General features: G+C 31.6%; 2 protein-coding genes across 3 annotated transcripts; one reads left to right on the top strand and one right to left on the bottom strand.

Moving 5' to 3' along the window:
• The first annotated feature begins 77770 nt into the window (after positions 1–77770).
• On the top strand, positions 77771–221055 carry LOC126843966 (endoribonuclease LACTB2-like). 2 transcript variants are annotated; one of them, XM_050581776.1, is made up of 4 exons: positions 77771–77879; positions 77952–78150; positions 78227–78355; positions 220637–221055. In XM_050581776.1, the coding sequence occupies exons 1-4, from the start codon at positions 77785–77787 to the stop codon at positions 220763–220765; spliced, it is 552 nt and encodes a 183-aa protein (XP_050437733.1). In that variant the 5' UTR covers positions 77771–77784; the 3' UTR covers positions 220766–221055. The 2 variants fall into 2 exon arrangements, with proteins under 2 accessions (XP_050437733.1, XP_050437734.1); XM_050581777.1 differs by lacking the exon at positions 220637–221055 and adding an exon at positions 79391–79753.
• Positions 221056–227846: 6791 nt separating this feature from the next.
• On the bottom strand, positions 227847–231251 carry LOC126843967 (uncharacterized). The gene has a single exon (XM_050581778.1). It carries the CDS (start codon positions 231249–231251, stop codon positions 227847–227849), a length of 3405 nt encoding a protein of 1134 aa, XP_050437735.1.
• Between the last annotated feature and the right edge of the window lie 15998 nt (positions 231252–247249).

Genomic DNA, 247249 nt, shown 5'->3' with positions numbered 1-247249 from the left:
TTGACCGTTACTTCGCGTCCCAAACCAACTGACACAGCACCCCCGACTATAGGTAGGGGAACGGTCGCACACACAGGACAATGCACGTCGCGTATCATCTAATTAACCAGTTGACTTTACCATCACGGACCGCCAATATCCTCGACCTTGCGCTCTATATTTTTGCCGTTTTACTACAAGCCGCCCATCCGACTATCTCTTGTGTGCGTCCGTTTCAACTCCGCTTTGACCAACCATTTCATCGTCCAACCCAGGTCAGAGTGTATATATATATATATTGTATAATTTTGTATTTTATTTAGAAACCCTAATTTAGAATAAAACATCTTGTAGCCTGCAGCTGAGAGTTAGATTATTTAACAGTGTGACCGCCCGTTCTAGCTCCTCGGGCGATATATTAAGTTAATAAGGGAGACTTTAAGGCCAATTAGACGTAGACAGCGGCCTAGCCAACCGTTTTCCCGTGGGGATCCGTCTATTTTAGCCTTATCGACGGCCACTTTGCCTAGTCTAGCCAGCTAGACAAGTAGGTCCGTTACAACTTGATGGGGATCAAGTTGTAACGGAGCTGCTGTGTCAGTTGGTTTGGGACGCGAAGTAACGGTCAAGCGAAATATGATCGTTACATTGCAAAAAATAGGAAACCATTAAATTTAAAAAATATTATTACTAAACGCCTGAGACTAACTACTTTTTCCCCGAGATCTCATTTTATAAATAATAACTAGTAAAAATTGCCTAATAAATAAAGTAATAGGATTTAAACTATAAACTAGTTTTTACAAATAAGCCGTATATTTATCAGTACATTATAAAAGTTATTCAAGTACAAAATATACAGATAGACTAACACGGCATATAATTTGGCATTGATATGTTTTTTTTCGTGTCTGTTTAAACAAGTTTAATAAAAAACATTATTAACACTCGAGTTGTTATTATGATACTCGTAAGGTATAGGTTAAAAAATCTAACTTTTTCAAAAGATAATTGTATTAGAAAATCACATTAAGTAACATTAATTTTGTATAGTAGGAATAATTGAAGATATGTTTTAATAGTGAATACTGTTTATCATAAACCATGTTGTGTAAAACCACGTATAATGTTTTTGCCAGTACGATTATTATGTGTAGCATCTTAAAATTTGTAAACAATGTTAATATTATACTATAAATTATAAATACTTGTATGCTATATAAATATATTGAAAATAAAAAAAGCTCGATAAAAGTGTAATATAACAAATTAGTATCGAAAAAAAAAACCAGTAAAAAGAGATCGGGAAATAGTGTTGACGAAGCGTAGTGGGGAAAGGGAGGTTACAGGTTTAGAGGAATTTCTGAGAGTGACAAAATCACTTTCGAATAAACGCTTCGATGAAAAACAGTAGTTAGTATTTTCAAGCCAGTACAGTCCTAACCAAGGACAGTGTAAACCAGCAAAGCAAGAAAGTGTTAAATTGAGGTGCTACAAATAATATTTTACAAATAAGCATCAATGCGTTTATTTAAAAGTGATTTTAACCGAGAGAACTTGTACAGTAGAGTATATGCATGATAGAATGAATGCATCGAGGCGATGGAGAGCTATACAGGAATTGTTATAAATTAAAGTGAATAAAATCATTAGGGACACGATAAATTTTTTAGTTAGAAGAGCTAAATAAATAATTGGGCCATCTAAATGTTTACAGGAACAAATTTGTATGAAGTTATTTCAACTATAAAACTACTGTAACCGTAATCCCTATAATAGCCAAACTTTTAGTTGGACTAAGTGTTTATTAAGCCAGTCCAACTAGAAATGTTTTGTACCTTAAATTAACCATAGTCTTAGTTTGACCAACATTGTATTTTTGCAGAAGTTACTGACTGTTTTACTTAAATTTATAGCGATTATAAGGTACATATTGTGCCCAACATATTTTGTTATTTGAACGGGTCTTTATAAGAAACTTATTTATCAATAAATTTCTGATATAAATCTCTGTATAATAACATATCTAACATTTTGACTTATTTGGTACTAATGGTATTAGGAATATTTGGAATATCGGACAATTGTTTTATACAACGCTAATGAAAATCGTTGTTTTCAGCGAAATATTTCATCCGGGTATAGTGTTTTTTAAAAACATGAACGTTCTATTATTTTACATATAGCATTGCCTCTTGCGTCATAGTTTAATAAAACTGTATCAATATAGATAAATTACACTTGTAAAATTATGTATATATATCCCTGTATATTTTATTCTACCCATATTGTTATCCAAATTAATTAATTGTAAAAGTTTTTATAAACAACAGTCTTACTTTTACTATGGTTTAATATAGGGACACGATAAACTTCTAGTTGGAAGAACTAAATAATGAGTTGCCCAACTAAGTATTTACAGAAATAAATTATTTGACATATATCTAACATTTTGACTTATTTTGTACTTATTTGGTAATATTATTATATTAGGGATATTTGGAATGTTGGACAATTATTTTTTACAACGCTAACCAAAATTGTTTTTTTGCTTGCAAAATATTTATTTGGCGCTAGTGTTTTTTCATACACATGAACGTTCCGTTTTCTTACAAATAACATTGCCTTTTGCGTCATGCTTTAATAAAACTGTATCAATTTAGTATACATTACATTTTTTATATAACTTATATTATATCCATTTATTTTTATTTTACACATAATGTAATCCAAAATTATTAATAGCAAATGTTAAAAAAAAAAAATTAACAATTGAAATAATTTAAATAAAAATAGTTTCTTATCCTTATTGAATTATTTGTTTAGGTTCAACATATTAAACTATACATCATATACTTTTACTATTGAATTATATACCATGTTCCTATACAGAAAAATATACATAGATGGGCAGACTTAAACTGTGGAATTAAAAAGGGACATAAAAAAATACCTAATTGGGGGAACTGCATAAATAATTGGCCAACTAAATGTTTACAGGAACAAATTTTTATTTAGTTATTACGTTTACAAATTTTGTTTTACTTATAATCCCTATAATAGCCAAACTTTTAGTTGGACCCTGTTTTTATTAAGTCAGTCCAACTAAAAATGTTTTGTACCCTAAGAATAACCATAATTTTAGTTCGACCAACATTGTATTTTTGGAAGAGTTTCTAGTTTACTTATTTTTATAGCAATCAAACAGTACATCTTGTGCACAATATATTTTGTTATTTGAACGGGTTTCTTTTTAAGAAACTTATTCATCAATAATTATCTGATTTAAAGCTCTGTATAATAATATATCCAACATTTTCACTTATTTGGTACTAATAATATTACGAATATTTGGAAATTTGGACAATTATTTTTTACAACGCATACTAAAATTGTTTTTTTGCTTGCGAAATATTTATTCGGTGCTAGTGTTTTTTATACACATGAACGTTAAGTTTTCTTACAAATAACATTGCCTTTTGCGTCATGCTTTAATAAAACTGTATCAATTTAGTATACATTACATTTTTTATATAACTTATATTATATCCATTTATTTTTATTTTACACATAATGTAATCCAAAATTATTAATAGCAAATGTTAAAAAAAAAAAATTAACAATTGAAATAATTTAAATAAAAATAGTTTCTTATCCTTATTGAATTATTTGTTTAGGTTCAACATATTAAACTATACATCATATACTTTTACTATTGAATTATAGATCACGTTCCTATACAGAAAAATATACATAAATGGGCAGACTTAACTGTGGAATTAAAAAGGGACATGATAAATATCTAATTGGGGAAACTGTTAAATAATTGGGCCGACTAAATGTTTACAGGAACAAATTTATAATTATTTCAACTACAAATTTACTGTACCCCTAATCTATATAATAACCATATTTGAACGTGGTTTTTTATAAGCCAATTATACATCAATAATTTTCTGATTTAGAGTTCTGTATAATAATATATTTAACATTTAGACTTATTTGGTACTAATAATGTTAGAAATATTTGGAATATTGGACAGTTATTTTTTACAACGCTAACCAAAATTGTTTTTTTGCTTGCAAAATATTTATTTGGTGCTACCTAGTGTTTTTTTATACACATGAACGTTCTGTTTTTTTTCCTCCTTTATTTTACATACTCGATCCATACAATTTTAGTAAAATAAGTACATATGATGACAGGTAAATTATAGACGTTGAAAGTATGAAAAGAGAAGCCGTCCACTAACGACACTCTTATTTGCTTTGTTTTTAATTAATTGATAGTGAGAAGGTCTCTGGACCATTTCCTTTTAAGTCTCTTTGGTGGTTGTTGGGCATTGAGGGTAATGTGAGATTATTTACGAGGGGATTTGGGTGATTTTGAAGAGAATTGTGGTATCGTCTGTAGTAGTCTTTGGCAACTTGTTTTATTGTTTTTATTTGTAAATCAGAGTGTAGAGTATGGTTTGATATATAAGGTGGTGAATTAGTGATGAGACGGAGTATTGTAATTTGTGAGACTTATATTTTGTTACGATTCGAATTCTTAGCTGATATCCAGGTTTGAACTCCATATGTCCATAGCGCGGCTTAAGTAAGAGTTTATAAATGGTTAGTTTTGTGTGAAGGGGCAACTTCGATTTAGAATGAAGAAATCTTCTCAGAATGTTAAGACGTAAGTTTAGTTTAATTTTAATGGAGTGTATGTTAAGTGGTGTGCCCAGTTTAGTTTTTTATCAAAGTGTACCCCAAGGTATTTGATAGTATTTGATGAGGGTATTTGAACATCGTTTAGAGTAACGTGAGGGCAGATTCCTTGTTTGAGAGTGAATGTAATATGGCAGGATTTAGTTTCATTAATTTTGATTTTCCAATCATTGTACCAGGTTTGAAGACTATTGAGGTGTGATTACAAGTAATGAGAAGCAGTATGGGGGTCATTAAGAACAGAAAGGATTGCTTTCTCGTCGTCAAATTCTGCTACGGTTGTGTTTAGATGGGTAGGTTGATCATATGTAAATATGTTGAAGAGAAGAGGAGCAGAAATAGCACCTTGGGGTACCCCTGCTTTTATTTCAGATATGATTGAAAGAGTTGTGCGGTAACGTACTGTAAATTATCGTTCATCAAGGTAAGATTGAAAGAGTAAGTAGTAGTATGGAGGTAGAATTTGTTTTAGTTTAAAAAGAAGACCATCATGCTATACTCGGTCGAATGTTTGCGCAACGTCCAAAAAAAACAGCAGTGCAATATTGTTTATTTTCAAGTGATGAGGTGACTATATCTGTTAAACGATTTATTTGTTGGATTGTAGAATGTCTGTTACGAAAACCGAACAGCGTGTTTGGAATAATGTTTGTCTTAGCTCTGATCGGTTTAATTATTTTTAGGAGTAGTTTTTCTAATACTTTAGAAAAGAAAGGTAGAAGACTGATAGGTGTATAGGTCTAAAGAGGGGTGCTCCGGTGGCTTACCAGTTTTGAAAAACAACTATGATTACAGAGAGCTTCCACTGCAGCGGAAAGTATGAGAGGTGAAGTATAGAATTAAATATATATGTGAGAAGAATAAGTGTTTTTTTGGGGAGATGCTTAGCGACCTCATATGTGATCAAGTCGAAACCAGGAGATTTTTTAGTGGGAAATGTAGATATGCAATGTTTAACTTCGGCTGGAGAAAAGGACATAAGTCATTACAATTTTCAATATGATGAAATAGATTGTTTGGACTTTTTGTAACGAAGATATCAAGGATGTCTGGACGTTTCCTCGGGGAGATGGGCCAGTAGGTCGGATCGGAGAAAGCAAATGTTTTGTAGTGTTCAGAGGAGGTGAGCTGAAAGCGGTTTCTACCACGGGGGTTGCTTGTTCTGCAGCCCCAATTAGTATGTTTTGCATTTATGTCGCCTCCTACTATACATTTGTTACCAAGAGAGTTAAAATATTGTTTGATTTGGTCGGTTGCTATTTGATGTTTAGGTGGACAGTAAGTAGCTGCTATTGTTATTGGGGTATAATTTAAAGTTATGTTTATTGCACAGGATTGTAAGTAATCTTTGCTGTAACTGGGTAGGGAGTAAAATTTTAAATGTGTGTGGACGAGGATTGCGGAACCTGCACGTGCAGTGTTGTCGGGGTGATGGGATGTAATAAGGTGATAACCGGGGATATTTAACTTTGTTCTGGAGGTTAAGTGGGACTCAGATATAAGTGCTATATCAACTCTTTTTTCGTGCAGTACCGCGGTTAGGTCATTTGTGTGATTCAGGATTCCGTTAGGATTCCAGAGGAGGATTACAATAGAGTTTGATGTAAAAGTATTATTTGGCATTATTGTTTTCAATAAGGCGTGTGAGAACTGTTGTAAGGAGAGTTATGAGTGGATTTATTATTGATTTGAAGTCTGATATGAAGTTGTTCAATGTTAAGGAGAAGTCTATTGGTTGTTTTTCATTGAGAGGGAGAGGGTTTTGATTTTTGTCGGAATTGGCCTGAGCGTACGAGTATTTGGGCTGGTTATTTGAATACTGGGGCATTTCAGTTGTCGTCAGTGGATCGGTTTGGGATTTAATATGGTTTACAAATACAGGGGGGTGTTTTGAAGATGACTGGCGGTTCCGTTGTAGCTGCTTGTGAATTAGGCAGCCTCTATAGTTAGCAGGATGTTGTCCTTGGCACAGTGCACATGTTGGTGGTGTATCGATTGGTTTGGTGCAATATTTTGAACGATGGTTTTGACCACAGCGGACGCAGCGTGGGGCATAGTGGCAGTAAGAGTGAGTAGAGCCGTATTCCTGACAGTTTTGACACTGGACTAGGTCGCGGCGTTTGTGTGGTTCTTCGACTTTTATTTTAGTGTGAAGTATAGATGAGATGTCGAAAATCGATTGATAATTATCAACTTTTTCCAAGTCGACAAAGAAGAGAGGTAAAGGTGTTTTTGTTTGTCGTTGAAGTACATTGACAACTTGTAGTACAGAAAAATTGAAATTTTCTAACTCAGATTTTATTTCACTACAAGGAGTTGTAGGATGGAGATAACGTACTACAACTCTAAATGGCTTTTCGGTTTTCATTTGGTACGTGTGGTACTCGGCGCCTTCGCTTTTTAAGAGTCAAATAATTGTTCGATATGAGTCGGGAGTTTTTGTTTGCAGTTTTAAACTAATTATGGACGATTTACATGAGTAATTTTCGGGGCCAATTTGCGCATTGAACTCATTAATAAGGTCCAAGTAGTTAAGTACACCTTTGATGAAGATTGGCGGTGGAAGAGGTATCGGCGCGTTATCATCGTTGTTGTTTATATTATTTTGCGTTACATTAATTTGGTTATCAGGTACAAACATTTTATCTGCTGTATGAAGTGGTGAGGAGCGGTTAGATGATACGAATAATTTTGATTTTTTTTTAGTTAAAGGTGATTTCGGTGAGAGGGACGATGTAGAAAGCGGTCTCTTTGATTGTTTATTGTTTGGGTGTTTGCCACTCGGATTCTTAAATTATTAAGAATATTATAATTCTAACATTATTTATTATTTGATTATTGCGTATAACAATAGGCGATACGTTTTGTCGTTTTTTCTGCTCGTGCGATTAGGCATCGTTATCGACTACCTGAGTCGATACAACTGGGAAGTGCCGGCTGCCCGGCACTGGTGTTATTTGATAATGTAGTTAGAACGCCGCCCGTTTTTAATTAAAATGTGTAATATTATGCTCATCAGTTGACGCACAAGACCAGCAGGTGCTTTTGATTTCACTGTATTTTTGACGGTAGGAAGATCTATGTTATGCTGTCAAATTCTTTAGAACGTCTTGTTTTCATACAAATAACATTTCCTTCTGCTTCATACTTTAACAAAACTGTATCAATATAATGAAAATTACATTTGTTAAACAATGTATATTATATCCCTTTATATTTTATACTACACATGATGTTATCCAAATGAATTGATTGTAAAAGTTATTAAAAACAATGCTCCAACTATTACTATGGTTTAATATAGGGACACGATAAATTTACAATTGGATGAACTAAATAAACAATAAATTGGCCCAACTAAATATTTACAGGAACAATTTTTTATTGAGTTATTTTGTTTACAAATTTTTGTTATACGCTAATCCCTATAATAGCCAAACTTTAGGTGGACCCAGTTTTTATTAGGCCAGTCCAACTAGAAATGTTTTGTACCCTTTTTAACTAAAATGTGTAATATTATGCTCATCAGTTGACGCACAAGACCAGCAGGTTGATTTTGATTTCACTGTATTTTTGACGGTAGGAAGATCTATGTAATGCTGTCGAATTCTTTAGAACGTCTTGTTTTCTTACAAATAACATTTCCTTCTGCTTCATACTTTAATAAAACTGTATCAATATAGTATAAATAACATTTTTTAAATAATTTATATTATATCCCTTTATAATTTATTTCACACATAATGTGTTCCAAATTAATTAATTGCAAATGTAAAAAAAAAAAAAATTAACAATTAAAATTAGTTAAATAAAAATAGACTTAAACTAAGGAATAAAAAAGGGACATGACAAATACCTAATTGGGGGAACTGAATAAATAATTGGGCCAACTAAATGTTTACAGGAATAACTTTTTATTTAGTTATTTCGTTTACAAATTTTGTTTTACCCCTAATCCCTATAATAACCAAACTTTTTGTTGGACCAAGTTTTTATTAAGCCAGGCCCACTAGAAATGTTTTGTACCCTTATAATAACCATAAGTTTATTTGGACCAACTTTTTCTTTTTGGAAGAGTTACTGATTAACTTAAATTTATAGCGATCACACTGTAAATATTGTGCCCAATATAGTTTGTTATTTGAAGGGGTTTCTTTATAAGAAACTTATTTATCAATAATTTTCTGATTTAATGCACTGGATAATGATATAATTTTAATTTTTAATTATTTGGTACAAATAATATTAGGAATATTTGGAAAATAAGTGCTTCAACAACTGCCTCTGTACTGATTGTTTTTATTTTCAACGCACTGTTTGTTTTTGTTTTTTGCGGCATCGTTTGTTTTTGGATTTTATCGAACATTTATTTTTCCTCTGACTCCACTCTTATATTGAACCACCTTTTAATTCAATTTCACATTCTTCTTCTTGGAATTCCTCTCCTAACGGAGGTTTGAAATCATCATATTAATCTGGATTTTCTATTGGGCTGCCTTGAATATTTGGTTGTTGTTGTAATCAAACCATTGCCTCAGATTTTGCATTTATTTTTTACTAGGAATAATTAATAATGTGGTGGGTCTTCCGTCTCCTTTCACATCGCAGTGATGCAACCATATCGTTGTACTCAGCTCTGCTTGCATTTCTTCAAGACTAAGCTGTTCCAATGTCATTCATTTTCCGCCTTAGCTCGATACTGATGTAGCTGCTACCCTGCGTCAGGTGGTTACTTTTGTCGCCTCTTACGACAGGAGGAACGTTCCGTGATCCTATTCTTGCCCGAGATTCTTTCCACTGATTTCAGTAATTACACAGATTTTACAGTTTCCTCAAATTGTACAAAAAGAATTGTATTACCTTCCATCTTAACCAAATAAACCATTAAAGACTTTTTTATGATTGTTCATGAGCGTCTTTAAAAATTGAATACAATATTGCTGTTCCGCTTCTGTGTAAACCATATCAATACTATCTACGGTAACCACATAATGTCTAATTGAACTTGTATTAGGCACTTGTTGTGTTTCATACCCACTTTAGTGAGTTAACAGAGTTAACACAGCACATTATCTGAGTTTGTAAATCTATGAATACCTATTCTGTTTTATTATGCACTGTTATAGCATTTTTGGGTTGTGTATACTGTTAATAATTTTGTTCCTTAAATTATACCGACTGATTGTATTATTGACACAAAAAAACATAATATAATATTAGAATAACATTTAATAATAATTGAACATAATGACATTCTTTTACCATTTAAATTCAACAGTTATTTCAGTCTATTCAGGTTTTAGTATCGATGCGATGATTAAAAAGGTATTGGTTTTGTCATGGTGTGTTTGCTTTACTTTGGTGGATCAAAAGTAGTAAAAGACAATTTCTTCTCGTCGCACTGAAAAGGTTAGGTACAATTTTACGGCATTCCGATCATCCAATCATATCAGTACAAAGTGGTTCTCAATTGACAGAAATTGTCGTAATGCTATAGCAGTTATGCCCACCAAAGTTTATATTAAGTCAGTCCTACTAGAGTTTTGTACCCTCATATTAAACATAGTTTTAGTTGGACCTACTTTGTATTTTTGCAAGAGTTACCTATTGTTTTACTTAAATTTATAGCGATGATAAGGTACAAATTGTGCACAATATATTTTGTTATTTGAACGGGTTTCTTTATAAGAAACTTATTCATCAATATTTTTCTGATTTAAACCTCTGTATAATACTATATCTAACATTTGGACTTATTTGGTACTAATAATATTAGGAATATTTGGAATATTGGACAATTATTTTTTATAACGCTAACCAAAAATGTTTTTTTGATTGCGAAGTATATATTCGGCGCTAGTGTTTTTTTGTGCACATGAACGTTCTGTAGTTTTTACAAATAACATTGCCTTTTGCGTCATACTTTAATAAAACTGTAACAATATAGTATACTTTCAATTTTTTAAATAATTTATATTATATCCATTTATATTTTATTTTACACATAATGTAATCCAAATTAATTAATTGCAAATGTTAAAAAAAAAAAATTAACAATTGAAATTATTTAAATAAAAATAGTTTCTTTTCCTTATTGAATTATTTGTGTAAGTTCAATATATAGTATACATTATATTTTTTTACTATCGATTTGTAGACCACGTTACTACACAGAAAAATATACATAGTTGGACAGACTTAAACTGTGGAAAAAAATTAAGGACATGATAAATATCTAATTGGAAGAACTAAATAAATAATTGGCCCAACAAAATGTTTACAAAAACAAATGTTTATTAAGTTATTTCATATACTAATTTATTGTGCCACTAAACCCTATAATTAATAATCTTTTAGTTCGACCAACTTGATTTAAACCTCTGTATAATACTATATCTAACATTTGGACTTATTTGGTACCAATAATATTAGGAATATTTGGAATATTGGACAATAATTTTATACAACACTAATCAAAATCGTTTTTTTGTTTGAAAAATATTTATTCGGCGCTAGTGTTTTTTAGAAACATGAACGTTCTGTTATTTTACAAATAACATTGCCTTTTGCGTCATATTTGAATAAAACTGTATAAATATAGTATAAATTACATTTTAAAAATAATGTATATTATATCCCAGTATATTTTATTCTACACATAATGTTATCCAAATTAATTAATTGTAAAAGTTTTTATAAACAACCGTCTTACTTTTACTATGGTTTGATATAGGGACACGATAAACTTCTAGTTGGAAGAACTAAATAATGATTTGGCCCAACTAAATATTTACAGGAACAATTTTTTATTGACAAAAATCTAACATTTTGACTTATTTGGTACTTATTTGGTGATAATATTATTTTAGGGATATTCTTGGAAATTAACTTAATTGCAAATGTTAAAAAAACAAAAAAATATCAATTGAAACTATTTAAATAAAAAGTAGTTTTATTATCCTTATTGAATTATTTGTTAGGTTCAACATACTAAAGTATACATCATATACTTTTACTTTTGAATTATAGACCACGTTACAGGAGACACCACGGAGAGGTTGTCTTAGTTATCTCCCAAAAATGTATTTTTTGGTCAATTTAAGGTCAAGTTTCGTCATGTTATTTGCCGATGAGCGGTTCCGTCGTTGTCATTTTAGTTATTTTATATTATTGAGTTCACAAAAATTCATCTGTCCTAATTTTGACACTCTTATAACTTCAAAAGTAATGAGATCACATAATATAAAAACAATGCAAAAATTAAAATAAAAAAATTAATTAAATCCTATAGGCTATAAGACGTTGAGTGGATCTCTTTAAAAAAATCGTCCTGTATTTCTAAATTGGCGATAAAAGTTTCAAGAAAACTTCTGGGCCGCAAATCATACGTCCATCGAAAACTGCGGGCCGCAATTCACCGTTCTCCGACATCGTAAACAACACCTCGGGCCGCAACTCACCTACAGCCTAAAAACCAACACTTAATCTGAATCCAAAAAACAACAGTCCTCTTCATAATTTGCAGGTAGTTGGACCTTATACACTCATAGTTGACCTCGGTCGGTAATATAATGCGGGCGATAAAATAACGAGATAACGACAGTGATTTTGTTGTGTCAGAATCATTAAGTGTCTTAACTCGTTTATCTACTATAATCAGTTACACGATTTAGTCGTCTATGATATCATGTAATAAATAAAATATTATGATACCAACCATTGGGTCCTAACCTAACATAACACAGATCGACGTTACCAACTGATAGTTTTTAGTGTCTGTTCGTTTCTCACATCTGGTACACCGTGTTTTGAACACACATCAGAGTAAAACCAATACCTTCTCGCTTTGCATCGAAGCTAAAACATTTTTCTGGATTTTTGTGTAAAAGACATCAAAAGTGGTCAAATTGTATGTTTTTTGGGTCGGTGATTTCGAATTTAATATCAGCTCTCAATTTTAATCAGCCAGAAAGAACTTAAGTAAAAAAAAAAAAAATTGAATTTGTGTAAACTTAAAGTCAAAAGTGGTATTTGAGCACAAAACTTAATAGTATCATTCTGCATAGATAAACATAAAATTGTTTTAATTATTTGATAAATTTTTTTTAAAGATTTTAGGTGTTTTTGTTAAAATATACGCAATCTGCGAAAACACAGTTTTCCGGCAATTAAAAAAAAACTGCAGTGCCGAAATTTTTTTCCGTTTAATATGCTATGAATACATATGAGTTCTAACTACTGACAAATTTTCAACTTAAGAGTCTTAAAATTACGGCTAAAAAGCTAAAAAAAACTTGAACCCCCTCTAAAAGGGTTGGGAAATGGGTTTAATTTAAATTTGATACAACTGACGTGCGCGGGCATACCAAATAAATATTTCTTATAAATTTCAACTCGATCCGAATCTTTTTCTTGAAATTATAGCCAATAAAAGTTCTAACTTAAAAACTTGTACGGTATTTTTTTTGTTTTTTTAAATTTCGTTTGTGAAGAAGTAAACTTTTTCAATTTTTAACCCCCCCCCCCCCCCCCAAAAGTAGCAACTTTATGAAATTTGTGATTTATAGAGTTGCTATTCGACGGAATTGGTCCATTATTAAAAAAGTTACAGTGTATACAGATAAAAAAAAAACACACATCAGAATAAAACCAATACCTTCTCGCTTTGCATCGAAGCTAAAACCAGTACAAAGGGATCGGGGACTAGTGGGGACAAGGAAGTTACAGGTTTACAGGAATTTTTAAATCTGAGATTGACAAAATTACTTTCGAATAAACGCTTCGATGATAAACAGTAGTTAATATTTTCAAGCCAGTACAGTCCTAACCAAGCACAGTGTAAACCAGCATAGTAAGAAATTATTAAATTGAGGTGCTACAAATAAGCATCAATGCGTTTATTTAAAAGTGATTTTATCCGAGAGAACTTGTACAGTAGAGTATATGCATAATAGAATGAATGCATCGAGGCGAAGGAGAGCTCTACAGGAATTGTTATAAATTAAAGTGAATAAAATCACTAGGGACACGATAAATTTCTAGTTGGAAGAGCTAAATAAATAATTGGGCCAACTAAATGTTTACAAGAACAAATTTGTATGAAGTTATTTCAACTACAAATTTACTGTAACCGTAATTCCTATAATAGCCAAACTTTTAGTTAGAGTAAGTGTTTATTAAGCAAGTCTAACTAGAAATGATTTGTACCTTAAATTAACCATAGTCTTAGTTCGATCAACTTTGTATTTTTGCAAGAGTTACCTACTGTTTTACTTAAATTTATAGCGATGATAAGGTACAAATTGTGCACAATATATTTTGTTATTTGAACGGGTTTCTTTATAAGAAACTTATTCATCAATAAATTTCTGATATAAATCTCTGTATAATAACATATCTAACATTTTGACTTATTTGGTACTAATGGTATTAGGAATATTTGGAATATTGGACAATTGTTTTATACAACGCTAATGAAAATCGTTGTTTTGCCAGCGAAATATTTCATCCGGGTATAGTGTTTTTTAAAAACATGAACGTTCTATTATTTTACATATAGCATGGCCTCTTGCGTCATAGTTTAATAAAACTGTATCAATATAGATAAATTACACTTGTAAAATTATGTATATTATATCCCTGTATATTTTATTCTACTCATATTGTTACAATAATTTTGTGATTTAAACCTCTGTATAATACTATATCTAACATTTGGACTTATTTGGTACTAATAATATTAGGAATATTTGGAATATTGGACAATTATTTTTTATAACGCTAACCAAAAATGTTTTTTTGTTTGAAAAATATTTATTCGGCGCTAGTGTTTATAGAAACATGAACGTTCTGTTATTTTACATATAGCATGGCCTCTTGCGTCATAGTTTAATAAAACTGTATCAATATAGATAAATTACACTTGTAAAATTATGTATATTATATCCCTGTATATTTTATTCTACTCATATTGTTACAATAATTTTGTGATTTAAACCTCTGTATAATACTATATCTAACATTTGGACTTATTTGGTACTAATAATATTAGGAATATTTGGAATATTGGACAATAATTTTATACAACACTAATCAAAATCGTTTTTTTGTTTGAAAAATATTTATTCGGCGCTAGTGTTTTTTAGAAACATGAACGTTCTGTTATTTTACAAATAACATTGCCTTTTGCGTCATATTTGAATAAAACTGTATAAATATAGTATAAATTACATTTGTCAAATAATGTATTATATATTCATTTAGTATATACATTTACTATATTTTTAATTTTTATGTTTATTGAATTATTTGTTTAGGTTCAACATATAGTATATATCATATATTTTTACTATTGATTTGTATACCACGTTCCTACACAGAAAAATATACATAGTGTGGCAGACAAAAACTAATTCGAATATTTTTAAAAAGAACTTATTGAGAATACTAACATTCATTTCAAAAATATGTAAACTTTTTGGGTGTGTTTCTTGATTGTAAAAGGGATTTAGTGATGTTTTTCAAACTTTTGCCCACTTATGTACATTTTAGGTTAGATTTCTGAAAAAGAGTTGATACACGTATCAAAGCTCTGTACAATAATATATATTTAACATTTTAAATTATTCGGTACTAATAATATTAGGAATATTTGGAATATTGGACAATTATTTTTAACAACGCTAACCAAAATTGTTTTTTTGCTAGCGAAATATTTCATCCGGCTATAATAAATGAATAAAACTGTATCAATATAGTGTAAATTACATTTTTTAAATAATTTGTATTATATCCCTTTATATCTATTTCTACACATAATGTTATCCAAATTAATTAATTGTAAATGTTTTTAAAAAACAACGGCCCCACTATGGTTTAATTTAGGGACACGATAAATTTCTTGTTAGAAAAACTAAATAATGGTTTGGTCCAACTAATTATTACAGGAACAAATTTTTAATTAGTTATTTCGTTTACGAATTTTGTTTTATCCATTATCCCTATAAAAGCCAAACTTTAGTTGGACCCAGTTTTTATTAAGCCAGTCCAACTAGAAATGTTTTGTACCCTTCTATTTACCATAGTTTTAGTTGGACCAACTTTGTATTTTTGAAAGAGTTACTAGTTCACTTATTTTTATAGCGATCACACGGTAAACCTTGTGCCCATTATATTTTGTTATTTGAACGGGTTTCTTTATAAGAAACTTATTCATCAATAATTTTCTGATTTAAACCTCTGTATCAAAATTATTTTTTTACTTGCAAAATATTTATTCTACGCTAGTGTTTTTTAGACACATGGTTATTCTGTTTTTTTACAAATAACATTGCCTTTTGCGCCATACTTTAATAAAATTGGTTCTATATAATATAAATTACATTTTTTATATAATGTATATTATATGCCTTTATATTTTTTTCTACACATTATGTGATCCAAAATTAATTAATTGTAAATTAAAAAAAAAAAAAAAATAGTTTCTTATCCTTATTGAATTATTTGTATAGGTTCAATATATAGTATACATTATTTATTTTTACTATTGAATTGTAGACCAGGTCCCTACACAGAAAAATGTACATAGTGTGGCATAATTAAACCGTGGAAAAAAAAGGAACATGATAAATATGTTTTTGGAGGAACTGAATAAATAATTTGGCCAAATAAATGTTTATAAACATTAAAAAATTGTATTTAATTATTTCAACCACAAATTTACTGTACCCTTAATCCATATAGGTAATAACCATATTTTAGTTGGATCAAGTTTTTATTAAATCAGTCCCACTAGAAGTGTTTTGTTCATTACTTGTTTAAACCATAATATTGAACATAATTTTGTAAATAATGTAAAGGCCCCTGTCGGTAAAACCCAAATAATACACCCTATTGTACATAATCCCAACATACATTAATCATACGCCAAAATAACTCAACAATCTTACTATAATAACAATACTCAAACCCAAAATACAACTAATGCTGACAAAGATTTTACTAAAAATCTTTCTTCATTTCGGTCTGGTCTCAAATCATCAATCAACTCTATAATATACTTGTTAACAACAGTAATAATTAAAATTGTTTACAAAAAATGCCTAATGATTTAATCTTAATAAAACTTCTCTTAAAAATCTTCTTTAGAATGCTAATGGACTTCAATAACATAAAAATGAGTTACAAACTATATTAAACGACAATATTATTGATATAGCTCTAATTAGTGAAACACACTTTACTGAAAAATCACACATTAACTTATACAACTATACTTCATACAAAACTAATCATCCTGACGGCTCATCTCACGCTGGTACTTCTATTTTAATATCAAATACCATACAACACAACAAAATCAGACCGTACCAAAAACAACACATTCAAGCGTCAAGCGTGTCAGTAAATATTAATAATGTTCCAATTACTATTTCGGCTGTCTATTGTCCTTCTCGTTATAATATACGTCAAGTTGATTTTCAAAAATGTTTCGACACTTACGGGTTTGTATATGAATATGCCCAACTAAATATTTACAGGAACAAATTTTTATTTATTTATTTCGTTTACAAATTTTGTTTTACCCCTAATCCCTATAATATCCAAACTTTTAGTTGGACCCAGTTTTTATTGAGTCGGTCCAACTAGAAATGTTTTGTACCCTGTAAGTTTATTTGGACTAAATTTTTATTTTTGGAAGAGTTATTGATTTACTTAAATTTATAGCGATCACACTGTAAGTCTTGTGCCCAATATATTTTGTTTTTTGAAGGGGTTTCTTTATAAGAAAATTATTTATCAATACATTTTTGATTTAATGCTCTGTATAATAATATGTTGACTTATTTGGTACTAATAATATTAGAAATATTTAAAATTTATTGAAATTTTTTATAAAAAAAATTTCAATAAATTTCTGAATTAATGCTGTACAATAATATAATTAACATTTTGACTTATTTGATACTAATAATATTTGGAATATTGGACAATAATTTTATACAACACTAACCAAAATCGTTTTTTTGTTTGTAAAATATTTATTCGGTGCTAGTGTTTTTTAGAAACATGAACGTTCTGTTATTTTACAAATAACATTGCCTTTGCGTCATATTTTAATAAAACTGTACAAATATAGTATAAATTACATTTGTAAATAATGTATACTATATCCCTGTATATTTTATTCTACACATAATGTTATCCAAGTTAATTAATTGTAAAAGTTTTTATAAACAACGGTCTTACTTTTTCTATGGTTTAATATAGGGACACGATAAACTTCTAGTTGGAAGAACTAAATAATGATTTGGCCCAACTAAATATTTACAGGAACAATTTTTTATTGACATATATCTAACTTTTGACTTATTTGGTACTTATTTGGTGATAATATTATATTAGGGATATTTGGAATATTGGACAATTATGTCAAAAATTTATTTTATACAACGCTAATCAAAATTGTTTTTTTGACTGCGAAATATTTTTTCGGCGCTACTTAGTGTTTTTTTATACACATGAACGTTCTGTTTTCTTACAAATAACATTGCCATTTGCGTCATACTTAAACAAAACTGTATAAGTACAGTATAAATTACATTTGTTAAATAATGTATATTATATCCCTTTATATTTTATTTTACACATAATGTAATCCAAATTAATTAATTGCAAATGTTAAAAAAAAAAATTAACAATTGAAATTATTTAAATAAAATTCCAATTACTATTTCGGCAGTCTATTGTCCTCCTCGTTATAATATACGTCAAGCTGATTTTTAAAAATTATTCGACCCATTAAGTCATTTATATGTAGCTGGTGGAGACTTGAACTCAAAACATTTTTTATGGGATGTAACTGGAATAACCAAAAATGATAATTCCTACGTTCATTAATTACCAATAAACATTTTTCATTTAATTCTCGTTCAAGTCCAACTTAAGGGTCAACTCATGCCAATAGGCATCCCGATATTTTTGGTGCCTAATACCCAGTTTGGATTTCGTGCCAGTCACTCTACAATTCACCAAATCCATAGATTGACAGATACGATCGCTTCAGCATTTTAAAACAAGCAATATTTTATTGGCCTATTTCGTAATGTCGCACAAGCGTTTGATAGATTTGGCCCAGTGATCTACTTTACAAACTGAAAAAATATTTCCAGTCCCTATATGTATCCCTTAAAATAAAACTATACTTTCAAGACAGAAAATTTATAGTCAAAAAAATTTGTGCTTATTCACCTTGCTTTTCTAACACGTTACTAGCTACTTTTGTTGACGATACAGCTATATTCATTTGTCACAAAAATAGAAGCGACGTGGCTCACTATTTACAATACGATTAAAATCTGTGATACATGGTTTAGGAATAAAAATAAATCCAGTCACGTTACCTTTGCTCTCCGTCATGAAACATGTCCTGCTGCAATACTCAACAACTTAGTTATCACTACTCCAAATGAGACAAAATATCTTGGTTTAATACCAGACAAACGTCTAACCTGGGGACCTCACATAAAAAAATAAATGAAAAAATCAACTATTATTATATTGGATCTTTTCTGCCGGATTCTTAAATCCAAGCTGCCACTCAAAACTAAATTACTTATACATCAACAATAAAACCAATACATGCGTTTCCAAATATATCACTACGAATGGTCACAAATGCCCCAAGAGGTACCAAACGTTACTGGAATAGAGACCTACTAACATAAAATAAAAAACTCAATAACATTACAACACTTTACATATAGAGTTGTTACCAATGGATGGCTTCCCTTTCAAGGCATTCAAGCTTTGTAATATAACTTAGAAAAAAAACTTACTGTACATATTTTTGTATAGCTTGTTTTTTTTTGTAAAATAAAAAAAATAATTTTTTGGTGTCTGCTAAAGTTGTTTAAATGATATTGTATTGTTCACAAGTTTATAATTATAAATTAATACAATTTTTCAACTACTACATACTTTCATGCCATTTTAAAGAAATTCGTTTTTCAAAGTGCTTATTATTTCTGAATTATTTTTTTTTTACTAACACCATAAAAATGTATAAAGCTTATTCTGTGTAATGAGTTACATTACATTATATTTATGGTTTTTTCCCTTTAGATCGAAGTCTTTCACAATAAAAACTTACGGGGACGGTAGTTTGTTCTGGTAGAGATACGAGAGTACTTAATTATTAGCGTATAATTAGCTATTGCTCATTTTCACACCGTAAGTGAAACTGTATTAAATGGTGGTTCAATATTATAAAATAATAATAATGTCAATTGTCACTTTTATTCTATTAAAACCATTTGCTACTATTACAGAAATAAAATAATTATTTTATGAACAAAAATCTAAAAATCATTTTACTTCGAATGTTAACACAAAAAAATTTAATGAATGCTATAGCATGATTGATACAGTAAATGCATTATTTAACAATCAGTTCTGTTTTCGGTTTATTCGATTTTAACCATAATGGGATTTGTAATTTTCTACTTTTGACCAACTAAAGTACCAACCACAAACGTTTTAAAAATTATAGATATATTAATCGAGTAGGTTAGTTTACGGGGAAAAAATTATTGTGGCTTTAGACTAGAAAAAATCTTGACAAAACCACTACGGTAAATTTACGAACAGTCGGTATAATTTGGCAAAAAATGTCATAAACAATATTATTACAAATCAATAACTCAGTACATAATAAACAATACATAGACTCAAATTATTCTTGTATTCAATGGTCAAAATATATTATTGTATTCAATAAAATAACTATATTACACTCGGTTTATATTTATTTAAATTATAATTTTATAATTGTGAATGTTGTTATTATATTTAACATTTTCCTGGTTGTCATTAGTCTAAACATTCGGACTTCTTACTGTAAACATTAGCTATAAACATTAAACTAATCGTAAACTGACCCTACATTAAGTGTAAACGAAAGCCCAAATTCCGGAAACACTTTATCTATGAAAAATTTGATTTTTTCATCGAGTTGCTGTTCAATACCTGTTTGCGATTTTTCAACATAATCTGTGTGATTTTCTACTGATATGGGCTTCATCTGATCGAATATTATGTTTAGTTCTTTTTTCATTTTTGACAAATTATCGATGAAAGTATTCATTTGTATAAGTAACTGTTCCTCATTGTACCTTCCCTCACTTCTATTATAAAACTTTTCGCCATCGAAATTTGTTATTTCAATAAAACTCTTGAACAAGATTAGGATTTTTGAAATATACAAATTTGTGTTCAGAGGAGATGTCATTTGAAAAAAAATATTAGCGGCTTTCATGTACTGTATAACTGGATCGCTCTTTATGACTGATATCACAAAGGATTTAATAAAGACATATTTTTCATTAGGTTTCATTGTCGAATGATAGAGTTCTGATAAAGACGTGTAGTATAAATATAAGTCTCTTAATGTTTTAACAAAGTAAGCGCTCATCAGGTCGTAGAGGAGACGAATTTTACCGTCAATATTTTGCTCGTTGACTTCAATGTCGATCAGACTTTGAAGACCGTATTTCTTTCCATTCACAACAACCATCAAGTCTCCCAAATAAAGTGACCATTTAGGGAGAGAATTTAGTATCCCCTTTGTTAGCGTAATTTGTGTTTGAGGGTCGAAAATTTTATTTAAAACGGTCGTTTGTGACTCCTTTATGTAAATGAAACCCATGAGAAAGTAATCCATTTCTATGAACTCTTTTATTGCTTTATTAATCAAAGGGTATAATATGCCCATTTTTTCGACTTCGCTGATCTCCTTGTAATATATTTCCTTAAGTTTTACGTCGACCGTGTTCCAACCTAAGGTTGAATTGCCAAATTTTTCTTGTAAAAGCGCCGCTGGACGACAGGAGGTTTTGAAAAATTTGATAGCGGTATTTTCTAGTTTTCCTAATTCTATTAAAATATGTCTTAATTTGTCATTAATATATGGATCGACGTTAGTTCCGTCATTAGGTAAGCTGATCAGTATTTGCAAGCTAATAAAGTGATCCAGGATATCGAAAAAGGCGGTTTTTAACTCGGTTGGCGTATTTAAGAAACTGAAAAACGAAAGCGCACCTTTCATGCGCGATACTAAGGTTTCCGGGTTTAATAGATGCACAAACTTATCCAGACATTCCCGATGAACGAAAGCGGTCATAAACGTGCATGTTGTGCCAAGTCTGTATAAATATGTTTGATATATTAGAAAATCAATAGTGTACTGGCAACTCAGGAACATTTGGGCACGTCGAATTTTAGTAGGTAAGGTTATGGGTCTTATCAAGAGTTCTCCTTTGTTATTTTTCATAATCACTTCGTATATGCTTACTATGTTACCTCTTTTTGGTTCGACGATTTCCAGCGGTGGCAAACCAAGCCATCCCGGATAACTCAGAAGTTCAGAAATCTCTTCTATGGGGTCTACCGCAATCGAATCAGATACCATACTGCTGCATAGTACAAGAAACATCAAACCGCTTAAAAAACGTTTTGTTAACATTTTTATTTTTTGAAAAATTTAAATCACGTGTAATTACGAACTTTGAACGAATTACTGAGAACTGAACAATCCGGATAGTTAACTAGGTATGAAAAATTATTGTACGTGTTGGGCTAGTTTTAAACCTTTACGCATATTATCGCGAATGTGTATAATGAATATATTTTGTGCACAACAACAGTTAAAGTAAACACAAACGGTATGTTTGAGTTTTATTTCGACTGCCACTCCAACTCCTCACCCCCACCTATAACCACCACCACCGACCGTATCAGATTGCCGTGCCGTGCTGCTTCAACCACTGACTCTGTACCGATTGTTTTTATTTTCAACGCACCGTTTGTTTTTTTTGTGCGGCATCGTTTGTCTTTGGATTTTATCGAACACTTATTTTTCCTCCGACTTCATTCTTATACTGAACGACGATTTCTAATATCCATTACGTACTAGACATTCTAAATGTCTAATGAACTATAAACCCACTTCCTCCCTTAACCTAACCCCTCAATGTTGGTGTTATTTTTAATGTTTATTTAAAAATATACGCATCTTGAACAATGACTGAATAGACTATCTTTGCAATTATAATTGTTTGGACAACAAACTGACTCATACAAAAAAAAAAATTAACATTTACAACAACAACTACAATTAAATATTAACGGATAACCACCTTTTAATTCAATTTCACATTCTTCTTCTTGAAGTTCCTCTCCTAATGGAGGTTTGAAATCATCATATTAATCTGGATTTTCTATTGGGCTGCCTTGAATATTTGGTTGTTGTTGTAATCAAACCATTGCCTCAGATTTTGCATCCATGATGATTTTTACTAAGAATAATTAATAATGTGGTGGGTCTTCCGTCTCCTTCCATATCGCAGTGATGCAACCATACCGTTGTACTCAGCTCTGCTTGCATTTCTTTAAAACTAAGCTGTTCCAATGTCATTCATTTTCCGCCTTAGCTCGATACTGATGTAGCTGCTACCCTGCGTCAGGTTACTTTTGTCGCCTCTTACGACAGGAGGAACGTTCCGTGATCCTATTCTTGCCCGAGATTCTTTCCACTGATTTCAGTAATTACACAGATTTTACAGTTTCCTCAAATTGTACAAAAAGAATTGTATTACCTTCCATCTTAACCAAATAAACCATCAAAGACTTTTTTATGATTGTTTATGAGCGTCTTTAAAAATTGAACACAATATTGCTGTTCCGTTTCTGTGTAAACCATATCAATACTATCTACGGTAACCACATACTGTCTAATTGAACTTGTATTAGGCACTTGTTGTGTTTCATACCCACTTTAGTGAGTTAACAGAGTTAACACAGCACATTATCTGAGTTTGTAAATCTATGAATACCTTTTCTGTTTTATTATGCACTGTTATCGCATTTTTGGGTTATGTATACTGTTAATAATTTTGTTCCTTAAATTATACCGACTGATTGTATTATTGACACATAAAAACATAATATGATATTAGAATAATATTTAATAATAATTGAACATAATGACATTCTTTTACCATTTAAATTCAACAGTTATTTCAGTCTATTTAGTTTTTAGTATCGACGCGGTAGTTGAGAAGGTATAGGTTTTGTCATGGTGTGTTGGCTTTACTTTGGTGGATCAAAAGTAGTAAAAGACAATTTCTTCTTGTTGCACTGAATAGGTTAGGTACAATTTTACGGCATTTCAATCATCCAACCATATCAATACAAAGTGGTTCTCAATTTACAGAAATTGTCGTAATGCTATAGCAGTTATGCCCACCAAAGTTTATATTAAGCCAGTCCTACTAGAGTTTTGTACCCTCATATTAACCATAGTTTTAGTTGGACCAACTTTGTATTTTTGCAAGAGTTACCTATTGTTTTACTTAAATTTATAGCGATGATAAGGTACAAATTGTGCCCAATATATTTTGTTATTTGAACGAGTTTCTTTAAAAGAAACTTATTCATCAATAATTATCTGATTTAAAACTCTCTATAATGATATATCTAACATTTTGACTTATTTGGTACTAATAATGTTAGAAATATTTGGAATATTAGACAATAATTTTATACAACGCTAACCAAAATTGTTTTTATGTTCGCGAAATATTTATTCGGCGCTATTGTTTTTTTAACGTTCTGTTTTATTACAAATAACATTGCATTTTGCGCCATACTTTAAGAAAACTGTTTCTATAAAGTTTAAATAACATTTGTCAAATAATATATATTATATTCATTTAAATTTTTATCGACACACAATAGTTACCAAATTAATTAATTGAAAATGACTTTAAAAGAGAAAACTAAAAATTAAATATATAAAAAGAATAAAGATGTTTTTCCTTATTGAATTTTTTGTTTAGGTTCAACATAATAAAGTATACATCATATACTTTTACTATTGAATTATAGACCACGTTCCTATACAGAAAAATATACATAGTTGGGCAAACTTAAACTGTGGAAAAAAATTAAGGACATGATAAATATCTAATTGGAAGAACTAAATAAATAATTTGCCCAACTAAATGTTTACAAATTTGTATTTAGTTATTTCGTTTACAAATTTTGTTTTACCCCTAATCCCTATAATAACCAAACTTTTTGTTGGACCAAGTTTTTATTAAGTCAGGCCCACTAGAAATGTTTTGTACCCTTATATTTACTATAGTTTTAGTAGGACCAACTTTGTAATCTAGGAAGGTTTTATTATTTACTTAAATTTATAGCGATCACAAAGTACATCTTTTGCCTAATACATTTTGTTGTTTGAACAGGTTTTTCCATAAGAAACTTAATCATGAATGATTTTCTGACTTGAGGCTCTGTATAATAATATATTTGACGTTTTGATTTATTTAGTTAAAGTTGGTAATTTTAAGGTAATTATTATGAAAAATATCAGAAATATTTGACACATTAATTAATACATCGCTAACCAAAATGATTTGTCTTGCTAGCGTAATATTTTTCCGGCTATAGGGTTTTAAAGAAAAGAATCAAATCGTTTATTTGAATGTGATTTTATCCGAGAGGACTAGTACAGAAGAGTATAGGCATAATGGAATCAAAGTATAGAGGGGACGGAGAGGTCACAGATCTATTGAAATATATTATAAATGAAAGTGATACATCTGTATAAAATCACATTTAAATATACGCTTTGACGATTATATTGTGTAAATATAGCACCGTAATTTAATACTTTCTAACTTTGCTTGTTTACACTGTTCTTGGTGTCCTTAGACTGTTGTGTCGGGCCAATGCATTGTGTCTTAAAGTATTGTCGTAATCAGAATTCATACCTAGGTTCAAGAAAGTATTTTCCAAGCTAACTGATTAACTGTAGTGTGATTGCGTTAAAACAAAACTTTTTCAAACGTAGTATGTTATATCTCTTGATATTGGTTGAATTAAAATCCTTATATGTTCAGAAATCACCGTCTATTCCATTGTCCGATAATGATGTACTGTACGTTTAGAATGCAACCATGAGCATATGCATTAGATATGTATATTAAAGGTCTGGTGGTTTAACAAAAGTTCAAAAGTGTTTAAGAACTCACGAGTAAAAAACATAAATGAAAGGTCTATAGGTCAATCTGTATATAATAAAACTTAAAAGGGAAAGAAGTGAAGAGTAATATAAACATATTTTGGATTTTTGATTGACTATTTGGCAGTGCTTATAAAAACGTCCAAAGAGAGGTTAAATAAAATGCCACGATGCAAATCTTTTAAGTTTTTAGACCTGGACAGTTACATAATAATATTAATAATAATATTCAGTGCATCAAATCAAATACGAAATCGTACCTGTTTTATTTAACCAGTGACATATTTTATATATAATAGATAAATTAATGTACATTCATATTATTTTAATCTATATTTTTAAATCCATAAATTGATATTTTTTTAGATGGCTAACCAACAGTTCATAATGACCAATGATCATAATTAAAAATTTAAAAATAATTTTATTTTTCATTATCTAGTATCAATTTAAAAAAATATAGCAAAATTTATAGTTTTAACTTTTTTTGACTGGAGCGAATACTTATGTTATACTTCTATAAATAATAAAAATAGGAAATTAAATGTTGATGTTGAATTTTCATATAAATTCTAAAACGCATTGTTCTAAATTTTTGCTATTTTTATTCAGTGCTTTAGATATTATAATATTAATAATTTATTAAATGAAAAATTAGTTTCGATAAAAATGATAATATTTTAATAATATTTTATTTTTATGTTTTAATAATGCCCAATGTCTAAAATCACACCATATAAAAAAAATATAAATAAGTCAATATTAATAAGGGTCTAATTTAGTTTAAGCTGCAATAGGTGGGTACATTTTTACGGCATGCCGATCATCTGATCATATCAATAGAAAGTGGTTCTCAATTGACAGAAATTGTTGTAATGCTAAAGCAGTTAGGCCCGCCAAAGAGTTATTTATTTTGTTAGACTTTTATGAAATATAAATTTGATATTTAATAATTTGTAAAATGTTAAAATTCTTTTTTACGACTTACCTGCTTGTAATAATAAAAGTATAGATATACTGTTATATTTTTATTTTACGTAGTTACTTATAAAAGTCACTTGTTGTGTTATGGTAAATTGTACCTAATAATGAATAGAACACAATAATAACGTACTATACGGAAAGCATGTAAAAGGATATAAAGTATAGGAGTTCAGAAAAATTAGTTTTATTATTTAGTAATATATTACAAATAAATAAGAAACCATTAAATTTAAAAAATATTATTACTAGACGCCTGAGACTAACTACTTCTTTCCCAAGATCTCATTTTATAATCAATAACTATTAAAAATTGCTACATAAATATAGTAATAGGATTTAAATTATAAACTAGTTTTTACAAATAAGCCGTATATTTATCAGTAAATTATAAAAGTTATTCAAGTACAAAATATACAGATACACTAATACGGCATATAATTTGGCATTGATATCTTTTTCATAAGATAATTGTATAAGAAAATCACATTAAGTAATATTAATTTTGTATGGTAGGAATAATTGAAGATGTTTTAATAGTGAATACTGTTTATTATAAACCATTTTGTGTAAAACCACGTATAATGTTTTTGCCAGTACGATTATTATGTGTAGCATCTTAAAATTTGTAAACAATGTTAATATTATACTATAAATTATAAATACTTGTATGCTATATAAATATATTGAAAACAAAAAAAGCTCGATAAAAGTGTAATACAACAAATTAATATCGAAAAAAAAAACCAGTACAAAGGGATCGGGGAATAGTGGTGACGAAGCGTAGTGGGGAAAGGGAGGTTACTGGTTTAGAGGAATTTCTGAGAGTGACAAAATCACTTTCGAATAAACGCTTCGATGAAAAACAGTAGTTAGTATTTTCAAGCCAGTAAAGTCCTAACCAAGCACAGTGTAAACCAGCAAAGCAAGAAAGTATTAAATTGAGGTGCTACAAATAATATTATACAAAAAAACATCAATGCGTTTATTTAAAAGTGATTTTAACCGAGAGAACTTGTACAGTAGAGTATATGATTGATAGAACGAATGCATCGAGGCGATGGAGAGCTATACAGGAATTGTTATAAATTAAAGTTAATAAAATCACTAGGGCCACGATAAATTTTATAGTTGGAAGAGCTAAATAAATAATTGGGTCATCTAAATGTTTACAGGAACAAATTTATAGTGAAAGTTATTTCAACTATAAATCTACTGTAACCGTAATCCCTATAATAGCCAAACTTTTAGTTGGACTAAGTGATTATTAAGCCAGTTCAACTAGAAATGTTTTGTACCTTAAATTAACCATAGTCTTAGTTCGACCAACATTGTTTTTTTGCAAGAATTACTTACTGTTTTACTTAAATTTATAGCGATTATAAGGTACATATTGTGCCCAACATAATTTGTTATTTGAACGGGTCTTTATAAGAAACTTATTTATCAATAAATTACTGATATAAATCTCTGTATAATAATATATCTAACATTTTGACTTATTTGGTACTATTGGTATTAGGAATATTTGGAATATTAGACAATTGTTTTATACAACGCTAATGAAAATCGTTGTTTTGCCAGCGAAATATTTCATCCAGGTATAGTGTTTTTTAAAAACATGAACGTTCTATTATTTTACATATAGCATTGCCTCTTGCGTCATAGTCTAATAAAACTGTATCAATATAGATAAATTACATTTTTAAAATAATGTATATTATATCCCAGTTTATTTTATTCTACACATAATGTTATCCAAATTAATTAATTGTAATTGTTTTTAAAAAGAACGGTCCTACTTTTACTATGGCTTAATATAGGGACACGATAAATTTCTAGTTGGAAGAACTAAATAATGAGTTGGCCCAACTAAATATTTACAGAAATAAATTATTATTGACATATATCTAACATTTTGACTTATTTTGTACTTATTTGGTTATATTATTATATTATGGATGTTTGGAATATTGGACAATAATTTTTTACAACGCTAACCAAAAATTGTTTTTTTGCTTGCAAAATATTTATTTGGCGCTAGTGTTTTTTTGTGCACATGAACGTTCTGATTTTTTACACATAACATTGCCTTTTGCGTCATACTTTAATAAAACTGTATCAATATAGTATAAATAACATTTTTTAAATAATTTATATTATATCCCTTTATAATTTATTTCACACACAATGTGTTCCAAATTAATTAATTGCAAATGTAAAAAAAAAAAAAAATTAACAATTAAAATTAGTTAAATAAAAATAGTTTCTTATCCTTATTGAATTATTTGTTTAGGCTCAACATATTATAGTTTACATCATATACTTTTACTATTGAATTATAGACCACGTTCCTATACAGAAAAATATACATAGATGGAAAGACTTAAACTATGGAATAAAAAAAGGGACATGACAAATACCTAATTGGGGGAACTGAATAAATAATTTCGCCAACTAAATGTTTACAGGAATAACTTTTTATTTAGTTATTTCGTTTACAAATTTTTTTTACCCCTTATCCCTATAATAACCAAACTTTTTGTTGGACCAAGTTTTTATTAAGCCAGGCCCACTAGAAATGTTTTGTACCCTTATAATAACCATAAGTTTATTTTTGGCAACTTTTTCTTTTTGGAAGAGTTACTGATTTACTTAAATTTATAGCGATCACACTGTAAATCTTGTGCCAATATAGTTTGTTATTTGAAGGGGTTTCTTTATAAGAAACTTATTTATCAATAATTTTCTGATTTAATTCACTGGATAATAATATAATTTTAATTTTTTAATTTTTGGTACAAATAATACTAGGAATATTTGGAAAATAAGTGCTTCAACAACTGCCTCTGTACTGATTGTTTTTATTTTCAACGCACTGTTTGTTTTTGTTTTTAGCGGCATCGTTTGTTTTTGGATTTTATCGAACATTTCTTTTTCTTCCGACTCCACTCTTATATTGAACCACCTTTTCTTTCCACTGATTTCAAAAATTACACAGATTTTACAGTTTCCTCAAATTTTACAAAAAGAATTGTATTACCTTCCATCTTAACCAAATAAACAATCAAAGACTTTTTTATGATTGTTCATGAGCGTCTTTAAAAATTGAACACAATATTGCTGTTCCGTTTCTGTGTAAACCATATCAATACTATCTACGGTAACCACATAATGTCTGATTGAACTTGTATTAGGCACTTGTTGTGTTTCATACCCACTTAAGTGATTTAAAAGAGTTAACACGGCACATCAATATAGTATAAATTACAGTTTTATAATAATGTATATTATATCCCTTTATATTTTATTCGACAGATGATGTTATCCAAATGAATTAATTGTAAATGTTTTTAAATACAAAGGTCTTACTTTTACTATGGTTTGATATAGGGACACGATAAATTTCTAGTTGGAATAACTAAATAATGAATTGGCCCAACAAAATATTTACAGAAACAAATTTTTATTTAGTTATTTCGTTCACAAGTTTTGTTTTACCCCTAATCCTTATAATAGCTAAAAATTTAGTTGGACCAAGTTTTTATTAGGCCAGTCCCACTAGAAAGGTTTTGTACCCTTATATTAACCATACATTTATGTGGACTAACTTTTTTTTTCGGAAGAGTTACTGATTTACTTAAATTTTTATTGATCACACTGTAAATCATGTGCCTAATATATTTTGTTGTTTGAAGGGGTTTCTTTATAGGAAAATTATTTTATTAAAAATTTTCTGATTTAATGCTCTGTATAATAATGTACTTAACGTTTTGACTTATTTGGCACTAATAATGTTAGGAATATTGGACAATTATTTTTTACAACGATAACCAAAATCGTTTTTTTGCTATCAAAATATTTATTCGGCGCTAGTGTTTTTTTATACACATGATCGTTCAGTTTTCTTACAAATAACATTGCCTTTTGCGTCATACTTTAATAAAACTGTATTAATATAGTATACATTAAATTTTTTAAATAATTTATATTATATCCCTTTATATTTACTAGACCAACTAGAAATGTTTTGTTTCTAAATTAACCATAGTCTTAGTTCGATCAACTTTGTATTTTTGCAAGAGTTACCTACTGTTTTACTTAAATTTATAGCGATAATAAGGTACAAATTGTGCCCAATATATTTTGTTATTTGAACGGGTTTCTTTATAGGAAACTTATTCTTCAATATTTTTTTGATTTAAACCTCTGTATAATACTATATCTAACATTTGGACTTATTTGGTACTAATAATATTAGGAATATTTAGAATATTGGACAATAATTTTATACAACACTAACCAAAATCGTTTTTTTTGTTTGAAAAATATTTATTCGGCGCTAGTGTTTTTTAGAAACATGAACGTTCTGTTATTTTACAAATAACATTGCCTTTTGCGTCATATTTGAATAAAACTGTATAAATATAGTATAAATTACATTTGTCAAATAATGTATTATATATTCATTTAGTATATACATTTACTATATTTTTCAGTTTTTATGTTTATTGAATTATTTGTTTAGGTTCAACATATAGTATATATCATATATTTTTACTATTGATTTGTATACCACGTTCCTACACAGAAAAATATACATAGTGTGGCAGACAAAAACTAATTCGAATATTTTTAAAAAAAACTTATTGAGAATACTAACATTCATATCAAAAATATGTAAACTTTTTGGGTGTTTTTCTTGATTGTAAAAGGGATTTAGTGATGTTTTTCAAACTTTTGCCCACTTATGTACATTTTAGGTTAGATTTCTGAAAAAGAGTTCATACACGTATCAAAGCTCTGTACAATAATATATATTTAACATTTTAAATTATTCGGTACTAATAATATTAGGAATATTTGGAATATTGGACAATTATTTTTAACAACGCTAACCAAAATTGTTTTTTTGCTAGCGAAATATTTTATCCGGCTATAATAAATGAATAAAACTGTATCAATATAGTGTAAATTACATTTTTTAAATAATTTGTATTATATCCCTTTATATCTATTTCTACACATAATGTTATCCAAATTAATTAATTGTAAATGTTTTTAAAAACAACGGCTCTACTATGGTTTAATTTAGGGACACGATAAATTTCTTGTTAGAAAAACTAAATAATGGTTTGGTCCAACTAATTATTACAGGAACAAATTTTTAATTAGTTATTTCGTTTACGAATTTTGATTTACCCATTATCCCTATAATAGCCAAACTTTAGTTGGACCCAGTTTTTATTAAGCCATTCCAACTAGAAATGTTTTGTACCCTTCTATTAACCATAGTTGGACCAACTTTGTATTTTTAAAAGAGTTACTAGTTTACCTATTTTTATAGCGATCACACGGTAAACCTTGTGCCCATTATATTTTGTTATTTGAACGGGTTTCTTTATAAGTAACTTATTCATCAATAATTTTCTGATTTAAACCTCTGTATCAAATTTGTTTTTTAACTTGCAAAATATTTATTCTACGCTAGTGTTTTTTAGACACATGGTTATTCTGTTTTTTTACAAATAACATTGCCTTTGCGCCATACTTTAATAAAATTGGTTCTATATAATATAAATTACATTTTTTATATAATGTATATTATATCCCTTTATATTTTTTTCTACACATAATGTGATCCAAAATTAATTAATTGTAATTTAAAAAAAAAAAAAAAATTAACAAATTTTTAAAATAAAAAGAGTTTCTTATCCTTATTGAGTTATTTGTGTAGGTTCATTATGAAGTATACATTATATATTTCTACTATTGAATTGTAGACCAGGTCCCTACACAGAAAAATGTACATAGTGTGGCATAATTAAACCGTGGAAAAAAAAGGAACATGATAAATATCTTTTTGGAGGAACTGAATAAATAATTGGGCCAAATAAATGTTTATAAACATTAAAAAATTGTAATTAATTATTTCAACCACAAATTTACTGTACTCTTAATCCTTATAGGTAACAACCATATTTTAGTTGGATCAAGTTTTTATTAAATCAGTCCCACTAGAAATGTTTTGTTCATTACTTGTTTAAACCATAATATTGAACATAATTTTGTAAATAATGTATAGGCCCCTGTCGGTAAAACCCAAATAATACACCCTATTGTACATAATCCCAACATGCATTAATCATATGCGAAAATAACTCAACAATCTTACTATAATAACAATACTCAAACCCAAAATACAACTAATGCTGACAAAGATTTTACTAAAAATCTTTCTTCATTTCGGTCTGGTCTCAAATCATTAATCAACCACATAATATACTTGTTAACAACAGTAATAATTAAAATTGTTTACAAAAAATGCATAATGATTCAAATCTTAATAAAATTTATCTTAAAGTACTTGATTAGAATGCTAATGGACTTCAATAACATAAAAATGAGTTACGAACTATATTAAACGACAATATTATTAACATAGCTCTAAGTAGTGAAACACACTTTACTGAAAAATCACACTTTAACTAATACAACTATACTTCATACAAAACTAATCATCCTGACGGCTCATCTCACACTGGTACTTCTATTTTAATATCAAATATCATACAACACAACAAAATCAGACCGTACCAAAAACAACACATTCAAGCGTCATGAGTGTCAATAAATATTAATAATGTTCCAATTACTATTTCGGCAGTCTATTGTCCTCCTCGTTATATAATACGTCAAGGTGATTTTCAAAATGTTTTGACACGTTAGGTCATTTATATATGACTGGTGGAGACTTTAACTCAACACATTTTTTATGGGATGTTACTGGAATAACCAAAAAGGAAAATTCCTACGTACCAATAAAGATTTTTCATTTAATTCTCGTTCAAGTCCAACTTAAGGGTCAACTCATGCCAATAGGCATCTCGATATTCTTGGTGCCTAATACCCAGTTTGGATTTCATGTCAATCACTCTCCAATTCACCAAATCCATAGATTGACAGATACGATTGCTTCAGCATTTTAAAACAAGCAATATTCTACTGGCTTATTTCGTAATGTCGCACAAGCGTTTGACATATTTGGCCCAGTGGTCTACTTTACAAACTGAAAAAATATTTCCAGTCCCAAATTGTATCCCTTAAAATAAAACTATACTTTCAAGATTTATAGTCAGAAAAATGTGTGCTTATTCACCTTGCTTTTCTAACACGTTACTAGCTACTTTTGTTGACGATACAGCTATATTAATTTGTCACAAAAATAGAAGTGACGTGGCTCACTATTTACAATACGATTAACATCTGTGATGTCTCACAGATGTTTACAGAGGTTTAGGAATAAAAATAAATCCAGTCACGTTACTTTTGCTCTCCGTCATGAAACATGTCCTGCTGCAATGCTCAACAACACAGTTATCACTACTCTAAATGAGACAAAATATCTTGGTTTAATACCAGACAAACGTCTAACCTGGGGACCTCACATAAAAAAATAAATGAAAAAATCAACTATTATTATACTGGATCTTTTCTGCCGGATTCTTAAATTCAAGCTGCCACTCAAAACTAAATTACTTATACATCAACAATAAGACCAATACATGCGTTTCCAAATATATCACTACGAATGGTCACAAATGCCCCAAGGGGTACCAAACGTTACTGGAATAGAGACCTACTAACATAAAATAAAAAACTCAATAACATAACCACACTTTACATATAGAGTTGTTACCAATGGATGGTTTCTCTTTCAAGGCATTCAAGCTTTGTAATATAACTTAGAAAAAAAACTTACTGTACATATTTTTGTATAGCTTGTTTTTTTCGAAAGTAAAAAAAAGAATTTTTTTGGTGTCTGCTAAAGTTGTTAAAATGATATTGTATTGTTAACAAGTTTATAATTATAAATTAATACATTTTTTTTAAGTATTACATACTTTCATGCCATTTTGAAGAAATTCGTTTTTCAAAGTGCTTATAATTACTGAATTCTTTTTTTTTACTAACACCATAAAAATGTATAAAGCTTAATCTGTGTAATGAGTTACATTACATTATATTTATGGTTTTTTCCCTTTAGATCGAAGTCTTTCACAATAAAAACTTACGGGGACGGTAGTTTGTTCTGGTAGAGATACGAGAGTACTTAATTATTAGCGTATAATTAGCTATTGCTCATTTTCACACCGTAAGTGAAACTGTATTAAATGGTGGTTCAATATTATAAAATAATAATAATGTCAATTGTCACTTTTATTCTATTAAAACCATTTGCTACTATTACAGAAATAAAATAATTATTTTATGAACAAAAATCTAAAAATCATTTTACTTCGAATGTTAACACAAAAAAATTTAATGAATGCTATAGCATGCTATTGATACAGTAAATGCATTATTTAACAATCAGTTCTGTTTTCGGTTTATTCGATTTTAACCATAATGGGATTTGTAATTTTCTACTTTTGACCAACTAAAGTACCAACCACAAACGTTTTTAAAATTATAGATATATTAATCGAGTAGGTTAGTTTACGGGGAAAAAATTATTGTGGCTTTAGACTAGAAAAAATCTTGACAAAACCACTACGGTAAATTTACGAACAGTCGGTATAATTTGGCAAAAAATGTCATAAACAATATTATTACAAATCAATAACTCAGTACATAATAAACAATACATAGACTCAAATTATTCTTGTATTCAATGGTCAAAATATATTATTGTATTCAATAAAATAACTATATTACACTCGGTTTATATTTATTTAAATTATAATTTTATAATTGTGAATGTTGTTATTATATTTAACATTTTCCTGGTTGTCATTAGTCTAAACATTCGGACTTCTTACTGTAAACATTAGCTATAAACATTAAACTAATCGCAAACTGACCCTACATTAAGTGTAAACGAAAGCCCCAATTCCGGAAACACTTTATCTATGAATAATTCGATTTTTTCATCGAGTTGCTGTTCAATACCTGTTTGCGATTTTTCAGCATAATCTGTGTGATTTTCTACTGATATGGGCTTCATCTGATCGAATATTATGTTTAGTTCTTTTTTCATTTTTGACAAAATATCGATGAAAGTATTCATTTGTATAAGTAACTGTTCCTCATTGTACCTTCCCTCACTTCTATTATAAAATTTTTCGCCATCGAAATTTGTTATTTCAATAAAACTCTTGAACAAGATTAGGATTTTCGAAATATACAAATTTGTGTTCAGAGGAGATGTCATTTGAAAAAATATATTAGCGGCTTTCATGTACTGTATAACTGGATCGCTCTTTTTGACTGATATCACAAAGGATTCAATAAAGACATATTTTTCATTAGGTTTCATTGTCGAATGATAGAGTTCTGATAAAGACGTGTAGTATAAATATAAGTCTCTTAATATTTTAACAAAGTAAGCGCTCATCAGGTCGTAGAGGAGACGAATTATACCGTTAATATTTTGCTCGTTGACTTCAGTGACGATCAGAATTTGAAGACCGTATTTCTTTTCATTCACAACAACCATCAAGTCTCCCAAATAAAGTGACCATTTAAGGAGAGAATTTAGTATCCCCTTTGTTAGCGTAATTTGTGTTTGAGGGTCGAAAATTTTATTTAAAACGGTCGTTTGTGACTCCTTTATGTAAATGAAACCCATGAGAAAGTAATCCATTTCTATGAACTCTTTTATTGCATTATTAATCAAAGGGTACAATATGATCATTTTTTCGACTTCGCTGATCTCCTTGTAATATATTTCCTTAAGTTTTACGTCGACCGTGTTCCAACCTAAGGTTGAATTGCCAAATTTTTCTTGTAAAAGCGCCGCTGGACGACAGGAGGTTTTGAAAAATTTGATAGCGGTATTTTCTAGTTTTCCTAATTCTATTAAAATATGTCTTAATTTGTCATTAATATATGGATCGACGTTAGTTCCGTCATTAGGTAAGCTGATCAGTATTTGCAAGCTAATAAAGTGATCCAGGATATCGAAAAAGGAGGTTTTTAACTCGGTTGGTGTAATTAAAAAACTGAAAAACGATAGCGCACCTTTCATGCGCGATACTAAGGTTTCCGGGTTTAATAGCTGTATAAACTTTTGCAGACATTCCCGATGAACAAAAGCGGTCATAAACATGCATGTTGTGCCAAGTCTGTATAAATATGTTTGATATATTAGAAAATCAATAGTGTACTGGCAACTCAGGAACATTTGGGCACGTCGAATTTTAGTAGGTAAGGTTATGGGTTTTATCAAGAGTTCTCCTTTGTTATTTTTCATAATCACTTCGTGTATGCTTACTAGTTTAGTTCTATTTTCTTCGATGATTTGCAGCGGCGGCAAACCAAGCCATCCTGGATAACTCAGAAGTTCAGACATCTCTTCTAGGGGGTTTGCCGCAATTGAATCGAGTACCATACTGCTGCATAGTACAAAGAACATCAAACCGCTTAAAGAGCGTTGAGATAACATTTTTTTTTTTTGAAAAATTTAAATCACGTGCAATTACGAACTTTGAATGAATTAATGAGAACCGAACAATCCGGATAGCTAACTAGGTATGAAAAATTATTGTACGTGTTGGACTAGTTTTAAACTTTTACGCATATTATCGCGAATGTGTATAATGAATATATTTTGTGCACAACAACAGTTAAAGTAAACACAAACGGTATGTTTGAGTTTTATTTCGACTGCCACTCCACCTCCTCATCCCCACCTATGACTTCACCACCGGCCGTATCAGATTGCCGTGCCGTGCTGCTTCAACAACTGCCTCTGTACCGATTGTTTTTATTTTTAACGCACCGTTTGTGTTTTTTTGTGCGGCATCGTTGGTTTTTGGATTTTATCGAACATTTATTTTTCCTCTGACTCCACTCTTATTATGAACCACCTTTTAGTTCAAGTTCACATTCTTCTTCTTGGAATTCCTCTCCTAACGGAGGTTTGAAATCATCATATTAATATGGATTTTCTATTGGGCTGCCTTGAATATTTGGTTGTTGTTGTAATCAAACCATTGCCTCAGATTTTGCATTCATGATGATTTTTACCAGGAATAATTAATAATGTGGTGGGTCTTCCGTCTCCTTCCACATCGCAGTGATGCAACCATACCGTTGTACTCAGCTCTGCTTGCATTTCTTCAAGCCTAAGCCATTCCAATGTCATTCATTTTCCGCCTTAGCTCGATACTGATGTAGCTGCTACCCTATACTTGCTAACTTGTGTAAATGGATTAGGCCGGATCTTAGGTTGATCAAAAAGTAGGTGTTTTCAAAAAGAAAGAATAACCAATAACAAATTAAAGACTAAATTAAATTGTAGATTTTTATTATTAAACTTATACTATTAAAATAAAACTTAACTTTTAAGAGTTTCTCTAACAATAAGAGGTTCTGCTTGAATGAACTACTGAATACCGACTACTCAATCGGCGATTTTCTCGTGTGAACGGATGGGTCCCGGACACCCGATATCAGAGGTTTCGACATAGCTCAATCGCATATTAATACTAATACTATTATAATACATTGAACATTCCTAACTATTAGGCAATATGCTATACTACATCCCTCCCTACATAAGATTGAACAGTCCTTGTCAATTCTTAAATCTAAATAATTATAATTTTCTTAACATACGGGGGCACGGGTTACAATACCGCCATTCCGTGCTTATTTGCTTATTTCTAATTGAACTACTTACTATAATTAAACTTAAGGGGTACATAAGTCAATACAATTTTGGATATCTTAATTTCTAACTAAAAAGACGTTTCCGCGACCACGTCACGGGGTTGGTACAGAACAGGCTTGCGTTTTTTGTACCTTGCAAAACAGTATAAGGTAATACATGGAGTGAGCAAGATAGTGGAGAGAATTACGATTGCTAATGTGAGAATTGAGTGGTTTGTTTGTATTGATTTAAAATTTTGTAAGTGAATGGCTTCGCTTTCGATTTCTTTTAACGATCTGGAATGTTTTTCGATTTCTACGAGATATTTATCATTTAGAGGTTCGAGAAACTTATAATTCTATAAAATATCTTTTTCATCTGTGGTTAGAGTGTGATTTTTAATGTAACTAGCTTCTATAGGTAGGTAAAGGTCCTGACTTGTATTTTTAACTATGATCTGAGAAGGCATGAGAATAATTTGCTTTGCATATAAATGACATGTTTGATTGAGTGTCACCTGTCCTGTACCATCTAATGTTATAGTACGGGGTTCACCATCATTACATTTTATTGTTACACTTTCATTTTTGGCCAAAAACAACCAAGTATTAGTTTTAGACAATCGGTTGAACAATGCGGATTTTATAGTGGATATTACAAAGAGTTGGTATGATTGGTCGTCCTAATAAAGGTTGAAGACTGCAATGGGTATTCGTAGCTGTATACAATAAATGAGTATTAGGGCAAAAAAATGAAGAGTCCAAGACTCTACAATTTTCAAGTTGAGTTTCCGTTAGCTGAATAAAATATTCATGATTTTTGCTGAGAGCTATTACTGAGACTGAGGGAGTGACTAAAGAATATATATCATCTTGTACATGTATAGGGAATGGAATAATTTTGAAAGTTGAAAACACATTATAGTCGATTAAAGGGATACATTGGATGAAAATAAACGTGTCATCTACCATGACCACTGATATGGTAGCAATATGAATTAATTTGCTTATAGAGAACTCCTCTAGTCGGAAGGGTAAATTTGAACCAAGTGGTAGTCGTATTTGGATTTCTTGGAATTGAGTTACATATTGTTTGTGTGATAATAGAGTTGGATGGATATGTCCGTTAATGGCGGAGTTTACTAGCTGTAATAATCTCTGAACTTGAAATACGCTTTGGGTCAACTGTAGATTAATAACGGCAACTTGTTCTACCAGCAGTTCGCGTGCATCAATTTCTGATAATTTCGCTGCATCTTTCTCAAGAACCTTATACAATTGTCGGATATTGGATTCCGTACCACGACGCTCTTTGATTAAGGAAGATAGGGTAACATTTAAATCACCAAACGTAGCACGTACAATTCGAGTTTGAGTTTCGAGCAGATGTAGTGTTTCGCTAGAAGAACGACTGAGTTCCGCAGACTTGGCGTACAAGAATTCTGCATCTTCATCTGAGCAAGTACCAAACAATACCTTAGAGACTCGTCCTACGGCATTAATGAGTCCACGCCTCTTTCTTGCCAAAATTCGCTTTGAACCAACTGCATTGAAGATCTCGCCTATAACCTGATCTATCTGGTTTTGTAATGTTAAGACGCTAGTCCTCATCCAGTCACAGCTTGCGTGTAAACTTGACGTTGGGTTCTGGGCAAGATATTTATTGCAAAAGCCTTGTAGAAGGGTTAACTCCTTGACAACATTCAACTGACTAACAGTGATAGCGGAAGTGTTTAAATATGTGACTAATTTGAATTCATTGATTATTGGATGCATGTCTCCTAATGGCTGATACACAAGTCCGGAAGACAATAATGGTCGGATGGAGTATTCGAGGTTTGCGTATGTTAATGATGCCATTGCCCATCTGTAAAAAAAATAAGATAATGGAAACGAATTTTAATTTTTTCTTATTGAATAAGATACCCCAAGTTTATTGGTTAATTATAAATAGTAGAAACGGTTATGTACAAATAGATTATGCGGCTTATATGCTTAGGTTATGTTAGGCTTAATCATATTCTTGTGAACTTTAATTAACTTCTTGCCATTACGCAAGGTTACGTTTTCATTTGCATTTAATTCCTGCACTTGGTAAGGTCCACGCCATCTTACATCAAACTTGCCTTTACGTGCTTTATTTTCTAGCCATACATAATCACTTACGTTAATCGTGATTTCATTTGATTTCCGATCGTATACTTTTTTAGTTTTGTCTTTCTGATTAATCAAACGTTGTCTGGCGATCTCATGCGATGCTTGGAGTCTTTGTCTGAGTTCGAAGTAGTAGTCATCGTAATTACAACGAGGCTCTTCGGCTTTAGTACAGGCACTGGGTATGGTCAACGTACGTCCGTATATTAGTTGATAGGGTTGTTTACCCGTTGATTGGTGAACGGAAGAATTAAACATGGCATACGGAATATAGTCATCCCAATTCCTTTGATCCTTGTCAGTATAGTGCCTTAGATACTCTCCCAGGGTTCGATGACTTCTCTCAAGAGCTCCGTTTGCTTGCGGATGATAAGGTGAGGTGTTAATGTTATGAACTTTCAATAGCTTGCAAGTCTCTGCCATGATTTTGCTTAGAAATTCCGTCCCTTGATCACTGACTAACATTTGTGGTATTCCGTGGATACAGACACATGTTGTGACAAAGTAGTAGGCTACAGTATTTGCTTCGTGGTTGGCCATGGGTGAAGCGATTGAGTACTTTGTAAGATCATCCTGCATCGTCAATATGTACGCATTGCCTCTGTCCGTTCTTGGTAACGGTCCCACGATATCTATAAATAACTTTTCCATTGGTTCGGTCGATGTAGTGCTTATTACCATTGGTTGCTTGACATGACGGTTCCCTGTCTTATTTATCTGACACGATTGACATGTGGATACAAAATTTCTAACGTCTTCAGTAATGTTTTCCCAATCGAATTGGGTCTGTATTCGCTTTATTGTCTGATTCAACCCTCGATGACCTCCTAGCAGGTAAGCATGATGTTCGGAGATAATTTGTTGTTTTTCCGCTTCAGACAATTCAGACTTTGAGTGGATATTGATAGATTTATTTGTGTTGTTAAAGATGTATTTTATCATGTTGAAGACTTCAGACCAATCTAGTTCATCACACCCACTTCCAATGCGTGGCATTGCTAGTTTTTCAATTTTAAGCTCCTGACATAACTGTCTTAGATTAATTAGTGTCTTGTAAAGATCCTCCATGCTAGGTTTTTGCCAATACTTGTTTTTTGTTATCAAATATAGTATGTATCGTGAAGCTTGACGAATATAGACAACTTCGTGTACCTTTGGATTTTGAATTTTTAATGCATCTACTTGGCCAAACTTTCGTCGAAACATCAAAGCTATACCTTGGCTCATTTTTAGGTCTCGTGAAACACAGTGAGCCAGGTGGTATTCCGGAAGTGCATTAAAAAGATCTCCAGCTTCATCTTTTATATTTTTGTTGCTGAATTTAGTGCCTGAAATTTTTTCTTGATACTCGAGAAAACTAAATGGAATATTCTGTCTTGAAGTCTTGGTAATCATGACTTGTCCTATACGGCTTAATGAATCGGCTTGATTTTTGGTTCCCGTTTTATAAATAACCTCATACTGGTATTCTGCCAATTTCAACCTCCATCGCATAAGACGGGATCCTGGATCCTTTATGTTGAAAAGCCAAGTTAGCGGACGGTGATCTGAGTATATCTGAAATTTGCGTCCTAGAAGGAAAGGGCGAAAAATTTTAACAGACCAAACGATGCTCAATAGTTCCTTTTCGGTAGTGCTGTACGCCTGTTCGGACTTGTTCAAAGTGCGAGAAGCGCATGCAACAGGATGATCTTGCCCTGGTGGACCTTGGGAAAAAATGCTGCCAATTGCAAACTGACTGGCATCTGTGGTGAGGATAAACGTTTCTTCAAAATTTGGATATCGGAGTACCGGTGCTTCAACTAGTTTCTGTTTTAGAGTCTCAAACGAGTCTTGACATTCCATAGTCCATTCGAAAGGAATATCTCTTTTGAGTAAACGAGTCAGAGGTTTTGCTATCTCACTGTATTTTTCGATAAAACGCCTATAATATCCAGACATTCCAAGGAACTGTTTGATTTCTTTTTGATTTTTGGGAGCTGGATGGTTCTGAACACATGTGATTTTTGAAGGGTCAGGCTTAACGCCCTTATCAGTTATTAAATGCCCCAAATATATTACTTCTCGTCTGAGGAACTGGCACTTAGCAGGTTGTAGATGTAAATTAAACTTTTGTAAGCGAGAGAATACTTCTTTAAGTCGGATCTCATGTTCTTTTAAATCGACGGCGTAATTTATAATATCATCAAGATACACAAATGCCTTTGAGCCATTTATACCTAGTAGTACCATGTTCATTAGCCGTTGAAATGTGCTAGGGGCTCCACAGAGTCCAAAAGGCATAGTAACGAACTGAAAATGCCCAGTGTCCGTAGAAAACGCTGTTTTTTCTCGGTCCTCCGGTAATATCGGCACTTGATGGTACCCACTAGCTAAATCGAGCGTGGTGTAATATCTCGACCTGCCTAATTGATCCAATATTTCATCTATCTGTGGTATTGGAAATGAATTACCGATGGTTAGTTGATTCAGTCGCCTAAAATCAACACATACCCGGTACTGGGGCTTTCCATCTGGACCAGGTTTCTTTGGAACTATGATCAGAGGAGCATTCCATGGGGATTCTGATGGTTCTATAATGCCATCTCGTTCCATTTGCTTCATTTGATGAACAATTTCCTGACGATGTGCAAATGGAAGTCTATAAGGCTTAACATTTACAGGTGGAGTGTGTTCTTTTAGACGGATCTCATGCTGAGTTGCGTTTGTGACTGGGAAAGGATCTCCTTCCAGATGAAATATGTCGACGAAATCACGACAGGTTCGCCATAAACTATCGCGTTCTTCTGCATTCAAATGTTCAGTGTGAATCTCTTTTTGAATTCGTGATAAACGGTTGGTATTATTTATTTGAGGTTCAAATTTTGTGACTTTAAATACTTGTGCTTCGTTAAAACTTTCGAATGATAACTCTTCGAGTTTTGGGGGACTTAAAGTGACTGTTTGTTCAGCTGAGTTTATCGCGAGTATGATAATTTCTTTTCCCTTTACATTGTTTAGTACGTTGCCTAAGCGAATTGCTCCTTTTTGAATATATTGAGAATGAATGAGTAAAGAGGTACCTTCTGGTTCATTAGTGGAAATCGGTATGAGGGTTTCAGAACGTGGTGGGAGCTGAAGTGACTTAGTGATAGATGCTGAGACTACAGATGTATGATAATCAATCGCTAGTCCGTTGTTGACAAAAAACGGGTTTCCTATTATACCATCGTAAGGAACAGGAAAGTCATCCCGTACTACTTGGAACGATGTATCTTTTAGTTCTTGGCCAAAACGAATTTGAAGAGTGACTAATCCAATGGTATATACTGCAAATTCGTTTATTCCTTTAAGCTGATAACATTGAGTTTCGTCTACGAGTACATCGTCACATAGGCACGATAGCTTTATCATATTTAAATCACTTCCAGTATCTAGTAATTATTAGTTTATAATTATATAGTTTAGTTATTGCCTAACTATTAGGCAATATGCTATACTACACTTGTATTAGGCACTTGTTGTGTTTCATACCCACTTTAGTGATTTAAAAGAGTTAACACGGCACATTATCTGAGTTTGTAACTCCATGAATACTTTTTCTGTTTTATTATGAACTGGCATAGCATTTTTGGGTTCTTTATACTGTTGATAATATTGTTTCTTTATTTATACCGACTGATTGTATTATTGACACATAAAAACATAATATAATATTAGAATAACATTTAATAAAATTTGAACATAATAACATTCTTTTACCATTTAAATTCAACAGTTATTTCAGTCTATTCAGGTTTTAGTGTCGATGCGATAGTTGAGAAGGTATTGGTTTTGTCATGGTGTGTTTGCTTTACTTTGGTGGATCAAAAGTAGTAAAAGATAATTTCTTCTCGTTGCACTGAATAGGTTAGGTACAATGTTACGGCATTCCGATCATCCAATCATATCAATACAAAGTGGTTCTCAATTGACAGAAATTGTCGTAATGCTATAGCAGTTATGCCCACCAAAGTTTATATTATGTCAGTCCTACTAGAGTTTTGTACTCTCATATTAGCCATAGTTTTAGTTGGACCAACTTTGTATTTTTGCAAGAGTTACCTATTGTTTTACTTAAATTTATAGCGATGACAAGGTACAAATTGTGCCCAATATATATTGTTATTTGAACGGGTTTCTTTATAAGAAACTTATTCATCAATAATTTTCTGATTTAAACCTCTGTATAATACTATATCTAACATTTGGACTTATTTGGTACTAATAATATTAGGAATATTTGGAATATTGGACAATTATTTTTTATAACGCTAACCAAAATTGTTTTTTTGCTTGCGAAGTATATATTCGGCGCTAGTGTTTTTTTGTGCACATGAACGTTCTGTTGTTTTTACAAATAACATTGCCATTTGCGTCATACTTTAATAAAACTGTATCAATATAGTGTAAATTACATTTTTTAAATAATGTGTATTATATCCCTTTATATTTTATTCTACACATAATGTTATCTAAATTAATTATTTGTAAATGTTTTTAAAAACAACGGTCCAACTTTTCTAACTTGAGTCTCTGTATAATAATATATTTGACGTTTTGATTGGTTTTGCTTACTTAAGGGTTTAGTAAGCGATGGTTTAAAAATTACAATAATAATAACAATGGTAACAATAACAGATCTAATGAAAATTACATTTTTTAAATAACGTATATTATATCCCTTTATATTTTGTTCTATACATAATGTTATCCAAATTAATTAATTAAAAATGTTTTTAAAAAGAAAATTAAAAATAGAAAATATTTAAATAAAAAAAGATTCTTATCTTATTGAATTATTTGTTTAGGTTCAACATAAAGTATAAAACATATATTTTTACTATCGATTTGTAGACCACGTTACTACACAGAAAAATATATATAGTTGGGCAGACTTAAACTGTGGAAAAAAATTAAGGACATGGTAAATATCTAATTGGAAGAACCAAATAAATAATTGGCGCAACAAAATGTTTACAAAAACAAATATTTATTAAGTTATTTCAAATACAAAGTTATTGTGCCACAAAACCCTATAATTAATAATCGTTTAGTTCGACCAACTTTGTATTTTTGCAAGAGTTACCTGCTGTTTTACTTAAATTTATAGCGATGATAAGTAACACATTGTGCCCAATATAATTTCTTATTTAAACGGGTTTTTTTATAAGAAACTTATTTATCAATAATTATCTGATTTAAAACTCTCTATAATGATATATCTAACATTTTGACTTATTTGGTACTAATAAAATTAGAAATATTTGGAATATTGGACAATAATTTTATACAACGCTAACCAAAATTGTTTTTATACTCGCGAAAGAATTATTCGGCGCTATTGTTTTTTTAACGTTCTGTTTTATTACAAATGACATTGCATTTTGCGCCATACTTTAAGAAAACTGTTTTTATAAAGACTAAATAACATTTGTCAAAAAATGAATATTATATCGATTTAAATTTTTATCGACACATAATAGTTACCAAATTAATTAATTGAAAATAATTTTAGAAGGGAAAACTAAAAATTAAAAATATTTTAATATTTAAATAAAAAAAAGATTTTTATCTTTATTGAATTATTTGTTTAGGTTCAATATAAAATCCACAACATATATTTTTATCATCGATTTGTATACCACGTTCATACACAGAAAAATATATATAGTTGTGCAGATTTAAACTGTGGAAAAAAATTAAGGACAAGATAAATATCTATAATATATAAATATAATTTTTTTTTATACCCCTATTCCCTATAATAGCCAAACTTTTAGTTGGACGCTGATTTTATTAAGCCAGTTCAACTAGAAATGTTTTGTACCCTTACATTAACCATAGTTTTAGTTCGACCAACTTTGTATTTTTGGAAGAGTTACTAATATACTTATTTTTATACCGATCACACGGTAAATCTTGTGCCCAATATATTTTTTTATTTGAACGGTTTCTTTAAAAGAAATTTATTTATCAATAATTTTCTGATTTAATGCTCTGTATGATAATATATTTAACATTTTGATTTATTTAGGTTGAAAAGTATCAAAAATATTAAATAATACAACGCTAACCAAAATGGTTTGTCTTGCTAGCGAAATATTGTTTCCGGCTTTAGGGTTTTTTTAGAAAAGCATCAAAGCGATTATATGAAAGGGGTTTTATCCAAGAAAACTAGTCCAGTAGAGTATAGATATAATGGAATTAAAGCATAGAGGGGACGGAGAGGTCACAGGTCTACAGGAATTATTATAAATGAAAGTGACAAATTTTTATTTAGTTATTTCGTTATCAAATTTTGTTTTACACCTAATCCCTATAATAATCAAATTTTTTGTTGGATCAAGTTTTTATTAAGCCAGGCCCATTAGAAATGTTTTGAACCCTAATATTACTATAGTTTTAGTAGCACCAAATTTTTATTTTTGGAAGAGTTACTGATTTACTTTAATTTATATCGATCACACTTTAAATATTGTGCCCAATATATTTTGTTTTTTGAAGGGGTTACTTTATAATGAACTTATTTATCAGTAATTTTCTAATTTAATGCTCTGTATAATAATATAATTAATATTTTGACTAATTTGGTACTAATAATATTTAGAGTATTTGTAATATTGGACAATTATTTTTTACAACGCTAACCAACATTTTTTTGTTGCTTGTGAAATATTTATTCGGCGCTAGCGTTTTTTTATACACATGAACCTTCAGTTTTCTTACAAATAACACTGCTGTTTGCGTCATACTTTAATAAAACTGTATCAATATAGTGTAAATTACATTTTTTAAATAATGTGTATTATATCCCTTTATATTTTATTCTACACATAATGTTATCTAAATTAAATATTTGTAAATGTTTTTAAAAACAACGGTCCAACTTTTCTAACTTGAGTCTCTGTATAATAATATATTTGACGTTTTGATTGGTTTTGCTTACTTAAGGGTTTAGTAAGCGATGGTTTAAAAATTACAATAATAATAACAATGGTAACAATAACAGATCTAGCGGTAACAACGGCGGTAGAAATGTTAATAATCGTAGTAATAACAACGAAAATTATAGGAATACAAGACGCGATAATGGAGACGATAGGGGTAGAAACAGAAATTTTTCGGATAGTCATGAGGAAGACTTTGATAGGCGCAATTCAAAAAACTATAACGCGCGTTTTAAGAACAATGACAGGATAGACGATAGAGATAATAACTCGGGCGATCAGCAAAGCAATGCAAAAAACTAATGGGTCAAAACCCGGAAGCCAGGTCGAGTTTTGATACTAAACATTCTCAAAAACCTGACTTTAATGTAAATCAAGCAACTTTAGATAACCCCCCCCCCCCCACAAATAGAGCGCATAAGTTGTTGTATATTTAATGATGTAAATTATATAGGGAAAGACCCAGTAATAATAGGCAGTCTAAATAATGTATTATATAAATTTGTTTTGGACAGTGGAGCGAGCGTCAGTGTTGTTAGTGATAAGATACTTCCAAAAGAACAAGTAATTAAATCCTATGGCGCGACACAATTATATGCTGCTAATGGAGAAAAATTACAATTGATTGGTAGAACAATCATGGAAATATATTTCAACGATATACTTGTAAAAATACAATGCGCGGTCGTTCAAAATTTGAATTGTAACAGTCTTTTAGGGGTGGACTTTTTAAATAAATTTAAGGGAATTATTAATTTCGCTGATTCTAAAATAGAACTTAATGTTAATAATGAAAAAATACAAATACATTTTCTTAGCGGTAATGACAATACAGTTAACACCGTTGTAAATGAGATGAACAATTCAAATTTCGATGACAGGGAAAGAATACAAGAAATGGCAACATCGGCCTGTGTATTAGCGCTAATCCCTCGCGACGGTTATTGTGGAGTCAATGCACTCGTTAGCGTATTAAATGAGCAGTATGTTGAAGTTAGTTCTTATGATATTATGGAATTATTGGAAATACAGTTTGAAAAAACTGCCGTGTGGTTAGAAGCAGAAGATCTCGCTGCAGTAGTCGATTTTTTTAACTATAACTTGATTGTTATCTCGAAATCCGATAGGGCATATGAAGAAGGTACCATTGCCTTTTCAAAACCAAATCGCAATTACGTTATGATATTGTTCTCACACCGTCATTGGACACCTCTTATGTTCAAACCCAACGCTAATAAAATTAATGAATTTCAAACAATAACTATAATAAATGATTACGATGATTTAACCGTCAGAAAGCAAATATTAAAACAACGAATTAAAAATCATGACTACACTTGTGAGAATAATATTGTAAATGGTAACGGTCCAGACGAAATTCGACACGGCGATTGTACTTAGGACGCGCGCGTCACAGAGCAGGCGCTAACGGTCAGTAATAAATTCCGCGAACAGGCCCCACGCGATGAAAGTGTTCCCAACATAGAATTTTGTTGAAATGTAATTAATATTCTAAGATAGTTTTTAATGTGATTAGTTTAGTATGTCGAGGAAGACACTATTGTATGTGAAATCTTAGAAAGTATTTTGTATGAATTGATTTAACCTAGATTTATGATATAAATACCTTTGTATATGGACAAGGGGACACACTCGTTCCACAGCTACTATTTTGTTAATGTGCTTGTTACTTCTGACTTATACATATATTGTATTGTTATTATTGGTTTAACTTGTGTCTATAATATTAACTCTATTATTACTCAAAGTGTTTGTTTGTTATTTCTTTTGTGTTCCACTACAATTAATCTCAACAGGTTATTGGCCCAGACCACGATACTCAAAAGTCAAACATCGAATACTGACCAATACATACTTACTGACTAAAGGTAATATTTCTTGGTACAGACAATTGTACAGTTCGATCGACGTCATGGAAGATTCGGTCAAGATTACTAAGTTGTCCAGTGCAGAAGGATGGCTGTTATGGAAATTCCAAATAAGGGTCATTGTGAACAGTTTTGACCTGGAAGGAATACTTAGCGGAGAAATACCAAAACCAAGGTTAGTCAAAACATCCACTGAAACAGAAGAACAAGCACGGGCGAGGTGTGCTAATGAAATATCTGCATGGCGAAGGGCAGACGGAAAATGCCAAAAGATAATTGTAACGTCAGTGGATGATGGACCGTTACAATGTTTAATTAATTGTCAAACCGCCAATGAAATGTGGAATAAGTTGCTGAGTGTCTACGAGCAAAAAACAGAGGCAAGTGTACATTTACTACAAAATAAATTTTTTAGTTATAGTAAAAATTCCTCTGATGATATATCGACCCACATAAGTAAACTTCAAAATTTACGGAACCAACTCAACTCACTAGGAGAAAATATCTCGGAAGGGATGTTATAACCAAAATTTTAATGACTCTACCATCGACTTACAAACATTTTTACAGCGCTTGGGATAGTGTTCCTGAGGCGAGTAAAAATCTAAATGTTCTAACATCTAGGTTACTTATAGAAGAATCCAGAATGCAACAGGTTAGTTCAGGGGTTGAAGCAGAAGAAAATAATGCTTTGACTGCCAGAAAGTTTCAAAAGAAATTTTCTAAGAAGCCGAGTGGTGAGAAGTCAGTTGAACAAAAATTCAGTAAACAAAATACTGGTACTAAAAAGGTAGGTCCCTGTTTTTATTGTCAAAAACCAGGTCATTTTAAAAGGGACTGCAGAAAGTACAAAAAGGATCAAGAGGGTGCGAAATCCGATTCTTCAAATTCAAGTTCAACAGGGCAAGCCTTCTATAGTGAATTATTATTCACGGAAAAAGAAGAGGATCAATGGTTTCTCGACAGTGGAGCAACTGACCATATGACAGGACACATGGAATGGTTTTGTGAGTACAAACAATTTGATTCACCAGCAAAAGTAACAATCGGGGATGGATCAGTTTTGTTGGCAAAAGGTTCTGGGAGAATTAATATATCTTGTCAAGTTAAAAACAAAACGTACAAAAATTATTTATCAAATGTGTTGTATGTAAAAGACTTAAAGTTTAATTTATTTAGTTGTGGTGCAGCACTAGATAAGGGATTAATAATGAAGTCTGACAGTAAAATGTGCGTTTTCTTGAAGAATAACAAAGTTGTTTGCGAAGGTAAACGCAACAACGGTTTATATCATTTAAAAATAAAAGTATTGCAGGTTTCTACAGACGTGACATTGACGGGCAATACAAATGATTCAATTAAAAATATTGAAGCGAATGCAACAGCAGTAATGGCTGATTCAATACGTGTTTGGCATAAAAGATTAGCTCATCAAAATATCGGGTATGTAAGAACGTGTTTGTTAAAACATAATATACAGGTACCAGACAAAGACGACACTTTTCAATGCGATGACTGTATAATTGGCAAACAATCGAGAAAGTCATTTAAAACCAGGACAAATATTTCACAAAATATAGGTGATTTAATTTATGCAGACCTGTGCGGGCCGATCCAAAAGAAATCGAAAGGCGGGTCAAGGTATTTTCTACTATGTAAAGACGATTACTGTAGATTTCGTACGGTATATTTTTTGAAACATAAAAGTGAAGTGAAAAATAAACTTAAGTTATTTATAAAAAGTTTTAAAACAGGTTCAGGTTTTAAGATAAAGGCGATTCAGACAGATAATGGTACTGAATTTTTAAATGATGATGTAACTAGAATATTTCAGACATTTGGGATACAACATCGGAAGACTCAAATTTACTCTTCTCCTCAAAATGGAAAAATCGAGAGAGAAAACAGAACAATTATCGATTCTGCGAGAACAATGATTCATGCTAATAAAATGGATTTATCATTTTGGGCTGAAGCAGTTAATACGGCAGTATACACGATAAATCTAACTGGTAAAAGTTCTGTGGAAGGTAAGTGTCCATATGAATTATTTTATAATAAAATGCCAGATATAAAACATCTGAGAGTATTTGGGACAAAAGTGTACACACATATTCCCAAAGAGAAACGTCAAAAATTGGATCCTAGAAGTGAATCAGGTATTTTCGTAGGGTACTCAATTGACAAGAAAGGATATCGTGTATATTTAGAACAAAAACGAATTATAATTGATTCTAGGGATGTCATATTTAAAAACGAATGTCACAATACTGTTGATGTATCATTATATGAAAGTGATTTAGATATTCAACACGATACTTCACAACGACCAGTAGCGGACGAGTCAGAACGTGAAGAATCACGTTACGACTTACGTGACCGGGGTCAACTACGAAAACCTGACAGATACGCCGCATGTACAGCGAAAGGTATGGAACCAATAAATTATTATGATGCGATCAATGGTGAAAACAGTCATGAATGGACAGAAGCCATGAATGACGAGTTAAATTCACTAGCTGTGAATAATACTTGGCAGTTAGTAGACAGACCGACAGACAAAAATATTTTAAATAATTCTTGGGTATACAAAGTTAAATATGCGAGCAACGGAGATGTTGAACGTTATAAAGCTAGGCTAGTAATAAATGGATCGAGACAGCAATACGGTATAGATTATAATGAGACATTCTCACCTGTAGTTCGTTTTGAGTCTATTAGGGCACTTTTAGCAGTTGCAGCCAAAGAAAAATTGAAATTAAAACAATTTGACATAAAGACAGCATTTTTGAATGGGGTTCTTGAGGAACTAATTTACATGTCTCAACCAGTGGGGTATGATGATAAATCAGGCCGAGTATGTAAATTAAACAAGAGTCTTTATGGATTGAAACAAAGTTCACGATGTTGGAATCAAAAATTTACAGAATTTTTATTGCGCTTTAATCTAACACAAAGCACAGCAGACCCTTGTGTATTTATAAATCATGACGGTAATGATAAGATAATATTGGGTATATATGTAGATGACGGATTAGTTATGTCAAATAGTTCATCTAAAATTCAATCTTTATTATCAACTTTACAACAGGAATTTGAGGTCAAAAGTAATGATTTAGATTATTTTCTTGGGATACAAATAAGAAAATTGAACGATGGATCGTTAATAATTCATCAATCAAATTATGCTTTTAACATAGTTAGACGTTTTAATATGCAAGACGCAAAAGAGTTGGCGATTCCATTCGACAGGGCAACGGCATTAGAAACAGAATCAAAACCAATTGGTAAGGATGTGCCATATCGACAAGCGGTCGGATGTTTATTATTCTTATCACAAGTAACCAGACCGGACTTGAGTTATGCTGTCAGCTACGTGAGTAGATATTTATCCAATCCAACGGTAGCTCACTGGATTATAGTAAAACGAATTATTCGTTACATAAACAAAACGATTGATTTTGGATTGTACTATAAAACTGAAAATAACTCAGATTTTAGTGTCTATACAGATGCAGATTTTGCTGGAGATGTCCAGACAAGAAGGTCAACGTCAGGCAACCTTTTTATGCTAGGTTCTTCTACAATAGCATGGCAATCTCAAAGGCAATCAACAGTAAGTTTAAGTTCATGTGAGGCTGAATACATTTCTGCGGCAGAATCAGTAAAAGGGATCATTTGGTTTAAACGTTTATTACAGGAAATCACTAATAATGAATGTATTCAACCAATATTATATATAGATAATCAAAGTGCTATTCGTTTAGTTAAGAATGCAGAGTTTCACAAACGAACTAAACATATTGATGTCAGACATCACTTCATTCGTGAGAAGTATGAAGATGGAGTGTTTCAACTTCAATACAAGGAGACAAAGGATCAGTTGGCAGATATCTTCACCAAACCATTGCCAAAGGAACGATTCGAGATGATCAGATCAGCTATGAATATCCACAACTGGTTTCAAGTGTGTTGGGACAATAGTTAATTAAGGAAAATATTAATTAAGGGAGAGTGTTGAAATGTAATTAATATTCTAAGATAGTTTTTAATGTGATTAGTTTAGTATGTCGAGGAAGACACTATTGTATGTGAAATCTTAGAAAGTATTTTGTATGAATTGATTTAACCTAGATTTATGATATAAATACCTTTGTATATGGACAAGGGGACACACTCGTTCCACAGCTACTATTTTGTTAATGTGCTTGTTACTTCTGACTTATACATATATTGTATTGTTATTATTGGTTTAACTTGTGTCTATAATATTAACTCTATTATTACTCAAAGTGTTTGTTTGTTATTTCTTTTGTGTTCCACTACAATTAATCTCAACAAATTTGATATCAACCCGGCGCTATCCGATTTCGAATATAATAAATTACATAATCTTTTAAATAAATTTAGCGCTATTTTTTCAAAATCTAAATATGATTTGGGCGAAGTAAAAATTAAACCCGTTGAATTTAAATTATCGAGCGATCGAATAATCAATATTCCTAATTTTAAATTAAGTCGCGTCGAAAGGGAGGAAGTCGAAAGACAGACACAGGAATTACTAAAAGCCGGTATTATTGAAAAATCGAATAGTCCATATTCTAATCCTGTATTTTTAGTAGGTAAAACTATGCCCCAAGGTAATAAGCATGCGTCAATCCCGCGAGAATATCGAATGGTTTTAGACTACAGGCAACTTAATTCTATTATTTATAAGGAAAGTTTTCCAGTGCCATTAATTCAAAATATTTACGATACATTAGGCGGAAACCAATACTTTTCATGTATGGACGCAAACGCAGGTTATTATCAGATACCGTTGGCCGAAAACTCGCGAGCTTTTACCGCATATTCGACAGCAACGGGCCATTATGCTTTTTGCGTTTTACCAATGGGAATATGTAATGCAGTAGAAATCTATCAAGGCGCGGCGTGTAGAATACTAGCAGGTTTAATGTATAAGCATGTAGTGAATTATATCGACGACACCGTCGCCTACGGGAAAACTTTTGATGACCATTTGATTTCGTTAGAATTAACTTTTGAGCGCTTCTTAAAGTATAATTTAAAACTAAAGCCTTCCAAATGTAAGTTCGGCTATCAAGAAATAAAAATTTTAGGCAATATTATTGACACTAGGGGTATCAGACCGACTGATGAAGGACTAGAGTCTATAAGAAAGTTTCCCACCCCGCGCACAATTAAGCAGCTAAGATCATTTTTGGGCCTCGCCAACTTCTTTCGTATATTTGTGGTTAGCTATAGTAAGATAGCTAAGCCATTAACTGACTTAACTAAGGGAACTTTTAAAAATAAAAAATCGCCTATAGCGTGGAAACACGAGCACGAGCCTTTCAGGAACTTAAAGATAAATTGACAAGCAAACCGGTTCTCGCGCATTTCGATGAAAGCTGTCAAACTATTATTATTTCAGATGGTTCTAAGTTAAGGCTAGGGACTATCTTAAGCCAAAGGAATTCAGATAATGAAATACACCCTGTGGCATATGCTTCAAAAAAGTTAAGCGCCTCAGAACATAATTATAGCGCCATGGAAATTGAGGTTTTAGCGTTACATTTTGCTTTTACAACTTTTCGCCAGTACGTTCACGGGAGAAAAGTCGAGGTCTGGATTGACCATAAGAACTTAACGGGTTTACTTAAGATAAAAACAGAGTTGGATGTGGTAAAGCGATTAAAAACAAAATTAATGGGCTATGACATTAATATTATATATAAGCAAGGCATTTTTAATAGGGCTGCAGATCATCTTTCACGTTATCCTTACGACGAAAAATTAGGTTTTGAAGATAATAATAAATTTGACGACATTTTAGATGTTAATTTAGTTCAACCTATAAATATAGAATCTGATCAGGCTAATTATGCATATTTACAGCATATTATAACAGCCGTTAGGAACCCTGATTTAAGCGATCAAAAATGGTTAAGTAAAGCTAAGAATTACTTATTTAAGAATAACAGCGTTTTATACTATAAGTCGAATTATACAAATTCTAATAAATTAACATTGGCATTACCTAGCAAATATATTAATGATATTATTAGGGAGAATCATGATAGTCCCCTAAGCGCGCATTTAGGTTTTAGTAGGACTTATGCTAAAATAAAATAAAAATATTTTTGGCCTTAGATGCGCAAAGACATTAAAAATTATGTTTTATCTTGTTCCGCGTGCCAAAAACGAAAACCCCACAAATAGCCTAAACTACCTAAGATAGGGCATTATCCGTTGGATAAAGTGAAAGTTATGCAAGAAATTTATTTGGATTACGTAGGACCGTTACAAAGTTCAAGGGGTAATAAATACATTTTAGTCGCTACTGATCGCGTATCTAAATATTATGTAGCCAAAGCTTATCAGCACGCAAACGCTAGGTCCACAGTTAAATTTCTATTAGAATTAATTTTAAAGTACGGTCCAATAAAAATCGTTCGAAGTGACAACGGTACACATTTTTCTGCAAAAGTAGTGGTTGAGCTTTTAGAAGCCCTACATATTGATAAGAAATTCGGAATACCTTTCAAACCGACTTTGCAAGGACAAGTAGAGAGACAGAACCAAACTTTAATTGACATGTTAGCACCGTACGTACAAGAAAATAATAAGTGGGTTGTCTATCTACCTTATATAGTTTTCGCTTATAACACTTGAAATAACACATGAAATAACGCAATATACACCGCACTATTTATTGCACGCGTATAACCCGAAAAGCATTTACGATATCGCGCTTATACCACCCACCGATGAAAACATTATATCAGAAATAGATAAGATAAAGCATGTTAGGAAAACATTACCAGAAATTATAAAAAATGCAGCGTTAAAGTCTGATTTGAAGAAAGCTAATTTGGGTAATAATATTTCATATAACGTAGGTGAAAAAATTTTGGTAAAAGTCCCTGTACGTGACAATAAGTTCTCTAATCGCTATGAAGGCCCCTATGAAGTAATGAAGAAGTTAGGCCCTTACAGCTATTTAGTTAAGTTACCAAAACATGGCCAACTGGTGGATGCACCAGTCCATGTAGACCAAATCAAGCCATATAACTCTCGGGAAAATTAATAAATTAATAATTTTATATTATTCTATTTTCACTTTCAGCACTTCCCTAATTTTGTTCGGCACAAAGCCGTTAAATTTTTATCTTTATCAAATAAAAATAATTTTCACGCTATATTTACGCTACAATATTTGTTTTCTTTTAATCATAACGAATAAATTACCAAAGCGAAATTTGATAGGGACAATGAAATTTTCCCAGGCAGTAGCAACGCGTTTGATAGGAAAAGAGAATGAAATGCTTGGTAAGCACTTCTGTTTACCGGTAAGCCAGTAGTCGTGGCTCTCGCTAGATACAGGAGTGTCCCACGATCAGTCGTTCTCATCGCCCTGTTCACTACACTACTTTTAACAGAACTTCGCGTCGAGAATCATCGTACTTAACTTCAATTTATTTTTCTTTTTTTCTTTTGTGCGCTTAAATACATTTGATTTTATACGACCGGTGTTTACGGATCTAAACTTTAATAACTTTTATTTTATTGATTTTATTCGTTTACCTTATTGTAAATTTTAATTACATAACTTAGTGTCGTTAACAATTTTATTATTTTTTAAATAATATTTTAGTCAGACCTTATTTCAAGACATTTACTCCTTTCGTTATCGTATTACATATCGGTGTTTTCGCGCAACTACAAGTAACTCGATAGTTAATATTCACAAGTCTCGGAATCCCTCTAGAATTAAATAATTGTTTTTACTATCCATTTGTTATATAAAATTAGTGTCTATTGATATAGTAATATACTATTTTATTTTGTTTTGTGAAAACGCGTCGTATTTCTTTATTAACCAAATTTCAAGCGTGATCCATATTATTCGACCTACAATACAAAAGAAACTAGGTCAAGATTATTTTTATTATTGTTTTTAATTACGAGAATACCATATGTCTGTTATCATGCCGCATTGTTTTTGCCGACGTATAATATATAGTACTTGCCTACGGGCGCCGGTCGGTTTGTTATGGTTTTGCCGTTTTGCCGTCTTGCAGTGTTACCATGCTGCCGTTTGGCCATTAGTTGCCATTATTTGCCGTTCTGCCGTGTTACCGTCTTGCAGTGTTACCATGCTGCCGTTTGGCTATTAGTTGTCATTATTTGCCGTCTTGCCGTCCTGCAGTGTTGCCATGTTGCCATCCAGCAGTGATGCCATGTTGCCGCCAAGCAGTGTTACCGGCTTGTCGTTTGTTTTATGTTGATGAATGCCGTGCAATGATTTTTTTCGTCGCACGTTTGCCAATTGTAGTCACCCAAACATTCGAATTGTTTAAGGTCAAGGGACCTCAATTTTTTCCACAAAATTTAACACTTAACTTTTAAATTTGAAAATCGGACGTGTAGGTAGTTTAAGAGAAAGGCGTAGCTAACCTCTATTTTATTCGACCGAAATGATTTTTAGGTGAACATTGTTAATTTGTGTTTCGTTGGCGGTCATCTGCACATGTGGGTTATATTTTATTGCGGCTGATCACCGATGATTTATTTATTTACGGCACATTTTTATCCCTGAAATTTGCAGTGGACTTTTATTTTATTATTTTTACCGGCACAATTAAATCGGCGATTTATATAATTTTTTACGGCTTTTGTCTCCGAATATCACGGATTGAATTACCAATGTATTTAATAAAAACGGCATCTCCTACTAATAACAGCACTTATCATTTTGTCACGAATTTAAATATATAATACGACACTTCGCGTACACTTATTAGTTTTCACAATTTTGAACACGAGGTTATAAGAGTGAAAAATTATACTACCCAGAGCGGTTCTCGAACGATAATTTATTTTAAATTTGGAAATTCCAATTTATTCCAGTTTATTTCGGAATAATTCACTATAGGTAGTCGAGTAACAAATAACGTTACAAAAATTTAAAGCATTACAATTACACTTAAATTTTCACTCACTCGGAATAGCAACGGCATATTCAAGCCCCGAACAAAACACAAATGACTGGCTTTACACAGCCGCAATATACACAGCAAAGGAGAAACGATAACGGTCATCGCTAGGGCCTATTCTTGCTTAGGGACTTGTAATTTTAACTTTCAAGACTCCCACACGATTTAAAAACACCCCTGATGTGTGCGTTCTTTAACTTAAGGACATTTGTACATGGCGTGGTTTTTTAAGCAGCTTTTCCCCCACGACCATTAAGTTAACTTAAATGCGTAAATATGTGATTCCATGACATTTTAGTTTTTATCACCATTTTTCGTAGGACGCACACTCACACCTGTTGTGACCCATAATTACATAAATTAATCTCAATTTCATTTTTGAATGTAATTAATAATATTATACAAAGGCCACTATGAGTACGGGGAACTTTGAGAAGACCAATGGATTTAGGATTTTTGCCCCGAGCTTTATCAACAAAGCGACGACAGGGCGAGTCAGCCCTTTGTGACGGGAACACGACCATGGGCTAGACTCAACCGAGGGATTTCCTCAAGGACTCATCAGGCCGAGAAGTTAGGAAATACACCAGAAGCTAGCCAGAAGTTCGCCAAGCTATAGGTGTGCCTTCCCCTCTTATCCATACCTTTGTTTTCAGGAGCTTTGTTCAACATTTTCTTTTTATTCGTTTTTCTTTTTGTTGACTACCCTTTTTTTTGTATGGCAAGGTCCGAGGTCGGACCTCAACGGGGGAGGGGCAAGTTGTAACGGTCACATTTCACCCGACCGTTACTTCGCGCCCCGAACCTATTGACACAACACTAATTACCTAATTAGGTAGGGAGCGCTGACACATTGAGATGACATTCGCGTTGCATACTATTCTTATACTCTTGAGTCGAGATTTACCATCACGCACCTACGCACACCATACGGCCATCTTTATTATTATTTGTGTACCTTTATTCGCCTACTGTTATCACCGGTCATCTCTGTGTGCGCACCGCTCGACTCCGGTCTGATCCAAACATCACCAGCCAGTATTCAGGTCAGACTGTATATATATATATATATATATATATATATATATATATATATATATATATATATATATTGCATATTTTGTATATTGATTCACCACTGCTTCTTTAGTTATTAATAAATACTTTGTAGCCTGCCATAACCTGAGTGTCGACTACCGTTATTTTAGTGTGACCGCCCGTTAAGCTCCTCGGGCGATATATTAAATTTATAAAGGAGACTTTAGGGTTACTTAGGCGTAAAGCGGACTAGCCAACCGTTTCCCGTCAGGGGCCGTCTATTTTAGCCTTATCGACGAGCACTTAGACTAGTTTGGTAAGCTAGTCAAGTAGCGACGTTACACTATAATAGCCAAACTTTAGTTGGACCCAGTTTTTATTAAGCCAGTCCAACTAGATTTGTTTTGTACCCTTCTATTAACCATAGTTTTAGTTGGACCAACTTTGTATTTTTGAAAGAGTTACTAGTTTACTTAAATTTATAGCGATTATAAGGTACATATTGCGCCCAACATATTTTGTTATTTGAACTGGTCTTTATAAGAAACTTATTTATCAATAAATTTCTGATATAAATCTCTGTATAATAATATATCTAACATTTTGACTTATTTGGTACTAATGGTATTTGGAATATTTGGAATATTGTTTTATACAACGCTAATGAAAATCGTTGTTTTGCTAGCGAAATATTTCATCCGGTATAGTGTTTTTTAAAAACATGAACATTCTATTATTTTACACATAGCATTGCCTCTTGCGTCATAGTTTAATAAAACTGTATCAATATAGATAAATTACATTTTTTAAATAATGTATATTATATCCCAGTATATTTTATTCTACACATAATGTTATCCAAATTAATTAATTGTAATTGTTTTTAAAAAGAACGGTCCTACTTTTACTATGGTTTAATATAGGGACACGATAAATTTCTAGTTGGAAGAACTAAATAATGAGTTGGCCCAACTAAATATTTACAGAAATAAATTATTATTGAAATATATCTAACATTTTGACTTATTTTGTACTTATTTGGTTATATTATTATATTATGGATATTTGGAATATTGGACAATAATTTTTTACAGCGCTAATCAAAATTGTTGTTTTGATTGCGAAATATTTATTCGGCGCTACCTCGGTGTTTTTTTATACACATGAACGTTCTGTTTTCTTACAAATACCATTGCCTTTGCGTCATACTTTAATAAAACTGTATCAATATAGTAAAAATAACATTTTTAAAATAATTTATATTATATCCCTTTATAATTCTTTTTACACATAATGTGTTCCAAATTAATTAATTGCAAATGTTAAAAAAAAAAAATTAACAATTGAAATAATTTAAATAAAAATAGTTTCTTTTCCTTATTGAATTATTTGTTTAGGTTCAACATATTAGACTATACATCATATACTTTTACTATTGAATTATAGATCACGTTCCTTTACAGAAAAATATATATATAAATGGGTAGACTTAACTGTGGAATTAAAATAGGGCATGATAAATATCTAATTGGGGGAACTGAATAAATAATTGAGCCAACTAAATGTTTACAGGAACAAATTTATAATTATTTCAACTACAAATTTACTGTACGCCTAATCCATATAATAACCATATTTGAACGTGGTTTTTTATAAGGCAATTATACATCAATAATTTTCTGATTTAAAGTTCTGTATAATAATATATTTAACATTTTGACTTATTTGGTACTAATAATGTTAGAAATATTTGGAATATTGGACAATAATTTTATAAAACGCTAACTAAATTTGTTTTTTTGCTTGCAAAATATTTACTTGGTGCTACCTAGTGTTTTTTTATACACATGAACGTTCTGTTTTTTTTCCTCCTTTATTTTACATACTCGATCTATACAATTTTAGTAAAATAAGTACATATGATGACAGGTAAATTATAGACGTTGAAAGTATGAAAAGAGAAGCCGTTCACTAACGACACTCTTATTTGCTTTGTTTTTAATTAATTGATAGTAAGAAGGTCTCTGCACCATTTCTTTTTAAGTCTCTTTGGTGGGTTGTTGGGCATTGAGGGTAATGTGAGATTATTTACGAGGGGATTTGGGTGATTTTGAAGAGAATTGTGGTATCGTCTGTAGTAGTCTTTGGCAACTTGTTTTATTGTTTTTATTTGTAAATCAAAGTGTAGAGTATGGTTTGATATATAAGGTGGTGAATTAGTGATGAGACGGAGTATTGTAATTTGTGAGACTTATATTTTGTTACGATTCGAATTCTTAGCTGATATCCAGGTTTGAACTCCATATGTCCATAGCGCGGCTTAAGTAAGAGTTTATAAATGGTTAGTTTTGTGTGAAGGGGCAACTTCGATTTAGAATGAAGAAATCTTCTCAGAATGTTAAGACGTAAGTTTAGTTTAATTTTAATGGAGTGTATGTTAAGTGGTGTGCCCAGTTTAGTTTTTTATCAAAGTGTTCCCCAAGGTATTTGATAGTATTTGATGAGGGTATTTGAACATCGTTTAGAGTAACGTGAGGGCAGATTCCTTGTTTGAGAGTGAATGTAATATGGCAGAATTTAGTTTCATTAATTTTGATTTTCCCATCATTGTACCAGGTTTGAAGACTATTGAGGTGTGATTACAAGTAATGAGAAGCAGTATGGGGGTCATTAAGAACAGAAAGGATTGCTTTCTCGTCGTCAAATTCTGCTACGGTTGTGTTTAGATGGGTAGGTTGATCATATGTAAATATGTTGAAGAGAAGAGGAGCAGAAATAGCACCTTGGGGTACCCCTGCTTTTATTTCAGATATGATTGAAAGAGTTGTGCGGTAACGTACTGTAAATTATCGTTCATCAAGGTAAGATTGAAAGAGTAAGTAGTAGTATGGAGGTAGAATTTGTTTTAGTTTAAAAAGAAGACCATCATGCTATACTCGGTCGAATGTTTGCGCAACGTCCAAAAAAAACAGCAGTACAATATTGTTTATTTTCAAGTGATGAGGTGACTATATCTGTTAAACGATTTATTTGTTGGATTGTAGAATGTCTGTTAAGAAAACCAAACTGCGTGTTTGGAATAATGTTTGTCTTAGCTATGATCGGTTTAATTCTTTTTAGGAGTAGTTTTTCAAATACTTTAAAAAAGAAAGGTAGAAGACTGATGGGTGTATAGGTCTAAAGAGGGGTGCTCCGGTGGCTTACCAGTTTTGAAAAACAACTATTATTACAGAGAGCTTCCACTGCAGCAGAAAGTATGAGAGGCGAAGTATGGAATTAAATATATATGTGAGAAGAATAAGGGTTTTTTTGGGGAGATGCTTAGCGACCTCGTATGTGATCAAGTCGAAACCAGGAGATTTTTTAGTGGGAAATGTAGATATGCAATGTTTAACTTCGGCTGGAGAAAAGGATTTTGGAGGTAGTGTCATTTGGAGTGGGGATAATAAGAAGTTTTGTAGTTTATTAAGAAGTTCAGTATTTTTTGCAGTTTCGTGGGGCTTAAAAACATTTGTTAAGTGTTTTTGGAAAAGTTCTGCTTTTTCATAATCATTTGCGGCCCATGAACCATCTTCTTTTCTAAGTGGAAGGAATGTAGGTTTGTCTTTTACGGCTTGTTTGGTGGCTTTCCATAGAGATCCGTCATGCGCGGAAAGGGAAGCTAAATAGTTTGAGTAAGACTCGCTTCTGAAGTTTGCCAGTAATCTTTTAAGGTGTGCAGTTAGGGTGTTCAGTCGTCTTTTATCAGAAGGGTAATGAGTAGACTGCCATAGATTTCTAGCCTGTCTTTTTTCAGTTATTAGTGTTCTAATATGGACTGGGAGATTAAGAGAAAATGGTGGTTGGTTTTGATTGGGTAATGAAGAAGCCCAGGCAGCAGACTGTAATGATTTTGTTAAATTTGTAACTGTATCATCTATGTTTTCGGGAGTTTTTAGTTTTATGCTTAGTTTAGTGGTATTAGTTAATACGTCCTGAAACTTTCCCCAGTTAGTTGTTCTGTTTGCTAGAGTGGGAGTCGTGGAGCGAGTAGGAGGTGTAGAGTTTAGGGTTAAAAGAACAGAAGAGTGATCTGAACATAAGTCATTACAATTTTCAATATGATGAAATGGATTGTTTGAGAGGGACGATGTAGAAAGCGGTCTCTTTGATTGTTTTTTGTTTGGGTGTTTGCCACTCGGATTCTTTATCATTATTTATTATTTGGTTATTGCGTATAACAATAGGCGATACGGTTTTGTCGTTTTTTCTGCTCGTGCGATTAGGCATCGTTATCGACTACCTGAGTCGATACGACTGGGAAGTGCCGACCGCCAGGCACTGGTGATATTTGATAATGTAGTTAGAACGTCGCCCGTTTTTAATTAAAATGTGTAATATTATCCTTATCAGTTGACGCACAAGACCAGCAGGTTGATTTTGATTTCACTGTATTTTTGACGGTAGGAAGATCTATGTAATGCTGTCAAATTCCTTAGAACGTCTTGTTTTCTTACAAATAACATTTCCTTCTGCTTCATACTTTAACAAAACTGTATCAATATAATGAAAATTACATTTGTTAAACAATGTATATTATATCCCTTTATATTTTATACTACACATAATGTTATCCAAATTAATTGATTGTAAAAGTTATTAAAAATAATGCTCCAACTTTTACTATGGTTTAATATAGGGACACGATAAATTTACAATTGGATGAACTAAATAAACAATAAATTGGCCCAACTAAATATTTACAGGAACATATTTTTATTTAGTTCTAAGTTTATTTTGCTCCAAATTAATTAATTGTAAATGTTTTTGAAAACAACGGTCCTCCTTTTATTATGGTTCAATATAGGGACACGATCAATTTCTAGTTGGAAGAACTAAATAATGATTTGGCACAACTAAATTTTTACAGGAACAGTTTTCTATTGAGTTATTTTGTTTACACATTTTTGTTATACGCTAATCCCTATAATAGCCAAACTTTAGTTGGACCCAGTTTTTATTAGGCCAGTCCAACTAGAAATGTTTTGTACCCTTCTATTAACCATAGTTTTAGTTGGACCAACTTTGTATTTTTAAAAATATTACTAATTTACTTGTTTTTATAGCGATTACATGGTAAATTACGGTTTCTTTTTAATAAATTGTTTTATCAATAATTTTCTAATTTAATGCTCTGTATAATTATATATTTAACATTTTAACTTATTTGGTACTAATAATATTTGGAATATTGGACAATTATTTTTAACAACGCTAACCAAAAATTGTTTTTTTGCTTGCAAAATATTTATTTGGCGCTAATGTTTTTTTGTTCACATGAACGTTCTGATTTCTTACACATAACATTGCCTTTTGCGTCATACTTTAATAAAACTGTATCAATATAGTATAAATAACATTTTTTAAATAATTTATATTATACCCCTTTATAATATATTTCACACATAGTGTGTTCCAAATTAATTAAATGCAAATGTAAAAAAAAAATTAACAATTGAAATTAGTTAAATAAAAATAGTTTCTTATCCTTATTGAACTATTTGTTTAGGTTCAACATATTATAGTATACATCATATACTTTTACTATTGAATTATAGACCACGTTCCTATACAGAAAAATATACATAGATGGGCAGACTTAAACCATGGAATAAAAAAGGGACATGACAAATACCTAATTGGGGGAACTGAATAAATAATTGGGCCAACTAAATGTTTACAGGAACAACTTTTTGTTTAGTTATTTCGTTTACAAATTTTGTTTTACCCCTAATCCCTATAAAAACCAAACTTTTTGTTTGGTTAAATAAAAACCAAGTTTTTATTAAGCCAGGCCCACTAGAAATGTTTTGTACCCATATATTAACCATAAGTTTATTTGGACCAACTTTTTATTTTTGGAAGAGTTACTGATTTACTTAAATTTATAGCGATCACACTGTAAAGCTTGTGACCAATATAGTTTGGATTTTGAAGGGGTTTCTTCATAAGAAACTTATTTATCAATAATTTTTTGATTTAATGCTCTGTATAATAATATAATTTTAATTTTTAATTATTTGGTACAAATAATATTAGAAATATTTGGAAAACAGGTGCTTCAACAACTGCCTCTGTACCGATTGTTTTTATTTTCAACGCACGGTTTGTTTTTTTTTTGCGGCATCGTTTGTTTTTGGATTTTATCGAACATTTCTTATTCCTCTGACTCCACTCTTATATTGAACCACCTTTTAATTTAATATCACATTCTTCTTCTTGGAATTCCTCTCCTAACGTAGGTTTGAAATCATCATATTAATCTGGATTTTCTATTGGGCTGCCTTGAATATTTGGTTGTTGTTGTAATCAAACTATTGCCTCAGATTTTGCATCTATGATGATTTTTACTAGGAATAATTAATAATGTGGTAGGTCTTCCGTCTCTTTTCACATCGCTGTGATGCAACCATACCGTTGTACTCAGCTCTGCTTGCATTTCTTCAAGCCTAAGCTGTTCCAATGTCATTCATTTTCCGCCTTAGCTCGATACTGATGTAGCTGCTACCCTGCGTCAGGTGGTTACTTTTGTCGCCTCTTACGACAGGAGGAATGTTCCGTGATCCTATTCTTGCCCGAGATTCTTTCCACTGATTTCAGTAATTACACAGATTTTACAGTTTCCTCAAATTGTACAAAAAGAATTGTATTACCTTCCATCTTAACCAAATAAACCATCAAAGACTTTTTTATGATTGTTCATGAGCGTCTTTAAAAATTGAATACAATATTGCTGTTCCGTTTCTGTGTAAACCATATCAATACTATCTACGGTAACCACATAATGTCTAATTGAACTTGTATTAGGCACTTGTTGTGTTTCATACCCACTTTAGTGAGTTAACAGAGTTAACACAGCACATTATCTGAGTTTGTAAATCTATGAATACCTTTTCTGTTTTATTATGCACTGTTATAGCATTTTTGGGTTGTGTATACTGTTAATAATTTTGTTCCTTAAATTATACCGACTGATTGTATTATTGACACATAAAAACATAATATAATATTAGAATAATGTTTAATAATAATTGAACATAATGACATTCTTTTACCATTTAAATTCAACAGTTATTTCAGTCTATTCAGGTTTTAGTATCGATGCGATAGTTGAGAAGGTATTGGTTTCGTCATGGTGTGTTTGTTTACTTTGGTGGATCAAAAGTAGTAAAAGAAAATTTCTTCTCGTTGTACTTAATAGGTTAGGTAAAATTTTACGGCATTCCAATCATCCAATCATATCAATACAAAGTTGTTCTCAATTGACAGAAATTGTCGTAATGCTATAGCAGTTATGCCCACCAGAGTTTATATTAAGTCAGTCCTACTAGAGTTTTGTACCCTCATATTAACCATAGTTGGACCAACTTTGTATTTTTGCAAGAGTTACCTATTGTTTTATTTAAATTTATAGCGATGACTAGGTACAAATTAAGCCCAATATATTTTGTTATTTGAACGGGTTTCTTCATAAGAAACTTATTCATCAATAATTTTATGATTTAAACCTCTGTATAATAATATTTCTAACATTTGGACTTATTTGGTACTAATAATATTAGGAATATTTGGAATATTGGACAATTATATTTTAAAATTAATATATTTTTTTTACCAAAATTGTTTTTTTGCTTGCGAAGTATATATTCGGCGCTAGTGTTTTTTTGTGCACATGAACGTTCTGTTTTTACAAATAACATTGCCTTTTGCGTCATACTTAAATACAACTGTATCAATATATTATATCCCTTTATATTTTGTTCTATACATAATGTTATCCAAATTAATTAATTAAAAATGTTTTTAAAAAGAAAATTAATAATTGAAAATATTTAAATAAAAAAAGATTCTTATCTTATTGAATTATTTGTTTAGGTTCAACATAAAGTATAAAACATATATTTTTATTATCGATTTGTAGACCACGTTCCTACACAGAAAAATATACATAGCTGGGCAGACTTAAACCGTGGAAAAAAATTAAGGGCATGATAAATATCTAATTGGAAGAACTAAATAACTAACTAAATAAATAAATTTATTTTGCCACTAAACCCTATAATTATTAATCTTTTAGTTCGACCAACTTTGTATTTTTGCAAGAGTTACCTACTGTTTTACTTAAATTTATAGCGATGATAAGGTACTAATTCTGCCCAATATATTTTGTTATTTAAACGGGTTTCTTTATAAAAAACTTATTCATCAATAACTATCTGATTTAAAGCTCTCAATTATAATATATCTAACATTTTGACTTATTTAGTACTAATAATGTTAGAAATATTTGGAATATTGGACAATAATTTTATACATCGTTAACCAAAATTGTTTTTATGCTCGCGAAATATTTATTCGGCGCTATTGTTTTTTTAACGTTCTGTTTTCTTACAAATAACATTGCATTTTGCGCCATACTTTAAGAAAACTGTTTCTATAAATTTTAAACAACCTTGGTCAAATAATGTATATTATATCGATTTAAATTTTTATCGACACATAATAGTTACCTAATTAATTAATTGAAAATTATTTTAAAAGAGAAAACTAAAAATTAAACATATTAAAAGAAAAAAGATTCTTATCATTATTGGATTTTTTGTTTAGGTTCAATATAAAAAATACAACATATATTTTATCATCGATTTGTATACCACGTTCATACACAGAAAAATATACTAGTTGTGCAGATTTAAACTGTGGAAAAAATATAAGGACATGATAAATATCTAATTGGAAGAACTAAACTAATAATGGGCCCAACTAAATTTTTACTGGAACAAATTTGTATTTAGTTATTTCGTTTACAATTTTTGTTTTACCCCTAATCCCTATAATAACCAAACTTTTTGTTGGACCAAGTTTTTATTAAGTCAGGCCCACTAGAAATGTTTTGTACCATTATATTAACTATAGTTTTAGTAGGACCAACTTGGTAATTTAGAAAGGTTTTATTATTTACTTAAATTTATAGCGATCACAAAGTACATCATTTGCCTTAAAAAATTTTGTTTTTTGATCAGGTTTTTCCATAAGAAACTTAATCATAAATGATTTTTTGACTTGAGTCTCTGTATAATAATATATTTGACGTTTCGATTTATTTGGTTTGAAAAATATCAGAAATATTTGAAACATTAATTAATACACCGCTAACCAAAATGGTTTTTCTTGCTAGCGTAATATTTTTCCGGCTATAAGGTTTTGCAGAAAAGCATCAAAGTGCTTATTAGATGGTTTTTTAGAAAGGCATCAAATCGTTTATTTGAATGTGATTTTATCCGAGAGGACTAGTACAGAAGAGTATAGGCATAATGGAATCAAAGTATAGAGGGGACGGAGAGGTCACAGGTCTATTGGAATATATTATAAATGAAAGTGATATATCTGAATAAAATCCCATTCAAATATACGCTTTGACGATTATATTTTGTAAATATAGCACCGTAATTTAATACTTTCTAACTTTGCTGGCTTACACTGTGCTTGGTGTCCTTACACTGTTGTGTCGGGCCAATGCATTGTGTCTAAAAGTATTGTCGTTATCAGAATTCATACCTAGGTTCAAGAAAATATTTTCCAAGCTAACTGATTAACTGTAGTGTGAATGCGTTAAAGCTGTCGTGGCTATACTCACTCAGTATAGCCACGACAGCGGTACAGTCGTGACTACAACAGCCTGATGATGAACTCTGCAACGAGTTCGAAACGTCGACCTTAAAATACTAACATGGATATGCCCGAAAATCTGCAAAATGTAACTGTAGTGTGTCTAGCTATCTGTCAGATCAGAAACGATCTATGTACCTATACAAATTTGAGTAGCTGGTGCTCCTTACACCATTAGATTAATTAGATTAAAATAAATGTATAAAATCAGACCGTTGAAAATCAAGTTTCCGGTTTTGCTTACTTAAGGTTTTAGTAAGCGATGGTTTAAAAGAGAACGTAACGTCTAGGGGTCGGTAGACTAAATTATCAAATGTCTGGTGTATTGTTGATACCTATTACAAAACTTTTTCAAACGTAGTTTGTTATAGGTCTTGATATTGGTTGAATGAAAATCCTTATTTGTTCAGAAATCACCGTCTATTCCATTGTCCGATAATGACGTACTGTACGTTTAGAATGCAACCATGAGCATATGCATTAAATATGTATATTATAGTTCTGGTGGTTTAACAGAAGTTCAAAAGTGTTTAAGAACTCAAGAGTAAAAAACATGAATGAAATGTCTAGAGGTCAATCTGTATATAATAAGACTCTAAAGGGAAAGAAGTGAAGAGTGATAAAAACATAATTTGGATTTTTGATTGACTATTTGGCAGTGCATATAAAAACGTCCAAAGAGAGGTTAAATAAAATGCCACGATGCAAATCTTTTAAGTTTTTAGACCTGGACAGTTACATAATAATATTAATAATAATATTCAGTGCATCAAATCAAATACGAAATCGTACCTGTTTTATTTAACCAGTGACATATTTTATATATAATAGATAAATTAATGTACATTCATATTATTTTAATCTATATTTTTAAATCCATTAATTGATATTTTTTTAGATGGCTAACCAACAGTTCATAATAACCAATGATCATAGTTAAAAATTAAAAAATAATTTTATTTTTCATTATTTAGTATCAATTTAAAAAAATATAGCAAAATTTATAGTTTTAACTTTTTTTGACTGGAGCGAATACTTATAATTATATTTCTATAAATAATAAAAATAGGAAATTAAATGTTAATGTTGAATTTTCATATAAATTCTAAAATGCATTGTTCTAAATTTTTGCTATTTCTATTCAGTGCTTCAGATATTTTAAAATTAATAATTTAATAAATGAAAAATTAGTTTCAATAAAAATGATAATATTTTAATAATATTTTATTTTTATGTTTTAATAATGCCCAATGTCTAAAATCACACCATATAAAAAAATATAAACAAGTCAATATTAATAAGTGTCTAATTTAGTTAAAGCTGCAATAGGTGGTACATTTTAACGGCATGCCGATCATATCAATAGAAAGTGGTTCTCAATTGACAGAAATTGTTGTAATGCTAAAGCAGTTAGGCCCGCCAAATAGTTATTTATTTTTGTTAGACTTTTATGAAATATAAATTTTATATTTAATATTTTGTAAAATGTTAAAATTCACTGTTACGACTTACCCGCATGTAATAATAAAAGTATAGATATACTTTTCATTTTTTTATTTTACGTAGTTACTTATAAAAGTCACTTAATGTACTTAATATTGAATAGAAAACAATAATAATGTACTATACGGATTATTGTACATTCGAGGAAACTGTAAAATCTGTGTATTTCTGAAATCATTGGGAAGCATGTCTTTAACAGCTATTACCAGCCGATAAACCGTATGATACTTTATTATTATGTATGTACAATGTATCATCACAAAACTGTGCCTCAACTCTATTATGCTCTGCCCCCACTATGGGAACTACTTAATATTTTATCGAATTTCGTGTTTCTGTATAAGTTGTATAACTTATAAAAGTCACTTGTTGTGTTATGGTAAATTGTACTTAATAATAAATTGAACACAATAATAACGTACTATACGGATTATCGGTTGATAATTGCTGTAATTCTGTACATTCGAGAAAACTGTAAAATATGTGTAATTTCTGAAATCATTGGAAAGCAAGTAAAAGGATTTAAAGTATAGAAGTTCAGAACAATCAGTTTTATTATTTAGTAATATATAACAAAAAAATAGGAAACCATTAAATTTAAAAAATATTATTATTAGGCGCCTGAGACTAACTACTTCTTTCCCAAGATCTTATTCTATAATCAATAACTATTAAAAATTGCTACATAAATATAGTAATAGGATTTAAATTATAAACTAGTTTCTACAAATAAGCCGTATATTTATCAGTAAATTAAAAGTTATGCAAGTTCAAAATATACAGATACACTAATACGGCATATAATTTGGCATTGATATGTTTTTTTTCGTGTCTGTTTAAACAAGTTTAATAAAAAACATTATTAACATTCGAGTTGTTATTATAATACTCGTAAAACCACGTATAATGTTTTTGGCAGTACGATTATTGTGTGTAGCATCTTAAAATTTGTAATCAATGTTAATATTATACTATAAACTATAAATACTTGTATGCGATATGAATATATATATTGAAAACTAGAAAAGCTCGTTAAAAGTGTAATACAACAAATTAATTTCGAAAAAAACCAGTACAAAGGGATCGGAGAATAGTGGAGACGAAGCCTAGTGGGTTCGGGGTATAGCGGGGATAGGGAGATTACAGGTTTACAGGAATTTTTAAATTTGAGAGTGGCAAAATCACTTTCAAATAAACGCTAGTATTTTCAAGCCAGTTATAAAACTATATTATAATAGAATTAAGAAAACTAGAAACAACCGGGATCAATTTTTTCAAAAACTCCTGTGGCCCAGCGGCCCATTTAAAAGAAAAATTTGGCGATTTCAACTTAAACACGGTCGACAATAAACTTTAAGAAATATATTACAAGCAGATCAGCGAAGTCAAAAAAATGGGCATATTATACTCTTTGATTAATAACGCAAGAAAAGAGTTCTTAGGAATGGATTACTTTCTCCTGGGTTTTAATTACATAAAGGAGTCAAAAACTACCGTTTTAAATAAAATTACCGACCCTCAAACACAAATTACGCTAACAAAGGGGATACTAAAACGTACAATAATTTTTCATACCTAGTTAACTATCCGGATTGTTCGGTTCTCAGTGATTCGTTCAAAGTTCGTAGTTACACGTGATTTAAATTTTTTCAAAAAATAAAAATGCAAACTCAACGCTTTTTAAGCGGTTTGATATTTCTTGTACTATGCAGCAGTATGGTATTTGATTCGATTGCGGTAAACCCCCTAGAAGAGATGTCTGAACTTCTGAGTTTTCCGGGATGGCTTAGTTTGCCTCCGTTGGAAATCGTCGACGGCATTGAACGGTACAAAATAACTGATGTACTTAGGGACGGTAACGCACAACCAATCATGATAACAGTCGGAAACATATTTTTTAAAGTTCGACAAGTCCAACATTTACTAAGTTGCCAATACACTATTGATTATCTAATATATCAAACAAATTTATACAAACTTGGCACAACATGCACGTTTATGACCGCTTTCGTTCAACGGGAATGTCTGGATAAGTTTGTGCAGCTATTAGACCCGGAAACCTTTGTGTCGCGCATGAAAGGTGCGCTATCATTTTTCAGTTTCTTAATTACGCCAACCGAGTTAAAAACCGCCTTTTTCGATATCCTGGATCACTTTATTATCTTGCACGAACAGATCAGCTTACCTAATGACGGAACTAACGTTGATCCATGTATTAATGACACAGTAAACTAAATTATAATAGAATTAAGAAAACTAGAAATAATCGCTATCAATTTTTTCAAAAACTCCTGTGGTCCAGCGGCCCTTTTAAAAGAAAAATTTGGCGATTTCAACTTAAACGCGGTCGACAATACTCTTTAGGAAATATATTACAAGCAGATCAGCGAAGTCAAAATAATGGGCATATTATACTCTTTGATTAATAACGCAAGAAAAGAGTTCTTAGAAATGGATTACTTTCTCCTGGGTTTTAATTACATAAAGAAGTCAAAAACTACCGTTTTAAATCAAATTACCGACCCTCAAACACAAATTAAGCTAACAAAGGGGATACTAAAATCTCTCCCTAACTGGTCACTTTATTTGGGAGACTTGATGGTTGTTGTGAATGAAAAGAAATACGGTCTTCAAAGTCTGATCGTCACTGAAGTCAACGAGCAAAATATTAACGGTATAATTCGTCTCCTCTACGACCTGATGAGCGCTTACTTTGTTAAAATATTAAGAGACTTATATTTATACTACACGTCTTTATCAGAACTCTATCATTCGACAATGAAACCTAATGAAAAATATGTCTTTATTGAATCCTTAGTGATATCAAACATGTTTTCCAAATAAAGTGACCAGTTAGGGAGAGATTTTAGTATCCCCTTTGTTAGCTTAATTTGTGTTTGAGGGTCGGTAATTTGATTTAAAACGGTAGTTTTTGACTTCTTTATGTAATTAAAACCCAGGAGAAAGTAATCCATTTCTAAGAACTCTTTTCTTGCGTTATTAATCAAAGAGTATAATATGCCCATTATTTTGACTTCGCTGATCTGCTTGTAATATATTTCCTAAAGAGTATTGTCGACCGCGTTTAAGTTGAAATCGCCAAATTTTTCTTTTAAAAGGGCCGCTGGACCACAGGAGTTTTTGAAAAAATTGATAGCGATTATTTCTAGTTTTCTTAATTCTATTATAATTTAGTTTACTGTGTCATTAATATATGGATCAACGTTAGTTCCGTCATTAGGTAAGCTGATCTGTTCGTGCAAGATAATAAAGTGATCCAGGATATCGAAAAAGGCGGTTTTTAACTCGGTTGGCGTAATTAAGAAACTGAAAAATGATAGCGCACCTTTCATGCGCGACACAAAGGTTTCCGGGTCTAATAGCTGCACAAACTTATCCAGACATTCCCGTTGAACGAAAGCGGTCATAAACGTGCATGTTGTGCCAAGTTTGTATAAATTTGTTTGATATATTAGATAATCAATAGTGTATTGGCAACTTAGTAAATGTTGGACTTGTCGAACTTTAAAAAATATGTTTCCGACTGTTATCATGATTGGTTGTGCGTTATCGTCCCTAAGTACATCAGTTATTTTGTACCGTTCAATGCCGTCGACGATTTCCAACGGAGGCAAACTAAGCCATCCCGGAAAACTCAGAAGTTCAGACATCTCTTCTAGGGGGTTTACCGCAATCGAATCAAATACCATACTGCTGCATAGTACAAGAAATATCAAACCGCTTAAAAAGCGTTGAGTTTGCATTTTTATTTTTTGAAAAAATTTAAATCACGTGTAACTACGAACTTTGAACGAATCACTGAGAACCGAACAATCCGGATAGTTAACTAGGTATGAAAAATTATTGTACGTGTTGGACTAGTTACAAACCTTTACGCATATTATCGCGAATGTGTATAGTAAATATATTTTGTGCACAACAACAGTCAAAGTAAATACAAACGGTATGTTTGAGTTATATTTCGACTGCCACTCCACCTCCTCATTACCACCTATGACCACCACCACCACCGACCGTTCCACATTGCCGTGTCGTGGTGCTTCCACAACTGCCTGTGTACCAATTGTTTTTATTTTCAACGCACCGTTTGTTTTTGGATTTTATCGAACATTTATTTTTCCTCCGACTCCACTCGTATATTGAACCACCTTTTAATTCAATTTTATAGACAGTGTGAAAATGAGCAATAGCTAAATTAAGCTAATACAAAAGTACTCTGATGTCCGGGGGCCCTACCAGTATAACCTACCATCTCGGTTGTTAATGACTTTTATATTAGGTTCTTTTTGTCGCCTCTTACGACAGAAGGAACATTCCGTGGTCCTATTCTTGCCCGGGAACCAAACATTTTCACATACAGTGTGAAAATGAGCTATAGCTAAATTCAGCTAATAAAAAAGTACTCTGATGTCCGGTGTCCCTATTGAAAAACAATTTTCTTGTTCCACAAAATAGTATGATAGTTTTAATACGTGCAGAATTGTAACAATATATAATTATATACCTGTTAATAATACAAAATCATTTTAACTGCTTTAGAAGACACCATAATAATTAAAACTACCTAATGTTGTATGAACATTTTATTTATTTTTCATATATTAGATTTAATAATAAACATACGATTATCTTTGGAAGTGTAATTTCTGTAAGTTCTAATTTTTTATTCTCCTTGGCCTTATGTTGTAACTGGAAGCTCCATATAATTTTTTTTTTAAAAATTTAATTTCACACCTAATCTAAATTTATTCGGTACTTCAACGAGACACGGAAATATTTTTTCGTGGTTGCAGACTCGGCTGAAAAACTTTCTTTCGATTATTTCGGTTATGTGCCAGAGCTAAGACATGAAAATGTCAAAATCAAAGAATCCCGCCACTACTTAAAGAAGATGGTACTTTAGTCATATCAGTTTACGAAAACGCTTTATGTTATGCTGAGTATCTTACTATACATTAAAATTACACCAAGACATCATACCAGATTTAAACGTACTGTTAATATGGTCAACGACTTTCGGTTAAGCTCTCTGCCAATGTCCCTGCCTGTTAAATCCTTTACTTCAAGGAACAATTAAAAATGACCATAAGGCAAAGCTCTTGGTAACGACCTTATTACCAACAAAATATTGATACACTCTCTCAAAAGAAAATGTTTTCTTTTTAACTTTTATTTATAACGCTATGCTTCGACTTTCGTATTATCCTCATCTAAAAATAGCAGTAGTTATTGTTATACCTAAACCTTGAAAATCAAAGAACTTGGTCACGTTGGCTTATTTCGTGATGACGCACAAGCGTTTGATAGATTTGGCCCAGTGGTCTACTTTATAAACTGAAAAAATATTTCCAGTACTTTCAAGACCAGAAAATGTATAGTCAGAATAATTTGTGCTTATTCACCTTGCTTTTCTAACACGTTACTAGCTACTTTTGTTGACGATACAGCTATATTAATTTGTCACAAAAATAGAAGCGACGTGGCTCACTATTTACAACACGATAAACATCTGTGAAACATGGTTTAGGAATTGAAAAATAAAAATAAATCCAGTCACGTTACCTTTGCTCTCCGTCCTGAAACATGTCCTGCTGTAATACTCAAAAATACAGTTATCACTACTCCAATAGAAACAAAATATCTTGTTTTAATACCAGACAAACGTCTAACCTGGGAATCTCACATCGAAAAATAAATGAAAAAATCAAATATTATAGTATTGCATCTTTTCCGCCTGATTCTGAAATCCAATCTGCCCTCAAGACTAAATTACTCATATATAAGTCAATAATACGACCAATATGGGCTTATGGAATTCAAATGTGGGAACCTGCTAAGCCTTCAACTATAAGACCAATACATGCGTTCCCTAATGTATCACTACGAATGGTCTCAAATGCCCCTGAACAGTGAATACTGTTTATCGTAAACCATGTTGTGTAAAACCACGTATAATGTTTTCGCCAGTACGATTATTATGTGTAGCATCTTAAAATTTGAAAACAATGTTAATATTATACTATAAATTATAAATACTTGTATGCTATATAAATAAATTGAAAACAAAAAAAGCTCGATAAAAGTGTAATATAACAAATTAGTATCGAAAAAAAAAAAAGTACAAAGGGATCGGGGAATAGTGGTGACGAAGCGTAGTAGGGAAAGGGAGGTTACAGGTTTACAGGAATTTCTGAGAGTGACAAAATCACTTTCGAATAAACGCTTCGATGAAAAACAGTAGTTAGTATTCTCAAGCCAGTACTGTCCTAAGTAAGCACAGTGTAAACCAGCAAAGTAAAAAAGTATTAAAATGAGGGGTTACAAATAAAAATCTACTAATAAGCAACAATGCGTTTATTTAAAAGTAATTTTATCCGAGTGAACTTTCTACCCGCTCCCTTAACCTAACCCCTCAACGTTGGTGTTATTTTTAATGTTTATTTAAAAATATACGCAACTTGAAAACTGACTGAATAGACCTTTTTTGCAATTATAATTGGTTGGATTACAAACTGACTCATACAAAAAAAAAATTTTAATTTACAACAACATCTACAATTAATTATTAACGGATAACAAAATTAAATTGTAAATAATAATTTATATTTGGAATTGTGTTTATTTTTTTTGTGATTTTCTTAATAGGTATCTTGAAAAATGTTTATAATATAGAGAGCAACACCTAGTTTACATTGTGAATAGTTTTCAAAATTTAAGTTACAGGAATAGGTACACAAAAAAAACAAAACAAAGAAAAATGTCTTCCTTTTTTGGGTTTTCCGTGAGAGCTTTTTTGCTGTTCCAAGCTCTTATTAACGTTGGAAACACAAACATACATGTAGTTATAGATTAAAACAAAGTCGAAAGATTTCATAAGCAATTATATTAAATATGGTACTAATGATATTAAGAATATTTGGAATATTGGACAATTGTTTTATACAACGCTAAACAAAATCGTTGTTTGCAATCGTCGTATAATTCTATCTACTGTGACTTAATTGTATGATAACAATTATCATTGTTCGAATTTAAATTCATATTGATTTTGTTTTTAGATTGTAAAGTCTGGAAGTTCCACCCGGAAAATGAAAAAAAAACGCGTATACAAATTTCCTATCAATTGTCCCATCAACTCCTTGAAAAACTATCAAGTATTTAATACCGAAGGAGCCACGTTAAAGTGAGGTTATAACTACAGCTCAATTTTGTACAAGTTTTTTTTTTAAAAAAAGCAATATTTTTTTTCTCTAAGAGTTTATCACATTCCCGGACACACGACCGATCACGTTATGTTAACCTTGGAAGAGGACAAAGCTTTGTTTTGCGCAGACTGCGTGCTCGGCGAAGGGACTAGCATATTCGAAAACTTAGAAGATTATCTGGAATCTTTACAGTTAATATTAAAGTTAAACCCTGTTGTGATGTATCCTGGACACGGTTCTGTGATTAACGTAAGCCGTTCGCTTTGATTATTTAATTTGTTTAATTTTTTCAAAATTGATTAGCGCATTTTTATGTGGGTTTCAGAATACCGTTCAACGAGTTAACAATTACATACAGCACAGAATCGATAGAGAACGAGAAATTATTAAAATACTCAGTGAACATCCCTTACAAACCATGACGATAAAAGATTTTGTAGATGTCATTTATAAGGTGAGTTGAATAAAACTACTGGTACATTATTGGAAAGTTGATTCTTCCAAAACTGACATTTCTCTTATGCGTATCATTAGGTAATACCAATTTTATATGTAAATTGTTACATTAGTGATTAGCAAAATTTAAAATAAACAATAATTCAGTGGAGTATTTACGGGGGGGGGGGGATAGATCCCCTTTCTTGACCTTTTCTTTTTTGTAATACTAGGTAAAAACAGAATCCCACGTTATCTGTAAGGTGACCCGTGACATATTATTCTACTGAAATATTTTTAACACTTGAATATAACCGTCGGCTAATAACTGACACAAAAAACCTTCAAAAGTCTGTTTAAGAAAAAAATTAAGCTCAAAAAAAAAGAAAAATTTATCCCCCTCCTCAAGAAAATCCTACATACGCCTCTGCAATAATTTATAGATTACACAGACAATTACAACAATTCGATAAATCTTTATTTACTTTGCCTTTAAAATAACACTTGTAATTTTAATAGTTTATAAACTGTTTGCTAACTATTTATGGAAAAGTATTTTGTCTTAATTGATTTCAAATAAATGTTCTTGAACAATAAACACAAACCCTTTTTTTTCTCTGAAATAATTGAAAAATTGTTCTATTGTTTAAAAAAAAAGTTTAAATCACTACTTTAATTTAGAAAAAATGAATATTAACTGATTGATTTTTTATCAACTGTAATACTACCTCAGTCAGCGAGACTATAGTCTCGGCGTCGAACGATCTTCTATTCAGCTTCGATATTTCATTATTCGATATTTTAAAAGTGATAAAAATTTAAACACACCCAAAATAATTAAATATTTACACAAATAATAAATAACGAGTACCGAATAATTTTGTCATGAATAATTAAATAAAAGATAATTTTTGACTTTGTTACTTTATTCCTCCGTCGACCGAAATGTATTTTACTCATGAGAGTTTTATCTAAATGTTATTAAAACAGCAACATGAACTTCTGAACACTTAAAACTGTGCATTTAAACTTTAAATTTGTTTTCTTGTTATAGGGTATCTCCAAAAAATTACAAGAAGTCGCAATGATCAGCGTGGTGCAGCATCTTTTAAAGTTGAAAAAAGAGGGCAAAGTTTTAGAAATTGACGATCACTGGAAAATCAATAAAAAATAAAATTTGTGATACACTTAATTTTTAAAAATTTTTTTTTTAATAACACAATATTGTTTTGTCGTTACCGCAAATCGTTGCAAACAAAGTGGTATAATGTTGGAAGCTATAAACATTGTTCAACATTTTTATAAGTGGTTTGGGTTGAATTTATTGTTATTTTGTTGTACTCTGGATGTAGTTCATTATATTGTTGTTGATATATTTATACACATATACATTTTAATATTTATAAATAACTAATATAATATAATACCATATTTTTACACAAAAGACTTGAACGTATGATGTGCATAGTTTTTTTGCCGAATTAAGATTTAATAAAAAAAAAATCAAATGTTTAAAAAAAAAATCAGTCTACACTTAATTACAAAGGAAATCACTTGCACCAAAATCGTTTACAATAAGACATTGTTTATACAGAACAAATTTGTAATTTTACTCAGTTTTTTGCATTACAGATTTCCACTGTTTGAATTATATTAAAAACAAGTATTGATAGATTGATGATATTTTACTTTTGGTATACTGTATATTTAGAGTGAATTCCAGTCGTTTCATTAGTTTGGTAATTAAAAAAAGAATAGTAATATCTATAGCAAGGAAGACATCACCGGAACTCACATAAGTATTAATCTAACCAGAATAGAAAGAGTTCAGCAATGCCACTATCTTGGCACCGTCATTAACGAAATAAAATGACGCATTGGTAAAGCCAGAAGTGTATTTATTAATGTCATAGACTGAGAAAATTACCAATATTGAGGTATTGCGTAGAAAGGGAAAGGAAAAAGAATTAGTTACAACAGTTAAATGCATAAAACTCCAGTACTTAGGACATATTATGCGGAACAAGTGCAGATATGACCTTCTCCAACGTATCCTACAACGGAAAATAGATAGCAAAAGAAGTTCTGGAAGAAGAACATCGTGGCTAGCCAACCTCAGAACATGGTTTGACAAAAGTTTTGTAGAATTGTTCCGGAGTTCCACTAGCAAAACTAGTATATCAATAATGATCGCCAACATCCGAAACGGATCGGCACATTAAGAAGAAGAAGAACAGGATTTAAATTAAAAAGAGATAAAAGATAAGAGATTAGAGATTATAGATAAGAGATATGTTATTGGGATGGGGATTGGCTTGAGGTCGACATTTTCATGTGAGATATATATATATATATATAATGATATATAAGACATATCACTCGGAATGTAACTATGGTAACCACAGTACTCGAGGCGAATGGTAGGTGATGACAGACGAGTAATACACTATTCAGCGATTAGACAACATTTATTTTACAACGTTATTTACAGAAGTAATAGATAATAACGGTCGGTGGGCACTGAAGTACAAGATTTACTTGCGCGTCTCTAGGCGATTGATGTGGCGTGAAAACACAGCGTCAATGCAGGTCGAATTGCGCGAAGTGGAATCAGCGAGATCATTGTTGAGTTATAGTACGAGATCGGTACTCATAAAATTTGTAAAATTGTTTACTTATAATAATTAGTAATACAAAATAATTTATTATTATTTAAAAAATTCATTTATTTTTGTAAATTATTATGGATACGAGTATGGTCTGTGCATGCGGCAGAACAAATAGATGTAAAAATAGAAATTACAAATTAGTAATTATGTAATTTTTATTGTTTAAGACGTCATTTTTCATAAAACCTGTCACTTGTTCGGTTTCACTAGACTCCCTGCCATCCTGACTATACCCATCCCTCCACTAACATTGGTATGGTTTTGCATTTATATAAAAAAAAATACGCAGTTTGAAAAGGTTAAGTTTATTGTAATGTAGAGCACAGGCTTTTTTTACAAATATATTTTTTGTATAACAATCTATGATGCATAAATTTTAAAATATGTAAAAAGATGTATCGACCATTTTTTTTATGTGTAATAAAAACTTTGTCTATATTTTCAAAGAAAATTTAGTTTTATCCTTTTATTAAATAATCATTTTTTCCTAATATCCATTACGTACTAGACATTCCTAAATGCTTAATTAACTATAATCCTACCCCCTCCCTTAACCTAACCCCTCAACGTTGGTGTTTTTTAAGGTTTATTTAAAAATATACGCAACTTGATAACTGACTGAGTAGACTAGCTTTGCAATTATAATTGTTTGGATAACAAACTGACTCATAAAAAAAAAAGAAATAATATTTACAACAACGACTACAATTAAATATTAACGGATAACAAAATTAAATTGTAAATAAATAATTATAATTGGAATTGTGTTTATTTTTTTTTTTTTAATTTCTTAATAGGAATCTTGAAAAATGTTTATAATATAATAAGCAACACCTAGTTTACATTGTGAATAGCATTCAAAATTTAAGTACTAGGTACACAAAAAAAACAAAACAAAGAAAAATGCCTTCCTTTTTTTTGGTTTTTTCGTGAGAGCTTTTTTGCTGTTCCAAGCTGTTAATAACGTTGGAAACACAAACATACATGTAGTTATAAATTAAAAAAAAGTCGAAAGATTTCATAAGCAATAATAAAAAAACACACATCAGAGTAAAACATCAGGGTCTTTATAAGAAAGTTATTTATCAATACATTTCTGATATAAATCTCTGAATAATAATATATCTAACATTTTGACTTATTTGGTACTAACGATATTAGGAGTATTTGGAATGTCGACAATTGTTTTATACAACGCTAATCAAAATCATTGTTTTGCTAGCGAAATATTTCATCCTGCTCTAGTGTTTTTTAAAAACATGAACGTTCTGTTATTTTACAAATAACTTTGCCTATTGCGCCATTCTTTAATAATATTGGTTCAATATAGTTTAAATAACATTTGTCAAATAATGTATAATATATTCATTTACATTTAATTCGACACATAATGTTTAAAAAAAAAAAATTTACTATTGAAATTATTTTTAAAAAAATAATTATTTGTTTAGGTTCAACATATAGTATATATCATATATTTTTACTATTGATTTGTATACCACGTTCCTACACAGAAAAATATACATAGTGTGGCAGACAAAACTAATTCGAATATTTTTAAAAAAAACTTATTGAGAATACTAACATTCATTTCAAAAATATGTAAACTTTTTGGGTGTTTTTCTTGATTGTAAAAGGGATTTAGTGATGTTTTTCAAATTTTTGCCCACTTATGTACATTTTAGGTTAGATTTCTGAAAAAGAGTTGATACACGTATCAAAGCTCTGTACAATAATATATATTTAACATTTTAAATTATTTGGTACTAATAATATTAGGAATATTTGGAATATTGGACAATTATTTTTAACAACGCTAACCAAAATTGTTTTTTTGCTAGCGAAATATTTCATCCGGCTATAATAAATGAATAAAACTGTATCAATATAGTGTAAATTACATTTTTTAAATAATTTGTATTATATCCCTTTATATCTATTTCTACACATTATGTTATCTAAATTAATTAATTGTAAATGTTTTTAAAAACAACGGCCTTACTATGGTTTAATTTAGGGACACGATAAATGTCTTGTTAGAAAAACTAAATAATGGTTTGGTCCAACTAATTATTACAGGAACAAATTTTTAATTAGTTATTTCGTTTACGAATTTTGTTTTACCCATTATCACTATAATAGGCAAACTTTAGTTGGACCCAGTTTTTATTAAGCCAGTCCAACTAGAAATGTTTTGTACCCTTCTATTAACCATAGTTTTAGTTGGACCAACTTTGTATTTTTGAAAGAGTTACTAGTTTACTTATTTTTATAGCGATCACACGGTAAACCTTGTGCCCATTATATTTTGTTATTTGAACCTCTGTATTAAAATTGTTTTTTTGGTTGCAAAATATTTATTCCACGCTAGTGTTTTTTAGACACATGGTTATTCTGTTTTTTTACAAATAACATTGCCTTTTGCGCCATACTTTAATAAAATTGGTTCAATATAATATAAATTACATTTTTTTTATAATGTATATTATATCCCTTTATATTTTATTCTACACATAATGTTATCCAAAATTAATTAATTGTAAATTAAAAAAAAAAAAAAAATGAACGATTGAAATTTTTTAAATAAAAATAGTTTCTTATCCTTATTGAATTATTTGTGTAGGTTCAATATGAAGTATACATTATATATTATTACTATTGAATTGTAGACCAGGTCCCTACACAGAAAAATGTACATAGTGTGGCATAATTAAACCGTGGAAAAAAAAGGAACATGATAAATATCTTTTTGGAGGAACTGAATAAATAATTGGGTCAAATAAATGTTTATAAAAATTACAAATTTGTAATTAATTATTTCAACTACAAATTTACTGTACCCTTAATCCATATAGGTAATAACCATAATTTAGTTGGATCAAGTTTTTATTAAATCAGTCCCACTAGAAGTGTTTTGTTCATTACTTGTTTAAACCATAATATTGAACATAATTTTGTAAATAATGTAAAGGCCCCTGTCGGTAAAACCCAAGCAATAGACCCTATTGTACATAATCCCAACATGCATTAATCATACGCCAAAATAACTCAACAATCTTACTATAGTAACTGTTTAGGATTGTAGGTTGTAGGTGATAGTAACTAGGTAGGTTTTAATAACGCTCTAGTTGTCGCAGTGACAGAAAATGTTTTATTAACATTAACGATAAGTGACAATGCATAAAAGTTGATTTAAGACATAAGAGAAAATAACAACACATAAAAGTTGATTTAAGACATAAGAGAAAATAACGACACATAAAAGTTGATTTAAGACTTAAGAGAAAACCAAAAATGATACGTAAATAATAACGGCAACTAAAATAAACGCGACGTCGGTCGTACTGACGGGACGGTGGGAGAGCTGCGTCGGACGGTCGGACAACCGGTGTAATGCCGGAATGACTCTGACTATTACCCCATAGGATGCGACGTGTGTGACGACCGATATAATGCCAGAATCACTCCGACTATTGTACCACTGGCCGACGCACCAACCGCACGACGAGCTCCCGGGAAACAAGGGAGAAGTCAGTTTACTGCCAAGCGCAAGTCTGCCGCGGGTGGGTCTTACTACAAGGCAAGTAAACGACTGGATAATTGACCATCGGTCACTCAGCCTTTTATACCCGACCTTTCGGCGATAATAAAGTGACGGACTCGTGTTCTGTACCGAACTTTGTCAGGTAGGACTAGTGTTCTGTGACGGAAACCGCCGCTTTATTATCGCCGAAACGTCGGGGATACAATTTTATATTAGATAACAAAAATAATAGTAATAATGGATAATGGAAAAGAAACGGGTGGCGTAGACATCCTGCCCGCCTTGAATGCGTTCAGCATTTAACAGACTGGAAGTGGACAAAGCTTCACAATTGGTCTCTTAATGATTCCGGTGGTGGTTTGAACAGTAGCAACTCGAGCAATCCCATCCTGGCCGGGAGACAACGAGAGAATCCGTCCGAGTTTCCAAAGCAGTGGAGATGTGGGCTCTCGAACTAGGACTAACATATTGGGTGTCAAGTTGTCACTATGGTTTGTCCATTTGGTGCGCTGTTGGAGAGTTTGTAGGTATTCATTTTGCCATCTTTTCCAGAAATGGGTGTGGAGGTCCTTGATCAGTCTCCACCTCTGAAAATGAGATAAAGGAATATTATCCAGGTTGGGTTCAACATTTGCGGTACTAGTCATGAGGGTGAGAAAATGACTCGGCGTGAGGGCCTCAAAGTCTGATGGATCTGAACTCAAGGCACCCAACGGACGAGAGTTTAATGTAGCTTCGATACGACTCAGCAATGTGTTTAATTCTTCATATGTCAGTCGTTGAAGCCCAAGAGTTCGGTAAAGTAGCGTTTTTACGGACTTGACCCCAGCCTCCCATATCCTCCGAAATGAGGAGCGGACGGGGGGTTGAAATGCCAACGGATGTTCCGAGCTGTTAAGTAAGCTTGACACTGGTGTTGATACTCCTTGGAACGGGTGAATTGATCGACAGGCTGGAGTAATTTAGCCGCTCCTGTGAAATTGGTTCCGCAATCACTGTGCATTTCTTTAATTGGTCCGCGTCTGGAGATGAATCGACACAGAGCCATCAGAAAAGTTTCCGTTGATAAGTCAGAGGCAACTTCTAAATGTAATGCCTTGGTTGACATACATACAAAGAGGCAGATGTAGGCTTGACTGGGCACGGTTCGCCGCGTGGTTGAAGATCTTAATACTATTGGACCGGCGTAATCCACGCCTGTTGTCATAAATGGTTTTATCTGTTGCAACCGATACTTAGGCATGTCACCCATGAAGGGTTGTGAATTGCGTGGGCGTGTTTTGCAACACGCAATACAGCGCCTTAATCTTGATCTAATAATTTGGCGACTAGATATTATCCAATATTGCTGTGAAATAATTGTTTGCAGCGTTGTGGCACCGGGATGTTTATGCCGTTGATGAAAATCGTCAATAAGCAGGTTCGTTAGTCGGTGGGAGCGTGGCAGAAGGATTGGATGCTTCTGTTCATATGGAATGGTTGCATGCCTTAGTCGTCCACCCACACGTATGATTCCTTGTTCATCTAGGAATGGACTGAGCTTTCGTAGGTTACTAGTGCCAGTACCGGAGTGACTACTTAGTTGTGCGAAGTCATCCGGAAATGATTGCCTTTGCACTGCTTGAATAATCCGGTTCAGGGCTTTTACTTGTTCACAAGGAGACAGCTGTATGGTGCTTGGGTTGGATTTGTTGAAGACTCTTGAACAGTACGCGACAATATGTATGATTGTAGAGAGTGATGAGAACTTGTTTAACAGTTCTTCGAAGATATTCTGGTTGATAGTTATTACTAGAGTAGTTTTACGTTCTTCTGAATTTGTTGCATCACTGTCATTGTGGGTAGCTGTTGGTGGCCATGTATTGGGGTTCTGAGAAAGAAATCTGGGACCAGTCCACCAGAGTGGGTGATGAATAACTTCAGACGGATAGAGTCCTCTTGAGGCACAGTCGGCAGGGTTGTCACTCGTGGGAACATAACGCCAAATAGATGGTGGTGTGAGTTCCTGTAGTTGGCTTGTTCTATTGGCAACGAACGTTGTCCATCGATGAGGTGACGATTTTATCCATGCTAGAGCTGTGGTTGAATCGGTCCAAGCATGCATTGCAGTGATGTGGATGATGGAGACAAGAATGTCATGTACTGAGCGCAACAGTCTTGCGGCGAGTAGTGCGCCGCAGAGTTCCAAACGTGGAATGGTGACGCGTTTAAGGGGGCTACCTTCGATTTTGCCGTGATGAGGTAGCATTGGACCATGGAACCATTGTTACACCGTAGATAAACTGCAGCGGCATATCCCTTTTCGGAGCTATCGGAAAAAGTATGTAACTCATACGATGGATGTCCATCCGACGTGATCCGACGAGGGATAGTCAATGTCTGTATGCACTTAAGCTCTTGTTGATACCGTTTCCACATCATTAGTATTTGCTCGGGAACGGGATCGTCCCATCCAATTCCGGACGTCCATAATAGTTGCATTACATATTTGGCCAGGAAAATAACAGGTGCCAAGAAACCTAATGGGTCGAAGATACGTGCCATATCTGATAGAATCGAACGTTTTGTGGTCGTAAGGCTCGGACTATGATAATTGTATGAAAAATAGTCCTGCTTAGGGTTCCAATGCATGCCGAGGATCTTGAGTGTTGCTTGTCCGTCGTCGTCAAACAATACCGCGGGATCCATGGAACAATCAGTGGCGGGCACAGCTTTCAAGACGCTGGGTAGATTACTAGCCCATTTTCTCAGTTGGAATTTCCCTTGAGCACACAGAGCAATCACCTGTTGTTGACAGAAAAGTGTGTCTTCTTCTGACTGGGCGCCGGTAAGAATGTCGTCAACAAACATGTCGTTCTTCAGCACGTTAGCAGCAATTGGAAAGTTTGACTCTTCCATTGTCGCCAGGTACTGCATCGTACGCAAGGCTTGGTGAGGAGCACACGAGGTTCCATATGTGACTGTACACAGGCGATATTCTTGGATTGGTGAGTCTGATTTAAAGCGCCAAAGAATGCGCAAATAGTCTCGGTCGGTTGGATGGATTTGGATTTGTCGATACATCTGCTTAACATCTGCAGTGAATACAAATTTATTTACTCGAGCTCGAATCAAAATTTGGATCATCTCCTGCTGTAACTTCTGCCCTGTGTACACGCTGGAATTCAATGACTGCCCAGTTGTAGTTCGAGCTGAGGCGTCGAAAACTACACGAAGTTTTGTAGTTTGACTTTCCGGACGAAGGATACAATGATGCGGTATATAATAGCAATACGGAATAATTTTATTGCTTGCAGGAACCACTTCCATGTGTTTACTTTCTAAGTAATCTCGCATAAAATCTGCGTATTGACTGCCCAAATTTGGATCTTGAGACAGACGCCGTTCGAGAGCATGAAATCTTCTAAGCGCTCCACTTTTGGAATCTCCAAGTAATGGACGCGGATGTTTGAATGGTATGGCAACACTGAACCGTCCAGAGGCTAGGCGTTTTATTGAAGATGTAAAGATGGTTTCCGCCTGAACTTCGTCAGGACTAAGGTGTTGTACCTTTGGTGCCTCCTCCATCTCCCAAAACCGTGTTAGCGATTGTTCTAGTGTTTCGGTTGTGGTCACTAACAATGAGGTAGCTGGTTTGTTGGATGTTTGTGATATTGGTCCCATCAAAATCCATCCAAATATGGTACCAAAGGCTGTTGGTTCTGATGGATGCCCTGCGACGCGGGTGCCAGTCAGTATGGTTGGTGCGACATCAGCTCCTAATAAGATGTCAACTGGACCAGATAGATGAAACGTCGGATCTGCTAATTCCAAGTTGCTGATGTGAGACCATGAAGTGAACGAAAGACTTGACTGCGGTGTTGCATCGGTAATTTTGTTAACCACAAAGACATCGAGCGAGATGCGGGGCTCAGTTTTACCCACTGGTACCAGCTCGATTGATGTTTTGCCAGACACTGCGTTTACTGACGTCCCGGAGAAAGTGTTTACTTTAGACGAACAGCGGCGTTGAGTTAGTGACAGGCGATCAGCACAATTTTTTGTTATAAAGCTGACCTGGGATCCGGTGTCCAATAGTGCTCGGAAAGTATAGGTTTCCTTGTTTATCGACGAGATATTGACCAGTAAGGTTGATAGTAGAACAGATCGTGGTCGAGGATGTGTCGCTACCATTGAGGTTGGCGGAACAGTATCGTCACTTGATGGCATCTTTTCGTGGAAATGAAGTAGTGAGTGATGATGTTTCCGACAGGATTTACACGTGTTTTTTGAGGGACATGATGTTGACGAGTGACCAGCGCCTAAACAATTTATGCAGAGATTTAACGACTTTGTTACTTGAAACCGTTCAGTAGGAGAGTCCTTAAGAAACGTTGGGCATTGACGTATTGAATGGACTGCTTTGCATAATGCACATTTGGTGCTGGGCGTCTGTGCAACAGTTGTAGTTAGAACTCTGGTCGATTGACGATGGTTAGTTCTTGAACTGGGGTTTTTGAAGGATGGTTTCATGGCATTACTTGTTGATGTAGAACCAGACGGATGAACTTCTGCCGATCGGATATGATTTTTTAGGAAGTCCACAAATTCGTTTACCGTGGGAGCATGATTTTCGCCAACCCGTAACTCCCAGCGAGACCGCAACTCATAATCCAGGTGTTGTTCGAATATGTGAACCAAAATTGGCCCCCACTGGCGAGTGACAAAATTTAAGTTGTCTAATGCGGCAGTATGTTCTTGAATGATGTTGATTATGTGTTTGATTGAGCCGGCATTGGTAAAAGTAACCTTTTGAGGCACCAATAGTGCGTCTAAATGGATACGTGCTAAATCACGTTTGTTCCCGTACCTGCTTCGCAAGATCGTCCATGCACTTTGATAATTGGCTGAGGTCAACGCAAGATGCGCTATAAGGGAAAGAGCTTCTCCTTCTAGCGCTGTTTTTAGAAACTCAAATTTCTCAACATCTTGAAGTTCTGGTGAATGAGACAGTATTGAGTTAAACAAATCATCGAAACCTTGCCACTCTTTTAGACTTCCGGAAAAGGTGGGAAACTTGCGTTTAGGCAGTTGGTACAACGACGAATTCCCGGATTGAGTGGTCTGGTTACTGAACGTTTGCGTGATTTCGACTTGTTTAGCCAATGGAATATTATGTATGTGAGCCATAGCTATAAGATCATAATAGAGTTGGTCGAATGAATCACTTAGCGAAGTGCTACAAGAATTATCAGTGACGTCGATAGGCGCTGTTTTAGATCCCACTGCAGTTTCCATGATTTGAATGTCTTTTTCGACTCGGGCACGCAGACTGTTCAGTTCTAAGAGCATGGTTTCTACCTTTGCCCGTTTGCTGGTACTGGTTTGTTCGGCGAGATACTCATTTGTTGCCTTTGTGAACCTCGTGATGGTGGCCAATGCTCGCACTACTCGAGCCTTGGCGTCGACGTATTTGATTGACTCTGGCATAGTCATTTTGATATGAAGCGATGCAAGTTGAGTGGACTGTATGTAGAAGACGGTAGATTTCTGGTGAGGTCTTGGTTTGTTCTGTTGTATCCGGCCCGAAGGACCAAATGTTTAGGATTGTAGGTTGTAGGTGATAGTAACTAGGTAGGTTTTAATAACGCTCTAGTTGTCGCAGTGACAGAAAATGTTTTATTAACATTAACGATAAGTGACAATGCATAAAAGTTGATTTAAGACATAAGAGAAAATAACAACACATAAAAGTTGATTTAAGACATAAGAGAAAATAACGACACATAAAAGTTGATTTAAGACTTAAGAGAAAACCAAAAATGATACGTAAATAATAACGGCAACTAAAATAAACGCGACGTCGGTCGTACTGACGGGACGGTGGGAGAGCTGCGTCGGACGGTCGGACAACCGGTGTAATGCCGGAATGACTCTGACTATTACCCCATAGGATGCGACGTGTGTGACGACCGATATAATGCCAGAATCACTCCGACTATTGTACCACTGGCCGACGCACCAACCGCACGACGAGCTCCCGGGAAACAAGGGAGAAGTCAGTTTACTGCCAAGCGCAAGTCTGCCGCGGGTGGGTCTTACTACAAGGCAAGTAAACGACTGGATAATTGACCATCGGTCACTCAGCCTTTTATACCCGACCTTTCGGCGATAATAAAGTGACGGACTCGTGTTCTGTACCGAACTTTGTCAGGTAGGACTAGTGTTCTGTGACGGAAACCGCCGCTTTATTATCGCCGAAACGTCGGGGATACAATTTTATATTAGATAACAAAAATAATAGTAATAATGGATAATGGAAAAGAAACGGGTAGCGTAGACAGTAACAATACTCAAACCCAAAATACAACTAATGCTGACAAAGATTTTACTAAACATTTTTTTTCATTTCTAACTGATCTCAAATAATTAATCAACCCCATAATATACTTGTTAATAACAGTAATAATTAAAATTGTTTACAAAAAGTGTCTAATGATTCTAATCTTAATAAAACTTCTCCCAAAGTACTTCTTTAGAATGCTAATGGACTTCAATAGCATAAAAATGAGTTACAAACTATATCAAACGACAATATTATTGACGTAGCTCTAGTTAGTGAAACACACTTTACTGAAAAATCACACTTTTACTTATACAACTATACTTCATACAAAACTAATCATCCTGACGGCTCATCTTACACTGGTACTTCTATTTTAATATCAAATACCATACAACACAACAAAATCAGACCGTACCAAAAACAACACATTCAAGCGTCAAGCGTGTCAGTAAATATTAATAATGTTCCAATTACTATTTCGGCTGTCTATTGTCCTTCTCGTTATAATATAGGTCAAGTTGATTTTCAAAAATGTTTCGACACTTACGGGTTTGTATATGAATATGCCCAACTAAATATTTACAGGAACAAATTTTTAAATATTTATTTCGTTTACAAATTTTGTTTTACCCCTAATCCCTATAATATCCAAACTTTTAGTTGCACCCAGTTTTTATTGAGTCGGTCCAACTAGAAATGTTTTGTACCCTGTAAGTTTATTTGGACCAAGTTTTTATTTTTGGAAGAGTTACCGATTTACTTAAATTTATAGCGATCACACTGTAAATCTTGTGCCCAATATATTTTGTTTTTTGAAGGGGTTTCTTTATAAGAAATTTATTTATCAATACATTTTCGATTTAATGCTCTGTATAATAATATAATTATCATGTTGACTTATTTGGTACTAATAATATTAGAAATATTTGGAATTTATTGAAATTTTTTATAAAAAAAATTTCAATTAATTTCTGATTTAATGCTGTATAATAATAAAATTAACATTTTGACTTATTTGATACTAATAATATTTGGAATATTGGACAATAATTTTATACAACACTAACCAATATCGTTTTTTTGTTTGAAAAATATTTATTCGGCGCTAGTGTTTTTTAGAAACATGAACGTTCTGTTATTTTACAAATAACATTGCCTTTGCGTCATATTTTAATAAAACTGTTCAAATATAGTATAAATTACATTTGTAAATAATGTATATTATATCCCTGTATATTTTATTTTACACATAACGTAATCCAAATTAATTAATTGCAAATATTAAAAAAAAAAAATTAACAATTGAAATTATTTAAATAAATTTCCAATTACTATTTCGGCAGTCTATTGTCCTCCTCGTTATAATATACGTCAAGCTGAATTTTTAAAAATTATTCGACCCATTAAGTCATTTATATGTAGCTGGTGGAGACTTGAACTCAAAACATTTTTTATGGGATGTAACTGGAATAACCAAAAAGGATAATTCCTACGTTCATTAATTACCAATAAACATTTTTCATTTAATTCTCGTTCAAGTCCAACTTAAGGGTCAACTCATGCCAATAGGCATCCCGATATTTTTGGTGTCTAATACCCAGTTTGGATTTCGTGCCAGTCACTCTACAATTCACCAAATCCATAGATTGACAGATACGATCGCTTCAGCATTTTAAAACAAGCAATATTTTACTGGCCTATTTCGTAATGTCGCACAAGCGTTTGATAGATTTGGCCCAGTGGTCTACTTTACAAACTGAAAAAATATTTCCAGTCCCTATATGTATCCCTTAAAATAAAACTATACTCTCAAGACAGAAAAATTATAGTCAGAAAAATGTGTGCTTATTCACCTTGCTTTTCTTACACGTTACTAGCTACTTTTGTTGACGATACAGCTATATTAATTTGTCACAAAAATAGAAGTGACGTGGCTCACTATTTACAATACGATAAAAATCTGTGATACATGGTTTAGGAATAAAAATAAATCCAGTCACGTTACCTTTGCTCTTCGTCATGAAACATGTCCTGCTGCAATACTCAACAACTTAGTTATCACTACTCCAAATGAGACAAAATATCTTGGTTTAATACCAGACAAACGTCTAACCTGGGGACCTCACATAAAAAAATAAATGAAAAAATCAACTATTATTATATTGGATCTTTTCTGCCGGATTCTTAAATCCAAGCTGCCACTAAAAACTAAATTACTTATACATCAACAGTAAGACCAATACATGCGTTCCCAAATATATCACTACGAACACAAATGCCCCAAGGGGTACCAAACGTTACTGGAATAGAGACCTACTAACATAAAATAAAAAACTCAATAACAAAACCACACTTTACATATAGAGTTGTTACCAATGGATGGCTTCCCTTTCAAGGCATTCAAGCTTTGTAATATAACTTAGAAAAAAAACTTACTGTACTTTTTTTTGTATAGCTTGTTTTTTTTTGTAAAATAAAAAAAAGAATTTTTTGGTGTCTGCTAAAGTTGTTTAAATGATATTGTATTGTTAACTAGTTTGTAATTATAAATTAATACAATTTTTCAACTACTACATACTTTCATGCCATTTTAAAGAAATTCGTTTTTCAAAGGGCTTATAATTTCTGAATTCTTTTTTTTTACTAACACCATAAAAATGTATAAAGCTTAATCTGTGTAATGAGTTACATTACATTATATTTATGGTTTTTTCCCTTTAGAACGAATTCTTTCACAATAAAAACATACGGGGACGGTAGTTTGTTGTGGTAGAGTACTTTTATATTAGCGTTTAATTAGCTATTGCTCATTTTCACACCGTAAGTGAAACTGTATTAAATGGTGGTTCAATATTATAAAATAATAATAATGTCAATTGTCACTTTTATTCTATTAAAACCATTTGCTACTATTACAGAAATAAAATAATTATTTAATGAACAAAAATCTAAATATTCATTTTATTTCGAATGTTAACACAAAAAAATTTAATGAATGCTATAGCATGCTATTGATACAGTAAATGCATTATTTAACAATCAGTTCTGTTTTCGGTTTATTCGATTTTAACCATAATGGGATTTGTAATTTTCTACTTTTGACCAACTAAAGTACCAACCACAAACGTTTTTAAAACTATAGATATATTAATCGAGTAGGTTAGTTTACGGGGAAAAAATTATTGTGACTTTAGACTAGAAAAAATCTTGACAAAACCACTACGGTAAATTTACGAACAGTCGGTATAATTTGGCAAAAAATGTCATAAACAATATTATTACAAATCAATAACTCAGTACATAATAAACAATACATAGACTCAAATTATTCTTGTATTCAATGGTCAAAATATATTATTGTATTCAATAAAATAACTATATTACACTCGGTTTATATTTATTTAAATTATAATTTTATAATTGTGAATGTTGTTATTATATTTAACATTTTCCTGATTGTCATTAGTCTAAACATTCGGACTTCTTACTGTAAACATTAGCTATAAACATTAAACTAATCGCAAACTGACCCTACATTAAGTGTAAACGAAAGCCCCAATTCGGGAAACACTTTATCTATGAAAAATTCGATTTTTTCATCGAGTTGCTGTTCAATACCTGTTTGCGATTTTTCAGCATAATCTGTGTGATTTTCTACTGATATGGGCTTCATCTGATCGAATATTATGTTTAGTTCTTTTTTCATTTTTGACAAAATATCGATGAAAGTATTCATTTGTATAAGTAACTGTTCCTCATTGTACCGTCCCTCACTTCTATTATAAAATTTTTCGCCATCGAAATTTGTTATTTCAATAAAACTCTTGAACAAGATTAGGATTTTCGAAATATACAAATTTGTGTTCAGAGGAGATGTTATTTGAAAAAATATATTAGCGGCTTTCATGTACTGTATAACTGGATCGCTCTTTTTGACTGATATCACAAAGGATTCAATAAAGACATATTTTTCATTAGGTTTCATTGTCGAATGATAGAGTTCTGATAAAGACGTGTAGTATAAATATAAGTCTCTTAATATTTTAACAAAGTAAGCGCTCATCAGGTCGTAGAGGAGACGAATTATACCGTTAATATTTTGCTCGTTGACTTCAGTGACGATCAGACTTTGAAGACCGTATTTCTTTTCATTCACAACAACCATCAAGTCTCCCAAATAAAGTGACCATTTAGGGAGAGAATTTAGTATCCCCTTTGTTAGCGTAATTTGTGTTTGAGGGTCGGGAATTTTATTTAAAACGGTTGTTTGTGACTCCTTTATGTAATTGAAACCCATGAGAAAGTAATCCATTTCTATGAACTCTTTTATTGCATTATTAATCAAAGGGTATAATATGATCATTTTTTCGACTTCGCTGATCTCCTTGTAATATATTTCCTTAAGTTTTACGTCGACCGTGTTCCAACCTAAGGTTGAATTGCCAAATTTTTCTTTTAAAAGCTCCGCTGGACGACAGGAGGTTTTGAAAAAATTGATAGCGGTATTTTCTAGTTTTCCGAATTCTATTAAAATATTTTTTAATTTGTCATTAATATATGGATCAACGTTAGCTCCGTCATTAGGTAAGCTGATCAGTTTTTGCAAGCTAATAAAGTGATCCAGGATATCGAAAAAAGCGGTTTTTAACTCGGTTTGCGTAATTAAAAAACTGAAAAACGATAGCGCACTTTTCATGCGCGAAACTAGGATTTCCGGGTTTAATAGCTGTATAAACTTTTGCAGACATTCCCGATGAACGAAAGCGGTCATAAACGTGCATGTTGTGCCAAGTCTGTATAAATATGTTTGATATATTAGAAAATCAATAGTGTACTGGCAACTCAGGAAAATTTGGGTACGTCGAATTTTATTCGGTAATATCCTGGGTTTTATCGAGAGTTCTCCTTGGTCATTTTTCATAATCAATTCGTGTATGCTTACTAGATTAGTTCTTTTTTCTTCGATGATTTGCAGCGGCGGCAAACCAAGCCATCCCGGATAACTCAGAAGTTCAGACATCTCTTCTATGGGGTTTGCCGCAATCGAATCAGATACCACACTGCTGCATAGTACAAGAAACATCAAACCGCTTAAAGAGCGTTGAGATAACATTTTTATTTTTTGAAAAATTTAAATCACGTGTAATTACGAACTTTGAACGAATTACTGAGAACCGAACAATCCGGATAGCTAACTAGGTATGAAAAATTATTGTACGTGTTGGACTAGTTTTAAACCTTACGCATTTTATCGCGGATGTGTATAATGAATATATTTTGTGCACAACAACAGTTAAAGTAAACACAAACGGTATGTTTGAGTTTTATTTCGACTGCCACTCCACCTCCTCATACCCACCTATGACCACCACCACCGACTGTATCAGATTGCCGTTCCGTGCTGCTTCAACCACTGCCTCTGTACCGATTGTTTTTATTTTAAACGAACCGTTTGTGATTTTTTGTGCGGCATCGTTTGTTTTTGGATTTTATCGAACATTTTTTTTTCCTCTGACTCCACTCTTATATTGGACCACCTTTTAATTCAAGTTCACATTCTTCTTCTTAGAATTCCTCTCCTAACGGAGGTTTGAAATCATCATATTAATATGGATTTTCTATTGGGCTGCCTTGAATATTTGGTTGTTGTTGTAATCAAACCATTGCCTCAGATTTTGCATTCATGATGATTGTTACTAGGAATAATTAATAATGTAGTGGGTCTTCCGTCTCCTTCCACATCGCAGTGATGCAACTATACCGTTGTACTCAGCACTGCTTGCATTTCTTCAAGCCTAAGCCGTTCCAATGTCATTCATTTTGCGCCTTAGCTCGATACTGATGTAGCTGCTACCCTATACTTGCTAACTTTTATTAGGCACTTGTTGTGTTTCATACCCACTTTAGTGATTTAAAAGAGTTAACACGGCACATTATCTGAGTTTGTAACTCCATGAATACTTTTTCTGTTTTATTATGAACTGGCATAGCATTTTTGGGTTGTTTATACTGTTGATAATATTGTTTCTTTATTTATACAGGCTGATTGTATTATTGACACATAAAAACATAATATAATATTAGAATAACATTTAATAATAATTGAACATAATGACATTCTTTTACCATTTAAATTCAACAGTTATTTCAGTCTATTCAGGTTTTAGTATCGATGCAATAGTTAAGAAGGTATTGGTTTTGTCATGGTGTGTTTGTTTACTTTGGTGGATCAAAAGTAGTAAAAGATAATTTCTTCTCGTTGCACTGAATAGGTTAGGTACAATTTTACGGCATTCCGATCATCCAATCATATCAATACAAAGTGGTTCTCAATTGACAGAAATTGTCGTAATGCTATAGCAGTTATGCCCACCAAAGTTTATATTATGTCGGTCCTACTAGAGTTTTGTACTCTTATATTAGCCATAGTTTTAGTTGGACCAACTTTGTATTTTTGCAAGAGTTACCTATTGTTTTACTTAAATTTATAGCGATGACACGGTACAAATTGTGCCCAATATATATTGTTATTTGAACGGGTTTCTTTATAAGAAACTTATTCATCAATAATTTTCTGATTTAAACCTCTGTATAATACTATATCTAACATTTGGACTTATTTGGTACTAATAATATTAAGAATATTGGACAATTATTTTAATAACGCTAACCAAAATTGTTTTTTTGCTTGCGAAGCATATATTCGGCGCTAGTGTTTTTTTGTGCACATGAACGTTCTGTTGTTTTTACAAATAACATTGCCTTTTGCGTCATACTTTAATAAAACTGTATCAATATATTATAATTTACATTTTTTAAGTAACGTTTATTATATCCCTTTATATTTTGTTATATACATAATGTTATCCAAACTAATTAATTAAAAATGTTTTTAAAAAGAAAATTAAAAATAGAAAATATTTAAATAAAAAAAGATTCTTAACTTATTGAATTATTTGTTTAGTTTCAACATAAAGTATATAACATATATTTTTACTATTGATTTGTAGACCACGTTACTACACAGAAAAATATACATAGTTGGGCAGACTTAAACTGTGGAAAAAAATTAAGGACATGATAAATATCTAATTGGAAGAACTAAATAAATAATTGGCGCAACAAAATGTTTACAAAAACAAATGTTTATTAAGTTATTTCAAATACAAATTTATTGTGCCACTAAACCCTATAATTAATAATCTTTTAGTTCGACCAACTTTGTATTTTTGCAAGAGTTACCTACTGTTTTACTTAAATTTATAGCGATGATAAGTAACAAATTGTGCCCAATATAATTTCTTATTTAAACGGGTTTTTTTATAAGAAACTTATTCATCAATAATTATCTGATTTAAAACTCTCTATAAAAATATAACTAACATTTTTACTTATTTGGTACTAATAAAATTAAATTTTTATCATTGATTTGTATACCACGTTCATACACAGAAAAATATATTTAGTTGTGCAGATTTAAACTGTGGAAAAAAATTAAGGACAAGATAAATATCTATAATATATAAATATAATTTTTTTTTATACCCCTATTCCCTATAATAGCCAAACTTTTAGTTGGACGCTGATTTTATTAAGCCAGTCCAACTAAAAATGTTTTGTACCCTTACATTAACCATAGTTTTAGTTCGACTAACTTTGTATTTTTGGAAGAGTTAATAATTTACTTATTTTTATACCAATCACACGGTAAATCTTGTGCCCAATATATTTTTTTATTTGAACGGTTTCTTTAAAAGAAATTTATTTATCAATAATTTTCTGATTTAATGCTCTGTATGATAATATATTTAACATTTTGATTTATTTAGGTTAAAAAGTATAAAAAATATTAAATAATACAACGCTAACCAAAATGGTTTGTCTTGCTAGCGAAATAGTGTTCCCGGCTTTAGGGTTTTTTAGAAAAGCATCAAAGCAATTATATAAAAGGGGTTTTATCCAAGAAAACTAGTCCAGTAGAGTATAGATTTAATGGAATTAAAGCATAGAGGGGACGGAGAGGTCACAGGTCTACAGGAATTATTATAAATGTAAGTGACAAATTTTTATTTAGTTATTTCGTTATCAAATTTTGTTTTACACCTAATCCCTATAATAATCAAATTTTTTGTTGGATCAAGTTTTAATTAAGCCAGGCCCATTAGAAATGTTTTGAACCCTAATATTAACTATAGTTTTAGTAGCACCAAATTTTTATTTTTGGAAGAGTTACTGATTTACTTTAATTTATATCGATCACACTGTAAATCTTGTGTCCAATATATTTTGTTTTTTGATGGGGTTACTTTATAATGAACTTATTTATCAGTAATATTCTAATTTAATGCTCTGTATAATAATATAATTAATATTTTGACTAATTTGGTACTAATAATATTTGGAGTATTTGTAATATTGGACAATTATTTTTTACAACGCTAACCAACATTTTTTTTTTGCTTGTGAAATATTTATTCGGCGCTAGCGTTTTTTATACACATGAACCTTCAGTTTTCTTACAAATAACATTGCTGTTTGCGTCATACTTTAATAAAACTGTATCAATATAGTGTAAATTACATTTTTTAAATAATGTGTATTATATCCCTTTATATTTTATTCTACACAAAATGTTATCCAAATTAAATAATTGTAAATGTTTTTAAAAACAACGGTCCAACTTTTCTAACTTGAGTCTCTGTATAATAATATATTTGACGTTTTGATTGGTTTTGCTTACTTAAGGGTTTAGTAAGCGATGGTTTAAAAATTACAATAATAATAATAATGGTAACAATAACAGATCTAGCGGTAACAACGGCGGTAGAAATTATAATAATCGTAGTAATAACAACGAAAATTATAGGAATACAAGACGCGATAATGGAGACGATAGAGGTAGAAACAGAAATTTTTCGGATAGTCATGAGGAAGACTTTGATAGGCGCAATTCAAAAAACTATAACGCGCGTTTTAAGAACAATGACAGGAGAGACGATAGAGATAATAACTCGGGCGATCAGCAAAGCAATGCAAAAAAATAATGGTCAAAACCCGGAAGTGGAGCGAGCGTCAGTGTTGTTAGTGATAAGATACTTCCAAAAGAACAAGTAATTAAATCCTATGGCGCGACACAATTATATGCTGCTAATGGAGAAAAATTACAATTGATTGGTAGAACAATCATAGAAGTATATTTCAACGATATACTTGTAAAAATACAATGCGCGGTCGTTCAAAATTTGAATTGTAACAGTCTTTTAGGGGTGGACTTTTTAAATAAATTTAAGGGAATTATTAATTTCGCTGATTCTAAAATAGAACTTAATGTTAATAATGAAAAAATACAAATACATTTTCTTAGCGGTAATGACAATACAGTTAACACCGTTGTAAATGAGATGAACAATTCAAATTTCGATGACAGGGAAAGAATACAAGAAATGGCAACATCGGCCTGTGTATTAGCGCAAATCCCTCGCGACGGTTATTGTGGAGTCAATGCACGCATTAGCGTATTAAATGAGCAGTATGTTGAAGTTAGTTCTCATGATATTATGGAATTATTGGAAATACAGTTTGAATAAACTGCCATGTGGTTAGAAGCAGAAGATCTCGCTGCAGTAGTCGATTTTTTTAACTATAACTTGATTGTTATCTCGAAATCCGATAGGGCATATGAAGAAGGTACCATTGCCTTTTCAAAACCAAATCGCAATTACGTTATGATATTGTTCTCACACCGTCATTGGACACCTCTTATGTTCAAACCCGACGCTAATAAAATTAATGAATTTCAAACAATAACTATAATAAATGATTACGATGATTTAACCGTCAGAAAGCAAATATTAAAGCAACGAATTAAAAATCATGACTACACTTGTGAGAATAATATTGTAAATGGTAACGGTCCAGACGAAATTCGACACGGCGATTGTACTCAGGACGCGCGCGTCACAGAGCAGGCGCTAACGGTCAGTAATAAATTCCGCGAACAGGCCCCACGCGATGAAAGTGTTCCCAACATAGAATTTGATATCAACCCGGCGCTATCCGATTTCGAATATAATAAATTACATAATCTTTTAAATAAATATAGCGCTATTTTTTCAAAATCTAAATATGATTTGGGCGAAGTAAAAATTAAACCCGTTGAATTTAAATTATCGAGCGATCGAATAATCAATATTCCTAATTTTAAATTAAGTCGCGTCGAAAGGGAGGAAGTCGAAAGACAGACACAGGAATTACTAAAAGCCGGTATTATTGAAAAATCGAATAGTCCATATTCTAATCCTGTATTTTTAGTAGGTAAAAATATGCCCCAAGGTAATAAGCATGCGTCAATCCCGCGAGAATATCGAATGGTTTTAGACTACAGGCAACTTAATTCTATTATTTATAAGGAAAGTTTTCCAGTGCCACTAATTCAAAATATTTACGATACATTAGGCGGAAACCAATACTTTTCATGTATGGACGCAAACGCAGGTTATTATCAGATACCGTTGGCCGAAAACTCGCGAGCTTTTACCGCATATTCGACAGCAACGGGCCATTATGCTTTTCGCGTTTTACCAATGGGAATATGTAATGCAGTAGAAATCTATCAAGGCGGGGCGTGTAGAATACTAGCAGGTTTAATGTATAAGCATGTAGTGAATTATATCGACGACACCGTCGCCTACGGGAAAACTTTTGATGACCATTTGATTTCGTTAGAATTAACTTTTGAGCGCTTCTTAAAGTATAATTTAAAACTAAAGCCTTCCAAATGTAAGTTCGGCTATCAAGAAATAAACATTTTAGGCAATATTATTGACACTAGGGGTATCACACCGACTGATGAAGGACTAGAGTCTATAAGAAAGTTTCCCACCCCGCGCACAATTAAGCAGCTAAGATCATTTTTAGGCCTCGTCAACTTCTTTCGTAGATTTGTGGTTAGCTATAGTAAGATAGCTAAGCCATTAACTGACTTAACTAAGGGAACTTTTAAAAATAAAAAATCGAACATATAAAATATTTACAGCATATTATAACAGCCGTTAGGAACCCTGATTTAAGCGATCAAAAATGGTTAAGTAAAGCTAAGAATTACTTATTTAAGAATAACAGCGTTTTATACTATAAGTCGAATTATACAAATTCTAATAAATTAACATTGGCATTACCTAGCAAATATATTAATGATATTATTAGGGAGAATCATGATAGTCCCCTAAGCGCGCATTTAGGTTTTAGTAGGACTTATGCTAAAATAAAATAAAAATATTTTTGGCCTAAGATGCGCAAAGACATTAAAAATTATGTTTTATTTTGTTCCGCGTGCCAAAAACGAAAACCCCACAAACAGCCTAAACCACCTACGATAGGGCATTATCCGTTGGATAAAGGGGAAGTTATGCAAGAAATTTATTTGGATTACGTAGGACCGTTACAAAGTTCAAGGGGTAATAAATACATTTTAGTCGCTACTGATCGCGTATCTAAATATTGAGTAGCCAAAGCTTATCAGCACGCAAACGTTAGGTCCACAGTTAAATTTCTATTAGAATTTATTTTAAAGTACGGCCCAATAAAAATTGTTCGAAGTGACAACGGTACACATTTTTCTGCAAAAGTAGTGGTTGAGTTTTTAGAAGCCCTACATATTGATAAGAAATTCGGAATACCTTTCAAACCGACTTCGCAAGGACAAGTAGAGAGACAGAACCAAATTTTAATTGACATGTAAGCACCGTACGTACAAGAAAATAATAAGTGGGTTGACTATCTACCTTATATAGTTTTCGCTTATAACACTTCCAAGCATGAAATAACGCAATATACACCGCACTATTTATTGCACGCGTATAACCCGAAAAGCATTTACGATATCGCGCTTATACCGATGAAACCCACCGATGAAAACATTATATCAGAAATAGATAAGTTAGTATGGTAGGAAAACATTACCAGAAATTATAAAAAATGCAGCGTTAAAGTCTGATTTGAAGAAAGCTAATTTGGGTAATAATATTTCATATAACGTAGGTGAAAAAATTTTGGTAAAAGTCCCTGTACGTGACAATAAGTTCTCTAATCGCTATGAAGGCCCCTATGAAGTAATGAAGAAGTTAGGCCCTTACAGCTATTTAGTTAAGTTACCAAAACATGGCCAACTGGTGGATGCACCAGTCCATGTAGACCAAATCAAGCCATATAACTCTCGGGAAAATTAATAAATTAATAATGTTATATTATTCTATTTTCACTTTCAGCACTTCCCTAATTTTGTTCGGCACAAAGCCGTTAAATTTTTATCTTTATCAAATAAAAATAATTTTCACGCTATATTTACGCTACAATATTTGTTTTCTTTTAATCATAACGAATAAATTACCAAAGCGAAATTTGATAGGGACAATGAAATTTTCCCAGGCAGTAGCAACGCGTTTGATAGAAAAAGAGAATGAAATGCTTGGTAAGCACTTCTGTTTACCGGTAAGCCAGTAGCCGTGGCTCTCGCTAGATACAGGAGTGTCTCACGATCAGTCGTTCTCATCGCCCTGTTCACTACACTACTTTTATCAACAGAACTTCGCGTCGAGAATCATCGTACTTAACTTCAATTTATTTTTTATTTTTTTATTTTGTGCGCTTAAATACATTTGATTTTATACGACCGGTGTTTACGGATCTAAACTTTAATAACTTTTATTTTATTGATTTTATTCGTTTACCTTATTGTAAATTTTAATTACATTACTTAGTGTCGTTACCAATTTTATTATTTTTTAAATAATATTTTAGTCAGACCTTATTTCAAGACATTTACTCCTTTCGTTATCGTATTACATATCGGTGTTTTCGCGCAACTACAAGTAACTCGATAGTTACATATACGAATTACTTGAAAAAATTAAACTTCACGGATAAATTAGTAAGTCAATTTTTGACATTTACGATTATTCAATATTTCCGTTTTAATACTTTGCCCCTTTGTTGTCCTATTAAAATGGCGCGAGTAATATCTTTGATTTCCATTATCACCCTCCTAGTAGTATTAGGGTTAGGGCACAATAGCCACTATACAAATACGCAAATTAATAGTTCAGGAATCTATTTTGAAAATCTGCACGATATAAAATTTACAAAAACTTCATATAGGTTGGTAGTTTTCATCGATATTAAAAATTATTAGCAAAAGTATAGGGATATTAATATTATGCGAGAAAGATTAGAAAAAACCTGCTCAAATCAAGCTGCGCGTTTAACTAAGACTTGTTTCAATTTTAATAATTTAATGACGCATTCATTGTACAAAATGGATAGGTATTACGAAGATTTAAATCATTTATTATATTTTAGGGAAAAATGAGCGCTAATAAACGTGTTAGGCACTATTAGTAGGTTTATGTTCAGTACTTTGGATGAAAATGATTTAGTAGAAATATATCATCACATCAATAACAATACGCAGCGTACTAAGACAGCGTTGAAATTGCAGAAAAAACAAACAATAATTTTACAATCCGGATTAAATAATATTAAATCTTTGGCCGAAAAATTAAATAATAATACAGTTAAGTTAAGTAATATTTTGGTAGAAGTACAAGGCCAGCAAGATAAATTAAAAAATACTTTGGACGATTATTCATTATCAGAAAATGTTTTGGAATACATAATGAATCTTAATAGTAGCATTAATGAATTTAATTTAGAATCGCGAGATTTAACTACTGCAATTTCAACTGCTCGTCTGGGTCAAATGCACCCAAACGTAGTCAACACTAGTATTTTGGTAGAACAGCTTAGATCAATTGAAAAAGATCTACCGGAAAATGAACAACTGCCTATACCACTTAGCTCACGTTTTAATATCTTAGATTTTGTCAGTCTGACAGATTTATCGGTAGCTTTCACGGAAAATAACTTAATTTATAATAAAGAAATACCTATTTGCCAAAAACAAATTTACCAAATCTTTCATGTCACGCCTTTTCCGAGTAAGCTATCACAAAATCAGGTGACTTACATACAGCCGACAATCGAATTTTTGGCCATAGGGATTAATAGGGAAACATTTGTACCAATGACTTTAGACGCGTACAATAAGTGTAAACATGTAAGGACCGCATATATCTGTTTATATCCACAACAATTTCCACGTAGGCCGATACAAACGTGTGAAACGTTATTTTTCTTAACAAGGTCCGAAATTCCTGCGATTTGCGATATGAGACATAACTTTGTCACATTGCCAACTTTCACTAAATTACAGAGTAGAAACGCGTGGTTATATTTAGCGCTGAACCCGATCGATATTACAATAATTTGCAGCCCATATACGTATACTATAGAACTGGCGGAATCAGGCTTGTTTTGTAGATTAAAAATAATTGTGAGGAAATACCCCTCATACCATTCTAAGGGCAATCGCAATAAATAGCGGACGGTATATACATACGGATTTTATTCCTACTTTAGACTTCTTAAACAATACAATCGAAGTATCGGAGAAGCTAAAGCAAATTAAAAACGCGACTTTAAGGAAACCGATTCATCTTATTCCTATCGCGAACGATCTTACTGATTTAACGAAAACTTCGAAATCATTGGACGATTTGATCACCCAGATAGACTCGGCAGAGCAGTTTGATAACGTTTATACTAATATAACGAACCACAAATACGCGTTCTATCTTGTGGGAGCATTGTTAGGGTATATTATTATACATTGGTTAATCCAAATAATTAGGCGCAAAGTTACGGAATTTTGTTTAGCAGGCGATAACGCCATAGAGCCGCGCTTACGAAGAAGAAGGGTTAACTATGCAGATAGTCCATTATAAACACACCTACTGACCCCAATACTTATTAGTTATAGTCTAGGCTTAATCTAACTTAAGTAACTTAAAGCTAAGATAAAACTAGTTCTTAATTATATTGCAGCGATGACCAGTGTAGATTTGCTTTTCGATGGAGTCCTTCTTCGTCTAGAAAATGCGCCACTGATGGATTTCTTCCGCGGGTCCGGCGTAATATTAGCTCACTGCGCGTCGTCGGACTTTGACGAATGCCGCCGTCAGACACGAGGCATAGCCCGTTTCTTTTCGGCGAGCTTTGGGAAGCCATCAGTGCACGATAGGATCTCCAGTCGTCTGTGTGTTCAACGTAGGGGCGCCGTATTAATTGTCACCCTATTAACAAAGGAAAAGTTTAATGGGAAACCGACTAAAACGGGGTACAGGGAAGCAGTGCGCCAACTGGCTGCTTACCTCGTGGCCATAATTTTAAGTGGTTGACAATTCCCGCCATCGGGATGAGTCGAGACCGAATAGCGCCGTCCTTTGGAGCCCAAGTCATATGGGAGGAACTGATAAGTCGAGGAATTAACGTAAGATTATCAGTCATGGGCGACTTGTTTTATGATTTGAGCAAGGAATTCCTTAGTATTCATAAGTCTCGGAATCCCTCTAGAATTAAATAATTGTTTTTACTATCCATTTGTTATATAAAATTAGTGTCTATTAATAGTAATATACTATTTTATTTTGTTTTGTGAAAACGCGTCGTATTTCTTTATTAACCAAATTTCAAGCGTGACCCATATTATTCGACCTACAATACAAAAGAAACTAGGTCAAGATTATTTTTATTATTGTTTTTAATTACGAGAATACCATATGTCTGTTATCATGCCGCATTGTTTTTGCCGACGTATAATATATAGTACTTGCCTACGGGCGCCAGTCGGTTTGTTATGGTCTTGCCGTTTTGCCGTCTTGCAGTGTTACCATGCTGCCGTTTGGCCATTAGTTGCCATTATTTGCTGTCTTGCCGTCCTGCAGTGTTGCCATGTTGCCATCCAACCGTGATGCCATGTTGCCGCCAAGCAGTGTTACCGGCTTGTCGTTTGTTTTATGTTGATGAATGCCGTGCCATGATTTTTTTCGTCACACGTTTGCCAATTGTAGTCACCCGAACATTCGAATTGTTTAAGGTCAAGGGACCTCAATTTTTTCCACAATATTTAACACTTAACTTTTAAATTTGAAAATCGGGCGTGTAGGTAGTTTAAGAGAAAGGCGTAGCTAACCTCTATTTTATTCGACCGAACTGATTTTTAGGTGAACATTCTTAATTTGTGTTTCGTGCGCGGTCATCTGCACATGTGGGTTATATTTTATTCCGGCTGATCACCGATGATTTATTTATTTACGGCACATTTTTATCCCTGAAATTTGCAGTGGACTTTTGTTTTATTATTTTTACCGGCACAATTAAATCGGCGATTTATACAATTTTTTACGGCTTTTGTCTCCGAATTTGAATTACCAATGTATTTAATAAAAACGGCATCTCGTACTAATAACGACACTTATCATTTTGTCACGAATTTACATATATAATACGACACTTCGCGTACACTTATTAGTTTTCACAATTTCGTTTTCGAACACGAGGTTATTAGAGTGAAAAATTATACTACCCAGAGCGGTTCTCGAACGATAATTTATTTTAAATTTGGACATTCCAATGTATTCCAGTTTATTTCGGAATAATTCACTATAGGTAATCGATTAACAAATTACGTTACAAAAATTTAAAGCATTACAATTACACTTAAATTTTCACTCACTCGGATTAGCAACGGCATATTCAAGCCCCGAACAAAACACAAATGACTGGCTTTACACAGCCGCAATATACACATCAAAGGAGAAACGATAACGGTCATCGCTAGGGCCTATTCTTGCTTAGGTAAGCAAACGCGCGCGGGTACATAGCACTATGTGGGCGCAGACAACAAAAAGGGTATATTGTCTGTAGATCTATAGGATTTTTATATTATATGTATATTATAACATAGCGGTTTCTCCAAGGCAAATTCTGTGCATGAAATTATATTGCCTTACAATATTAAAGTAATAACACGTTTAGCATGGTACATATACATATAAAATATATATATTTTGTTTTGAGTTTTAGAGCCAAGCAGCGGTACATGGCACAGCATGATATTTAAAAAAATGTCCTTTTAAGGACAATGCTTGTACTAATTATTGCTTTTATTTTGATTTCTATTGTATAAAGCACATAGTATAGTTTCCGTTTTGAGTAATTATGATAGGCGCATGCGATACCTACGGCGCAAGTCTGCTAACGTCAAGAAACAATCCTGTATTTTTGTATCGCATGCATAATGTTTATATAATATTCTGATAAAAACAAAAAACGAATACGACCTGGATACTGGGCTATTTTTTTTTTTATTTTGACTTATAATTTTAACTTTCAAGACTCCCACACGATTTAAAAACACCCCTGATGTGTGCGTTCTTTAACTTAAGGACATTTGTGTATGGCGTGGTTTTTTAAGCAGCTTTTTCCCCACGACCATTAAGTTAACTTAAATGCGTAAATATGTGATTCCATGACATTTTAGTTTTTATCACCATTTTTCGTAGGACGCACACTCACACCTGTTGTGACCCATAATTACATAAATTAATCTCAATTTCATTTTTGAGTGTAATTAATAATATTATACAAAGGCCACTATGAGTACGGGGAACTTTGAGAAGACCAATGGATTTAGGATTTTTGCCCCGAGCTTTATCAACAAAGCGACGACAGGGCGAGTCAGCCCTATGTGACGGAAACACGACCATGGGCTAGACTCAACCGAGGGATTTCCTCAAGGACTCATCAGGCCGAGAAGTTCGCTAAGCTATAGGTGTGCCTTCCCCTCTTATCCATACCTTTGTTTTCAGGAGCTTTGTTCAACATTTTCTTTTTATTCGTTTTTCTTTTTGTTGACTACCCTTTGTTTTGTATGGCAAGGTCCGAGGTCGGACCTCAACGAAAGAAAGGCAAGGTGTAACAATCACATTTCACCCGACCGTTACTTCGCGCCCAGAACCTATTGACACGCTAACCAAAATTGTTTTTGTGCTAGCGAAATATTTCATCCGGCTAAAATAAATGAATAAAACTGTATCAATATAGTGTAAATTACATTTTTTAAATAATTTGTATTATATCCCTTTATATCTTATTCTACACATAATGTTATCCAAATTAATTAATTGTAAATGTTTTTAAATACAACGGCCCTACTATGGTTTAATTTAGGGACACGATAAATTTCTTGTTAGAAAAACTAAATAATGGTTTGGTCCAACTAATTATTTACAGAAACAAATTTTCATTTAGTTATTTCGTTTACAAGTTTTGTTTTACCCCTAATCCCTATAATAGCTAAACAATTAGTTGGACCAAGTTTTTATTAGACCAGTCCCACTAGAAAGGTTTTGTACCCTTATATTAACCATACATTTATGTGGACCAACTTTTTTTTTTCGGAACAGTTACTGATTTACTCATATTTAACCATACTGATTTACTTAAATTTTATTGATCACACTGTAAATCTTGTGCCTAATATATTTTGTTGTTTGGAGGGGTTAAAGAAACCCCTTCAAAGAATAAGAATAAGAATAAAGAAAAAGTAACTTTTTTATTAAAAATTTTCTGATTTAATGCTCTGTATAATAATATAATTAACATTTTGACTTATTGGATACTAATAATATTTTGAATATTGGACAATTATTTTTTACATCGATAACCAAATCGTTTTTTTGCTAGCAAAGTATTTATTCGGCGCTAGTGTTTTTTTATACATATGATCGTTCAGTTTTCTTATAAATAACATTGCCTTTTGCGTCATACTTTAATAAAACTGTATAAATATAGTATAAATTACATTTGTTAAATAATGTATATTATATCCCTTTATATTTTATTTTACACATAATATAATCCAAATTAATTAATTGCAAATGTTAAAAAAAAAAATTTACAATTGAAATTATTTAAATAAAAATAGTTTCTTATCCTTATTGAATTATTTGTTTAGGTTTAACATACTAAAGTATACATCATATACTTTTACTTTTGAAATATAGACCACGTTACAGGAGACACCACGGGGAGGTTGTCTTAGTTATCTCCCAAAAATGTGTTTTTTGGTCAAGTTAAGGTCAAGTTTCGTCATGTTATTTGCCGATGAGCGGTTCCTTCGTTGTCATTTTAGTTATTTTATATTATTGAGTTGACAAAAATTTATCTGTCCTAATTTTGACACTCTTATAACTTCAAAAGTAACGAGATCACATAATATAAAAACAATGCGAAAATTAAAATAAAAAAATTAATTAAATCTTATAGGCTATAAGATATTGAGTGGTTCTCTTTAAAAAAATCGTCCTGTATTTCTAAATTGGCGATAAAAGTTTCAAGAAAACTTCTGAGCCGCAACTCATACGTCCATCGAAAACTGCGGGCCGCAATTCACCATTCTCCGACATCGTAAACAACACCTCGGGCCGCAACTCACCTACAGCCTAAAAACCAACACTTAATCTGAACCCAAAAAACAACAGTCCTCTTCATAATTTGCAGGTAGTTGGACCTTATACACTCATAGTTGACCTTCGGTCGGTAATATAATGCGGGCGATAAAATAACGAGATAACGACAGTGATTTTGTCGTGTCAGAATCATTAAGTGTCTTAACTCATTTATCTACTATAATCAGTTACACGATTTAGTCGTCTATGATATCATGTAAAAAATACAATATTATGATACCAACCATTGGGTCCTAACCTAACATAACACAGATCGACGTTACCAACTGATAGTTTTTAGTGTCTGTTCGTTTCTCACATCTGGTACACCGTGTTTTGAACACACATCAGAGTAAAACCAATACCTTCTCGCTTTGCATCGAAGCTAAAACATTTTTCTGGATTTTTGTGTAAAAGACATCAAAAGTGGTCAAATTGTATGTTTTTTGGGTCGGTGATTTCGAATTTAATATCAGCTCGCAATTTTAATCAGCCAGAAAGAACTTAAGTAAAAAAAAAAAAAATTGAATTTGTGTAAACTTAAAGTCAAAAGTGGTATTTGAGCACAAAACTTAATAGTATCATTCTGCATAGATAAACATAAAATTGTTTTAATTATTTGATAAATTTTTTTTAAAGATTTTAGGTGTTTTTGTTAAAATATACGCAATCTGCGAAAACACATTTTTCCGGCAATTAAAAAAAAACTGCAGTGCCGAAATTTTTTTCCGTTTAATATGCTATGAATACATATGAGTTCTAACTACTGACAAATTTTCAACTTAAGGGTCTTAAAATAACGGCTAAAAAACTAAAAAAAAATTGAACCCCCTCTAAAAAGGTTGGGAAATGGGTTTAATTTAAATTTGATACAACTGACGTGCGCGGGCATACCAAATAAATATTTCTTATAAATTTCAACTCGATCTGAATCTTTTTCTTGAAATTATAGCCAATAAAAGTTCTAACTTAAAAACTCGTACGGTTTTTTTTTTGTTTTTTTCAAATTTCGTTTGTGAAGAAGTAAACTTTTTCAACTTTTACCCCCCCCCCCCCCCAAAGTAGCAACTTTATGAAATTTGTGATTTATAGAGTTGCTATTCGACGGAATTGGTCCATTATTAAAAAAGTTACAGTGTATACAGATAAAAAAAAAACACACATCAGAATAAAACCAATACCTTCTCGCTTTGCATCGAAGCTAAAACCAGTACAAAGGGATCGGGGACTAGTGGGGACAAGGAAGTTACAGGTTTACAATAATTTTTAAATCTGAGATTGACAAAATTACTTTCGAATAAACGCTTCGATGAAAAACAGTAGTTAGTATTTTCAAGCCAGTACAGTCCTAACCAAGCACAGTGTAAACCAGCAAAGTAAGAAATTATTAAATTGAGGTGCTACAAATAAGCATCAATGCATTTATTTAAAAGTGATTTTATCCGTGAGAACTTGTACAGTAGAGTATATGCATAATAGAATGAATGCATCGAGGCGAAGGAGAGCTCTACAGGAATTGTTATAAATTAAAGTGAATAAAATCACTAGGGACACGATAAATTTCTAGTTGGAAGAGCTAAATAAATAATTGGGCCAACTAAATGTTTACAAGAACAAATTTGTATGAAGTTATTTCAACTACAAATTTACTGTAACCGTAATCCCTATAATAGCCAAACTTTAAGTTAGAGTAAGTGTTTATTAAGCCAGTCTAACTAGAAATGATTTGTACCTTAAATTAACCATAGTCTTAGTTCGATCAACTTTGTATTTTTGCAAGAGTTACCTACTTTTTTACTTAAATTTATAGCGATGATAAGGTACAAATTGTGCACAATATATTTTGTTATTTAAACGGGTTTCTTTATAAGAAACTTATTCATGAATACATTTTTGATTTAATGCTCTGTATAATAATATAATTAACATTTTGACTTATTTGATACTAATAATATTTGGAATATTTGGAATATTGGACAATTATTTTTTACAACGCTAACCAAAATTGTTTTTTTGCTTGCAAAATATTTATTTGGTGCTAGTGTTTTTTAGAAACATGAACGTTCTGTTATTTTACAAATAACTTTGCGTTTGCGTCATATTTTAATAAAACTGTACAAATATAGTATAAATTACATTTGTAAATAATGTATACTATATCCCTGTATATTTTATTCTACACATAATGTTATCCAAGTTAATTAATTGTAAAAGTTTTTATAAACAACGGTCTTACTTTTTCTATGGTTTAATATAGGGACACGATAAACTTCTAGTTGGAAGAACTAAATAATGATTTGGCCCAACTAAATATTTACAGGAACAATTTTTTATTGACATTTATCTAACATTTTGACTTATTTGGTACTCATTTGGTGATAATATTATATTAGGGATATTTGGAATATTGGTCAATTATTGCAAAAATTTATTTTATACAACGCTAATCAAAATTGTTTTTTTGACTGCGAAATATTTTTTCGGCGCTGCTTAGTGTTTTTTTATACACATGAACATTCTGTTTTCTTACAAATAACATTGCCATTTGCGTCATACTTAAACAAAACTGTATAAGTATAGTATAAATTGCATTTGTTAAATAATGTATATTATATCCCTTTATATTTTATTTTACACATAATGTAATCCAAATTAATTAATTGCAAATGTTAAAAAAAAAAAATTAACAATTCAAATTATTTAAATAAAATTCCAATTACTATTTCGGCAGTCTATTGTCCTCCTCGTTATAATATACGTCAAGCTGATTTTTAAAAATTATTCGACCCATTAAGTCATTTATATGTAGCTGGTGGAGACTTGAACTCAAAACATTTTTTATGGGATGTAACTGGAAAAACCAAAAAGGATAAATCCTACGTTCATTAATTACCAATAAACATTTTTCATTTAATTCTCGTTCAAGTCCAACTTAAGGGTCAACTCATGCTAATAGGCATCCCGATATTTTTGGTGCCTAATACCCAGTTTGGATTTCGTGCCAGTCACTCTACAATTCACCAAATCCATAGATTGACAGATACGATCGCTTCAGCATTTTAAAACAAGCAATATTTTACTGGCCTATTTCGTAATGTCGCACAAGCGTTTGATAGATTTGGCCCAGTGGTCTACTTTACAAACTGAAAAAATATTTCCAGTCCCTATATGTATCCCTTAAAATAAAACTATACTCTCAAGACAGAAAATGTATAGTCAAAAAAATTTGTGCTTATTCACCTTGCTTTTCTAACACGTTACTAGCTACTTTTGTTGACGATACAGCTATATTCATTTGTCACAAAAATAGAAGCGACGTGGCTCACTATTTACAATACGATAAACATCTGTGAGACATGGTTTAGGAATAAAAATAAATCCAGTCACGTTACCTTTGCTCTCCGTCATGAAACATGTCCTGCTGCAATACTCAACAACACAGTTATCACTACTCCAAATGAGACAAAATATCTTGGTTTAATACCAGACAAACGTCTAACCTGGGGACCTCACATCAAAAAATAAATGAAAAAATCAAATATTATTATATTGCATCTTTTTTGCCGGATTCTTAAATCCAAGCTGCCACTAAAAACTAAATTACTTATACATCAACAGTAAGACCAATACATGCCTTTCCAAATATATTACTACGAATGGTCCAAATGCCCCAAGGGGTACCAAACGTTACTGGAATAAAATAAAAAACTCAATAACATTACAACACTTTACATATAGAGTTGTTACCAATGGATGGCTTCCCTTTCAAGGCATTCAAGCTTTGTAATATAACTTAGAAAAAAAACTTACTGTACATATTTTTGTATAGCTTGTTTTTTTTTGTAAAATAAAAAAAAGAATTTTTTGGTGTCTGCTAAAGTTGTTTAAATGATATTGTATTGTTAACAAGTTTATAATTATAAATTAATACATTTTTTTTAAGTATTACATACTTTCATGCCATTTTAAAGAAATTCGTTTTTCAAAGTGCTTATTATTTCTGAATTCTTTTTTTTTACTAACACCATAAAAATGTATAAAGCTTAATCTGTGTAATGAGTTACATTACATTATATTTATGGTTTTTTCCCTTTAGATCGAAGTCTTTCACAATAAAAACTTACGGGGACGGTAGTTTGTTCTGGTAGAGATACGAGAGTACTTATTTATTAGCGTATAATTAGCTATTGCTCATTTTCACACCGTAAGTGAAACTGTATTAAATGGTGGTTCAATATTATAAAATAATAATAATGTCAATTGTCACTTTTATTCTATTAAAACCATTTGCTACTATTACAGAAATAAAATAATTATTTAATGAACAAAAATCTAAAAATCATTTTACTTCGAATTGTTAACACAAAAAATTTAATGACTGCTATAGCATTGATACAGTGAATGCATTATTTAACAATCAGTTCTGTTTTCGGTTTATTCGATTTTAACCATAATGGGATTTGTAATTTTTTACTTTTAACCAAGTAAAGTACCAACCACATACGTTTTAAAAATTATAGATATATTAATCGAGTAGGTTAGTTTACGGGGAAAAAATTATTGTGACTTTAGACTAGAAAAAATCTTGACAAAACCACTACGGTAAATTTACGAACAGTCGGTATAATTTGGCAAAAAATGTCATAAACAATATTATTACAAATCAATAACTCAGTACATAATAAACAATACATAGACTCAAATTATTCTTGTATTCAATGGTAAAAATATATTATTGTATTCAATAAAATAACTATATTACACTCGGTTTATATTTATTTAAATTATAATTTTATAATTGTGAATGTTGTTATTATATTTAACATTTTCCTGATTGTCATTAGTCTAAACATTCGGACTTCTTACTGTAAACATTAGCTATAAACATTAAACTAATCGCAAACTGACCCTACATTAAGTGTAAACGAAAGCCCCAATTCCGGAAACACTTTATCTATGAAAAATTCGATTTTTTCATCGAGTTGCTGTTCAATACCTGTTTGCGATTTTTCAGCATAATCTGTGTGATTTTCTACTGATATAGGCTTCATCTGATCGAATATTATGTTTAGTTCGTGTTTCAATTTTGACAAATCATAGACGAAAATTTTCATTTTTGTAGATAACTGTTCCTCATTGTACCTTTTCTCACTTCTATTATAAAAAATTTCGCCATCGAAATTTGTTATTTCAATAAAACTCTTGAACAAGATTAGGATTTTTGAAATATACAAATTTGTGTTCAGAGGAGATGTCATTTGAACAAATATATTAGCGGCTTTCATGTACTGTATAACTGGATCGCTCTTTTTGACTGATATTACAAAGGATTCAATAAAGACATATTTTTCATTAGGTTTCATTGTCGAATGATAGAGTTCTGATAAAGACGTGTAGTATAAATATAAGTCTCTTAATATTTTAACAAAGTAAGCGCTCATCAGGTCGTAGAGGAGACGAATTATACCGTTAATATTTTGCTCGTTGACTTCAGTGACGATCAGACTTTGAAGACCGTATTTCTTTCCATTCACAACAACCATCAAGTCTCCCAAATAAAGTGACCATTTAGGGAGAGAATTTAGTATCCCCTTTGTTAGCGTAATTTGTGTTTGAGGGTCGAAAATTTTATTTAAAACGGTCGTTTGTGACTCCTTTATGTAAATGAAACCCATGAGAAAGTAGTCCATTTCTATGAACTCTTTTCTTGCATTATTAATCAAAGAGTATAATATGCCCATTTTTTCGACTTCACTGATCCACTTGTAATATATTTCCTCCAGTTTTTCGTCGACCGTGTTTAAGTTGAAATCGCCAAATTTTTCTTTTAAAAGGGCCGCTGGACCACAGGAGTTTTTGAAAAAATTGATAGCGGTTTTTTCTAAGTTTTTTAATTCCATTATAATATAGTTTACTGTGTCATTAATATATGGATCAACGTTAGTTCCGTCATTAGGTAAGCGGATCAGCTTGTGCAGGTTAATGAATTGTTCCAGGATTACGAAAAAAGTGGTTTTTAACTCGGCTTGCGCAATTAAGTTACTGAAAAACGATAGCGCACCTTTCATGCGCGACACAAAGGTTTCCGGGTTTAATAGATGCACAAACTTATCTAGACATTCCCGTTGAACGAAAGCGGTCATAAACGTGCATGTTGTGCCAAGTCTGTATAAATATGTTTGATATATTAGAAAATCAATAGTGTACTGGCAACTTAGTAAATGTTGGACTTGTCGAACTTTAAAAAATATGTTTCCGAGTGTTATCATGATTGGTTGTGCGTTATCGTCCCTAAGTACATCGGTTATTTTGTACCGTTCATTGCCGTCGACGATTTCCAACGGAGGCAAACTAAGCCATCCCGGAAAACTCAGAAGTTCAGACATCTCTTCTAGGGGGTTTACCGCAATCGAATCAAATACCATACTGCTGCATAGTACAAGAAACATCAAACCGCTTAAAAAGCGTTGAGTTTGCATTTTTATTTTTTGAAAAAATTTAAATCACGTGTAACTACGAACTTTGAACGAATCACTGAGAACCGAACAATCCGGATAGTTAACTAGGTATGAAAAATTATTGTACATGTTGGACTAGTTTTAAACCTTTACGCATATTATCGCGAATGTGTATAGTAAATATATTTTGTGCACAACAGCAGTCAAAGTAAATACAAACGGTATGTTTGAGTTATATTTCGACTGCCACTCCACCTCCTCATTACCACCTATGACCACCACCACCGACCGTTCCACATTGCCGTGTCGTGGTGCTTCAACAACTGCCTCTGTACCGATTGTTTTTATTTTCAACGCGCCGTTTTTTTTTGCGGCATCGTTTGTTTTTGGATTTTATCGAACATTTATTTTTCCTCCGACTCCACTCTTATATTGAACCACCTTTTAATTCAATTTCATAGACAGTGTGAAAATGAGCAATAGCTTAATTAAGCTAATACATAAGTACTCTGATGTCCGGTGTCCCTATCAGTATAACCTACCATCTCGGTTGTTAATGACTTTTATATCAGGTTCCTTTTGTCGCCTCTTACGACAGAAGGAACATTCCGTGGTCCTATTCTTGCCCGGGAACCAAACAATTTCACATACAGTGTGAAAATGAACTATAGCTAAATATAGCTAATAAAAAAGTACTCTGATGTCCGGCGTCCCTATTGAAAAACGATTTTCTTGTTCCACAAAATAGTATGAAAGTATTAAATACGTGCAGAATTGTAACAATATATAATTATATACCTGTTAATAATACAAAATCATTTTAACCGCTTTAGAAGACACCATAATAATTAAAATTACCTAATATTGTATGAACATTTTATTTATTTTTCATATATTAGGTTTAATAATAAACATACGATTATATTTGGAATTGTGTTTAGTTTTATAATTTTCCTTATAGAATTTTTGAAAAATGTTTATATATTATAGGGTCACACCTAGATTACATTGTGAATAGTTTTTAAAATTCAAGTTCAAGGAATAAACATAAGAAAACGAAACAAAGAAAACTACCTTCCTTTTTTGGTTTTTTCAGGAGAGCTTCTTTTCTGTTCTAAGCTGTTAATAACATAAATGATTTCATAAGGAATCTTTTATTTTTCTCCTTTATTTTACATATACGATCTATACAATTTTAGTATAATAAGTATATATGATGACAGGTAAATTATAGACATTGAAAGTATGAAAAGAGAAGCCGTCCACTGACGACACTCTTATTAACTTCTTTTTAAATTAATTGATAGCGAGAAGGTCTCTGCACCACTTCCTTTTAAGTCTCTTTGGTGGGTTGTTGGGCATTGAGGGTAATGTGAGATTATTTACAAGGGGGTTTGGGTGGAATAATATTAAAAAGCACCGTTCGATTGATTCAATAGAAATTTATAGTTAGGCGTCTATTAAAAATATTTTTTTAATTTATAGGTTTCCTTTTTTTATTTTGAATAAGTTACTAAATGAGAAAACTGATTGTTCGGAACTTTTATACTTGATATCCTTTGAGATGCTTTCCACTGATTTCAGAAATTAGATCGATTTTACAGTTTCCTCGAATGTACAGAAATACAGCTATTATCAGCCGATAAACCGTATGATACTTTATTATTATGTATGTACAATGTATCATCACAATACTGTGCCTCAACTCTATCATGCTCTGTCCCCACTATGGGAACTACTAAATATTTTATCGAATTTCTTGTTCCTATATAAGTTGTATAACTTATAAAAATCACTTATGGTGTTATGGTAAATTGTACTTAATAATGAATAGTACACAATAATAAAGTACTATACGGATTATCGGTTAATAATAGCTGTAATTCTGTACATTCGAGAAAACTGTAAAATCTGTGTAATTTCTGAAATTAGTGGAAAGCATCTCAAAGGATATAAAGTATAGGAGTTTAGAACAATCAGTTTTATTATTTAGTAATATATTACAAAAAATAAGAAACCATTAAATTTAAAAAATATTATTACTAGACGCCTGAGCCTAACTACTTTTTCCCCGAGATCTCATTTTATAAATAATAACTATTAAAAATTGCTACATAAATAAAGTAATAGGATTTAAACTATAAACTAGTTTTTACAAATAAGCCGTATATTTATCAGTACATTATAAAAGTTATTCAAGTACAAAATATACAGATACACTAACACGACATATAATTTGGCATTGATATGTTTTTTTTTCGTGTCTGTTTAAACAAGTTTAATAAAAAACATTATTAACACTCGAGTTGTTATTATGATACTCGTAAGGTATAGGTTAAAAAATCTAACTTTTTCAAAAGATAATTGTATTAGAAAATCACATTAAGTAACATTAATTTTGTATAGTAGGAATAATTGAAGAAGTTTTAATAGTAAAAACTGTTTATCATAAACCATGTTGTGTAAAACCACGTATAATGTTTTTGCCAGTACGATTATTATGTGTAGCATCTTAAAATTTGTAAACAATGTTAATATTATACTATAAATTATAAATACTTGTATGCTATATAAATATATTGAAAATAAAAAAAGCTCGATAAAAGTGTAATATAACAAATTAGTATCGAAAAAAAAAACCAGTAAAAAGAGATCGGGAAATAGTGTTGACGAAGCGTAGTGGGGAAAGGGAGGTTACAGGTTTAGAGGAATTTCTGAGAGTGACAAAATCACTTTCGAATAAACGCTTCGATGAAAAACAGTAGTTAGTATTTTCAAGCCAGTACAGTCCTAACCAAGGACAGTGTAAACCAGCAAAGCAAGAAAGTATTAAATTGAGGTACTACAAATAATATTTTACAAATAAGCATCAATGCGTTTATTTAAAAGTGATTTTAACCGAGAGAACTTGTACAGTAGAGTATATGCATGATAGAATGAATGCATCGAGGCGATGGAGAGCTATACAGGAATTGTTATAAATTAAAGTGAATAAAATCACTAGGGACGCGATAAATTTTATAGTTGGAAGAGCTAAATAAATAATTGGGCCAACTAAATGTTTACAGGAACAAATTTGTATGAAGTTATTTCAACTATAAATCTACTGTAACCGTAATCCCTATAATAGCCAAACTTTTAGTTGGACTAAGTGTTTATTAAGCCAGTTCAACTAGAAATGTTTTGTACCTTAAATTAATCATAGTCATAGTTCTGTATAATAATATATCTAACATTTTGACTTATTTGGTACTAATGGTATTAGGAATATTTGGAATTTTGGACAATTGTTTTATACAACGCTAATGAAAATCGTTGTTTTGCCAGCGAAATATTTCATCCGGGTATAGTGTTTTTTAAAAACATGAACGTTCTATTATTTTACATATAGCATTCCCTCTTGCGTCATAGTTTAATAAAACTGTATCAATATTGTATAAATTACATTTTTAAAATAATGAATATTATATCCCCGTATATTTTTTGCTACACATAATGTTATCCAAATTAATTAACTGAAAATGTTTTTAAAAAGAACGGTCCTACTTTTACTATGGTTTAATATAGGGACACGATAAATTTCTAGTTGGAAGAACTAAATAATGAGTTGGCCCAACTAAATATTTACAGAAATAAATTATTATTGACGTATATCTAACATTTTGACTTATTTTGTACTTATTTGGTAATATTATTATATTGGGGATATTTGGAAAATTGGACAATTATTTTTTACAACGCTAACCAAAATTGTTTTTTTGCTTGCAAAATATTTATTTGGCGCTAGTGTTTCTCATACACATGACGTTCCGATTTCTTACAAATAACATTGCCTTTTGCGTCATACTTTAATAAAACTGTATAAATAACATTTTTAAAATAATTTATATTATATCCCTTTATAATTCTTTTTACACATAATGTAATCCAAATTAATTAATTGCAAATGTTAAAAAAAAAAATTAACAATTGAAATAATTTAAATAAAAATAGTTTCTTATCCTTATTGAATTATTTGTTTAGGTTCAACATATTAAACTATACATAATATACTTTTACTATTGAATTATAGATCACGTTCCTATACAGAAAAATATACATAAATGGGCAGACTTAACTGTGGAATTAAAAAGGGACATGATAAATATCTAATTGGGGGAACTGAATAAATAATTGGGCCAACTAAATGTTTACAGGAACAAATTTATAATTATTTCAACTACAAATTTATTGTACCCCTAATCCATATAATAACCATATTTCAACGTGGTTTTTTATAAGCCAATTATACATCAATAATTTTCTGATTTAAAGTTCTGTATAATAATATATTTAACATTTTGACTTATTTGGTACTAATAATGTTAGAAATATTTGGAATATTGGAATATAATTTTATACAACGCTAACCAAATTTGTTTTTTTGCTTGCAAAATATTTATTTGGTGCTACCTAGTGTTTTTTTATACACATGAACGTTCTGTTTTTTTTTTCCTCCTTTATTTTACACACTCGATCCATACAATTTTAGTATAATAAGTACATATGATGACAGGTAAATTATAGACGTTGAAAGTATGAAAAGAGAAGCCGTCCACTAACGACACTCTTATTTGCTTTGTTTTTAATTAATTGATAGTGAGAAGGTCTCTGCACCATTTCCTTTTAAATCTCTTTGGTGGGTTGTTGGGCATTGAGGGTAATGTGAGATTATTTACGAGGGGATTTGGGTGATTTTGAAGAGAATTGTGGTATCGTCTGTAGTAGTCTTTGGCAACTTGTTTTATTGTTTTTATTTGTAAATCAAAGTGTAGAGTATGGTTTGACATATAAGGTGGTGAATTAGTGATGAGACGGAGTATTTTAATTTGTGAGACTCATATTTTGTTACGATTCGAATTCTTAGCTGATCCTCAGGTTTGAACTCCATATGTCCATAGCGCGGCTTAAGTAAGAGTTTATAAATGGTTAGTTTTGTGTGAAGAGGCAACTTCGATTTAGAATGAAGAAATCTTCTCAGAATGTTAAGACGTAAGTTTAGTTTAATTTTAATGGAGTGTAAGTTAAGTGGTGTGCCCAGTTTAGTTTTTTATCAAAGTGTACCCCAAGGTATTTGATAGTATTTGAACATCGTTTAGAGTAACGTGAGGGCAGATTCCTTGCTTGAGAGTGAATGTAATATGGCAGGATTTATTTTTATTAATTTTGATTTTCCAATCATTGTACAAGGTTTGAAGACTATTGAGGTGTGATTACAAGTAATGAGAAGCAGTATGGGGGTCATTATGAACAGAAAGGATTGCTTTATCGTCGTCAAATTCTGCTACGGTTGTGTTTAGATGGGTAGGTTGATCATATGTAAATATGTTGAAGAGAAGAGGAGCAGAAATAGCACCTTGGGGTACCCCTGCTTTTATTTCAGATATGATTGAAAGAGTTGTGCGGTAACGTACTGTAAATTATCGTTTATCAAGGTAAGATTGAAAGAGTAAGTAGTAGTATGGAGGTAGAATTTGTTTTAGTTTAAAAAGAAGACCATCATGCCATACTCGGTTGAATGTTTCCGCAACGTCCAAAAAAAACAGCAGTGCAATATTGTTTATTTTCAAGTGATGAGGTGACTATATCTGTTAAACGATTTATTTGTTGGATTGTAGAATGTCTGTTATGAAAACCAAACTGCGTGTTTGGAATAATGTTTGTCTTAGCTATGATCGGTTTAATTCTTTTTAGGAGTAGTTTTTCAAATACTTTAAAAAAGAAAGGTAGAAGACTGATAGGTGTATAGGTCTAAAGAGGGGTGCTCCGGTGGCTTACCAGTTTTGAAAAACAACTATTATTACAGAGAGCTTCCACTGCAGCGGAAAGTATGAGAGGTGAAGTATGGAATTAAATATATATGTGAGAAGAATAAGTGTTTTTTTGGGGAGATGCTTAGCGACCTCGTATGTGATCAAGTCGAAACCAGGAGATTTTTTAGTGGAAAATGTAGATATGCAATGTTTAACTTCGGCTAGAGAAAAGGATTTTGGAGGTAGTGTCAATTGGAGTGGGGATAATAAGAAGTTTTGTATTTTATTAAGAAGTTCAGTATTTTTTGCAGTTTCGTGGGGCTTAAAAACATTTGTTAAGTGTTTTTGGAAAAGTTCTGCTTTTTCCTAATCATTTGCCGCCCATGAACCATCTTCATTTCTAAGTGGAAGGAATGTAGGTTTGTCTTTTACGGCTTGTTTGGTGGCTTTCCATAGAGATCCGTCATGCGCGGAAAGTTGGTTGGTTTTGGTTGGGTAATGAAGAAGCCCAGGCAGCAGACTGTATTGTTTTTGTTAAATTTGTAACTGCATCATCTATGTTTTCGGGAGTTTTTAGTTTTATGCTTAGTTTAGTGGTATTAGTTAAGACGTCCTGAAACTTTCCCCAGTTAGTTGTTCTGTTTGCTAGAGTGGGAGTCGTGGAGCGAGTAGGAGGTGTAGAGTTTAGGGTTAAAAGAACAGAAGAGTGATCTGAACATAAGTCATTACAATTTTCAATATGATGAAATAGATTGTTTGGACTTTTTGTAACGAAGATATCAAGGATGTCTGGACGTTTATTTGGGGAGGTGGGCCAGTAGGTCGGATCGGAGGAAGCAAATGTTTTGTAGTGTTCAGAGGAGGTGAGCTGAAAGCGGTTTCTACCACGGGGGTTGCTTGTTCTGCAGCCCCAATTAGTATGTTTTGCATTTATGTCGCCTCCTACTATACATTTGTTACCAAGAGAGTTAAAATATTGTTTGAATTGGTCGGTTGTTATTTTATGTTTAGGTGGACAGTAAGTAGCTGCTATTGTTATTGGGGTATGATTTAAAGTTATGTTTATTGCACAGGATTGTAAGTAATCTTTGCTGTAACTGTATCAATATAGTGAAAATTACATTTGTTAAACAATGTACATTATATCCCTTTATATTTTATACTACACATAATGTTATCCAAATGAATTAATTTTAAAAGTTTTTAAAAACAATGCTTCAACTTTTACTATGGTTTAATATAGGGACACGATTAATTTATAATTGGATGAACTAAATAAACAATAAATTGGCCCAACTAAATATTTACAGAAACATATTTTTATTTAGTTCTAAGTTTATTTTGATCCAAATTAATTAATTGTAAATGTTTTTAGAAACAACGGTCCTACTTTTATTATGGTTCAATATAGGGACACGATCAATTTCTAGTTGGAAGAACTAAATAATGATTTAGCACAACTAAATATTTACAGGAACAATTTTTTATTGAGTTATTTTGTTATACGCTAATCCCTATAACAGCCAAACTTTAGTTGGACCCAGTTTTTATTAGGCCAGTACAACTAGAAATGTTTTGTACCCTTCTATTAACCATAGGTTTAGTTGGACCAACTTTGTATTTTTAAAAAAATTACTAGTTTACTTATTTTTATAGCGATCACACGGTAAATCACGGTTTCTTTATAAGAAATTTATTTATCAATAATTTTCTAATTTAATGCTCTGTATAATAATATATTTAACATTTTTACTTATTTGGTACTAATAATATTTGGAATATTGGACAATTATTTTTAACAACGCTAACCAAAAATTGTTTTTTTGCTTGCAAAATATTTATTTGGCGCTAGAGTTTTTTTGTTCACATGCACGTTATGATTTCTTACACATAACATTGCCTTTTGCGTCATACTTTAATAAAACTGTATCAATATAGTATAAATAACATTTTTTAAATAATTTATATTATATCCCTTTATAATTTATTTCACTTATAGTGTGTTCCAAATTAATTAAATGCAAATGTAAAAAAAAAAAAAAATTAACAATTGAAATTAGTTAAATAAAAATAGTTTTTTATCCTTATTGAACTATTTGTTTAGGTTCAACATATTATAGTATACATCATATACTTTTACTATTAAATTATAGACCACGTTCCTATACAGAAAAATATACATAGATGGGCAGACTTAAACCATGGAATAAAAAAGGGACATGACAATTACCTAATTGGGGGAACTGAATAAATAATTGGGCCAACTAAATGTTTACAGGAACAACTTTTTATTTAGTTATTTCGTTTACAAATTTTGTTTTACCCCTAATCCCTATAATAACCAAACTTTTTGTTTGGTTAAATAAAAACCAAGTTTTTATTAAGCCAGGCCCACTAGAAATGTTTTGTACCCTTATATTAACCATAAGTTTATTTGGACCAACTTTTTATTTTTGGAAGAGTTACTGATTTACTTAAATTTATAGCGATCACACTGTAAATCTTGTGCCCAATATAGTTTGTATTTTGAAGGGGTTTCTTCATAAGAAACTTATTTATGAATAATTTTCTGATTTAATGCTCTGTATAATAATATAATTTTAATCTTTAATTATTTGGTACAAATAATATTAGGAATATTTGGAAAATAGGTGCTTCAACAATTGCCTCTGTACCGATTGTTTTTATTTTCAACGCGCCGTTTTTTTTTGCGGCATCGTTTGTTTTTGGATTTTATCGAACATTTCTTATTCCTCTGACTCCACTCTTATATTGAACCACCTTTTAATTCAATATCACATTCTTCTTCTTGGAATTCCTCTCCTAACGGAGGTTTGAAATCATCATATTAATCTGGATTTTCTATTGGGCTGCCTTGAATATTTGGTTGTTGTTGTAATCAAACCATTGCCTCAGATTTTGCATCCATGATGATTTTTACTAGGAATAATTAATAATGTGGTAGGTCTTCCGTCTCCTTTCACATCGTAGTGGTGCAACCATACCGTTGTACTCAGCTCTGCTTGTATTTCTTCAAGACGTTCCAATGTCATTCATTTCCGCCTTAGCTCGATACTGATGCAGCTGCTACCCTGCGTCAGGTTACTATTGTCGCCTCTTACGACAGAAGGAACGTTCCGTGATCCTATTCTTGCCCGAGATTCTTTCCACTGATTTCAGTAATTACACAGATTTTACAGTTTCCTCAAATTGTACAAAAAGAATTGTATTACCTTCCATCTTAACCAAATAAACCATTAAAGACTTTTTTATGATTGTTCATGAGCGTCTTTAAAAATTGAATACAATATTGCTGTTCCGCTTCTGTGTAAACCATATCAATACTATCTACGGTAACCACATAATGTCTAATTGAACTTGTATTAGGCACTTGTTGTGTTTCATACCCACTTTAGTGATTTAAAAGAGTTAACACGGCAAACTATCTGAGTTTGTAACTCCATGAATACTTTTTCTGTTTTATTATGAACTGGCATAGAATTTTTGGGTTGTTTTTACTGTTGATAATATTGTTTCTTTAATTATACCGACTGATTGTATTATTGACACATAAAAACATAATATAATATAAGAATATTATTTAATTATAATTGAACATAATGACATTCTTTTACCATTTAAATTCAACAGTTATTTCAGTCTATTCAGGTTTTAGTATCGATGCGATAGTTAAGAAAGTATCGGTTTTGTCATGGTGTGTTTGCTTTACTTTGGTGGATCAAAAGTAGTAAAAGATAATTTCTTCTCGTTGCACTGAATAGGTTAGGTACAATTTTACGGCATTCCGATCATCCAATCATATCAATAAAAAGTGGTTCTCAGTTGACAGAAATTGTCGTAATGCTATAGCAGTTATGCCCACCAAAGTTTATATTAAGTCAGTCTTACTAGAGTTTTGTACCCTCATATTAACCATAGTTGGACCAACTTTGTATTTTTGCAAGAGTTACCTATTGTTTTATTTAAATTTATAGCGATGATAAGGTACAAATTGTGCCCAATATATTTTGTTATTTGAACGGGTTTCTTTATAAGAAAATTATTCATCAATAATTTTATGATTTAAACCTCTATATAATAATATTTCTAACATTTGGACTTTTTGGTACTAATAATATTAGGAATATTTGGAATATTGGACAATTATATTTTATAATTAATATATTTCTTTTACCAAAATTGTTTTAGCTTCGATGCAAAGCGAGAAGGTATTGGTTTTACTCTGATGTGGGTTTTTTTTTTCGCTGTATACACTGTAACTTTTTTAATACTTGACCAATTCCTTCGAATAGCAACTCTATAAATCACAAATTTTGTCTAGTTTGTACTTTGGGGGGGTAAAAGTTGAAAAAGTTTAAGTCTTCACAGACAAAAGTTGAAAAAACAAAAAAAAAAAACCGTACGAGTTTTTAAGTTAGAACTTTTACTGGCTATAGTATCGAGAAAAAGAGTCGGATCGAGTTGAAATGTATAAGAAATATTTATTTGGTATGCCCGCGCACGTCAGTTTTGTCAAATTTAAAATATACCCATTTCCCGCCCCCTAGGGGGGGTACAAGTTTTTTTGTTTTTCGGGGTTTGTAGCCGTAATTTTAAAACTTTTGGGTTGAAAATTTGCCAGTAGTTGGAACTCATATGTATCCATAACATATTAAGCGGGTGAAAAATTCGGCACTACAGTTTTTTTTTAATTGCCGGAAAACCGTGTTTTCGCACATTGCGTATATTTTAACAAAAACACCTAAAATCTTTAAAAAAAATTGATCAAATCATTAAAACAATTTTATTTATATCTATGCAGAATGATACTATTAGGTTTTGTGCTCAAGTACCACTTTTGACTTAAAGTTTACACAAATTCAACTTTTTTTTTTTTTTTACTTAAGTTCTTTCCGGATGATTAAAATTGAGAACTGATATTAAATTCGTAATCACCGACCCAAAAAACATATAATTTGACCACTTTTGATGTCTTTTACACAAAAATCCAGAAAAATGTTTTAGCTTCGATGCAAAGCGAGAAGGTATTGGTTTTACTCTGATGTGGGCTTTTTTTTTCGCTGTATACACTGTAACTTTTTTAATACTAGACCAATTCCTTTGAATAGCAACTCTATAAATCACAAATGTTGTCTAGTTTGTACTTTGGGGGGGTAAAAGTTGAAAAAGTTTAAGTCTTCACAGACAAAAGTTGAAAAAACAAAAAAAAAAACCGTACGAGTTTTTAAGTTAGAACTTTTACTGGCTATAGTATCGAGAAAAAGAGTCGGATCGAGTTGAAATGTATAAGAAATATTTATTTGGTATGCCCGCGCACGTCAGTTTTGTCAAATTTAAAATATACCCATTTCCCGCCCCCCTAGGGGGGGTACAAGTTTTTTTGTTTTTCGGGGTTTGTAGCCGTAATTTTAAAACTTTTGGGTTGAAAATTTGCCAGTAGTTGGAACTCATATGTATCCATAACATATTAAGCGGGTGAAAAATTCGGCACTACAGTTTTTTTTTTTAATTGCCGGGAAACTGTGTTTTCGCACATTGCGTATATTTTAACAAAAACACCTAAAATCTTTAAAAAAAATTGATGAAATCATTAAAACAATTTTATGTATATCTTTGCAGAATGATACTATTAGGTTTTGTGCTCAAGTACCACTTTTTACTTAAAGTTTACACAAATTTATTTATTTATTTTTTTTTTTTAACTAAAAACCCGGTGTACCAGATGTGAGAAACGAACAGACACTAAAAACTATAAGTTGGTAACGTCTATCCGTGTTAGATTAGGTTAGGGCCCAATGATCAATATCATAATATTGTGTTTATTACATGATATCATAGGCGACTAAATCGTGTAACTGATTATAGTAGACACTCGATTTATTGGGAAAAAAACCTATCCGTGTACTTATTAAGACATTTAATGATTCTGATACGACAAAACCACTGTCGTTATCTCGTTATTTTATAGCCTGCGTCATATAACCTTACCGAAGGTCAACTATGAGTATATAAGGTCCAACTACCTGCAAATAATGAAGAGGACTGTTGTTTTTTGGATTCAGATTAAGTGTTGGTTTTTATGCAGTATACCGCCTCAAAATGTATTTTTTATTACACAATTTTTTTAAAGGAAAACTTATGTTTTGTATATTGTTATACTGTTATTCATTTAAAGAGATTCACGCTTGATTGTTTAAATTGTCTAATATTAGATAATCTGCTTCGTGCTAATTTTATTTTTTTAGTTTATCAACTTGTAGCTCTAATTTTGTAAAAAATATTTCATTATTTTATTACTATGTACTATTACTATTAAGATAAATTTTAATAATAATTAAGTCATAAATGATAATACTTTATTTTATGACTAGATCAAATCTCGTGAACATTTAACATCATGATACTGCTCCTATGCTATTATTAAAAAAACACAATTTTTAAAATCTCCATAAAAGGTTATTGTTAAATAACAGGCAACAGCCGACTGCTAGTGGCTATACACGTTAGTAATATTTAACTAATAAGTAATAAATGTAGGTAAAATTTATGGTTTTCTCCATCACAGTACCAGTATATGATTTATATTAATTTAAATGTAAGAAAATCGATTTTTCTTTAGAAAATAACAAGAAATTAATATACAGGATGAGGCAGTAAAACGGCGATTTTCTAATGTATTTAAATGGTAAAAACCCGTTTCACTATCCCACCCTTTACATTTTAAGGATCTATGAAAAGGTTTTTTTAGTTGCATTTTATTTTGTACATTGTTAATCTAGTAAAATAGAAGTATAATATAGCTTTGAAATAATATAATCTGTGAAGTATAAATAGTTTGTTTGAGATTGCTTTAATGGAAGTATATAATACATAAATATTAATTTTATTGAGAATAAGCGATTATAATTTAAACTATGGAGTACAAACGATTGAAACATGAATCGTCGACCATTCCAACAAAATATAACAAGACATTGTATATGTGTTATTTGGTCCACTAAGTTTTTGCAAAAAAAAAAAACCAGTACAGTGGGGTCGGGGCATAGTGGGGACGGAGCATAGTTGAGTCGGGGCATATTGGCGACGGGGAGGTCACAGGTTTACAGGAATTTTTAAATCTGAAAGTGATAAAATCACTTTCGAAAAAACGCTTCGATGCAATTCGGTAGTTAGTATTTTCAAGCCAGTACAGTCCAAACCAAGCACAGTATAAACCAGCAAAGTTAGAAAGTTTTAAATGAAGGTTCTGTATTTACAAATGAGCATCAAAGCGTTTATTTGAAAGCGATTTTATTCAATTTTATCACTTTTATTTATAATAATTCTTGTAGACCTGTGACCACTCCGTTTCCTCATTGCTTTGATTACATTATGCCAATACTCTACTGTACTAGTCCTCTCGGTTAAAATCGCTTTCAAATAAACGCTTTGATGCTCATTTGTAAATACAGAACCTTCATTTAAAACTTTCTAACTTTGCTGGTTTATACTGTGCTTGGTTTGGACTTTACTGGCTTGGAAATTTTCCTTATAGAATTTTTGAAAAATGTTTATATATTATAGGGTCACACCTAGATTACATTGTGAATAGTTTTTAAAATTCAAGTTCAAGGAATAAACATAAGAAAACGAAACAAAGAAAACTACCTTCCTTTTTTGGTTTTTTCAGGAGAGCTTCTTTTCTGTTCTAAGCTGTTAATAACATAAATGATTTCATAAGGAATCTTTTATTTTTCTCCTTTATTTTACATATACGATCTATACAATTTTAGTATAATAAGTATATATGATGACAGGTAAATTATAGACATTGAAAGTATGAAAAGAGAAGCCGTCCACTGACGACACTCTTATTAACTTCTTTTTAAATTAATTGATAGCGAGAAGGTCTCTGCACCACTTCCTTTTAAGTCTCTTTGGTGGGTTGTTGGGCATTGAGGGTAATATGAGATTATTTACAAGGGGGTTTGGGTGGAATAATATTAAAAAGCACCGTTCGATTGATTCAATGGAAATTAATAGTTAGGCGTCTATTAAAAATATTTTTTTAATTTATAGGTTTCCTTTTTTTATTTTGAATAAGTTACTAAATGAGAAAACTGATTGTTCTGAACTTTTATACTTGATATCCTTTGAGATGCTTTCCACTGATTTCAGAAATTAGATCGGTTTTACAGTTTCTTCGAATGTACAGAAATACAGCTATTATCAGCCGATAAACCGTATGATACTTTATTATTATGTATGTACAATGTATCATCACAATACTGTGCCTCAACTCTATCATGCTCTGTCCCCACTATGGGAACTACTAAATATTTTATCGAATTTCTTGTTCCTATATAAGTTGTATAACTTATAAAAATCACTTATGGTGTTATGGTAAATTGTACTTAATAATGAATAGTACACAATAGTAAAGTACTATACGGATTATCGGTTAATAATAGCTGTAATTCTGTACATTCGAGAAAACTGTAAAATCTGTGTAATTTCTGAAATTAGTGGAAAGCATCTCAAAGGATATAAAGTATAGGAGTTTAGAACAATCAGTTTTATTATTTAGTAATATACTACAAAAAATAGGAAACCATTAAATTTAAAAAATATTATTACTAGACACCTGAGACTAACTACTTTTTCCCCGAGATCTCATTTTATAAATAATAACTAATAAAAATTGCTACATAAATAAAGTAATAGGATTTAAACTATAAACTAGTTTTTACAAATTAGCCGTATATTTATCAGTACATTATAAAAGTTATTCAAGTACAAAATATACAGATACACTAACACGACATATAGTTTGGCATTGATATGTTTTTTTTTCGTTTATTAAGCCAGTTCAACTAGAAATGTTTTGTACCTTAAATTAATCATAGTCTTAGTTCGACCAACATTGTATTTTTGCAAGAATTACTTACTGTTTTACTTAAATTTATAGCGATTATAAGGTACATATTGTGCCCAACATATTTTGTTATTTGAACGGGTCTTTATAAGAAACTTATTTATCAATAAATTTCTGATATAAATCTCTGTATAATAATATATCTAACATTTTGACTTATTTGGTACTATTGGTATAAGGAATATTTGGAATATTGGACAATTGTTTTATACAACGCTAATGAAAATCGTTGTTTTGCCAGCGAAATATTTCATCCGGGTATAGTGTTTTTTAAAAACATGAACGTTCTATTATTTTACATATAGCATTGCCTCTTGCGTCATAGTTTAATAAAACTGTATCAATATAGATAAATTACATTTTTAAAATAATGTATATTATATCCCAGTATATTTTATTCTACACATAATGTTATCCAAATTAATTAATTGTAATTGTTTTTAAAAAGAACAGTCCTACTTTTACTTTGGCTTAATATAAGGACACGATCAATTTCTAGTTGGAAGAACTAAATAATGAGTTGGCCCAACTAAATATTTACAGAAATAAATTATTATTGACATATATCTAACATTTTTACTTATTTGGTACTAATAATATTTGGAATATTGGACAATTATTTTTAACAACGCTAACCAAAAATTGTTTTTTTGCTTGCAAAATATTTATTTGGCGCTAGTGTTTTTTCATACACATAAACGTTCCGATTTCTTACAAATAACATTGCCTTTTGCGTCATACTTTAATAAAACTGTATAAATAACATTTTTAAAATAGTTTATATTATATCCCTTTATAATTCTTTTTACACATAATGTGTTCCAAATTAATTAATTGCAAATGTTAAAAAAAAAATTAACAATTGAAATTAGTTAAATAAAAATAGTTTCTTATTGTTATTGAATTATTTGTTTAGGTTCAACATATTATAGTATACATCATATACTTTTACTATTGAATTATATACCATGTTCCTATACAGAAAAATATACATAGATGGGCAGACTTAAACTGTGTTATTAAAAAAGGACAAAAACTTTTAGTTGGACCCTGTTTTTATTAAGTCAGTCCAACTAAAAATGTTTTGTACCCTAAGAATAACCATCATTTTAGTTCGACCAATATTGTATTTTTGGAAGAGTTAATCTTGTGCACAATATATTTTGTTATTTGAACGGGTTTCTTTTTAAGAAACTTATTCATCAATAATTATCTGATTTAAAGCTTTGTATAATAATATATCTAACATTTTCACTTATTTGGTACTAATAATACTACGAATATTTGGAAATTTGGACAATTATTTTTTACAACGCATACTAAAATTGTTTTTTTGCTTGCGAAATATTTATTCGGTGCTAGTGTTTTTTATACACATAAAACTGTATCAATTTAGTATACATTACATTTTTTATATAACTTATATTATATCCATTTATATTTTATTTTACACATAATGTAATCCAAAATTATTAATTGCAAATGTTAAAAAAAAAAAATTAACAATTGAAATAATTTAAATAAAAATAGTTTCTTATCCTTATTGAATTATTTGTTTAGGTTCAACGTATTAAACTATACATCATATACTTTTACTATTGAATATTAGATCACGTTCCTATACAGAAAAATATACATAAATGGGCAGACCTAACTGTGGAATTAAAAAGGGACATGATAAATATCTAATTGGGGGAACTGAATAAATAATTGGGCCAACTAAATGTTTACAGGAACAAATTTATAATTATTTCAACTACAAATTTACTGTACCCCTAATCCATATAATAACCATATTTGAACGTGGTTTTTTATAAGCCAATTATATATCAATAATTTTCTGATTTAAAGTTCTGTATAATAATATATTTAACATTTTGACTTATTTAGTACTAATAATGTTAGAAATATTTGGAATATTGGACAATAATTTTATACAACGCTAACCAAATTTGTTTTTTTGCTTGCAAAATATTTATTTGGTGCTACCTAGTGTTTTTTTATACACATGAACGTTCTGTTTTTTTTTTCCTCCTTTATTTTACACACTCGATCCATACAATTTTAGTATAATAAGTACATATGATGACAGGTAAATTATAGACGTTGAAAGTATGAAAAGAGAAGCCGTCCACTAACGACACTCTTATTTGCTTTGTTTTTAATTAATTGATAGTGAGAAGGTCTCTGCACCATTTCCTTTTAAGTCTCTTTGGTGGGTTGTTGGGCATTGAGGGTAATGTGAGATTATTTACGAGGGGATTTGGGTGATTTTGAAGAGAATTGTGGTATCGTCTGTAGTAGTCTTTGGCAACTTGTTTTATAGTTTTTATTTGTAAATCTAAGTGTAGAGTATGGTTTGATATATAAGGTGGTGAATTAGTGATGAGACGGAGTGTTTTAATTTGTGAGACTTATATTTTGTTACGATTCGAATTCTTAGCTGATCCCCAGGTTTGAACTCCATATGTCCATAGTGCGGCTTAAGTAAGAGTTTATATATGGTTAGTTTTGTGTGAAGGGGCAACTTCGATTTAGAATGAAGAAATCTTCTCAGAATGTTAAGACGTAAGTTTAGTTTAATTTTAATGGAGTGTAAGTTAAGTGGTGTGCCCAGTTTAGTTTTTTATCAAAGTGTACCCCAAGGTATTTGATAGTATTTGATGAGGGTATTTGAACATCGTTTAGGACAATAATTTTATACAACATCGTTTAGAGTAACGTGAGGGCAGATTCCTTGCTTGAGAGTGAATGTAATATGGCAGGATTTAGTTTTATTAATTTTGATTTTCCAATCATTGTACCAGGTTTGAAGACTATTGAGGTGTGATTACAAGTAATGAGAAGCAGTATGGGGGTCATTATGAACAGAAAGGATTGCTTTATCGTCGTCAAATTCTGCTACGGTTGTGTTTAGATGGGTAGGTTGATCATATGTAAATATGTTGAAGAGAAGAGGAGCAGAAATAGCACCTTGGGGTACCCCTGCTTTTATTTCAGATATGATTGAAAGAGTTGTGCGGTAACGTACTGTAAATTATCGTTCATCAAGGTAAGATTGAAAGAGTAAGTAGTAGTATGGAGGTAGAATTTGTTTTAGTTTAAAAAGAAGACCATCATGCCATACTTGGTCGAATGTTTGCGCAACGTCCAAAAAAAACAGCAGTGCAATATTGTTTATTTTCAAGTGATGAGGTGACTATATCTGTTAAACGATTTATTTGTTGGATTGTAGAATGTCTGTTAAGAAAACCAAACTGCGTGTTTGGAATAATGTTTGTCTTAGCTATGATCGGTTTAATTCTTTTTAGGAGTAGTTTTTCAAATACTTTAAAAAAGAAAGGTAGAAGACTGATAGGTGTATAGGTCTAAAGAGGGGTGCTCCGGTGGCTTACCAGTTTTGAAAAACAACTATTATTACAGAGAGCTTCCACTGCAGCGGAAAGTATGAGAGGTGAAGTATGGAATTAAATATATATGTGAGAAGAATAAGTGTTTTTTTGGGGAGATGCTTAGCGACCTCGTATGTGATCAAGTCGAAACCAGGAGATTTTTTAGTGGAAAATGTAGATATGCAATGTTTAACTTCGGCTAGAGAAAAGGATTTTGGAGGTAGTGTCAATTGTAGTGGGGATAATAAGAAGTTCAGTATTTTTTGCAGTTTCGTGGGGCTTAAAAACATTTGTTAAGTGTTTTTGGAAAAATTCTGCTTTTTCATAATCATTTGCGGCCCATGAACCATCTTCATTTCTAAGTGGAAGGAATGTAGGTTTGTCTTTTACGGCTTGTTTGGTGGCTTTCCATAGAGATCCGTCATGCGCGGAAAGGGAAGCTAAATAGTTTGAGTAAGACTCGCTTCTGAAGTTTGCCAGTAATCTTTTAAGGTGTGCAGTTAGGGTGTTCAGTCGTCTTTTATCAGAAGGGTAATGAGTAGACTGCCATAGATTTCTAGCCCGTCTTTTTTCAGTTATTAGTGTTCTAATATGGACTGGGAGATTAAGAGAAAATGGTGGTTGGTTTTGATTGGGTAATGAAGAAGCCCAGGCAGCAGACTGTAATGTTTTTGTTAAATTTGTAACTGCATCATCTATATTTTCGGGAGTTTTTAGTTTTATGCTTAGTTTAGTGGTATTAGTTAATACGTCCTGAAACTTTACCCAGTTAGTTGTTCTGTTTGCTAGAGTGGGAGTCGTGGAGCGAGTAGGAGGTGTAGAGTTTAGGGTTAAAAGAACAGAAGAGTGATCTGAACATAAGTCATTACAATTTTCAATATGATGAAATAGATTGTTTGGACTTTTTGTAACGAAGATATCAAGGATGTCTGGACGTTTCCTCGGGGAGGTGGGTCAGTAGGTCGGATCGGAGAAAGCAAATGTTTTGTAGTGTTCAGAGGAGGTGAGCTGAAAGCGGTTTCTACCACGGGGGTTGCTTGTTCTGCAGCCTCAATTAGTATGTTTTGCATTTTTGTCACCTCCTACTATACATTTGTTACCAAGAGAGTTAAAATATTGTTTGAATTGGTCGGTTGTTATTTTATGTTTAGGTGGACAGTAAGTAGCTGCTATTGTTATTGGGGTATGATTTAAAGTTATGTTTATTGCACAGGATTGTAAGTAATCTTTGCTGTAACTGGGTAGGGAGTAAAATTTTAAATGTGTGTGGACGAGGATTGCGGAACCTGCACGTGCAGTGTTGTCGGGGTGATGGGATGTAATAAGGTGATAACCGGGGATATTTAACTTTGTTCTGGAGGTTATGTGGGACTCAGATATAAGAGCTATATCAACTCTTTTTTCGTGCAGTACCGCGGTTAGGTCATTTGTGTGATTCAGGATTCCGTTAGGATTCCAGAGGAGGATTACAATAGAGTTTGATGTAAAAGTATTATTTGGCATTATTGTTTTCAATAAGGCGTGTGAGAACTGTTGTAAGGAGAGTTATAAGTTGATTTATTATTGATTTGAAGTCTGATATGAAGTTGTTCAATGTTAAGGAGAAGTCTATTGGTTGTTTTTCATTGAGAGGGAGAGGTTTTTGATTTTTGTCGGAATTGGCCTGAGTGTACGAGTATTTGGGCTGGTTATTTGAATACTGGGGCATTTCAGTTGTCGTCAGTGGATCGGTTTGGGATTTAATATGGTTTACAAATACAGGGGGGTGTTTGAAGATGACTGGCGGTTCCGTTGTAGCTGCTTGTGAATTAGGCAGCCTCTATAGTTAGCAGGATGTTGTCCTTGGCACAGTGCACATGTTGGTGGTGTATCGATTGGTTTGGTGCAATATTTTGAACGATGGTTTTGACCACAGCGGACGCAGCGTGGGGCATAGTGGCAGTAAGAGTGAGTAGAGCCGTATTCCTGACAGTATTGACACTGGACTAGGTCGCGGCGTTTGTGTGGTTCTTCAACTTTTATTTTAGTGTGAAGTATAGATGAGAAGTCGAAAATCGATTGATAATTTTCAACTTTTTCCAAGTCGACCAAGAAGAGATGTAAAGGTGTTTTTGTCTGTCGTTGAAGTACATTGACAACTTGTAATACAGAAAAATTGAAATTTTCTTACTCAGATTTTATTTCACTACACGGAGTTGAAGGATGGAGATAACGTACAACAACTCTAAATGGCTTTTCGGTTTTCATTTGGTACGTGTGGTACTCGGCGCCTTCGCTTTTTAAGAGTCAAATAATTGTTCGATATGAGTCGGGAGTTTTTGTTTGCAGTTTTAAACTATTAATGGACGATTTACATGAGTAATTTTCGGGGCCAATTTGCGCATTGAACTCATTAATAAGGTCCAAGTAGTTAAGTACACCTTTGATGAAGATTGGCGGTGGAAGAGGTATCGGCGCGTTATCATCGTTGTTGTTTATATTATTTTGCGTTACATTAATTTGGTTATCAGGTACAAACATTTTATCTGCTGTATGATGTGGTGAGGAGCGGTTAGATGATACGAATAATTTTGATTTTTTTTTAGTTAAAGGTGATTTCGGTGAGAGGGACGATGTAGAAAGCGGTCTCTTTGATTGTTTATTGTTTGGGTGTTTGCCACTCGGATTCTTAAATTATTAAGAATATTATAATTCTAACATTATTTATTATTTGATTATTGCGTATAACAATAGGCGATACGTTTTGTCGTTTTTTCTGCTCGTGCGATTAGGCATCGTTATCGACTACCTGAGTCGATACAACTGGGAAGTGCCGGCTGCCCGGCACTGGTGTTATTTGATAATGTAGTTAGAACGCCGCCCGTTTTTAATTAAAATGTGTAATATTATGCTCATCAGTTGACGCACAAGACCAGCAGGTGCTTTTGATTTCACTGTATTTTTGACGGTAGGAAGATCTATGTTATGCTGTCAAATTCTTTAGAACGTCTTGTTTTCATACAAATAACATTTCCTTCTGCTTCATACTTTAACAAAACTGTATCAATATAATGAAAATTACATTTGTTAAACAATGTATATTATATCCCTTTATATTTTATACTACACATGATGTTATCCAAATGAATTGATTGTAAAAGTTATTAAAAACAATGCTCCAACTATTACTATGGTTTAATATAGGGACACGATAAATTTACAATTGGATGAACTAAATAAACAATAAATTGGCCCAACTAAATATTTACAGGAACAATTTTTTATTGAGTTATTTTGTTTACAAATTTTTGTTATACGCTAATCCCTATAATAGCCAAACTTTAGGTGGACCCAGTTTTTATTAGACCAGTCCAACTAGAAATGTTTTGTACCCTTTTTAACTAAAATGTGTAATATTATGCTCATCAGTTGACGCACAAGACCAGCAGGTTGATTTTAATTTCACTGTATTTTTGACGGTAGGAAGATCTATGTAATGCTGTCAAATTCTTTAGAACGTCTTGTTTTCTTACAAATAACATTTCCTTCTGCTTCATACTTTAATAAAACTGTATCAATATAGTATAAATAACATTTTTTTAATAATTTATATTATATCCCTTTATAATTTATTTCACACATAATGTGTTCCAAATTAATTAATTGCAAATGTAAAAAAAAAAAAAAATTAACAATTAAAATTAGTTAAATAAAAATAGACTTAAACTAAGGAATAAAAAAGGGACATGACAAATACCTAATTGGGGGAACTGAATAAATAATTGGGCCAACTAAATGTTTACAGGAATAACTTTTTATTTAGTTATTTCGTTTACAAATTTTGTTTTACCCCTAATCCCTATAATAACCAAACTTTTTGTTGGACCAAGTTTTTATTAAGCCAGGCCCACTAGAAATGTTTTGTACCTTTATATTAACTATACATTTATGTAGACTATCTTTTGTTTTCGGAAGAGTTACTAATTTACTTAAATTTTTATTGATCACACTGTAAATCTTGTGCCTAATATAGTTTGTTATTTGAAGGGGTTTCTTTATAAGAAACTTATTTATCAATAATTTTCTGATTTAATGCACTGGATAATGATATAATTTTAATTTTTAATTATTTGGTACAAATAATATTAGGAATATTTGGAAAATAAGTGCTTCAACAACTGCCTCTGTACTGATTATTTTTATTTTCAACGCACTGTTTGTTTTTGTTTTTTGCGGCATCGTTTGTTTTTGGATTTTATCGAACATTTATTTTTCCTCTGACTCCACTCTTATATTGAACCACCTTTTAATTCAATTTCACATTCTTCTTCTTGGAATTCCTCTCCTAACGGAGGTTTGAAATCATCATATTAATCTGGATTTTCTATTGGGCTGCCTTGAATATTTGGTTGTTGTTGTAATCAAACCATTGCCTCAGATTTTGCATTTATTTTTTACTAGGAATAATTAATAATGTGGTGGGTCTTCCGTCTCCTTTCACATCGCAGTGATGCAACCATATCGTTGTACTCAGCTCTGCTTGCATTTCTTCAAGACTAAGCTGTTCCAATGTCATTCATTTTCCGCCTTAGCTCGATACTGATGTAGCTGCTACCCTGCGTCAGGTGGTTACTTTTGTCACCTCTTACGACAGGAGGAACGTTCCGTGATCCTATTCTTGCCCGAGATTCTTTCCACTGATTTCAGTAATTACACAGATTTTACAGTTTCCTCAAATTGTACAAAAAGAATTGTATTACCTTCCATCTTAACCAAATAAACCATTAAAGACTTTTTTATGATTGTTCATGAGCGTCTTTAAAAATTGAATACAATATTGCTGTTCCGCTTCTGTGTAAACCATATCAATACTATCTACGGTAACCACATAATGTCTAATTGAACTTGTATTAGGCACTTGTTGTGTTTCATACCCACTTTAGTGAGTTAACAGAGTTAACACAGCACATTATCTGAGTTTGTAAATCTATGAATACTTTTTCTGTTTTATTATGCACTGTTATAGCATTTTTGGGTTGTGTATACTGTTAATAATTTTGTTCCCTAAATTATACCGACTGATTGTATTATTGACACAAAATAACATAATATAATATTAGAATAACATTTAATAATAATTGAACATAATGACATTCTTTTACCATTTAAATTCAACAGTTATTTCAGTCTATTCAGGTTTTAGTATCGATGCGATGATTAAAAAGGTATTGGTTTTGTCATGGTGTGTTTGCTTTACTTTGGTGGATTAAAAGTAGTAAAAGACAATTTCTTCTCGTCGCACTGAATAGGTTAGGTACAATTTTACGGCATTCCGATCATCCAATCATATCAATACAAAGTGGTTCTCAATCGACAGAAATTGTTGTAATGCTATAGCAGTTATGCCCACCAAAGTTTATATTAAGTCAGTCTTACTAGAGTTTTGTACCCTCATATTAACCATAGTTTTAGTTGGACCTACTTTGTATATTTGCAAGAGTTACCTATTGTTTTACTTAAATTTATAGCGATGATAAGGTACAAATTGTGCACAATATATTTTGTTATTTGAACGGGTTTCTTTATAAGAAACTTATTCATCAATATTTTTCTGATTTAAACCTCTGTATAATCCTATATCTAACATTTGGACTTATTTGGTACTAATAATATTAGGAATATTTGGAATATTGGACAATTATTTTTTATAACGCTAACCAAAAATGTTTTTTTGCTTGCGAAGTATATATTCGGCGCTAGTGTTTTTTTGTGCACATGAACGTTCTGTAGTTTTTACAAATAACATTGCCTTTTGCGTCATACTTTAATAAAACTGTAACAATATAGTATACTTTCAATTTTTTAAATAATTTATATTATATCCATTTATATTTTATTTTACACATAATGTAATCCAAATTAATTAATTGCAAATGTTAAAAAAAAAAAATTAACAATTGAAATTATTTAAATAAAAATAGTTTCTATTCCTTATTGAATTATTTGTGTAAGTTCAATATATAGTATACATTATATTTTTTTACTATCGATTTGTAGACCACGTTACTACACAGAAAAATATACATAGTTGGACAGACTTAAACTGTGGAAAAAAATTAAGGACATGATAAATATCTAATTGGAAGAACTAAATAAATAATTGGCCCAACAAAATGTTTACAAAAACAAATGTTTATTAAGTTATTTCATATACTAATTTATTGTGCCACTAAACCCTATAATTAATAATCTTTTAGTTCGACCAACTTGATTTAAACCTCTGTATAATACTATATCTAACATTTGGACTTATTTGGTACCAATAATATTAGGAATATTTGGAATATTGGACAATAATTTTATACAACACTAATCAAAATCGTTTTTTTGTTTGAAAAATATTTATTCGGCGCTAGTGTTTTTTAGAAACATGAACGTTCTGTTATTTTACAAATTACATTGCCTTTTGCGTCATATTTGAATAAAACTGTATAAATATAGTATAAATTACATTTTAAAAATAATGTATATTATATCCCAGTATATTTTATTCTACACATAATGTTATCCAAATTAATTAATTGTAAAAGTTTTTATAAACAACCGTCTTACTTTTACTATGGTTTGATATAGGGACACGATAAACTTCTAGTTGGAAGAACTAAATAATGATTTGGCCCAACTAAATATTTACAGGAACAATTTTTTATTGACAAAAATCTAACATTTTGACTTATTTGGTACTTATTTGGTGATAATATTATTTTAGGGATATTTGGAATATTGGACAATTGTTGTAAAAAATTATTTTATACTACGCTAACCAAAATTGTTTTTTTGATTGCGAAATATTTATTCGGCGCTACTTAGTGTTTTTTATACACATGAACGTTCTGTTCTCTTACAAATAACATTGCCTTTTGCGTCATACTTTAATAAAACTGTATAAATATAGTATAAATTACATTTGTTAAATAATGTATATTATATCCCTTTATATTTTATTTTACACATAATGTAATCCAAATTAATTAATTGCAAATGTTAAAAAAAAAAAAATATCAATTGAAACTATTTAAATAAAAAGTAGTTTATTATCCTTATTGAATTATTTGTTTAGGTTCAACATATTACAATATACATCGTTTACTTATACTATTGAACTATAGACCACGTTTCTATACAGAAAAATATACAGAAATGGGCAGACTTAAACTATGGAATTAAAAAGGGTCATTATAAATATTTAATTGAAAGAACTGAATAGATAATTGGGCCAACTAAATGTTAACAGGAACAAATTTTTATTTAGTTATTTCGTTTACAAGTTTTGTTTTAACCCCTAATCCTTATAATAGCTAAACATTTAGTTGGACCAAGTTTTTATTAGGCCAATCCCCCTAGAAAGGTTTTGTACCTTTATATTACCTATACATTTATGTAGACTATCTTTTGTTTTCGGAAGAGTTACTAATTTACTTAAATTTTTATTGATCACACTGTAAATCTTGTGCCTAATATATTTTGTTGTTTGAAGGGGTTTCTTTATAAGAGACTTATTTTATTAAAAATTTTCTGATTTAATGCTCTGTATAATAATGTAATTAACGTTTTGACTTATTTGGCACTAATAATATTAAGAATATTGGACAATTATTTTTTACAACGATAACCAAAATCGTTTTTTTTGCTATCAAAATATTTATTCGGCGCTAGTGTTTTTTTATACACATGATCGTTCAGTTTTCTTACAAATAACATTGCCTTTTGCGTTATACTTTAATAAAACTGTATCAATATAGTATACATTAAATTTTTTAAATAATTTATGTTATATCCCTTTATATTTTTTTTTACACATAATATAATCCAAATTAATTAATTGCAAAAGTTAAAAAAAAAAAATTAACAATTGAAATTATTTAAATAAAAATAGTTTCTTATCCTTATTGAATTATTTGTTTAGGTTCAAAATATTAAAGTGTACATCATATACTTTTACTTTTGAATTATAGACCACGTTACAGGAGACACCACGGGGAGGTTGTCTTAGTTATCTCCCAAAAATGTGTTTTTTGGTCAAGTTAAGGTCAAGTTTCGTCATGTTATTTGCCGATGAGCGGTTCCGTCGTTGTCATTTTAGTTATTTTATATTATTGAGTTCACAAAAATTCATCTGTCCTAATTTTGACACTCTTATAACTTCAAAAGTAATGAGATCACATAATATAAAAACAATGCAAAAATTAAAATAAAAAAATTAATTAAATCCTATAGGCTATAAGACGTTGAGTGGATCTCTTTAAAAAAATCGTCCTGTATTTCTAAATTGGCGATAAAAGTTTCAAGAAAACTTCTGGGCCGCAAATCATACGTCCATCGAAAACTGCGGGCCGCAATTTACCGTTCTCCGACATCGTAAACAACACCTCGGGCCGCAACTCACCTACAGCCTAAAAATCAACACTTAATCTGAATCCAAAAAACAACAGTCCTCTTCATAATTTGCAGGTAGTTGGACCTTATACACTCATAGTTGACCGTGTTACACCGATGGTACACCGTGTTTTGAACACACATCAGAGTAAAACCAATACCTTCTCGCTTTGCATCGAAGCTAAAACATTTTGCTGGATTTTTGTGTAAAAGACATCAAAAGTGGTCAAATTGTATGTTTTTTGAGTCGGTGATTTCGAATTTAATATCAGCTCTCAATTTTAATCAGCCAGAAAGAACTTAAGTAAAAAAAAAAAAAATAGAATTTGTGTAAACTTAAAGTCAAAAGTGGTATTTGAGCACAAAACTTAATAGTATCATTCTGCATAGATATACATAAAATTGTTTTAATGATTAGATCAATTTTTTTTAAAGATTTTAGGTGTTTTTGTTAAAATATACGCAATCTGCGAAAACACAGTTTTCCGGCAATTAAAAAAAAACTGTAGTGCCGAAATTTTTTTCCGTTTAATATGTTATGAATACATATGAGTTCTTACTACTGACACATTTTCAACTTGAGGGTCTTAAAATTACGGCTAAAAAACTAAAAAAAATAAAAAAAACTTGAACCCCTCTAGGGGGTTGGGAAATGGATTTAATTTAAATTTAATACAACTGACGTGCGCGGGTATACCAAATAAATATTTCTTATAAATTTCAACTCGATCCGAATCTTTTTCTTGAAATTATAGCCAGTAAAAGTTCTAACTTAAAAACTCGTACGGTTTTTTTTTTGTTTTTTCGTCTGTGAAGAAGTAAACTTTTTCAACTTTTACTCCCCCTAAGTAGCCACTTTATGAAATTTGTGATTTATGGATTTGCTATTCGAAGGAATTGATCCATTGTTAAAAAAGTTGTAGTGTATACAGATAAAAAAAAAATACACATCAGAGTAAAACCAATATCTTCTCGCTTTGCATTGAAGCTAAAACCAGTACAAAGGGATCGGGGACTAGTGGGGACGAAGCGTAGTTGGGTCGGAGCATAGTGGGGACAAGGAGGTTACAGGTTTACAGGAGATTGACAAAATTACTTTCGAATAAACGCTTCGATGAAAAACAGTAGTTAGTATTTTCAAGCCAGTACAGTCCTAACCAATCACAGTGTAAACCAGCAAAGTAAGAAATTATTAAATAGAGGTGCTACAAATAAGCATCAATGCGTTTATTTAAAAGTGATTTTATCCGAAAGAACTTGTACAGTAGAGTATATGCATAATAGAATGAATGCATCGAGGCGATGGAGAGCTCTACAGGAATTGTTATAAATTAAAGTGAATAAAATCACTAGGCACACGATCAATTTCTAGTTGGAAGAGCTAAATAAATAATTGAGCCAACTAAATGTTTACAAGAACAAATTTGTATGAAGTTATTTCAACTACAAATTTACTGTAACCGTAGTCCCTATAATAGCCAAACTTTTAGTTAGACTAAGTGTTTATTAAGCCAGTCCAACTAGAAATGATTTGTACCTTAAATTAACCATAGTCTTAGTTCGATCAACTTTGTATTTTTGCAAGAGTTACCTACTGTTTTACTTAAATTTATAGCGATGATAAGGTACAAATTGTGCCCAATATATTTTGTTATTTGAACGGGTTTCTTTATAAGAAACTAATTCTTTAATATTTTTCTGATTTAAACCTCTGTATACTATATCTAACATTTGGACTTATTTGGTACTAATAATATTAGGAATATTTAGAATATTAGACAATAATTTTATACAACACTAACCAAAATCGTTTTTTTGTTTGAAAAATATTTATTCGGCGCTAGTGTTTTTTAGAAACATGAACGTTCTGTTATTTTACAAATAACATTGCCTTTTGCGTCATATTTGAATAAAACTGTATAAATATAGTATAAATTACATTTGTCAAATAATGTATTATATATTCATTTAGTATATACATTTACTATATTTTTCAGTTTTTATGTTTATTGAATTATTTGTTTAGGTTCAACATATAGTATATATCATATATTTTTACTATTGATTTGTATACCACGTTCCTACACAGAAAAATATACATAGTGTGGCAGACAAAAACTAATTCGAATATTTTTAAAAAAAAATTATTGAGAATACTAACATTCATTTCAAAAATATGTAAACTTTTTGGGTGTTTTTCTTGATTGTAAAAGGGATTTAGTGATGTTTTTCAAACTTTTGCCCACTTATGTACATTTTAGGTTAGATTTCTGAAAAAGAGTTGATACACGTATCAAAGCTCTGTACAATAATATATATTTAACATTTTAAATTATTTGGTACTAATAATATTAGGAATATTTGGAATATTGGACAATTATTTTTAACAACGCTAACCAAAATGGTTTTTTTGCTAGCGAAATATTTCATCCGGCTATAATAAATTAATAAAACTGTATCAATATAGTGTAAATTACATTTTTTAAATAATTTGTATTATATCCCTTTATATCTATTTCTACACATAATGTTATCCAAATTAATTAATTGTAAATGTTTTTAAAAACAACGGCCCTACTATGGTTTAATTTAGGGACACGATAAATTTCTTGTTAGAAAAACTAAATAATGGTTTGGTCCAACTAATTATTACAGGAACAAATTTTTAATTAGTTATTTCGTTTACCCATTATCCCTATAATAGCCAAACTCTAGTTGGACCCAGTTTTTATTAAGCCAGTCCAACTAGAAATGTTTTGTACCCTTCTATTAACCATAGTTTTAGTTGGACCAACTTTGTATTTTTAAAAGAGTTACTAGTTTACCTATTTTTATAGCGATCACACGGTAAACCTTGTGCCCATTATATTTTGTTATTTGAACGGGGTTCTTTATAAGTAACTTATTCATCAATAATTTTCTGATTTAAACCTCTGTATCAAATTTGTTTTTTTACTTGCAAAATATTTATTCTACGCTAGTGTTTTTTAGACACATGGTTATTCTGTTTTTTTACAAATAACATTGCCTTTGCGCCATACTTTAATAAAATTGGTTTTATATAATATAAATTACATTTTTTATATAATGTATATTATATCCCTTTATATTTTTTCTACACATAATGTGATCCAAAATTAACTAATTGTAAATTAAAAAAAAAAAAAAAAATTAACAAATTTTTAAAATAAAAAGAGTTTCTTATCCTTATTGAATTATTTGTGTAGGTTCATTATGAAGTATAGATTATATATTATTACTATTGAATTGTAGACCAGGTCCCTACATAGAAAAATGTATAAAATGTGGCATAATTAATCCAAAAAAAAAAAGGAACATGATAAATATCTTTTTGGAGGAACTGAATAAATAATTGGGCCAAATAAATGTTTATAAACATTAAAAAATTGTAATTAATTATTTCAACCACAAATTTACTGTACCCTTAATCCATATAGGTAACAACCATATTTTAGTTGGATCAAGTTTTTATTAAATCAGTCCCACTAGAAATGTTTTGTTCATTACTTGTTTAAACCATAATATTGAACATAATTTTGTAAATAATGTAAAGGCCCCTGTCGGTAAAGCCCAAATACAAATTTTAAAAACACATTTTTTATGGGATGTTACTGGAATAACCAAAAAGGAAAATTCCTACGTACCAATAAAGATTTTTCATTTAATTCTCGTTCAAGTCCAACTTAAGGGTCAACTCATGCCAATAGGCGTCCCGATATTCTTGGTGCCTAATACCCAGTTTGGATTTCATGCCAATCACTCTCCAATTCACCAAATCCATAGATTGACAGATACGATTGCTTCAGCATTTTAAAACAAGCAATATTGTACTGGCTTATTTCGTAATGTCGCACAAGCGTTTGATAGATTTGGCCCAGTGGTCTACTTTACAAACTGAAAAAATATTTCCAGTCCCTATATGTATCCCTTAAAATAAAACTATACTTTCAAGACAGAAAAATTATAGTCAGAAAAATGTGTGCTTATTCACCTTGCTTTTCTTACACGTTACTAGCTACTTTTTTTGACGATACAGCTATATTAATTTGTCACAAAAATAGAAGTGACGTGGCTCACTATTTACAATACGATAAAAATCTGTGATACATGGTTTAGGAATAAAAATAAATCCAGTTACGTTACCTTTGCTCTTCGTCATGAAACATGTCCTGCTGCAATACTCAACAACTTAGTTATCACTACTTCAAATGAGACAAAATATCTTGGTTTAATACCAGACAAACGTCTAACCTGGGGACCTCACATAAAAAAATAAATGAAAAAATCAACTATTATTATATTGGATCTTTTCTGCCGGATTCTTAAATCCAAGCTGCCACTCAAAACTAAATTACTTATACATCAACAATAAAACCAATACATGCATTTCCAAATATATCACTACGAATGGTCACAAATGCCCCAAGGGGTACCAAATGTTACTGGAATAGAGACCTACTAACATAAAATAAAAAAACTCAATAACATAACCACACTTTACATATAGAGTTGTTACCAATGGATGGTTTCTCTTTCAAGGCATTCAAGCTTTGTAATATAACTTAGAAAAAAAACTTACTGTACATATTTTTGTATAGCTTGTTTTTTTCGAAAGTAAAAAAAAGAATTTTCTTGGTGTCTGCTAAAGTTGTTTAAATGATATTGTATTGTTAACAAGTTTATAATTATAAATTAATACATTTTTTTAAGTATTACATACTTTCATGCCATTTTGAAGAAATTCGTTTTTCAAAGTGCTTATAATTTCTGAATTCTTTTTTTTTACTAACACCATAAAATTGTATAAAACTTAATTTGTAAAATGAGTTACATTACATTATATTTATGGGTTTTTTCCTTTAGATCGAAGTCTTTCACAATAAAAACTTACGGGGACGGTAGTTTGTTCTGGTAGAGATACGAGAGTACTTATTTATTAGCGTATAATTAGCTATTGCTCATTTTCACACCGTAAGTGAAACTGTATTAAATGGTGGTTCAATTTTATAATATAATAGTATTGCCAATTGTCACTTTTATTCTATTAAAACCATTTGCTACTATTACAGAAATAAAATAATTATTTTATGAACAAAAATCTAATTATTCATTTTACTTCGAATGTTAACACAAAACAATTTAATGAATGCTATAGCATGCTATTGATACAGTGAATGCATTTTTTAACAATCAGTTCTGTTTTCGGTTTCTTCGGTTTTAACCATAATGGGATTTGTAATTTTCTACTTTTGACCACTAAAGTACCACATACGTTTTAAAAATTATGGATATATTAATCGAGTAGGTTAGTTTACGGGGAAAAAAATATCGTGACTTTAGACTAGAAAAAATCTTGTCAGAAGCACTACGGTAAATTTACGATCAGTCGGTATAATTTGGCAAAAGATGTCATAAACAATATTATTACAAACCAATAACTCAGTACATAATAAACAATACATAGACTCAAATTATTCTTGTATCAATGGTCAAAATTTATTATTGTATTAAATAGAATAATTATATATAACTCGGTTTATATTTATTTAAATTATAATTCTATAATTGTGAATGTTGTTATTATATTTAACATTTTCCTGATTGTTTTAGTCTAAACATTCGGACTTCTAACTGTAAACATTAGCTGTAAACATTAAAGTAACCCTACATTAAGTGTAAACGAAAGTCCTAATGCCGGAAACACTTTATCTATGAACAAATTGATTTCTTCACCGAGTTGCCGTTCAATACCTGTTTGCGATGTTTCAACATCAGCTGTGAGATTTTTTGCTACTATGGGATTCATCTGAGAAATTATTTCATTTATATCTTTTTTCACTTTTGACAATTTTTCCTTGATAGTTTCCATTTTTACAAATAACTGTTCCACAATGTACTTTTTAAAATTTTTACTATACAATTCTGAGCTATCGAAATTTGTTATATCAACAAAACTCTTGAACAAGATTAGGATTTTCGAAATATACAAATTTGTGGTCAGAGGAGATATATTTTGAAAATATATATTAGCGGCTTTCATGTACTGTATAATTGGATCGCTCTTTTTGACTGCTTTCACAAAGGATTCAGTAAAGACATATTTTTCATTAGGTTTCATTTTCAAATCATAGAGTTCTGATAAAAGCGTGTAGTATAAAAATAAGTCTTTTAATATTCCACCAAAGTAAGCGCTCATCAGGTCGTAGAGGAGACGAATTTTACCGTTAATATTTTTTTCGTTGACTTCAGTGGCGATCAGACTTTGAAAATCGTATTGCTTATTATCCACAAGAATCGTCAAGCGATACAAATATTGTGACCAGCCAGAGTGATTTTTTAGTATCCCATTTGTTAGCGTAATTCGTGTTTGAGTGTCGGGAATTTCATTTAAAATGGTAGTTTGTGACTCCTTTATGTAATTGAAACCCAGGAGAAAGTAATCAATTTCTATGAACTCTTTTATTGCATTATTAATCAAAGGGTTTAATATGATCATTTTTTCGACTTCGCTGATCTCCTTGTAATATATTTCCTTAAGTTTTACGTCGACCGTGTTTGAGTTGGAATCGCCAAATTTTTCTTTTAAAAGCGTCGCTGGACCACAGGTGTTTTTGAAAAAATTCATAGCGGTTGTTTCTAGATTTCTTAATTCTATTAAAATATTTTTTAATTTGTCATTAATATATCGATCAACGTTATTTCCATCATTAGGTAATCTGATCTGTTCGTACAAGTTAATAAAGTGATCCAGGATATCGAAAAAGGCGGTTTTTAACTCGGTTGGCGTAATTAAGTTACTGAAAAACGATAGCGCACCTTTCATGCGCGATACTAAGGTTTCCGGGTTTAATAGCTGTATAAACTTTTGCAGACATTCCTGATGAACGAAAGCGGTCATAAACGTGCATGTTGTGCCAAGTCTGTATAAATATGTTTGATATATTAGAAAATCAATAGTGTACTGGCAACTTAGTAAAAGTTGAACTTGTCGATATTTAATAACTACGTTTCCGACTGTTATCGTGATTGGTCCTGTGGTATAGTCCCCAAGCACATTGGTTATTTTGAGCCGTCTAGAGCCGTCGACGATTTCTAGTAGAGGCAAACCACGCCAACCCGGATAACTCAGAAGTTTAGACATCTCGTCCACGGGGTCTGCCGCAATCGAATCAGATACCATACTGCTGCATAGTACAAGAAACATCAAACCGCTTAAAAAGCGTTTTGTTAACATTTTATTTTTTGAAAAATTTAAATCACGTGTAATTACGAACATTGAACGAATTACTGAGAACTGAACAATCCGGATAGTTAACTAGGTATGAAAAATTATTGTACGTGTTGGACTAGTTTTAAACCTTTACGCATATTATCGCGAATGTGTATAATGAATATATTTTGTGCACAACAACAGTTTAAGTAAACACAAACGGTATGTTTGAGTTTTATTTCGACTGCCACTCCACCTCCTCATCCCCACCTATAACCACCACCACCGACCGTATCAGATTGCCGTGCCGTGCTGCTTCAACCACTGCCTATGTACCGATTGTTTTTATTTTCAACGCACCGTTTGTTTTTAGATTTTATCGAACACTTATTTTTCCTCCGACTTCATTCTTATATTGAAAGACGATTTCTAATATCCATTACGTACTAGACATTCCTAAATGTCTAATCAACTATTAACCCACCCCCTTCCTTAACCTAACCCCTCAACGTTGGTGTTATTTTTAATGTTTATTTAAAAATATACACAGCTTGAAAACTGACTGAATAGACTATAATTGTTTGGATAACAAACTGACTTATACAAAAAAAATTAATATTTACAACAACAACTACAATTAAATAATAACGGATAACAAAATTAAATTGTAAATAAATAATTATATTTGGAAATGTATTTATTTTTTTTGTTATTTTCTTAATAGGAATCTTGAAATTGTTTATAATATAGAGAGCAACACCTAGTTTACATTGTGAATAGTTTTCAAAATTTAAGTTCCAGGAATAGGTACACAAAAAAAACAAAACAAAGAAAAATGCCTTCCTTTTTTGGTTTTTTGTGAGAGCTTTTTTGCTGTTCCAAGCTGTTAATAACGTTGGAAACACAAACATACATGTAGTTATAGATTAAAACAAAGTCGAAAGATTTCATAAGCAATAATATTAAAAATTACCGTTTAATCGAATTTATGGAATTCAGTAGTTATTCTCAGGCGTCTTGAAAATGAATGGTTTCCTTTTTTTATGGAATAAGTTACTAAATAGGAAAACTGATTGATCTGAAATACTTGCTTAATATCCTTTTACTTTCTTTCCAATGATTTCAGAAATACACAGATTTGTTAGTTTCCTTGAATGTCCAGAATGACAGCTATTATCAGCCGATAAACTGTATGGTACATTATTATTGTGTTCCATTCAATATTAAGTACAATTTACCATATCACAACTGTGCCCCAACCCTACTATGCTCTGTCCCTACTGTGCCTCAATCCCACTGTACTGGCTTATTCCTATGGGAACCACCTATTTAATTACTTTCGGTCTCCAGATATCTTAATAATTAATCTTAATAATCTTCCAGAGTCGTAACGTGATTTTCAGGAATCTCTTAACACTTGTTTTGAATTTCGTGTTCCTATATAAGTTGTTTCACACATACATACATCACAATGACTTGTATACCTTTCATCTTAACTTAATAAACAATAAAGACTTCTCTATGACAGTTCATTAGCGTCTCTAAAAACCGAATACAATATTGCTGTTCCGTTTCTGTGTAAACCATACCATTACTATCTACGGTAACCATATAATGTCTAATTGAGCTTGTATTAGGCACTTGTTGTGTTTCATAACCATTTTAGTGAGTTAACAGAGTTAACACGGCACATTATCTGAGTTTGTAAATCTATGAATACCTTTTCTGTTTTATTATGCACTGTTATAGCATTTTTGGGTTGTGTATACTGTTGATAATTTTGTTCCTTAAATTATACCGACTGATTGTATTATTGACACATAAAAATAAAATATAATATTAGAATAACATTTAATAATAATTGAACATAATTGACATTCTTTTACCATTTAAATTCAACAATTATTTCAGTTTATTCAGGTTTTATTATCGATGCGATAGTTGAGAAGGTATTGGTTTTGTCATGGTGTATTTGCTTTACGTTAGTGGATCAAAATATTATATTAAAGTTTAAAGTTTATATTAAGTCAATCCCACTAGAGTTTTGTACCCTTCTATTAAACATACTTTTAGTTCAACCAACTTTGTTATTTTGGAAGAGTTACTGATTTACTTAAATGTATAGTAATAATCCATCTAATAATACATCTTGTGCCCAATATATTTTGCTATTTGAACGAATCTTTATAAGAAACTTATTCATCAATAATTTTGTGATTTAAAGCTCTGTATAATAATATATTTATCATTTTGACTTGTTTGGCACTAATAGTATTAGGAATATTGGACAATTATTTTTTACAACTATAACCAAAATCATTTTTTTGCTAGCGAAATATTTATTCGGCGCTAGTGTTTTTTAGACACATGAACGTTCTGGTATTTTAGAAATAACAATTCCTTTTGCGCCATACTTTAATAAAACTGTATCAATATAGTATAAATTACGGTTTTTAAATAATGTATATTATATCCCTTTATATTTTATTCGACACATAATGTTATCCAAATTAATTAATTTTGTTTTTAAATACAAAGGTCTTACTTTTACTATGGTTTGATATAGAGACACGATAAATTTCTAGTTAAAATAACTAAATAATGAATTGGCCCAACTAAATATTTACAGACACAAATTTTCATTTAGCTATTTTGTTTACAAGTTTGATTTTACCCCTAATCCCTATAATTGCTAAACAAGTTTTTATTAGGCCAGTTCCACTAGAAAGGTTTTATACCCTTATATTAACCATAAGTTTATGTGGACCAACTTTTTATTTTTGGAAGAGTTACTGATTTACTTTAATTTATATCGATCACACTGTAAATCTTGTGCCCAATATATTTTGTTTTTTGAAGGGGTTTCTTTATAAGAAAATTATTTATCAATAACTTTCTGATTTATTGCTCTGTATAATAATATAATTATCATTTTGACTTATTTGGTACTAAAAATATTAGAAATATTTGGAATCTATTGAAATTTTTTTATACAACATTAACCAAATTTGTTTTTTTGCTTGCGATATATTTAATCGGCTAGTGTTTTTTTTATACACAGGCACGTTCTGTTTTCTTACAAATAACATAGCTTTTTGCGTCATACTTAAAAACAATTGTTTTTACACAGTTTAAATAACATTTGTTTACAAATGTATATTTTATCCATTTAAATTTTATACGACGCATAATGTTTTTCTAAATTAATGTAATGTTATCTAAATGAATTAATTGTAAATGTTTTTAAAAACAACGATCCTACTTAAACAATGGTTTAATATAGGGACACAATACTTTTTTAGTTGGAAGAGCTAAATAAATAATTGGACCAACTAAATGTTTACAGGAACAAATTTGTATTTCGTTATTTCAACTATAAATTTATTGTACTCTTAATCCATATAGGTAATAACCATATTTTAGTTGAATCAAGTCTTTATTAAATCAGTCCCACTAGAAATGTTTTGTTCATTACTTGTTTAAACTATTATATTGAACATAATTTTGTAAATAATGTAAAGGCCCTTGTCGGTAAAACCCAAATAATAGACCCTATTGTACATAATCCCAACATGCATTAATCATACGCGAAAATAACTCAACAATCTTACTATAATAACAATACTCAAACCCAGAATACAACTATCGCTGACAAAGATTTTACTAAAAATCTTTCTTCATTTCTAACTGGTCTCAAATCATCAATCAACTCTATAATATACTTGTTAACAACAGTTATAATTAAAATTGTTTCAAAAAATGTCTAATGATTTAATCTTAGTAAAAATTCTCTTAAAGTACTTCTTTAGAATGCTAATGGACTTTAATAGCATAAAAATGAGTTACGAACTATATTAAACGACAATATTATTGACATAGCTCTAATTAGTGAAACACACTTTACTGAAAAATCACACTTTAACTTATACAACTCTACTTCATACAAAACTAACCATCAGTTACATATTGAACGTTGACAGATAACCACGTCCGCCGCATCGAGTCGTTACCTTATCAGTTCGCTTCATTCCAACCGTACAGGTAATATTATGTTTATTATTATCGCCTCAGGCACGTCCATTAAGTAGATAGTAATTCACATTCACGATGGGCGACAAGCCCAATTTAAACTCGTCGCCTACAACACCTAAACAGAATACCCAAACATTTGCCGAAATAACCTCTAACGATGTTCTACCTAAAATGAACCAAGCAATAGTGCTTAACTCCGTCGACAACATTAAACAAGTCGAATATGTAGCTGCGCTTAGCAAAATAACTTCTCCAGCTAACATTCAATTTGTTTCACGAATATCAAACAACAGGTTCTGCGTGTTTTTTAATAATTAGGCCAACATGGAAAACTTACTAAAATCTCACTCTTCTATTTTTGTCAATGAAATTGAAATTCCCATTCGACGACTAATCAATTCCTCCAAAAGAATCATTCTATCAAATGTCTACCCAACAATCCCAAATCATCTTATATTAGAAGCACTCAATAAAATAGGAATTAAAACTACATCTTCAATTACCCACATAAAAGCCGGATTTTCAACAGAACAATTTTCACACATCTTAAGCTTTAGGAGACAAGTATATATTAACCCTGATAGTAGCCCTAAATTCCCTTGCTCAATTACAGTAACCGCAGAAAATACCACGTTTCGAATATTTATCACTGATGAAACTGTAACCTGCTTCCAATGTCATCAAACTGGACATTTTTCCAGTCAATGTACCAACATAATTGAACAAATAGTAATTGATAATGACATACCGGATAACACCAAAAAAATGTCTAACGATTCAGAACCTCCAAATCCACACACAGAATCAACTCACACTTCTAATCTAAATACTCCAAATGAAAGTACATCCAAAATTAACCAGGAAAATAATACTAACACTCAAACATCTGATTCAATCCAAAGTAAACCACTATTACTAGACAAACTCAAAATGTCAAACAAAAATACTAAAACAATTCCTACAACCCAAGTTAAACGATCGGCTCCGTCTTCCACTACTACATCACTATCCCAAAAATCGCTCAACTTAAACAGTACATCGCCAAATAAGGAACCAAAAAAAAGGATAAAACTACTTCTAAAAAACCTAAAATGCGGTCCAGCACCAGTTCTATTGAAAGCTTCTACACAAAAATTGATGAATTTTTGGAGCCATCTCGAGAATTATTCAAAAATATTCCAGAAAGCCCCTTATCTTTTGAGCAATTCAAAGACTTCATTGAAAACGCTCAAGGAGGCACCGATCTTGATAGCTTGTGTATAGAGTACCAAAGTAGTCCCGAAGCAATAATTAAAATTATTGAAACCATTAGACCCGCCCTAACTGCAAAAAGCATTAAAAATCGACTAACTAGACTATCAAATGCCCTTTATGAGTCGGAAAACTTCAACGACAGTCAGGCTTCAAACCTCGACTGGAATGAAGACGAAACATACTAATCAATCATCATACTTCAATTTAACCAATTCTCTAGACAATGAAGTTCTCAGCTCCAACTAATAAATCCAAACAAACATACAAAACAATATACTTTCACTCATTATGAATACAATAATACAGTGGAACATAAATGGTTTTTTCGAACGCTTAACAGACGTTAAAAGAATAATCACAGACCAACAACCCATCATCATTAACTTACAAGAAACCAATTTAAATAACAAACACCAAGCTACTATAAAAGGATTCACTGGATACTTTAAAAACCGACAAGGCGCTGGTAGAGCAAGCGGGGGTGTAGCAACCTTTGCCAATAATAACTTCGACAATAAACAGCTAAATCTCAACACCCACCTTGAAGCTATAGCGGTTCAAACAAATATCGGACAACACTCATTAAACATATGCAACATATATATTCCTGATAGTACTCCTCTCATATACGATGAGATAAAAGACATCATAAAACAACTACCTAAACCATATATTATAATAGGTGATTTTAATAGTAGAAACACGCTATGGGGATCAAACAAAATAGACACGAGAGGGAAAATAGTGGAAAAAATTCTTGACTCTGAGGAACTGATACTATTAAACACAGGACAACCAACCAGACATAATACAGCCAATGGCACCTTTTCTGCCATCTTTCTCAAACACCACTATTGCACCAGGTATAGATTGGCAGGTTTTAAACGAATACAATGGCAGCGACCACTGGCCTATAAAAATAGATATTCCAAATAATAATCAGCAAAATTTAAACATACAAAAATGGAAAATTAAAAAAGCTGATTGGCAACTGTTCAGTGAAATAACTGACCACCTCATTAAAGAAACCAAAGAAGAAATAATAAACAAAGTAAACAATAACGATATAGATACAGCTGTAGAACTTTTAACAAAAACCATTATCCAATCAGCAGTATAACCATAGGTAAAACACCCCCAATATATAAACGCAAAACAGTACCTTGGTGGAACAACGAATGCAAAGAGACCATTAAAAAATATAAAAAAGCCTTAAACAGATACAATAAAACTAGACTATTAACTGACCACATCTCACTCAAACAAGCAAGAGCACAATCCAAATACATTATTAAAAACAGCAAAAAAAATAACTGGAGATACTTTACTTCATCCATTAATATTCAATCATCTCCAACAATAATATGGAACAAAATAAACTCAATAAAAGGAAATAAATACACCCCAATCCCTAAAATATTATACAATAATCAAGAACAAATATCATCAACCGAATCCAGTGTAGAGAAATTTGCAGAAATATTCCAAAAAAATAGTAGCGATCAAAATTATACAAATGAATTCTTATCTCATAAAATTACCACCGAAAACACTACACACATTATTCACAACCTAAATCATCCAACAGAAATTAATGAACCAATAGGAATACACGAACTTGAACAAGCCCTATCTAAATGTAAAAGCAAAAGCTCCGGCCCAGATGACATCCCCTACGCTTTCTTACAAAACTTTTCCCTTGAAAGCACACAAACAATACTATATATATACAATAATATCCTATCAAGAGGCATACTCCCCAAAAAATGGAACATAGCACACATAGTTCCAATTCCAAAACCAGAAAAAAACAAATTCCATATCTCTAATTACAGACCCATTTCACTCATTAACACATTAAGTAAAACATTAGAAAAAATAATCAACACACGTCTCATCTGGTATTTGGAAAAATCAAATATGTTGAATAAAGAACAATGCGGCTTTAGGAAAAATCACTCAACACTTGATGTTATCTCAACACTACATACGAATACATGCAACTCTCTTAAAAACAAACGACATACAATAGTAATATCATTAGATATCGAAAAAGCTTATGACATGGTTTGGAAAAAAAGGGTCATAACCATTTTACAATCCAAAAATATAAATGGCAGAATATTAAAATACATAGAAAACTTTTTATACAATAGATCATTCCATGTCAAAATTGGCAACATAATATCAAACAACTATAAAACAGAAAACGGCCTGTCACAAGGATCCTCATTAAGTGTTACACTATTCTTAATAGCTATAAACAATATTTTTGAAGAAATCCCAAAACCTGTAAAAAGCATATGTTTTGCTGACGATAGCTATATACTGCAATGGAAATAACATCTCGACCACCACAAAACAGCTTCAGGAAGCTCTAGATAAATTATCTGACTGGTCAAACAAAACTGGTTTCATTTTTTCAACAAATAAGACCAAATGCATTGTTTTCAGTAGAAAAAGAAAATTAGAAACACCCATATTAAAACTCAACACATCAACACTACCTACAACAAAAGAAATAAGAATATTAGGACTAATTTTTGACCACAAATTAACATGGTCTACTCACATAAAAACATTAAAAAACGAATTAAAAAAAAGAATGGGACTCATAAAAACTCTTTCACACCATACTTGGGGAGCAGAAAAAAACACATTAATCTACCTATACAAATCATCAATTCTCTCAAAAATCGACTACGGAGCCCCAATATATAATTTAGCGAATTCAAACATACTAAACGTATTAAACCCAATACACAACGAAGGACTAAGACTAGCAATAGGCGTATTTAGAACCAGTCCAATTGATAGCATTCTATGCTACTCTGACGAACTACCATTGTCTATACGACGTTTAAGAGATACAATTAAATACATAACCAAAAGATCAAACGAGCCCAACCATATTATGAAAACTGACAATTCACTCTTAAAGGATATTAATAATATAAAAAGTCCAATAAACATAATAGAATCTAATGAAAACGCACTGGAAGACATCAACCTACTAGTGACATTAATTTAAAAAATACCTTTTATCCAAACCCCACCATGGAAATGGAATTTCACCTTCAATACCGATCTACTTCAATTTGACAAAAAAAATACCAACATGGACACAATTCGCGCACACTTTCTAGACATTTGCAACACAAAATTCAATAGCCACATACACATATACACAGATGCCTCAAAATCTAAATACGGAGTTGGCTTTGCACTTACTACCAAACACTCAACTATAAAATTCAAGATCCCTATAATAGCAAGCATCTTTAGTGCAGAGGCATATGCAATACTCGAAGAAACAAAATTCACAGAATCTATGACAAGCAACAAAATACTTATTCTAAGCGATTCTCTCAGTGTTCTAACAGCCATAAAAAATCCTTTCTCCCAAAATGAACTAATACAAAACATTCCATCCATATTAATACACTCAAACAAAGACATAAAATATATGTGGGTTCCCTCACATACAGGAATTACAGGAAATGAAGCAGCAGACAAGGCAGCAAATGAAGCTGTCATATCAAACAACACAGATATGTTGGTAGAAATCACTTCGAATGACGTTACACATCAAATCACCAAAAGATTCCACCAAAAATGGCAAAATATATGGAATGACACTCCACCCAGTAATAAACTAAGAGAAATTAAAACAACAACCAAAAAATGGCTTTCAAAGGTATCACTGACGATAAGACAGGACATAATACTTACAAGAACCCGAATTGGACACAGCCACCTCACCCACGCACACCTACTCAACCACGAACCTCAGCCAATATGTTCTACCTGCAATAAACCAATCTCCATGAAACACATCATTATAGAATGCAACAACTACAACAACGAACGTCACATACTCAACCAGCCAAACAACATTCATACCGCACTAAAAGAAAACAACGAAGAAAACATTCTAAAATTCATTAAATTAATCAACTTATGTAATAAACTGTAAAATTCAATATTGTACTAAAAAATGTAAATGATGTAAACTAAAGGCTAATGACCTAGTAGTCGAAGCCATATTTAAATAAAAAAAAAAAAACTAACAATCCTCACTGCTCAGCTCACTCTGGTACTATTATTTTAATATCAAATACCATTGATATTGATATTGATAGTGTTGGGAGCCGGACAGTTCGGCCGCTAAAAAGATAGATCTTTAGCCGTTCAATGAGATGAACGTTACCCAAAGGGTACCACGAGGAGGCGATCTATCAACATCCCCCTGTAACTCTTCCAAAAATACAAAGTTGGTCTAACTAAAACTATGGTTAATATAAGGGTACAAAACATTTCTAGTTGGACTGACTTAATAAAAACTTGATTTAACTAATATATGGTTATTATATGTATAAGGGTACAGTACATTTTTTAATTGAAATAACTAAATTCAAATTTGTTGCTGTAAACATTTAGCTGGGCCAATTATTTATTTAGATCGTCCAACTAAAAAAGTATTGTGTTATTAAACCATAGTTTAAGTAGGACCGTTGTTTTTAAAAACATTTACAATTAATTAATTTGGATAACATTATGTGTAGAATAAAATATAAAGGGATATAATATACATTATTTAAAAAATTTAATTTATACTATATTGAACCAAATTTATTAAAATATGGCGCAAAAGGCAATGTCTTAGGCCACCAAGGCCTACTAACATAAAATAAACAACTTAAAAACATAACCGCACTTTACATAATAGAGCTGTTACCAATGGATGGCTTTCCTTTCAAGTCATTCAAGCTTTGTAATATAACTTAGACAAAAAACGTACTGTACATATTTTTGTAAAGTAAAATAAAAAAAGAATTATTTTGGTATCTGCTAAAAGTGGTTTAAATGATATTGTATTATTAACAAGTTTATAATTATATAATATAAAAAAAATGTAAGTATTTAATACTTTCATGCCATTTTGATGAAATTCGTTTTTCAAAGTGCTTATAATTTCTGCATTCTTTTTTTTTTTTACTAACATCATATAAATGTATAAAGCTTAATCCGTATAATGAGTTACATTACATTATAATTATGATTTTTTCCCTTTAGATCGAAGTCTTTCACAATAAAAACTTACTGGTTTGTAAATAAATTTGCCGGACTAAATATTTACAGGAACAAATTTTTATTTAGTTATTTCGTTTACAAATTTTGTTTTACCCCTAATCCCTATAATATCCAAACTTTTAGTTGGACCCAGTTTTTATTGAGTAGGTCCAACTAGAAATGTTTTGTACCCTGTAAGTTTTTTATTTGGACCAAATTTTTATTTTTGGAAGAGCTACTGATTTACTTTAATTTATATCGATCACACTGTAAATCTTGTGCCCAATAAATTTTGTTTTTTGAAGAGGTATCTTTATAAGAAAAATTTCAATAAATTTCTGATTTAATGCTGTAAAATAATATAATTAACATTTTGACTTATTTGATACTAATAATATTTGGAATATTGGACAATAATTTTATACAACGCTAACTAAAATCGTTTTATTGTTTGAAAAATATTTATTCGGCGCTAGTGTTTTTTAGAAACATGAACGTTCTGTATATTTTACAAATAACATTGCCTCTTGCGTCATATTTTAATAAAACTGTATCAATAAAGTATAAATTACATTTGTTAAATAATGTATATTATATCCCTGTATATTTTATTCTACACATAATGTTATCCAAATTAATTAATTGTAAAAGTTTTTATAAACAACGGTCTTACTTTTACTATGGTTTAATATAGGGACACGATAAACTTCTAGTTGGAAGAACTAAATAATGATTTGGCCCAACTAAATATTTACAGGAACAAGTTTTTATTGACATGTATCTAACATTTTGACTTATTTGGTACTCATTTGGTGATAATATTATATTAGGGATATTTGGAATATTGGAAAATTATTGCAAAAATGTATTTTATACAACGCTAACCAAAATTGTTTTTTTGACTGCGAAATATTTTTTCGGCGCTACTTAGTGTTTTTTTATACACATGAACGTTCTGTTTTCTTACAAATAACATTGCCATTTGCGTCATACTTTAATAAAACTGTATAAATATAGTATAAATTACATTTGTTAAATAATGTTTATTATATCCCTTTATATTTTATTTTACACATAATGTAATCCAAATTAATTAATTGCAAATGTTAAAAAAAAAAAATTAACAATTGAAATTATTTAAATAAAAAATAGTTTCTTATCCTTATTGAATTATTTGTTTAGGTTCAACATATTACAATATACATCGTATACTTATACTATTGAATTATAGACCACGTTCCTCTACAGAAAAATATACATAAATGGGCAGACTTAAACTGTGGAATTAAAAACGGACATGATAAATATTTAATTGGAGGAACTGAATAGATAATTTGGCCAATTAAATGTTTACAGGAACAAATTTGTAATTATTTCAACTAAAAATTTACTGTTCCCCCAATCCATATAATAACCATATTTGAACGTGGTTTTTAATAAGCCAATTATACATCAATAATTTTCTCATTTTAAGTTCTGTATAATAATAGATTTACTAATTTGACTTATTTGGTACTAATAATATTAAGAATTATAGACAATAATTTTATACAACGCTAACCAAATTTGTTTTTTTGCTTGCGAAATATTCATTCGGCGCTAGTGTTTTTTAAACACACGAACGTTGTGTTTTCTTACGAATAACATTGCATTTTGCGTCATACTTGAATAAAACTGTATCAATATAGTGTAAATTACATTTTTTAAATAAGTTGTATTATATCCCTTTATATCTTATTCTTCACATAATGTTAACCAAATTAATTAATTGTAAATGATTTCCCCGCATGGGGTGCCTAATTGGCAACGGGTGTGTCGAACCCGCGGACCCCAGTCATTGGCGTAGGGAAAGTAGTGTCCCCATCGCCCAGTATACCATTGGTATATTGCAGTAACCATACCCTGGCCTTAACTGGTTGTGGTATTCTGGTCCTCCAGGTTGGGGGGTTGGGCACAGGGCCAACGACCCTGTCTTGTAAAAAGATTTTTGTTCAGGATTCATACAACAAGCCTCGGAATTGGAGGCAAGGATGTATGTCGGGATGGTCCTAGTGGCCGAGTTTACCGAAGAAGAAGAAGAAATGATTTCAAATACAAAGGTCTTACTTTTACTATGGTTTGATATAGGGACACGATAAATTTCTAGTTTGAATAACTAAATAATGAATTGGCCCAACTAAATATTTACAGACACCAATTTTCATTTAGTTATTTCGTTTACAAGTTTTGTTTTACCCCTAATCCCTATAATAGCTAAACATTTAGTTGGACCAAGTTTTTATTAGGCCAGTCCCACTAGAAAGGTTTTGTACCCTTATATTAACCATAAATTTATGTGGACCAACTTTTTTTTTTCGGAAGAGTTACTGATTTATTTAAATTTTTATTGATCACACTGTAAATCTTGTGCCTAATATATTTTATTGTTTGAAGGGGTTTCTTTATAAGAAACTTATTTTATTACAAATTTTCTGATTTAATGCTCTGTATAATAATATAATTAACGTTGTAACTAACGTTGTTAACGTAATTAACTAAAAATTTACTTAGAGTTACTAAAGAGTTACTAGTTACTTAAGACTTAAACCGTGGAAAAAAAAGGAACATCATAAATATCTTTTTGGAGGAACTGAATAAATAATTGGGCCAAATAAATGTTTATAAAAATTAAAAACTTGAAATTAATTATTTCAACTACAAATTTACTGTACCCTTAATCCATATAGGTAATAACCATATTTTAGTTGGATCAAGTTTTTATTAATTCAGTCCCACTAGTAATGTTTTGTTCATTACTTGTTTAAACCATAATATTGAAAATAATTTTGTAAATAATGTAAAGGCCCCTGTCGGTAAAACCCAAATAATAGACCCTATTGTACGTAATCCCAACATGCATTAATCATACGCCAAAATAACTCAACAATCTTACTATAATAACAATACTCAAACCCAAAATACAACTAATGCTGACAAAGGTTTTACTAAAAATTTTTTTTCATTTCTAACTGATCTCAAATCATTAATCAACCCCATAATATACTTGTTAATAACAGTAATAAATAAAATTGTTTACAAAAAATGCATAATGATTCTAATCTTAATAAAACTTCTCTCAAAGTACTTTTTTAGAATGCTAATGGACTTCAATAACATAAAAATGAGTTACGAACTATATTAAACGACAATATTATTGACATAGCTCTAATTAGTGAAACACACTCTACTGAAAAATCTTACTTTAACTTAAACAACTATACTGCATACAAAATTAACTATCCTGACGGCTAAGCTCACGCTGGTACTACTATTTTTAATATCAAATACCATACAACATAACAAAATCAGACCGTACCAAAAACAACACATTCAAGGGACAAGCGTGTCAATAAATATTAATAATGTTCCAACTACTATTTCGGCAGTCTATTGTCCTCTTCGTTATAATATACGTCAAGTTGATTTTCAAAAATGTTTCGACACATTAGGTCATTTATATATAGCTGGTGGACACTTGAACTCAAAACATTTTTTATGGGATGTAACTGGAATAACCAAAAAGGATAAATCCTACGTTCATTAATTACCAATAAACATTTTTCATTTAATTCTCGTTCAAGTCCAACTTAAGGGTCAACTCATGCCAATAGGCATCCCGATATTCTTGGTGCCTAATACCCAGTTTGGATTTCGTGCCAGTCACTCTACAATTCACCAACTCCATGGATTGACAGATACGATCGCTTCAGCATTTTAAAACAAGCAATATTTTACTGGCTTATTTCGTAATGTCGCACAAGCGTTTGATAGATTTGGCCCAGTGGTCTACTTTACAAACTGAAAAAATATTTCCAGTCCCTATATGTATCCCTTAAAATAAAACTATACTTTCAAGACAGAAAATTTATAGTCAGAAAAATGTGTGCTTATTCACCTTGCTTTTCTAACACGTTGCTAGCTACTTTTGTTGACGATACAGCTATATTAATTTGTCATAAAAATATAAGCGACGTGGCTCACTATTTACAATACGATAAACATCTGTGAAACATGGTTTAGGAATTGAAAAATAAAATAAATCTAGTCACGTTACCTTTGCTCTCCGTCCTGAAACATGTCCTGCTGTAATACTCAATAACACAGTTATCACTACTCCAATAGAGACAAAATATCTTGGATTAATACCAGACAAACGTCTTACCTGGTGAAATCACATCAAACAATAAATGAAAAAATCAAATATTATTATATTGCATCTTTTCTGCCGGATTCTTAAATCCAAGCTGATACTCAAAACTAAATTACTTATACATAAGTCAATAATACGACCAATATGGGCTTATGGAATTCAAATATGGGAACCACTAAGCCTTCAACAATAAGACCGATACATGCGTTCCCAAATATATCACTACGAATGGTCTCAAATGCCCCGAGGGGTACCAAGGTACATAACTAACCATAACTTACATTAACACATACAAATAGACACCGTTAACGACTTGCCATATCACATTACTTCAGATTCCACTCAAAACTCAATTTAAACTCAAATCCGAAACTAGATTATCGAAATGATATTGTATTGTTAACAAGTTTATAATTTTAAATTAATACATTTTTTTAAGTATTACATACTTTCATGCCATTTTGAAGAAATCCGTTTTTTAAAGTGCTTATAATTTCTGAATTCTTTTTTTTTTACTAACACCATAAAAACGTATAAAGCTTAATCTGTATAATGAGTTACATTACATTATATTTATGGTTTTTTCCCTTAAGATCGAAGTCTTTCACAATAAAAACTTACGGGGACGGTAGTTTGTTCTGGTAGAGATACGAGTACTTATTTATTAGCGTATAATTAGCTATTGCTCATTTTCACACCGTAAGTGAAACTGTATTAAATGGTGGTTCAATATTATAATATAATAATAATGCCAATTGTCACTTTTATTCTATTAAAACCATTTGCTACTATTACAGAAATAAAATAATTATTTTATGAACAAAAATCTAAATATTCATTTTACTTCGAATGTTAACACAAAACAATTTAATGAATGCTATAGCATGCTATTGATACAGTGAATACATTATTTAACAAACAGTTCTGTTTTCGGTTTATTCGATTTTAACCATAATGGGATTTGTTATTTTCTACTTTTGTACAACTAAAGTACCAACCACGTACGTTTTAAATATTATAGATAGGTATATTAATCTAGTAGGTTAGTTTACGGGAAAAAAATTATCGTAACTTTAGACTAGGAAAAATCTTGACAAATCCACTACGGTAAAATTTACGATCGGTCGGTATAATTTGGCAAAAAATGTCATAAACATTATTATTACAAACCAATAACTCAGTACATAATAAATAATACATAGAATCAAATTATTCTTGTATCAATGGTCAAAATTTATTATTGTATAAAATAGAATAATTATATAACACTCGGTTTATATTTATTTAAATTATAATTTTATAATTGTGAATGTTGAATTATATTTAATATTTTCCTGATTGTTTTAGTCTAAACATTCGGACTTCTAACTGTAAACATTAAACTAACCCTTCATTAAGTGTAAACGAAAGCCCCAATGCCGGAAACACTTTATCTATGAATAATTTAATTTTGTCATCGAGTTGCTGTTCAATACCTGTTTGCGATTTTTCAACATAATCTGTGTGATTTTCTACTGACATGGGATTCATCTGATAGAATGTTATGTTTAGTTCGTGTTTCAATTTTGACAAAATACTGATGAAAGTATTCATTTTTATATGTAATTGTTCCTCATTGTACCTTTCCTCTCTTCTATTATAAAAATTTTCGCCATCAAAATTTGTTATTTCAATAAAACTCTTGAACAAGATTAGGATTTTCGAAATATGCAAATTTGTGGTCAGAGGAGATGTCATTTGAAAAAATATATTAGCGGCTTTCATATACTGTATAACTGGATCGCTCTTTTTGACTGATATCACAAAGGATACAATAAAGACATATTTTTCATTAGGTTTCATTGTAGAATGATAGAGTTCTGATAAAGACGTGTAGTATAAATATAAGTCTCTTAATATTTTAACAAAGTAAGCGCTCATCAGGTCGTAGAGGAGACGAATTATACCGTCAATATTTTGCTCGTTGACTTCAGTGGCGATCAGACTTTGAAGACCGTATTTCTCTTCATTCACAACAACCATCAAGTTTTTCAAATAAAGTGACCAGTTAGAGAGAGATTTTAGTATCCCCTTTGTTAGCGTAATTTGTGTTTGAGGATCGGTAATTTTATTTAAAACGGTAGTTTTTGACTCCTTAATGTAATTGAAACCCAGGAGAAAGTAATCCATTTCTAAGAACTCTTTTCTTGCGTTATTAATCAAAGAGTATAATATGCCCATTTTTCGACTTCGCTGATCTGCTTGTAATATATTTCCTAAAGTTTTTCGTCGACCGTGTTTAAGTTGAAATCGCCAAATTTTTCTTTTAAAAGGGCCGCTGGACCACAGGAGTTTGTGAAAAAACTGATAGCGGTTTTTTCTAAGTTTTCTTAATTCCATTTTAATATAGTTTACTGTGTCATTGATATATGGATCAACGTTAGTTCCGTCATTAGATAAGCGGATCAGCTTGTGCAGGTTAATGAATTGTTCCAGGATTACGAAAAAGGCGGTTTTTAACTCGGTTTGCGCAATTAAGTTACTGAAAAACGATAGCGCACCTTTCATGCGCGACACAAAGGTTTCCGGGTTTAATAGATGCACAAACTTTTCAGACATTCCGTTGAACGAAAGCGGTCATAAACGTGCATGTTGTGCCAAGTCTGTATAAATATGTTTGATATATTAGAAAATCAATAGTGTATTGGCAACTTAGTAAATGTTGGACTTGTCGAACTTTAAAAGATATGTTTCCGAGTGTTATCATGATTGGTTGTGCGTTATCGTCCCTAAGTACATCGGTTATTTTGTACCGTTCATTGCCGTCGACGATTTCCAACGGAGGCAAACTAAGCCATCCCGGATAACTCAGAAGTTCAGACATCTCTTCTAGGGGGTTTACCGCAATCGAATCAAATACCATACTGCTGCATAGTACAAGAAACATCAAACCGCTTAAAAAGCGTTGAGTTTGCATTTTTATTTTTTGAAAAATTTAAATCACGTGTAACTACGAACTTTGAACGAATCACTGAGAACCGAACAATCCGGATAGTTAACTAGGTATGAAAAATTATTGTACATGTTGGACTAGTTTTAAATCTTTACGCATATTATCGCGAATGTGTATAGTAAATATATTTTGTGCACAACAGCAGTCAAAGTAAATACAAACGGTATGTTTGAGTTATATTTCGACTGCCACTCCACCTCCTCATTACCACCTATGACCACCACCACCGACCGTTCACATTGCCGTGCCGTGCTGCTTCAACAACTGCCTCTGTACCGATTGTTTTTATTTTCAACGCGCCGTTTTTTTTTCGCGGCATCGTTTTTTTTTTGGATTTTATCGAACATTTATTTTTCCTTTGACTCCACTCTTATATTGAACCACCTTTTAATTCAATTTTCATAGACAATGTGAAAATGAGCAATAGCTAAATTAAGCTAATACATAAGTACTCTGATGTCCGGTGTCCCTATCAGTATAACCTACCATCTCGGTTGTTAATGACTTTTATATCACGTTCCTTTTGTCGCCTCTTACGACAGAAGGAACATTCCGTGGTCCTATTCTTGCCCAGGAACCAAACAATTTTCACTACAGTGTGAAAATGAGCTATAGCTAAATATAGCTAATAAAAAAGTACTCTGATGTCCGGTGTCCCTATTGAAAAACGATTTTCTTGTTCCAAAAAATAGTATGAAAGTAATAAATACGTACAGATATCTCTATGACGGTTCATTAGCGTCTTTAAAAATTGAACACAACATTGCTGTTCCGTTTCTGTGTAAACCATAGCAATACTATCTACGGTAACCACTTAATGTAAATTGAACTGTATTAGGCACTTGTGTAGCTGTTAATTATACCCACTTTAAGTGATTTAAAAGAGTTAACACTTCACATTATCTGAGTTTGTAACTCCATGATATACTTTTTCTGTTTTATTATGAACTGGCATAGAATTTTTGGGTTAAACATATCGATCTATCGGACATCCGAAATCGAAGAAAAAGATTCAAGACTGAGCTGGCGTTTGTAAATATTAGTACTTAGATTCAAATACAGACTATCCGTTTCAGAGAGTTCTAGCAGGGGACAATTGATTATTTGTAATATTGGACAATCATTTTATGACAACGCTAACTAAAATCGTTTAATTGTTTGAAAAATATTTATTCGGCGCTAGTGTTTTTTAGAAACATGAACGTTCTGATATTTTCAAATAACATTGCTCTTGCGTCATATTTTAATAAAACTGTCATCAATAAAGTATAAATTACATTTGTTAAATAATGTATATTAATATCCTGTATATTTTATTCTACACATAATGTTACCCAAATTAACTAGTTGTAAATGTTTTTAATAACAACGGTCGTACTTTTACTATGGTTTAATATAGGGACACGATAAATTTCTATTTGGAAGAACTAAATAATGGAATGGCCCAACTTAATATTTACAGGAACAAATTTTTATTTAGTTATTTCGTTATCAAATTTTGTTTTACACCTAATCCCTAAAATAATCAAATTATTGTTGGATCAAGTTTTTATTAAGCCAGGCCCATTAGAAATGTTTTGAACCCTTATATTAACTATAGTTTTAGTAGGACCAAATTTTTATTTTTGGAAGAGTTACTGATTTACTTTAATTTATATCGAGCACACTGTAAATCTTGTGCCCAATATATTTTGTTTTTTGAAGGGATTACTTTAAAATGAACTTATTTATCAGTAATTTTCTAATTTAATGCTCTGTATAATAATATAATTAATATTTTGACTAATTTGGTATTAATAACATTAGGAGTATTTGTAATATTGGACAATTATTTTTTACAACGCTAATCTACATTTTTTTTTGCTTGTGAAAATATTTATTCGGCGCTAGCGTTTTTTTATACACATGAACCTTCTGTTTTCTTACAAATAACATTGCTGTTTGCGTCATACTTTAATAAAACTGTATCAATATAGTGTAAATTACATTTTTTAAATAATGTGTAATATATCCCTTTATATTTTAGTCTACACATAATGTTATCCAAATTAAATAATTGTAAATGTTTTTAAAAACAACGGTCCAACTTTTCTAACTTGAGTCTCTGTATAATAATATATTTGACGTTTTGATTGGTTTTGCTTACTTAAGGGTTTAGTAAGCGATGGTTTAAAAGAGAACGTAATGTCTAGGGGTCGGTAGGCTAAAATATTAAAAGTCTGGTGTATTGTTGATACCTATTACAAAACTTTATCAAACGTAGTATGTTGTATGTCTTGATATTGGTTGAATTAAAATCCTTATTTGTTCAGAAATCACCGTCTATTCCATTGTCCGATAATGACGTACTGTACGTTTAGAATGCAACCATGAGCATATGCATTAAATATGTATATTAAAGGTCTGGTGGTTTAACAGAAGTTCAAAAGTGTTTAAGAACTCAAGAGTAAAAAAAATGAATGAAATGTCTAGAGGTCAATCTGTATATAATAAAACTTGAAAGGGAAAGAAGTGAAGAGTGATAAAAACATAATTTGGATTTTTGATTGACTATTTGGCAGTGCTTATAAAAACGTCCAAAGAGAGGTTAAATAAAATGCCTCGATGCAAATCTTTTAAGTTTTTAGATCTGGACAGTTACATAATAATATTAATAATATTCAGTGCATCAAATCAAATACGAAATCGTACCTGTTTTATTTAACCAGTGACATATTTTATATATAATAGTTAAATTAATGTACATTCATATTTTTTTAATCTATATTTTTAAATTCATAAATTGATATTTTTTTAGATGCTAACCAACAGTTCATCATGACCAATAATCATAATTAAAAATTTTAAAATAATTTTATTTTTCATTATCTAGTATCAATTTAAAAAAATATAGTAAAATTTATAGTTTTAACTTTTTTTGACTGGAGCGAATACTTATATTATACTTCTATAAATAATAAAAATAGGAAATTAAATGTTGATGTTGATTTTTCATATAAATTCTAAAATGCATTGTTCTAAATTTTTGCTATTTTTATTCAGTTCTTCAGATATTATAATATTAATAATTTATTAAATGAAAAATTAGTTTCAACAAAAATGATAATATTTTAATAATATTTAATTTTTATGTTTTAATAATGCCCAATGTCTAAAATCACACCATATAACAAAAATATAAATAAGTCAATATTAATAAGTGTCTAATTTAGTTTAAGCTGCAATAGGTGGGTACATTTTTACGACATGCAGATCATCTGATCATATCAATAGTAAGTGGTTCTCAACTGACAGAAATTGTCGTAATGCTAAAGCAGTTAGGCCCGCCAAAGAGTTATTTATTTTTGTTAGACTTTTATGAAATATAAATTTGATATTTAATAATTTGTAAAATGTTAAAATTCTTTTTTACGACTTACCTGCTTGTAATAATAAAAGTATAGATATGCTGTTATATTTTTATTTTACGTAGTTACTTATAAAAGTCACTTGTTGTGTTATGGTAAATTGTACTTAATAATGAATAGTACACAATAATAACGTACTATATGGATTATCGGTTGATAATAGCTGTAATTCTGTACATTCGAGAAAACTGTAAAATCTGTGTAATTTCTAAAATTAGTGGAAAGCATCTCAAAGAATATAAAGTATAGGAGTTCAGAACAATCAGTTTTATTATTTAGTAATATATTACAAATAAATAGGACACCGTTAAATTTAAAAAATATTATTACTAGACGCCTGAGACTAACTACTTCTTTCCCGAGATCTTATTTTATAATCAATAACTATTAAAAATTGCTACATAAATATAGTAATAGGATTTAAATTATAAACTAGTTTTTTCAAATAAGCCGTATATTTATCAGTAAATTATAAAAGTTATACAAGTACAAAATATACAGATACACTAATACGGCATATAATTTGGCATTGATATCTTTTTCATAAGATAATTGTATTAGAAAATCACATCAAGTAATATTAATTTTGTATAGTAGGAATAATTGAAGATATGTTTTAATAGTGAATACTGTTTATCTAAAACCACGTATAATGTTTTTGCCAGTACGATTATTATGTGTAGTATCTTAATATTTGTAAACAATGTTAATATTATACTATAAATTATAAATACTTGTATGCTATATAAATATATTGAAAACAAAAAAAAACTCGATAAAAGTGTAATACAACAAATTAATATCGAAAAAAAACCAGTACAAAGGGATCGGGGAATAGTGGGGGCGAAGCGTAGTGGGGAAAGGGAGGTTACAGATTTACAGGAATTTTTAAATCTGAGAGTGACAAAATCACTTTCGAATAAACGCTTCAATGAAAAACAGTAGTAAGTATTCTCAAGCCAGTACAGTCCTAACCAAGCACAGTGTAAGCCAGCAAAATAAGAAAGTATTAAGTTGAGGTGCTATAAATAAAATTATACAAATAAGCATCAATGCGTTTATTTAAATGTGATTTTAACCGAGAGAACTTGTACAGTAGAGTATTGTTAAAACCCTGTAGCCCTGTACCTATGTATTGCAGGCTGACTGAGTCTTGTCACAATCGTGGTGATAGGTTTTTAGATATTTATTAAAATAACTTCAAGGTTAATCACAAACATTTAATTTGATATACTTATAAAACATGTACAACGTCAAACAGTTAATAGCATAAGTTTAGTATGCTTCATAAATATGATGATAGGTAGAAACTTCAAGTGTAGTGTGTGGCGGTCTCAGAACATCTGCCTCTCCTATGGCTGAAGTGCTCCCTTATATGCTGGTCCGCTCGTTGAATGGGCGTGGGAATCCTCGCAATTGTCGCATGTCCGCGCGTGAATGACCTCGGTCGCCCATGACATCCGCTTATGTCAACGGTGGAGGGAGGGTAGAGGCATGAGAGTGCAGCTTTCGCATGGTCGAAATTGGCTAGTTTCGAGGTGAGATTCGCACGGTAGTTGCCAAAAACTTTTAGTATGGTTTAATATAGGGACACGATCAATTTCTAGTTGGAAGAACTAAATAATGATTTGGCCCAGCTAAATATTTACAGGAACACTTTTTTATTGAGTTATTTCGTTTACAAATTTTTGTTATACGCTAATCCCTATAATAGCCAAACTTTAGTTGACCCAGTTTTTATTAAGCCAGTCCAACTAGATATGTTTTGTACCCTTCTATTAACCATAGTCTTAGTTCGACCAACTTTGTATTTTTGCAAGAGTTACCTACTATTTTACTTAAATTTATAGCGATCACACGGTAAATCTTGTGCCCAATATATTTTGTTATTTGAACGGTTTCTTTATAAGAAATTTATTTATCAATAATTTTCTAATTTAATGCTCTGTATAATAATATATTTAACATTTTGACTTGTTTGGTACTAATAATATTAGGAATATTTGACAATTATTTTATACAACGCTAACCAAAATTGTTTTTTTGTTTGAAAAATATTTATTGGCGCTAGTGTTTTTTAGAAACATGAACGTTCTGCTATTTTACAAATAGCATTGCCTCTTGCGTCATACTTTAGCAAAACTGTATAAATATAGTATAAATTACATTTTTTAAATAATGTACATTATATCTCTTAAAATTTTATTCGACACATAATGTTCAAATTCGATAATCCAAACGAACTAATTGTAAATGTTTTTAAAAACAACGGTCCTTCTTTTACTATGGTTTAATATAGGGACACGATAAATTTCTAATTTGATGAACGGTAAATCTTGTGCCAATATATTTTGTTATTTAAACGGGTTTGTTAAAAAAAACTTATTCATCAATATTTTTGTGATTTAATGATCTGTATAATAATATATCTAACATTTCGACTAATTTGGTATTAATAATATTAGGAGTATTTGTAATATTGGACAATTATTTTTTGCAACGCTAACCAAAATTGTTTTTGGCTTGCGAAATATTCATTTGGCGCTAGTGTTTTTAAGACACACGAACGTTGTGTTTTCTTACGAATAACTTTGCCTTCTGCGTCGTACTTGAATACAACTGTATCAATATTGTATAAATTAAATTTTTAAAATAATGAATATTATATCCCTGTATATTTATTGCTACACATAATGTTATCCAAATTAATTAATTTTAAATGTTTTTAAAAACAACCGTCCTATTTAAACTATGGGTTAATATAGGGACACGATCAATTTCTAGTTAGAAGAACTAAATAATAAATTGGCCCAACTAAATGTTTACAGGAACAAATTTTTATTTAGTTATTTCGCTTACAAATTTTGTTTTACCCCTAATCCCTATAATATCCAAACTTTTAGTTGGACCCAGTTTTTATTAAGCCAGTCCAACTAGAAATGTTTTCTACCCTTTTATTAACTAAAGTTTTAGTAGTACCTACTTTGTAATTTTGTAAGGTTTTATTATTTACTTAAATTTAATATTTTGCCTAATAAATTTTGTTATTTGAACAGGTTTTTTCATAAGAAACTTAATCATGAATGATTTTCTAACTTGAGTCTCCGTATAATAATATATTTGACGTTTTGATTTATTTAGTTTGAAAAATATCAAAAATATTTGAAACATTTAATAATACAACTTTAACCAAAATCGTTTGTCTTGCTAGCGTAACATTTTTCCGGCTATAGGGTTTAGTAGAAAAGCTTCAAAGTGCTTATTTGATGGTTTTGACATTTTCATGTCTTAGCTCTGGCACATAACCGAAAAAAGCGTTCGTTACAAAAGCGTAACGAAAAAAGCATCACAAAAAAAGTGTTACGCTGTTTTCTGATATGAGATATGAGATAGGGGTAGGGGATAGGGCTGAGTGATAGGGACGGGAGATAGTGGGTAGGGGATAGGGGTAAGATATAGAAGATAAGAGATAAGAGATATGTTGTACGTTCAACGTTCAAATAAGAACTAAATAATAAATTCAAAATTCTCTATATTTTAAACTATGTTAAGTTACTTTTGGCCAGATAATAAACACTACAATTTGTTGTATATTGTTATACTGTATATTGTTATATTGTTATATTTATAATATGGTTATTCAGATAACACTAATTAATGTGTACGCAGTGGGGACTGTTCACGGCGTACGCTAATATTGAAAATAATTACTTTTCATTGCTGTTAAGCGTTTCATAATAAACGTCTTTTATTAATCTTAAAGTTGAGTTGTATTCTTCCACAATTAAGTATACAACTCAATTTTAGCCAGAAACATGATTGTACATAATTTGTTAATCTCCTTGGCTTATGCTGTAACTGGAAGCTCCATGCTATTTTTTTTTTTTTTTAATTATAATTCCACAACTAATCTATATTTATTCGGTACTTCAACGAGACATGATAGTGCTCTTTCGTGGTTGCAGACTCAACTGAAAATTTTTTTTAGAAAAGCATCAAATCGTTTATTTGAATATAATTTTATCCGAGAGGACTAGTACAGTAGAGTATAGCATGCATTAATCATACGCCAAAATAACCCCAACCTAACCTAACCTAACAATCTTACTATAATAACAATTCTCAAACCCAAAATACAACTAATGCTGACAAAGATTTTACTAAAATTTTTTCTTCATTTCTAACTGATCTCAGATCATTAATCAACCCTAAAATATACTTGTTAACAACAGTAATAATTAAAATTGTTTACAAAAAATGTCTAATGATTCTAATCTTAATAAAACTTCTCTCAAAGTACTTCTTTAGAATGCTAATGGACTTCAATATCTAATCATCCTGACGGCTCAGCTCACGCTGGTACTACTATTTTAATATCAAATATCATACAACATAACAAAATCAGACCGTACCAAAAACAACACATTCAAGCGTCAAGCGTGTCAATAAATATTAATAATGTTCCAATTACTATTTCGGCAGTCTACTGTCCTCCTCGTTATAATATACTTCAAGTTGATATTTAAATTTTTTTCGACATATTAGGTCATTTAGATATAGCTGGTGCAGACTTTAACTCGAACAATTTTTATGAAGTAACCAAAAAGGAAGTATCCTACGTTCATTAATTACCAATAAACATTTTTCATTTATAAAAATAGAAATCCAAATATTTCACTAAAAACGCAAGAAGATTTTGATAAGGCAGCTTATAAATTTGTTCAGCTTTTAAAAAAATCAGCAAATAACTCATCAACGCAGTCGTGTTTATTCATTTAGCTAATTATCTAAAAAAACAGCTTTAAAAATTTAAGTCTGAACCATACGAAAATTATATAAGATCTTTCAACCCTATTGATAACTTTCTATGACGACCTACTAAAAGACTAACAAAAATCAAAGAACCCCGCCACTACTTAAAGAAGATGGTACTTTAGTCATATCAGTTTACGAAAACGCTTTATGTTATGCTGAGTATCTTACTATACATTCAAATTACACCAAGACATCATACCAGATATAAACGTACTGTTAATATGGTCAACGACTTTCGGTCAAGCTCTCTGCCAATGTCCCTGCCTGTTAAATCCTTTAGTTCAAGCAACAATTAAAAAATGACCATAAGGCAAAGCTCTTGGTAACGACCTTATTACCAACAAAATATTAATAAACTCTCTTAAAAAAAAGTGTTTTCTTTTTAACTTTTATTTATAACGCTATGCTTCGACTTTCCTATTCCCCTTATCTAGAAAATAGCAGTAGTTATTGTCATACCTAAACCTGGAAAATCAAAGAGCTTGGTCACGTTGGCTTATTTCGTAATGTCGCACAAGTGTTTGATAGATTTGGCCCAGTGGTCTACTTTATAAACTGAAAAAATATTCCCAGTACTTTCAAGACAGTAAATAACGTTACTAGCTACTTTTGTTGACGATACAGCTATATTAATTTGTCACAAAAATAGAAGCGACGTGGCTCACTATTTACAATACGATAAACATCTGTGAAACATGGTTTAGGAATTGAAAAATAAAAATAAATCTAGTCACGTTACCTTTGCTCTCCGTCCTGAAACATGTCCTGCTGTAATACTCAAATATACAGTTATCACTACTCCAATAGAGACAAAATATCTTGTTTTAATACCAGACAAACGTCTAACCTGGGAATCTCACATCGAAAAATAAATGAAAAAATCAAATATTATAGTATTGCATCTTTTCCGCCTGATTCTGAAATCCAATCTGCCCTCAAGACTAAATTACTCATATATAAGTCAATAATACGACCAATATGGGCTTATGGAATTCAAATGTGGGAGCCTGCTAAGCCTTCAACTATAAGACCAATACATGCGTTCCCAAATGTATCACGAATGTATTACGAATGGTCTCAAATGCCCCGAGGGGTACCAAGGTACATAACTAACCATAACTTACATAAAGACATACAAATAGACACCGTTAACGACTTGCCATATCACATTACTTCAGATTCCACTCAAAACTCAATTTAAACTCAAATCCGAAACTCGATTATCCCCCACGCAGTCTAAAACGTCACTGGAATAGAGACCTACTAACATAAAATAAAAAACTCAATAACATAACCACACTTAACATATAGAGTTGTTACCATTGGATGGCTTCCCTTTCAAGGCATTCAAGCTTTGTAATATAACTTAGAAAAAAAACTTACTAAACATATTTTTGTATAGAATGTTTTTTTTGTAAAGTAAAAAAAAAGAATTATTTTAGTGTCTGCTAAAGTGGTTTAAATGATATTGTATTGTTAACAAGTTTATAATTATAAATTAATACAATTTTTTAAGTATTAAATACTTTCATGCCATTTTGAAGAAATTTGTATTTCATAGTGCTTATAATTTCTGAATTATTTTTTTTGTAAAAAAAAAAGAATTCAGATCAAAAAATCGAAGTATTCATTTTACTTTGAATGTTAACAATAAAAAATTCAATGACTGCTATTGATACAGTGAATGCATTATTAAACAATCAGTCTACTTTTGGTTTACTCGATTTTACCCATAACGGGATTTGTAATTTTCTACTTTTGACTAACTAAAGTACCAACCACATACGATTTAAAAATTATAGAGATATTAATCAGTTAGGTTAGTTCACGGGGAAAAAATTATCGTGACTTTAGACTAGAAAAAGTCTTGACAAAACCACTACGTTAAATTTACAATCAGTCGGTATAATTTGGCAAAAAAAGTCATAAACAATATTATTACAAACCAATAACTCAGTACATAATAAACAATAAATAGACTCAAATTATTGTTGTATTCAATGGTCAAAATATATTTATGTATTCAATAAAATAATTATATTACACTCGGTTTATATTTATTTAAATTATAATTTTATAATTGTGAATGTTGTTATTATATTTAACATTTTCCTGAATGTTTTAGTCTAAGCAATCGGACTTCTTACTGTAAACATTAGCAATAAACGTTAAACTAATCGTAAACTAACCCTACATTAAGTGTAAACGAAAGCCCCAATTCCGGAAACACTTTTTCTATGAACAATTTGATTTTTTCATCGAGTTGCTGTTCAATACCTGTTTGCGATTTTTCAACATAATCTGTGTGATTATCTACTGATATGGGCTTCATCTGATCGAATATTATGTTTAGTTCGTGTTTCAATTTTGACAAATTATCGATGAAAGTATTCATTTTTTTAAATAACCCTTCCCCATTGTACCTTTTAAAATATATACTATAAAATTCTTCATCATCGAAATTTGTTATTTCAATAAAACTCTTGAACAAGATTAGGATTTTCGAAATATACAAATTTGTGTTCAAAGGAGATGTTATTTGAAAAAATATATTAGCGGCTTTCATGTACTGTATAACTAAATCGCTCTTTTTGACTGATATCACAAAGAATTCAATAAAGTCATATTTTTCTTTAGGTGTCTTTGTCAAATTATAGAGTTCTGATAAAGACGTGTAGTATAAATATAAGTCTCTTAATATTTTAACAAAGTAAGCGCTCATCAGGTCGTAGAGGAGACGAATTATACCGTTAATATTTTGATCGTTGACTTCAGTGGCGATCAGACATTGAAGACCGTATTGCATATCATTCACAACAACCATCAAGTTTTCCAAATAAAAAGTCCATTTAGGGAGAGAATTTAGTATCCCCTTTGTTAGCGTAATTTGGGTTTGAGGGTCAAACATTTTATATAAAACGGTCGTTTTTGACTCCTTTATGTAATTGAAACCCAGGAGAAAGTAATCCATTTCTAAGAACTCTTTTCTTGCATTATTAATCAAAGAGTATAATTTGCCCATTTTTTCGACTTCGCTGATCCGCCTGTAATATATTTCCTCAAGTTTTTCGTCGACCGTGTTTAAGTTGAAATCGCCGAATTTTTCTTTTAAAAGGGCCGCTGGACCACAGGACTTTTTGAAAAAATTGATAGCGGTTTTTTCTAGTTTTCTTAATTCTATTATAATATAGTTTACTGTGTCATTAATATATGGATCAACGTTAGTTCCGTCATTAGGTAATCTGATCCGTTCGTGCAAGTTAATAAAGTGATCCAGGATATCGAAAAAGGTGGTTTTTAACTCGGTTGGCGTAATTAAGAAACTGAAAAAACGATAGCGCACTTTTCATGCGCGACGCAAAGGTTTCCGGGTTTAATAGCTGCACAAACTTATCCAGACATTCCCGTTGAACGAAAGCGGTCATAAACGTGCATGTTGTGCCAAGTTTGTATAAATATGTTTGATATATTAGAAAATCAATAGTATACTGGCAACTTAGTAAATGTTGGACTTGTCGAACTTTAAAAAATATGTTTCCGACTGTTATCATGATTGGTTGTGCGTTATCGTCCCTAAGTACATCGGTTATTTTGTACCGTTCATTGCCGTCGACGATTTCCAACGGAGGCAAACTAAGCCATCCCGGAAAACTCAGAAGTTCAGACATCTCTTCTAGGGGGTTTACCGCAATCGAATCAAATACCATACTGCTGCTTAGTACAAGAAATATCAAACCGCTTAAAAAGCGTTGAGTTTGCATTTTTATTTTTTGAAAAATTTAAATCACGTGTAATTACGAACATTGAACGAATTACTGAGAACTGAACAATCCGGATAGTTAACTAGGTATGAAAAATTATTGTACGTGTTGGACTAGTTTTAAACCTTTACGCATATTATCGCGAATGTGTATAATGAATATATTTTGTGCACAACAACAGTTAAAGTAAACACAAACGGTATGTTTGAGTTTTATTTCGACTGCCACTCCACCTCCTCATCCCCACCTATGACCACCACCACCAACCGTATCAGATTGCCGTGCCGTGCTGCTTCAACAACTGCCTCTGTACCGATTGTTTTTATTTTCAACGAACCGTTTGTGATTTTTTGTGCGGCATCGTTTGTTTTTGGATTTTATCGAACATTTATTTTTCCTCCGACTCCACTCTTATATTGGACCACCTTTTAATTCAAGTTCACATTCTTCTTCTTGGAATTCCTCTCCTAACGGAGGTTTGAAATCATCATATTAATATGGATTTTCTATTGGGCTGCCTTGAATATTTGGTTGTTGTTGTAATCAAACCATTGCCTCAGATTTTGCATTCATGATGATTTTTACTGGGAATAATTAATAATGTGGTGGGTCTTTCGTCTCCTTCCACATCACAGTGATGCAACCATACCGTTGTACTCAGCTCTTCTTGCATTTCTTCGAGCCTAAGCCGTTCCAATGTCATTCATTTTCCGCCTTAGCTCGATACTGATGTAGCTGCTACCCTATACTTGCTAACTTGTATTAGGCACTTGTTGTGTTTCATACCCACTTTAGTGATTTAAAAGAGTTAACACGGCACATTATCTGAGTTTGTAACTCCATGAATACTTTTTCTGTTTTATTATGAACTGGCATAGCATTTTTGGGTTGTTTATACTGTTGATAATATTGTTTCTTTATTTATACCGACTAATTGTATTATTGACACATAAAAACATAATATAATATTAGAATAAAATTTAATAATAATTGAACATAATGACATTCTTTTACCATTTAAATTCAACAGTTATTTCAGTCTATTCAGGTTTTAGTATTGATGCGATAGTTGAGAAGGTATTGGTTTTGTCATGGTGTGTTTGCTTTACTTTGGTGGATCAAAAGTAGTAAAAGATAATTTCTTCTCGTTGCACTGAATAGGTTAGGTACAATTTTACGGCATTCCGATCATCCAATCATATCAATACAAAGTGGTTCTCAATTGACAGAAATTGTCGTAATGCTATAGCAGTTATGCCCACCAAAGTTTATATTATGTCAGTCCTACTAGAGTTATGTACTCTCATATTAACCATAGTTTTAGTATGGTTAATATGAGATAATAAATTGAGCATAATAATTAAGCATATTAATATATGAGCATACATTTGTAGCGATGATAAGGTACAAATTTTGCACAATATATTTTGTTATTTGAACGGGTTTCTTTATAAGAAACTTATTCATCAATATTTTTCTGATTTAAACCTCTGTATAATACTATATCTAACATTTGGACTTATTTGGTACTAATAATATTAGGAATATTTGGAATATTGGACAATTATTTTTTATAACGCTAACCAAAATTGGTTTTTTGCTTGCGATGTATATATTCGGCGCTAGTGTTTTTTTGTGCACATGAACGTTCTGTTGTTTTTACAAATAACATTGCCTTTTGCGTCATACTTTAATAAAACTGTATCAATATATTATAAATTACATTTTTTAAATAACGTATATTATATCCCTTTATATTTTGTTCTATACATAATGTTATCCAAATTAATTAATTAAAAATGTTTTTAAAAAGAAAATTAAAAATAGAATATATTTAAATAAAAAAAGATTCTTATCTTATTGAATTATTTGTTTAGGTTCAACATAAAGTATATAACATATATTTTTACTATCGATTTGTAGACCCCGTTACTACACAGAAAAATATGAATAGTTGGGCAGACTTAAACTGTGGAAAAAAATTAAGGACATGATAAATATCTAATTGGAAGAACTAAATAAATAATTAACGCAACAAAATGTTTACAAAAACAAATGTTTATTAAGTTATTTTAAATACAAATTTATTGTGCCACAAAACCCTATAATTAATAATCTTTTAGTTCGACCAACTTTGTATTTTTGCAAGAGTTACCTACTTTTTTACTTAAATTTATAGCAATGATAAGTAACAAATTGTGCCCAGTATAATTTCTTATTTAAACGGGTTTTTTTATAAGAAACTTATTCATCAATAATTATCTGATTTAAAACTCTCTATAATAATATATCTAACATTTTGACCTATTTGGTACTAATAAAATTAGAAATATTTGGAATATTGGACAATAATTTTATACAACGCTAACCAAAATTGTTTTTATACTCGCGAAAGAATTATTCGGCACTATTGTTTTTTTAACGTTCTGTTTTATTACAAATAACATTGCATTTTGCGCCATACTTTAAGAAAACTGTTTTTATAAAGACTAAATAACATTTGTCAAATAATGAATATTATATCGATTTAAATTTTTATCGACACATAATAGTTACCAAATTAATTAATTGAAAATAATTTTAAAAGGGAAAACTAAAAATTAAATAAAAAAAAGATTTTTATCTTTATTGAATTATTTGCTTAGGTTCAATATAAAATATACAACATATATTTTTATCATCGATTTGTATACCACGTTCATACACAGAAAAATATTTATAGTTGTGCAGATTTAAACTGTGGAAAAAAATTAAGGACAAGATAAATATCTATAATATATAAATATAATTTTTTTTTATACCCCTATTCCTATAATAGCCAAACTTTTAGTTGGACGCTGATTTTATTAAGCCAGTCCAACTAGAAATGTTTTGTACCCTTACATTAACCATAGTTTTAGTTCGACCAACTTTGTATTTTTGGTAGAGTTAATAATTTACTTATTTTTATACCGATCACACGGAAAATCTTGTACCCAATATATTTTTTTATTTGAACGGTTTCTTTATAAGAAATTTATATATCAATAATTTTCTGATTTAATGCTCTGTATGATAATATATTTACAGTTTTATTTATTTAGGTTGAAAAGTATCAAAAATATTAAATAATACAACGCTAACCAAAATGGTTTGTCTTGCTAGCGAAATATTGTTTCCGGCTTTAGGGTTTTTTAGAAAAGCATCAAAGCGATTATATGAAAGGGGTTTTATCCAAGAAAACTAGTCCAGTAGAGTATAGATATAATGAAATTAAAGCATAAAGGGGACGGAGAGGTCACAGGTCTACAGGAATGATTATAAATGAAAGTGACAAATTTTTATTTAGTTATTTCGTTATCAAATTTTGTTTTACACCTAATCCCTATAATAATCAAATTTTTTGTTGGATCAAGTTTTTATTAATCCAGGCCCATTAGAAATGTTTTGAACCCTAATATTAACTATAGTTTTAGTAGCACCAAATTTTTATTTTTGGAAGAGTTACTGATTTACTTTAATTTATATCGATCACACTTTAAATCTTGTGCCCAATATATTTTGTTTTTTGAAGGGGTTACTTTATAATGAACTTATTTATCAGTCATTTTTTAATTTAATGCTCTGTATAATAATATAACTAATATTTTGACTTATTTGGTACTAATAATATTTTGAGTATTTGTAATATTGGACAATTATTTTTTACAACGCTAACCAACATTTTTTTTTTGCTTGTGAAATATTTATTCGGCGCTAGCGTTTTTTTATACACATGAACCTTCTGTTTTCTTACAAATAACATTGCTGTTTGCGTCATACTTTAATAAAACTGTATCAATATAGTGTAAATTACATTTTTTAAATAATGTGTATTATATCCCTTTATATTTTATTCTACACATAATGTTATCCAAATTAAATAATTGTAAATGTTTTTAAAAACAGCGGTCCAACTTTTCTAACTTGAGTCTCTGTATAATAATATATTTGACGTTTTGATTGGTTTTGCTTACTTAAGGGTTTAGTAAGCGATGTTATAAAAATTACAATAATAATAACAATGGTAACAATAACAGATCTAGCGGTAACAACGGCGGTAGAAATTATAATAATCGTAGTAATAACAACGAAAATTATAGGAATACAAGACGCGATAATGGAGACGATAGGGGTATAAACAGAAATTTTTCGGATAGTCATGAGGAAGACTTTGATAGGCGCAATTCAAAAAACTATAACGCGCGTTTTAAGAACAATGACAGGAGAGACGATAGAGATAATAACTCGGGTGATCAGCAAAGCAATGCAAAAAACTAATGGGTCAAAACCCGGAAGCCAGGTCGAGTTTTGATACTAAACATTCTCAAAAACCTGACTTTAATGTAAATCAAGCAACTTTAGATAACCCCCCCCCCCCAAATAGAGCGCATAAGTTGTTGTATATTTAATGATGTAAATTATATAGGGAAAGACCCAGTAATAATAGGCAGTCTAAATAATGTATTATATAAATTTGTTTTGGACAGTGGAGCGAGCGTCAGTGTTGTTAGTGATAAGATACTTCCAAAAGAACAAGTAATTAAATCCTATGGCGCGACACAATTATATGCTGCTAATGGAGAAAAATTACAATTGATTGGTAGAACAATCATAGAAGTATATTTCAACGATATACTTGTAAAAATACAATGCGCGGTCGTTCAAAATTTGAATTGTAACAGTCTTTAGGGGTGGACTTTTTAAATAAATTTAAGGGAATTATTAATTTCGCTGATTCTAAAATAGAACTTAATGTTAATAATGAAAAAATACAAATACATTTTCTTAGCGGTAATGACAATACAGTTAACACCGTTGTAAATGAGATGAACAATTCAAATTTCGATGACAGGGAAAGAATACAAGAAATGGCAACATCGGCCTGTGTATTAGCGCAAATCCCTCGCGACGGTTATTGTGGAGTCAATGCACTCGTTAGCGTATTAAATGAGCAGTATGTTGAAGTTAGTTCTCATGGTATTATGGAATTATTGGAAATACAGTTTGAAAAAACTGCCGTGTGGTTAGAAGCAGAAGATCTCGCTGCAGTAGCCGATTTTTTAAACTATAACTTGATTGTTATCTCGAAATCCGATAGGGCATATGAAGAAGGTACCATTGCCTTTTCAAAACCAAATCGCAATTACGTTATGATATTGTTCTCACACCGTCATTGGACACCTCTTATGTTCAAACCCGACGCTAATAAAATTAATGAATTTCAAACAATAACTATAATAAATGATGACGATGATTTAACCGTCAGAAAGCAAATATTAAAGCAACGAATTAAAAATCATGACTACACTTGTGAGAATAATATTGTAAATGGTAACGGTCCAGACGAAATTCGACACGGCGATTGTACTTAGGACGCGCGCGTCACAGAGCAGGCGCTAACGGTCAGTAATAAATTCCGCGAACAGGCCCCACGCGATGAAAGTGTTCCCAACATATAATTTGATATCAACCCGGCGCTATCCGACTTCGAATATAATAAATTACATAATCTTTTAAATAAATATAGCGCTATTTTTTCAAAATCTAAATATGATTTGGGCGAAGTAAAAATTAAACCCGTTGAATTTAAATTATCGAGCGATCGAATAATCAATATTCCTAATTTTAAATTAAGTCACGTCGAAAGGGAGGAAGTCGAAAGACAGACACAGGAATTACTAAAAGCCGGTATTATTGAAAAATCAAATAGTCCATATTCTAATCCTGTATTTTTAGTAGGTAAAAATATGCCCCAAGGTAATAAGCATGCGTCAATCCCGCGAGAATATCGAATGGTTTTAGACTACAGGCAACTTAATTCTATTATTTATAAGGAAAGTTTTCCAGTGCCACTAATTCAAAATATTTACGATACATTAGGCGGAAACCAATACTTTTCATGTATGGACGCAAACGCAGGTTATTATCAGATACCGTTGGCCGAAAACTCGCGAGCTTTTACCGCATATTCGACAGCAACGGGCCATTATGCTTTTCGCGTTTTACCAATGGGAATATGTAATGCAGTAGAAATCTATCAAGGCGCGGCGTGTAGAATACTAGCAGGTTTAATGTATAAGCATGTAGTGAATTATATCGACGACACCGTCGCCTACGGGAAAACTTTTGATGACCGTTTGATTTCGTTAGAATTAACTTTTGAGCGCTTCTTAAAGTATAATTTAAAACTAAAGCCTTCCAAATGTAAGTTCGGCTATCAAGAAATAAACATTTTAGGCAATATTATTGACACTAGGGGTATCAGACCGACTGATGAAGGACTAGAGTCTATAAGAAAGTTTCCCACCACGCGCACAATTAAGCAGCTAAGATCATTTTTAGGCCTCGTCAACTTCTTTCGTAGATTTGTGGTTAGCTATAGTAAGATAGCTAAGCCATTAACTGACTTAACTAAGGGAACTTTTAAAAATAAAAAATCGAACATATAAAATATTTACAGCATATTATAACAGCCGTTAGGAACCCTGATTTCAGCGATCAAAAATGGTTAAGTAAAGCTAAGAATTACTTATTTAAGAATAACAGCGTTTTATACTATAAGTCGAATTATACAAATTCTAATAAATTAACATTGGCATTACCTAGCAAATATATTAATGATATTATTAGGGAGAATCATGATAGTCCCCTAAGCGCGCATTTAGGTTTTAGTAGGACTTATGCTAAAATAAAATAAAAATATTTTTGGCCTAAGAAGCGCAAAGACATTAAAAATTATGTTTTATCTTGTTCCGCGTGCCAAAAACGAAAACCCCACAAACAGCCTAAACCACCTACGATAGGGCATTATCCGTTGGATAAAGGGGAAGTTATGCAAGAAATTTATTTGGATTACGTAGGACCGTTACAAAGTTCAAGGGGTAATAAATACATTTTAGTCGCTACTGATCGCGTATCTAAATATTGTGTAGCCAAAGCTTATCAGCACGCAAACGTTAGGTCCACAGTTAAATTTCTATTAGAATTTATTTTAAAGTACGGCCCAATAAAAATCGTTCGAAGTGACAACGGTACACATTTTTCTGCAAAAGTAGTGGTTGAGCTTTTAGAAGCCCTACATATTGATAAGAAATTCGGAATACCTTTCAAACCGACTTCGCAAGGACAAGTAGAGAGACAGAACCAAATTTTAATTGACATGTAAGCACCGTACGTACAAGAAAATAATAAGTGGGTTGACTATCTACCTTATATAGTTTTCGCTTATAACACTTCCAAGCATGAAATAACGCAATATACACCGCACTATTTATTGCACGCGTATAACCCGAAAAGCATTTACGATATCGCGCTTATACCGATGAAACCCACCGATGAAAACATTATATCAGAAATAGATAAGTTAGTATGTTAGGAAAACATTACCAGAAATTATAAAAAATGCAGCGTTAAAGTCTGATTTGAAGAAAGCTAATTTGGGTAATAATATTTCATATAACGTAGGTGAAAAAATTTTGGTAAAAGTCCCTGTACGTGGCAATAAGTTCTCTAATCGCTATGAAGGCCCCTATGAAGTAATGAAGAAGTTAGGCCCTTACAGCTATTTAGTTAAGTTACCAAAACATGGCCAACTGGTGGATGCACCAGTCCATGTAGACCAAATCAAGCCATATAACTCTCGGGAAAATTAATAAATTAATAATTTTATATTATTCTATTTTCACTTTCAGCACTTTCCTAATTTTGTTCGGCACAAAGCCGTTAAATTTTTATCTTTATCAAATAAAAATAATTTTCACGCTATATTTACGCTACAATATTTGTTTTCTTTTAATCATAACGAATAAATTACCAAAGCGAAATTTGATAGGGACAATGAAATTTTCCCAGGCAGTAGCAACGCGTTTGATAGGAAAAGAGAATGAAATGCTTGGTAAGCACTTCTGTTTACCGGTAAGCCAGTAGCCGTGGCTCTCGCTAGATACAGGAGTGTCTCACGATCAGTCGTTCTCATCGCCCTGTTCACTACACTACTTTTATCAACAGAACTTCGCGTCGAGAATCATCGTACTTAACTTCAATTTATTTTTTATTTTTTTATTTTGTGCGCTTAAATACATTTCATTTTATACGACCGGTGTTTACGGATCTAAACTTTAATAACTTTTATTTTATTGATTTTATTCGTTTACCTTATTGTACATTTTAATTACATTACTTAGTGTCGTTAACAATTTTATTATTTTTTAAATAATATTTTAGTCAGACCTTATTTCAAGACATTTACTCCTTTCGTTATCGTATTACATATCGGTGTTTTCGCGCAACTACAAGTAACTCGATAGTTACATATACGAATTACTTGAAAAAATTAAACTTCACGGATAAATTAGTAAGTCAATTTTTGACATTTACGATTATTCAATATTTTCGTTTTAATACTTTGCCCCTTTGTTGTCCTATTAAAATGGCGCGAGTAATATCTTTGATTTCCATTATCACCCTCCTAGTAGTATTAGGGTTAGGGCACAATAGCCACTATACAAATACGCAAATTAATAGTTCAGGAATCTATTTTGAAAATCTGCACGATATAAAATTTACAAAAACTTCATATAGGTTGGTAGTTTTCATCGATATTAAAAATTATTAGCAAAAGTATAGGGATATTAATATTATGCGAGAAAGATTAGAAAAAACCTGCTCAAATCAAGCTGCGCGTTTAACTAAGACTTGTTTCAATTTTAATAATTTAATGACGCATTCATTGTACAAAATGGATAGGTATTACGAAGATTTAAATCATTTATTATATTTTAGGGAAAAACGAGCGCTAATAAACGTGTTAGGCACTACTAGTAGGTTTATGTTCAGTACTTTGGATGAAAATGATTTAGTAGAAATAAATCATCACATCAATAACAATACGCAGCGTACTAAGACAGCGTTGAAATTGCAGAAAAAACAAACAATAATTTTACAATCCGGATTAAATAATATTAAATCTTTGGCCGAAAAATTAAATAATAATACAGTTAAGTTAAGTAATATTTTGGTAGAAGTACAAGGCCAGCAAGATAAATTAAAAAATACTTTGGACGATTATTCATTATCAGAAAATGTTTTGGAATACATAATGAATCTTAATAGTAGCATTAATGAATTTAATTTAGAATCGCGAGATTTAATTACTGCAATTTCAACTGCTCGTCTGGGTCAAATGCACCCAAACGTAGTCAACACTAGTATTTTGGTAGAACAGCTTAGATCAATTGAAAAAGATCTACCGGAAAATGAACAACTGCCTATACCACTTAGCTCACGTTTTAATATCTTAGATTTTGTCAGTCTGACAGATTTATCGGTAGCTTTCACGGAAAATAACTTAATTTATAATAAAGAAATACCTATTTGCCAAAAACAAATTTACCAAATCTTTCATGTCACGCCTTTTCCGAGTAAGCTATCACAAAATCAGGTGACTTACATACAGCCGACAATCGAATTTTTGGCCATAGGGATTAATAGGGAAACATTTGTACCAATGACTTTAGACGCGTACAATAAGTGTAAACATGTAAGGACCGCATATATCTGTTTATATCCACAACAATTTCCACGTAGGCCGATACAAACGTGTGAAACGTTATTTTTCTTAACAAGGTCCGAAATTCCTGCGATTTGCGATATGAGACATAACTTTGTCACATTGCCAACTTTCACTAAATTACAGAGTAGAAACGCGTGGTTATATTTAGCGCTGAACCCGATCGATATTACAATAATTTGCAGCCCATATACGTATACTATAGAACTGGTGGGATCAGGCTTGTTGAAGATTAAAAATAATTGTGAGGTACATACCCCTCATACCATTCTAAGGGCAATCGCAATAAATAGCGGACGGTATATACATACGGATTTTATTCCTACTTTAGACTTCTTAAACAATACAATCGAATTATCGGAGAAGCTAAAGCAAATTAAAAACGCGACTTTAAGGAAACCGATTCATCTTATTCCTATCGCGAACGATCTTACTGATTTAACGAAAACTTCGAAATCATTGGACGATTTGATCACCCAGATAGACTCGGCAGAGCAGTTTGATAACGTTTATACTAATATAACGAACCACAAATACGCGTTCTATCTTGTGGGAGCATTGTTAGGGTATATTATTATACATTGGTTAATCCAAATAATTAGGCGCAAAGTTACGGAATTTTGTTTAGCAGGCGATAACGCCATAGAGCCGCGCTTACGAAGAAGAAGGGTTAACTATGCAGATAGTCCTTTATAAACACACCTACTGACCCCAATACTTATTAGTTATAGTCTAGGCTTAATCTAACTTAAGTAACTTAAAGCTAAGATAAAACTAGTTCTTAATTATATTGCAGCGATGACCAGTGTAGATTTGCTTTTCGATGGAGTCCTTCTTCGTCTAGAAAATGCGCCACTGATGGATTTCTTCCGCGGGTCCGGCGTAATATTAGCTCACTGCGCGTCGTCGGACTTTGACGAATGCCGCCGTCAGACACGAGGCATAGCCCGTTTCTTTTCGGCGAGCTTTGGGAAGCCATCAGTGCACGATAGGATCTCCAGTCGTCTGTGTGTTCAACGTAGGGGCGCCGTATTAATTGTCACCCTATTAACAAAGGAAAAGTTTAATGGGAAACCGACTAAAACGGGGTACAGGGAAGCAGTGCGCCAACTGGCTGCTTACCTCGTGGCCAATAATTTTAAGTGGTTGACAATTCCCGCCATTGGGATGAGTCGAGACCGAATAGCGCCGTCCTTTGGAGCCCAAGTCATATGGGAGGAACTGATAAGTCGAGGAATTAACGTAAGATTATCAGTCATGGGCGACTTGTTTTATGATTTGAGCAAGGAATTCCTTAATATTCACAAGTCTCGGAATCCCTCTAGAATTAAATAACTGTTTTTACTATCCATTTGTTATATAAAATTAGTGTCTATCGATAGTAATATACTATTTTATTTTGTTTTGTGAAAACGCGTCGTATTTCTTTATTAACCAAATTTCAAGCGTGACCCATATTATTCGACCTACAATACAAAAAACTAGGTCAAGATTTTTTTTATTATTGTTTTTAATTACGAGAATACCATATGTCTGTTATCATGCCGCATTGTTTTTGCCGACGTATAATATATAGTACTTGCCTACGGGCGCCGGTCGGTTTGTTATGGTCTTGCCGTTTTGCCGTCTTGCAGTGTTACCATGCTGCCGTTTGGCCATTAGTTGCCATTATTTGCCGTCTTGCCGTCCTGCAGTGTTGCCATGTTGCCATCCAGCAGTGATGCCATGTTGCCGCCAAGCAGTGTTACCGGCTTGTCGTTTGTTTTATGTTGATGAATGCCGTGTCATGATTTTTTTCGTCGCACGTTTGCCAATTGTAGTCACCCGAACATTCGAATTGTTTAAGGTCAAGGGACCTCAATTTTTTCCACAAAATTTAACACTTAACTTTTAAATTTGAAAATCGGGCGTGTAGGTAGTTTAAGAGAAAGGCGTAGCTAACCTCTATTTTATTCGACCGAACTGATTTTTAGGTGAACATTGTTAATTTGTGTTTCGTGCGCGGTCATCTGCACATGTGGGTTATATTTTATTCCGGCTGATCACCGATGATTTATTTATTTACGGCACATTTTTATCCCTGAAATTTGCAGTGGACTTTTATTTTATTATTTTTACCGGCAGAATTAAATCGGCGATTTATATAATTTTTTACGGCTTTTGTCTCCGAATATCACGGATTGAATTACCAATGTATTTAATAAAAACGGCATCTCGTACTAATAACGGCACTTATCATTTTGTCACGAATTTAAATATATAATACGACACTTCGCGTACACTTATTAGTTTTCACAATTTTGTTTTTGAACACGAGGTTATAAGAGTGAAAAATTATACTACCCAGAGCGGTTCTCGAACGATAATTTATTTTAAATTTGGACATTCCAATTTATTCCAGTTTATTTCGGAATAATTCACTATAGGTAATCGAGTAACAAATTACGTTACAAAAATTTAAAGCATTACAATTACACTTAAATTTTCACTCACTCGGATTAGCAACGGCATATTCAAGCCCCGAACAAAACACAAATGACTGGCTTTACACAGCCGCAATATACACAGCAAAGGAGAAACGATAACGGTCATCGCTAGGGCCTATTCTTGCTTAGGTAAGCAAACGCGCGCGGGTACATAGCACTATGTGGGCGCAGACAACAAAAAGGGTATATTGTCTGTAGATCTATAGGATTTTTATATTATGTATATTATAACATAGCGGTTTCTCCAAGGCAAATTCTGTGCATGAAATTATATTGCCTTACAACATTATAGTAATAACACGTTTAGCATGGTACATATACACATAAAATATATATATTTTGTTTTGAGTTTTAGAGCCAAGCAGCGGTACATGGCACAGCATGATATTTAAAAAATGTCCTTTTAAGGACAATGCTTGTACTTATTAATGCTTTTATTTTGATTTCTATTGTATAAAGCACATAGTATAGTTTCCGTTTTGAGTAATTATGATAGGCGCATGCGATACCTACGGCGCTAGTCTGCTAACGTCAAGAAACAATCCTGTATTTTTGTATCACATGCATAATGTTTATATAATATTCTGATAAAAACATAAAACGAATACGACCTGGATACTGGGCTATTTTTTTTTCATTTTGACTTGTAATTTTAACTTTCAAGACTCCCACACGATTTAAAAACACCCCTGATGTGTGCGTTCTTTAACTTAAGGACATTTGTACATGGCGTGGTTTTTTAAGCAGCTTTTTCCCCACGACCATTAAGTTAACTTAAATGCGTAAATATGTGATTCCATGACATTTTAGTTTTTATCACCATTTTTCGTAGGACTCACACTCACACCTGTTGTGACCCATAATTACATAAATTAATCTCAATTTCATTTTTGAATGTAATTAATAATATTATACAAAGGCCACTATGAGTACGGGGAACTTTGAGAAGACCAATGGATTTAGGATTTTTGCCCCGAGCTTTATCAACAAAGCGACGACAGGGCGAGTCAGCCCTATGTGACGGGAACACGACCATGGGCTAGACTCAACCGAGGGATTTCCTCAAGGACTCATCAGGCCGAGAAGTTAGGAAATACACCAGAAGCTAGCCAGAAGTTCGCCAAGCTATAGGTGTGCCTTCCCCTCTTATCCATACCTTTGTTTTCAGGAGCTTTGTTCAACATTTTCTTTTTATTCGTTTTTCTTTTTGTTGACTACCCTTTGTTTTGTATGGCAAGGTCCGAGGTCGGACCCCAACGGGGGAGGGGCAAGTTGTAACGGTCACATTTCACCCGACCGTTACTTCGCGCCCCGAACCTATTGACACATCACTAATTACCTAATTAGGTAGGGAGCGCTGACACATTGAGATGACATTCGCGTTGCATACTATTGTTATGCTCTTGAGTCGAGATTCACCATCACGCGCCTACGCACACCATACGGCCATCTTTATTATTATTTGTGTACCTTTATTCACCTACTGTTATCACCGGTCATCTCCGTGTGCGCACCGCTCGACTCCGGTCTGATCCAAACATCACCAGCCAGTATTCAGGTCAGACTGTATATATATATATATATATATTGCATATTTTGTATATTGATTTACCACTGCTTCTTTAGTTATTAATAAATACTTTGTAGCCTGCCATAACCTGAGTGTCGACCAACGTTATTTTAGTGCGACCGCCCGTTAAGCTCCTCGGGCGATATATTAAATTTATAAAGGAGACTTTAGGGTTACTTAGGCGTAAAGCGGACTAGCCAACCGTTTCTCGTCAGGGGCCGTCTATTTTAGCCTTATCGACGAGCACTTAGACTAGTTTGGTAAGCTAGTCAAGTAGCGACGTTACACTATAATAGCCAAACTTTAGTTGGACCCAGTTTTTTTTAAGCCAGTCCAACTAGATTTGTTTTGTACCCTTCTATTAACCATAGTTTTAGTTGGACCGACTTTGTATTTTTGAAAGAGTTACTAGTTTACTTATTTATATAGCGATCACACGGTAAACCTTGTGCCCAATATATTTTGTTATTTGAACGGGTTTCTTTATAAGAAACTTATTCATCAATAATTTTCTGATTTAAACCTCTGTATCAAAATTGTTTTTTTGCTTGCAAAATATTTATTCTACGCTAGTGTTTTTTAGACACATGGTTGTTCTGTTTTTTTACAAATAACATTGCCTTTTGCGTCATACTTTAATAAAATTGGTTCTATATAATATAAATTACATTTTTTATATAATGTACATTATATGCCTTTATATAATTTTGACACTCTTATAACTTCAAAAGTAACGAGATCACATAATATAAAAACAATGCAAAAATTAAAATAAAAAAATTAATTAAATCCTATAGGCTATAAGACGTTGAGTGGATCTCTTTAAAAAAATCGTCCTGTATTTCTAAATTGGCGATAAAAGTTTCAAGAAAACTTCTGGGCCGCAACTCATACGTCCATCGAAAACTGCGGGCCGCAATTCACCGGTCTCCGACATCCTAAACCACACCTCGGGCCGCAACTCACCTACAGCCTAAACACCAACACTTAATCTGAATCCAAAAAACCACAGTCCTCTTCATAATTTGCAGGTAGTTGGACCTTATACACTCATAGTTGACCGTGTTACACCGATGGTACACCGTGTTTTGAACACACATCAGAGTAATACCAATACCTTCTCGCTTTGCATCGAAGCTAAAACATTTTTCTGGATTTTTGTGTAAAAGACATCAAAAGTGGTCAAATTGTATGTTTTTTGAGTCGGTGATTTCGAATTTAATATCAGCTCTCAATTTTAATCAGCCAGAAAGAACTTAAGTAAAAAAAAAAAAAATAGAATTTGTGTAAACTTAAAGTCAAAAGTGGTATTTGAGCACAAAACTTAATAGTATCATTCTGCATAGATATACATAAAATTGTTTTAATGATTAGATCAATTTTTTTAAAGATTTTAGGTGTTTTTGTTAAAATATACGCAATCTGCGAAAACACAGTTTTCCGGCAATTAAAAAAAAACTGTAGTGCCGAAATTTTTTTCCGTTTAATATGTTATGAATACATATGAGTTCTTACTACTGACACATTTTCAACTTGAGGGTCTTAAAATTACGGCTAAAAAACTAAAAAAAATAAAAAAAACTTGAACCCCTCTAGGGGGTTGGGAAATGGATTTAATTTAAATTTAATACAACTGACGTGCGCGGGTATACCAAATAAATATTTCTTATAAATTTCAACTCGATCCGAATCTTTTTCTTGAAATTATAGCCAGTAAAAGTTCTAACTTAAAAACTCGTACGGTTTTTTTTTTGTTTTTTCGTCTGTGAAGAAGTAAACTTTTTCAACTTTTACTCCCCCTAAGTAGCCACTTTATGAAATTTGTGATTTATGGATTTGCTATTCGAAGGAATTGATCCATTGTTAAAAAAGTTGTAGTGTATACAGATAAAAAAAAAATACACATCAGAGTAAAACCAATATCTTCTCGCTTTGCATTGAAGCTAAAACCAGTACAAAGGGATCGGGGACTAGTGGGGACGAAGCGTAGTTGGGTCGGAGCATAGTGGGGACAAGGAGGTTACAGGTTTACAGGAGATTGACAAAATTACTTTCGAATAAACGCTTCGATGAAAAACAGTAGTTAGTATTTTCAAGCCAGTACAGTCCTAACCAAGCACAGTGTAAACCAGCAAAGTAAGAAATTATTAAATAGAGGTGCTACAAATAAGCATCAATGCGTTTATTTAAAAGTGATTTTATCCGAAAGAACTTGTACAGTAGAGTATATGCATAATAGAATGAATGCATCGAGGCGATGGAGAGCTCTACAGGAATTGTTATAAATTAAAGTGAATAAAATCACTAGGCACACGATCAATTTCTAGTTGGAAGAGCTAAATAAATAATTGAGCCAACTAAATGTTTACAAGAACAAATTTGTATGAAGTTATTTCAACTACAAATTTACTGTAACCGTAGTCCCTATAATAGCCAAACTTTAAGTTAGACTAAGTGTTTATTAAGCCAGTCCAACTAGAAATGATTTGTACCTTAAATTAACCATAGTCTTAGTTCGATCAACTTTGTATTTTTGCAAGAGTTACCTACTGTTTTACTTAAATTTATAGCGATGATAAGGTACAAATTGTGCCCAATATATTTTGTTATTTGAACGGGTTTCTTTATAAGAAACTAATTCTTTAATATTTTTCTGATTTAAACCTCTGTATACTATATCTAACATATGGACTTATTTGGTACTAATAATATTAGGAATATTTAGAATATTGGACAATAATTTTATACAACACTAACCAAAATCGTTTTTTTGTTTGAAAAATATTTATTCGGCGCTAGTGTTTTTTAGAAACATGAACGTTCTGTTATTTTACAAATAACATTGCCTTTTGCGTCATATTTGAATAAAACTGTATAAATATAGTATAAATTACATTTGTCAAATAATGTATTATATATTCATTTAGTATATACATTTACTATATTTTTCAGTTTTTATGTTTATTGAATTATTTGTTTAGGTTCAACATATAGTATATATCATATATTTTTACTATTGATTTGTATACCACGTTCCTACACAGAAAAATATACATAGTGTGGCAGACAAAAACTAATTCGAATATTTTTAAAAAAAAATTATTGAGAATACTAACATTCATTTCAAAAATATGTAAACTTTTTGGGTGTTTTTCTTGATTGTAAAAGGGATTTAGTGATGTTTTTCAAACTTTTGCCCACTTATGTACATTTTAGGTTAGATTTCTGAAAAAGAGTTGATACACGTATCAAAGCTCTGTACAATAATATATATTTAACATTTTAAATTATTTGGTACTAATAATATTAGGAATATTTGGAATATTGGACAATTATTTTTAACAACGCTAACCAAAATGGTTTTTTTGCTAGCGAAATATTTCATCCGGCTATAATAAATTAATAAAACTGTATCAATATAGTGTAAATTACATTTTTTAAATAATTTGTATTATATCCCTTTATATCTATTTCTACACATAATGTTATCCAAATTAATTAATTGTAAATGTTTTAAAAAACAACGGCCCTACTATGGTTTAATTTAGGGACACGATAAATTTCTTGTTAGAAAAACTAAATAATGGTTTGGTCCAACTAATTATTACAGGAACAAATTTTTAATTAGTTATTTCGTTTACCCATTATCCCTATAATAGCCAAACTCTAGTTGGACCCAGTTTTTATTAAGCCAGTCCAACTAGAAATGTTTTGTACCCTTCTATTAACCATAGTTTTAGTTGGACCAACTTTGTATTTTTAAAAGAGTTACTAGTTTACCTATTTTTATAGCGATCACACGGTAAACCTTGTGCCCATTATATTTTGTTATTTGAACGGGGTTCTTTATAAGTAACTTATTCATCAATAATTTTCTGATTTAAACCTCTGTATCAAATTTGTTTTTTTACTTGCAAAATATTTATTCTACGCTAGTGTTTTTTAGACACATGGTTATTCTGTTTTTTTACAAATAACATTGCCTTTGCGCCATACTTTAATAAAATTGGTTTTATATAATATAAATTACATTTTTTATATAATGTATATTATATCCCTTTATATTTTTTCTACACATAATGTGATCCAAAATTAACTAATTGTAAATTAAAAAAAAAAAAAAAAATTAACAAATTTTTAAAATAAAAAGAGTTTCTTATCCTTATTGAATTATTTGTGTAGGTTCATTATGAAGTATAGATTATATATTATTACTATTGAATTGTAGACCAGGTCCCTACATAGAAAAATGTATATAATGTGGCATAATTAATCCGAAAAAAAAAGGAACATGATAAATATCTTTTTGGAGGAACTGAATAAATAATTGGGCCAAATAAATGTTTATAAACATTAAAAAATTGTAATTAATTATTTCAACCACAAATTTACTGTACCCTTAATCCATATAGGTAACAACCATATTTTAGTTGGATCAAGTTTTTATTAAATCAGTCCCACTAGAAATGTTTTGTTCATTACTTGTTTAAACCATAATATTGAACATAATTTTGTAAATAATGTAAAGGCCCCTGTCGGTAAAGCCCAAATACAAATTTTAAAAACACATTTTTTATGGGATGTTACTGGAATAACCAAAAAGGAAAATTCCTACGTACCAATAAAGATTTTTCATTTAATTCTCGTTCAAGTCCAACTTAAGGGTCAACTCATGCCAATAGGCGTCCCGATATTCTTGGTGCCTAATACCCAGTTTGGATTTCATGCCAATCACTCTCCAATTCACCAAATCCATAGATTGACAGATACGATTGCTTCAGCATTTTAAAACAAGCAATATTGTACTGGCTTATTTCGTAATGTCGCACAAGCGTTTGATATATTTGGCCCAGTGGTCTACTTTACAAACTGAAAAAATATTTCCAGTCCCTATATGTATCCCTTAAAATAAAACTATACTTTCAAGACAGAAAAATTATAGTCAGAAAAATGTGTGCTTATTCACCTTGCTTTTCTTACACGTTACTAGCTACTTTTTTTGACGATACAGCTATATTAATTTGTCACAAAAATAGAAGTGACGTGGCTCACTATTTACAATACGATAAACATCTGTGAGACATGGTTTAGGAATAAAAATAAATCCAGTTACGTTACCTTTGCTCTTCGTCATGAAACATGTCCTGCTGCAATACTCAACAACTTAGTTATCACTACTTCAAATGAGACAAAATATCTTGGTTTAATACCAGACAAACGTCTAACCTGGGGACCTCACATAAAAAAATAAATGAAAAAATCAACTATTATTATATTGGATCTTTTCTGCCGGATTCTTAAATCCAAGCTGCCACTCAAAACTAAATTACTTATACATCAACAATAAAACCAATACATGCATTTCCAAATATATCACTACGAATGGTCACAAATGCCCCAAGGGGTACCAAATGTTACTGGAATAGAGACCTACTAACATAAAATAAAAAAACTCAATAACATAACCACACTTTACATATAGAGTTGTTACCAATGGATGGTTTCTCTTTCAAGGCATTCAAGCTTTGTAATATAACTTAGAAAAAAAACTTACTGTACATATTTTTGTATAGCTTGTTTTTTTCGAAAGTAAAAAAAAGAATTTTCTTGGTGTCTGCTAAAGTTGTTTAAATGATATTGTATTGTTAACAAGTTTATAATTATAAATTAATACATTTTTTTAAGTATTACATACTTTCATGCCATTTTGAAGAAATTCGTTTTTCAAAGTGCTTATAATTTCTGAATTCTTTTTTTTTACTAACACCATAAAATTGTATAAAACTTAATTTGTAAAATGAGTTACATTACATTATATTTATGGGTTTTTTCCTTTAGATCGAAGTCTTTCACAATAAAAACTTACGGGGACGGTAGTTTGTTCTGGTAGAGATACGAGAGTACTTATTTATTAGCGTATAATTAGCTATTGCTCATTTTCACACCGTAAGTGAAACTGTATTAAATGGTGGTTCAATTTTATAATATAATAGTATTGCCAATTGTCACTTTTATTCTATTAAAACCATTTGCTACTATTACAGAAATAAAATAATTATTTTATGAACAAAAATCTAATTATTCATTTTACTTCGAATGTTAACACAAAACAATTTAATGAATGCTATAGCATGCTATTGATACAGTGAATGCATTTTTTAACAATCAGTTCTGTTTTCGGTTTCTTCGGTTTTAACCATAATGGGATTTGTAATTTTCTACTTTTGACCACTAAAGTACCACATACGTTTTAAAAATTATGGATATATTAATCGAGTAGGTTAGTTTACGGGGAAAAAAATATCGTGACTTTAGACTAGAAAAAATCTTGTCAGAAGCACTACGGTAAATTTACGATCAGTCGGTATAATTTGGCAAAAGATGTCATAAACAATATTATTACAAACCAATAACTCAGTACATAATAAACAATACATAGACTCAAATTATTCTTGTATCAATGGTCAAAATTTATTATTGTATTAAATAGAATAATTATATATAACTCGGTTTATATTTATTTAAATTATAATTCTATAATTGTGAATGTTGTTATTATATTTAACATTTTCCTGATTGTTTTAGTCTAAACATTCGGACTTCTAACTGTAAACATTAGCTGTAAACATTAAAGTAACCCTACATTAAGTGTAAACGAAAGTCCTAATGCCGGAAACACTTTATCTATGAACAAATTGATTTCTTCACCGAGTTGCCGTTCAATACCTGTTTGCGATGTTTCAACATCAGCTGTGAGATTTTTTGCTACTATGGGATTCATCTGAGAAATTATTTCATTTATATCTTTTTTCACTTTTGACAATTTTTCCTTGATAGTTTCCATTTTTACAAATAACTGTTCCACAATGTACTTTTTAAAATTTTTACTATACAATTCTGAGCTATCGAAATTTGTTATATCAACAAAACTCTTGAACAAGATTAGGATTTTCGAAATATACAAATTTGTGGTCAGAGGAGATATATTTTGAAAATATATATTAGCGGCTTTCATGTACTGTATAATTGGATCGCTCTTTTTGACTGCTTTCACAAAGGATTCAGTAAAGACATATTTTTCATTAGGTTTCATTTTCAAATCATAGAGTTCTGATAAAAGCGTGTAGTATAAAAATAAGTCTTTTAATATTCCACCAAAGTAAGCGCTCATCAGGTCGTAGAGGAGACGAATTTTACCGTTAATATTTTTTTCGTTGACTTCAGTGGCGATCAGACTTTGAAAATCGTATTGCTTATTATCCACAAGAATCGTCAAGCGATACAAATATTGTGACCAGCCAGAGTGATTTTTTAGTATCCCATTTGTTAGCGTAATTCGTGTTTGAGTGTCGGGAATTTCATTTAAAATGGTAGTTTGTGACTCCTTTATGTAATTGAAACCCAGGAGAAAGTAATCAATTTCTATGAACTCTTTTATTGCATTATTAATCAAAGGGTTTAATATGATCATTTTTTCGACTTCGCTTATCTCCTTGTAATATATTTCCTTAAGTTTTACGTCGACCGTGTTTGAGTTGGAATCGCCAAATTTTTCTTTTAAAAGCGTCGCTGGACCACAGGTGTTTTTGAAAAAATTCATAGCGGTTGTTTCTAGATTTCTTAATTCTATTAAAATATTTTTTAATTTGTCATTAATATATCGATCAACGTTATTTCCATCATTAGGTAATCTGATCTGTTCGTACAAGTTAATAAAGTGATCCAGGATATCGAAAAAGGCGGTTTTTAACTCGGTTGGCGTAATTAAGTTACTGAAAAACGATAGCGCACCTTTCATGCGCGATACTAAGGTTTCCGGGTTTAATAGCTGTATAAACTTTTGCAGACATTCCTGATGAACGAAAGCGGTCATAAACGTGCATGTTGTGCCAAGTCTGTATAAATATGTTTGATATATTAGAAAATCAATAGTGTACTGGCAACTTAGTAAAAGTTGAACTTGTCGATATTTAATAACTACGTTTCCGACTGTTATCGGGATTGGTCCTGTGGTATAGTCCCCAAGCACATTGGTTATTTTGAGCCGTCTAGAGCCGTCGACGATTTCTAGTAGAGGCAAACCACGCCAACCCGGATAACTCAGAAGTTTAGACATCTCGTCCACGGGGTCTGCCGCAATCGAATCAGATACCATACTGCTGCATAGTACAAGAAACATCAAACCGCTTAAAAAGCGTTTTGTTAACATTTTATTTTTTGAAAAATTTAAATCACGTGTAATTACGAACATTGAACGAATTACTGAGAACTGAACAATCCGGATAGTTAACTAGGTATGAAAAATTATTGTACGTGTTGGACTAGTTTTAAACCTTTACGCATATTATCGCGAATGTGTATAATGAATATATTTTGTGCACAACAACAGTTTAAGTAAACACAAACGGTATGTTTGAGTTTTATTTCGACTGCCACTCCACCTCCTCATCCCCACCTATAACCACCACCACCGACCGTATCAGATTGCCGTGCCGTGCTGCTTCAACCACTGCCTATGTACCGATTGTTTTTATTTTCAACGCACCGTTTGTTTTTAGATTTTATCGAACACTTATTTTTCCTCCGACTTCATTCTTATATTGAAAGACGATTTCTAATATCCATTACGTACTAGACATTCCTAAATGTCTAATCAACTATTAACCCACCCCCTTCCTTAACCTAACCCCTCAACGTTGGTGTTATTTTTAATGTTTATTTAAAAATATACACAGCTTGAAAACTGACTGAATAGACTATAATTGTTTGGATAACAAACTGACTTATACAAAAAAAAATTAATATTTACAACAACAACTACAATTAAATAATAACGGATAACAAAATTAAATTGTAAATAAATAATTATATTTGGAAATGTATTTATTTTTTTTGTTATTTTCTTAATAGGAATCTTGAAATTGTTTATAATATAGAGAGCAACACCTAGTTTACATTGTGAATAGTTTTCAAAATTTAAGTTCCAGGAATAGGTACACAAAAAAAACAAAACAAAGAAAAATGCCTTCCTTTTTTGGTTTTTTGTGAGAGCTTTTTTGCTGTTCCAAGCTGTTAATAACGTTGGAAACACAAACATACATGTAGTTATAGATTAAAACAAAGTCGAAAGATTTCATAAGCAATAATATTAAAAATTACCGTTTAATCGAATTTATGGAATTCAGTAGTTATTCTCAGGCGTCTTGAAAATGAATGGTTTCCTTTTTTTATGGAATAAGTTACTAAATAGGAAAACTGATTGATCTGAAATACTTGCTTAATATCCTTTTACTTTCTTTCCAATGATTTCAGAAATACACAGATTTGTTAGTTTCCTTGAATGTCCAGAATGACAGCTATTATCAGCCGATAAACTGTATGGTACATTATTATTGTGTTCCATTCAATATTAAGTACAATTTACCATATCACAACTGTGCCCCAACCCTACTATGCTCTGTCCCTACTGTGCCTCAATCCCACTGTACTGGCTTATTCCTATGGGAACCACCTATTTAATTACTTTCGGTCTCCAGATATCTTAATAATTAATCTTAATAATCTTCCAGAGTCGTAACGTGATTTTCAGGAATCTCTTAACACTTGTTTTGAATTTCGTGTTCCTATATAAGTTGTTTCACACATACATACATCACAATGACTTGTATACCTTTCATCTTAACTTAATAAACAATAAAGACTTCTCTATGACAGTTCATTAGCGTCTCTAAAAACCGAATACAATATTGCTGTTCCGTTTCTGTGTAAACCATACCATTACTATCTACGGTAACCATATAATGTCTAATTGAGCTTGTATTAGGCACTTGTTGTGTTTCATAACCATTTTAGTGAGTTAACAGAGTTAACACGGCACATTATCTGAGTTTGTAAATCTATGAATACCTTTTCTGTTTTATTATGCACTGTTATAGCATTTTTGGGTTGTGTATACTGTTGATAATTTTGTTCCTTAAATTATACCGACTGATTGTATTATTGACACATAAAAATAAAATATAATATTAGAATAACATTTAATAATAATTGAACATAATTGACATTCTTTTACCATTTAAATTCAACAATTATTTCAGTTTATTCAGGTTTTATTATCGATGCGATAGTTGAGAAGGTATTGGTTTTGTCATGGTGTATTTGCTTTACGTTAGTGGATCAAAATATTATATTAAAGTTTAAAGTTTATATTAAGTCAATCCCACTAGAGTTTTGTACCCTTCTATTAAACATACTTTTAGTTCAACCAACTTTGTTATTTTGGAAGAGTTACTGATTTACTTAAATGTATAGTAATAATCCATCTAATAATACATCTTGTGCCCAATATATTTTGCTATTTGAACGAATCTTTATAAGAAACTTATTCATCAATAATTTTGTGATTTAAAGCTCTGTATAATAATATATTTATCATTTTGACTTGTTTGGCACTAATAGTATTAGGAATATTGGACAATTATTTTTTACAACGATAACCAAAATCATTTTTTTGCTAGCGAAATATTTATTCGGCGCTAGTGTTTTTTAGACACATGAACGTTCTGGTATTTTAGAAATAACAATTCCTTTTGCGCCATACTTTAATAAAACTGTATCAATATAGTATAAATTACGGTTTTTAAATAATGTATATTATATCCCTTTATATTTTATTCGACACATAATGTTATCCAAATTAATTAATTTTGTTTTTAAATACAAAGGTCTTACTTTTACTATGGTTTGATATAGGGACACGATAAATTTCTAGTTAAAATAACTAAATAATGAATTGGCCCAACTAAATATTTACAGACACAAATTTTCATTTAGCTATTTTGTTTACAAGTTTGATTTTACCCCTAATCCCTATAATTGCTAAACAAGTTTTTATTAGGCCAGTTCCACTAGAAAGGGTTTATACCCTTATATTAACCAAAAGTTTATAAAGACCAACTTTTTGTTTTTGGAAGAGTTACTGATTTACTTAAATTTATAGCGATCACACTGTAAATCTTGTGCCCAATATATTTCGTTGTTTGAAGGAGTGGCTTCATAAGAAAATTATTTATCAATACATTTCTGATTTAATGCTCTGTATAATAATATAATTGTCATTTTGACTTATTTGGTATTAATAATATTAGAAGTATTTGGAATACATTGAAATTGTTTTATACAACGATAACCAAATTTGTTTTTTTGCTTGCGATATATTTAATCGGCGCTAGTGTTTTTTTTATACACATGCTTGTTCTTTTTTCTTACAAATAACATAGCTTTTTGCGTCATACTTAAAAAAAAAATTGTTTTTACATAGTTTAAATAACATTTGTTAAAAAATGTAGATTTTATCCATTTAAATTTTATACGACGCATAATGTTTTTCTAAATTACTGTAATGTTATCTAAATGAATTAATTGTAAATAATTTTAAAAACAACGATCCTACTTAAACAATGGTTTAATATAGGGACACAATACTTTTTTAGTTGGAAGAGCTAAATAAATAATTGGACCAAATAAATGTTTACAGAAACAAATTTGTATTTCTTTATTTCAACTATAAATTTACTGTCCCCTTATCCATATAGGTAATACTCAATTTTAGTTGGATCAAGTTTTTATTAAATCAGTCCCACTAGAAATGTTTTGTTCATTACTTGTTTAAACCATAATATTGAACATAATTTTGTAAATAATGTAAAGGCCCCTGTCGGTAAAACCCAAATAATACACCCTATTGTACAATATCCCAACATGCATTAATCATACGCGAAAAAAACTCAACAATCTTACTATAGTAACAATACTCAAACCCAAAATACAAATAATGCTGACAAAGATTTTACTAACATTTTTTCTTCATTTCTAACTGATCTCAAATCATTAATCAACTCCATAATATACTTGTTAATAACAGTAATAATTAAAATTGTTTACAAGAAATGCATAATGATTCTAATCTTAATAAAACTTATCTTAAAGTACTTCTTTAGAATGCTAATGGACTTCAATAGCACAAAAATGAGTTACGAACTATATTAAACAACAATATTATTGACATAGCTCTAATTAGTGAAACACATTTTACTGAAAAATCACACTTTAACTTATACAACTATACTTCATTTTAATATCAAATACCATTTATATTGATATTGATAGTGTTGGGAGCCGGACAGTTCGGCCGCTAAAAAGATAGATCTTTAGCCGTTCAATGAGATGAACGTTACCCAAAGGGTACCATGAGGAGGCGATCTATCAACATCCCCCTGTAACTCTTCCAAAAATACAAAGTTGGTCTAACCAAAACTATGGTTATAATAAGGGTACAAAACATTTCTAGTTGGACTGACTTAATAAAAACTTGATTTAACTAATATATGGTGATTATATGTATAAGGGTATAATACATTTTTTAATTGGAATAACTAAATACAATTTTGTTGCTGTAAACATTTAGCTGGGCCAATTATTTATTTAGCTCGTCCAACTAAAAAAGTATTGTGTTATTAAACCATAGTTGAAGTAGGACCGTTGTTTTTAAATACATTTACAATTAATTAATTTGGATAACATTATGTGTAGAATAAAATATAAAGGGATATAATATACATTATTTAAAAACTGTAATTTATACTATATTGAACCAATTGTATTTAAATATGGCGCAAAAGGCAATGTCTTAGGCCTCCAAGACCTACTAACATAAAATAAACAACTTAATAACATAACCGCACTTTACATAATAGAGCTGTTACCAATGGATGGCTTTCCTTGCAAGACATTCAAGCTTTGTAATATAACTTAGACAAAAATCGTACTGTACATATTTTTGTAAAGTAAAATAAAAAAAGAATTATTTTGGTATCTGCTAAAGTGGTTTAAATGATATTGTATTATTAACAAGTTTATAATTATATAATAATAAACAAATTTAAGTATTTAATACTTTCATGCCATTTTGAAGAAATTCGTTTTTCAAAGTGCTTATAATTTCTGAATTTTTTTTTTTTCTAACATCATTTAAATGTATAAAGCTTAATCCGTATAATGAGTTACATTACATTAATCAATTCAAATATGGGAACCTTCTAAGCCTTCAACAATAAGACCAATACATGCGTTCCCAAATATATCACTACGAATGGTCACAAATGCCCAAAGGGGTACCAAACGTTACTGGAATAGTGACCTACTAACATAAAATAAAAAACTCAATAACATAACCACACTTTACATATAGAGTTGTTACCAATGGATGGCTTCCCTTTCAAGGCATTCAAGGTTTGTAATTTAACTTAGAAAAAAAACTTACTGTACATATACTTAAAAAATTGTATTAATTTATAATTATATATAAATTAATACAAATTTTTAAGTATTACATACTTTCATGCCATTTTAAAGAAATTCGTTTTTCAAAGTGCTTATAATTTCTGAATTCTTTTTTTTTACTAACACCATAAAATTGTATAAAGCTTGATCTGTATAATGAGTTACATTACATTACATCATTAAAAACATGAACGTTCTATTATTTTACATATAGCATTGCCTCTTGCGTCATAGTTTAATAAAACTGTATCAATATAGACAAATTACACTTGTAAAATTATGTATATTATATCCCTGTATATTTTATTCTACCCATATTGTTATCCAAATTAATTAATTGTAAAAGTTTTTATAAACAACAGTCTTACTTTTACTATGGTTTAATATAGGGACACGATAAACTTCTAGTTGGAAGAACTAAATAATGAGTTGGCCCAACTAAGTATTTACAGAAATAAATTATTATTGACATATATCTAACATTTTGACTTATTTTGTACTTATTTGGTAATATTATTATATTAGGGATATTTGGAATGTTGGACAATTATTTTTTACAACGCTAACCAAAATTGTTTTTTTGCTTGCAAAATATTTATTTGGCGCTAGTGTTTTTTCATACACATGAACGTTCCGATTTCTTACAAATAACATTTGTTTAGGTTCAACATATTATAGTATACATCATATACTTTTACTATTGAATTATATACCATGTTCCTATACAGAAAAATATACATAGATGGGCAGACTTAAACTGTGTAATTAAAAAAGGACATAAAAAAATACCTAATTGGGGGAACTGCATAAATAATTGGCCAACTAAATGTTTACAGGAACAAATTTTTATTTAGTTATTACGTTTACAAATTTTGTTTTACTTATAATCCCTATAATAGCCAAACTTTTAGTTGGACCCTGTTTTTATTAAGTCAGTCCAACTAAAAATGTTTTGTACCCTAAGAATAACCATAATTTTAGTTCGACCAACATTGTATTTTTGGAAGAGTTTCTAGTTTACTTATTTTTATAGCAATCAAACAGTAAATCTTGTGCACAATATATTTTGTTATTTGAACGGGTTTCTTTTTAAGAAACTTATTCATCAATAATTATCTGATTTAAAGCTCTGTATAATAATATATCCAACATTTTCACTTATTTGGTACTAATAATATTACGAATATTTGGAAATTTGGACAATTATTTTTTACAACGCATACTAAAATTGTTTTTTTGCTTGCGAAATATTTATTCGGTGTAAAATTTTTGTTATACGCTAATCCCTATAATAGCCAAACTTTAGATGGACCCAGTTTTTATTAGGCCAGTCCAACTAGAAATGTTTTGTACCCTTTTTAACTAAAATGTGTAATATTATGCTCATCAGTTGACGCACAAGACCAGCAGGTTGATTTTGATTTCACTGTATTTTTGACGGTAGGAAGATCTATGTAATGCTGTCAAATTCTTTAGAACGTCTTGTTTTCTTACAAATAACATTTCCTTCTGCTTCATACTTTAATAAAACTGTATCAATATAGTATAAATAACATTTTTTAAATAATTTATATTATATCCCTTTATAATTTATTTCACACATAATGTGTTCCAAATTAATTAATTGCAAATGTAAAAAAAAAAAAAAATTAACAATTAAAATTAGTTAAATAAAAATAGACTTAAACTAAGGAATAAAAAAGGGACATGACAAATACCTAATTGGGGGAACTGAATAAATAATTGGGCCAACTAAATGTTTACAGGAATAACTTTTTATTTAGTTATTTCGTTTACAAATTTTGTTTTACCCCTAATCCCTATAATAACCAAACTTTTTGTTGGACCAAGTTTTTATTAAGCCAGGCCCACTAGAAATGTTTTGTACCCTTATAATAACCATAAGTTTATTTGGACCAACTTTTTCTTTTTGGAAGAGTTACTGATTAACTTAAATTTATAGCGATCACACTGTAAATATTGTGCCCAATATAGTTTGTTATTTGAAGGGGTTTCTTTATAAGAAACTTATTTATCAATAATTTTCTGATTTAATGCACTGGATAATGATATAATTTTAATTTTTAATTATTTGGTACAAATAATATTAGGAATATTTGGAAAATAAGTGCTTCAACAACTGTTTATTCGATTTTAACCATAATGGGATTTGTAATTTTCTACTTTTGACCAACTAAAGTACCAACCACATACGTTTTAAAAATTATAGATATATTAATCGAGTAGGTTAGTTTACGGGGAAAAAATTATTGTGACTTTAGACTAGAAAAAATCTTGACAAAACCACTACGGTAAATTTACGAACAGTCGGTATAATTTGGCAAAAAATGTCATAAACAATATTATTACAAATCAATAACTCAGTACATAATAAACAATACATAGACTCAAATTATTCTTGTATTCAATGGTCAAAATATATTATTGTATTCAATAAAATAACTATATTACACTCGGTTTATATTTATTTAAATTATAATTTTATAATTGTGAATGTTGTTATTATATTTAACATTTTCCTGATTGTCATTAGTCTAAACATTCGGACTTCTTACTGTAAACATTAGCTATAAACATTAAACTAATCGCAAACTGACCCTTCATTAAGTGTAAACGAAAGCCCCAATTCCGGAAACACTTTATCTATGAATAATTCGATTTTTTCATCGAGTTGCTGTTCAATACCTGTTTGCGATTTTTCAGCATAATCTGTGTGATTTTCTACTGATATGGGCTTCATCTGATCGAATATTATGTTTAGTTCTTTTTTCATTTTTGACAAAATATCGATGAAAGTATTCATTTGTATAAGTAACTGTTCCTCATTGTACCTTCCCTCACTTCTATTATACAATTTTTCGCCATCGAAATTTGTTATTTCAATAAAACTCTTGAACAAGATTAGGATTTTCGAAATATACAAATTTGTGTTCAGAGGAGATGTCATTTGAAAAAATATATTAGCGGCTTTCATGTACCGTATAACTGGATCGCTCTTTTTGACTGATATCACAAAGGATTCAATAAAGACATATTTTTCATTAGGTTTCATTGTCGAATGATAGAGTTCTGATAAAGACGTGTAGTATAAATATAAGTCTCTTAATGTTTTAACAAAGTAAGCGCTCATCAGGTCGTAGAGGAGACAAATTTTACCGTCAATATTTTGCTCGTTGACTTCAATGTCGATCAGACTTTGAAGACCGTATTTCTTTTCATTCACAACAACCATCAAGTCTCCCAAATAAAGTGACCAGTTAAGGAGAGAATTTAGTATCCCCTTTGATAGCGTAATTTGTGTTTGAGGGTCGGGTATTTTATTTAAAACGGTCGTTTGTGACTCCTTTATGTAAATGAAACCCATGAGAAAGTAATCCATTTCTATGAACTCTTTTATTGCATTATTAATCAAAGGGTATAATATGATCATTTTTTCGACTTCGCTGATCTCTTTGTAATATATTTCCTTAAGTTTTACGTCGACCGTGTTCCAACCTAAGGTTGAATCGCCAAATTTTTCTTTTAAAAGCGCCGCTGGACGACAGAAGGTTTTGAAAAATTTGATAGCGTTATTTTCTAGTTTTTCTAATTCTATTAAAATATGTCTTAATTTGTCATTAATATATGGATCAACGTTAGTTCCGTCATTAGGTAATCTGATACGTTCGTGCAAGTTAATAAAGTGATCCAGGATATCGAAAAAGGCGGTTTTTAACTCGGTTGGCGTATTTAAGAAACTGAAAAACGAAAGCGCACCTTTCATGCGCGACACAAAGGTTTCCGGGTTTAATAGATGCACAAACTTATCCAGACATTCCCGATGAACGAAAGCGGTCATAAACGTGCATGTTGTGCCAAGTCTGTATAAATATGTTTGATATATTAGAAAATCAATAGTGTACTGGCAACTCAGGAAAATTTGGGCACGTCGAATTTTATAACGTAAGTTTCTGGATGTTATCAAGAGTCCTCCTTGGTCATTTTTCTTAATCACTTCGTGTATGCTTAATAGATTACCTCTATTTGATTCAACGATTTCCAGCGGCGCCAAACCAAGCCATCCCGGATAACTCAGAAGTTCAGAAATCTCTTCTATGGGGTTTGCCGCAATCGAATCAGATACCATACTGCTGCATAGTACAAGAAACATCAAACCGCTTAAAAAACGTTTTGTTAACATTTTTATTTTTTGAAAAATTTAAATCACGTGTAACTGCGAACTTTGAACGAATTACTGAGAACTGAACAATCCGGATAGTTAACTAGGTATGAAAAAATATTGTACGTGTTAGACTAGTTTTAAAACCTTTACGCATATTATCGCGAATGTGTATAATGAATATATTTTGTGCACAACAACAGTTAAGGTAAACACAAACGGTATGTTTGAGTTTTATTTCGACTACCACTCCAACTCCTCATCCCCACCTATGACCACCACCACCGACCGTATCAGATTGTCGTGCCGTGCTGCTTCAACAACTGCCTCTGTACCGATTGTTTTTATTTTCAACGCACCGTTTGTTTTTTTTTTTTGCGGCATCGTTTGTTTTTGGATTTTATCGAACAATTATTTTGCCTGTGACTCCACTCTACTGAGTACCACCTTTTAATTCAATTTCACTTCTTATTCTTGGAATTCCTCTCCTAACGGAGGTTTGAAATCATCATATTAATCTGGATTTTCTATTGGGCTGCTTTGAGTTTTTGGTTGTTGTTGTAATCAAACCATTGCCTCAGATTTTGCATTTATTTTTTACTAGGAATAATTAATAATGTGGTGGGTCTTCCGTCTCTTTTCACATCGGAATGATGCAACCATACCGTTGTACTCAGCTCTGCTTGGATTTCTTCAAGACTAAGCCGTTCCAATGTCATTCATTTTCCGCCTTAGCTCGATACTAATGTAGCTGCTACCCTGCGTCAGGTTACTTTTGTCACCTCTCCGTGATCCTATTCTTGCCCGAGATTCTTTCCACTGATCTCAGAAATTACACAGATTTTACAGTTTCCTCAAATTGTACAAAAAGAATTGAATTACCTTTCATCTTAACCAAATAAACAATCAAAGACTTTTTTATGATTGTTCATGAGCGTCTTTAAAAATGGAACACAATATTGCTGTTCCGTTTCTGTGTAAACCATATCAATACTATCTACGGTAACCACATAATGTCTAATTGAACTTGTATTAGGCACTTGATGTGTTTTATACCCACTTTAGTGATTTAAAAGAGTTAACACGGCAAATTATCTGAGTTTGTAAATCTATGAATACCTATTCTGTTTTATTATGCACTGTTATAGCATTTTTGGGTTGTGTATACTGTTAATAATTTTGTTCCTTAAATTATACCGACTGATTGTATTATTGACACATAAAAACATAATATAATATTAGAATAACATTTAATAATAATTGAACATAATGACATTCTTTTACCATTTAAATTCAACAGTTATTTCAGGCTATTCAGGTTTTAGTATCGATGCGATAGTTGAGAAGGTATTGGTTTTGTCGTGGTGTGTTTGCTTTACTTTGGTGGATCAAAAGTAGTAAAAGACAATTTCTTCTCGTTGCACTGAATAGGTTAGGTACAATTTTACGGCATTCCATTCATCCAATCATATCAGTACAAAGTGGTTCTCAATTGACAGAAATTGTCGTAATGCTATAGCAGTTATGCCCACCAAAGTTTATATTAAGTCAGTCCTACTAGAGTTTTGTACCCTCATATTAACCATAGTTTTAGTTGCACCTACTTTGTATTTTTGCAAGAGTTACCTATTGTTTTACTTAAATTTATAGCGATGATAAGGTACAAATTGTGCACAATATATTTTGTTATTTGAACGGGTTTCTTTATAAGAAACTTATTCATCAATAATTTTCTGATTTAAACCTCTGTATAATAATATTTTTAACATTTGGACTTGTTTGGTACTAACAATATTAGGAATATTTGGAATATTGGACAATTATATTTTATAACGCTAACCAAAATTGTTTTATTGCTTGCGAAGTATATATTCGGCGCTAGTGTTTTTTTGTGCTCATGAACGTTCTGTTGTTTTTACAAATAACATTGCCTTTTGCGTCATACTTTAATAAAACTGTATCAATATATTATAAATTAAATTTTTTAAATAACGTATATTATATCCTATTATATTTTGTTCTATACATAATGTTATCCAAATTAATTAATTAAAAATGTTTTTAAAAAGAAAATTAAAAATAGAAAATATTTAAATAAAAAAAGATTCTTATCTTATTGAATTATTTGTTTAGGTTCAACATAAAGTATATAACATATATTTTTGCTATCGATTTGTAGACCACGTTCCTACACAGAAAAATATACATAGTTGGGCAGACTTAAACTGTGGAAAAAAATTAAGGACATGATAAATATCTAATTGGAAGAACTAAATAAATAATTGGCCCAACAAAATGTTTACAAAAACAAATGTTTATTAAGTTATTTCAATTACAAATTTATTGTGCCACTAAACCCTATAATTAATAATCTTTTAGTCCGACCAACTTTGTATTTTTGCAAGAGTTACCTACTGTTTTACTTAAATTTATGGCGATGATATGTAACAAACTGTGCCCAATATAATTTCTTATTTAAACGGGTTTTTTTTATAAGAAACTTATTCATCATAAATATCTGATTTAAAACTCTCTATAATAATATATCTAACATTTTGACTTATTTGGTACTAATAATGTTAGAAATATTTGGAATATTGGACAATAATTTTATACAACGCTAACCAAAATTGTTTTTATGCTCGCGAAATATTTATTCGGCGCTATTGTTTTTTTAACGTTCCGTTTCTATAAAGTTTAAATAACATTTGTCAAATAATATATATTATATCCATTTAAATTTTTATCGACACACAATAGTTACCAAATTAAATAATTGAAAATGACTTTAAAAGAGAAAACTAAAAATTAAATATATTAAAACTTTTCACTTTCGAATAAACGCTTCGATGAAAAACAGTAGTTAGTATTTGCAAGCCAGTACAGTCCTAACCAAGCACAGTGTAAACCAGCAAAGTAAGAAAATATTAAACTGAGGTGTTGTGTATACAAATAAGCATCAAAGCGTTTTTTTTAAAGTGATTTTATCCGAGAGGACTTGTACAGTAGAGTATATGCATAATAGAATGAATGCATAGAGGCGATGCAAGAATTGTTATAAATTAAAGTGAATAAAATCACTAGGGTCACGATCAATTTTATAGTTGGAAGATCTAAATAAATAATTGGGCCAACTAAATGTTTACAGGAACACTTTTGTATAAAGTTATTTCAACTACAAATTTACTGTAACCGTAATCTCTATAATAGCCAAGCTTTTAGTTGGACTAAGTATTTATTAAGCCAGTCCAACTAGAAATGTTTTGTACCTTAAATTAACCATAGTCTTAGTTTGACCAACTTTATATTTTTGCAAGAGTTGCCTACTGTTTTACTTAAATTTATAGAGATTATAAGGTACATATTGTGCCCAACATATTTTGTTATTTGAACGGGTCTTTATAAGAAACTTATTTATCAATAAATTTCTGATATAAATCTCTGTATATTAATATATCTAACATTTTGACTTATTTGGTACTAATGGTATTAGGAATATTTGGAATATTGGACAATTGTTTTATACAACACTAATGGAAATCGTTGTTTTGCTAGCGAAATATTTCATCCGGGTATAGTGTTTTTTTAAAACATGAACGTTCTATTATTTTACATATAGCATTGCCTCTTGCGTCATAGTTTAATAAAACTGTATCAATATAGTATAAATTACATTTTTAAAATAATGTATATTATATCCCAGTGTATTTTGTTCTACACATCCAAATTAATTAATTGTAAATGTTTTTAAAAAGAACGTTCCTACTTTTACTATGGTTTAATATAGGGACATGACAAATACCTAATTGGGGGAACTGAATAAATAATTGGCCAACTAAATGATTACAGGAACAAATTTTTATTTAGTTATTTCGTTTACAAATTTTGTTTTACTTCTATTCTCTATAATAGCCAAACTTTTAAATGGACCCAGTTTTTATTAGGCCAGTCCAACTAAAAATGTTTTGTACCCTTATATTAACCATAATTTTAGTTCGACCAACATTGTATTTTTGGAAGAGTTACTAATTTACTTATTTTTATAGTGATCACACGGTAAATCTTGTGCCCAATATATTAATTTGTGAGACTTATATTTTGTTAAGGTTCGAATTCTTAGCTGATCCCCAGGTTTGAACTCCATATGTCCATAGCGCGGCTTAAGTAAGAGTTTATAAATGGTTAGTTTTGTGTGAAGGGGCAACTTCGATTAAGAATGAAGAAATCTTCTCAGAATGTTAAGACGTGAGGGCAGATTTCTCGTTTGAGAATGAATGTAAAATGGCAGGATTTAGTTTCATTCATTTTGATTTTGCAATCATTGTACCAGGTTTGAAGACTATTGAGGTGTGATTGCAAGTAATGAGAAGCAATTTTGGGGTCATATGAACAGAAAGTATTGCTTTATCGTCGTCAAATTCTGCTACGGTTGTGTTTAGATAGGTAGGTTGATCATATGTAAATATGTTGAAGAGAAGAAGAGCAGAAATAGCACCTTGAGGTACCCCTGCTTTTATTTTAGATATGGTTGAAAGAGTTGTGCGGTAACGTACTGTAAATTATCGTTCATCAAGGTAAGATTGAAAGAATAAGTAGTAGTATGGAGGTAGAATTTGTTTTAGTTTAAAAAGAAGACCATCATGCCATACTCGGTCGAATGTTTGCGCAACGTCCAAAAAAAACAGCAGTGCAGTATTGTTTATTTTCAAGTGATGAGGTGACTATATCTGTTAAACGATTTATTTGTTGGATTGTAGAATGTCTGTTGCGAAAACCAAACTGCGTGTTTGGAATAATGTTTGTCTTAGCTATGATCGGTTTAATTCTTTTTAGGCGTAGTTTTTCAAATACTTTAGAAAAGAAAGGTAGAAGACTGATAGGTGTATAGGTCTAAAGAGGGGTGCTCCGGTGGTTTACCAGTTTTGAGTACATCTATTATTACAGAGAGCTTCCACTGCAGCGGAAAGTATGAGAGGCGAAGTATGGAATTAAATATATATGTGAGAAAAATAAGTGTTTTTTTGGGGAGATGCTTAGCGACCTCGTATGTGATCAAGTCGAAACCAGGAGATTTTTTAGTGGGAAATGTAGATATGCAATGTTTAACTTCGGCTGGAGAAAAGGATTTTAGAGGTAGTGTCAATTGGAGTGGGGATAATAAGAAGTTTTGTATTTTATTAAGAAGTTCAGTATTGTTTGCAGTTTCGTGGGGCTTAAAAACATTTGTTAAGTGTTTTTGGAAAAGTTCTACTTTTTCCTAATCATTTGCGGCCCATGAACCATCTTCATTTCTAAGTGGAAGGAATGTAGGTTTGTCTTTTACGGCTTGTTTGGTGGCTTTCCATAGAGATCCGTCATGCGCGGAAAGGGAAGCTAAATAGTTTGAGTAAGACTGGCTTCTGAAGTTTGCCAGTAATCTTTTAAGGTGTGCAGTTAGGGTGTTCAGTCGTCTTTTATCAGAAGGGTAATGAATAGACTGCCATAGATTTCTAGCCCGTCTTTTTTCAGTTATTAGTGTTCTAATATGGACTGGGAGATTTAGAGAAAATGGTGGTTGGTTTTGGTTGGGTAATGAAGAAGCCCTGGCAGCAGACTGTATTGTTTTTGTTAAATTTGTAACTGCATCATCTATGTTTTCGGGAGTTTTTAGTTTTATGCTTAGTTTAGTGGTATTAGTTAAGACGTCCTGAAACTTTCCCCAGTTAGTTGTTCTGTTTGCTAGAGTGGAAGTCGTGGAGCGAGTAGGAGGTGTAGAGTTTAGGGTTAAAAGAACAGAAGAGTGATCTGAACATAAGTCATTACAATTTTCAATATGATGAAATAGATTGTTTGGACTTTTTGTAACGAAGATATCAAGGATGTCTGGACGTTTATTTGGGGAGGTGGGCCAGTAGGTCGGATCGGAGGAAGCAAATGTTTTGTACCACGGGGGTTGCTTGTTCTGCAGCCCCAATTAGTATGTTTTACATTTATGTCGCCTCCTACTATACATTTGTTACCAAGAGAGTTAAAATATTGTTTGAATTGGTCGGTTGTTATTTTATGTTTAGGTGGACAGTAAGTAGCTGCTATTGTTATTGGGGTATGATTTAAAGTTATGTTTATTGCACAGGATTGTAAGTAATCTTTGCTGTAACTGGGTAGGGAGTAAAATTTTAAATGTGAGTGGACGAGGATTGCGGAACCTGCACGTGCAGTGTTGTCGGGGTGATGGGATGTAATAAGGTGATAACCGGGGATATTTAACTTTGTTCTGGAGGTTATGTGGGACTCAGATATAAGAGCTATATCAACTCTTTTTTCGTGCAGTACCGCGGTTAGGTCATTTGTGTGATTCAGGATTCCGTTAGGATTCCAGAGGAGGATTACAATGGAGTTTGATGTAAAAGTATTATTTGGCATTATTGTTTTTACGCGCTAGTGGCAGGTTGCCATCAACGGATTAGGGTGTTTGGCCTTATGTCGTATACATGGGACACACGTATAAATAAAATGTCTTACCGCATCGCGACCGGAAAGTATCCAAAACTTACGTCGCATCATTGATAAAACTAATTTTGGACCGGCATGTAAATATCTCTGATGGAAGTCTGGCGATTGTAGAGAGTACCTTGCGTTTTGTGAAAGGACGATCAGATTTAATATTAGTATGATAGGCAAACATATCCGAAGTAGGGTCCCAATGCATACCTAACACTTTTACGGCCGAATCATTTTTTGGGTCTAAAAACAACAGCGTTGAGTGATCAGCACAGTCTACTTTTCGAAGTGCTTGAGGCGAATTACTCGTCCACTTTCTGAGAGAGCAGCCACACGTCTTTAAAAGTCCTATCAAGTCGCTTTGAATTATTAACAATTCCTCAACGGTGTCAGCGCCGGCTACAATATCGTCGACGTAAGTGGATTTGGTCAATATACCCTTTGCACCAGGAAAATCGGACCCATTTTGAGCATCCAACTCGTTTAAGCATTTAATGGCGAGGTATGGAGCGGACGTAACTCCGTACGTAACTGTACACAGCTCATATTCGACAATCTCGGACTCAACTGAGTCCCGCCATAAAATATACTGATACCGGCGGTCTGAGTCACGCACTAGTACCTGGCGATACATTTTTGTGATATCGGCAGTCAACATATAGCGCTTAAGCCTACACTTTTGGAGAATGTCAAAAATATCGTTTTGGAGTTTAGGACCCGCTAATAATACGTCGTTCAGTGAAAACCCGGTTGATGTGGCGGCACTCGCATCAAACACCACACGTAATTTATCAATATTTTTTCCATCGCGTTTCACTACGGCGTGATGCAGTATGTAATAATAACCAGACTGAGTAGCCAGTCTCATATGACCAAGGGCGGCGTACTCGGCCATAAAAGCACGATATTCGGCGTACAACGCAGGGTCTTTAATCAAACGCATTTCTAAATTATAAAATCGTTTTAGAGCTACCGCGCGTGAATTGCCGAGGCCATGATACGGCGGCACTGTATCAAATGGCTGGTTGACACTATTGGGAAGACAAACGGAATCGCGAAATGGAAGTGCTACACAAAACCGACCATCATTTGCTCGCGTAGTTGTTTTTGAAAACCACTCTTCACATCGTTGTTCTTCCGTTATCGACTCAATTGGTGTTGCGGCTTACTCTATAGCCCAAAAGGAGCGCATAAGGTCATCTAATTTTACTGATGCCACTGATAAGGAATGAACAAGTGAGGTACTTTGTTCTTGCAATGAACCGCATACTATCCAGCCAAAATGTGTGTTTATCGCGGACGGCAAACCGTTGTGGCGTATGATGCCGCCACGAGGCCGCATTACGTGTGGGAATAAGTCACCGCCTATTTACATGTCTATCGGCGCGGGTGTATCGAATGCGGGATCAGCTAACAATAGATGTTTATAGCACTCGCGGACGGCGGACGGCAACGGTGATGTAGGCATGGTCGTTGTTATTTGCTGTAGTATTATGACATCGTTGCAACAAAAGGACGGTTCCAATTGTTGTCGCGGTAGAAGATAACAACTCGTTTCTCCATTTACTTCAGTGACAGGGTTTTTTCCAAGGCCCCTAATACTACGTAAGCATTTGCGTCTGGTGAGACCAAGCCGAGATGCACAACGAGTGGTTATTGCCGACACCTGCGAGCCACTATCTAACAAAATACGAATTGCCTGATAATTACCCCGACTATCACGTGCACGAATAACTGCGGTACCTAATACGACGGTATGATTTGCTTGCGATAAATCACAAAATTCTTGAACTTGAGGTTCTGAGGTATTTGGAGTTTCAGTACATGACGGGTTGGAATGAAGTAGAGTATGATGGCGTTTTTGACATTTTGAGCATGATAATTTAGATTTGCAATCAGCGGCGCGATGCATACTACTCAAACACGAAAAACGGAGACTTTCTTTGACAGCGACCTCGCGTCGTTTTTCTATTGCGTATGATCGAAAAACACTACACCGATATACCGGATGGGAGTCTGAGTAAAATGGGCATTTTTTAAAGTCTTTCGGTGATCCGGTGGTCCCGGTTAATACAGCTCTCGGTGGAGTATATGTTTTGTTAGAATTATTTTTATTAACGCGTTCTTTTTTATCGCTATTGTAGCCCTTAATGTTTTCTAAGATACGACAGCGCTGGCTAACAAAGGTAATCAAATCGTCTATGTTTGGGATAGTAGACTGCGTCACCGTGGCTTCGAATAAACGGCGTGTTTCTGGGTCTAATACTTTAGCGGCCATATAAAATAATAAGAAACCCGATAAATCCTCCACATCGAGATTTTTTATGGCTGTTACATTATCATTAAACACTTCAATAAAACCATTCAATGCGGATAATGACTCTGTAGCAATAGGTTTGAACGAAAATATTCTATCTAAATGTACCGATGCTAAGAGCCGTTGATTTTCATAACGCGTTATGAGAGCGCCCCACGCGTCGTCATAATTGGCGGCAGAGAGTGGGAAGGACTTTATTGTGTATAACGCTGGACCCGATAAACATGATAATAATAGATGAAATCTGTCGATTTTATTAACATTTCTTGCGGAAACAAAAGACTCAAACCTTTCATAGAATGATCGCCATTTTCCAGGACTACCATCAAATTTAGGCAAATCAAAATTCGGTAAATATGTACTGTACTGCGTTATAGGTGTCGATATGTTACTCGCGAAAGTGACTGGCATTAAAACTGAATTGATTTTAAAAATAAGCGTCTCAAATAATAAATAACGAGTACCGAATAATTTTGTCATGAATAATCAAATAAAAGATAATTTTTGACTTTGTTACTTAATTCCTCCGTCGACCAAAATGTATTTTACTCATGAGAGTTTTATCTAAATGTTATTAAAACAGCAACATGAACTTCTGAACACTTAAAACTGTGCATTTAAACTTTAAATTTGTTTTCTTGTTTTAGGGTATCTCCAAAAAATTACAAGAAGTCGCAACGATCAGCGTGGTGCAGCATCTTTTAAAGTTGAAAAAAGAGGGCAAAGTTTTAGAAATTGACGATCACTGGAAAATCAATAAAAAATCAAATTTGTGATACACTTAATTTTAAAAATTTTTTTTTTTAATAACACAATATTGTTTTGTCGTTACCGCAAATCGTTGCAAACAAAGTGGTATAATGTTGGAAGCTATAAACATTGTTCAACATTTTTATAAGTGGTTTGGGTTGAATTTATTGTTATTTTGTTGTACTCTGGATGTAGTTCATTATATTGTTGTTGATATATTTATACACATATACATTTTAATATTTATAAATAACTAATATAATATAATACCATATTGTTACACAAAAGACTTGAACGTATGATGTGCATAGTTTTTTTGCCGAATTAAGATTTAATAAAAAAAAAATCAGTCTACACTTAATTACAAAGGAAATCACTTGCACCAAAATAAGACAATAAGACATTGTTTATACAGAACAAATTTGTAATTTTACTCAGTTTTTTGTATTACAGATTTCCACTGTTTGAATTATATTAAAAACAAGTATTGATAGATTGATGATATTTTACTTTTGGTATACTGTATATTTAGAGTGAATTACAGCCGTTTCATTAGTTTGGTAATTAAAAAAAGAATAGTAATATCTATAGCAAGGAAGACATCACCGGAGCTCACATTAGTATTAATCTAACCAGAATAGAAAGAGTTCAGCAATACCACTATCTTGGCACCGTCATTAACGAAATAAAATGACGCATTGGTAAAGCCAGAAGTGTATTTATTAATGTCATAGACTGAGAAAATTACCAATATTGAGGTATTGCGTAGAAAGGGAAAGGAAAAAGAATTAGTTACAACAGTTAAATGCATAAAACTCCAGTACTTAGGACATATTATGCGGAACAAGTGCAGATATGACCTTCTCCAATGTATCCTACAACGAAAAATAGATAGCAAAAGAAGTCCTGGAAGAAGAACATCGTGGCTAGCCAACCTCAGAACATGGTTTGACAAAAGCTTTGTAGAATTGTTCCGGAGTTCCACTAGCAAAACTAGCATATCAATAATGATCGCCAACATCCGAAACGGATCGGCACATTAAGAAGAAGAAGAAGAATAGGATTTAAATTAAAAAGAGATAAAATATAAGAGATTAGAGATTATAGATAAGAGATATGTTATTGGGATGGGGATTGGCTTGAGGTCGACATATTTATGTGAGATATATATATATATATATAATGATATATAAGACATATCACTCGGAATGTAACTATGGTAACCACGGTACTCGAGCGAATGGTAGGTGATGACAGACGAGTAATACACTATTCAGCGATTAGACAACATTTATTTTACAACGTTACTTACAGAAGTAATAGATAATAACGGTCGGTGGGCACTGAAGTACAAGATGTACTTGCGCGTCTCTAGGCGATTGATGTGGCGTGAAAACACAGCGTCAATGCAGGTCGAATTGCGCGAAGTGGAATCAGCGAGATCATTGTTGAGTTATAGTACGAGATCGGTACTCATAAAATTTGTAAAATTGTTTACTTATAATAATTAGTAATACAAAATAATTTATTATTATTTAAAAAATTCATTTATTTTTGTAAATTATTATGGATACGAGTATGGTCTGTGCATGCGGCAGAACAAATAGATGTAAAAATAGAAATTACAAATTAGTAATTATGTAATTTTTATTGTTTAAGACGTCATTTTTCATAAAACCTGTCACTTGTTCGGTTTCACTAGACTCCCTGCCATCCCGACTATACCCATCCCTCCACTAACATTGGTATGGTTTTGCATTTATATAAAAAAAAATACGCAGTTTGAAAAGGTTAAGTTTATTGTAATGTAGAGCACAGGCTTTTTTTACAAATATATTTTTTGTATAACAATCTATGATGCATAAATTTTAAAATATGTAAAAAGATGTATCGACCATTTTTTTTATGTGTAATAAAAACTTTGTCTATATTTTCAAAGAAAATTTAGTTTTATCCTTTTATTAAATAATCATTTTTTCCTAATATCCATTACGTACTAGACATTCCTAAATGCTTAATTAACTATAATCCTACCCCCTCCCTTAACCTAACCCCTCAACGTTGGTGTTTTTTAAGGTTTATTTAAAAATATACGCAACTTGATAACTGACTGAGTAGACTAGCTTTGCAATTATAATTGTTTGGATAACAAACTGACTCATAAAAAAAAAAGAAATAATATTTACAACAACGACTACAATTAAATATTAACGGATAACAAAATTAAATTGTAAATAAATAATTATAATTGGAATTGTGTTTATTTTTTTTTTTTAAATTTCTTAATAGGAATCTTGAAAAATGTTTATAATATAATAAGCAACACCTAGTTTACATTGTGAATAGCATTCAAAATTTAAGTACTAGGTACACAAAAAAAACAAAACAAAGAAAAATGCCTTCCTTTTTTTTGGTTTTTTCGTGAGAGCTTTTTTGCTGTTCCAAGCTGTTAATAACGTTGGAAACACAAACATACATGTAGTTATAAATTAAAAAAAAGTCGAAAGATTTCATAAGCAATAATAAAAAAACACACATCAGAGTAAAACATCAGGGTCTTTATAAGAAAGTTATTTATCAATACATTTCTGATATAAATCTCTGAATAATAATATATCTAACATTTTGACTTATTTGGTACTAACGATATTAGGAGTATTTGGAATGTCGACAATTGTTTTATACAACGCTAATCAAAATCATTGTTTTGCTAGCGAAATATTTCATCCTGCTCTAGTGTTTTTTAAAAACATGAACGTTCTGTTATTTTACAAATAACTTTGCCTATTGCGCCATTCTTTAATAATATTGGTTCAATATAGTTTAAATAACATTTGTCAAATAATGTATAATATATTCATTTACATTTAATTCGACACATAATGTTTTAAAAAAAAAAATTTACTATTGAAATTATTTTTAAAAAAATAATTATTTGTTTAGGTTCAACATATACTATATATCATATATTTTTACTATTGATTTGTATACCACGTTCCTACACAGAAAAATATACATAGTGTGGCAGACAAAACTAATTCGAATATTTTTAAAAAAAACTTATTGAGAATACTAACATTCATTTCAAAAATATGTAAACTTTTTGGGTGTTTTTCTTGATTGTAAAAGGGATTTAGTGATGTTTTTCAAATTTTTGCCCACTTATGTACATTTTAGGTTAGATTTCTGAAAAAGAGTTGATACACGTATCAAAGCTCTGTACAATAATATATATTTAACATTTTAAATTATTTGGTACTAATAATATTAGGAATATTTGGAATATTGGACAATTATTTTTAACAACGCTAACCAAAATTGTTTTTTTGCTAGCGAAATATTTCATCCGGCTATAATAAATGAATAAAACTGTATCAATATAGTGTAAATTACATTTTTTAAATAATTTGTATTATATCCCTTTATATCTATTTCTACACATTATGTTATCTAAATTAATTAATTGTAAATGTTTTTAAAAACAACGGCCTTACTATGGTTTAATTTAGGGACACGATAAATGTCTTGTTAGAAAAACTAAATAATGGTTTGGTCCAACTAATTATTACAGGAACAAATTTTTAATTAGTTATTTCGTTTACGAATTTTGTTTTACCCATTATCCCTATAATAGGCAAACTTTAGTTGGACCCAGTTTTTATTAAGCCAGTCCAACTAGAAATGTTTTGTACCCTTCTATTAACCATAGTTTTAGTTGGACCAACTTTGTATTTTTGAAAGAGTTACTAGTTTACTTATTTTTATAGCGATCACACGGTAAACCTTGTGCCCATTATATTTTGTTATTTGAACCTCTGTATTAAAATTGTTTTTTTGCTTGCAAAATATTTATTCCACGCTAGTGTTTTTTAGACACATGGTTATTCTGTTTTTTTACAAATAACATTGCCTTTTGCGCCATACTTTAATAAAATTGGTTCAATATAATATAAATTACATTTTTTTTATAATGTATATTATATCCCTTTATATTTTATTCTACACATAATGTTATCCAAAATTAATTAATTGTAAATTAAAAAAAAAAAAAAAATGAACGATTGAAATTTTTTAAATAAAAATAGTTTCTTATCCTTATTGAATTATTTGTGTAGGTTCAATATGAAGTATACATTATATATTATTACTATTGAATTGTAGACCAGGTCCCTACACAGAAAAATGTACATAGTGTGGCATAATTAAACCGTGGAAAAAAAAGGAACATGATAAATATCTTTTTGGAGGAACTGAATAAATAATTGGGCCAAATAAATGTTTATAAAAATTACAAATTTGTAATTAATTATTTCAACTACAAATTTACTGTACCCTTAATCCATATAGGTAATAACCATAATTTAGTTGGATCAAGTTTTTATTAAATCAGTCCCACTAGAAGTGTTTTGTTCATTACTTGTTTAAACCATAATATTGAACATAATTTTGTAAATAATGTAAAGGCCCCTGTCGGTAAAACCCAAGCAATAGACCCTATTGTACATAATCCCAACATGCATTAATCATACGCCAAAATAACTCAACAATCTTACTATAGTAACTGTTTAGGATTGTAGGTTGTAGGTGATAGTAACTAGGTAGGTTTTAATAACGCTCTAGTTGTCGCAGTGACAGAAAATGTTTTATTAACATTAACGATAAGTGACAATGCATAAAAGTTGATTTAAGACATAAGAGAAAATAACAACACATAAAAGTTGATTTAAGACATAAGAGAAAATAACGACACATAAAAGTTGATTTAAGACTTAAGAGAAAACCAAAAATGATACGTAAATAATAACGGCAACTAAAATAAACGCGACGTCGGTCGTACTGACGGGACGGTGGGAGAGCTGCGTCGGACGGTCGGACAACCGGTGTAATGCCGGAATGACTCTGACTATTACCCCATAGGATGCGACGTGTGTGACGACCGATATAATGCCAGAATCACTCCGACTATTATACCACTGGCCGACGCACCAACCGCACGACGAGCTCCCGGGAAACAAGGGAGAAGTCAGTTTACTGCCAAGCGCAAGTCTGCCGCGGGTGGGTCTTACTACAAGGCAAGTAAACGACTGGATAATTGACCATCGGTCACTCAGCCTTTTATACCCGACCTTTCGGCGATAATAAAGTGACGGACTCGTGTTCTGTACCGAACTTTGTCAGGTAGGACTAGTGTTCTGTGACGGAAACCGCCGCTTTATTATCGCCGAAACGTCGGGGATACAATTTTATATTAGATAACAAAAATAATAGTAATAATGGATAATGGAAAAGAAACGGGTGGCGTAGACATCCTGCCCGCCTTGAATGCGTTCAGCATTTAACAGACTGGAAGTGGACAAAGCTTCACAATTGGTCTCTTAATGATTCCGGTGGTGGTTTGAACAGTAGCAACTCGAGCAATCCCATCCTGGCCGGGAGACAACGAGAGAATCCGTCCGAGTTTCCAAAGCAGTGGAGATGTGGGCTCTCGAACTAGGACTAACATATTGGGTGTCAAGTTGTCACTATGGTTTGTCCATTTGGTGCGCTGTTGGAGAGTTTGTAGGTATTCATTTTGCCATCTTTTCCAGAAATGGGTGTGGAGGTCCTTGATCAGTCTCCACCTCTGAAAATGAGATAAAGGAATATTATCCAGGTTGGGTTCAACATTTGCGGTACTAGTCATGAGGGTGAGAAAATGACTCGGCGTGAGGGCCTCAAAGTCTGATGGATCTGAACTCAAGGCACCCAACGGACGAGAGTTTAATGTAGCTTCGATACGACTCAGCAATGTGTTCAATTCTTCATATGTCAGTCGTTGAAGCCCAAGAGTTCGGTAAAGTAGCGTTTTTACGGACTTGACCCCAGCCTCCCATAATCCTCCGAAATGAGGAGCGGACGGGGGGTTGAAATGCCAACGGATGTTCCGAGCTGTTAAGTAAGCTTGACACTGGTGTTGATACTCCTTGGAACGGGTGAATTGATCGACAGGCTGGAGTAATTTAGCCGCTCCTGTGAAATTGGTTCCGCAATCACTGTGCATTTCTTTAATTGGTCCGCGTCTGGAGATGAATGGACACAGAGCCATCAGAAAAGTTTCCGTTGATAAGTCAGAGGCAACTTCTAAATGTAATGCCTTGGTTGACATACATACAAAGAGGCAGATGTAGGCTTGACTGGGCACGGTTCGCCGCGTGGTTGAAGATCTTAATACTATTGGACCGGCGTAATCCACGCCTGTTGTCATAAATGGTTTTATCTGTTGCAACCGATACTTAGGCATGTCACCCATGCAGGGTTGTGAATTGCGTGGGCGTGTTTTGTAACACGCAATACAGCGCCTTAATCTCGATCTAATAATTTGGCGACTAGATATTATCCAATATTGCTGTGAAATAATTGTTTGCAGCGTTGTGGCACCGGGATGTTTATGCCGTTGATGAAAATCGTCAATAAGCAGGTTCGTTAGTCGGTGGGAGCGTGGCAGAAGGATTGGATGCTTCTGTTCATATGGAATGGTTGCATGCCTTAGTCGTCCACCCACACGTATGATTCCTTGTTCATCTAGGAATGGACTGAGCTTTCGTAGGTTACTAGTGCCAGTACCGGAGTGACTACTTAGTTGCGCGAAGTCATCCGGAAATGATTGCCTTTGCACTGCTTGAATAATCCGGTTCAGGGCTTTTACTTGTTCACAAGGAGACAGCTGTATGGTGCTTGGGTTGGATTTGTTGAAGACTCTTGAACAGTACGCGACAATATGTATGATTGTAGAGAGTGATGAGAACTTGTTTAACAGTTCTTCGAAGATATTCTGGTTGATAGTTATTACTAGAGTAGTTTTACGTTCTTCTGAATTTGTTGCATCACTGTCATTGTGGGTAGCTGTTGGTGGCCATGTATTGGGGTTCTGAGAAAGAAATCTGGGACCAGTCCACCAGAGTGGGTGATGAATAACTTCAGACGGATATAGTCCTCTTGAGGCACAGTCGGCAGGGTTGTCACTCGTGGGAACATAACGCCAAATAGATGGTGGTGTGAGTTGCTGTAGTTGGCTTGTTCTATTGGCAACGAACGTTGTCCATCGATGAGGTGACGATTTTATCCATGCTAGAGCTGTGGTTGAATCGGTCCAAGCATGCATTGCAGTGATGTGGATGATGGAGACAAGAATGTCATGTACTGAGCGCAACAGTCTTGCGGCGAGTAGGGCGCCGCAGAGTTCCAAACGTGGAATGGTGACGCGTTTAAGGGGGCTACCTTCGATTTTGCCGTGATGAGGTAGCATTGGACCATGGAACCATTGTTACACCGTAGATAAACTGCAGCGGCATATCCCTTTTCGGAGCTATCGGAAAAAGTATGTAACTCATACGATGGATGTCCATCCGACGTGATCCGACGAGGGATAGTCAATGTCTGTATGCACTTAAGCTCTTGTTGATACCGTTTCCACATCATTAGTATTTGCTCGGGAACGGGATCGTCCCATCCAATTCCGGACGTCCATAATAGTTGCATTACATATTTGGCCAGGAAAATAACAGGTGCCAAGAAACCTAATGGGTCGAAGATACGTGCCATATCTGATAGAATCGAACGTTTTGTGGTCGTAAGGCTCGGACTATGATAATTGTATGAAAAATAGTCCTGCTTAGGGTTCCAATGCATGCCGAGGATCTTGAGTGTTGCTTGTCCGTCGTCGTCAAACAATACCGCGGGATCCATGGAACAATCAGTGGCGGGCACAGCTTTCAAGACGCTGGGTAGATTACTAGCCCATTTTCTCAGTTGGAATTTCCCTTGAGCACACAGAGCAATCACCTGTTGTTGACAGAAAAGTGTGTCTTCTTCTGACTGGGCGCCGGTAAGAATGTCGTCAACAAACATGTCGTTCTTCAGCACGTTAGCAGCAATTGGAAAGTTTGACTCTTCCATTGTCGCCAGGTACTGCATCGTACGCAAGGCTTGGTGAGGAGCACACGAGGTTCCATATGTGACTGTACACAGGCGATATTCTTGGATTGGTGAGTCTGATTTAAAGCGCCAAAGAATGCGCAAATAGTCTCGGTCGGTTGGATGGATTTGGATTTGTCGATACATCTGCTTAACATCTGCAGTGAATACAAATTTATTTACTCGAGCTCGAATCAAAATTTGTATCATCTCCTGCTGTAACTTCTGCCCTGTGTACACGCTGGAATTCAATGACTGCCCAGTTGTAGTTCGAGCTGAGGCGTCGAAAACTACACGAAGTTTTGTAGTTTGACTTTCCGGACGAAGGATACAATGATGCGGTATATAATAGCAATACGGAATAATTTTATTGCTTGCAGGAACCACTTCCATGTGTTTACTTTCTAAGTAATCTCGCATAAAATCTGCGTATTGACTGCCCAAATTTGGATCTTGAGACAGACGCCGTTCGAGAGCATGAAATCTTCTAAGCGCTCCACTTTTGGAATCTCCAAGTAATGGACGCGGATGTTTGAATGGTATGGCAACACTGAACCGTCCAGAGGCTAGGCGTTTTATTGAAGATGTAAAGATGGTTTCCGCCTGAACTTCGTCAGGACTAAGGTGTTGTACCTTTGGTGCCTCCTCCATCTCCCAAAACCGTGTTAGCGATTGTTCTAGTGTTTCGGTTGTGGTCACTAACAATGAGGTAGCTGGTTTGTTGGATGTTTGTGATATTGGTCCCATCAAAATCCATCCAAATATGGTACCAAAGGCTGTTGGTTCTGATGGATGCCCTGCGACGCGGGTGCCAGTCAGTATGGTTGGTGCGACATCAGCTCCTAATAAGATGTCAACTGGACCAGATAGATGAAACGTCGGATCTGCTAATTCCAAGTTGCTGATGTGAGACCATGAAGTGAACGAAAGACTTGACTGCGGTGTTGCATCGGTAATTTTGTTAACCACAAAGACATCGAGCGAGATGCGGGGCTCAGTTTTACCCACTGGTACCAGCTCGATTGATATTTTGCCAGACACTGCGTTTACTGACGTCCCGGAGAAAGTGTTTACTTTAGACGAACAGCGGCGTTGAGTTAGTGACAGGCGATCAGCACAATTTTTTGTTATAAAGCTGACCTGGGATCCGGTGTCCAATAGTGCTCGGAAAGTATAGGTTTCCTTGTTTATCGACGAGATATTGACCAGTAAGGTTGATAGTAGAACAGATCGTGGTCGAGGATGTGTCGCTACCATTGAGGTTGGCGGAACAGTATCGTCACTTGATGGCATCTTTTCGTGGAAATGAAGTAGTGAGTGATGATGTTTCCGACAGGATTTACACGTGTTTTTTGAGGGACATGATGTTGACGAGTGACCAGCGCCTAAACAATTTATGCAGAGATTTAACGACTTTGTTACTTGAAACCGTTCAGTAGGAGAGTCCTTAAGAAACGTTGGGCATTGACGTATTGAATGGACCGCTTTGCATAATGCACATTTGGTGCTGGGCGTCTGTGCAACAGTTGTAGTTAGAACTCTGGTCGATTGACGATGGTTAGTTCTTGAACTGGGGTTTTTGAAGGATGGTTTCATGGCATTACTTGTTGATGTAGAACCAGACGGATGAACTTCTGCCGATCGGATATGATTTTTTAGGAAGTCCACAAATTCGTTTACCGTGGGAGCATGATTTTCGCCAACCCGTAACTCCCAGCGAGACCGCAACTCATAATCCAGGTGTTGTTCGAATATGTGAACCAAAATTGGCCCCCACTGGCGAGTGACAAAATTTAAGTTGTCTAATGCGGCAGTATGTTCTTGAATGATGTTGATTATGTGTTTGATTGAGCCGGCATTGGTAAAAGTAACCTTTTGAGGCACCAATAGTGCGTCTAAATGGATACGTGCTAAATCACGTTTGTTCCCGTACCTGCTTCGCAAGATCGTCCATGCACTTTGATAATTGGCTGAGGTCAACGCAAGATGCGCTATAAGGGAAAGAGCTTCTCCTTCTAGCGCTGTTTTTAGAAACTCAAATTTCTCAACATCTTGAAGTTCTGGTGAATGAGACAGTATTGAGTTAAACAAATCATCGAAACCTTGCCACTCTTTTAGACTTCCGGAAAAGGTGGGAAACTTGCGTTTAGGCAGTTGGTACAACGACGAATTCCCGGATTGAGTGGTCTGGTTACTGAACGTTTGCGTGATTTCGACTTGTTTAGCCAATGGAATATTATGTATGTGAGCCATAGCTATAAGATCATAATAGAGTTGGTCGAATGAATCACTTAGCGAAGTGCTACAAGAATTATCAGTGACGTCGATAGGCGCTGTTTTAGATCCCACTGCAGTTTCCATGATTTGAATGTCTTTTTCGACTCGGGCACGCAGACTGTTCAGTTCTAAGAGCATGGTTTCTACCTTTGCCCGTTTGCTGGTACTGGTTTGTTCGGCGAGATACTCATTTGTTGCCTTTGTGAACCTCGTGATGGTGGCCAATGCTCGCACTACTCGAGCCTTGGCGTCGACGTATTTGATTGACTCTGGCATAGTCATTTTGATATGAAGCGATGCAAGTTGAGTGGACTGTATGTAGAAGACGGTAGATTTCTGGTGAGGTCTTGGTTTGTTCTGTTGTATCCGGCCCGAAGGACCAAATGTTTAGGATTGTAGGTTGTAGGTGATAGTAACTAGGTAGGTTTTAATAACGCTCTAGTTGTCGCAGTGACAGAAAATGTTTTATTAACATTAACGATAAGTGACAATGCATAAAAGTTGATTTAAGACATAAGAGAAAATAACAACACATAAAAGTTGATTTAAGACATAAGAGAAAATAACGACACATAAAAGTTGATTTAAGACTTAAGAGAAAACCAAAAATGATACGTAAATAATAACGGCAACTAAAATAAACGCGACGTCGGTCGTACTGACGGGACGGTGGGAGAGCTGCGTCGGACGGTCGGACAACCGGTGTAATGCCGGAATGACTCTGACTATTACCCCATAGGATGCGACGTGTGTGACGACCGATATAATGCCAGAATCACTCCGACTATTATACCACTGGCCGACGCACCAACCGCACGACGAGCTCCCGGGAAACAAGGGAGAAGTCAGTTTACTGCCAAGCGCAAGTCTGCCGCGGGTGGGTCTTACTACAAGGCAAGTAAACGACTGGATAATTGACCATCGGTCACTCAGCCTTTTATACCCGACCTTTCGGCGATAATAAAGTGACGGACTCGTGTTCTGTACCGAACTTTGTCAGGTAGGACTAGTGTTCTGTGACGGAAACCGCCGCTTTATTATCGCCGAAACGTCGGGGATACAATTTTATATTAGATAACAAAAATAATAGTAATAATGGATAATGGAAAAGAAACGGGTGGCGTAGACAGTAACAATACTCAAACCCAAAATACAACTAATGCTGACAAAGATTTTACTAAACATTTTTTTTCATTTCTAACTGATCTCAAATAATTAATCAACCCCATAATATACTTGTTAATAACAGTAATAATTAAAATTGTTTACAAAAAGTGTCTAATGATTCTAATCTTAATAAAATTTCTCCCAAAGTACTTCTTTAGAATGCTAATGGACTTCAATAGCATAAAAATGAGTTACAAACTATATCAAACGACAATATTATTGACGTAGCTCTAGTTAGTGAAACACACTTTACTGAAAAATCACACATTTACTTATAAAACTATACTTCATACAAAACTAATCATCCTGACGGCTCATCTTACACTGGTACTTCTATTTTAATATCAAATACCATACAACACAACAAAATCAGACCGTACCAAAAACAACACATTCAAGCGTCAAGCGTGTCAGTAAATATTAATAATGTTCCAATTACTATTTCGGCTGTCTATTGTCCTTCTCGTTATAATATACGTCAAGTTGATTTTCAAAAATGTTTCGACACTTACGGGTTTGTATATGAATATGCCCAACTAAATATTTACAGGAACAAATTTTTAAATATTTATTTCGTTTACAAATTTTGTTTTACCCCTAATCCCTATAATATCCAAACTTTTAGTTGGACCCAGTTTTTATTGAGTCGGTCCAACTAGAAATGTTTTGTACCCTGTAAGTTTATTTGGACCAAGTTTTTATTTTTGGAAGAGTTATTGATTTACTTAAATTTATAGCGATCACACTGTAAATCTTGTGCCCAATATATTTTGTTTTTTGAAGGGGTTTCTTTATAAGAAATTTATTTATCAATACATTTCTGATTTAATGCTGTATAATAATAAAATTAACATTTTGACTTATTTGATACTAATAATATTTGGAATATTGGACAATAATTTTATACAACACTAACCAATATCGTTTTTTTGTTTAAAAAATATTTATTCGGCGCTAGTGTTTTTTAGAAACATGAACGTTCTGTTATTTTACAAATAACATTGCCTTTGCGTCATATTTTAATAAAACTGTTCAAATATAGTATAAATTACATTTGTAAATAATGTATATTATATCCCTGTATATTTTATTCTACACATAATGTTATCCAAATTAATTAATTGTAAAAGTTTTTATAAACAACGGTCTTACTTTTTTATGGTTTAATATAGGGACACTATAAACTTCTAGTTGGAAGAACTAAATAATGATTTGGCCCAATAAATATTTACAGGAACAATTTTTTATTGACATATATCTAAAATTTTGACATATTTGGTACTCATTTGGTGATAATATTATATTAGGGATATTTGGAATATTGGACAATTATTGCAAAAATTTATTTTATACAACGCTAATCAAAATTGTTTTTTTGACTGCGAAATATTTTTTCGGCGCTACTTAGTGTTTTTTATGTACATGAACGTTCTGTTTTCTTACAAATAACATTGCCATTTGCGTCATACTTAAATAAAACTGTATAAGTATAGTATAAATTACATTTGTTAAATAATGTATATTATATCCCTTTATATTTTATTTTACACATAATGTAATCCAAATTAATTAATTGCAAATATTAAAAAAAAAAAATTAACAATTGAAATTATTTAAATAAATTTCCAATTACTATTTCGGCAGTCTATTGTCCTCCTCGTTATAATATACGTCAAGCTGAATTTTTAAAAATTATTCGACCCATTAAGTCATTTATATTTAGCTGGTGGAGACTTGAACTCAAAACATTTTTTATGGGATGTAACTGGAATAACCAAAAAGGATAATTCCTACGTTCATTAATTACCAATAAACATTTTTCATTTAATTCTCGTTCAAGTCCAACTTAAGGGTCAACTCATGCCAATAGGCATCCCGATATTTTTGGTGTCTAATACCCAGTTTGGATTTCGTGCCAGTCACTCTACAATTCACCAAATCCATAGATTGACAGATACGATCGCTTCAGCATTTTAAAACAAGCAATATTTTACTGGCTTATTTCGTAATGTCGCACAAGCGTTTGATAGATTTGGCCCAGTGGTCTACTTTACAAACTGAAAAAATATTTCCAGTCCCTATATGTATCCCTTAAAATAAAACTATACTCTCAAGACAGAAAATGTATAGTCAAAAAAATTTGTGCTTATTCACCTTGCTTTTCTAACACGTTACTAGCTACTTTTGTTGACGATACAGCTATATTAATTTGTCACAAAAATAGAAGCGACGTGGCTCACTATTTACAATACGATAAACATCTGTGAGACATGGCTTAGGAATAAAAATAAATCCAGTCACGTTACCTTTGCTCTCCGTCATGAAACATGTCCTGCTGCAATACTCAACAACACAGTTATCACTACTCCAAATGAGACAAAATATCTTGGTTTAATACCAGACAAACGTCTAACCTGGGGACCTCACATCAAAAAATAAATGAAAAAATCAAATATTATTATATTGCATCTTTTCTGCCGGATTCTTAAATCCAAGCTGCCACTAAAAACTAAATTACTTATACATCAACAGTAAGACCAATACATGCGTTCCCAAATATATCACTACGAACGGTCACAAATGCCCCAAGGGGTACCAAACGTTACTGGAATAGAGACCTACTAACATAAAATAAAAAACTCAATAACATTACCACACTTTACATATAGAGTTGTTACCAATGGATGGCTTCCCTTTCAAGGCATTCAAGCTTTGTAATATAACTTAGAAAAAAAACTTACTGTACATATTTTTGTATAGCTTGTTTTTTTTTGTAAAATAAAAAAAAGAATTTTTTGGTGTCTGCTAAAGTTGTTTAAATGATATTGTATTGTTAACTAGTTTGTAATTATAAATTAATACAATTTTTCAACTACTACATACTTTCATGCCATTTTAAAGAAATTCGTTTTTCAAAGGGCTTATAATTTCTGAATTCTTTTTTTTTACTAACACCATAAAAATGTATAAAGCTTAATCTGTGTAATGAGTTACATTACATTATATTTATGGTTTTTTCCCTTTAGAACGAATTCTTTCACAATAAAAACATACGGGGACGGTAGTTTGTTGTGGTAGAGTACTTTTATATTAGCGTTTAATTAGCTATTGCTCATTTTCACACCGTAAGTGAAACTGTATTAAATGGTGGTTCAATATTATAAAATAATAATAATGTCAATTGTCACTTTTATTCTATTAAAACCATTTGCTACTATTACAGAAATAAAATAATTATTTAATGAACAAAAATCTAAATATTCATTTTATTTCGAATGTTAACACAAAAAAATTTAATGAATGCTATAGCATGCTATTGATACAGTAAATGCATTATTTAACAATCAGTTCTGTTTTCGGTTTATTCGATTTTAACCATAATGGGATTTGTAATTTTCTACTTTTGACCAACTAAAGTACCAACCACAAACGTTTTTAAAACTATAGATATATTAATCGAGTAGGTTAGTTTACGGGGAAAAAATTATTGTGACTTTAGACTAGAAAAAATCTTGACAAAACCACTACGGTAAATTTACGAACAGTCGGTATAATTTGGCAAAAAATGTCATAAACAATATTATTACAAATCAATAACTCAGTACATAATAAACAATACATAGACTCAAATTATTCTTGTATTCAATGGTCAAAATATATTATTGTATTCAATAAAATAACTATATTACACTCGGTTTATATTTATTTAAATTATAATTTTATAATTGTGAATGTTGTTATTATATTTAACATTTTCCTGATTGTCATTAGTCTAAACATTCGGACTTCTTACTGTAAACATTAGCTATAAACATTAAACTAATCGCAAACTGACCCTACATTAAGTGTAAACGAAAGCCCCAATTCGGGAAACACTTTATCTATGAAAAATTCGATTTTTTCATCGAGTTGCTGTTCAATACCTGTTTGCGATTTTTCAGCATAATCTGTGTGATTTTCTACTGATATGGGCTTCATCTGATCGAATATTATGTTTAGTTCTTTTTTCATTTTTGACAAAATATCGATGAAAGTATTCATTTGTATAAGTAACTGTTCCTCATTGTACCTTCCCTCACTTCTATTATAAAATTTTTCGCCATCGAAATTTGTTATTTCAATAAAACTCTTGAACAAGATTAGGATTTTCGAAATATACAAATTTGTGTTCAGAGGAGATGTTATTTGAAAAAATATATTAGCGGCTTTCATGTACTGTATAACTGGATCGCTCTTTTTGACTGATATCACAAAGGATTCAATAAAGACATATTTTTCATTAGGTTTCATTGTCGAATGATAGAGTTCTGATAAAGACGTGTAGTATAAATATAAGTCTCTTAATATTTTAACAAAGTAAGCGCTCATCAGGTCGTAGAGGAGACGAATTATACCGTTAATATTTTGCTCGTTGACTTCAGTGACGATCAGACTTTGAAGACCGTATTTCTTTTCATTCACAACAACCATCAAGTCTCCCAAATAAAGTGACCATTTAGGGAGAGAATTTAGTATCCCCTTTGTTAGCGTAATTTGTGTTTGAGGGTCGGGAATTTTATTTAAAACGGTTGTTTGTGACTCCTTTATGTAATTGAAACCCATGAGAAAGTAATCCATTTCTATGAACTCTTTTATTGCATTATTAATCAAAGGGTATAATATGATCATTTTTTCGACTTCGCTGATCTCCTTGTAATATATTTCCTTAAGTTTTACGTCGACCGTGTTCCAACCTAAGGTTGAATTGCCAAATTTTTCTTTTAAAAGCTCCGCTGGACGACAGGAGGTTTTGAAAAAATTGATAGCGGTATTTTCTAGTTTTCCGAATTCTATTAAAATATTTTTTAATTTGTCATTAATATATGGATCAACGTTAGTTCCGTCATTAGGTAAGCTGATCAGTTTTTGCAAGCTAATAAAGTGATCCAGGATATCGAAAAAAGCGGTTTTTAACTCGGTTTGCGTAATTAAAAAACTGAAAAACGAAAGCGCACCTTTCATGCGCGACACAAAGGTTTCCGGGTTTAATAGATGCACAAACTTATCCAGACATTCCCGATGAACGAAAGCGGTCATAAACGTGCATGTTGTGCCAAGTCTGTATAAATATGTTTGATATATTAGAAAATCAATAGTGTACTGGCAACTCAGGAAAATTTGGGTACGTCGAATTTTATTCGGTAATATCCTGGGTTTTATCGAGAGTTCTCCTTGGTCATTTTTCATAATCAATTCGTGTATGCTTACTAGATTAGTTCTTTTTTCTTCGATGATTTGCAGCGGCGGCAAACCAAGCCATCCCGGATAACTCAGAAGTTCAGACATCTCTTCTATGGGGTTTGCCGCAATCGAATCAGATACCACACTGCTGCATAGTACAAGAAACATCAAACCGCTTAAAGAGCGTTGAGATAACATTTTTATTTTTTGAAAAATTTAAATCACGTGTAATTACGAACTTTGAACGAATTACTGAGAACCGAACAATCCGGATAGCTAACTAGGTATGAAAAATTATTGTACGTGTTGGACTAGTTTTAAACCTTACGCATTTTATCGCGGATGTGTATAATGAATATATTTTGTGCACAACAACAGTTAAAGTAAACACAAACGGTATGTTTGAGTTTTATTTCGACTGCCACTCCACCTCCTCATCCCCACCTATGACCACCACCACCGACTGTATCAGATTGCCGTTCCGTGCTGCTTCAACCACTGCCTCTGTACCGATTGTTTTTATTTTAAACGAACCGTTTGTGATTTTTTGTGCGGCATCGTTTGTTTTTGGATTTTATCGAACATTTTTTTTTCCTCTGACTCCACTCTTATATTGGACCACCTTTTAATTCAAGTTCACATTCTTCTTCTTAGAATTCCTCTCCTAACGGAGGTTTGAAATCATCATATTAATATGGATTTTCTATTGGGCTGCCTTGAATATTTGGTTGTTGTTGTAATCAAACCATTGCCTCAGATTTTGCATTCATGATGATTGTTACTAGGAATAATTAATAATGTAGTGGGTCTTCCGTCTCCTTCCACATCGCAGTGATGCAACTATACCGTTGTACTCAGCTCTGCTTGCATTTCTTCAAGCCTAAGCCGTTCCAATGTCATTCATTTTCCGCCTTAGCTCGATACTGATGTAGCTGCTACCCTATACTTGCTAACTTTTATTAGGCACTTGTTGTGTTTCATACCCACTTTAGTGATTTAAAAGAGTTAACACGGCACATTATCTGAGTTTGTAACTCCATGAATACTTTTTCTGTTTTATTATGAACTGGCATAGCATTTTTGGGTTGTTTATACTGTTGATAATATTGTTTCTTTATTTATACAGGCTGATTGTATTATTGACACATAAAAACATAATATAATATTAGAATAACATTTAATAATAATTGAACATAATGACATTCTTTTACCATTTAAATTCAACAGTTATTTCAGTCTATTCAGGTTTTAGTATCGATGCAATAGTTAAGAAGGTATTGGTTTTGTCATGGTGTGTTTGTTTACTTTGGTGGATCAAAAGTAGTAAAAGATAATTTCTTCTCGTTGCACTGAATAGGTTAGGTACAATTTTACGGCATTCCGATCATCCAATCATATCAATACAAAGTGGTTCTCAATTGACAGAAATTGTCGTAATGCTATAGCAGTTATGCCCACCAAAGTTTATATTATGTCGGTCCTACTAGAGTTTTGTACTCTTATATTAGCCATAGTTTTAGTTGGACCAACTTTGTATTTTTGCAAGAGTTACCTATTGTTTTACTTAAATTTATAGCGATGACACGGTACAAATTGTGCCCAATATATATTGTTATTTGAACGGGTTTCTTTATAAGAAACTTATTCATCAATAATTTTCTGATTTAAACCTCTGTATAATACTATATCTAACATTTGGACTTATTTGGTACTAATAATATTAGGAATATTGGAACAATTATTTTAATAACGCTAACCAAAATTGTTTTTTTGCTTGCGAAGCATATATTCGGCGCTAGTGTTTTTTTGTGCACATGAACGTTCTGTTGTTTTTACAAATAACATTGCCTTTTGCGTCATACTTTAATAAAACTGTATCAATATATTATAATTTACATTTTTTAAGTAACGTATATTATATCCCTTTATATTTTGTTATATACATAGTGTTATCCAAATTAATTAATTAAAAATGTTTTTAAAAAGAAAATTAAAAATAGAAAATATTTAAATAAAAAAAGATTCTTAACTTATTGAATTATTTGTTTAGTTTCAACATAAAGTATATAACATATATTTTTACTATTGATTTGTAGACCACGTTACTACACAGAAAAATATACATAGTTGGGCAGACTTAAACTGTGGAAAAAAATTAAGGACATGATAAATATCTAATTGGAAGAACTAAATAAATAATTGGCGCAACAAAATGTTTACAAAAACAAATGTTTATTAAGTTATTTCAAATACAAATTTATTGTGCCACTAAACCCTATAATTAATAATCTTTTAGTTCGACCAACTTTGTATTTTTGCAAGAGTTACCTACTGTTTTACTTAAATTTATAGCGATGATAAGTAACAAATTGTGCCCAATATAATTTCTTATTTAAACGGGTTTTTTTATAAGAAACTTATTCATCAATAATTATCTGATTTAAAACTCTCTATAAAAATATAACTAACATTTTTACTTATTTGGTACTAATAAAATTAGAAATATTTGGATTATTGGACAATAATTTTATACAACGCTAACCAAAATTGTTTTTATACCCGCGAAAGAATTATTCGGCGCTATTGTTTTTTTAACGTTCTGTTTTATTACAAATAACATTGCATTTTGCGTCATACTTTAAGAAAACTGTTTTTATAAAGACTAAATAACATTTGTCAAATAAGGAATATTATATTGATTTAAATTTTTATCGACACATAATAGTTACCAAATTAATTAATTGAAAATAATTTTAAAAGGGAAAACTAAAAATTAAAAATATTTAAATAAAAAAAAGATTTTTATCTTTATTGAATTATTTGTTTAGGTTCATTAGGTTCATTTTAGGTTGTTTATATACAACATATATTTTTATCATTGATTTGTATACCACGTTCATACACAGAAAAATATATTTAGTTGTGCAGATTTAAACTGTGGAAAAAAATTAAGGACAAGATAAATATCTATAATATATAAATATAATTTTTTTTTATACCCTATTCCCTATAATAGCCAAACTTTTAGTTGGACGCTGATTTTATTAAGCCAGTCCAACTAGAAATGTTTTGTACCCTTACATTAACCATAGTTTTAGTTCGACTAACTTTGTATTTTTGGAAGAGTTACTAATTTACTTATTTTTATACCAATCACACGGTAAATCTTGTGCCCAATATATTTTTTTATTTGAACGGTTTCTTTAAAAGAAATTTATTTATCAATAATTTTCTGATTTAATGCTCTGTATGATAATATATTTAACATTTTGATTTATTTAGGTTAAAAAGTATCAAAAATATTAAATAATACAACGCTAACCAAAATGGTTTGTCTTGCTAGCGAAATAGTGTTTCCGGCTTTAGGGTTTTTTAGAAAAGCATCAAAGCGATTATATAAAAGGGGTTTTATCCAAGAAAACTAGTCCAGTAGAGTATAGATATAATGGAATTAAAGCATAGAGGGGACGGAGAGGTCACAGGTCTACAGGAATTATTATAAATGTAAGTGACAAATTTTTATTTAGTTATTTCGTTATCAAATTTTGTTTTACACCTAATCCCTATAATAATCAAATTTTTTGTTGGATCAAGTTTTTATTAAGCCAGGCCCATTAGAAATGTTTTGAACCCTAATATTAACTATAGTTTTAGTAGCACCAAATTTTTATTTTTGGAAGAGTTACTGATTTACTTTAATTTATATCGATCACACTGTAAATCTTGTGTCCAATATATTTTGTTTTTTGATGGGGTTACTTTATAATGAACTTATTTATCAGTAATATTCTAATTTAATGCTCTGTATAATAATATAATTAATATTTTGACTAATTTGGTACTAATAATATTTGGAGTATTTGTAATATTGGACAATTATTTTTTACAACGCTAACCAACATTTTTTTTTTGCTTGTGAAATATTTATTCGGCGCTAGCGTTTTTTATACACATGAACCTTCAGTTTTCTTACAAATAACATTGCTGTTTGCGTCATACTTTAATAAAACTGTATCAATATAGTGTAAATTACATTTTTTAAATAATGTGTATTATATCCCTTTATATTTTATTCTACACATAATGTTATCCAAATTAAATAATTGTAAATGTTTTTAAAAACAACGGTCCAACTTTTCTAACTTGAGTCTCTGTATAATAATATATTTGACGTTTTGATTGGTTTTGCTTACTTAAGGGTTTAGTAAGCGATGGTTTAAAAATTACAATAATAATAATAATGGTAACAATAACAGATCTAGCGGTAACAACGGCGGTAGAAATTATAATAATCGTAGTAATAACAACGAAAATTATAGGAATACAAGACGCGATAATGGAGACGATAGGGGTAGAAACAGAAATTTTTCGGATAGTCATGAGGAAGACTTTGATAGGCGCAATTCAAAAAACTATAACGCGCGTTTTAAGAACAATGACAGGAGAGACGATAGAGATAATAACTCGGGCGATCAGCAAAGCAATGCAAAAAAATAATGGGTCAAAACCCGGAAGCCAGGTCGAGTTTTGATACTAAACATTCTCAAAAACCTGACTTTAATGTAAATCAAGCAACTTTAGATAACCCCCCCCCCCCAAATAGAGCGCATAAGTTGTTGTATATTTAATGATGTAAATTATATTGGGAAAGACCCAGTTATAATAGGCAGTCTAAATAATGTATTATATAAATTTCTTTTGGACAGTGGAGCGAGCGTCAGTGTTGTTAGTGATAAGATACTTCCAAAAGAACAAGTAATTAAATCCTATGGCGCGACACAATTATATGCTGCTAATGGAGAAAAATTACAATTGATTGGTAGAACAATCATAGAAGTATATTTCAACGATATACTTGTAAAAATACAATGCGCGGTCGTTCAAAATTTGAATTGTAACAGTCTTTTAGGGGTGGACTTTTTAAATAAATTTAAGGGAATTATTAATTTCGCTGATTCTAAAATAGAACTTAATGTTAATAATGAAAAAATACAAATACATTTTCTTAGCGGTAATGACAATACAGTTAACACCGTTGTAAATGAGATGAACAATTCAAATTTCGATGACAGGGAAAGAATACAAGAAATGGCAACATCGGCCTGTGTATTAGCGCAAATCCCTCGCGACGGTTATTGTGGAGTCAATGCACTCGTTAGCGTATTAAATGAGCAGTATGTTGAAGTTAGTTCTCATGGTATTATGGAATTATTGGAAATACAGTTTGAAAAAACTGCCATGTGGTTAGAAGCAGAAGATCTCGCTGCAGTAGCCGATTTTTTTAACTATAACTTGATTGTTATCTCGAAATCCGATAGGGCATATGAAGAAGGTACCATTGCCTTTTCAAAACCAAATCGCAATTACGTTATGATATTGTTCTCACACCGTCATTGGACACCTCTTATGTTCAAACCCGACGCTAATAAAATTAATGAATTTCAAACAATAACTATAATAAATGATTACGATGATTTAACCGTCAGAAAGCAAATATTAAAGCAACGAATTAAAAATCATGACTACACTTGTGAGAATAATATTGTAAATGGTAACGGTCCAGACGAAATTCGACACGGCGATTGTACTTAGGACGCGCGCGTCACAGAGCAGGCGCTAACGGTCAGTAATAAATTCCGCGAACAGGCCCCACGCGATGAAAGTGTTCCCAACATAGAATTTGATATCAACCCGGCGCTATCCGATTTCGAATATAATAAATTACATAATCTTTTAAATAAATATAGCGCTATTTTTTCAAAATCTAAATATGATTTGGGCGAAGTAAAAATTAAACCCGTTGAATTTAAATTATCGAGCGATCGAATAATCAATATTCCTAATTTTAAATTAAGTCGCGTCGAAAGGGAGGAAGTCGAAAGACAGACACAGGAATTACTAAAAGCCGGTATTATTGAAAAATCGAATAGTCCATATTCTAATCCTGTATTTTTAGTAGGTAAAAATATGCCCCAAGGTAATAAGCATGCGTCAATCCCGCGAGAATATCGAATGGTTTTAGACTACAGGCAACTTAATTCTATTATTTATAAGGAAAGTTTTCCAGTGCCACTAATTCAAAATATTTACGATACATTAGGCGGAAACCAATACTTTTCATGTATGGACGCAAACGCAGGTTATTATCAGATACCGTTGGCCGAAAACTCGCGAGCTTTTACCGCATATTCGACAGCAACGGGCCATTATGCTTTTCGCGTTTTACCAATGGGAATATGTAATGCAGTAGAAATCTATCAAGGCGCGGCGTGTAGAATACTAGCAGGTTTAATGTATAAGCATGTAGTGAATTATATCGACGACACCGTCGCCTACGGGAAAACTTTTGATGACCATTTGATTTCGTTAGAATTAACTTTTGAGCGCTTCTTAAAGTATAATTTAAAACTAAAGCCTTCCAAATGTAAGTTCGGCTATCAAGAAATAAACATTTTAGGCAATATTATTGACACTAGGGGTATCACACCGACTGATGAAGGACTAGAGTCTATAAGAAAGTTTCCCACCCCGCGCACAATTAAGCAGCTAAGATCATTTTTAGGCCTCGTCAACTTCTTTCGTAGATTTGTGGTTAGCTATAGTAAGATAGCTAAGCCATTAACTGACTTAACTAAGGGAACTTTTAAAAATAAAAAATCGAACATATAAAATATTTACAGCATATTATAACAGCCGTTAGGAACCCTGATTTAAGCGATCAAAAATGGTTAAGTAAAGCTAAGAATTACTTATTTAAGAATAACAGCGTTTTATACTATAAGTCGAATTATACAAATTCTAATAAATTAACATTGGCATTACCTAGCAAATATATTAATGATATTATTAGGGAGAATCATGATAGTCCCCTAAGCGCGCATTTAGGTTTTAGTAGGACTTATGCTAAAATAAAATAAAAATATTTTTGGCCTAAGATGCGCAAAGACATTAAAAATTATGTTTTATTTTGTTCCGCGTGCCAAAAACGAAAACCCCACAAACAGCCTAAACCACCTACGATAGGGCATTATCCGTTGGATAAAGGGGAAGTTATGCAAGAAATTTATTTGGATTACGTAGGACCGTTACAAAGTTCAAGGGGTAATAAATACATTTTAGTCGCTACTGATCGCGTATCTAAATATTGTGTAGCCAAAGCTTATCAGCACGCAAACGTTAGGTCCACAGTTAAATTTCTATTAGAATTTATTTTAAAGTACGGCCCAATAAAAATCGTTCGAAGTGACAACGGTACACATTTTTCTGCAAAAGTAGTGGTTGAGCTTTTAGAAGCCCTACATATTGATAAGAAATTCGGAATACCTTTCAAACCGACTTCGCAAGGACAAGTAGAGAGACAGAACCAAATTTTAATTGACATGTAAGCACCGTACGTACAAGAAAATAATAAGTGGGTTGACTATCTACCTTATATAGTTTTCGCTTATAACACTTCCAAGCATGAAATAACGCAATATACACCGCACTATTTATTGCACGCGTATAACCCGAAAAGCATTTACGATATCGCGCTTATACCGATGAAACCCACCGATGAAAACATTATATCAGAAATAGATAAGTTAGTATGTTAGGAAAACATTACCAGAAATTATAAAAAATGCAGCGTTAAAGTCTGATTTGAAGAAAGCTAATTTGGGTAATAATATTTCATATAACGTAGGTGAAAAAATTTTGGTAAAAGTCCCTGTACGTGACAATAAGTTCTCTAATCGCTATGAAGGCCCCTATGAAGTAATGAAGAAGTTAGGCCCTTACAGCTATTTAGTTAAGTTACCAAAACATGGCCAACTGGTGGATGCACCAGTCCATGTAGACCAAATCAAGCCATATAACTCTCGGGAAAATTAATAAATTAATAATTTTATATTATTCTATTTTCACTTTCAGCACTTCCCTAATTTTGTTCGGCACAAAGCCGTTAAATTTTTATCTTTATCAAATAAAAATAATTTTCACGCTATATTTACGCTACAATATTTGTTTTCTTTTAATCATAACGAATAAATTACCAAAGCGAAATTTGATAGGGACAATGAAATTTTCCCAGGCAGTAGCAACGCGTTTGATAGGAAAAGAGAATGAAATGCTTGGTAAGCACTTCTGTTTACCGGTAAGCCAGTAGCCGTGGCTCTCGCTAGATACAGGAGTGTCTCACGATCAGTCGTTCTCATCGCCCTGTTCACTACACTACTTTTATCAACAGAACTTCGCGTCGAGAATCATCGTACTTAACTTCAATTTATTTTTTATTTTTTTCTTTTGTGCGCTTAAATACATTTAATTTTATACGACCGGTGTTTACGGATCTAAACTTTAATAACTTTTATTTTATTGATTTTATTCGTTTACCTTATTGTAAATTTTAATTACATTACTTAGTGTCGTTAACAATTTTATTATTTTTTAAATAATATTTTAGTCAGACCTTATTTCAAGACATTTACTCCTTTCGTTATCGTATTACATATCGGTGTTTTCGCGCAACTACAAGTAACTCGATAGTTACATATACGGATTACTTGAAAAAATTAAACTTCACGGATAAATTAGTAAGTCAATTTTTGACATTTACGATTATTCAATATTTTCGTTTTAATACTTTGCCCCTTTGTTGTCCTATTAAAATGGCGCGAGTAATATCTTTGATTTCCATTATCACCCTCCTAGTAGTATTAGGGTTAGGGCAAAATAGCCACTATACAAATACGCAAATTAATAGTTCAGGAATCTATTTTGAAAATCTGCACGATATCAAATTTACAAAAACTTCATATAGGTTGGTAGTTTTCATCGATATTAAGAATTATGAGCAAAAGTATAGGGATATTAATATTATGCGAGAAAGCTTAGAAAAAACCTGCTCAAATCAAGCTGCGCGTTTAACTAAGACTTGTTTCAATTTTAATAATTTAATGACGCATTCATTGTACGAAATGGATAGGTATTACGAAGATTTATATCATTTATTATATTTTAGGGAAAAACGAGCGCTAATAAACGTGTTAGGCACTATTAGTAGGTTTATGTTCGGTACTCTGGATGAAGATGATTTAGTAGAAATATATCATCACATCAATAACAATACGCAGCGTACTAAGACAGCGTTGAAATTGCAGAAAAAACAAACAATAATTTTACAATCCGGATTAAATAATATTAAATCTTTGGCCGAAAAATTAAATAATAATACAGTTAAGTTAAGTAATATTTTGGTAGAAGTACAAGGCCAGCAAGATAAATTAAAAAATACTTTGGACGATTATTCATTATCAGAAAATGTTTTGGAATACATAATGAATCTTAATAGTAGCATTAATGAATTTAATTTAGAATCGCGAGATTTAATTACTGCAATTTCAACTGCTCGTCTGGGTCAAATACACCCAAACGTAGTCAACACTAGTATTTTGGTAGAACAGCTTAGATCAATTGAAAAAGATCTACCGGAAAATGAACAACTGCCTATACCACTTAGCTCACGTTTTAATATCTTAGATTTTGTCAGTCTGACAGATTTATCGGTAGCTTTCACGGAAAATAACTTAATTTATAATAAAGAAATACCTATTTGCCAAAAACAAATTTACCAAATCTTTCATGTCACGCCTTTTCCGAGTAAGCTATCACAAAATCAGGTGACTTACATACAGCCGACAATCGAATTTTTGGCCATAGGGATTAATAGGGAAACATTTGTACCAATGACTTTAGACGCGTACAATAAGTGTAAACATGTAAGGACCGCATATATCTGTTTATATCCACAACAATTTCCACGTAGGCCGATACAAACGTGTGAAACGTTATTTTTCTTAACAAGGTCCGAAATTCCTGCGATTTGCGATATGAGACATAACTTTGTCACATTG

The sequence above is a fragment of the Adelges cooleyi genome, unplaced genomic scaffold (assembly GCF_023614345.1).
Source record: "Adelges cooleyi isolate 19-005CV unplaced genomic scaffold, UGA_ACOO_1.1 ACOO_flye_CR_arks_rails_tigmint_CR_PRNA_58, whole genome shotgun sequence".
Classification (NCBI taxonomy): domain Eukaryota; kingdom Metazoa; phylum Arthropoda; class Insecta; order Hemiptera; family Adelgidae; genus Adelges; species Adelges cooleyi.
This window is presented reverse-complemented; position numbering and strand designations above follow the sequence as displayed.

Bases quoted from the DNA above. Each gene is read 5' to 3' on its own strand.
- LOC126843967 (XM_050581778.1), bottom strand. From the start codon at position 231,251: ATGACTATGCCAGAGTCAATCAAATACGTCGACGCCAAGGCTCGAGTA.
- LOC126843966 (XM_050581776.1), top strand. From the start codon at position 77,785: ATGAAAAAAAAACGCGTATACAAATTTCCTATCAATTGTCCCATCAAC. The intron at 77,880-77,951 runs GTGAGGTTATAA...TTTTTCTCTAAG, and splicing joins ACCGAAGGAGCCACGTTAAA to AGTTTATCACATTCCCGGAC. The intron at 78,356-220,636 runs GTGAGTTGAATA...TTCTTGTTTTAG, and splicing joins TTGTAGATGTCATTTATAAG to GGTATCTCCAAAAAATTACA.